The sequence below is a fragment of the Mastigoproctus giganteus genome, chromosome 10 (assembly GCF_048544385.1).
Source record: "Mastigoproctus giganteus isolate SK-2022 chromosome 10, ASM4854438v1, whole genome shotgun sequence".
Lineage (NCBI taxonomy): Eukaryota > Metazoa > Arthropoda > Arachnida > Uropygi > Thelyphonidae > Mastigoproctus > Mastigoproctus giganteus.
The window spans coordinates 29,589,699-29,815,670 of record NC_143584.1 but is presented as its reverse complement, the minus strand read 5'-3'; the positions used below and the strand labels follow the sequence as shown (position 1 = coordinate 29,815,670).

Below are 225,972 nucleotides of genomic sequence, written 5' to 3'. Positions count from 1 at the left end.
TTTTACTGTACAATTATAAGGTGTGAAAGAGTTTCCATTAAGTTGGCTACACTGCAGTTTGACTTATAGAAAGGGATTTGGGGGTTGTTCAGTGATAAGCAAGAGCTAGAAAAGTTATTTTTATAATTGTTTATTTCTGTTTAGGCTATATAGGAGCTCAGGTGCAAGAATTAATGTTTTGGGAAAAGGATAGCAGGAAGAGATCCTTACCTGGATTTAGGAGAGAGAGAGGGGAACCCTTTCAATTCTGGGTGCAGTGCACCTTCTTCCCCCCCCCCTTCCCCAAGAACCAACTCTATCTGTACACAACTCCAAAGCCATAAACTGCCCTGAACTGTAGTGCTATAGTGATTTTTTTTTTTTTTTAAGCATACATGTATATGTCATTAACATAAACATGTATATAACATTCTTGCATACATGTATATGTCATTAACTCATAAGTATTGCTCCTCAAATGTAACCCTTTATTGTATATCAGTAAAGATATTATTTTAAAATCTTACTACTAATAAAAAAAATTAAATTTGTTGTTGTTATGATATATATCATACATAAATATCATGATTATCCCAGTTGTTATCCATTTTTTGGGAGTGAACTTTTTTCTTTTGGAACACATCTTGTTGTTATACCTATGGGAATGTTGCCCTAATATATGAACTTTTGCTTTACAAACTACTTTTCAGAAATACATGTATACTGTTTGGTTACTATACTTGTTTATGCAAACTGTAAAAAATAGTAACAAAAACAGTTGTGCAGAACCTCACTGGTTTTACCAAGTAAACAATTTTTTACTTCAAAACAACAAATAAAACCATATTCACATTTAGGAAGGTACTGAAAGTTACATCCATTAACCGTGAACTAACTGTGATCGTGCAGATGATATCCATTGATTTGCCATTGTTTATTGCAGTATTGCACACCTATTCCTCCTCCTCTCACCTTTCTTGCAGCTCTATATATTCAATGCCAATTATGATTTTCATATTCATTGAACTTTTTTTAATGCAAGTTAAACAGTATTCTATAAATACAAAAATTCTTACTTGATCATTTTATTTAATCTGTTTTAAGCAGTAATCACTAAAAATTATAAATTTAATATTACAAGACTATGAAGCAAATATTAAGCAACATTAATGGGAGACATTACTGAAGGGCATGACACAATATTGAATCTCGGCAACGAAAGAATTTACTGGGAAGCAATGACAGTTGCCACAGGGCCATGGAGCAACTGTGTACCCAGGCTTCAGGCTACCGAAATCCCCATTGCATCCTGGGCTTGACTCTAAATAGGCAGACACAGAGATCTCCTTCTGCATCTTGCAGTTCTGTATGACTTTTTGGCTTGGGTATTTTCATTGTCGAAAATGCAATCTTGCATTGGTAGGAAGTTGAGAAAAGTGGCAAAATATTCAAAGATCTTTCAGATATTACTGATATTCTTCTTCCATGGATAGCCAAGACACAGAGAAAGACCATGAAATTTTAATTTTAAAAGTTGTCACTAGATAAGTCAAAACAACAACAACAATTTTTATTATGATGAACCTTTTGTGCTCTTTCTGTGGGGGAATAAGAGCTTTGGGTTTCTCCAGAGTTCCTTTTAAAATTATTTTAGGGAAAATTAAAAGAGCTTTAAAGGAACTGAGGAAAATCTTGGAACTTAGATTCCCCTAGGGAAGAAAAGTGAACTTTTCTTCCAAAGATTTGTCATTATAAAAATTAAAATTTGGATGTAAAAAACCAAGGGTTCTAACAGTGGACCTCTATAAGCATCATCAGTTGGTCAAAGTGGCATGAATGTAGGGAGAGCTCTATTTAAAAATTTAGTTGCCTTAGTTCTTTTAAGGAGCTTAAAAGAACTTTTAGTCTGGAGACTAGGCACCTACAAGGTGATCTAATTGAGGTGTATAAGGCCTTGAATGGGTTGATCAGGCTCAATGCTGATGGGATTCTTCATCCTAGAAAAGGCCTCTGAGGTTGGGCAAATTCATATTTTAGCAATGAATCAGTTCATACACCAACCATGTTATATATGGACGTGCTGCAGGAAGTTTTGTTACTGCTGAGAAAGGAAAGCTCCAGATTTTTATCGCTTTTAATCTGGTTTATTTTAGTGTATTTTATTTTATCGCATGGATCTCATCACAGTTTTAATGTTTTTCACATGTACATAATTTAATTTAATATAATAGCAGTTTTTGTAAATATTTATTTTATTTTTAAATATTTTAGTTACAGTAAAATACTTATTCTTATGGTTGGTGTATGAGCTGATTCATTGCTAAAATATGGGATTCTTCATCTTGCTCAGATTATGAACCTAAGGGGGCATAAATTCAAATTGAGGAAGGACAGTTGTAGAATTCATGTGCGGAAATTTGTCTTTAGCCAGTGGGTGATTGATTGCTGGAATAAGCTTTCATCTGCGTTGTTGAAGCTGATAGCTTAAATAAATTCAAGGAAGAACTGGATAAACTTTTAGAGCAAATAAATGGTTGTGTGAAATGGGATTTTTTTTTTTTTTTTTTGGTTAATGTATAAGCTTGCTTTCTTGCATCATATGCCTGTACTAATGTTCTTATGTTCTTCCATTTTCATAGGACTAAGATTTCATGTATTATCAGAGAGATCACTGGAAAAACCATTGTGTGTAACCACACTCACATTTATTATTCCTTCTTGTAATCTTTTTAAGGCTCCAAGAAGGAATAAACCCAGATATAAACCTCTTCTCTTGATTCATGGCTTTGGGAAAGGGATGATAGAAACTAAATTCTAGGAACCATGAATTGTGCAGTTTTTTTTTTTTTTTTTTTTTATCTCATAGAAATCATTCCTGGTAGAGGTGATTTTGATATTTAACTCAAACCTTTGAAGGTAGCTAGGTCACTGCTATTCATTCATTAAAATAAATAAATTTTCTGTTTATACTCTGGGACAACCAAATGGTCAGAGGAGTTCACAAGATAGACAGAATACAAGAAACAGCACCGTATTCGGCAGCCATGGGCTTGAACCCTGCTCACTCAAGGCATGTGTACTTATGCACCCACGCACCTGACCACCAGGCTATGGTGGAGGCCTTGTTTTTACATTTGCATGCTCTCCTCAGTTTTAAAATCCTTCCCTTGCTTGTACAGTAATTAGTGTATTTTATATATATTGAACATGGCATCAGTAAATTTCATTAATAATAGCATTGTTATTGTTAATATTACATTCATTGAATTTTATACAATAATACTCAAGACATGTTTAGTAATTTAATAATAAAATCATTTTAAAAATTTCATTTTTTAACAGCATGCCAAGAAAGGTTGAAGGAACCAAAAAAGCAAGTGTAGCATATTAATTGTGCAGTTTTTAACTTGCATATAAACCACTACTGCATTAAACACCAAATATAACTAAAGAGTTCGTTCAATTCAGGTGTGTTCATTTTTATTTCTTTAAATAAACTGAATTTTTCTTTTTTGTGATTAACAGAAGTGAAAAGTAAATAACTAATATTTACCAATTAATACTAATTGATTAGCTAATATAAATAAAAGTAATTGTTTTCACATATCTCCCAACATAATATTCTCTCCAAGTTTTGTAAAACGGTAAACTCCCGCTATTAGCGGTATCTGTATTCGCGGTCGCTGATTTAATATAAAATGAAACCTAAAAAAATGTGAATTTTAAAGCGCCATAAAAAAAAACATAGGTGTGGCTAAAATCTTTTCCGGTCTAAACAGCGCTCGGTGGGTGGGGGGAGAGGGGTGACAAAATCGCGAGCTTGGATGTTTCTCGCTAATCCTTGTTCAGTGTGTTATGCGCTTGTCATGGAAGGTTTCGTCGTTTGCTTTTAATTTATATGCTTATAAATTGAATAAATTTATCAATTTATAAATTGATATGCTTACAAAAGTGATAAATCTACCGCTTTGCTGTGTAAAACAGACTTTTTCGAGCGTGAAAGAAAGTGACTTTATTGTGGACAAGTTCTTTCTAACCCCTACCAAAAATATGGCTACGATTAACAAGAGAAATGTGAAAATATCAAAGAGGTGATGACATTAGCGAATAAAATTGAGATATTAGACAAAATTTCTAATGGTGAAAGTGTCTCCTCAGTGGCAAAGCATTATAAAATCAATGAGTCAACGGTACGATCAATCAAAAAATCCGCCACAGTGTCCGTGAAAACGCACTAATTGCTTCAAAAATGTGCTCTGTAACTCGTGATGTTAAATTTGGAAAAAGCTTTAAATCTGTGGATAGAAGACCGAAATCAAAATAAAATTCCGTTAAGTTCACTCATCATTCTTGAAAAGACAAAACTCCTTTATCAACGCTTTAGCGAAACTGGTGATAGCACTGGCGGGATAAGTTTTTTTTAGCTATAGCAAAGGCGCAGTTTGAAATTTCTAATAAATATTACATTTAATATTAAATTGTTTCTTATTTTCATTTCGATGCCATATGCTTGCATTTCACAATGTACTGTCTAAGTACATAGTCATATTATGAAGGTACGTATAATACATACATAGACAAAATTTTAGACTAGTTTTTCTTATATATTTCATACTTTGGAACGGAACCCCTTTATTACTATGGGAGTAATAACTCAGTATTCGCGGCATTTCTCAGGAACGTGCACGAATTTCTCAGCACGGCATTTCTCAGCAGTGCACGAATTTCAACACAGTTCAGGCTCCGCGATTTAATACAAATAGCAACAAGGTTTGTGAGGGGCACAAAGGGGTGCTCTTTGTCCTTCTCTTACCAGGAAAGGCTTAAGTTCTGCAAATTAGTGCCTGGAGATGATCTGATTGAGGTGTATTAGGCCTTGAATGGGTTGAGCAAGTTGAATGCTGATGGGATTCTTCCTCTTGCTTAGATTAAGAACTTGAGGGGGCATAGATTCAAATTGAGGAAAGACAGTTGTAGAATAGATGTGCAGAAATTTGCCTTTAGCCAGCAGGTGGTTGATTGGTGGAACAGACTTCCATCTTTTGTTGTGGAAGTTGATAGCCTAAATAAATTTAAGGCTGAGCTGGACAGGCATTTGGAATGAATGGAGAGGTGAAATGGGAGGGTTTTTTTTTTTGCGTATTGCTGCATAAGCTTGCTTTCTTGCAGAGTATGCCTCTACTAATGCTAATGCACAATCTACTTGCAACACTTTCATAGTGCAGTTTACTTATTTTTTGCCTGGATTTTAATAACAGTTGAATTATGATACACTTTTAACGTTTCTGCTATAATTAATATAAGAAGCAAATAGTAATACTGTAATCCATGATTTATGTATTTAGTTAAATTATTTGATTGGTGGAACAGACTTCCATCTTTTGTTGTGGAAGTTGATAGCCTAAATAAATTTAAGGCTGAGCTGGACAGGCATTTGGAATGAATGGAGAGGTGAAATGGGAGGGTTTTTTTTTTTGCGTATTGCTGCATAAGCTTGCTTTCTTGCACCGTATGCCTCTACTAATGCACAATCTACTTGCAACACTTTCATAGTGCAGTTTACTTATTTTTTGCCTGGATTTTAATAACAGTTGAATTATGATACACTTTTAACGTTTCTGCTATAATTAATATAAGAAGCAAATAGTAATACTGTAATCCATGATTTATGTATTTAGTTAAATTATAAAAAAAAAAAAAAGAAAAATGAAAGAGCAAAGGGCATTTTGTTTCTGCATACCGTTGGCGCCTCCGTAGCCAGGTGGGAAGGAGCAGCAGTGCGTAGCACATGCTTCTTGATTAGACCGGGGTTCGAGCCCGTGACCACCAAATACGGAGGATGCGGAAAGGTCAGGGAATGACCACCGCATATCCCGGAGCAATATGGCCTTAGTTGCTAATGCTCCTAAAACCCAAATAACAACAACAACAATTTCTGCATACCGCCGTATTGCCCATCCATTCCTCCAATCGGCAATGTCAGCAAAAATAATATCCAGTGCTTCAGCTACAATATATGGTATATTAACCTCAGGAGATCACATCAGGTGAGTATTGGCTTGGCACACCCAGGGTCCTGAACTGGATATCATCATTCTTCTCTTTTTTGGTGATTCCTTTCTCTCTCTCTCAGGGTAACTCCGAAATATATATATATATATATATATATATTTTTTTTTTTTTTTGCCTGGTGCAGCAAAAGCCTCAGGCTTCCTTGCACCATATGTCTAATAATGATATAGATAGCCCCTGGAAATATGTGTTTAATTAAAGAATAATAATAATTGCCTGATAGATTGGTCCCACTGATAATGAAATTCGAGGTACCTCATATCCTAACACGCGTGAAAAAAAAAATAATAATAATAAAAATTATCTAAAATATCTATGAAAAAAACAGGATACAGAAAGGAAGATCCTGTTTCTAGTGCCATTTCTGGGGCCAGTACCTGTAACGGGAGTGTGTGTGTGTGCGCGCGCACGCACGCAAATTGAAAATGGAAACAACTTTATTTTCAAATATGTTCCCGATTCCCCACTCCATTCACTCATTATCCTATACTTTTCCCCACCCCAGGTTTTTTTTGTCTATTTTTTTGACGCTTTTGTGTGTTTTCTAGTGTTATGTTTTTCTTGATTATCAAGTTGAGTAACTATTTTTAAAGATTTATTTAAAATAAATAAATGCACGAGGCATAATACTTTAAGAGTTTGGTATCTATATAATATAGGTGTTTAGATACACCATAGACACTCTTAAGAAACTACAAAGTAGTTGTAGGCATCATTTGCTCTTTCTCATATTGTGCTCTGCCTTCACAACGAGTTGCCATGATATTGCACTACTTTGAATAAGTAACGCTTCACTAATAGAGAAGGCTATTGTTACTTATTCTCAGGTGGTACTCAACTGAGAATAAGTAACAGTAGCCTTCTCTATTAGTGAAGCGTTACTTATTCAAAGTAGTGCAATATCATGGCAACTCGTTGTGAAGGCAGAGCACAATATGAGAAAGAGCAAAATTAAAGATTTATGTAGCGCTAAGTTTAATCTAAAAATGCCCATTTAATTCTAGATGAGAAATATTTTTGTTTTCCTAATTTCAATTCGGATAGAAAATTGGTGGCCTGAACACACGAGGCACGTTGAGGTTTTTCTGGGTTACGAAACCGAAAAATTAAAAAAAAATGAACTATTGTTTATTGGTATTGCATATGTGGCGAAGGAAACAACTCCGGCAGCAGCGCTTTAACTATGGAATTTTTAAAAGCTGTTAGCTTAGTGTACAAACCTGAAACCGAGGATTGAACGAGGTCACCCGACCGATGAGGTGAGTGGTTTTTCTTTGGCTCAGTTCAATCTGATTATTTTTCATACAAATAGCATAGAAAAACCATTTTGTTTCTGTTTCGTAAAATTTCTTTTTACGAAACAGAAACCTTTTTACCTTTTTTTACCTTTTCTTTTTCTTCTTTCAGCCATTGTTAATGCTCGTAAAATAGCATAGAAAAACGTGCATTTATATTCCCGCCCACTCACTGCGTTCCCCTTCTCTCCTCTCGAGGAGAGAAGGGGAACGCAGTGAGTGAGCGGAGTCACAACCCATCAACCATTGCTTTCCCCCCTCCTCTCCTCGCCGCCATTTAGAAAGGGGTACCCGTTTTTGAATCTCTACCAACAAGGTAAACAAATTTTAAAAATAAAACAAACAAAAGCTGAAAAGGAAAAATATTCGGGGATCGCAGTATGTCACGAGACATCACAAAAGCGGAGCTGAAATTAAGAAAAAGAAGGCAATTTTTAAAAAACCAAGAAACAAAAATTTACACGAAATGCAATTACTGATTCTTCTCGCCCGTACATAACTAGACAATTTCGCGAGCATTAACAACGATAATTTCTGATGCGAGTGAACACATAAATGCTTCTTTTTTTTTCTTTTTTTTTGGTGGGGGCTACTGCCCCGTGACCCCCAACTGTTTTCCCCCCACAAAATTGGAGCTGAAAAAGAAAAGGGGAAAAGGTAATTTAAGGGTAAATAGAACGAAAAGCACGTTTTTCTATGCTATTTCTATGAAAAACATTCTCTAACAGCAACCAAAATTTAAAACGTAAAAATAACGGTATTCTTACCAGGAAACTTCAGTTTTATAAAGGGCAGCGCTTAGAAACACCTGCGAGAACTTATTGAGTTAAGGCTATGAATGGATTGAGTGAGATCGATGCTGATGGAATTCTTCCTTTTCCTCAGACTATACGCATGAAGGATGATCGCAAGTCGGATGTGCTGTTGCACATCACTCGGATCTAGTGTTGATGGGTAGTTGAATAAATTCAAGAAAAAACTAAATAAACTGATATAAGGAATGGACAGGTAAAATGAGAAGTGTTGGCTTTTTATTTTATTATTATTTTTTTATTTTTTTGCTGAGCTTGCTTTCTTGCATCATTTGCCACTATTAAGAAGTGAAGCAACGTCTAGTAGCAACTATAGTTAGAAAACAGCAGCAATTACATTGTAATTTTATCATTAATCAGAACAAAAATATCTAAACTTACAATTATCTTGCTGTTTTCACCTTTTTTTTTTTTTTTTACGTTTTTCCACTTCTCTATCTTTTCTCTGTTAACCCAAGAAACTACCGCCGCTGGAAAACTTTCCCAACGGAAATTTAAATCGACCAATAGGGGATTTTAGGTGTACAGCGACCCCGTTTGTTCGTAATTATAAAACACAGTACAGTACAGTATTTGAATGATATGCGCATACCTTAAATTAAAATATAGTTTGCAAAAATCTATCCTTAATTTTGAGAAACGGGCATTTTTCTCTGAACTTTAAACAGACAAAAAAAAAAAAAAAAAACCAGCTTAAACTTAAAAATGAACTTTTATAGCATAATTTTCGTATCATATATTGAAAATATTTATGTTGCAGTAAGTGTGCTTAGATTGTAACGTTATTCGCCAACTTTAAACATGTTAATTAATTGTGCATACATATTAGTTAAATTTATGTTATAATTTAAATAGTTGGTGGAAATTCAGATCAGACCTGCTTTACTTCAACCATACTTCGACTAAAAGCAGGAAGAAGGCAGTGATTGGCAGGTGCCACTCACTGTTTTCTCCCCCATCCGTGTCCTACGTTGACATGCCTAGGGTGTTTATCCCCCCCCACTTGCCGCTGTTTTAAAATCGATTTTAAAACAGCGGCAAGTGGGGGGATAAACCCCTACCTAAGCAAGCACCCCCTTTCCTCGACGAGACAAAACAATCAGAAACAAAACGCATTCACAGTAATAACCCAATCACAGACCACGCCCACTGCGCAGAGACAAGCGGTTTCCAAATAATAGATTTCAATCAAATACATGTAGTTTTTGCGAGAAGACAAACATGGGATGGCCACATCTGAAACTGCCAATACAGCACGTGAGACTGCGAATTGCGAACGTGACCTTACCACAGGGGCGTATTTAGGCATGGTCTTTATGGGCTGCAGCCCAGGGCTCCCCCTTCGCCGTCAAAAAAATAAAAATAAAAACAATTTAAATTAAAAATTTAAGAAAAAATAAATTATACAAAATTTTTTTCGTACCTAGATAAAGTTTAAATCGTTGGTTTGCAACACTATTGGATTTGAATAAAATATCAAATATCAATGTTTTAAATGACAGTAAATACGGCTCTGTCTTCTATCGCCTCTGTCGGTAAAATCAAAAACTTTGTCATTTGTCAATTATGCAAATAATGTGGCAACGTCGGAATGCGAGGAGGGAAAGTCTAGCTCCTCTAAAGCGTGTTAGCTTGGCTTAGCTCTCACCGTTTGACATTTGAGGGTTATGCATAGTACAGTATAGTTGAATATTAAATAGTCATTCGTTCGGTGAAGAGTACTGTTCAGGTGCTTCGTTTCTTCACTGGTAAGTATCGGCAAAGTTTACTAAATAAATATAAGCCAAATCACTCTCCGGAAATCTTTTGTCGGCACGTAAATTCAATCGTTTTTGCATTTCCTGGAAATGAGGCATAATAAAAATAACTGGACACCGTTTATTTGAAGGAAGCGGTAGGCACTAGTAAGCAGCGTAAGCTACAAAAATATACAAGACCTAGACGACGACCAGTTCTCTGAAGTCTGTTACTGTTTTGCAAGAAGATAGTGATGAAGAGGCTTTAGAAAATGCAGAGTTTCTTGCTAAATATGTTGGCGTAGGTTTGTGGCCTACAGAGTTAAATGATAATTTTATTAATCACTGTCTCTCACATGAAATGACTTATTTCCAAAATAAAGATTCAAAAAATATATATCCAGTTTCAATAAGGAATTACAAAGAACAAAACAGATAATTTTCAAATAAGTACTTTACGAAAAAAATTAAAAATGGTCAATTACTGGAAAGATCTTGGTTGTGCTATTCTACCAGTTTGGGAAGTGTTTTTTGTCTAGTCTGCAAAATCCCTTCTCAATATACAACCGGATTCTCTGACTGGAAACATATAGGACCTTGTTTAGAAAATCACAAAAATTCTAATGAACGTAAGAAATCATTGTTAGTATGGTTAACACGTAAAGAATATAAGTCTGTTATTGACAAGCAGTTGCAGGAGCAACTAAAAAAAGATAGGGAATATTACCACAATGTCCTAAAACGTGTTATTGCAGTGGTGAAATATTTAAGTGTAAGAGGCTTAGCATTCAGAGGTCACGAGGAAATATTTGGCTCTCCGCACAATGGTAATTTTATGGGGGCTCTGGAACTGCTAACAGAGTTCGATCCATTCATGCGCAAACATATCCAACAACGAGAACTGCTACCAAAGCCTTTCACTTCGTACTTATCAAAAACAGTTTATGAAAAATTAATAGAGAGAATGGGAAAACAAGTAATAAAAAGAATTATTGCTGAAATAAATAGTGACGATGTAAAGTACTACTCAATTGTGATGGACTCGACACCAGATTTGTCCCACAATGACCAACTAGCTATTATAGTACGATATTGTTTTGAGGGAAAAGTGTATGAAAAATGTGTATCTTTCATCAAAATTAGTAGTCACAGTGGCTTATCTTTATTCAATTCCTTACAAGAATTTCTAGAAAAAAATGGACTGCCACTGGATAATTGTAGAGGACAGTCTTTTGACAACGCTGCAAATATGTCCGGTGCAACAAGTATATGTTTTCTTTTCTGCAACTACCCATACGTGAGAGTTTCTAAATCGTGAAACAAAACAAAAATTTTCGATAAAAAGTTTAAGCCAGACTAAATGGTCTTGTCACTATGATGCTGTCAGAGCTTTAAAAATTGTTACGGTGATATCATGAACAAAAGGAAGGGGATGAATCTGATTGGTTCACTTCATATCGATGGTTCGACTGTTGGTGATCCTGGTCAGATAGCGAACAAACTGAAAGAGTATTTTGCATACTTGAGCTTATACAGAGAAGGGCAACAAGATTGGTAAGGGGAATGAAGGGATCCTCTTACCAAGAAAGGCTTAAGTTCTGCAAATTGCAGTGGCTGGAGACTAGGCACCTGCGCGGTGATCTGATTGAGGTGTATAAGGCCTTGAATGGGTTGAGCACGCTGAATTCTGATGGGATCCTTCCACTTGTTCAGATTACGAACCTAATGGAGCATAAATTCAAATTAAGTAAAGACAGATGTAGAATTGATGTGCGGAAATTTGCCTTTAGCCAGCGGGTGGTTAATTGCTGGAACAGACTTCCATCTTTCGTTGTGGAAGTTGATAGGTTAAATAAATTTAAGGAGGAACTGGACAAGCATTTGGAGGGAATGGTGTGATTTTTTTTTTTTTTTTTTTGGCTGATGCTGCATAAGCTCATATATTTGCTTTCTTGCATCACATGCCACTACTACTACTACTAAACGTTTAGTGACAATATGGATGAGAAACTTGATTTTCGAAGAGAGGCACAGAATTTATATAATAATTTGGCGAAACTTGAAACTGCGATTTTAACAGTTTTTTGGGAAGAAATTTTAGAGAGATTCGATTTAGTTAACAAAAAAAGTGCAGACCCCAGGCTTAGACATATGTGAAGGTGAGAAATTAATTACGTCATTCGTGAGCAATATACGAGAATAATCAGATCAGAAACTAAACGAATAAGAGGAGACAGCCAAAAAATTAAGTACTGGTGTGGAAAAAGTCTACAGTGATTTAAAAAAGAGACGTATTACTTCAAAATTTTTAGATAAATCTATAGAGAAAGTTTCGCTAAGTGGAGCAGAAAATTTTAAACGGGATACGCTAAACGTTGCATTAGATAAGTTGATTATTATTGATTTATACAGAAGAGGCCATGTCTATGGGGAATTTAGCAAAAGATTCAAATTTTTAATGGATTTGCAAGACATTAATATCGAAAATATTTACTTGGAAAGTGTACGTAATGTTTTTGATTATTATTCGGATGACATAGACGAACGTTTAGTCGATGAATGCATTCAGTTAAAATCCTACTTACAGATTAAGCCAGACTCATGCGGTGATATATTCAAGCTCACTTATGGAAAGATACTTGTCGATGTTTTTCCGAATTGCTATACAATCTTAAAAAATTTTTTGACGTTGCCAATCACCAGCTGTGAGGCGGAGCGATCCTTCTCCAGGTTGTCCTATATAGAAAACAAATATAGGACAACAATGACGAATGAAAGATTAAATTATTTATCAATTCTTTCCATAAACTGATTTAACCGAAGAATTACAATGTGATGATCAATTAAAAGAATTTGCAGCGCAAAATTGCAGAAGAGTTACTCTTTAAATGTCTTTAATATATTGAAAATACAGTACTTACATTATATAACTCCTAGAATGTTTTATTTATTTTATTTTTAAGAATAAGTATTATTTTTATTTTTTCTTAGTATTTATTCTTGACCTGAGAATTTGTTTCTTTTTGTTTGTTTGTTACTAAAAGTAATATCTAATACGTTTTATTTTTTATCTATGTCTGATGTTTGTTATGTATACAAAATCCTTTTTCGTTATAACTGTATATAAAAGTTTGTATATCCAAGTGCATCAAATAAAATAAAAAAGTTCTTCAATGTCTATTGCCTATAATTTTTCCTATTTAAAAAAGGGTAAAAAAACAGTTTTTCGACAAAATGGCGAATGAGTCGCCACAACTAATCCAAACTTGGGTTAATTGGGTAGGCCCGCAAAATTAACGGTCCGCCCCTGCCTCACCATATGTTATTTTATAAACATACTATGTCTGTCACGGTGACAATGTTCTAACTTGCATTGCGGTTACGATTACGAACTAGTGTCGTTAAAATAATGTTAAACCAGTACGTTTTATAATAATTGTATTCTTTAAATACTTTTAACCCGTAACTTTATTCATAAAGAGGCCTCAGTAGCCAAGTTGTCAGGAGCAGGAGCAGCATATGCCCTTTGAGTAGACGTTCAAGCCGCCCCTGGTTGCTAAATACGGTGGATCTGCAAATCCGCACTGGACAAGTGTGACAGATTATGGTCCATTCCCTCAACATGAATTGTCGTTGAGGCTGCCGTCCTGTAGTGGTTGGATAATGGCTGCAGTTTACCTTCTTCTTTTTTTTTTTTCCTTTTAATCCATAAAATACACAAAATGTATACATTATTTTAATATATAATATCGGTGTAGATACACCATACTTTACCCATAAATTTGAACTACGTATGTAGTGTGAAAGGTATCGTTTTAATTGTATCTTATATTGTGGGTGCCTTCGCAAGGAGATAGCTGGTATTGCACTACCTGAAATAAGTAACGCTTCTCTAGTAGAGAACACTACTGTTATTTATTTTCAGGGGATACCACCACCAACCAGACGATTGTTTCGAAGCTTTCTGGCTTCATCATCAGTGAAGTAGGCAGGTACCCTGGAAATGCAACATGCCATCACAGTTGCGAAGTTATTTCCACAATATGATAGATGCCAAAAGGTGCATAAATATTATGCACCTTTTGCATAATATTTAATAATATTATTTATACATTATATTATGTATAAATAATATTATTATTTATACATAGTTAATTACTTAAACCCATAAGAAATTATGCCTTGTGCATTGAATCTTCTAATACATTATTTTTTATATACTGTACATATTATATATAACATGTTTTATAAATATCAGATTACAAGTGTTTTAGTCCCAATAGTGACAACGATTGCTTCCTGTTCTGCAGCCATCTTAACGGACCACATATTATACATTTATTTCACAAGTAACTCTTATGAAATTGCGTGTATAGCCACATTTTCATATGCTCAATAAAATAGCACTGTCAAAAACAAAATGTTTCCCTTTTGCTAAGACATCTACTTATCCTAGAGCAACATACAGACTAGCACAAGGTACTGACTTAAAAAAAAAAATTTCCAGTGTCGAAAATGCCATTCTGCCAGTTCCACCCCTTCAGGGAGAGCAGAACAATCAGATAACCGGCGGTTAATCAGTTAATGTTCGTTTTAGATTGCATATGTTAACCGTTCGAAATTCTCACGGTGAAAAGGCACAGGTTTTACAGTCCCCCCCCGTGCAATTTAACAGCTATGCGAAACCAACCGTCAGAACCCAATGACAGTTCAAACAACTCACCACTGCAGTGGTCGACTTGGCATCTGGTAATTTTACCACTGAATTAAGAGAATAAATCATTTTTGTTGTGTTATTAGAACAGAGAAAGACAAATTTCTATGTGATATAAAACTTAATTTAGTTTAATAATATTTACTTGATCATAGCCAAAACGCTATGACCAGTGAGTCGTTATGCAAATCGAAGCAACTGCAGGTGAACTACAGCGCGTACGCGGGTCGGGATACGGTATAAAAAAACCTCATAGTGAGCTCTGTTAATCAGTGTTACTCTTGTTCTTCAGATGGGAAATGCAGCGGACTTAAGCGAGTTTGACAAATGCCAAATTGTAATGGCCACACGACTTGGTCAGAGCATATCCGAAACGGCACGGTTGGTGGGATGCTCACGGTCAGCCGTGGTTAGTACCTACTGAAAGTGGTCCGAGGAGGGAAAACCCACGAACCGCCGCTCGGGTGTTGGTCGACCACAGCTCATTGATGCTCGAGTTGAGCGAAGGCTCTCCCGAATGGTACATAGCAACAGAAGGGCGACTGTGGCGCAACTCGCCGGTAATTGGAATGCTAGTGACGGTAGTAATGTATCACAACACAGTACACTGAAAATGGGGCTTCATAGCCGCAGGCCGCTCCGAGTGCTCATGCTAACCACGGTTCACCGGCGATAGCGGTTACAATGGGCACTGGAGCATCGAAACTGGACCTTGAATGATAGGAAGAAGATCGTCTGGTCTGTTGAATCACGTTTCCTGTTGCACCATGTGGACGACCAGGTACGTGTACATCGTTTAACTGGGGAAGTGATCGTGCTTGGATGCACCATGGCACGAAAACAAGCCGGTGGCTGCAGTGCCATGCTTTGGGCGATGTTCTGCTGGATACCCTGGGTCCAGTCATCCATGTGCCGGGAACTCTGATATCTACCACCTACCTAGACATCGCTTTTTTTTTAAGGTCCTAGCCACTGAAATCTCAGGAAATTTGGTAGCAGGACATGCCAGAGTGAACTACAACTACTACCTAGTTGACCTCCACGAAGCGAAGTGTGGGCAACGTCGGGCCTCAGCAGGGGTCTGGCAGCTAAATGGCCAGAGGAACAACGGTACACGACACCACGCACCTCAAGATCCATATACTTTTAAATCTGGCCTTTACAGTGAACTGTATCACAACACAATGTAAACTACGCAGAGATGGGGGGAACACCTTGTGCTGTTTGACCCTAAACATCGCAACTACACAAACACAGGCCTAAAATAGTTACCCAAACAATTTCTATTTCGAAAAGAATAATCCACCACCGATGCCCTACGCAGCATCATCAACACGGCAACAGAAACAGACAGCAAATACTTTCTTGCCATTGCAGTTTACTTCGCTGGGGCATCTGACACCCTCTGGTGACGAAGCATCCTCAGCAGGCTTCATGAGGCCAAACTCCCAAGTAATCTATGCAATTGCATCAGCACTTACCTGTGCAATATCAGTAAAGGTCACCGCTCCTTACTGTACAATGACCAAACACATCTACAGATCATGTTCATAGGGCTCTCTCCTGGGCCCACTGCTCTGGAATGTGGTCCTGGACGGATCCCTCAACCTCGGAAATGCAGCGTCCCAAGCATATGTTTGGGACCTTGTCCTGACGCTGGCGGATATCTTCAGGGTACAGCTGGAAAATAGCAAACGGGGCGCTCGCCACCATATAACAATGGGCTGACGAAAATAACCTGAAAATATCATCCACTAAGACAAGCTCGATCCTACTTCGGGGAACCAGGGACACCAGGAGACCCTCCCCCAAATTAAAGTACAGGGAACCACCGTCTAAGCTGACTGCAGAAATGAAATTTCTCTGGGTTGTCCTCGATAGAAATCTATCTTTCATCCCCCCCCCACCGTAACTATCTCAGAAACGAAATCAGAAATTACTCGTCACTATTTGCTAGAATCACCCGCAAGGACTGGGGTATAAAGAAGAAAACTCTTGCCCTTATTCATAAAACTGTCTTCCTACCAGTCATCCTCTATGCATCGGGGGTGTGGTACAAGAAAGCAACCACCGCAACTAATAAAAGAAAACTAGAAACTATACAGAGCTACATCTTGTTGATTATCTCACGAGCTTGCGACACTGAGTACACATGAGCTCCAGGTGCTCACCGGTGCCCTCCCCCTGGACCCAAAAACTTAATAACAACATCAGTTGCATAATCAGTAATCCTTTTGGCTGACCCCTATCTGTAGCGGTTTTTTTTAAGGTCCTAGCCACTGAAATCTCAGGAAATTAGGCGGCAGGACCTTGTTGTTGTTGTTGTTATTTGGTTTTTAGGAGCATTAGCAACTAAGGCCATATTGCTCCGGGATATGCGGTGGTCATTCCCTGAATGACCTTTCCGCATCCTCCGTATTTGGTGGTGACGGGCTCGAACCCCGGTCTAATCAAGAAGCGTGTGCTACGCACTGCTGCTCCTTCCCACCTGGCTACGGAGGCGCCCGGCAGGACCTGCCAGAGTAAATAACTATAATACTGGTGTACCTGGTCAACCCCTTCAAACCGGGAAACATGTATGTGATCAACATACAACGACGTGCAATTTTTTTTTTATTTAATTTATTTATTTTTAGGTCCTTGCCACTGAAATCTCAGAAATATAGGTGGCAGGACCTGCCAGAGTAAATGCAAACTACTAGGTACCTTGTTTGCCTCTACGGGGCGAAGTGGGGCAACGTCGGGCCTCAGCATTGGCCCGGCGGCCGGTTAAATGGCCAGAAGAACAACGGTACACGACACCACACATTTCAAGATCCATAAACTTTTAAATCTACTGCCTTTACAGCGCACTGTATCACCAGACAAAGTAAACTACGCGGAGAAATACACTTTTTTTTTTTAATTATGATATTAGGGTCCCCTGTAAATGATTACATCTACCCATAGTTATTTTGTCTGTAAATTGCGTGTGTTCTCTGGTCGATTTGCCTGTTTGTTGTACGAAAAAATTCCAGTTCTGGCCTGGCCTCCATCTGTGGTTTGTGTTGGAACAGCTACTCCGATCTGCGGCATCTCAACCATAGACTTTACAGGAGTTAAAAGGATCTGCTGGTTACGTGTTGGTACCAGATACCTCAAGACACTTTTAGAAACCTTGTAGCTTCCATGCCTCGCCAGGTATGAGCTGTTTCGGCTGCACGTGGAGAACCAACTTCATATTATGTAGGTGGTCATAATTTTTTGCTCATCGGTATATAGATAACTGGTTCACAAGCAGAGTAACTAGAAATAATTATGATTTTGTAAAAAAATTACAGACTACCAAACTTTTATGCTAACGTAAGTTGACAGATGTACATTAACAAACTTTGAAACAATATTTCCTTCCCAAATAAAATAGATAGAAAAAAAAAAAAAAAAAATCAAATTATTATATTAGGGTCTCCCGTAAATGATTACATATACCGATTTATGTGTAATGTCTGTAAATTGCGTGTGTTCTGTGGTCGATTTGCCTGTTTTTGCTGGACGAAAAACCTTGCTATCTATGCCCAAGACCGACTAACTCAGCCACGGAGTGAAAAAAGCTCATTAAAGTTCCTCACGTCATCGACGGGATTCGAACTCGGGCCTTTTCCAACCGGTGTGGGGAGGACGGTGACGATACTACTGTGCTATCCACGCAGACAAGATAGATAGACACTTCGATTTTGTTGTGCATGACTACACTGCTAGACAAAATTTACAGGACAAAATGTTTTTCATGAATATTTTATAGTGAACAGTGTCGCCGAAGACGAATATTTTATACAACAGGCATCCTGGCATTCAAATTCCGAGTATCCAATATAAATCGATTTAACACCTTACAGAACCACACATTATGCAAATTAGCATTAGTTGAGGCATATGATGCAAGAAAGCAAGCTTATACAGCGTCAGCCAAAAAAAAAAAAAAAAAAAAAAATCTCTTTCCTTCCCATTTAACCCATCCAGCCACTCCAAACGTTTGTCTAGTTCAGCCTATACGAACAAGGATTGCGACCACATCACTTCGTTCCCATTTTTTTGGTTTGCTCAATAGGACAGCCTCATTTCCAGTACTCAGGATGGCAAGTCATCGTCGTTCAGATGATTCATCGAGATGGCGGGCCGTTGGACAACTTAAAGCTGGAAAATCGCAGGCAGAGGTGGCACGTTGGCTTGATATGTTACGCAGTGTCGTCTCGGAACCATGGAAGCAATTTCAGGAGAGATGAACCAATACAAGAAGAGTTGGGCAAGGAAGAGTTGTTTTTTTCCAGGAAATCAAGTATATCGACCATTTTTTTTTTTTTTTCAGGCCACCCGAATAATTAGATTCATCTGCCGTGTGTCCAATGTCTGTTAATTGCGTGTGTTCATGGTCGATTTGTCTGTTTTGCTGGAGGAAAACCCCAGTTTCTCGCGGCGGGGGAGGACTTTGCTATCTACGCCTGAGACCGACTAGCTCAGCCACGGAGGGAAAAAAGCCCATTAAAGTTCTTCACGTCGTCGACGGGATTCGAAACGCGCCTTTTCTACCCGGTTTGGGGAGGACAGTCACGATACCACTGTGCTACCGCGCAGACTAGCATATCGACAAGAGAACCTACGCAATTTATGAACATAATGCATTTGGGCTTATAATTTCGGTTTTTAGTGACCCTAATATAATATTTTTGATTACTGCCACCGATCATAATTTTTTTTCAAACTCGCTTTGCTAAGTACAGTATTGTGTTAGTAATATTAATAGAGGCATGTGATGCAAGCGTATGAGCTCATGTAGCATCAGCCAAAAAATAAAAAAAATAATAAAAAAATTCGCACAACCATTCCCTCTAAAAGTTTGTCCAGTTCCTCCTTGAATTTATTTAAGCTATCAACTTCCACAACAAGATGGAAGTCTGTTCCAGTAATGAACTACCCGCTGGCTAAAGGCAAATTTCCGCACATCTATTCTACAACTACTTTTCCTGAATTTGAATTTATGCCCCCTTAGGTTCATAATCTGAGCAAGTGGAAGAACCCATCAGAATTCAGCGTGCTCAACCCATTCAAGGTCTTATACCATGTATTCAAGGTATAAGACCTAGTCTCCAGCTGCTGTTATTTGCAGAACTTAAGCCTCTCTTGGTAAGAGGATCTCATCATTCCCCTCTCCAATCTTGTTGCCCTTCTCTGTACACGCTCAAGCAAATCTACATCCTTCCTAAAATGAGGCATACAGATCTGTACGCAGTACTCAGAGCGTGGCCTGACCATTGCTTTAAACAAAGGGATAATCACCTCCTTTTCCCTGCAAACAATATTCCTGTATATCATTGACAAAACCCTGCTCTTGCAGCCTATATGCATTGCTCAGAAAACTTCATATCTGACTGCACAATTACTCCCAGGTCTTTTTTATTTTGTACCACCCTAAGTGTTGTACCACACATTTGGTACGTTCGTCTGAGGTTACTTCTACCCATATGCAGTACTTTGCATTTGTGAATGTTAAACTTCAGCTAGTAGAACTTTTAGAACACTTGTATACGCATAGTCTTCAAACCACTGAATATTTCCTGTCAGAGAGCTAAAATATTAGGAATAAATTTTTTTTAAGCATTACTTCGTTTCTAATGATTTTTAAGGAATGTTTGGAACCGTGCTCTAACTTATAGAATAAGGTCCGGAACATTCATATGGGAGTAGGCAAAACAAAATTACGGTATAAACAACGCTTATACCGTAATTTTGACTCTGGTATCTAAGAAAAGAATCTTTTCGAACACGGTTTTCAAGTTAAAAATCGGCGGGAACACCTAGTATAGACTGATGTTAAATTGTTTTTTACCCAAGGGTTAGAGCGCCCTCTTTGGCATAAAAGGATAAAATCGTGCATGTGGCTTTCATTGAATTGTGATCATAGTGCATTTGGTGTTTTGCTTCGACTTGTTGGCAGGTAAGAATCAACGTGGTGGACGGCGTATTGCATGTTGAATGACTATTAGCTTTTATTTTTGTCATTAGCTGCAGGTTACCAATACGGTTATTCATTCGCGTGTGTGTTGGTGTAACTTGGAAGGTGTGTTAGTGGTTCCCATTTTAATTCGCAAAATTAACTTTGGCCTTATATTAGTAGTGGCATACGAGATGAGTCTCTATGTGACTGGTAGCTTCCAACAATGTAAATATGTGTTCTTGCATTAGTTTATTATCATCGAAAAGAAATTAGCTAAATACTTACTGCATATATTAACGGAGGAGAAGAGAATGATTAGATTAATATGTGATGAGTTCATTACTGTGATGTAAACAGCCTGTAATAGCTGGAAGCGTGGGAGGATGAATGAAAGCTTTCTGTGGGACGGTTTGTGCGCGTTCTTCTTGACGCAGTCACATGTAAAAGGTGGTAGCTGTTACAGTTAGGTTAAACCGGAACGTATTTTCTCTTGGTAAGAGAAGTACTGCATGGAATAGATCGGAGGACACGAACTCAGTTGCGGTTCGTTACACGTATCAGTAATGTCGCAAGTAGCGGTCCGAGATAGGGGTTAAGGGGGCTACACCCCCCCTCCTCCGTGATAAAAAAAAAAAAATTGCTACATTTAATAAGTATCTCCATATTCAATGTTATTAGGAAAAAAATACAAAAACTTTATGATAATTATATGTAGTACTTGTACCGATTTCTAATTTTAAATCCAATTTAAGACCATAAACACTAGAAGGAAGCAGATGAATCACATTAGTCCACTTGGTGTCATTGCTATAACTGTTGATGTTCCTGCTCAGGTTGCTGACAAACTAAATACAGTGAAACCTCTATACGTGATTACCTTTACAAAAGACCAATATTTATTAGAATGGTTTTAAATAAGTGTCCTGTGTATTAAACTAGGGATCATAGATCCACCCTCAGTTCTAAATATTATTAGATGCAGAAGCCTGGTGGGCTGAGAACCAGGATGCATGACAATCTGCTCCAGACTATGGCCAACAGTTTAATATGTCTTAACATGTTTCCATCCAACACAGTTGGTCTCTACAATGTGCTCACCACAGATCCTACAAATTTTGGAAAGAGAACAGCTACAGGAAAGACTCTCAAGAACACCTACCAGTTCATTGAGATATAGCACAGCAACCACTGCCAACGTTGGACAACAGCAAAGTAACTGTGATGATCAGTTTATCATAAAGTGGCATCCTCCTGCCAAACTTCCAGTAGACATGCTGCAGCACATCTTGCTTCTTTGAAAGAAATGAAATAAATGTATGTGTAAATACGTTTATAATTGGACTAACCTGGTGTTAGTCATAAGTACCCGTAAATAATTATAAATGTTTTCATCTGTCAATTGTAACCTTTACCTGAATATGTAAGCACATCATCTTTTGTCAAAATAGAAATGTTACATCAGACTTCCTCTGTTAATTAATATCTTGAATTCAGATATGAATGTCACTGAGATGGATGCATTTTAATTTTGTGTCGTGACCTCCTGGCTGTGAAGGGGCAAAACTGTTATAGTTAAATAAACAAATAATAATAATCTTCAAACATAGACTTGATGGTAGAAAAAAAGCGAAATGAAAATTTAAAATTTTGAAATGAGAGTGAAAGTTAGTTTATTACAAACACGGTTGGCAGAAAAATATAAACTTTTCTGCCAACAGAAGTGTGATATAATGCAAATTCAAAAATTTTACAAGAAAAAAAATATTAAAAGTGGATTCAGAATGCAAATAAAAATATTCAGTGAGAAATATATTAACCATATCAAGAAATTAATGAGTTAACACTTGCCTGGTTTGGCGTGGTGCTTGTGATAGGTGAATTCCTGTGCAATCCAGTACTACAAGAAAAAGCTTTGAATTTTGCAAGTGCTTTAAAAAAAAAGACATTTTTTGCTAGCAGTGGATAGCTTAGTAAATTTTGTAACAGAAATAACATTGCTTTGACTACTGCTTGGTGAAAGTGCATCTGTAAATGAAAATGATGTGCAACAGTAAATTTTGCATTTCCCATATTTAGCATTAGTAGAGGCATATGATGCAAGAAAGCACTTATACAGCATCAGCCAAAAAAAAAAAAAAAAAAAAACCCCCTTCCTATTCATTTGCTCCAAAAGCCTGTCCACTTCCTTGAATTTATTTAAGCTATCAACTTGCACAATAACAGATGGAAGTCTGTTCCAGCAATCAACTATCCGCTGGCTAAAGGCAAATTTCCACACATCTATTCGACAACTGTCTTTCCTCAATTTCAGTTTATGCCCCCTCGGGTTTGTAATCTGAGCAAGAGGAAGAATCTCATCAGCATTGAGCCTGCTCAATCCATTCAAGGCCTATACACCTCAATCAGATCACCTTGCAATTTGCAGAACTTAAGCCTTTCTTCATAAGAGCACCCCCATTGTTCCCCTCACCAGTCTTGTTGCCCTTTTCTAGCAACTCTACAACCTTCCTAAAATGAGGCTTCCAGACCAGTATGCAGTATTCAAGGTATGGCTTGACCATTGCCTTATACAATGGGGATAATTGCCTCCTTATCCCTGCTAGCAAAATTCCTGTATGTCATTGACAGATCCCCATGACCTGTTCTGGCAGCATGTCTGCACTGCTCAGAAAACTATATAATTGGCTGCACAATTACTCCCAATAACAAATATGAACCCAAAGACATTTTTAACGTGATGAAACTGGCCTCTTTTATCATGCTTTACCAAGTAAATCATTAGTGTTTAAAGGTTCTAATTTTTTTTTTGATTATAAAAAAAAAAAGTGACAATTTTACTGTGTGTAAATTGTTTGGGACATAAAGAAAAACTTGATAATTAATAGTGCACTGAGACCAAGGTGTTTTAAAAACATGAATATAGCATCCATGAATTGATATGCCAATAAAAAAGCATGGATGACAAGTGTTATTTTTTTTGAATGGCTTCATAATTTGGACAAAAAATACGAAGATCTTATTATTATTGGATAATGCTCCATGTCATCCCAAAAATTTTGAATTTAAGTAATATCAATTTATTATTTCTTCCTGCTAATACATTGTGTTTGTCAACCACTGGACCAAGGTATCATTCAGTCATTTAAATTGTTCTACTGCTGATGTATTTTAACTACATTAGTAGCAAATATTGACATGACATGAAATGTTGAAGAATTAGTTTAAAAAAAAATTTCACTAGCAGATGTTGAATACATAAAATTGGCCAGGAATAGGGTTAGTGAAAATACTATACAAAAGTATTTCAGTAATTTTTTATTATTATTTTATTTATTAAACCAGATGGTTTAATAAATGGCCCCAGCCAGCTTTTCTGCAGTCCCGCCACCTGTTTACAATACTATACAGTTTCAGACATATCTGTGTACCTAAGCACGAGTCATACTATACTCACATAGTTGTGGAATACAATTCTGAATCATAAATACTTACAGAACTTGCCGTCCAGCTGCTATTCAGATGTAAGTCAAAGATTCACATTTCAATGCACAAGGAGATGCAACATGGAACACTGAGATAGTGGTAATTCATCCCTTAGAGTATTCTGATTATGAGAGAACACACAGATATGATGTTCCAGTAGGACTGAGAATAGAAGCTCACTGCATCACGAGGAGGCACAGGATAAGAGTGATCATGCACCACAAGGATGACCATTGAGTAGTTTGGAAGTAGCTCACCAGTAGGATATGCAGCAGAGACACAGAGGCAGCAACTGTGGATCATCTAGGGAAATTCATGTCATACACACCACTAGGAGATGCATAGCCATGATGGCTATTCTACTCTCATTAGCTTTAACTTACGTCAGTCAGGCGGAGAGCTCCTATATGTGTTACACAATTGGTTAATATTGACCAGTGCATGCAAGAGAAGATCTGACTTCATGCAAGACATGAAGTCAGATATTTAGCCTACATGTCCTTGGATAGCAAAGCCTGTAATACAACCAGATACATTGCTACATTGAGAGTCATTAATCACCATTTCCATAGTAGTACAGTTATGTGGATATGCCATAGTACTTATATGATTGCTGCTCCAACTCTAATAGCACATGCCATCTATTAAAAATCTGGACAGAGAATTCCTGAAAGGCTCTGAAAGTGTCCTTATTGGCTATAATCTGTTCCTCACATCCAGGTTCCAAGGCTGGCAAAGTTGAAACGTTCTCCACAGTCGTAACTGAGGTCCTCATATTCTTGATTCACTTATAGTATGTGTTCCTTTGCTTCCGTACTTCCGCAAATTCTAATGTGGATTAACTGTGATACCAACATGAAGGTTGATGTAAGAACTGATTTTATAGAAGTACAAAAGAAATTGTCAACTTGGACAGCAGATAAATGTAAACATCAATATAGAATTTTAAGAAGATTCAATCACATGAAAATTGGGAAGAACTTTATGATTCTGCTTGGAACATTGACAACAATGACAATTTATGTGAAAATATGAATACAAATAATGAATAGGATGTTGAAGAAATTAAAATTCCGATAGAAGAAAGTTTAAATACTGTTTTAGGACTTAAAATTTATCTTGAAATTTATGTGATAGTAAAATGTTACAGTTCAGTGTTCTCCCCAGAAAAATTTGCCAACCGGGTGGCATTATGAAGTAGCCGGGCGGGGAAGTGTAATACTTTGCAATATTATAAAATTTTCTGTCACATTTATAAATAAAATTTTATTTATAAATGTGACTTAAACGATCCAGAGCAAAAATCAATTGCATAATTTAACACTATATGCTCCTGTCGCATTGACCTCGATTGCATAGTATGTTCGAATTAATATTGATCGGTTATAGTGAGCAGTTATCATACGGTACCGCGAGAATTGCTTAAATTTTAGCCTGGTGGTCAGTTAAATTCACAAGGCGGTGTGCGCCCATTCGATAGGTCTTGGGGAGAACACTGCAATTATTAAATGATTTTAGAAAAGGAAATACAAAAAAAAATCATCCAGACAAACTGTTATATGAATATTTCAAAAAATAAAAATATATATTTTATATTATTTGTTTAATTTTAAGATTAAACAAAGAGTAATGCAAAAAAATTTATGGTTTCAAATAAAATGTTTTAAAAGTATGGCTTATTTCTGTTGCCATATTAAAAATGTTTGTTATATCATGATATATCTAACTTTATATATTTCTGCAAAGCAACCACCTCCTATAAAAAACAAAAATATGTGAAACTGAAGGTGGTTGTATTAGAGGTTTCACTGTAGGTATTTTGCATCTACATTCACACGTGAGGATTTCTTTAGGGAAATGGATGCCAAAAGTTATTAAGCTCTAACAGGGAGCCAAATGATTTTGTAATAAATAGAAGAAAATGAAAGAAAGATTTTTGTAGTTAAATATAAAAAAGGCACTTGGGATCGTGGGTCTATCCAGTTATATTAAAGTAGCAACGAAGGAGGTAAACAAACCCTTAGCCATAATTATGCAAGCATCTTTGGATTTAGGGGAGGTCCCTGTGGACTAGAGATGTGCAAATATATCTCCAGTTCATAAAGAGAGATCAAACGGTGACATGAGTAATTACAGGCCTCTTAGCTGAACTTCTGGTTCAACGAAAATAATGGAGTCACTGGTTAAAGAAGTGATGCAAGACCATCTAGACAGGAGTGCAGTTATACTTCAGTCACAGCATGGGTTTATTAAGGGGAGATCTTCTCTAACCAATTTGATTGGTGATTGTGATGCAGTGACAAACTGGATGTAAAAAATAAATTTGATATCATATACTTGGATTTTATTAAAGCTTTTGATACTGTTACACATAAGACTGCTGTCTTCTTCTTTGGTCCTTAGCTGGTGGCTGGAGGAAGCAGTTGGCCACGCAACCAGTACACTGCTGTAGGTGCCGCAGGGTTTCAGACTTGCTCTGTGATGTTCTTCCATGCTGTATGATCCATGGCGTCAGTCCTGGCCTGATTAAGGTAGAGACGTCGGCTCTTCAGGTCATTTTCCACTTGCTTGGCCCACGTTTTCCTAGGTGCAGTCCGTTGAATGCTCCATTGGGTGGGTAGTTGTCTCCAAAGGAGCGTGGATGGTATTCTATTCATGCCCATTCTACATACTGGCCAAACCATCTAAGCCTTCGCTTCTGGATTTGGTCGGCGATGGTTGGTTGCTGTTGGCATCTGGCGCGGATGGTATCATTAGTGATGCGGTCGCGAAGTGAGATGCCCAGGATCTGCCGCAGTCATCACATTTGGAATACCTCAAGTCTGTTTAAATCTAGCTTGAGACAAATCCATGTTTCCGATACGTAAAGGAGAATGGGCAGGATCAAAGTCCGGAAGAGTCGGGTTTTAGTCTTTGAGGAAATGTTGGTCCTGCTGTACAAATTAGATCAGTGGCATTAAGGCCAAGTTATTGCTATGGATAAAGGGATGGTTGAGTGGGAGAAGACAGTTGTTAATCGACACTGCTCTTCATGGATTAATGTTATTAGTGCAGTCTCCCTCAGGATTCACTGCTGGCCCGTTGTTTTCTGTATTGATGGAGGTATCAGGCTTAATCAGGCTTGGATCAGGCTTAATTCTAAGTTTGCAGATGATACAAAGGTTGGCAGGGTGGTTAATGACAGTAATCAGGATATGCTACTGCAACAAGGTCTAGAAATATTAGGCAGATGGACTGAAAAATGACAACTTAGGTTTAACATTGACAAGTGCAAGGTCTGCATATGGGTAATCCCAGATTAATATATCAACTGTGTGGTACTATACTCAGGATAGTAGAAAGTGAAAAGGACTTGGGGGGGGGGGGGCAATTGTGCAGTCAGATAAGTTCTCTGAGCAGTGTGACATGCCAGGATAGCTCATGCAGTTTTGTTAATGATACATAGGAATTTTGCTAGCAGGAATAAGGAGCTGATTATCCCATTTCATAAGGCCATGTCTTGAGTACTGTATACAGGTATGGGGCCTCATTTTAGGAAGGATGTAGAGGTCTTTAGGTTTCATTTTAGGAAGGACATAGAGCTGCTGGAATGGGTACAGAGAAGGGCAATGAGACTGGTGAGGGGAACAAAGGGGCGTTCTTACCCAGAAAGCCTCCAGTTCTGCAAATTGCAGCATCTGGAGACTAGGCACTTGTGAGGTGATCTGGTTGAAGTGTTTAAGGCTTTGAATGGCATTTAGTAAAAATAGTGCTGATGAGATTCTTCCTCTTGCTTAGACAATGTACATGAGGGGACATAAATTAAAATTGAGGAAGGATGATTGCAGAATAGATATGTGGAATAGATATCAATCACCATTTGCCTTCAGCAAATGGTGATTGATTCCTGGAAAAAATTCCATCCATTCTTGTGGAAGAAGAGTTGAATAAATTCAAGTAAGAACGAGATGCTATTGGTCAGGACTGATGGGTGAAATTAAATTTTTTTTTTTTTTTTTTTTTTGGCTGATGGATGGCATATAATCTTAAGCAATCCACAGCTTTGGGTTGGCTGGGGTAATGTTCATGGGCACAGTTATACACATTGTGAGATCAAGTTGGTATGCTGTCAGAAAATATGTTACGGGAGGAGGAGGAACTTTTATAGGCTTTTTTTCACTCCATGGCTCAGTTAATTGGTCTCAATGGCATGGATAGCATAGTTTCCCTCCTCCGGAACTCTGGATTCTTGCCCAGCAAAACAGGGAAATCTACCAACGAACACATGCAATTTATGTACATAATACATGTGGGCAAAGATATCTCCTGATGACCCTACTACGACAGTTTTGTTAACTTTTGATTTTTATCTGGCTTCAGGAAGCAAGAAATACATGCACACATAATTTATAACCAGCTGGGACAGAAAGTTCTTGCCTTTACCCCCAGAGTGACAAATCATCCTAGATGGTTTGTCACCCTGCCAGTCCCAAGCTTGGATAAGGAGTGGTATTATGCTATGGCCTAGCAAGCCATTAATGAAAAGAAAATTGCTACAGAGACAGGAATGGTGTTACAAACCCTGTTAATGGACAGAATAACTTTATTTTTAATTTTTCTGAACAAATAACAAATATGAGAAGTTGGTATGTAAGATCCTTTAGGAGACAAAAACAGCAGATAAAAATTTCAGACATTGGAACTAAATGATACAATGTAGACAGGACAGGGAGAAATAGAAAACCAGGAAAAAAACAATCTTGTACTCAGGACAAAAAGATAATAAGCATCAAGGAGTTACATTAATGTTAAATAAAATAGCAGAACAATCACTTGTTGACAAGGCTAGTCTGCATCAACGTTATTTTTTTCTTCTTGTTGTCAGGTTTGGGTCCCTATTGATGTTCACTTTTCATTTATCAGTGGAGTGTGGTTTTGCATATGTCCATCCTGGGAGTGTAGTTTTGATCTGCTTTTGTGTAGATTAACTGCATTGTTTCTTGTCCATTATATTATATCCTGTATCCTCTGGAAAGCATCATTCCTAGTAGCATGGTGGCCAGAAACAACACACACTCTGCACAAAATAGTACTGCACTCATTTTTGACCTTTCTTTAGAGCTCTGTATCATCAGAGTACCACTGCAAAGTTGAACCAACATTCTAGTGCCCCTCTATGTAAGGTACGACACATCCTGCAGTTCAAGTGTGTAGATATATAGGGATCCGTTTGCCTTCCTGAAAATTTTTATTGTGATGCTGCTACATCTGTATCAGCATTACAACAAAAATTAATGACAAGCATCTTCACTGTTCATATCTTGGAGTTGATATTAAATGCTATTGTGTTAGTATTCTATACATTTTTGTATAGGTTAGTAATATTGATGTAGAAATGATTTATACTAATTTTAGTTTGACTGATGAACCATTTAACCCCGGGGGCTCACATCTGTTGAGTATGGGCTTGGCACAACCAGGGTCCTGAGCTGATATCATCATTCTTCTCTTTCTTGGTGATTCCCTTCTAATTTTGACACTCACACACTCTCTCTCTCTCTCTCTCTCTCTCTCTCTCTCTCAAACTGTTTTTTTTTTTTTTTTTTTTCTCTCTCTCCTGGTGCAGCATAAGCCTCAGGCTTCCTTGCATCATATGGATATTAATAAAAATAATAATTAACTCTTCCATATTATTTCCATTATAAACTGTATTGTCATACACTTTGCAAATAATTTTTTTATTATTGTTTTTATTAATTATGATGAAATTATTCTGTTAAAGTGGACAGAATTTGTCATTTAAGTATATCCTGTTTTTGTATTGATATTTTTTTAATATATAATATGATCGGTAGAAAATGGCCAAGAGAAATATATCTTATACAAAGCCACCTGAACCATCTTTTTTGAGAAAAATAAAAGAGGAAGTTGGTTATCAAGAAGGCCCAGATGTTAACACAAAGGTAATGTTTAGTGAAATTTTTTAAGCACCAGACTAATACCAAGTTTGTGTACAGTATGGGGCTTTTGAAGCACCATACTAATACTAAGTTTGTGTATCATTTATTATAAATTTGTTTAGTGATATAATAAACTTAATAATATATTAGTATTAAGAGTGTTAAATTACCTTTAATTTGTTAAATAAATAAATTTCTGCTACTTGTCACTTCATAACCTCTAATCCTTTACTAAACCTGCAAAGCTTTATTTAAAACCTCTTTTTATTAATAGATACATCATACCTTCAGCTTTCTTCCATACAGATTCATTTGAAAAAGTTGTTTATAAATAGCTATTAGAAGTGAAACCCCTCCCTCCCTAAGATGAAAACCAAACTGAGTGGTTTCCAACACTCAGTTTGGTTTTCATCTCAGGCAGAATGGGTAGGAGGCATTCATCCTACAGGAAGTAGTTATTCTTTGTTGTCATGGAAATAGGAAATATGTTAACATAAAGATAAGTGGAATTAGATCAGGATATAAATGCCTGGTGCAAAAGTTAATGATATTGTAGGAGTTATCTTTTAAAGGCAAAAAAAAAAGGTGATGCTGTTTTACTTTTAAGTACATTGCTATTAAACATAAGCAATTTTACACTTTACTTTGCAGATATAAGATAATATTGAGAAACCCCCCAGTTAGGGCTTAATTTTAAAATGTCTAGAAATTTTCGAAGGCTTGCACTAAGATAGTTGATAACAAGAGCCGTGTCAATCAGTTGGTCCTTGAAAGGTTGAATGGATTTAAATTTTTCGCAGCATAGCCTGCATTTGTTAAGAGATGCAACAGTTTTATATGAAATAAACATAAATAGAATGTTTCATGATGCTGTTGAGGCAAATGTTAGATGATAGCCATAAGCAGAGGTGGAATTGATTCTTGCATTGCTTCAATGAGCATGCAGTAATCTGGAAGGTGAGGTACGGGGTATTATAAGGTCTGCTGTGGATCCATATGGTAGAAGCAGTTATGCAGACTGTGTTAGAGTTATGCTACATTTATGTTGGAACAAATGGTCTGCTGCCATTTTGGCATGTTTTTACCTGGAGTGTTGGAAAAAAAAGTTATGAGTGTTTATGGTGGGACTAGCCAGCAGCTGGCTTGCCAGCCTGCTCTGAGGACAGTTAACAACTAACTGGATTAGTAGTGCATGTGCAAACCATTGCCAGCATGCCTTGTAGGCATTTTTTTTTAATGAAAACCTAAACATGAGCGGTATCAGAACCTATAGTACTTAGTACCATGCATGGGTTGAAGGAAGGTTGAGATGAAAGAAGATACTTGTTGACATTAGACTAGATTTTATGTAGATTGTAATTTTCAGGAAATATGTATGAAGGAAGGTTGTTCCAGAAAACATAAGTTGAATGAATAAATGAGGAATAAAAATAAGTAGGTTCTGTGAGATTGAAGTTGGACAGTAAAAGGTTTTGAATGGTTGCAGCACCTTCGGACTGCTTTGGAAGAGATAGCAGGAATTATAGAGCAGCAATTCAGAAGAACAGTGTACGTGGAAGTATCTGTAGAAAAGGCATGCAGCAGAAACTGAATGTCTATGAGACAGAGTGGAGAGAGACTGTTAGATATGAGTTGCTGATTAACCCAAATGCTCTCCTTTGAATAGAATCTAGAAGCTTGAGAGAGCTTCTGGGGGGCACCACACAAACAGTATTCCATGGTAGGGTGTGTTTGAGATTTCTGCAGAGCGAATAGCTCTGCAGAAATCTCAAACAGCACTGTTTTGAAGAAAAATAACACTGAGAGTGAAAGAGAAAACCCAGTTTTTTAGATGCAGAGGAAGCAATATTTGTAATGTGCTTATGCCAAGAGAGATTAGAAATCAGGGTAATTCCCAATAGAGATATGACCTTGCCTAGAAATCAGAGTGCCATCGAAGATAAGTATAGGAGCAGAAGAATCCTTTTTGTGAGATATAAGAGGACTGAGTTTTAGAAGGATTGTAATCAACTAAGTTATCTTTGCACCCACTGGAGAATTATCTGGAGATTAGCATTTAAGGAATTGGTAGTGGATATTGGAGAAGTTGAAGCTGTTTGTGCAGGGCAAGGTTTCTCAAACTGGAAGGTGGAATGCCATGTGCTATCATCAGCAAAACTATGGATAGGATTTTTGGTTAATGGAAGAGTGAAAGAAAGAACTGAACCATGGGGAACACCAGCATTAGTGGAGAAGTTAGAAGACCGCCAACTACCGTCACTTACAGTGAGCAATCGGAGAGAAAACTGGATACTCAGTTACAAAAAACATTGGCAAACCATAAGATAGAAGCTTATTTAGAAGTCCTTTATGCCAAACACAATCAAAAGCCTTCGAAATGTCGAGCAACTGCTTGAGTTTCACCAAACATTTCTGTTGAATTTGTTCATAGATGGGTAACTGAAGCCAGAATATCACCAATGGATTGACATTGACTGAATCCATATTGGTGATCATTGATCAGATGGAAGATTTCTAGATAGTTTGAGATGGCAGTTAATTGATTTCTCCATTACTTTAGAAAATGGAGATTTTCAATTCTCCATTTTCAATTCTCATTCAATAATTACTAATTTCGGCTACTTAGAAAGAGTAGAAGTGCCATGAGACAATAGTAATAGCACTAATAATAATAGACATGTGATGCAAGAAAGCAAGTGTATGAGCTTATGTAGCATCAGCCAAAAAAAAAAAAAAATTCACACAACCATCCCTCTAAATGTTTGTCCAGTTCCTCCTTGAATTTATTTAAGCTATCAACTTCCACAATGACAGATGGAAGTTTGTTCCAGAAATTAACCACCTACTGGCTAAAGGCAAATTTCTGCACATCTATTCTTCTTCAATTTGAATTTGTCCCCTTAGGTTCGTAATCTGAGCAAGTGGAAGAATCCCATCAGAATTCAGCATGCTGAACCCATTGAAGGCCTTGTACACCTCAGTCAGATCACCTCGCAGGTGCCTAGTCTCCAGCTGCTACAATTTGCAGAACTTAAGCGTCCCTTGGTAAGAGGGTTCCTTCATTCCCCTCACCAACCTTGTTGCCCTTCTCTGTACACTCAAGCAAATCTACATCCTTCTTAAAACGAGGCCTCCAGACCTGTACGCAGTACTCAAGATGTGGCCTGACCATTGTCTTATACAAAGGGATAATCACCTCCTTTTTTCCGCTAGCAAAATTCCTGTATATCGTTGACAAAACCCCATGACCTTCTCTTGCAGCTTGTCTGCATTGCTCAGGAAACCTCATATCTGACTGCACAATTACTCCCAAGTCTTTTTCACTTTCTACCACTCTAAGTGTAGTACCACACAGTTGGTACATTCCTCTGGGGTTACTTCTACCCATATGCAGTACTTTGCATTTGTCAATGTTAAACTTCAGTTGCCACTTCTCAGCCCATCTGCCCAAATTTTCTAGATCCTGTTGCAGTAGCACACTGCCATTATAGGAACTCCCTGACTTAAGTAATATTTGACTTGTGGAAATTAGACTTTTTTTCTGGTGGGTGCAAACTGGAAAAAACCGTGGAAACGTGTTTTGCATCCCATAGGAATAAATGGAGGTATTGTGAAAATATCGTAATGTGAACCCAATAGCACTGGGTTGTTTTTTTTTTTTTTTTTTTTCCTTTGTAATTCTTTCTAAGTCCTTGGAAGTTAAATTTCACTATATTACTAAGCTATTTATCTCTCTAAAAGGTCATATTCATAATGGAAATTGCACTCTCCTTTCATTGTTATATGTTCCCGTTATAAGAATCAATTTTGAACGCCTTTGTGATATTTTTCTAAAGCACGTTTCTGGAGGTCATGACCAAAAAACAATAAAACAAATTTGCACTTTCTGGTTTATTGGGCTTTTCTCTTAGTGCATCTAACTATAAATAGGTAATAAACTAGATCTTATTGCATTTTATTATTATTATAATAATTCATATGGTGCAAGGAAGCCTGAGTCTTGTGCTGCGCCAACCAAAAAAAAAAAAAAAAAAAAAAAAATTGAGAGAGAGAAGAAAGGAATCACCAAGAAAGAGAAGAATAATGATATCCAGCTTGCGATAATACCGATAGTTGCAATTGTGTGGGTTTTTATGCTATTATGATGAAATGTGTTCCCCTGAAATCTTTGATCATATAAAAAACAAATTTTCAGAAACTTATCTTCATTCTTATTTATGTATTAAAATGATGAAGGGAAAGCGACAAACGAAACAAAATTGATTTAGAATTGAAGATGAAAATGAAGTACAAAGCAGGACAAATTTGGCATCTATTTGCAAGGGAATTAGGTGTCGCTTCTTCAACAGTGAATACTATTAAGGAACAGTGCACATATAAAAGAACATGTCAAAGGATCAATGCACTTAAGATCAACAGTGATCACAAAACAGCATTCAGGTTCTATATCGAAGATGGAACAGCTGTCAATAATATGGACGGAAAATCAGATTCAGAAGCGAGTGCCCCTGAGTCTAATGATCATTCAAGCAAATGCAACAAGTATTTATAAAGATATAAACTGGTAGTTTAATAGGTTCAAGCATCTCGCTGGTTTCCACAACGTTAAAGTATGCAGTGAAGTTGCCAGTGCCAATTCTGCAGCTGCAGACAAATTTTGTGATGTGTTTGAAAAAATTATTGATGAAGGTGGCTATTCAACACAGCAAATTTTTAATGTTGATGACACTGCTCTGTATTGGAAAAAAATGCTGGCTCGAACATAAATTACCAAAGAGGAAAATACAATGCCAGGTTTCAAGGCATCAAAAGATAGGGCCACGCTCTTGGTTGGCCCTGCTTGTGTACCATTCTGGAATTCCTCGTGCATTTAAGGGCATCAATAAAGCCATCCTACCTATGCATTTCCGATCGAACCAGACAGCATGGATAACAATATCTCTCTTTGAGGATTGGTTTAAATGCTGCTTCATTCCTGAGGTTGAACAATATTGTAAAGACAACGAATTTCCTTTCCAAGATTTTGCTTCTATTAGATAATGCTCCTGGTTATCCTACACATCTAGATGATTTCAATTCGAACGTGAGAGTCCAATTTCTACTGCCAAACAAGACTTCACTCATCCTACTTAAGGATCTGGTGTTATTTCGAATTTAAAAGCATGCTATTTATGCACATTTGCTCAGGCATTGTCTGCAGTAGATGATGAGAAAAATTTTATGTTAAGAGACTTGGAAAACTTACAATATTTACCATGCCATCTTAAACATTAATAAGGCCTGGGCGGAAATTACTAAAAGTTGTTTAAATGGCAAATGGCAGAAAATATGCCCGCTGCACATAAAAGGCTTCGAAGGATTTGAAAAAGACAAATCATACGAAGAGGTTACAGATAAGATTGTAAAGGTTGGAGTACTTCAATTGGAGGTTGATGCCAAAAACATGGAGGAGTTAATAGAGGAAGAAGAGAAGGAGAACTTATTGATTTGCAGGCAGCGATAGTGAAAGAAGAAAATGATGAGGAGCCGAGAGTCTTCATCAGAGAGATGGCAATGGCGAGGTTTCCGAAGATTGATACTGACAGCGAACGATTCTTAAAAGTTAACAGAGGGGAGAAATGATATGCTTGCTTGGTGAAAGAAATCTGCGATGAAAATAAAAAAACCACCATCCAGTCATCCATTAATGTTCTTTCATAAGGTTGAGTGGCTATCCCTTCTAAATCTCCACAACCCTCAACCTTTGCAGCTTCGTACTTATGAGCTGAAGACATCGATTCTGGCAATGATGCTCGAGAGGTAAAACTTATTGATGTTATGCCTGTCTCCTCTCTTTTTTTGTAATTTTATAATTTTGAAATTTTTTTAAATTCCACACTTTTGTAATTTTTCCTGCACATGAGATAAAAAAATTGAATAAATACAATACAATACATAATTCTATTTACATATTCGTTGAACATTTCTTTTTTGATTCAATCAATTCAGCGAGCACAGTTGAGAGTGCTGCACAAGCACGGAGGAAATTCCGACTTACTTTGCATTCTGCGGAATGCAACCCTTACGTAAGTCGAGAGTTCCTGTACTGTCATTAACAGCCCTACCAACCTTTGTATCATCTGCAAACTTCGACACTAAGCCTGATATACCTTCATCACATTGATAAATATAAAAAACAACACTGGGCCCAACACCGAACCCTGTGGAACTCCAATAATATTAGTCCACAAAGAGCAGCATCCATTGATCACCACGCTCTGTCTTCTCCCACTCAATCACCCTTTTATCCATTGTAGCAACTTACCCTTAATACCATAATGCTCCAATTTGTGTAGTATTCTTCCATGTGCAACAGTGTCAAAAGCTTTCCTGAAATCCAAGTATATGATATCAAAATTATTTTTTGCATCCAGTTCCGTTCTGACCACATAGTATCCAATCAAATTTGTCAGACAAGACTTTCTCTTAACAAACCCATGCTGTGTCTGAATTATTGCTGCAGTCTTGTCTAGATGATCCTGCAATGCATCTTTAACCAGTAACTCCATTATTTTACCTTAAACCAGTTAGTTTAACTTCTGTTAAACTAACTGGGCTGTAATTACTCGTGTCACCCTTCGATCCCCCTTTGTGAATTGGGGATACATTTGCACATCTCCAGTCCGTGGGGACATCCCCTGAGTCCAAGGATGCGCTCATAATTGTGGCTAAGGGTTTGCATAATTCCTTTTCCGCCTCCTTTAATATAACTGGATAGATTCCATCCACCCCAGTGCCTTTCTTATGTTTATCTTCAACAATTTCTCCTTTACTTCGCTCTCAGTTATTACAAAATCATTAAGCGCCCTGCTACAATTTGATAACCTTCTGCCATTTTCAAACCTTAACTCCTCATGTGTGAATGTAGATGCAAAATACTCATTCAGTTTGTTTGCTATCTGAGCAGGATCATCAACAACAGTCGAACCATTGATATCAAGTGGACCAATCTGATTCATCCCCTTCCTTTTAGAGTTTATATAAGTAAAGAAATCCTTACTGTTTGGCTTAGCATCCTTTGCCAAAGATTTCTCGTAATCTGCTTTCGCTCGCCTAATCGCCTTTGTGACCTGATAATTTATACGCATCCCATGCGTTTTTCTTCTCTGCCATGAGTCTCAGTAGTTCATTTAACAACCATCTAGGCCAAAATCTTGAACAGTATTTCTTAATAGGTATGAAACGTCTAGTAGCTTCCACGATTAATTCCTGGAATGCTTCCCATTTAGAATTTTCTCTTGGTGACATCAGTTGGTCCCACTGTACAGAATTTAAAAACTGTCTGAGATCACTGTAGCCACCTTTATGGAAGCAAAAATCCTTTCCTTTTCCCCTGATGGTAATTATCTTTAAGTAAATCCCACGTCAGTACATTGTGATCACTGCCACCTAGTGGTTCCTTTATCTGCAAATTATTAATACAAAAATGATCGCTGCTGATAACCAGATCAAGAGTATTACCCTCTCTGGTTGCCTCTTGAACATGCTGCTGCAGAAAACAATTATTGGATGATTGTTTGGATATGTCACCCCTTTTTTTAGGAACTGGTTGGATATAAGTAAATTTCAGAAGAGAACACATCTTTGGAATAAGAAAGTGGAAAAAAAGGTGAAACAGAACTGGAGCACAGGTTTTGAGAACAAGTGGAGAAATACTATGAGAAACTGAAGCTTTCTTAGCATCAAGATTGTTCAAAATCCTTCTGACATCCTTTTGAAGGAAGACCACAGGAGGCATTGAATGTAGTCTTGAAAATGGTAGAAGGTGGGTTACCAAGATCGTCGATACTCAAGTTAGAAGAAAAGTATGATACTAGCAGATCAGCTTTATCTGGTTGAAGTGGCGATAGAACCATATGGTTTTGACAGAGGTGTGAATAGAGATGGGCTAAAGATGTGGTCAATAGCTTTGGCAAAAAACCAGAATGCTAGAGTACAATTTGGTTAAGAAGCAAGTTTTCTGCTCTTAGCCTATTAGAAATCTAGTTTGGAGTGATTAATAACTGCTTTGTAATTGTTGATCTTTAGTGTAGGCAGAAAATGAACCTGAAGACTTTGATACAAGCCAATTGCAATATGCAACAATCTTATCTTGAACAGCCTTAGCACATTTATTGGAAAATCAAGGTTTATATAAGGAATGAGATTTTAAGGTGGAGTGTGGAATAAAGGATTTCATCCCTACAAGAATAATTTCACTGACACGATCTGAGCAAGCATTGACATCAGAAGATTTGAAATAGTAATCCAAGAAGGAAAGCAAGAAAAGAAATCTCACAGATCATACTAAAACACGTTTGGCATTATAAGAGCATTTTACACTCCCAGGTAACAAACCCAACTTAGCATACCTGAGATAATGTCTGTAACAGCCTCAACCACCATTTACAAGCTACAAATATACACCCAACAGAACAAGCCAGGTCTGTCTTGCCAGTTCGGCTCCAGCATGCCAGCAAACATTGTTTTCATTTCTGATGACTATTTACTTTGTAGGGCTGCTTGCTGGCCAATATTTTGGCAGGCATGCTGTGCCTTATCATAAACATAACTTTACTAAGAGCATAAACATTTTACTTATGCAACTTTGATGAATTTGATGAATTGGAATTATTGGTGAAGTCCTTAAATGCTGAGAGGAATATTGAAAACACAATGTTATTCTGATATAGAGGATGCTAAGTTTGAATGTGGTTGACTACAATGTATACAGACAGGAGTGGATTTATGATTTTGGTTAAGAATGGCATATTCTAAAACAGTGCACTCACTAGACACATTTCAGTGTAATATTGAGTTATGCTGTAACATAAACATTGTGAAAACAAATGTGGGTAGGAGTGTATTATAGGGCAAATCAGCATTTAGCATTAGTAGATATATGGTGCAAGAAAGCAAGCTTATATAGCATCAGCCAAAAAAAAAAAAAAAAACCTTCCCATTTCACCCATCCATTCACTCCAAATGCTTGTCTAGTTCTGCTTTGAACTTATTCAAGTTTTTGACCTCCACAACAACAGATGGAAGTTTGTTCCAGCAATCAACTATCCCCTGGCTAAAGGCAAATTTTCGAAAATCTATTCAACAACTCTTTCCTCAATTTCAGTTTATGCCTCCTCAGGTTTATAATCTGAGCAAGAGGAAGAATCCCAACAGAATTGAGCCTGCTCAACCTATTCAAGGCCTTATACACCTCAATCAGATTACCTCACAGGTGCCTGTCTCCAGATGCTGCAATTTGCAGAACTGAAGACTTTCTTGGTAAGACCACCCCTTCATTCCCCTCGCCAATCTTGTTGCCCTTCTGTGTACTTGCTCGAGCCAACTCTACATACTTCCTAAAATAAGGATTTCAGACCTGTATGCAGTACTCAAGGTGTGGACTGACCATTGCTTTATACAAGGGGATAATCACCTCCTTATCCCTGCTAGAAAAATTCCTGTATATTATTGACAAGACACCATGAGTTACTCTCAGAATGTGTGCACTGCTTAGAAAACTTCATATCTGACTGCACAGTTACCTCTAGTACTTTTTCATTCTCCACTACCCTGAGTGTAGTAACACCCAGTTGGTATGTTTCTCCGGGGTTACTGCTAGCCATATGCAGTACTTTACATTTGTCAATGTTAAACTTCAGTTGCCATCTCTCAGTCCATTGGCTCAACTTTTCTAGATCTTGTTGCAGTAGCGTACCGTCCTTACTGTCATTAACAACCCTACTGCTGTATCATCTGCAAACATGGACATTAACCTTGATATATCTGCACCAATATCATTGATAAATACAGAAAACAAAAATGGTCCCAACGCCAAACCCTGGGGGGGGGCTCCACTAATAATATTAGTCCACGAAGAGCAGTGTCCATTGATTACCACTGTGTTTTCTCCCACTCAACCATCCTTTTATCCATTGTAGCAACTTGCCCTTAAGTTTTTGACCTCCACAACAGCAGATGGAAGTTTGTTCCAGCAATCAACTATCCCCCTGGCTAAAGGCAAACTTTTCGTACTATTCCAGTTTGTACAGTAGTCTTCCATGTGCAACAGTATCAAAAGCTTTCCTAAAATCCAAGTACATGATGTCAAAATTATTATTTTAATCCAGTTCCTTTGTGACCACATCCTAGTATCCGATCAGATTTGTCAGACAAAACTTTGCCATAACAAACCCATTTTTTGTCTGAACTATAACTGCAGTCTTGTCTAGATAATCCTGCATTGCTTCTTTAATCAGTGACTGCATTATTTTTCCTGGAACAGAAGTTAAACTGATCTGTAATTACTTGTGTGACACTTTGATCCTTCTTTGTGAATTGGGGACATATTTGCACATCTCCAGCTCATGGAGACCTCCCCTGAGTCCAAGGAAGCTTTCATAGTTATGGCAAAGGGTTTACTTACTTCATTATATTCTAGCATGTAATCATACCCCCACCGCCTTTATTCGGTTATTCTTCAACATGAAAGAGAAAAGTGGCAATTGTGAAGGTATCTTTGGTGCCACTGTTAACAGAAAATATGTAAAAATATATGTAGTCCAAAGATTGATATGCATGTCAAATTCTTCGTACGTCGATGAGACTAAACCCAAAAGGGATTATTATTAGCTGTATGGTGCAAGGAAGCCTGAGGCTTATGGTCTGAACCGGTCAAAAAAAAAAAAAAGAGAGAGAGAGAAAAAAAAGAATGATGATGATATCCAGCTCAGGATCCTGGGTTTGCCAAGCCCATACTCACCAGATGTGAGCCTCTGAGACTAGTCTCATCATGGCTATTTTGGTCGTCTATTACTGCACACAGTGTAAAATCCAATTGATCTGGTTATACAGGTGACCCCCACTTAACGCTGATAATTCGTTAAAATGAGTGCATTAAGTGAATCCGTGCTGAGCGAGCGCCCCGCTCCCATAAGGTAACATGTATTTGTGAGTTGCGGTCGATGCCATAGGATATTTCCTAATCACTAATAAACGGTAGTGAAAAGAAGCACAAATGTTGGTCAAAATATTTAATATTCAAATATTTGTACATATAAAATAGTCTGCATTACATACGTATATAATTATGTGATAACTACTTACGTATCAAAATTAAACTTAAAATTCCAATTAAAATCACGAATTTAATTGATATATTTAATTATAAAAGATGTGTCGATTTTGGGTTGTACTTTGGCCCTCTTCCTGATAAACCAAAAGGGATTTTAATTTTAAATCCCCCGCAGCGTTACCACCCAACAATAAAGTCAGCCGATCCTTCATTGCTTTGAAACCTGGCATGTTGTTTTCTTCTTTCAATATGAAACTTCTTTTAGGCATTCGTTTCTAAAAAAAGTCCTGCTTCTTCTATATTAAAAACTTATTGAGAAGTATAACACATAATACCCCTCTTCAATAATTTTAACAAGTTCTTTTTTTGAAAGTTTCGGCTCCTTAATCTGCACTTGTGGCCTCTCCCTGAATTTTAAATCTATTCAACCAGCCCTTATTAGTTTTAAATGGTTCCACATTTTTTTTTCAGGTGAGCTTCCTTCAGATCATCTTATAGTCTGATATCTCTCTCTCTCTCTTTTTTTTATAATATTTAACTTAACGGAATTCTGTTGGATATTAGCTTCAATAAAATTAGTTAAAGTCTCCATTTTAATCCTAATAGTCGGCCTAGCCCTAGTTGCTTGCAGTGGAACAGCTGTCTTTCCTGCTGCTGAAATTAATTCTTTATTTTTTAATTATTCTTACAGTTAAACTTGCCAGTCCTAAATTATGACACATCCTCTTGTCGTTGACCGGAATCGATTCGCTTCAAAACGTCTAATTTAATTTTCAAATTCAGTCTTTTTCTTACATTTGTAGTCTCCGTACTGCGTCCAGACGTTGTTGCTTTTTCATTCTTACCCACCATCATTAACTCTTTGAAAATGCAACTGAGTTGGTTGCATTAATTATGATACAATGTTCGAGTAAACTGTCTATTACGCACGATGTCTAATACTGTACTGAGTGATAACTAGACTTTGGATAAATGCATATAACGCAAATATTACAAACAATATACTTGATCATTTTTTTTAAACGTTGATCTTGGAACTACGTAACAAGTCACTGTACTGCAATTAAATTAGCATGCAAAAAATTTCTCAGGTCGGTGTGGGAAGCGTTTTAATGCTGTTTTACTATTCATTTTCAAGCTATCGACTCCATCAAATGAAACGATTTCATTAAATATGCCAAAAATTCAATCTGTAAAAGACCGTTATAGTGATTTCTGACAGCATTATAGTCCGATACGGGTTATAATATAAGAAGAGCGTTTTAGCGAATCAGCATAAAGCGAACTGCGTTATGAGGGCCTGCTGTAAATTATTAGAGGACACAATTTTACACTAATTATAAGTTAATTTGTAATTAAGTTACTCTGTAAGGTTAGACTTGCTGTAACAGATTGAGAAGTTTTTGGCTAAGAGTAAAAAAAAATATAGCAAAGAATTCTTTGCTTAAGTTAATACTGGAAGAAAAGGTATGAACCACATTGGTTCACTTGATAAATGGTATAATTATTACTGATTAAGTACAACTTGTTGGAAAATTGAATAAATATTTTGTACCTACACTAACATGTGATAAAACTTTTAGAGATGCGAATACCAGAAGTTTCTCTAATATTAAGTAGAAGTCAAATGATTTTATGATACTGAAAGGAAGATGGAGAAGGATCAGGACAAATACCATAATATTTGTGTACATTTGTTCAAAATTACATAATAATATGTAGACATTCTTCATTAATGGAATCAGACAATCAAAATCTGTGCACAATGGCAGAATTGCAAATGAAAATGCTGAACAGTGTGGTCAGGTGTGAGAGCATATAAGTACACATGCTTTAAGTGACTGTAGTTCTAGTCCGCATGACTACTAAATATGGTAGTTTCTTTCATTCTCTGTGTTATGAACCAATCACCATGTGGTAGGCCTGGAGTATGCAGAAAATTTAGAATCTGAATTGTGTGATTGGTTGCTAACAACATCTCATGTTTTGTGCTATGCAAGCTCAAAAATCACATTAATTAGTTTTTTATTTAGAAAGCTGTTTAGAATTTTATTTTATGACCATTACAATATGTAACAAAAAGTTAGTTTATGTTTGACTGTTTTTAATGTATATTTCTGTGTTGAATTCACTTTTGCCATTGGTTTTTCCCTAGTGTCAATAATTTGGCAGCAGTTTAGCCTTTTTGTTTTTGCAGCATTTATGTACTATATAATTGCATACCATTACTGTGATATATAAGAGCCTGTAATATTCATATGTTTTTTTTCCTTTTTTTTTTTCCTGTGCCTACCAACAAAGGTGTAAATTATCACCAGGTTCCTTCTGCTGTGTTTGTGGATATTGTATAAGTCTGAAATAGATGAAGAATAAGATAATTGGCTGTACAAAGGCTTGTAGTGCATGTGTAGCCTATTTTAGAATGCCTGTGGATTATTAAGATCAGTTGTGGGCACCATATTTCTGCTGTGGTAGTTGCAGAAATGAGGAGTTAGAGCAGTGGTTCCCAAACTGAAATGTAAGGACCCCTTCAAAAAAAAAAAAGTTTGCAGACCCCTATATATATATCATTAGCATTAGTAGAGGCACATGATGCACGAATGCAGATATAGCATCAGCCAAAAAAAAAAAAAAAACCCCATTTTGCCGATCCATTCATTCCAAATGTTTGTCTAGTTCTGCTTTGAATTTATTTATTTAAGCTATGAACTTCCATCTGTTCTACAACTGTCTTTCCTCAATTTGAATATATGCCCCCTTAGGTTTGTAATCTGAGAAAAGTGGAAGAATCCCATCAGAATTCAGCGTGCTCAACCCATTCAAGACCTTATACACCTCAGTCAGATCACCTCGCAGGTGCCTAACCTCCAGCTGCAATTTGCCGAACTTAAGCCTCTCTTGGTAAGAGAATCCCTTCATTCCCCTCACTAACTTTGTTGCCCTTCTCTGTACATGATCAAGCAAATCCTCATCCTTCCTAAAATGAGGCTTCCAGACTTGTACACAGTACTCAAGGTGGGACCTGGCCCAATGCCTTATACAAGGGGATAATTACCTCCTTATCCCTGCTTGAAAAATTCTTGTATATCATTGACAAGACCTCAGGAGCTACTCTGGCAGCCTGTCAGCACTGTTCAGAAAACTTCACATCTGACTGCACAATTAACCCCAGGTCTCTTTCATTCTCCACTACCCTGAGTGTAACACCACCCAGTTGGTACATTTCTCTGGGGTTACTGCTACCCATATGCAGTACTTTGCATTTTTCAATATTAAACTTCAGTTGCCACTTTTCAGCCCATCTACTCAACTTTTCTGGATCCTGTTTCAGCAGCATACTGTTATTACTGTTATTAACAACCCTGCCAACCTTTGTACCATCTGCAAACTTCGACACTAAGCCTGATATACCTTCATCAATATCATTGATAAATATAAAAATCAACAATGGGCCCAACACTGAACCCTGATGGACACCACTAATAACATTAGTCCAAATAGTGCAGTATTTATTGATTACCATTCTATCTTCTCCCACCCAACCATCCTTTTATCCATTGTAGCAACTTGCTCTTAATGCCATACTGCTCCAATTTGTACAGTAGTCTTCCATGTGCAACAGTATCAAAAGCTTTCCTGAAATCCAAGTATATGATATCCAGTTCCTTTGTAACCACATCATAATATCCTATCAAATTTTTCAGACAAAACTTTCCCTTAACAAACCCATGCTGTGTCTGAATTATTACTGTTGTCTTGTCTAGATGATCCTGCAGTGATTCTTTTAACTAGTGACTCCTTTATTTTCCGTGGAACAGAAGTCAAACTAACAGTTCTGTAATTACTCCTGTCACCCTTTGATACCCCTTTGTGAATTGGTGATATATTTGCACATCTTCATGCCTTGGGGACTTCCCCCAAGTCCAAGGATACTCTCATAATTATGGCTAAAGGTTTGGTTGCTTCCTTTGCCACCTCTTTTAATATAAATGGATAGATCCCATCTACCCCAGGTGCCTTTCTTATATTTAACTTCAACCGTTTCTCCTCCACTTCATTCTAAGTTATTACAAAATCATATAACTCTCTGTTAGAGTTTAATAAACATCCGGTGCTCTAATTTAGATGCAAAATACTCATTTAGTTCGGCAGCTATTTGAGAATGATCATCTACACTCATACCGTTAATAACAAGTGAGCCAATTTGATTCATCCTCTTCCTTTTAGAGTTCATATAAGTAAAGAATTCTTTGCTGTTTTTCTTTGCATCCTTTGCCAGAGATTTTTCGTAATCTGCCTTCACTTGCCTAACCTCCTTTGTGACTTGATTACAGACTGGCTTGTATCTACTAGATATAAGGCACCTGGGGTGGATGGGATTTATCCAGTTATATTAAAGGAGGTGGCAAAGCAACTCAGCAAACCCTTAGCCATAATTATGAGAGCATCCTTGGACTCGGGGGGGAGGTCCCCACGGACTGGAGATGTGCAAATGTATCCCCAATTCACAAAGGGGGATCGACGGGTGACACGAGTGATTACAGACCAGTTAGTTTAACTTCTGTTCCTGGTAAAATAATGGAGTCACTGGTTAAAGATGCATTGCAGGATCATCTAGACAAGACTGCAGCAATAATTCAGACACAGCATGGGTTTGGTTTGTTAAGGGAAAGTCTTGTCTGACAAATTTGATAGGATATTATGATGTGGTTACAAAGGAACTGGATGCAGGGAATAACTTTGATATTATATACTTGGATTTCAGAAAACTTTTGACACTGTTTCACATGGAAGACTATTGTACAAATTGGAGCAGAATGGTATTATGGGTAAGTTGCTACAATGGATAAAAGGATGGTTGAGTGGGAGAAGGCATAGGGTGGTAATCAATGGGTGCTGCCATTCATGGACTAATGTTATTAGTTGAGTCCCACAAGGTTCAGTGTTGGGTCTACTGTTTGTATATTTATCAATGATAATCATGAAGGTATATCAGGCTTAGTGTTGAAGTTTGCAGATGATACAAAGGTTGGCAGGGTTGTTAATGGCAGTGTGCTACTGCAACAGGATCTAGAAAATTTGGGCAGATGGGCTGTGAAGTAGCAACTGAAGTTTAACCTTGATAAATGCAAAGTACTGCATATGGGTAGAAGTAACCTCAGAGAAACGTACCAACTGTGTGGTACTACACTTAAGGTGGTAGAAAATGAAAAAGACCTGGGAGTAATTGTGCAGTCAGATATGAAGTTTTTTGAGCAATGCAGACAGGCTGCCAGGGCAGGTCATGGGGTTTTGTCAATGATATATAGGAATTTTGCTAGCAGGGAAAAGGAGGTGATTGTCTCTTTGTATAAGGCAGTGGTCAGGCCATGCCTTGAGTAGTGCATACAGGTCTGGCGGCCTCATTTTAGGAAGGATGTAGATTTTCTTGAGCGTGTACAGAGAAGGGCAACAAGATTGGTGAGGGGAATGAAGGGATCCTCTTACCAAGAGAGGCTTAAGTTTTGCAAATTGCAGTGGCTGGAGACTAGGCACCTGCGCTGTGATCTGATTGAGGTGTATAAGGCTTTGAATGGGTTGAGCATGCTGAATTCTGATGGGATCCTTCCACTTATTCTGATTACGAACCTAAGTGGGCATAAATTCAAATTAAGAAAAGACAGAGGTAGAATAGATGTGCGGCGGAAATTTTCCTTTAACCGGCGGGTTTTTAATTGCTGGAACAAACTTCCATCTGTCGTTGTGGAAGTTGATAGGTTAAATAAATTTAAGGAGGAACTGGACAGGCATTTGAAAGGAATGGTGTGTGTGTTTTTTTTTTTTTTTTATTGGCTGATGCTGCATAAGCTCATACATATGCTTTCTTGGATCAAATGCCACTACTACTATAGGCTTCTGTGTTGCCTGACAATTTATGTGCATCCCATGCATTTTTGTTCTCTGCCACGAGTCTCATTAGTTCATCTGATGTGGGATCCATTTGGGCCTAATCCTAGAGCAGTATTTCTTAGTTTGAACAAAAAGCCTAGTAGCTTCCCAAATTACTTCCTTGAATGCTTCCTATTTAGAATTTGCTGTTGGTAACATCATCAGTTGGTCCCACTCTATAGAACCTAAAAAATCTCTGAAACCACTGTAGTCACCTTTTACAAAAGCAAAAACCCTTCCCTTTACCCCTGATGGTAGTTACATCTTTAAATAAATCCCACATCAGTACACTGTTATCATTGCCACCTAGTGGTTCCTTTATCTGTAAATTCTTAATGCACGAATAATCACTGCTAATAATCATATCAAGACTGTTACTCCTTGTTGCCTCTGTAACATGCTGCTGTAGAAAACAATCATCCAATAAATCCACAAAAGCCTTGCTAGTGTGCGAGTGACCAATCTAGAAGTTCCAGTCTATATCTGGGAAGTTAAAATCCACCATTATAAGACACTGATTTACTGACCCACTCTATTTCTCTGTATAATTGTTTATTGTACTCATCGGAGTCATTAGACCTATAACAAACTCCTACCCTCATTTTTGCTTTCCCAGTGCTTATGTTAAAACCAACTGACTCAACACTGCACTGTCGATCTATGTCAACTGGATGCATTTCCTTAGATTGTTTCTTAACTGACAGCATAACCCCTCCTCCCTTCTTACCCTGACCATCCTTTCTGTACAAATTTTACTCCCCAAATTCCAATTCTGCATCCCTTATATCTGAGTGGCACCACGTCTCTGATATCTTAACAATATCCACCTTGGATGTCTTAACCAGCACTTAAAATTCATCAAATTTATTTACTGTACTCCAAGCATTGGTGTACATGCAAGTATATATGCGCCTGTGTATTTACTTGTTTCCAAACTCCCAGCAGTTCCTGAAATCCCCAGCGATTGTCTTTCTGGGCTACTGCTTATTCCATTAGAAAGCAGTGCAAGAATCGTTTCTGCCTCTGCATGTGGCTACTGTTAATCTATTAGTCTGTGAATCTCCCCAATCCAGCAGTTTTCCGACCCATCTAATATTGCCTCTATAGCATCAGCAAATATTCTTGCACCACTTCTATTTAAGTGTATCCCATCCCTGTAGAAGCAATCTCTCCTGTTAACAAGCACAGACCACGCTGAGAAAAATTCTACTCCATGAGCCCTGCACAATCTCTCCAGGATTCAATTGATTGACAAGGCTCTCATCATATGCTCCCTCCTATCATGTGTGGGCAGGATTGCAGACACTTTCAAATTTCACCCTAACTTGCAACTTTTTTTTCTACATTGACCTGTACTTCCTTAGGAAATCCACAGATGATATCTGCTCTACAGCGTCATCAAATTTTGTCCTTGGCAGACACTCTGGTCCTATTCCACCTATCCTTTTTGCACAATATACGTTCCTGAGAAATGCCGCAAATACCGAAAACGCGAATACTCAGTTATGGCTCCCATAGTAATAAAGGTGTTCCGTTCCAAAGTATGAAATGTATAAGAAAAACTAGTCTAAAATTTTGTCTATGTATGTATTTTCATAATATGACTATGTACATAGACAGTATATAGTGAAATGCAAGCATATGGCATTGAAATGAAAATAAGAAACAATTTAATATTAAATGTAATATTTATTAGAAATTTCAAACCAGCGCCTTTGCTAGCTAAAAAACTTATCCCACCAGTGCTATCACCAGTTTCGCTAGTGTTGATAAAGGAGTTTTGCCTTTTCACGAATGATGAGTGAGCTTAACGGATTTTTATTTTTAGTTCGGTCTTCTATCCACAGATTTAAAGCCTTTTCCATTTTTTCTAATTTAACATCACGAGTTAGAGCAAATTTTTGAAGCAATTAACGTGTTTTTGTGGATTTTTTCTTCCAATTTTTTTGATTGAATGTACCGTTGACTCATTGATTTTATGTTTTGCCATTAGAAATTTTGTCTAATAACTCAATTTTATTCTCTAATGTCATCACCTTCTTTGATATTTTCACATTTTCCTTGTTATTCGTAGCCATATTTTTGTACGGGTTAGAAAGAACTTTGTCCACAATAAAGTCACTTTCTTCCGTTAACACGCTCGAAAAAGTCTATTTTACCCTGCAAAACAGTAGATTTATCACTTTTGTAAGCAGGTCAATTTATAAATTGATAAATTTATTCAATTTATAAGCATATAAATTAAAAGCAAACGACGAAACCTTCCATGAAAAGCGCATAACACATACTGAACAAGGATTAGCGAGAAACATCCATGCTCACGATTTTGTCACCCCCCCCCCCCACCCACTGAGCGCTGTTTTGACCGGAAAAGATAATTTTAGCCATGCCCATATTTTTTTTTATGGCGGAAAATGTTCATGGCGCTTTAAAATTCACATTTTTTTCGGTTTCATTTTATATTAAATTAGTGACAGCGAATACAGATACCGCGAATAGCGGGGGTTTACTGTATTTCCCGTTTCCCTGACAATTGAGTCACCAACAATAACTCCTGTGGGACCAGCGCATTCTGTTGTGAAAGTTGCTGCTCTGTTTCCTGGTTCATAAGAGTGAGCTCTGGTGTTGAGTTGGATAGCTGAGAACTTGATGGGCCCCCATTTTAATTACTTCGAGGGCATCCACCCGACTCCTTAAGCTCTCATAGAAAGTCCATCAGAATGTTGAGTTGGTGCCTAATTTCTTCACATTCTCTGTATCTTTTTTTTTTTTTTATGAAAACCCCAAAACACAAAAGGTATCAAAACCTATAGTACTTAGTACCGTGCATGGGTTGAAGGAGAAGTATGGGGGGGGGGATGCCGGAAATTTCGCTCTAGAGACTAAACATGGGTTTCACCACTTTAAGCCTCCAATAAGCAAAGTGCGGTATTTCACCGGTTGATGAAAGTCATCTACCACCTACTGACATACACAAAGACATCCTGCATGGCTAGATCATGTCCTGTTCGAGAGATATCCTCAAACATATCGCATTTTGCACTTTTTTTTTAAAACTGTGATGCATTGGAGAATCGTCTCCTTCAGTTCTCCCCCGTACCACAGCACTTTTGCTACTTTGTGCAAGTTTCTTTGCTGCTTTAGTCTGGGGCATGATTTCTGTTTAAATACAATTTAATTAACCATAAAAGTTAAAAGGATTTATAAATTTAATTGTTTAATTGCCTATACTCGGCTAACAGATTCCTACTACAGTGCTTCCTATTACACTATTACACTGTCTAGTTTTATGTTATGCCTTACACTATCAAGTTTAAGATATACGTAGTACTATTCCATAGCGATACTACACAATGGCGGCAAGTTTTGAACGGTACAAATTTTACCGATACTAAGTAATAAATAACCCACACTTTCTTTCTATGTTCAAAATAAACTAAGTATTGTAACTAGGAATATAAAGCTACTTCTAGAAAATACATTAATATGCCACTTAGTCAATAAACCAGTAAAAATTTAAAAAATACTTTATATTAGCTGGAGCCGTAAAAACTTCGCTCGCACCAAGCTAATCTTTTTCTCATGCCTAACATATGCACATATATAAATCTCAAGTCTACTTGTGCTCTATTCAGATTTTGACTGCGTGGTTGACACGTGACATCCACCTGAAGCGAAGAGGGGGAACGCATGAGTGGGCGGAGTCAACCTGTCAAACATTGCATTTCCCCGCTTCTCGCTGCCATTTTGTAAGGGGTACTGTTCTCTGGATTCAGCCAATAAATAAAGAATTATGGATTAAATAAGAAATAATTTAACTCGCCTATTTGAACATAAACTCTAATCGTCTTGGTTTTAGCATTAGTAGAGGCATATGATGCAAGAAAGCAAGCTTATTCAGCATCAGCCAAAAAAAAACAAAAAAAAACACACCACTCCCATTTCACCCCTCTGTTCGCTCAAAATACCTGTCCAGTTGAGCCTTAAATTTGTTTAGGCTATCAACTTCAACAACAAGTGATGGAAGTCGGTTCCACCAACCAACCACCCGCTGGCCAAAGGCCAATTTCCGCACATCTATCCGACATCCGTCCTTCCTCAATTTGAATTTATGCCCTCTGAGCTGATTATTCTGAGCAAGATGAAGAATCCCATTGGCATTGAGCATGCTCAAACCATTCAAAGCCTTATACACCTCTATCAGATCACCTCGCCGGTAGGCGCCTCCGTAGCCAGGTGGGAAGGAGCAGTAGTGCGTAGCACACGCTTCTTGATTAGACCGGGTTTCGAGCCCGTCACCACCAAATACGGCAAAATGCGGAAAGGTCAGGGAATGACCACTGCATATCCCGGAGCAATATGGCCTTAGCTGCTAATGCTCCTAAAAAACGAAAACAACAAACAACAACCTCGCCGGTGCCTAGTCTCCAGACTCTGTAATTTGCAAAACTTAAGCCTTTCTTCGTAAGAGCAACCCTTTGTTCCATTCACTAATCTTGTTGCCCTTCTCTGTACCCGTTCCAGCAGCTCTACATCCTTCTTGAAATGAGGCCTCCAGACCTGTATACAGTACTCTAGGTGTGGCCTAACCATTGCCTTATACAAGGGAATAATCACCTCCTTATCCCTGCTAGAAAAATTCCTGTATATCATTGACAAGACACCATGAGCTACTCTTGCAGCTCGTCTGCACTGCTCAGAGAACTTCATATCTGCCTGCACAATTACCCCCAGGTCCTTTTCATTCTCCACCATTGTCAGTGTAGTACCACAGAGTTGATACGTTGCTCTGGGGTTACTGTTTCCCATATGTAGTACTTTACATTTGTCAATGTTAAACTTCATTTGCCACCTCTCAGCCCATCTGTTCAACCTTTCCAGATCCTGTTGCAGCAGCATAGCGTCAGTGGTGTCCTTAACAACTCTGCCAACCTTTGTATCATCTGCAAACTTGGACATTAAACTTGATATCCCATCATCAGTAACATTCATAAACACCGAAAACAACAACGGACCCAACACTGAACCCTGAGGAACTCCACTAATAACATTAGTCCACGTTGAGCAGTGTCCATTGATTACCACTCTCTGTCTTCTGCCACTCAACCATCCCCTTATCCATAGCAGCAATTTGCCTCCAATGCCACACTGCTCCAATTTGTGCAGCAGTCTTCCATGTGCAACAGTATCAAAAGCCTTTCTAAGATCCAAATATATAATATCAAAGTTATTCCCTGCATCCAGTTCTTTTGTGACTACATCATAGTATCCAATCAAATTGGTCAGGCAAGACCTGCCCTTAACAAAACCATGCTGCATCTGAGCTATAACTGAACTCTTGTCTAGATGATCCTGCAGTGCTTCTTTAACCAGTGCTTCCATTAATTTACCTGGAAGAGAAGTTAAACTAACAGGTCTATAATTACTTGCGTCAGCCTTTGATCCTCCTTTGTGAATTGGGGTTACATTTGCACATCTCCAGGCTATGGGTACCTCCCCTTAGTCCAAAGAAGCTCTCATAATTATGGCTAGGGGTTTGCTTACTTCCTTTGCTGCCTCCTTTAATATAACTGGATAGATCCCATCCACCCCAGGTGCCTTTTTTATGTTTATCCTCAACAATCTCTCCTCCACTTTCCTCTCAGTTATTACAAAATCATCCAGCTCCCTGCCAATGTTTACTTTACCTACATCATTCTCTTTCCTGAATAACTCCTCATGCGTGAATGTAGATGCAAAATACTCGTTTAGATTGTTAGCCACCTGAGCAGGATCCTCAACTGTTGAACCATCAATATCCAGTGGACCAATCTGATTCATCCCTTTCCTTCTTGAGTTTAAATAGGTAAAGAACTCTTTTCTGTTTTTCTTTGCATCCTTTGCCAAAGATTTTTCGTAGTCTGCCTTTGCCTGCCTAATCTCCTTTGTGACTTGGTTACAGACCAACTTATATCTATCATTGGCTTCCATATCACCCATTAATTTGTATGTATCCCATGCATTTTTCTTCTCTGCCACATCTCTCATTAGTTCATCTGACAACCATTTAGGCCTAAACTTTGAACAATATTTCTTAGTTGGTATGTAAAGCATGGTAGCCTCCAAGATTAGTTCCTTGAATGCTTCCCATTTTGAGTTTGCTGTTGGTAACATCATAAATTGGTCCCACTGTATAGAATTTAAATACTGTCTCAGACCAACATAGTTGCCTTTACGAAAACAAAAACCCTTCCCTTTACCTCTGATGGTAGTTACCTCCTTGAGTAAATCCCACTTCAACACACTGTGATCACTGCCACCTAGTGGTTCATTTATCTGCAGATTCTTAATGCATGAAGAATCACTACTGATAATCAGATCAAGAGTATTGCTCCCTCTTGTTGCCTCACGAACGTGCTGATGTAGAAAACAATCATCCAATAAATCCACAAAAGCCTTGCTAGTGTGTGAGTGACCAACCCATAAATTCCAGTCAGTATCTGGGAAATTAAAATCCCCCATTATAAGACTCTCTGATTTACTGGCCCACTCTATTTCCCTGTACAATATCTTATTATATTCATCAGAGTCATTAGGCCTATAGCACACTCGTACTCTCAATTTTGATTTCCCTATGCTTATGTCACACCAAACTGACTCGACACTGCCCTGTCCATCGATGTTGACTGGCTTCACTTCCTTGGACTTTGTGTTTCTTAACTAATAGCATAACCCCTCCCCCCCCCCGTCCTGTCTCTCCTTTCTATACACATTGTATTCCCCAAATTCCAGTTCCGCATTCCTTATATCTGTGTGACACCACGTCTCTGATATCCCAACAATATCTGCCTTTGATGTTTTGAGCAATACCTCAAATTCATCAAATTTATTTACCAAACTCCTAGCATTGGTGTACATGCAGGTATACATGCACCTGTTTCTATTCTTGGCTACCCTAACACAACCCATGTGTTTACTTGTACCGCAATGACTCCCAGCAGTCTCTGAAATATTCTGCATCTTGTTTTTCAGGCTTCTGCTCATTTCAATAGAAGCAGTGCAAGAATCACTTCCACCTCTGCCAGTGGCTACTGTTAATCTATTAGTCCTTGTATCCCCCCCCCCAACTAGCAGTTTTCCGACCCTCCTAACTCTGCCTTGACAGCATCAGCAAAAATTCTTGCACCCTTTCTATTTAAGTGTATCCCATCCCTGTAGAAGCAATCTCTCCTGTTAACAAGTACAGTCCAGGCTGAAAAAAATTCTACCCCTTGAGCCTTGCACAATCCCTCCACTGCCGAATTGATCGACAAGTCTCTCATCATATTCTCCCTCCTATCGTGTCTGGGCAGAATTGCAGACACTTTCAAATTCAACCCTAATTCACGGCTTTTTTTCAACAGTGACCTGTACTTAGCATTAGCATTAGTAGAGGCATTTGATGCAAGAAAGCAAACTTATGCAGCATCAGCCAAAAAAAAAAAAAAAAAACCCCACTTCCAACTCACCCCTCTGTTAGTTCAAAATACCTGTCCAGCTGAGCCTTAAACTTATTTAGGCTATCAACCTCCACCACAAGGGATGGAAGTCTGTTCCACCAACCAACCACCCGCTGGCTAAAGGCAAATTTCCGCACGTCTATCCTACATCTGTCTTTCCTCAATTTGAATTTATGCCCTCTCAGGTGATTTTTCTGAGCTAGAGGAAGAATCCCATCAGCATTGCGCATGCTTAAACCATTCAAGGCTTTATACACCTCTATCAGATCACCTCGCTGGTGCCTAGTCTCCAGACACTGTAATTTGCAAAACTTAAGCCTTTCTTCGTAAGAGCACCCCTTTGTTCCATTCACTAATCTTGTTGCCCTTCTCTGTACTCGTTCCAGCAGCTCTACATCCTTCTTGAAATGAGGCCTCCAGACCTGTATACAGTACTCTAGGTGTGGCCTGACCATTGCCTTATACAATGGAATAATCAGCTCCTTATCTCTGCTGAAAAATTCCTGTATATCATTGACAAGACACCATGAGCTACTCTTGCACCCGTCTGCACTGCTCAGAGAACTTCATATCTGCCTGCACAACCACCCCCCCCAAGTCACTTTCATTCTCTACCACTGTCAGTGTAGTACCACAGAGTTGATACGTTGCTTTGGGGTTGCTGTTTCCCATGTGTAGTACTTTACATTTGTCAATGTTAAACTTCATTTGCCACCTCTCAGCCCATCTGCTCAACCTTTCCAGATCCTGTTGCAGCAGCATAGTGTTAGTAGTGTCCTTGACAACCCTGCCAACCTTTGTATCGTCTGCAAACTTGGACATTAAGCTTGATATACCATCATCAATATCATTTATAAATACAGAAAACAATAATGGACCCAACACTGAGCCCTGAGGGACTCCACTAATAACATTAGTCCACGATGAGCAGTGTCCATTGATTACCACTCTCTGTCTTCTCCCCCTCAACCACCCCTTTATCCATAGCAGCAATTTGCCTCCAATGTCACACTGCTCCAATTTGTGTAGCAGTCTTCCATGTGCAGCAGTATCAAAAGCCTTTCTAAGATCTAAGTATATAATATCAAAGTTATTCCCTGCATCCAGTTCTTTTGTGACTGCATCATAGTATCCAATCAAGTTGGTCAGGCAAGACTTCCCCTTAACAAAACCATGCTGTGTCTGAGCTATAACTGAAGTCTTGTCTAAATGATCCTGCAGTGCTTCTTTAACCAGTGCCTCCATTAATTTTCCTGGAACAGAAGTTAAGCTCACAGGTCTATAATTACTTGTGTCAGCCTTTGATCCTCCTTTGTGAATTGGGGTCACATTTGCAAATTTCCCGTCTATGGGTACCTCCCCTGAGTCCAAGGAAGCTCTCATAATTATGGCTAAGGGTTTGCTTACTTCCTTTGCTGCCTCCTTTAATATAACTGGATAGATCCCATCCACCCCGGGTGCCTTTCTTGTGTTTATCTTCAACAGTTTCTCCTCCACTTTACTCCCAGTTATTTCAAGATTCTGTAGCTTACTGCTAGAGTTGAATACACCTCTGGCATTCCCCTTGCTGAATAACTCCTCATGTGTGAATGTCGATGAAAAAATATTCATTTAGTTTGTTAGCTACCTGAGCAGGATCATCAACAGTTGACCCATCAATATCAAGTGGACCAATCTGATTCATCCCCTTCCTTCTAGAGTTTACATAAGTAAAGAACTCTTTGCTGTTTTTCTTTGCATCTCTTGCCAAGGATTTCTCGTAATCTGCCTTCGCCTGCTTAACCTCCTTTGTAACTTGGTTGCATATCAACTTGTATCTATCATAGGCTTCTGTGTCGTGTTAATTTGTAAGTATCCCATGCATTTTTCTTCTCTGCCATATGCCTCATTAGTTCATCTGACATCCATTTTGGCCTAAACCTTGAACAATATTTCTTAGTTGGTAGGTAAAGCCTAGTAGCTTCCAAGATAAGTTCTTTGAATGCTTCCCATTTTGAATTTGCTGTTGGTAACATCATCAGTTGGTCCCACTGTATAGAATTTAAATACTGTCTCAGTCCATCGTAGTCGCCTTTACGGAAGCAATAACCCTTCCCTTTACCCCTAATGGTAGTTACCTCTTTGAGTAAATCCCACTTCAGCACACTGTGATCACTGCCACTTAGTGGTTCATTTATCTGCAGATTCTTAATGCATGAAGAATCACTGCTGTTAATCAAATCAAGAGTATTACTCCCTCTAGTTGCCTCCCAAACATGCTGATGTAGAAAACAATCATCCAATAAATCCACAAAAGCCCTGCTAGTGCGTGAGTAACCAGCCCCCAAATTCCAGTCAATATCTGGGAAATTAAAATCTCCCATTATAACACTCTCTGATTTACTGGCCCACTCTATTTCCCTGTACAGTTCCTTATTATACTCATCAGAGTCATTAGGTCTATAGCACACTCCTACTCTCAATTTTGATTTCCCAATGCTTATGTCACACCAAACTGACTCAACACTGCACTGTCCAGCGATGTCGACTGGCTTCACTTCCTTGGTTTTTATGTGTTTCTTAACTAATAGCATAACCCCTCCCCCCTTCCTATCCTGTCTATCCTTCTGTAGATGTTGTACTCCCCAAATTGCAGTTCTGCATCCCTTATATCTGTGTGACACCACATCTCTGAAATCCCCACAATATCTGCCTTGGCTTCCGGCGGAATTACTTGCTAAGTAATTCCGCCGGTCTCCTACTCTTAATATCATTAGTGCCAACGTGTACAACTATATCACCTTTTGATGCGAATGCTTCTAAAATCATGTCATGCAATTCATTTTTTCTTTCTAAATCAACGAGTATTTCTTTCTCTATTGATATTTGGTCTAGCGATGAGAGCCGTTGTATTCCTTAAATAGGATCGAATTCGATCAAGAACTGAGAAACTTGTTTCATTTGAAACAGAAGTTACAAGTATTGTTAGGAGAAGTTGAATTAGCCTTGTTGTTTCTGACAAGGCGGATAATAATCCTATTTCATGAAATAGTTCTAAAAGAGCATTGGCTGATTTGCATTTTCTAAAATCGCTGTCACGATCAACATTTCAGTTTGTTGATTTAAGGACTTGTAAACTATTATATTGGGATACAGTAATACCCCGAAGTTACGCGATAGGTGGGTCCGACGAAAATCGCGTAAGTCGAATTCGCGTAAGTCGGGGTACAACTTTGCATATAAATTTTGCTTAATTGGGACCAAGGACTAACAAAAACACTAGTTTAGAAGAAAAATATTAATAAAATTTCAGTTCTTTATACATATTAATACAAAATATGTATTAAAAAAACAAATGACTTACGTTAAAAAGTTATTTTGATGTCGATGGCTTCATAAAATCTAACAAATTCGTCTGACGACACAGCACCTTTTTTTTTTCACGCAGAATTTCTTCGTAGCAAGCTAATAATTTTTTTATTCCTTGCTTTGTAGCTATAACACGTTCTTCGTTGGAGTCTGTTTTCTAAAATTTTTAAGCCCTTTACAATTGAGCCCGTTTCAATTTTCAACCTGTCAAGTTTGCAATTGTCATGTGCTTTTCGCCGTTGCTTCATTTAGGCCTGTAGCACGTGCAATATCACATCGTCTTTCATTTCGCTCAAAGCGTTTCACAATTTCATATTTTTTCTCTATCGACAGAGGCGGACTGGCCATAAGCCTTATCGGGGCCAGTGTGATTTTGGCCATAAACCATAGTATGAGCCACTATAAATTTTCCCGGGTAAGAATTTTTGACCCAGTCCGCCTCTGTTTATCGATAATTGCTTTTCTTTTTCTCTCCGAATCTGCAGTGTCTTCACCAGGACGCTTCCTTTTCACACCTTTTAATTAAGTATTTTACTCATTTTTAGGGAATAAAGTGCAATTACAAAACGAGGAGGCACGCTTGATACGCATAAACAAAGCTGCGCTCATGTAGCAACTGAATAAACACCATAAAGGCAGAGATACACTATTAACACCTCACATTTCTAGGGGTTACTACCATAAAACAATAAAAATCCAGTTGCGTTTCTGCTAGTGAAATCTGTTATAAACTGGTAGTAAACTCGATCTAATTGCATTTGCGATTATACCGATAGCTGGAATTGTGTTGGTTTTTACGTTATTATGGTGAAATGTGTTTTTCCCTTCACTGATATAAAAAACATAAAAGCAGCAAAGTTGAATTTTGTTCATCTTTCGCTCTCATTCTCCGCCGTCGCACGGTATATCGATAACATATGAAAAACGACCTTGAAGATAGTGGGCGGCAGCGTTGCCAAACGAAAAAATCAAGAACCGCGTAACTCCGAGTTCGCGTAAGTCGGGGTATTACTGTATTTGTTTTGGAAAGCATTAAGATGGTGCATTGGAAAATGTTCAGAAAATTCTTGAAACATGTTCAGCTCAAAAAACGCAAGCAAATCTTTCTCTCAATGACAGCAATATATTTTCAGTCAATTCAAAATACATGGTTTTTTAATTGATTGACCTTCTGGTTCTTTTTCTTGGTGGAGAATTTGTATCGTTTAACTGTTCTACATCTTTCGTGGTTTCTTAAAAAATATTGCGATATGATTCTTCAGTGCAACTACACTCGATGAACTCAAAGTCGTTTATCTTCTGTAGGGTAAACTTCATGTCAAGTTGTTTACATTGCAAAAGATCAAATAGTTTTTCCACTTGTGATAATATATTTTCAAAGCAACTGATGAAAAACATGAAACTGAAATCATTTAATTTTATAAACAGATTATCTGCTTCATTTAAAGTGTCTTCATCCCATCTTGCACTGTCATCCAAAATACTTTGGAACACATTCATTATACTTCATGATGTCTTTTAATTGATGAAACTGTTCTGGTTCTATACCATCTCGCACAGTGATAGTATTTTAACATTGAACTTTCTCAGCACAGCTTTTCGTTTAGTACTTGATGAAGAAAACTTTTACTTCATTAACTTTCTTGACAGTTTACTTAAAACTAAATTCAATTTATGCGCATAGCAAGGAATAAAATATTCGAAACCCTTTAAAATATTTAAAACCCTTTTTTCTCTCACCTTTGTTTGAACCTCGTTATGTTCGCCAGCTATCACTGCTGACCCATCGTACATTTGACTGACCAGCTTGTTCTTTTCATCGCTAAAGGTTTCTAACATGCTTCCTATCATTTCAAGTAAGTCTTGCAGCACTTTTGTCTACACTGACATCATAAAATCCCCAAAATCTTTCATGTGTTTGATACCCCGAAACATATCTAATTATTATAGATAGTTGGGCATGTATTGCACAATCCGTCGTTTCATCTGCTTGCCCTGAAATAAACTGGGCATTTTCAATTTCATTTCGAATGACATTGCTGATAACCGTATCGATGGCAATTGTCAAGTCATTCTGAATTGTACTAGAAACTCCCGAAAATTGTTTAGACCCTTCCTTTATTGAAAGCAGTGACGCAAAAACACTGTCCATTCCCGCAAAACAATTTGAGTTCGCGAAAATTACCTTTATTTAGGCTATCTTCTCCTTCATTATGTCCACGTAGTGGCAGTTCTTGCTTACTTAAATATAAGACTGCATTGGCTAATTGCTTTAAATATTGTCTATTTGCTTGAACTTGTCTATTATAATTTTCTCTTTGGAGCTTTGCAGTGCTACTAATGGAACATGTAATGTCTATCTGACCAAACACAATTATTCAAATGGCTTGAAGATTTTGCGTGATAATTGCTGTCACTCAAAATATTTCTAAAATTAGAATAACCAGTGTATCTGTCCAGGATTGATTTGCCTTGGGCTGGAATGGTGGTAAACATAGCCAGCAGTACAATTTTTCACTCGAGAGGTTTCCACATAATCAATCTTTTTTTTTTTTTTTTTTTTAACCATTTTTGTTAAAATGAATGTTTGCCTACTTTTGTCTTAATGGGATGGCCTGTCTTAATTCTCTCTGCTCAGCAATGTTTCCCCTTCCAAATGGTTTTTCTTTCAATGATAACACTAAATCATCCATCTTGGATATGATTTCAAAATAATAATATATAACACAGTAATTCTTAACAATCACAGCACTATATATGCAGCGAACTAGCATACAAAACAGGAAGCAAGATGCTACCAGTTACTAGTATTTTAAATTAAAACTTACCAAGCCAAGCGACATTGGCACCAGTTGAAGTATTTCATCTTTACATAAATAAGTCATTAATAGATGTATAAATATTATTTTTTATACAGAAGGTGAAATATTAGATGAAAACAGTAATTTGTAACTGACATACAAGCAAAAAAAGTTAGTAAGTGATAAACTTGAAATACATAACATTACTTGTTTTCGGATATGACGACTTGAGCCTCTATGTTAGTCTACAATAAGCCGCTAACTCACGCCAATGAGAGATGGCACGAGTAGGGTCTACGGTACTGCCAATGCAATTCTTATGAACTGCAAATACAAAAATTGAATGAATGAAAAGTACAAAATTCATAAATTTCATCCATTTCCGTGACTCTTGCTAGGCATGAGTAGCAAGTGTGCTGCAGTTGCTACTGATGTGTGTGTGTGTGTGTGTGTGTGTGTGTGAACACTGGATTTTCTGAAAAGAAAAAATTCAAAGCTTTATGTTTAAAACAACTGAACTTTATTCTTATTTTTACATAAATATATAATAAAAGCTTTATTTATCATCAATTTGCTATACATAGAACGAATAATTTGACCAGATCCAGGGTGTCTGTTTTGCCAACCCCCTGGAACTGGTCTATGGACCCCAGTTTGGGAAACACTGCATTAGAGGGATAGTTTTCATGGTGGTTACAAGTATTGTATTCTCTTAGAGCTTTCTGCTCTACCTCATATATGGAGAGCCCTAAAACCATCATGATGATTGCTATTTTTGTGTGTGGATATATTAAACTTTAAAAAGTTTGCAGATTGAAGTATCTGCAAACATAGCATCCTCTGTTGCTCTGGTATTCATACAGTAAACTGCCAATTCTAAATCCACTTTCTAGAGATATCTTGAACTGAATGATGAATCTGTCAAATATAATTGGGATTATACACTGGTGTGCAAAATTTAAGGACCAGTCAGGTTTTCACCTGTAGCTTCTCATAGGAGTGGCCTGGATATGGGAAAAGCATACCAAAGGAACTTTGTGAGGTACAGACGTGATGAAGGAAAGAACGCTGACACAACAATGGAAACAAAACAGTACAGAGGCCATTTATTCAAAAATGGCAACATGGCGCTGGCTGCCATGATACAGATGCATCACTGCCAAAGATGGAACAAAGGAAAGAGGTGGTCCTCAGTAGGAGATATGGCCACCCCTAATGTTGATGCAGGTTTTGCCCCACCTGTCCATACTTAGAACAATGTCGTTGATAAGTTCTTGCGGTAACATCGTCCATTCCTTTGTCAGCGCCATCTTCAGCTGGTGAACATTTTCTGGTGGATGTGGACGTGCTGTTAGGTGTCTCCCCAGAGCGTCCCATATGTGTTCGATGGGATTTAGATCAGGGGAAACGGGCAGGCCGATATGAACAATGTCCTCACTTTCCAAAGGCATATCAACAGGTGCTGTGCAATGGGGTGTGCTGTTATCATCCATTAACACGAACTTGGGGCCAATGGCACCTTGGAACAGACGCACATGGGGAAGGATTACCTCAGTACAGTAGTGTGCACCGGTTACAGTACTGCCTTCCAGTATCTCGAGTTGTGTACGTCCATCCAAGATAATGCCTCCCAAGAGAAGAACACCTCGACCGCCATATCGATCCCTTTCAGTGATGTTTGTGTGGTGGTACCATGTGCCAACCTCTTGCCAGATTAGCTGACGTCCAGAATCACTGCTGAATCTACTCTCGCCAGTAAAGAGTACCTTAAGTAAAGATTTTGTGATTGTAACCGTTAGAAATTGTGCTGGTCCTTAAGTTTTGCACACCAGTGTACTTCAGATGCATGTTCAAATAAAGTGTCACATTTCCCTAATCAGCAAGAATTGTATGACTTAGTGAAGGCTTGGGTCTGACCAAATCTCATGTAGAGCTCTTGACATCTCATTTAAAAGAGTGAAATCTACTGGACATCAACTACAAGACTTTCACATGCAGAATCAGTAGTAGACACTTATGCACATTTTTTTTACACTTTTGCATAAATGCTATTGTTCCACTTTGACTTTTATGAAGAAATTGGTACTAGTCACAATCCAGTAGAGTGGTGTGTGAAGTTGTGTCAGAGACGATCAAGTATGAAAAGTATAAATGGAATGTCTGTAAGACTTCAAGATGCTAGAGTTCCTTCTGGATTTGCAAGATGGTTTCACAAAGTTGCCTTGCTCTCCTGCCTCTGGGACAACAGAGCAGTAGATCAGCAATACATGAAAAGAGAATGGTTGCACACAGTGTAGTTATCATCGTGTGTTTCCTGGAAACAGTCTTGCTTCCATCACCCATATCAAACTGGGATGGTCAAACAATTTAGTATAGCATGGATCCTCAAGGTGACACCTTCGAGCATATACAGTCTGTTTCTAAAATTATGAATGCAAAAGTGAAAGGTGGCATATTTATTGGTTTCACAAGAACTGGACAATACAATGACTGACAACGTGAAGAAAAATGCCTGGCAGTCGTTTTGCCTCGTAATGAATGACTTTTTTTTCTTTTTTTTTTTTTGTTGTTAAAATTGAGTGAAATTAATTAAGACTATGTTAGTGAAGAGAATGTGGAGAAGTGGTACTGAGGAAGGTGGGATGAAGCTGTTGTGGATGTCTTATGGAACTGTTATGGATGTTTGATTACATGGGCCACAAAAGGCATCTTATAGTGAGACTAAACCAGTGATTGCACTTGTCACTTGTTTGGAGAGGTCCAGGTTTGAGTCACATCATAGAATGGAGGAATTTCTAAAGGCTTCTATAGTTGGGGCTGTAGTTATCCGATCTCGGGTGGAGGGAGTAGGATTTCCCCCCTGTGAGTTATTCCATGTTTTTCTGCCCCAACAGGCAGTTTGGCTTATGAACACACACACTGGTGCAATATGATCAAAGTCACTGATATACCAATATCCCAACAACCACAAAATACAAATGTTCAAATGTACATTTTAAGGAATTTTTTTAAATTAACCTGAGGAGGGATTTTCCATTTTTATTATTTTTTTTATTTTTATTTTTTTAAGTTTGTGTTCATGTGGCAAAGATTAATATTCTGTTCTATACAAAGTTAAACATTAATAAATCAGATGTTATTGCATAATTATTTTTCTTTCATTTCTGATCAAACCACTGATACTATGCAAAAAATAAGGTCATATTTGGAATAAACATATCCAGATTCATAATGAAATGCCGAGATATGCAGATAAACAGAATCTTTTTGAAATTTCATGATATTATTAACCCTTTAAGGGGTGAGTTTGCCATATGTGTGTGTGTGGTTTCTGCTAGGGGTTGACTGTATGGAGTGTGTATTTAATTTTGAAAAGTCATAAAAATAAACTTTGTCCATAAATACTTTTAAATATTAATTTGCCCTTATTTTGGCTTGTAATATTAGCATGGTTTTTTTTTTTTTTTGTTATTGTATCAAGCAATACCCTCTATATCCTCTATATCTATATCAAGCAATACCCTCTAAATTGAGGGGCCCATCAAGCTCTCAGCTGCCCACATCAACGCCAGAGCTTGCACTTGGGCATCGCGTGACACAGAGACAACCCCCAAGGCAGAATGCGCTGGTCCCGAAGGAACTAGTAATTGTTGGTGACTCTATTGTCAGGGAAACGGGGAACATGCTTTGTAAAAAAGATAGGTGGAACAGGACCAGGGTATGTCTGCCAGGGGCAAAGGTTGATGACGTTGTAGAGCGAATATCATCTTTTAAGGGCACAAAAGGTGATATAGTTGTACACGTTGGCACTAATAATATTAAGAGTAGGAGACCGGCAGAATTACTTAACAAGTACAGGTCACTGTTGAACAAAAGCCGAGAATTAGGGTTGAATTTGAAAGTGTCTGCAATTCTGCCCAGACACGATAGGAGGGAGTATATGATGAGAGCCTTGTCGATCAATTCGGCCCTGGAAAGATTGTGCAAGGCTCAAGGGGTAGAATTTTTTTCAGCCTGGACTGTACTTGTTAACAGGAGAGATTGCTTCTACAGGGATGGGATACACTTAAATAGAAAGGGTGCAAGAATATTTGCTGATGCTATCGAGGCAGTGTTAGGTGGGTTGGAAAACTGCTAGCTTGGGGGGAGACAAAGACCAATAGATTGACAGTAGCCACTGGCAGAGGTGAAAGAGATTCTTGCACTGCTTCTATTAGAATGAGCAGAAGCCTGAAAAACAAGATGCATGGTATTTCAGAGACTGCTGGGAGCCATTGTGGTACAAGTAAACACATGGGTTGTGTTAGGGTAGCTAAGAATAGAAACAGGTGCAGGTATACTTGCGTGTACACCAATGCTAGGAGTTTAGTAAATAAATTTGATGAATTTGAGGTATTGCTCAAAACATCGAAGGCAGATATTGTTGGGCTATCAGAGACGTGGTGTCACACAGATATAAGGGATGCGGAACTGCAATTTGGGGAGTACAACGTCTACAGAAAGGATAGACAGGATAGGAAGGGGGGAGGTGTTATGCTATTAGTTAAGAAACACATAAAAACCAAGGAAGTGAAGCCAGTCGATATCGCTGGACAGTGCAGTGTGGAGTCAGTTTGGTGTGACATAAACATTGGGAGATCAAAATTGAGAGTAGGAGTGTGCTATAGGCCTAATGACTCTGATGAGTATAATAAGGAACTGTACAGGGAAATAGAGTGGGCCAGTAAATCAGAGTGTCTTATAATGGGAGATTTTAATTTCCCAGATATTGACTGGAATTTGGGGGCTGGATACTCACACACTAGCAGGGCTTTTGTGGATTTATTGGATGATTGTTTTCTACATCAGCATGTTCGGGAGACAACTAGAGGGAGTAATACTCTTGATTTGATTATCAGCAGTGATTCTTCATGCATTAAGAATCTGCAGATAAATGAACCACTAGGTGGCAGTGATCACAGTGTGCTGAAGTGGGATTTACTCAAAGAGGTAACTACCATTAGGGGTAAAGGGAAGGGTTATTGCTTCCGTAAAGGCGACTACGATGGACTGAGACAGTATTTAAATTCTATACAGTGGGACCAACAGCAAATTCAAAATGGGAAGCATTCAAAGAACTTATCTTGGAAGCTACTAGGCTTTACATACCAACTAAGAAATATTGTTCAAGGTTTAGGCCAAAATGGATTTCAGATGAACTAATGAGGCATATGGCAGAGAAGAAAAATGCATGGGATACTTACAAATTAACACATGACACAGAAGCCTATGATAGATACAAGTTGATATGCAACCAAGTTACAAAGGAGGTTAGGCAGGCGAAGGCAGATTACGAGAAATCCTTGGCAAGGGATGCAAAGAAAAACAGCAAAGAGTTCTTTACTTATGTAAACTCTAGAAGGAAAGGGATGAATCAGATTGGTCCACTTGATATTGATGGGTCAAGTGTTGATGATCCTGCTCAGGTGGCTAACAAACTAAATGAATATTTTGCATCGACATTTACACATGAGGAGTTATTCAGCGAGGGGAATGCCAGAGGTGTATTCAACTCTAGCAGTAAGTTACAGAATCTTGAAATAACTGGGAGTAAAGTGGAGGAGAAACTGTTGAAGATAAACACAAGAAAGGCACCCGGGGTGGATGGGATCTATCCAGTTATATTAAAGGAGGCAGCAAAGGAAGTAAGCAAACCCTTAGCCATAATTATGAGAGCTTCCTTGGACTCAGGGGAGGTACCCATAGACTGGAAATGTGCAAATGTGACCCCAATTCACAAAGGAGGATCAAAGGCTGACACAAGTAATTATAGACCTGTGAGCTTAACTTCTGTTCCAGGAAAATTAATGGAGGCACTGGTTAAAGACGCACTGCAGGATCATTTAGACAAGACTTCAGTTATAGCTCAGACACAGCATGGTTTTGTTAAGGGGAAGTCTTGCCTGACCAACTTGATTGGATACTATGATGCAGTCACAAAAGAACTGGATGCAGGGAATAACTTTGATATTATATACTTGGATCTTAGAAAGGCTTTTGATACTGTTGCACATGGAAGACTGCTACACAAATTGGAGCAGTGTGACATTGGAGGCAAATTGCTGCTATGGATAAAGGGGTGGTTGAGGGGGAGAAGACAGAGAGTGGTAATCAATGGACACTGCTCATCGTGGACTGATGTTATTAGTGGAGTCCCTCAGGGCTCAGTGTTGGGTCCATTATTGTTTTCTGTATTTATAAATGATATTGATGATGGTATATCGGGATTAATGTCCAAGTTTGCAGACGATACAAAGGTTGGCAGGGTTGTCAAGGACACTACTGACACTATGCTGCTGCAACAGGATCTGGAAAGGTTGAGCAGATGGGCTGAGAGGTGGCAAATGAAGTTTAACATTGACAAATGTAAAGTACTACACATGGGAAACAGCAACCCCAGAGCTACGTATCAACTCTGTGGTACAACACTGACAGTGGTAGAGAATGAAAGGGACTTGGGGGTGGTTGTGCAGGCAGATATGAAGTTCTCTGAGCAGTGCAGACGGGCTGCAAGAGTAGCTCAAGGAGTATTGTCAATGATATACAGGAATTTTTCCAGCAGGGATAAGGAGGTGATTATTCCATTGTATAAGGCGATAGTCAGGCCACACCTAGAGTACTGTATACAGGTCTGGAGGCCTCATTTCAAGAAGGATGTAGAGCTGCTGGAACAAGTACAGAGAAGGGCAACAAGATTAGTGAATGGAACAAAGGGGTGCTCTTATGAAGAAAGGCTTAAGTTTTGCAAATTACAGTGTCTGGAGACTAGGCACCAGCGAGGTGATCTGATAGAGGTGTATAAAGCCTTGAATGGTTTAAGCATGCGCAATGCTGATGGGATTCTTCCTCTAGCTCAGAATAATCACCTGAGAGGGCATAAATTCAAATTGAGGAAAGACAGATGTAGGATAGACGTGCGGAAATTTGTCTTTAGCCAGCGGGTGGTTGGTTGGTGGAACAGACTTCCATCCCTTGTGGTGGAGGTTGATAGCCTAAATAAGTTTAAGGCTCAGCTGGACAGGTATTTTGAACGAACAGAGGGGTGAAGTGGAAGTGGTTTTTTTTTTTTTTTTGGCTGGTGCTGCATAAGCTTGCTTTCTTGCATCAAATGCCTCTACTAATGCTAATATCTACTTATCACTTGATTCATCTGTATCTGATTTCCAGAGAAATTCAGTTTTGGCTTTGAATTAATTTTTTTTCAATTTAATCCCAAATTGAACAACTTAGGTTAACAGTTGCATTCTCCTTCTGTGACTTTCAAAGTTATTCACATTGTCATCTATTGAAACTCTTTCCCATTAGTTGGAAAAGCAGGTAGAAATGGCTTCCTTCAAAATATAGATCTCTTATAATTTTAATTATTTTTGTGATGTAAGAAAATATTTAATTGTCTGCCACAACTAAAAATTGTTATTATATAGTGTAATGTAATAAAATCCTATTACAGTGAACTTCTTGGGTGTGCAAATCATTTTGTTGCATTGAAATTTCATTATAATGAATACAGTGATTCCTAGATTAACAGTCGTAATTGGCTCCACAAAAACAATTGTAAATCCACGATATTGTTAATCAAGTATTTGAAATAGGCATTAAATATGCTTCGTTCCAAGACCTTTGGAGGTTGAACTACACAGAAAAATCATACTTTAAAATACAGTATTTGAACATTTCATATTAGTAAATAAATATTTATGCTAACATTGTAATACAAATATAATTTAATATGGTTAATTAACAAAAAATTCTTACCATTAGCTTAGAAGATCATTACCTAAGGGGGTTGTTGGAGAAACTTAATTTTTGGAAGGAGCAACTTCTGAATAACTTCTGGAAGTTCAGGTGTGTAATAAAATCCTATTACAGTGAACAAAAAAAAAGCATTTCTCCTGCTCATTAATAGCTTTGTGAAATGAGACATGACAGTATTTTCATAGTGGCAGTTCATAAATTTTGTTTTCTTCTTGAAGGAATGTCTTGCGGCCAATCTTTTCAACTGGTTCCGATGATACAGAATTTCCTGGACAGCCTCTGCAGTTGTCATATGATCATCTTGCTCTCCTCCCTCTTCTCCACTGTCATGTTCGATCATAGACTACAAATGTTGCAGGTCAGTGGTGAGCTTCATTTCACGAGATTGAACCAGGTCTTTAACATGCTCCTTGTCCACTTCAAGCCCCATATATTGATCAAGAGAGACTATTTCTCTATCAGTATTAGCCTTATCTGCCAAGTCTTGCTGGATGGCTTGTCACAGAAGTTTCTAAGTAGCATTTGGGGCAGCAAATTTACTTCTTGCTAGGCTGAAATAACAATTCTTATGGCCTCCAGGATGTTAAACTTTCAAAATTTCCCCACTGTCATGCCATTACCACTTGATGTTGTTTCATGGCATTTACTAAACAACTTTTCTTTGGATTCTCTTGAAGTTTGCTCTTACTTGTTGGTCCATAGGTTGGACCAAAAAGTGATAGCTTGTTGCTGTCACCTGCTAGTAAAGAAGTGGTGTTAGCTAGCAGGAATGTCACCTTGATGAAATCAAAATTGTATTCCAAAGAAGGCAGCAAAATCAGGATCATTGCAAGGTGCACTGTCCAAGGCAGCAGAACCTTCGTGGCCAGTTTGGGGTATTTCTTCATAGCAGAACCAAAAATTAATTGTCCATTCAGTAAACAGCTACCTGATCAACCATGCTATGGTTGGACTTCCAGTAGATCCCCAGTTTACCTCTGATCCTTTTGTTTCTTGAATACACTTTACTCTTTCAACAAGTTCAATGTCTTTTCTCAAATGTGGCTTCCAAACCTGAACATAATATTTCAAATTCTGTCTGACCATTGACTTGTATAATGGACCTATAACCTCCATTTTCCTAGATGCAATGGCATGGTAAATCGTTGATAAAACGCTGTGAATTTTCCTGGCTGCCTGCTTACACTGCATGTTAACTTTCATGTCTGACTGTATCAAAACACTCAAGTCTCTTCCCTTATTTATGCTCTTGATCTGTACCGCACCTAGTATATAAGTTTCTCTTGTTGCTATATGCCAAATGTAGAAACTTACATTTGGCATATTAAAACAGAACTGTCATTTTTCTGACCATACATGAAGCCTTTCTTGTATGCTTCTGGAGAAGCTTGGCCTAATTTGCATCATTAACCACCCATTCAGACCTTTATCATCTGCAAATTTCGATGTCATACTCTTTATTTTCTCATCTGTATCATTCAAGCAGATTGGAAACGAGAGTGGCCCTAGCGCATAGCCTTGAGGGACACTGCTTATGATCTTGGTCTGCTCTGAATGACTATTTATAACAACCCTCTGCCTCCTGTCAATCCACCTCAGGATCTTGCCTGTGACCCCACAGCTGACTGCAGCTTGCACAGCAACCTCCCACGAGGAGCTCAAAAGTTCAAGTACATAATTTCAAACTTTTTTGAATCCAACTCTTTTGTAATTATCCTGTATTTTATCAGGTTGGTTAAACAAGCTTTCCCTTTGCAAGTCTGTGCCATTATCCATTTAGAAAATGGATCACAGTACAGATTTTACTTAATTGTTAAGTAAAGGAGAACATCTCATACCTTTTTGTAGGAAAATTCTTCAACCCAACGTCATCCAGTTGATCCGGTTAATACATTATGTAAAAGGCCCAAGTTAAAAACTCGATATAAACCATTAAAATATTGTTAATTTAACCCTATTTTTCCATTATCCATTTAGAAAATGGATCACAGTACAGATTTTACTTAATTGTTAAGTAAAGGAGAACATCTCATACCTTTTTGTAGGAAAATTCTTCAACCCAACGTCATCCAGTTGATCCGGTTAATACATTATGTAAAAGGCCCAAGTTAAAAACTTGATATAAACCATTAAAATATTGTTAATTTAACCCTATTTTTCTAAAAACTAATCTTGTGTTCAGTTCCAATTATCCACTCGCCACCAAGAAAGAAGAGCAAAGTCCAGCTGATGCACACCAACCCACCCAAAACTAAACCAACCAGCAATAAACAGACTGGGAACTGAAGAGAATTGTCAAATTCTACATTAAAATCTTTTTGACTAAACTTCAAGATTAGTGAATGGAACAAAGGGTTGCTCTTACGAAGAAAGACTAAAGTTTTGCAAATTACAGTGTCTAGAGACTAGGCACCGGTGAGGTGATCTGATAGAGGTGTAAAAAGCCTTGAATGGTTTGAGCATGCTTAATGCTGATGGGATTCTTCCTCTTGCTTAGAATAATCACCTGAGAGGGCATAAATTCAAATTGAGGAAAGACAGATATAGGATAGATGTGCGGAAATTTGCCTTTAGCCAGCGGGTAGTTGGTTGGTGGAACAGACTTCCATCCCTTGTTGTGGAAGTTGATAGCCTAAATAAATTTAAGGCTCAGCTGGACAGGTATTTATATGCCTCTGCTAATGCTATTTGTATTGGTTAACAAAAATAATCTTGTTGAATGTTCCTTATTTTAATTGAATTCAATTTTATAAGAGTGGATTTTGTTAAGTGTGTTACTTTACTTCTTGTGAGCACGGATTGCAGACGAAATAATCTGGTCACCTATAAAGAAGTTTAGTCAAAAAGATTTTAATGTAGAATTTGACAATTGTCTTCGGTTTCCAGTCTGTTTATTGCTGGTTGGTTTAGTTTTGGGTGGGTTGGTGTGCATCAGCTGCACTTTACTCTTCCTTCTTGGTGGTGAGGGATAATTGGAAATGAATACAAGATTAGTTTTTAGAAAATCAGGTTAAATTAACAATATTTTAATGATTTATATCGTGTTTTTAACTCAGGCCTTTTACATAATGTATTAACCAGATCAATTGGATGCGACCATTGGGTTGAAGAATTTTCCTACAAAAAGGTATGAGATGTTCTCTTATATTTAACAATATTATTTATGTAGGAAAGATTGAGCTTTATTGCTCTTATATTTTGTAATCTAGAGTTTACTTAAATATAGATTTTAAAAATGACAAAATATGTATCATAAAAGTAAAAATATTTATTCATAGATCATCAGTTTGAAAGCATATTGTATTTATAAGAAATAGTTTTATTGTATAAAATTTTAATAACCAATGGTTTCAGAAATACAGTACAGGAAATGGAACTGGCCATATTTTTCATGTATTAATACATCAATTTTTGTTTTTAATATTTAACTTTTTTTTTATCATGCATTAATATCCATTTTTAGTGAAATTGAAAATGTTTAGATTGGTTTATGATTGAGTATTTGTTTTTCCTCTTCACTATAAAAAAAAAAATATGGAAAGGAGAAGTTGGGGTGAAAAGGTGTTCACACACCATACAAAATTGGATTAGAGCAGAATCATTCAACAATGTGTAACACTTAATAGAAGTAAAATTGCATTTTATAGCCATGGCTTTTAAACACAAATTTCTTAATGTAGCCAAATGGTTTGTACAAGAGTACGTGTTTGATTTCACTGTGGTTTGAGCAGATGTAAATATTATATATTGATTACATTACTATCAGCATAATTATAAGCTCCTCGTGGCTTCGATGATCATGATGGAGTATAAAGAGAATTTTTTTTCTTTTTTTTTTTTTTAGGCCTGATGATGCCAAGTGGGTCAATATGATATTGCAGTTAATGCCCATGCATTTGAGTGGACTGTGGTTCAAGCCCGGATGACTGCTAAATATGTTTAATGATTGTATTCATTGTCAAAATGATCAATTGTAAATTCCTCTAATCTATTGGTAGTGCTGAAGTATAATGAAAATCGTGTATCAGTACAAAATACAGCACCGTCTGTACTGGGTCTATCTCTCTCTCTGTATATAAGCATCCTGCTTTACTTCTGACTCTTGTATTGACAATCTTGGTAAATCACCTTCTACCATTCCCAGTGAACTCTGCTCACTACCTCCTATGGTCTTCTGTGAAAAGGATGTGAGAAGAATATTGTACAATGTTAATACCAAGAAAGCTCCAGGTCCTGGTATTATTTTTCCACTTTTTTTCAAAATCTGAGCTCCTAAGCTTCTTCTCCTTTGTCACCTTTTCACACTTTCTTATTCCACTGGTGTTTCACCATCTGCATGGTATTTTGCTGATATCCAGCCAGTTCCTAAAAAAGATGAATCTCTCCTATCCAATTATTCTCATTGCACTTAACTCTACTCTCTCCAAAGTGATGGAGAAATTCATTAACTGGCAACTTCTAAACTATCTTGAAACCTTCCATGTGATCAAAGATCACCAATGTTGGATTTCAATTTTGATTCACAATGATATTTTGGCTTATGTTACCCCATCTGTGGACAAATTCAATGGAAACATTTGAAATGTGAATCTCAAGCTGTTGTGATTGATCTTTCTAAGATGGTTTGATCATGTTTAGCTTAGATGTCTTCTAATGAAGCTCCCATCTTATGAATTGCCAACAGTTTTTTTGCAATTGGGTATCCAGTTTTTTCTCTGACTGATTCTCTGTGGGTATGATAGATAGCTTTCTGTCTTCTGATTTCTCCACTAATGCTGATGTTGTTTCCCAGGGTTTAATTCTTTTTCCCACTCTTTTCCACTTGTTTGTTAATGACCTTCTTCCACTGACTGGAGGGATTTAGGAAGTTACGCAGTCAAGTTCTCTTTGCAGTAAAGACCAGTGCTAAGGAAGGATCTATAGTTCTCTTTCAATGATTTATCCTATCCATAGTTTTGTAGATGATAGCATGTTGCCCATTCCAAAGAAGCTTCCAATTTGAGAAACCTTGCTTTGCACAAACAGCTTCAGCTTCTTGAATATCCACCACAATTGCTTAAATACTGATCTCCTGTAATTCTCCAATGGAGCAAAGATAACTTTAATTTCAGTCCTAAGGCACCTCCATAGTCAGGTGGACAGGAGCAGCAAGTGCGTAGCACACGCTTCTTGATTAGACCGGCGTTTGAGCCCGTGACCACCAAATACGTAGGATGCGGAAAGATCAGGGAATGACCACCGCATATCCCTGGAGCAGTATGGCCTTAGTTGCTAATGCTCCTAAAAACCAAAAATAACAATTTCAGTCCTAAAACTCAGTCCTGTCTTTGTCTTGCAAAAAAAAAAAAAAAAGAGAGAGAAAAAGTCTACTGTTCCTGTGCTTATCTTTGACAACACTCAGGTCTTCTAGACAAGATCATATATCTCTTGGGGGTTACCCTGACTTCTAATCTCTTTTGTGCATTGCTTACTCTGCAACAAGAAACTGCATTTTCTTTTTCACTGATTTTTACTCTAAACAGCTAATCACTCTGTACAAATCTGAAATACACCTTACCATGGAATATTGTTCCCACATCTGGTGTGGTGCCTTAAAATCTCTCTCAGGCTTTGACTCCATTCAAAAGAGGGCAGTCAGGTTAATTAATGACCTGTCTCTTACAAAGTCTTTCCACCATAGACATTTTGTTTCTGCTACGTGCCTTCTGTAATTCCTCTGCTCTCTTTCAAACTAGTCTGAACACATGCTGCAATCAGTCAGCATCCATTTACTGTCCAGCTTCAAACTCACAGAACCAACTTTTGTTCTTTCTTATTTATCTCTTGAACTTCTGTTTACTGAACAACACATGTTCTAGAAATCTGCAATCTACACAAATTGAAGTCTAATGTCAAGTATTTTCAGACTTTTCAACTTAGTTGCATGGTACTACAGGTTATAATGTTTTACGTTTGGGGATTTTCATTAAAATAAAAAAAAAATAAAAAAAAAGTGAATAAGGAACAGGCTAGTTTATTAGAACAAAAAATAGCATGGAACAGTTACAGAGTGATTAAAAAAAAAAAAAAAAAAGCTCAAGTATATACACTAAACTTCTGTTAGTGCTTTCAAAGGGCCTGGCCTCAAAGAGCACTATAAGCAGAGGAACCCCACATCAGCTTACAGGATTGATTATGGGACTAGTGTGTTAAAAGCAAGATAGTTTTATAAGTTGGTCTGTGGTAGTATCTGAAACAAGGAGCTCTATATGTATGATTATTGTGAAATTATAGGGAAATGTGGCAAGTTGTATGTTGTTACAGTATATTGCCAGCCATCAGAAGGAATGGAACAACATATAAAGTATTTAGATAAATTATATGAATTAGTTGGCTCTTGTAATGTAGTGGTTGCCTTGGATTCTAATGCTTGTTCTCCATTGTGGGGTAGTGATGTATCTGATGAAAGAGGAGTGATGCTGGAGGAACTCATTGCTGCCTCAGGTATGGAGGTGTTAAATGTGACAGGACATGCTCCTACTTATTCCACAGTACATGGACAGTCATATATTGATTTAACTTTGGCGACTACCTCTATTGTGGATAATATTAGAAATTGGAAAGTGATAGAACATCATACTACTAGTGATCATAACAGCATCTCTTTCTCCTGTGTTATAAATGATTCAGTGAGAATATTGAATGATATTGATAGATTTATGGATAAAACTGCAAGGTGGCCAAAGTTTGAGCAGGTGTTTTTGAGTAGTATTAATGAAATAAATTGGGTGGGCCTGACATCAAATGATTATGTTAAACAATTAACTGTTATTTTAAAAGATGCATGTTCTAGTAGTATGAAGAAAAGGTATAAGGTTAATAGGCCAGTATTCTGGTGGAGTACTGAATTATCTGAAAAAAGGAGAGAGACTTTTCGCTTAAGAAGAAAGTTCCAGGCTGTAAGAAGAATTGGAGATTTAGATTTGTGTGAGGTGTATAAAAATATGTATAAAGCTTGTCGAAAAGAATATGTTACAGCTATCTGTAAAGCTAAACAGAATAAGTGGAGGGAATATGTGAGCAAACAAGGATCTAGGGATCCATGGAATTCTATTTTTAAATTATTAACTAATAAAAGAAGCCTATCGGAAATAATGAGCACTATTGGCAATGAAAATAGTCAAACTTTAACTTGGGAAGAATCAGTGAACAGGATATTGGACAATCATCTTTCCAGATGAAAATGAAGAAGTCAATGAATTAGAAATAGATGGTCAAAATATTGTTGTGACACCAGAAGAACAGTTTACGTTAGAAGAGTTGACAACGGCCATGGGCCAGGCGAAGAATGGTAAATCGCCGAGCCTAGATAAAATAGAAGTTTTGGTTATGAAAAGATCTTTTCAAATGGCTCCAGAATTATATTTAAATCTGTATAATCGATGTTTAGAAGAGGGTGCCTTTCCGGATGAGTGGAAGAGAGCACAAATAAAATTACTTATAAAAGGAACAGATCGTATGCTTAATGAAACTGGTACATATCGTCCAATTGCCCTCCTCTCTGTTTTGGGCAAGATATATGAAAGACTATGTATGAACCATCTTATGATGAGGTATGATTCAAGAAATATGTCATCACAAAACCAATATGGTTTTAAGAAAGACTCATCAACTGAAGATGTGGTATATAGATTGCTTCAAGCGGTGGAGGACAGTGAGGAACGGTATTGTTTGGGTGTATTTATTGATTTTAAGGGTGCTTTTGACCCCTTATGCTGGGGAGGCATCATGTCTAGAATTAAAGAAGTATGTACAACAAAATTATATAATGTATTTAGAAGCTACTTTTCCAATAGGGAAGTAGTAGTTAAAACAAGATATACAGAGATAACTAGGAAAGTTATTAAAGGATGTCCACAAGGCTCGGTGATTGGCCCCTTTGCGTCTTTGATGAATATTTAAATGAAGAAATGCCTGGTGTCACAAAGATAGCTTATGCTGACGATCTGGTAATGATGGTTCAGGGAAATTCCAGATCTTCCATAGAAAGCAAAGCAGAAGAAGCTTTGAGAACATTAGAAATATGGACAAGGAAACATAAATTGCAGGTCTCAAAGGAAAAGACTGTTCAGATGTTGCTCAAGGGAAGACTAAGCATGAATAGAGCTCCTACTGTACGGCTGATGGGGAGTGCCGTTCGATATGCACAAGTAACAAAATATTTAGGCTTAATGATTGAAGAACGTTTGTTCTTTACAGAACACGTTAAGTATTTAAAAGTTAAAATTAAAACCTTATATGCCAAGCTCCGGAGGGTGATTAGAAGAGATTGGGGTATAAAAGGTAGAGGCCTCAATCTGTTATATGATTGTTTATTTTTACCTATAATGTGTTATGCTGCCGGGGCTTGGGTTCATAGGATTGGGAATAAGGTTATTCAAAAACACCTAGTACAAGCACAAAGATTTGCATTACTAGGGATTACTCGGGCATGTCGGACGGTGTCCACAGAAGCTTGCAGGTAATATCAAGTAGGTTGCCAGTCCAGTATGTAGTATTAATAGCTGGAGTTGGATATCTTACTAAGCGAAACATCAGGAAGGCAATAGTAAGCATAAGAACTTGTCCAGAACCAGGAAAAATTTATACAAGAGCAGAAATTAAAAATGAAAAGAACAGAGTTTTAGAAGTTAAAATTAGATGGCAAATGGAATGGGAAACATCTGAAAAAGGATGACAGACCTTTATGTTTTTGCCGAGAATTAATATAATTGATGTTAAAAGAAAGTTGTGGCAACAGTTTGGTCTTTGTTCTACGTTTTTGTTAACTGGACATGGATTGGCATTGAGACTCTTTCAGCTTGGACTTAAAGAAAATGGGTTGTGTAAATGTGGAGAGCTTGAAACATCTGAGCATGTTATGCTTGACTGCAATTATTATGTTGACTTGAGAATGGAATTGGAACTATCAATTGGCTATCTGGAGAAAGAGAGACTCCATGTTATGTTCACTGATAAAAGGTTATTTACTTATTTTAATAAGTACGTTTCGGAAGTCTTTAAAAGAAGATTTAGATTGCTGGGTAGTAATGGCATGCCTCCAAGTGGCAGGGATGTCAACTCGTCCAATTAGGATCAATGGATAGAAAATCAAAGTTGATTCTCCTTGCATGAGGCTAAGTGGCCAGATAGGAATTGTTTATTGTTCGGTTATTATTTATTTATTTATTAACAAAATTGAATTCTAAAAGTTAGGAAAAATCCCATTCTCTGACATAACCGCGGATAGGCTACGGCCTCGGTAGCGGATTCGGCGAATGGAGGTTAAAATGGTATATGTATGATTACATAAATACAAAGAAGAAAAGGCCAAATCAGAAGGTCTTCTTAAATAGTGGATGCAGAAAATTATTAGTAATATAGCTGATGAATTGAATGGGTATTTCACATTGATCTCTGTAGATGAAAGTCTGTACGTGGTGAGAAGAAGCTGTTATAATGAAGCTGGGTAATGCAAAGTAAGTGATATGGAAATTACAGATTGTTCACGAGAAAAAAAAAATTTTTTTAACTTTTGAACCTGAAGGCAAGTAAGAGGCTGGTATGTTACATATACTCAGTTATTTGAAGGGAAGCATCATTGTCATTATACCATTAAAGTTAATCTTGAGGAGGACTTCATTAGACTCAGTGATGATTCTCTTGAATTGGAGAAGTGCCAGCATATTGCATATCTACAAAAATTAAGTGAATAATTACAGGCAAGTCATTCAGGTTAGAGTTTTAAGGAAATTGTAGTGACAGTGATTAAGAATGCAATAACATTTGTCCAGTGAAGAATGATTTCGTGGTTTACAGGACAGCTGTATGACAGGAAACAAAGGATTGTAATTAATAGTTACTTCTTACCATAGCCTATTCTGAAGGGTAAGTTTCCTCAAGATTCCATCTTCAGCTGCTCCCATTTCTGATTTTCGTAAATATTTGACATGGTGAAGGGATACTTATCCTGATGTGAGAATGGTTAGTGACCAGCATCAAGCTGGAGGGATTTAGGAAGTTACACAGTCAAGCTCTCTCTTTGTAGTGAAGACAAGTAGCAAGGAAGGATCTATAGTTCTCTTTCAGTGATTTATCAAGCAATTGCATGTAGAGGCCATGGGCTCACATCTGGTGAGTATGGGCTTGGCACATCCAGGGTCCTGAGCTGGATATCAACATTCTTCTCTTTCTTGGTGATTCCTTTCTACTTCTCTCTCTCTCTCTCTCTCTCTCTCACAGGGGTAACTTGGGAATTTTTTTTTGACTGGTGCAGCATAAGCCTCAGGTTTCTTTGTACCATATGGCTAATAATAATAATAATTCTGTTGTATTAGGCAATTGTGAAACCATATTTGGAATGATATATCTAAGTAGGGGGACCACACCTAAAAAAAAAAAAAAAAAAAAAAAAAAAAGCTTAAAGCAGTTCCAAAGATGAGCAATAGTCCTGGTGAGATTGGCTAAAGGGGTCCCATATGAGGAGAAACTGAATGTGTGGACTATATTTGGAGGGAATGAATAGGTGAAATAGGTCTTTTTTTTTTTTTTGTTGATGCTGTTATACGCTTGCTTTCTTGCATTATTTGCCACTACTATGCTAATATAGCTTGGGAATTATGTGCATTGGGGAGAGGGAGCTGATTAAGGCTTTAAAATTACAGTATTAATTTATTATAGGGGTAAGCATAAATTCAAACAAAGGGGAGAACTATTGACTAGATTATAGTAAGGGTGTTTTTTTTTTTTTTAGCCAGTGAGTTGTTAATTATTGAAATAAGTTATCTCCATGGGTAGCTGAGGCTATAGTCCTGGTGAGATTGGCTAAAGGGGTCCCATATGAGGAGAAACTGAATGTGTGGACTATATTTGGAAATTTAGAGACTTGGCTTGGAGAAATTCCAGTATGATATTTTGGAAATTTATAATGGGAAGAATGTTATAATGTGTGACATTCTTCACTTACTAATGATAAGAAACACTTTTTTGTATATGCTCACTATTACTTGATCATTGCATTACTAGATAGTTTCTTAGCATGTACAGATTTTAATGTATAGAGTATGAAAGATGAGATGTTCATAATGAAGTTATCAGGCACATAGAGTTAAATTATTGGTTAATCTTTAAGTGTGTAACCCCTTTAGTGGATCTTTGTGATAACCAATGATAGACAAGGCAAAGGCAGCTCCTCCCACTTATTGCTCTGACAGCCTGCTAATGCAAAGACTACTAGACTGTGCTTTGCCTTTGTTGGGTCCATTTTTATATCATCATTATCAACATCATATATAATCATCATTCATTAATGATATTAATGATGGTATATCAGGCTTAATGTCTAAGTTTGCAGACGATATGAAGGTCGACAGGGTTCTTAATGACAGTATGCTGCTGCAACAGGATCTAGAAATCTTGGTCCTTCAGGTTGTCACAGGCGTTCTCTCAGATATGCCAGACATGCTGTACTTGCTACCTGGGAGTCTAAAACGCTGATGGAACTGATATTCGGGTGACACTCAAGTCAAGTGGACCCAATTTCGGCAAAGTCCGGACGGTCTGTGGCAGCCAAATCCTCTGCTTGCACCTTCATGATGGTGGGGCTATTAGTAATCCTGGGTATAACTTCCATGCACAAACACGTGGTGGGTGACCACCCAGGTGTTAACCAACGTAAGCAGGGGTCGAGGTGCGGCATCCACACCAAATGGAGAAATGACGCCCCTCTGTGTTACCAGGTATTACTAGGTGGTAGATGACTCTCATCAACCGGTGCAATACCACCACTTTGCTTATTAGAGGCTTGAAGTGGTGAAACCCACGTTTAGTCTCCAGAGCTAAGTTCCGGTCATCTCTTCCATCATGCAGTATGATTGATGACTTTTGAGGTTATGATGAACATTGTGGCGAGATCCAATCTTCCTTACATTTCGAGGGCACAGCTCTAAAATGGTGTTCGCATGCCAGCCACTAGTTAGTACACCGGACCGAATCTATTGGTAACTCTCTAGGAGGCTTCCAGATCAGCTAGTGTATAATCTTACTACCTCTACTCTGCCAGATAGTGACTGGAGGGAGTCCTAGTAGTGTGTATGCGGGGAGCATTGTCGAGGCCATGTTATGTCAAGGATCTGGGTATATATTCTTACCATGTGTACGCCATATCCAAAAATTTCATTACTTCATACAGCATGTCCCACCTACTTTTTCTTACCATTGAATACACCATGAATTGTCAAATTAATAGAGTAAGCTTATCTGCAAAAAGATCTAAACCTCCCAAACACCAGGGGCAAAGGTTGATGACGTAGAGCGGATATCATCTTTTAAGGGCACAAAAGGTGATATAGTTGTACACGTTGGCACTAATGATATTAAGAGTAGGAGACCGGCGGAATTACTTAACAAGTACAGGTCACTGTTGAAGAAAAGCCGTGAATTAGGGTTGAATTTGAAAGTGTCTGCAATTCTGCCCAGACACGATAGGAGGGAGTATATGATGAGAGCCCTGTCGATCAATTCGGCCCACGAAGGATTGTGCAAGGCTCAAGGGGTACAATTTTTTTCAGCCTGGTCTGTACTTGTTAACAGGAGAGACTGCTTCTACAGGGATGTGATACACTTAAATAGAAAGGATGCAAGAATGTTTGCTGATGCTATCGAGGCAGTGTTAGGTGGGTTGGAAAACTGCTAGATTGGGGGGGATACAAGGACTGATAGATTAACAGTAGCCACTGGCAGAGGTGAAAGTGATTCTTGCACTGCTTCTATTGGAATGAGCCGCAGCCTGAAAAATAAGATGCAGGATATTTCAGAGACTGCTGGGAATCATTGGGGTACAAGTAAACACATGGGTTGTGTTATGGTAGCTAAGAAAAAGAACAGGTGCATGTATACTTGCGTATACACCAATGCTAGGAGTTTAGTAAATAAATTTGATGAATTTGAGGTATTGCTCAAAATATCAAAGGCAGATATTATGGGGATTTCAGAGATGTGGTGTCACACAGATATAAGGAATGCAGAACTGGAATTTGGGGTTGGTTTGGTGTGACATAAGCATTGGGAGATCAAAATTGAGAGTAGGAGTGTGCTATAGGCCTAATGAGTCTGATGAGTATAATAATAAACTGTACAGGGAAATAGAGTGGGCCAGTAAATCAGAGAGTCTTATAATGGGGGATTTTAATTTCCCAGATATTGACTGGAATTTGGGGGCTGGTCACTCACATACTAGCAAGGCTTTTGTGGATTTATTGGATGATTGTTTTCTACATCAGCATGGTCGGGAGGCAACTAGAGGGAGTAATACTCTTGATTTGATTATCAGTAGTGATTCTTCATGCATTAAGAATCTGCAGGTAAATGAACCACTAGGTGGCAGTGATCACAGTGTGCTGAAGTGGGATTTACTCAAAGAGGTAACTACCATTAGGGGTAAAGGGAAGGGTTATTGCTTTCGTAAAGGCGACTACGATGGACTGAGACAGTATTTAAATTCTGTACAGTGGGACCAACTGATGATGTTACCAACGGCAAATTCAAAATGGGAAGCATTCAAAGAACTTATCTTGGAAGCTACTAGGCTTTACATACCAACCAAGAATTATTGTTCAAGGTTTAGGCCTAAATGGATGTCAGATGAACTGATGAGGCATGGCAGAGAAGAAACATGCATGGGATACATACAAATTAACACATGACACAGAAGCCTATGAGAGGTACAAGTTGATCTGTAACCAAGTTACAAAGGAGGTTAGACAGGCGAAGGCAGATTACGAGAAATCTTTGGCAACGGATGCAAAGAAAAACAGCAAAGAGTTCTTTACTTATGTAAACTCTAGAAGGAAGGGGATGAATCAGATTGGTCCACTGGATATCGATGGGTCAACTGTTGATGATCCTGCTCAGGTAGTTTACAAACTAAATGAATATTTTGCATCGAAATTCACACATGAGGAGTTATTCGGCGAGGGGAATGCCAGAGGTGTATTCAACTCTGGCAGTAAGCTAGAGAATCTTGTAATAACTGAGAGTAAAGTGGAGGAGAAATTGTTGAAGATAAATACAAGAAAGGCACCTGGGGTGGATGGGATCTATCCAGTTATATTAAAGGAGACAGCAAAGGAAGTAAGCAAACCCTTAGCCATAATTATGAGAGCTTCCTTGGACTCAGGGGAAGTACCCATGGACTGGAGATGTGCAAATGTGACCCCAATTCACAAAGGAGGATCAAAGGGCGACAAGTAATTATAGACCTGTTAGTTTAACTTCTGTTCCTGGAAAATTAATGGAGGCACTGGTTAAAGAAGCACTACAGGATCATCTAGACAAGACTTCAGTTATAGACCAGACACAGCATGATTTTGTTAAGGGAAAGTCTTGCCTGACCAATTTGATTGGATACTATGATGCAGTCACAAAAGAACTGAATGCAGGGAATAACTTTGATATTATATACTTGGATCTTAGAAAGGCTTTTGATACTGTTGCACATGGAAGACTGCTGCACAAATTGGAGCAGTGTGGCATTGGAAGCAAATTGCTGCTATGGATAAAGGGGTGGTTGAGAGGGAGAAGACAGAATGGTAATCAATGGACACTGCTCATCGTGGACTAATGTTATTAGTGGAGTCCCTCAGGGTTCAGTATTGGGCTCCATTATTGTTTTCTGTATTTATAAATGATATTGATGATGGTATATCAAGCTTAATGTCCAAGTTTGCAGACGATACGAAGGTTGGCAGGGTTGTCAAGGACACTACTGACACTATGCTACTGCAACAGGATCTGGAAAGGTTGAGCAGATGGGCTGAGAAGTGGCAAATGAAGTTTAACACTGATAAATGTAAAGTACTACATATGGGAAACAGCAACTTCAGAGCAACGTATCAACTCTGTGGTACTACACTGGCAGTGGTAGAGAATGAAAGGGATCTGGGGTGGTTGTGCAGGCAGATACGAAGTTTTCTGATTAGTGCAGACGGGCAGCAAGAGTAGCTCATGGTGTATTGTCGATGATATATAGGAATCTTTCTAGCAGGGATAAGGAGGTGATTATTCCCTTGTATAAGGCAATGGTCAGGCCACACCTAGAGTACTGTATACAGGTCTGGAGGCCTCATTTCAAGAAGGATATAGAGATGCTGGAACGAGTACAGAGAAGGGCAACAAGATTAGTGAATGGAACAAAGGGGTGCTCTTAAGAAGAAAGGCTTAAGTTTTGCAAATTACAGTCTGGAGGCTAGGTGCTAGCGAGGTGATCTGATAGAGGTGTATAAAGCCTTGAATGGTTTGAGCATGCTCAATGCTGATGGGATTCTTCCTCTTGATCAGAATAATCACCTGAGAGGGCATAAATTCAAATTGAGGAAAGACAGATGGTAGGATAGACGTGCGGAAAGTTGCCTTTAGCCAGCGGGTGGTTGGTTTGTGGAACCGACTTCCATCCCTTGTCGTGGAAGTTGATAGCCCTAAATAAGTTTAAGGCTCAGCTGGACAGGTATTTTGAACGAATAGAGGGGTGAAGTGGAAGTGGGTATTTATTTATTTATTTATTTTTTTTTTTTTTTTGGCTGATGCTACATAAGCTTGCTTTCTTGCATCAAATGCCTCTACTAATGCTAACACTTCTAATTCATTTCACAAATATACATGGTCTCATTTCTAATCTCAATGATGTCCATTTCCACTTGCAGTCTGCCAAACCCCATGTACTTTTTCTGACAGAATCTCAGTTATCAGTTGATTCAACTACTGCTCATCTCAGTTGCCCAAATTATTCGCTGTATGATTCATTTCTCCTCAAAGGTGGTACTTGTGCACATGTCGTTCCGATATTCTCTGTCAGAGACTTGGTAATTTGGAATCTCCTCTCTTCGATGTTCTCTAGCTTAAAATCTCTCTACCTTATTGTATCAAATTCATCTGTTGTCTCTACCGTTCTCCCAACTCCACTAATCACTTGGAGCTCTTTGACTTCCTCTCTTTGCAACTTGACTTTCTCCAGTCTAACTTTCCTAAAAGTGTGGTAATTTTTCCTTGGTGATTTTAATGTTCACAACTCCAGCTGGCTTCTGTTTTCTAGTCACACCGACCCAGTTGGTTGAGATGCCGAGGGTTTTGCAATTACTAATGATCTTGCACAGATTGTTCATTTACCTACAAGAATACCGGACAATCCTAACCATACAACCAACACGCTTGATCTGTTTCTCACAAACAACCCTTCTAAGTACACGGTCGAAGTGAGAGGTCCTTTAGGCACCTCAGATCACAACTCGGTGATTGCTCTTCTCCAATGGAGCCTTTATCTCATGGCTATTCCCAACCTCGTGTTGTTTGGCATTACAAGAATGCAAAATGGGATGACCTGCGAGCTTTCTTTTCTTCTTTTTCTTGGTCGGATTACTGTTTCAAAACTTCTGATGTCAACGTTTGCTCAGATTGTGTCAGTGAAATTATTCTTGCAGGAATGGAATCCTTTATCCCACATTCGACTTTAAAATCTCGTCCTTTATCTAAACCTTGGTTTTCCAATAAATGTGCTAAGGCTGTTCAAGGGAAGAACATTGCATATCTTAATTGGCTTGTTTCTAATTCTTCAGTTTCATTTTCAGCATACACCAAAGCTCGCAACAATTGTAAAGTGGTTATTAATCAGTCCAAACTATTTGAACACGCAGAGAGTAGAAAACTTTCTTCTTGCCTTAATGGTAGCCGAGCATTCTGGTCTCTTGCCAAAGCTATTGGCCGCAACTTTTGCCCATCTCTGCTCCCACCTCTGTCCAAACCAGATGGTTCTGTTGTCACTTCAGCCAATGATAAAGCTGACCTGCTAGCATCCCATTTTTCTTCCAGCTCATCTATTAATGATCTTGGTAAAACACCTCCCACCATTCCCAACACGCTCCATTCAATGCCTCCTGTGGTCTTCCATCAAAAGCATGTCAGAAGGATTTTGACGAATCTTTATGCTAAGAAAGCTCCAGGTCCTGATGGTATTTCTCCACTTGTTCTCAAAACCTGTTCTCCTGAACTTACTCCTATTCTTTGCCGCCTTTTTTCACTGTCTTATTTCAAAGATGTTTTTCCTTCTGCTTGGAAATTTGGTCATATCCAGCCAGTTCTTAAAAAGGGTGACAAATCCCTCTCATCCAATTATCATCCCATTGCAATTACTTCTACTCTTTCTAAAGTAATGGAGAAATCAATTAACCTCCAACTCTTAAACTACCTAGAAACCTTCCGTCTGATCAACCATTGCCGGTATGGATTCCACCAGCGTCGATCCACTGGTGATATTCTGGCTTATGTTATCCATTTATGAACTAATTCAATGGAAAGGTTTGGTGAAACACAAGTAGTTGCTCTTGACATCTCAAAGGCTTTCGATCATGTTTGGCATAAAGGTCTTCTAAACAACCTTCCATCTTATGGTTTGTCAACAGTTTTTTTGTAATCTGTTATCCAGTTTTCTCTCTGATCGCTCACTGAGAGTGATGGTAGATGACTCTGTCTTCTAACTTCTCCACTAATGCTGGTATCCCCCAAGGTTCAGTTCTTTCCCTCACTCTTTTCCTCTTGTATATTAATGACCTTCTTTTATTGACTGGAAATCCTATCCATAGTTTTGCCGATGATAGCACATTGCATTCCACATTCCATTTTGAGAAACCTTGCCCTGCTTAATCAGCTTCAACTTCTCGAAAATCTGCTACCAATTCCTTAAATGCTGATCTTCAGGTAATTCTCAGGTGGGGCAAAGACAACTTAGTTGATTTCAATCCTTCTAAAATTCAGTCTTGTCTTATATCTTTCAAAAAGGATTCTTCTGCTCCTATGCTTATTTTTGGCGACACTCCTCCGATTTCTAGGCAAAATGATATATCTCTTTTGGGGATTATCCTGCATTCTAATCTCTCTTGGCGCAAGCACATTAGAAATATTGCTTCCTCTGCATCTAAAAAACTTGGTTTTCTCTTTCACTCTCGGCATTACTTTTCTTCCAAACAGTTGCTCACTCTGTATAAATCGCGAATCAGCCCTACCATGGAATATAATTTCCCACATTTGGGGTGGTGCCCCGAAAACCTCTCTCAGGCTTCTAGATTCCATTCAGAAGAGGGTAGTTAGGTTAATTAATGACTCATCTCTAACAGAGTCTATCCATTCTCTGTCCCATAAACATACTGTTTCTGCTGCATGCCATTTCTACCGATACTTCCATGGGTGCTGTTCTTCTGAATTGGCTTCTATAATTCCCGCTCTTTCTCTCTTTCAAAACAGTCCGAACACGTGCCGCCACCAGCCAACGTCCATTTACTGTCCAACTTCAAACTGACAGAACCAACTTTTCATCTTCCTCGTTTATTCACCCAACTGCCATTTTCTGGAACAACCTTCCTTCGTGCGTATTTCCTGAAAATTATAGTCTACAGAAGTTCAAATCTAATGTCAACAAATATCTCCTTTCGTCTCAAACTCCAACCCAAGCATGGTACTAAGTACTATAGGTTCTAATACTTCTCGTGTTTGGAGTTTACATAAAGAAAAAAAAAAAAAATAGAAAAGTTGTGCAGTTGGGCTGAGAGGTGGCAACTGAAGTTTAACATTGACAAATGTAAAGTACTGCATATGGGAAGCAGTAACCCCAGAGTAACGTATCACCTGTGGGTAATTGTACTGGCAGATATGAAGTTTTCCGAGCAGTCAATGATATACAGGAATTTTTGTCATGTATGTTGTATCATTGAAAAGACATTCCTGTATATCTTGTCAATGATGTATAGGAATTCTTCTAGCAGGGATAAGGAGGTGATTATCCCCTTATAAGGCAATGGTTAGGCCACACCTTGAGTACTGTATACAAGTCTGGAGGTCTCATTTTAAGAAGGATGTAGAGCTGTTGGAACGAGAATTGAGTAGGGCAACAAAATTAGTGAATGGAACAAAGGGTTGCTCTTACGAAGAAAGGCTTAATTTTTGCAAATTAAAGTGTCTGGAGACTAGGCACCTGTTAGGTGATCTGATTGAAGTGTATAAAGCCTTGAATGTTTTGAGCATGCTCAATGTGGATGGGATTCTTCCTCTTGCTCAGATTAAGAACCTGAGAAGGCACAGATTCAAATTGAGGAAAGATAGTTGTAGGATAGATGTGCGGAAGTTTGCCTTTAGCCAGCGGGTAGTTGATTGCTGGAACCAACTTCCATCTGTTATTGTAGGATTTGATGGCAAAACTAGAGAAACATTTGAAATGAGTGGATTGGGTGAAATGAGAAGGGTGTGTGTGTTTTTTTTTTTTTTTTTGGTGATGCTATATAAGCTTGCTTTCTTGCATCATGTGCCTCTGCTAATGCAAGTTGGTTTCATAACATCTGTGCTGCCATGCTAGTGCTTTCCCTCAGATCTCAGTGGAAGTCAATCAAGAGAGAATATGGGTACCCTTTTCTACGCACTGGACTCTGACCTCGCAGGCTTGTGTTAGAATATATGGAAACACGGGGTATATCCTTTTCTAAAGATGAAAATGAATGGGGAGAGATTGAGATTTTATTGCTGGTTTAAAATTGGAAAACTAGTTTCCCCACCCTCGGTGCTGGCTTAAAATTGGGAAACAAGTTCCCTCACCTTGGCACTGTTTTTAAATCAGAAAACAGTTTCAAATCAGCACCAAGGGGAGAAACTCGTTTGCTGATTTAAAATCAGCACTGAGAGGGGAACTTGTTTCCCAATTTTAAACCAGCACTAAGATGACATTAACTCTTTCTGCATTCCTTCACATATTCAGAATCTTTAGGAAAGGATACACCTTGTTTCCATATATTCTAAAGCAAACCTGCAGGCTTTTGTCAGTGGAAAGACTCCGTTCACCCTAGTGCAAACCACCAGTAATTAGCAGTTTGTCAGAGCAAATGGGAGGTGCTACACTTGTCATCATTGCTTGTTGCAAAGATCAACGGAAGGGGTACCCATTCGGAAATTACCTTATAACTCTTATATAACAGTTGTTAATAATTTAAATTTTAGCTTGCAGTCATATCTATATAGAGAAAGTGGTTTGATTGTTCTGGGTTTTTTTATTTATTTTTTTTTATTTTTTATTTATTGGTACCTTTTGGCTTGGTTTCAATAACTTAAAAGGTAGAAGGGGGAAAGGATATCTGTACAAGGTATGGCATTAAAAAGTTCCTGGACTGGTTCATAAAAAGAACACAAAGTGAAAGAGCTCAAAAGTGGTTTTATTTTTATTCAAAGTAATCACCGCATGATTAAATATGCACTTATTACACAGTACTAAAAGTTTCTGAAAAGAGTCAGTGAAGGCATCCAAAGAGATGATGTTCAGTTCAGTGGTTAGTTTTCTTTATGTCCTCAACATCTGAAATCTCATTTCTTTGAGAGCACTTTTCACCTTGGGAAAGAGGAAGTCTGCTGGTTCTATATCAGGAAAGTTGGGTGGATTGTTGATCTGTGCAGTGCCAGAACTGTTTTCAGAACAAGTGTAGAATGGGCAGGGCATTGTTGTGTAACAAGAACCTGCTGCTATTTCTCTCAAAATGGCAGTTCACCTGGGAAATGCACTTCAGTAGTATTTGAAGCACCTATACATAGAATGCAGCATTGACTATCACACCCTATTTGTCAAAAAACATGATTGGCATCATCTTGATCCTGAACTCCTGTAAACAAAATGTTTTGGGTCTTGATGATTTTGAAGTCCACTTCATCTCTGGGTTGTACTGAAACACCCAACACTCATCTCCAGTGACAATACTGTTGAGGAAATTAGGATTACCTTGAGTAGTCTGGATGAATTCTTTGTTTGATGACACTCTTCATTACTTCTGCTCATCTGTGAGGCTGTGCAGTACAAATTTTGCACAGACCTTCCTTTTCCCTAAACTCTTCCTTCAGAATTTGATGAAGGGTCCAACTCATCAGCCATAATTTTGAGGGTCAATTGATGTTCACTTACCACAATCTCCCAAACTTTTGTAAATCTGCCCTCATTTCAAGAAGTCATTTCATTGACAGACACCTGCTTCTTGGGTCATTGCAAATACCCAAGAAGCAGGTGCAAATATATTCACATCCCTCTTTGAACTGCTTATACCATACACACTGGTACAACTTAATGTTTCATCATGAACAGTTTTTAACATTTCATGTTTCTGTTACAAATTTTCCGCCGAGTGGGAAAAGTACCTACCCGGCACCCCAAAGGTCGCGGGTTCGATTCCCGCCTCGGGCTTGGATCAAAGTACTGCAAAAACCTTGGGAGGTGCATTATGGCCACAGAAGCTGATGCACCAACAACTACCAAATCAAAAAAAAAAAAAGTTACAAATTTTCCCATTTTAAAGCAAATTTTGATATTTATTTGTTGCTCCATTGCAAAATCATGACATTGAACACTAATGATACTGGTTGTTACTTATAACCTGTCAGCTTACTGGACAATCACTTTTTACCACCATCTCTTGGAGGATATTTAAACTATAACACACTTATGTTTATTTTCAAACTCATCAAACATGACCACAACAGCACCGGTCCAGGAACTTTATTGACGTGTGTGTGTGTGTGTGTGCATACTATACCTCCACAGTTGGGACCAGAAAAAATCTTCATAATTTTCCAGTTGTCATTTGAATATATTAAATTAATTGGAAAAAAGTAATTGTTAATATTTAGATCTTGTAAATTTAGTGAAACTTAGTTTTTCTGAAAAATTAATACAACTTTTGTTTTCAAATTTCTTTTTTAATTCTTGGGCTTTTACATTGATTTTTTTTCCTAATCTCAAGAAATCTTTTAGAATTTCCTGACAGAAGGTGACACAGTGGTTGCAGAGATCGATGTTTACCTATCCAAGACTCTTGCAGAACACCTCTATCTTTTCCAGTATCCTGTTCGACCTGCTTCTATGACCTATGATGATATAGAATATCTGGGTGCCAGGGTGAAGCCAAGACAGAAAAAGGTGGAACTTGAGTTACCCATTGATGTCCACAATCCTAATTATGATCGTGGTAAAGGTGAACAGTTTGGATTTAATGTTGATGGGAAAAATGTGACTGAGAATAGCACAAATTACTTTTCAAGTAATATGATGGACAAACAAGTTTTGCTCTCTTCTTCTGCAACTGCTGATACATCAAGATATGCTGTAGGATTATTGAAACCTGATGCATTACATCTTACACCATTACATTCTATAATTCAGTTGTATCCAAGTTTTGCTTATTTGGATCGTTCCGACAGTAAAGCAATGATGGAAAACCAGCATGATGCAGGTGAAGAGGGACTTTCTGATGATGAGAGTGAAGCTAAGAAAGTAATGGTAAAATTTGTAGGTCCAAATAAAACTCGTTCCTTTGCACAATCTCAACAGCAAACAATGAGAGAGCCTTGGGTAAATGTCAGCTATCACCATATGTTAAGTGAGGAATCAGTCCTACAGAAAGATAAATTAATTTGTGATAACATGGACCAAAAAGCTGATTTTCTTCTGACCCCTAAAAATTATCTAATGTTACTTGCACCAGACTGCCTTCGCTCAAAGCAAGTTGACAATTCAAATGAGTTGGTGAGTGTGTATACTATTAGGAATTTATCAGTTACCGATCAAATCCAAAAACTGATTGTTAGTGCGCAAGTGCTACAGTTCAAACATATTATGATGCTGTTACCTAAGAACTGTAATTCCGAAAGTGCCTTGAGGTCCGTGCAGCAAGTTGCAATAATGGTTCAGGGTTGTTGGGTTGTGAAAAGTGAATTTCTTTATCCCAAAGGTGGTTATAGTCAGTTTACTGGGGTACGGGCAGAAATAATTTCTCAGGCCAGAGACTATATTCTGTGGCATTTTACTCGTGATAGAATTCTTGTACGGAAGGATATTATTCCCATAGTGAAAGTTCCAGATGAAGATTTAAATAGTATTCTAAGCAAACTGTCAAAACACCATCCATCAAAGGGATGGGAATTTATTTATCCTTATGATCAAGATTTTGTTATAAAATATCCTGATGTAGCTCAGAGACAAAATAAACTATGGGAAATTCGCTATCAGCAGCTATCTCGAAGTTACAGATGTTCAGTAATGAAATGACAGAAGGTTGGGATTAGATCAAGAAAGGTTAATTTGAAATAAGGTGATATGCTGTTGCAAAACAGACAGTTCCTACTGACAATATGAGATAAACGAATTTATATTTATTAAGGAAAATTCATTTCCTAATTAAATATTTGTTGTAAATACAGTAGCTTTATGAGATTTAAATCAAATCATGAAATTTGATTTATACTGGATCTTAATGATCTTCAATGTTGTAATTTTCTTGTAAATAAAAAAAAAAAAAATAAATAAAAAATAATGCTAATCTGGAAATGTCAAGTATAAGTTTTAATACTATCCAATTTAGGTCATTGTTACTTTTTTAAATAGTACTGTATGTTTAAAATGAATTTTTAATTTCATAACTAGTCTGAATTCTAGTAATTCATACACCAAACAGGAACCCATGATTCTCATGTTTTCTGCTCATTATCAGTCACCACTGTGCTTACCTTATATGAAAGCCAGCCTACGAACATTTGGCAGTTTATAGACCAAAATTACTTGCAGAATACTGTACGTTGGATATTTTTAATGCTTAGCAGTAGTTGATATCAGAAATGTTAACAACTCACAAAACTTAAGTTCATCAGGCTAATCATTGCTAGAAAATTCTGAAATAACATGACTTAAGCAGTCTAGCCAATTTATAATTATGATTATAGACCTTTTCCAAATAGCACAAATGAGGTATGATCAGAAAGTTTGGGCTGACTGTATCTTGAAATTGTTTGCAACATTGTTAAAATAAGTTGCAACATGTTCTTGACTTATCTAGAATAGTAATGCATGAATCATTCATTTATCTGCAGTCAATCTAAATTATCACATGTTAGTTAGGTATTTTATGTATTTCATTCCATTGAGTGATTTTACTAAGCAGTGAACTTGCATCAAATTTTGTTTAAAATTGGAGAAAAGTGCCACAGAAACCCATGAGCTGTTAAAAACTGCTTTCAGAGAAGATGTCATGTTTGAAGACTTCAGTGGTTCACAATGTTTGAAGGGGGCCACTTGCCCATTGAAGATGATGCTTTCTTTGTTCACCCTCCAACTTCAAAAACCAATGATTTGATTGTTTGTGATCTGATTAAGAGTGATTAACTTTTAGCTATCCATGAAGTTGCTAGTGAAATTTATTTCTTATGAACATGTCAGTCATTTTAACACGATTTGGGAAAATGACATGTTTCAGTCCCAAGTTTATGCATTGCAGATCAGCTAGTCCTTACATTTGGGATCTTTGTCTTTTCTTCCATCATTACTGACGACAAATCATAGGTGTATGACTGACTTGGAAACAAAGGCCCATTCCTTTCAGTCAAAAGGATTACCTGCTCCAAGGCCCCCCCAAACAAAAGACAATCTCAGTCAAATGTGAAGATCATGCTTGTTCTATTTTTTTGACTCTGATGGCATTATTCATTATTAATTTTTCCTGCATGGTTAAACAGGAATACTACAAAACGGTTCTGTGGTGATTGTACAGTACTGTTCAGAGAGCACGGTCGAAAAAGTGGGGTTCAGGAAAGTGTGTGCTACATATATTATGACAGTGCCCTTGTACATTCAGTGCTTTCCATTGAAGAATTCCTTGCAAAGCACTCCATCACTGTTTTCTATTTAAATTTTTTGTTTATACTCTGGGACAGCTGCATAAGGTTAGAGGAGTTCACAAGATAGAATTCAAGAGCATCATTATATTTAGTAGTCACTAGGGTTTGAACCATAGTCATTTAAATGCATGTACTTGTGCTTGATCACTTGCTGTAGTAGCCTGTGTGGTTTCCCATCTGCTGTACTTAACCAATTTAGTTCCCTCTGATTCCCCTTCCCAAAGCTTTAAAGTCCCTTTGAGAGGTCACTGATTTGTAATGATTGAGGAAATTATTCATCACACAACACAGGAACTATCAATTTTATTGTTTTATCAATTTTAATTTTATCTCAAAATAAGCCTATGAGAAATGCTTCCAGAAATTGAAGCATTGGAATTGGTATTAAGTGCCTAGGAGTTCCATTCAATAATAGCCAGTAAGTTTAATTTCCCAAATATTTCAGTCTGTGAACTTTTTGATCACACCTTGTATGTTACCAATACAAACAAAACAGGAAGAATGATATTTACATAAACTAAAATCATTTTAAAAATGAAACCATAATGTTGTTAAATGCACAGAAAGAACTTTAAATTTTTAAAAATAAACTAAGTTTGCTGTGCGCTTATGAAGCTTATCTCATGTCTGGGTTTGCATACAAAGGAGTATGTCACCTAGTCAGTCTTTTCCAAACTGCTTCAATTATTTTGTTAGTATTTTTTTCTTTTTATATTTTTAGCATTTTAACTTTTGACATTTTTGACTTATTTCATCCTTGAGCCAGTGCCCAAGTGACGAATGTTGCAAACAATGTAGCAGAAAGATGATTACATTATAAGTGAAAAGTGCTAGTTTAGTGAGAATAGATTGTCAAAGTAATTATGGTGGTTATAGTTATATTTATAATGAACACATACTTTACATTGATTGGTAATTGATTAAATATGCTACAGAGTGATTCAAAATTTGTGCAACCCAAAATTTTGATTTACTGATATTTGGGTTCCCCAGATTTTGAATTACTGCTTTCGTAATGATATCTAAATAAGAGTTTTTTTTATATTGGACCATTGGGCAGAAATAGCTCTGCATACATCAGTGTTTTATTGGAAAATTGGTTTAATTTACAGCACATTTTTCAGGAATGTAACCAGTTTTCAATTTTTATGCAAGATACCATTATATTTATATATACTTATTCCTGTAAAGTGAAAGTTCATAAATCAGGTGCAATCTTCACATAGATATAATGGTATAATGACATAGTATAACCATAAGATTTATATATATATCCTAACAACAAAACTTAATTTTTTCAACAATGAAATTTTAATATAATATATTTATTGCAGTATACAGTAGCGATGTATTGTATTTGAGGTTATACTTTTTGAGTTAATGAAGTGTGGGTACACAAGCATTTTTACTTTAAAAAAAGAAAAAATCACTACAGTTCATTATACCACAATGGCTTTGGAATTGTCTGTAGTGGTAATTATAACTACATAATTTAAATAGAAATCAATCACAGAATAACACTTCCCCATTTGCTGCTTACAATTGGTTAACCCTGCTGCTTCTCTAGGAGTAGGGGAGGAGTAAACCAGTTAATCTCATACAATTCCAAATTGCAATGTGACTAACCAAACAAACTTTTCACACTTTATTTATCACTGAAAACACAAAGAAACTTTTTCCCAGGTAATAAATTAAGCTGTTCTAAAGAGAAATCACTTTTATGTAACCAGAGATACTGTTGGTAATTTACGCTTTTATGATGTGTGCGCTTGATAGTATACTTTAAATGCTGTCCTTTGTTTAAATGCACGTACAGTTATATGCTTAATTGTTAATTACGATAGATATAGCAATAAAAGCTGAAAATATTTCATTCTTTTTCATTTTACTTTTAAAAGATCATGCTTTATGAAGTCTCAGAAAAGTTTGCAAGATTGTGAAATACAAGTTCATGAATTGTAGTAGTAGTAGTAGTAGTAGTGACAAATGACTTGCTTTTTTGAATGAAAGCAAGCTTACATAGCATCAGCAAAAAAAAAAAAAAAAAAAAAACACCTTGCACAGTTCAACCATCCATACCCTCCAAGAATTTGTATAGTTCTTCCTTGAATTTATTCAACCCACCCACTTCTGTCTGACCAATTTGATTGGATACTGTGACATGGTCACAAAGGAACTGAATGCAAAAAAATAAGGCCCTTGGTGCCAAGTGTATTTTGAGGCCAATATTCTTGTGATTCATAAACTGCTCTTGATAAGCGATTGAAATTATATTTTAAGTTTCTGCATTTTTATTCAAGTCTTACTTTAAAAATGGTTCTATACTTGAAAAGCCACAAGTTAGAACACAGAAAGGAAATATACCTTTCTTTACTTTTTCCTATATTTCTATTTTTACTAATTAACTAACACTTCAACCGCTTGGCCTCCGAGCAGCACTGCTCCTGCCTCCCCATGGTGGGGTCGGTAATCTGTGGGAAAATTTATCCTCCAGGGCTAAAAGGAGTAACCATGGATATAAATGACTATCCAACTCAAGGCCAGACAAACCCAGTGATGATGACTTGAACCAACTGGAAAGGTTCCAAAGAGAAGTGCAGTGCAGTGAGATGCCAAACTGTCTGGTGATACTCTTTCCAACCAGCCTGTCAGCAAGTTATCACCATTTGTTATCCAAAGATATTTGGAATCCATTGCTGGAACACCAAAAATGGTTAAACGATTGAAATCCGGAGACCTGATTGAAACAGCTACTTCAAAACATTGAGCGGCTGCTCAAAACAACAACAACATTTGCTGGGCTACCTGTATCTATCACTACCCACAATATGTTAAATTCATCCAAAGGTGTTATCACAGAGTGGGAACTGATTATAGTAACCAAAAAGTAATTAGTGCAAAACATATAATGACCAAAAAAGATGGAAATCTTATTCCAACTGAATCCATAATTCTAACCTTCAGCATCCCAGATTTGCCATCCTCAGTAAAAGCTGGCTATTTAAACTGCTGAATTTGGCCTTATATCCCTAATCCCATCCAGTGTTTTAAATGCCAAAATTATGGACACTCCCAACAAGCAGGTAGAGGTGATGTCATTTGTCCAATTTGTAGTTCCAAGGAGCGTACACAAGCAGACTGTTCAGCCTCAAGTCCCACTTTCCCCAACTGCAAAGAAAGTCACCTAGCCTTTTCCAAAACTTGAAATGTGGAAAATAGAGAAGAAAATCCTGAAATAAAATCCAGAAGAAAATATAAAATAGAACACAAAGTCACATACCCTGGGGCATGCAGACAGATTATGTTGATCATGCCCGGTCATTCATATGCTTCTCACACTAGAAGCGTTCATTCAACAGCAGCTCAAACAGATGTATCAATACCTCCCAGCACATCTCTAGCTAACTGGGTTAAAAATACATTATCAAACACTGGAAAAGATGCACATCAAGCTAAAACCAGTGAAACGACCAACACTCCAATCAGTATCCAAACTGATACTCGGACCATCCCACATGACAAATAAAAATTAAAGACAAGAAACCCGAATCGTCCATCAATAGTGTGGGAGTAGGTGTACACTCAGATCATGAGCAACCCATACTAGAACTTCATGCAAATGACACTATGGATATTGGACATCCTACCTTCCCAAAAAAAGACTGAAAAAAAAAAAAAAAAAATGGTCCTCGAACAAAAATAAGTCAAATGAATCATCCTCAGCAAAACCTAAATGAACCAGAGCATCTTACAATGGAATTGCAGAGGTTTCCTTTGCAACACTGATGATATAAAATACCTAATTAATCGATATTCTCCAGTTGCTCTTTGTTTACAGGAAACTTACCTAACCTCACAAATTTCTCCTTCGATAAAGAACTATTGCCTTTATGAAAGAGATTGAAATACAGCTAATGCTGTTCATGGTGGTGTGGCAGTCCTAGTAAATTCGAAGATATTAACTAAACATATCCCACTTCAAACTGAAATAGAAGCTGTTGCTGTTCATATAACTCCCCGTAGTGCGATAACACTTGTCTCAATCTACCTACCGCCAAACTGTACTTACTCTTTAAAAGAACTTGAACACCTCTTTATACAGATACCTCTATTAGGGGGACTTTAATGGGCACCACCCCTTATGGGGCTCTCCTAGATTAGATAGATGGGGTCAACTAATTGAAAGCTTTTTAGAGGCACTAAATCTGACTATACTCAATACTGGTGCACTGACACATGTACTGCTCTCAACAGGACAACACCTCAGCAATAGATCTCTCAATTTGTTCACCAGTATAGGTCCTGACCATAGTGGTATGTAATAAATGACCCCATGGGCTCCTTCAACTTAACCCTATAGAAAATGGAAATTTGTCCAAGCAGACTGGGCAAAATTTCAGTCATAAATCACCCTTGATGAGAAAAAAAAATCCACCTCCAGCATATTGATAATGTGACCAATTATATCATGTTGCATCGTCTAAATGTGGCTAAAGATACAATACCACTATCAAATTCCCTGGGCCGAAAACATAATTACTGGTGGAATGAGGAATGCACCAAAGCAAAGAGAGCAAAAAATAAAGCCTGGAACTGATTTCGGCAATGTACGAGCACAGCCGATCTCGTTAATTATAAGAAATTAAGGGCAAAGTCATGTTTTATACAAACGCAAGCCAAGAAAGAATTCTGGACCCATTTTGCATCCAGTTTTCACAGAAACACTGATCCCAAAATAATATGGAAAAAAATTAGACAACTGTCTGGTAAGTTTCCTATCATACCTTCTCCAATCCTCTCCTGGAATGGGCAAGATTCATCTAATCCCTTAGATATAGCTAATGCTTTGGGCAATACTTTTGCTGAAATTTCAGCAGCATCAGCTTATACTACCTCATTCCAATGAATTAAAAACACTAAAGAAAAGCATGCTATTAATTTCCAAACTGCCTACCTTCTCCCATATAACAAACCTTTGCAATATTCTGAACTTTTGCATGCCATTAGAACAGCCCGCCATGGTGCTGCCGGGCCGGATGGGATTTATTATATCATGCTACAACATCTTGATGACAAAGCTTTGCACCACCTCCTTGTCTTTTACAATTTTATATTTTTAGAAAATGTTTTTCCAGGTTCTTTGGCATCACTCTACAGTTTTGGCATTCCTGTAGCCTGGAAAAGATCCATCCAACCCCCATATCTCTGTCAAGCTGCTTCAGCAGAATCCTTGAGAAAATTATCCACAGTAGACTTGTCTGGATCATTGAGTTGGAGTAGCTAATGAGCCATAGTCAATATGGCTTTTGTCAAAATAGGTCATACTTGGATCTTATGGTCAAGGCTGAACTTGCCACTCATGCTTTTGTCAAACATGAACATCTAGTAATGGTTTCAATAGATATAGAGAAGGCTTTTGATACAACCTGGTGGCACGGTATACTTAGTGATCTTTACTCTCTTGGACTACGGGGCAACCTTCCTATATTTCTTCAGAACTTTCTACATACTAGATAATGTTCAATACCAACATACCCTTTCCGCAACCTTCATTCAGGAAGGTGTTCCACAGGGATCAGTATGGTAAAGCCCTGCTATTTGCGGTCGCTGATTTAATATAAAATGAAACCTAAAAAAATGTGAATTTTAAAGCGCCGTGAACATTTTCTGCCATAAAAAAACATGGGTGTGGCTAAAATCATCTTTCCCGGTCAAAACAGCACTCAGTAGGAGAGGGGTGACAAAATCGCGAGCGTGGATGTTCCCCGCTAATCCTTGTTCAGGAAGTGTTATGTGCTTGTCATGGACGATTTCGTTGTTTGCTTTTAATTGATATGCATATAAATTTATATATTGATATACTTACAAAAGTGAAAAGGCTACCGTTTTGCAGTGTGTTAACATAAACAGACTTTTTCGAGTGTGTTAACAGTTAAAGGAAAGTGACTGTATTGTGGACAAGTTCTTTTCTAACCCCTACAAAAATTTGGCTATGAATAACAAGGGAATTGTGAAAAGATCAAAGAAGGTGTTGACATTAGCAGGTAAAATTTAGTTATCAGACAAAATGTCTTGTCAGTGGCAAAACATTATAAAATCAGTGAGTCAATGGTACGATCAATCAAGAAATCGGAAGAAAAAAATCTGCCATAGTGTCCGTGAAAATGCGCTAATTGCTTCAAAAATTTGCTCTGTAACTCGTGATGTTAAATTAGAAAAAATGGAAAAGGCTTTAAATCTGTGGATAGAAGACCGAATTCAAAATAAAATTCTGTTAATTTCACTCGTCATTCATGAAAAGGCAAAATACCTTTATCAACACTTTAGCGAAACTGGCGATAGCACGGGCGGGATAAGTTTTTTAGCTAGCAAAGGCACTGGTTTGAAAGATTTGCTTGAAATTTCTAATAAATATTACATTTAATATTAAATTGCTTCTTATTTTCATTTCGATGCCTTATGCTTGTATTTCACTATGTACATAGTCATATTATGAAGGTACATATAGTACATACATATACAAAATTTTAGACTAGTTTTTCTTATATATTTCATACTTTGGAATGGAACCCTTTTATTACTGTGGGAGCCATAACTCAGTGTTCGCGTTTTCAGTATTCACGGCATTTCTCAGGAACGTAACCCCCGCGAATTGTGGAGGTTTACTGTATATTGAGTGCTCTTTTTGCTCTTATAATAGATTCTATCACTAAACAGCTTCCAAATACAGTTGAGACTTACCTTTATGATGACCTTTCCATCTGTCATTCTCAAAACATGAGATCTATTGAAAGACAGCATCAGATATCACTTAATAAAATGCAACAATGGGTGAGCCTCAATGGCTGTCAACTCTCGCAGCAGAAAACAGTTGCTATCCATTTTTGCAGACAACACAAAGTTCATCCAGATCCTGAACTTCAAATTTCTAACTTCTCCGTCCTGGTCACCAGTAACGTCAGATTTCTAGGATTAACCCTCGACAATAAGTTAAATTTCCTAAATCATATTAAAAATGTACGGACTTCCTGTCTGTAAAAGTTAAACATACTCAGAGAGTTATCTGCCCAAATGTGGGGTGCAGATCGTACCTCCCTGCTTTGGTTACACAGGACATTAATCAGATCCTGTCTCGATTATGGTACTCCCATCTATGATTCTGTCAGAAAGAGTGCATTATGCTGGCTTGATCCCGTTCAACACAGTGCTTTGAGAATTGCAATTGGTGCATTCAGAATGTTGCCAGCACATAGTCTCTACCTTGATGCCCATGAGCTCCACTGACTTTACACAGGGAAAACACTGTTACTGAAGTATGCTGTCAAGATACAAAGTTGTGCCTCTCATTCCATTCAGTCATACCTTTTCAATCCATTATTAGAAAACCTATACAGAAACAAACCTAGCATAGTAAAACAGCTGGTTTTTGCCTTCTTGAACTGTCACAGGTTTGGAATGTTTCCATCCATTCCGTACAACAGGTAGCAACTTATACTCAACCACCATGGACTCCTCCTCTTGTGACACTTACCTCTGTCAATGGAGAAAGAATATATTGCAAGCATCAAATGTCAAACAACTTCATGCAGTTCACACTCAAAGATTTTTCCCCAATTTATACAGATGGCTCTAAATCAAATTCAAATGTTGGAGCAGCTGCATTGTTCTCAAATACCATTATTTCAGCAACCCTTCCATCTGAATTCAGTATCTTCTCAGCTGAATTATATACAATCAAACTAGCTTTAGAAAATCTCTATTCTGACTGTTCCTTAAAATCTGTTATTTACACCAATTCCCTCAGCTCAATCATGGCATTATGTAATTCCTCAGATAAAGTTCACCCCGTTCTAGATGAAATCAGAAGCTTATTACTACAAATTAAAGAACACCAACTAGTCACTTTTTGTTGGATAAAGCTGCAAAAAATCCAACTACTTTAGATTTGACCAATATCCCTGTTCCAGTATATCAGATTATGCACTATGTAATTACGTAATGTCCATACATCAAGACGAGAAATAGTAGTCCTTTCAAAGGCAAGAATAGGTCATACCCATCTGAACCACCTTCATTTACACACAGGAGTGATCCACCACAGTATACACATTGTTCTAACAATTTGACTGTTAAACATATTCTCATTGACTGCCTCTACTATAAACAAGGCAGAACTTCAACCTTGATCTCGCTGGTTAATCTTCGTAAGCCAATAACTCTTGAAAATCTCATTGGTAAATATTCAGGCAAATATTTCTGAATTTTTTAACTTCCTCAGGCAAACTGGGCTTTTTAATAATTTTTGATTTCAGAATTTCTTCTGATTTTACGGAAATCTCTCATTAGCATTAGCATTAGTAGAGGCATTTGATGCAAGAAAGCAAGCTTATGCAGCATCAGCCAAAAAAAAAAAAAAAAAACCACTTCCACTTCACCCCTCTGTTCGTTCAAAATACCTGTCCAGCTGAGCCTTAAACTTATTTAGGCTATCAACCTCCACCACAAGGGCTGGAAGTCTGTTCCACCAACCAACCACCCGCTGGCTAAAGGCAAATTTCCGCACGTCTATCCTACATCTGTCTTTCCTCAATTTGAATTTATGCCCTCTCAGGTGATTTTTCTGAGCTAGAGGAAGAATCCCATCAGCATTGAGCATGCTTAAACCATTCAAGGCTTTATACACCTCTATCAGATCACCTCGCTGGTGCCTAGTCTCCAGACACTGTAATTTGCAAAACTTAAGCCTTTCTTCGTAAGAGCACCCCTTTGTTCCATTCACTAATCTTGTTGCCCTTCTCTGTACTCGTTCCAGCAGCTCTACATCCTTCTTGAAATGAGGCCTCCAGACCTGTATACAGTACTCTAGGTGTGGCCTGACCATCGCCTTATACAATGGAATAATCACCTCCTTATCCCTGCTGGAAAAATTCCTGTATATCATTGACAATACTCCATGAGCTACTCTTGCAGCTCGTCTGCACCGCTCAGAGAACTTCATATCTGCCTGCACAACCACCCCCAAGTCCCTTTCATTCTCTACCACTGTCAGTGTAGTACCACAGAGTTGATACGTTGCTCTGGGGTTGCTGTTTCCCATGTGTAGTACTTTACATTTATCAATGTTAAACTTCATTTGCCACCTCTCAGCCCATCTGCTCAACCTTTCCAGATCCTGTTGCAGCAGCATAGTGTCAGTAGTGTCCTTGACAACCCTGCCAACCTTTGTATCGTCTGCAAACTTGGACATTAAGCCCGATATACCATCATCAATATCATTTATAAATACAGAAAACAATAATGGACCCAACACTGAGCCCTGAGGGACTCCACTAATAACATCAGTCCACGATGAGCAGTGTCCATTGATTACCACTCTCTGTCTTCTCCCCCTCAACCACCCCTTTATCCATAGCAGCAATTTGCCTCCAATGTCACACTGCTCCAATTTGTGTAGCAGTCTTCCATGTGCAACAGTATCAAAAGCCTTTCTAAGATCCAAGTATATAATATCAAAGTTATTCCCTGCATCCAGTTCTTTTGTGACTGCATCATAGTATCCAATCAAGTTGGTCAGGCAAGACTTCCCCTTAACAAAACCATGCTGTGTCTGAGCTATAACTGAAGTCTTGTCTAAATGATCCTGCAGTGCTTCTTTAACCAGTGCCTCCATTAATTTTCCTGGAACAGAAGTTAAGCTCACAGGTCTATAATTACTTGTGTCAGCCTTTGATCCTCCTTTGTGAATTGGGGTCACATTTGCACATTTCCAGTCTATGGGTACCTCCCCTGAGTCCAAGGAAGCTCTCATAATTATGGCTAAGGGTTTGCTTACTTCCTTTGCTGCCTCCTTTAATATAACTGGATGGATCCCATCCACCCCGGGTGCCTTTCTTGTGTTTATCTTCAACAGTTTCTCCTCCACTTTACTCCCAGTTATTTCAAGATTCTGTAGCTTACTGCTAGAGTTGAATACACCTCTGGCATTCCCCTCGCTGAATAACTCCTCATGTGTGAATGTCGATGCAAAATATTAATTTAGTTTGTTAGCTACCTGAGCAGGATCATCAACAGTTGACCCATCAATATCAAGTGGACCAATCTGATTCATCCCCTTCCTTCTAGAGTTTACATAAGTAAAGAACTCTTTGCTGTTTTTCTTTGCATCCCTTGCCAAGGATTTCTCGTAATCTGCCTTCGCCTGCCTAACCTCCTTTGTAACTTGGTTGCATATCAACTTGTATCTATCATAGGCTTCTGTGTCATGTGTAATTTGTATGTATCCCATGCATTTTTCTTCTCTGCCATATGCCTCATTAGTTCATCTGACATCCATTTTGGCCTAAACCTTGAACAATATTTCTTAGTTGGTATGTGAAGCCTAGTAGCTTCCAAGATAAGTTCTTTGAATGCTTCCCATTTTGAATTTGCTGTTGGTAACATCATCAGTTGGTCCCACTGTATAGAATTTAAATACTGTCTCAGTCCATCGTAGTCGCCTTTACGGAAGCAATAACCCTTCCCTTCCCTTTACCCCTAATGGTAGTTACCTCTTTGAGTAAATCCCACTTCAGCACACTGTGATCACTGTCATCTCTTAATATAAGTGAATAGGCACATTATAGTCATAGCAGCTTATGTGCCATTAAACCTCCATAACAACAGCAAAAAATAATTTTGATATCATATACTTGGATTTCAGGAAAGCTTTTGATAATGTTGGACTTGGAAGACTGCTGTACAAATTGGAGTGGTATGGCATTAAGGGCAAGTTGCTACAATGGATAAAGGGATGGTTGGGTGGGAGACAGCAGAGTGGTAATCAATGGATACTGCTCTTTGTGGACTAATGTTATTTGTGGAGTTCCCCATTGTTGTTTTGTATATTCATCAATGATATTGATGAAGGTATATCAAGCTTAATGTCCAAGTTTGCAGATGATACAAAGGATGGCAGGGTTGTTAACGACAGTAAAGACAGTATGCTACTGCAACAGGATCTAGATAAGTTGGGCAAATGGGCTGAGAAGTGGCAACTGAAGTTTAACATTGACAAATGCAAAGTGCTACATATGGGTAGCAGTAACGTGAGAGAAATATACCAACTGTGTGGTACTACACTCAGGGAAGTGGAGAATGAAAAAGACTTGGGGTAAATGTGCAGTCAGATATGAAGTTTGCTGAACAGTGCAGATGGGCTGCCAGGTCAGGTCATGGAGTCTTGTCACTGATATATAGGAATTTGCCAGCAGGGACAAGGAGGTGATTATCCTGTTGTACAAGGCAATGGTCACGTCACACCTTGAGTACTGTGTACAGGTCTGGAGGCTTCATTTTAGGAAGGGTGTAGAGTTGCCAGAACGAGTACAAAGAAAGGCAACAAGATTGGTGAAGGGAACAAAGGAGTGTTTTTATCAAGAAAGGCTTAAGTTCTGCAAATTGCAGCGCCTGGAGACTAGGCACTTGCGAGGTGATCTGATTGAGGTGTATAAGGCCTTGAATGGGTTGAGCAAGTTCGATGCTGATGGGATTCTTCCTCTTTCGCAGATTACGAACCTGAGGGGGCATAGATTCAAATTGAGAGATGTGTGGAAATTTGCATTTAGCCAGTAGGATTGCTGGAACAGACTTCCATCTCTTGTGGAAGTTGATAGTTTGAATAAATTTAAGGCTGAGGTAAACAGGCATTTGGAGTGAATGGATGGGTGAAATGGGATTTTTTTTTTTTTGGCTGATGCTGCATAAGCTTGCTTTCTTGCATCATATGCCTCAACTAATGTTAATTTTTATCACTTCCACAACAACAGATGGAAGCCTGTTCCAACAAGCAACTTGAATTTATGCCCCCCTCATGTCTACAGTACTCAGGGTGCAGTCTTACTGTAACCTTACACAGTGGTATTATCACTTCCTTATACCTGCTAGCAAAGTGTCTCTATATCATTTACAAAATCCTGTGAGCTGTCCTGGCAGCATGTGTGCACTTCTCAGAGAATTTCATATCTGACTACACAATTACCCCCTGGTCTTTTTCATTCTCCATTACCATGCCAGTAGTACCACGGTTGATAAGTTATTCTGGAGCTACTGCTACCCATATGCACTACCTTGCATTTGTTAACATTAAACATCAACTTCCATTTCTCAGCCCACAACGTAATTTTCCTAGATCTTGTTGCAGTAGCTCAAAACACCCTGCCAACCTTTGAATCATCTGAAAATGTAGACATTAACTTGATATACATTCATCAATATCATTGATAAATATTGAAAACAAGGCCCAGCCCTGAACCCTGGGGAACTCCACTAATAACATTAGTCCATGAAGTGCAGTGCCCATTTATAACTACTGTCTTCTTCCACTTAACCATCCTTTATCCATAGCAGTAACTTGCCTTTAATGCCACTTTGCTCCAGTTTCTATAGCAGTTTTTTTATGTGCAACAGTATCAAAAGCCTTCCTGAAATCCAAGTATATGGTGTCAAAATTATTTTTTGCATTCAGTTCCTTGGCCATTGCATCAATAGTAACCTATCCGATTGGTTAGACAAGACAGCCCCTTAACAAGCCCATGCTGTGATTGCAGTATAATTGCATGCCTGTCCAGATGGTTCTGGCTTACTTCTTTAATCAGTGATTCCATTATTTTCATAAACTGAGCTTCATCTTTATATATCATAAAATTGTAGTTTAGCACATTAGTTGTGGCAAAACTCAGTTACTTGTTTGGGGTTATTCCTGTGCATTGGAGACTTAAATTTTTAATAGCAAAATTTGTAAGTTATTATAAGTTACAGATGGGTGAATTTTGCCTTAGGGTTTTTCATCTGGGATGGCACTCAAAGTAATTTCACCACAGGATTACATTGGTCATCTATTCTGTAGGCATTATCTTCATAACCAAACGTTTAGTATCTCTTAACTGATTTAGATATACTTTGACATAGCCTCTATATTTATGCACAGTATATTGTATTGCTTAGTATATAAAATTGTCCTAAAATTATGTACTGTGAAAAATATGTTAGAATATGCCAAGTTCATTGAGTTTGTTATAAGATGCAGTTAATTAAAAACAGATTTCCTGTTTATACCCTGGGACAGGGTCAGAGGAGTATACAATATAAGGATACAAATTAAAGATATTAGTATCTTATTATTATTATTAGTATTGGCAGATAATGCAATTATTAGTATTATTATGACAGCACGATGAAACAAATGGCCCTCAGTCCCCAGTGGCTTTCACTCCCCATCTTACGGCAGCGAGAGGATCAGAGTGGAAGCAGAGGAAGCTAAGAATCTCTGAGTATGACCAGGCTGCCATGCATGGAAACTGAACTTGGCCTGTTACAACGTAAGATCACTCATCAGTGAAGACAGGATATTACAGCTGGAAAAGGAATTAGAAAATGTGAATTGGAATGTCATTGGTTTGGCTGAAACAAGATGAAATGAATCACTTATAAGTTTATCAAGTGGAAATCTGCTGTACACCAATGGAAACAGTGAAAGGAGCGAAGGTGGAGTTGGCTTTCTGGTCCATAAAGATATAAAAAAAACAACATTATGGAATTCAAAAGTACATCACCAAGGGTGGCAAGACTACTACTCAGGATTTCTAAGAATACAAGCTAAAGGTTATAATGATTTATGCACCAACATCGAGCCATGATGATGAAGAGGTTGAAGAAATGTACACCGAAATTGAGTCTTCTAGATGAAGAAAACCCACTACACTATCATTATGGGGGACTTCAATGCTAATGTTGGAAAGAGACAAAACAGAAAGGGAAACTAGGAAATTTTGGAATTTCCTTTAGTTTTGGAATTTTGGAAGTTCAATGAAACACAAGCAGTTGCTCTTGACATCTCAAAGGCTTTCGATCGTGTTTGGCATAAAGGTCTTCTAAACAAGCTTCCATCTTATGGTTTGCCAACTGTTTTTTGTAATTGGTTATCCAGTTTACTCTCTGATCGCTCACAGAGTGATAGTAGATGGCTCTCTGTCTTCTAACTTCTTCACTAAGGTTCAGTTCTTTCCCTCACTCTTTTCCTCTTGTATATTAATGACCTTCTTCCATTGACTAGAAATCCTATCCATAGTTTTGCCGATGATAGCACATTGCATTCCACTTTCCATTTTAAGAAACCTTGTTCTGCTCAATCAGCTTCAACTTCTCGAAAATCTGCTACCAATTCCTTAAATGCAGATCTCCAGGTAATTCTTCAGTGGGGCAAAGACAACTTAGTTGATTTCAATACCTCTAAAACTCAGTCTTGTCTTATATCTCGCAAAAAGGATTCTTCTGCTCCTCTGCTTATCTTTCTTTGTTGGTGACACTCCAATTTCTAGGCAAAATGATATATCTCTTTTGGGGATTACCCTGACTTCTGATCTCTCTTGGCACAAGCACATTAAAAATATTGCTTCCTCTGCATCTAAAAAACTTGGTTTTCTCTTTCGCTCTCGGCGTTACTTTTCTTCCAAACAACTGTTCACTCTGTACAAATCTCAAATCTGCCCTACCTTGGAATATTGTTCCCACATATGGAGCGGTGCCCCAAAACCTCTCTCAGGCTTCTTGATTCCATTCAGAAGAGGGCAGTTAGGTTAATTTATGATTCATCTCTAACAGAGTCTCTCCACTCGCTGTCTCATAGACGTACTCTTTCTGCTGCATACCTCTTCTACAGATATTTGCATGGGCACTGTTCTTCTGAATTGGCTTCTATAATTCCCGCTCTCTCCTTCAAAACAGTCTGAACACGTGCAGCCACCAGCCAACATCCATTTGCTGTCCAACTCCAGACTCACAGAACCAACTTTTCATCTTCCTCGTTTATTCATTCAACTGCCGTTTTCTGGAACAACCTTCCTTCATACGTATTTCCTGAAAATTACAGTCTACTGAAGTTCAAGTCTAATGTCAACAAATATCTTCTTTCATCTTCTCAACCTCCAACCCACCCAAGCACGGTACTAAGTACTATAGGTTCTAATACCTCTCGTGTTTGGGGTTTTCATAAAAAAAAAAAAAAATGTGCCACTATTGTTAATTCACAGCTCTCCCCAGATAAAGTTTTTAATTATTATGGTATATAACTATTTTTCTTCATTCTTCTGAGGATATTATGTGATTTTTGTAATTTTGACATATCAGGGATATGATAGCAATATTTTATTAGTCATTCCCGAGTTACGTAAAAATCGACTTGCATTAGAAGTCCTGGAACGTACCTGTTACGTATGTTGGGGACAAACTGTACTGGCATTGGCCACCCTGCCAAGCTTATGTATCATCTGCAGGCTTAATGTCTAAGTCTGATTTACTTTCATGAATATTATTAATAAATTATTGAAATCAACATTGGACCCAGCCCTGAACCCTGGGGGACTCCACTAATAACATTAGTCTATGGAAAGCACTGCCCATTGATAACCAGTCTGTCTTCTCCCACTCAACCATCCCTTTATCCATAGCAGTAACTTGCCCTTAATACCATAGTGGCCCAGTTTACAGCAGTCTTATGTGCAACAGTATCAAAAGCCTTCCTGAAACCCAAGTATATTATATCAAAATTATTTTTTGCATACAGTTCCTGTGTGACCATATCGTAGTATCCAATCAAACTGGTGAGACAAGGTTTCCAATTAAGAAGCCAATGCTGTATCTGAAGTATAATTGCAGCCCTGTCTAGAAGATCCTTTATTGCTTCTTTTACCAGTGATTCCATTATTTTCCATGGAACAGAAATTAAGCTGACAGGTCTGTAATTACTTGTGTCACACTTTGACTCCCCCCCACTCTGTGAGTTGGGGATACATGTGCTCATCTCCAATCTGCAGGAAACTACCCTTAATCCAAGAATGCTCTCATAATCATGGCCAAGGGTTTAACATTAACATTAGTAGAGGCATATGATGCAAGAAAGAAGCTTATACAGCATCAACCCAATAAAAAAAAAAACCTTCTCATATCACCTATTCATTTGCTCCAAAATTTTGTCCAGTTTTTCCATGAATTTGTTTAAGCTATCAACTTCCAAAATAACAGATGGAATTATCTTCCAGCAATCAACCACCTGCTGGCTAAACACAAATTTCCACACATGTATTCTGCAACCATCTTTCCTCAATTCAATTTATGCCCCCTCAAGTGTGTGATCTGAGCAAGGGGAAGAATCCCATCAGCATTGAGCTTGCTCGAACCATCTAAAACTTTATACACTTCAATCAGATCACCTTGCACGTGCCTAGTCTCCAGATGCTACATTTTGCAGAACTTAAGCATTTCTTGGTAAGAGCAACCCTTTGTTCCCCTCACCAATTTCTTTGTCTTTCTTTGTATTCATTCCAGCAGCTGTGTGTCTTTCCTAAAATGAGGACATCGGACCTGTATGCAATCTTCAAGATGTGGCCTGAGCATCGTCTTATATAAAAGGATAATCACCTCCTTATCTCTGCTAGCAAAATTCCTGTATATCATTGATAAGACTCCACGAGCTGCTCCGGAACCCTGTCTGCACTGCTCAAAAAACTTCATATCTGACTGCACAATTACTCCCAGGTCTTTTTTATTCTCCACTACCCAGAGTGTAGTACCGCACAGTTGGTACTTTACTATGGGGTTATTGCTACCCATATGCAGTACTTTGCATTTGTTATTGTTAAACTGCAGTTGCTCCCTCAAAGCTCTCTAAACCTCTCAGCCTATCTGCCCAATTTTTCTAGATCCTCTTGCAGTAGCATACTGTCATTAACCACCCTGCCAACCTTTGTATCATCTGTAAACTTGGACATTAAGCCTGATATGCTTTCATCAGTATCACTGATAAATATAGAAAACAACAATGGAGTCAACACCAAACCCTAGGGGACTCCACTAATAACATTAGTCCAAGAAGAGCAATGTCCATTGATCTCTTTATCCATTGTAGCATCCCTTTATCCATTGCCCTTAATACCATACTCCTTCAATTTGTACAGCAGTCTTATGTGCAACAGTATCAAAAGCTTTCATGAAATCCATGTATATGATATCAAAATTATTTTTTACATCCAGTTTCTTTGTGACCACATCGTATTATGCAATCAAATTGGTCAGACAAGATTCCCTTTAACAAACCCGTGCTGTGTCTGAACTACTGCAGCCTTGTCTAGATGTTCCTACAATGCTCCTTTAACCAGTGACTCCATTATTTTCCTCAGAACAGAAGCTAAACTTAACAGGTCTGTAATTACCCTTTGGTCATGTCACCTTTTGATCCTCCTTTGTGAATTGAGGATACATTCGCAGATTTCCAGTCTGCAAGGACCTCCCCTGAATCCAAGGATGCTCTCATAATTATGGATAAGGCTTTCTTACTTCCCTTGCTGTCTCCTTTAATATAACTGGATAAATCCCATCCATCCCAGGTGCCTTTCTTATGTGTAACTTCAACAATTTCTCCTCCACTCTCCTCTTAGATATTACCAAATCATTTAGCTCCCTGTCAGTTTGATAAACTGGCTTCCACTTCCTTACAGAATTCCTCATGTGAATGTAGATGCAAATTGCTCATTCAGTTTGTCATCTGCCTGAGCAGGATCATCAACAGTCAAACCATTGATATCAAGTGGACCAATCTGATTCATCCCCTTCCTTCTAGAGTTTACATAAGTAAAGAAGCCTTTCCTATTTTTCTTTGCCAAAGATTTCTCCTAATCTGCCTTAGCTTACCTAACATTCTTAGTGACTTTATTGCAGACTAGTTTGTATCTACTATAGGCTTCTCTATCACCTGATAATGTATGAGGGGGGTATCAAAAAGTGCGTACCCTTACTTAGAAATAATATTCCTAGAAAGGTGAAACCACATGAATAATAGGTGCCTCCATAGCCAGGTGGGAAGGAGCAGCAGTGCGTAGCACATGCTTCTTGATTAGACCGGGGTTCGAGCCCGTCACCACCAAATACGGAGGATGTGGAAAAGGTCAGGGAATGACCACTGCATATTCCCGGAGCAATATGGCCTTAGTTGCTAATGCTCCTAAAAATCAAAATAAATAACCAACTAACTAACTAACTAACTCACATGAACGTTAATCCTTTTCTATGTACTCTCCATGTATAGTAACACATTTCTCCCATCTATGATCAGTTGTTTAACGCTTTGATCATAGAAGTCTGCACTTTTTTACTGAAACCGCGATTTCACTTTATTGATGACTTCCTTAGACGAATCGAAGCTACATCCACTCAATGGTTTCTTCATTTCTCGAAACAAGAAGTGTGATGGGGCTAGGTCAGTAGAATAGATTGGGTGCTGCAGTTGTACAAATCCAACAGTTGGCGAGACCATTGCATTTGACATTGCTTCTGCAAAGGCATCAGCAACCTTGGAATGCATCGTGCAGAGACCTTAGACATGTGCAGATGGTCATGTAAAATGCTGTGGGCAGACCCATAACTAATTCCCACTGCATTTGCGATGAAACGAATCGTCACACATCTGTCAGTCAGCACCAGCTGCTTAACCTTTGCAACTGTCTCACTTTCTGTGGCCTTCCTTCTCTTGGCTCGTCAAAGACACTTGTACAACCGCACTGGAGCTCCCGTTTCCACTTCTTTATACTATATAATTTCCTTCTTTCTGGCACTTGTACACCGCCCTGGAGCTCCCGTTTCCACGTCTTTGTACTATATAATTTCCTTTCTTCTGGCACTTGTACAACCGCACTGGAACTCTCATCTCTTGGCTCATCAAAGATACTTGTACGACCACACTGGAGCTCCCGTTTCCACTTTTTGTACAGAAGGAAGGAAATTATATAGTGTAAAGAAGTGGAAGTGGGAGCTCCAGTGCAGTCGTACAAGTGTCTTTGACAAGCCAAGAGAAGGAAGGCCATCAATATCCACATAGGATGGACAATTCTGCCCATACACAGCTTTCATTTCTTCGTCAAATTCCTGAGCTTTCTTGCTCAGCAAATGCAGGAACTTGATCACTGCTCGATACTGCACTTTGTCAACCAAAGCATCCATCCTCAGATTCCAGGCTCCATTTCTGGTGTACGATCGCCTACGGGAATGAAATCTGGCATGTTAGTTATTGAATATGTAGACAACTTATATTAAAAATGCCACCTTCCTACTAATGTTTTTATCTAGGTCAGGGTACAAACTTTTTGATACCACCTCGTATATGCATTCCATGCATTTTTCTTCTCTGCAGTGAGCCTCATTAGTTCATCTGACATCCATCTGGGCCTTACTTAACCTCGAACAGTATTTCTTATTTGGTATGAAAAGTCTAGTAGCTTCCAAGATTAATTCCTTGCTTCCCATTTAGAATTTGATGTTGATAACATCATCAGTTGATTCCACTTTATAGAATTTAAAAACTGTCTGAGACCACCTGGTCACCTTTACAAAAGCAAAAACCTTTCCTTTTATGAATTTACTTATAGATGGTAACTATAAGTAAATTCATAAAAGGAAAGGTTTTTGCTTTTGTAAAGGTGACCAGGTGGTCTCAGACAGTTTTTAAATTCTATAGAGTGGAATCAACCCACAACTTCCAGTCAATATCTGAGAAATTAAAATCCCCCATTAAGACATTCTGATTTACTGGACTGGCCCACTCTATTTCTCTGTACAGTTGTTCATTGTTTACTTATTTCGGTTTTGCTTCCTTACAGGTTTGCTTACTTCCTTTGCTGCCTCCCTTAATATAACTGGATGGATCCTGTTCACCACAGGCATCTTTTGTTTGGTTTAGCTTCAACAATTTCTCTTCCACTTTCCTCTCAGTTATCACAAAATTATTTAGCTGCCTGTTAGGTTTTGATTAACTTCTGGCATCTGCTCCCCTAAAGAATTCCTCTTGTGTGAATGTAGATGCAAAATACCTATTCAATTTGTCAGTAACTTTGAGCAGGGTCGTTAACAGTTAACCCAGTGACATCAAGTGGCCCAATGTAATTCAACCCCTTCCTTCTACTGTTAATATAAGCATAGAAGTCTTTGCTGCTGTTCTTTGCAAGAGACTTCTCATAATCTGCTTAGCTTTGCATAACTTCCTTTGTGACTTGATTACAGACTAATTTACAGACCAAAAGGCTTCTGTTTCACCAGATAAGTTGTGTGCATCCGATGCATTTTTCTCCTCTGCCATATGTCTCAATAATTCATTTGACATCCATTTAGGTCTAAGCCTTGAACAGTATTTCTTCTTTGGTATGAAAAGCTTAGTGACTTCTAGGATTACTTCCCTGAATGCCCCCCATTTAGAATTTGCTGTTTGTAAAATCATCATCGATTGGTCCCACTGTATAGAATTTAAAACCTGTCCAAGACCACTGTAGTCACCTTTATGAAAGCAAAAACTCTTCCCTTTACCCATGACAGTAGTTATGTCTCTAAATTCCACATTAGTACACTGTGATCACTAACACCCAGTGTGTCCTTTACCTGCAGGTTCTTAATGCATGAAGAGTCACTGCTGATAACCAGATAAAGAGTATTTGTTCCTCTTGTTGTCTCTTTAACATGATGCTGTGGAAAACAGTCATCCAATAAATCTACAAAAGTCTTTCTGTGTGAAGTGGCTAACTCACAAATTCCAGTCAATATCTGGAAAGTTGATATCCTCCATTATAAGACATTCTGGTTTACTAGCCCACTCTATTTTCCTGTATATTTCTCTGTTTGGTATACTCCTCACAGTCAATCGGCCTGTAACACATTCCTACTCTCAATTTATTTTTCCCAGTACTTATATCACACTAGACTGACTCAGCATTCCACTAGTTGTCCATGTTGATTGGATGCACTGCCTTAGATTTAATATGCTCAAATTCAACATCACTCATGTCTGAGAGACACATGTCTCTACTATCCCGACAATGTCTGCATTTGATGACTAATTAAGTTATACTATTAGTTGGTGATTAGTCATACCATTAGTTGATGACCTTTAAGTACTAATTTAGTACTTAAAATTCATCAAATGTATTTGCAGTGCTCCTAACATTAGTGTACATGCACATATACATGCACATGTTCTTACCCTTAGTTACCCTAACACAGCCTATGTATTTACTTGTTCCATGATGACCCACAGCAGGGTTTGAAATTCCCAACACCTTGCTTTCCAGGCTACTGCACGTTCCAATAGAAGCAGTGCAAGAATCACTTTCACCACTTCTGCCTGTGACTCTAGTTAATCTATTAGTCTGTGTATCCCCCCAGGCTAGCAGTTTTCTGACCCACCTATTACTTAAATCAGTAAATATTTCTGCATTCTTTCTATTTAAGTGTATCCCATCCCTGTAGAAACAGTCACTCCTGTTAACAAGCACAGACCATGCTGGGAAAAATTCCAACCCACAAGCCGTGCCCATTCTTTCCCCGGCCGAAATGATTAACAGGACTCCCAACATGTCATGTCTGGGCAGAATTGCAGACAGTTTCAAATTCAGTCCTAACTCACTACTTTTTCCCAACCATGTATTTGTTAAGTACGTGATCAGATCTACTCTTAATATCATTAGTGACAAGATGAACAAGAAATACCTTTTCTTAAAGGATATCTACTCTACAACGTCATCTACTTTTGCCTCTGGGAGACATACCCTGGTCCTATTCCACCTATCCTTCTTAGACAACATATTTCCCATTTCCCTGGAAATAGTCTGATGAAACTACCTCCTTTGAGACCTGTGCATTCTGCCTTGGGGAAGATTGCCACTGTATTGCCTAATGGACAAGTATGAGCTTTGGCATTGAGTTGGGCATCTGAGAGCTTGATGGGCATCCCATTTTAATTCCTTTGAGGGCATCCACCCTGCTCTTCTAAAACTCTCATAAACACCCATCTGAACACTTGGTGCCTAATTTCTTTACACTATCTATACAATTAACCATGAATGTATTTTATATATGTTCTAAAACAATATAATAACATCAGTATTACATCTGCCTAAAGTGGAATGGAAATCAGTTGCATCATTTGCCACTACTAATACTAATCCCACTACTGACATTAGTATTAGAAGTGGCAAATGATGCAAGAAAGAAAGTGTATAAAGCATCAGCAGGTAAAAAAGGCTTGTGTCAGCCTTTGATCCTCCTCAGCAGGAGGATCAAAGGCTGACACAAGTAATTATAGACCTGTTAGTTTAACTTCTGTTCCAGGTAAATTAATGGAGGCACTGGTTAAAGAAGCACTGCAGGATCATCTAGACAAGAATTCAGTTATAGCTCAGACGCAGCATGGTTTTGTTAAGGGCAGGTCTTGCCTGACCAATTTGATTGGATACTATGATGTAGTCACAAAAGAACTAGATGCAGGGAATAACTTTGATATTATATATTTGGATCTTAGAAAGGCTTTTGATACTGTTGCACATGGAAGACTGCTGCACAAATTGGAGCAGTGTGGCATTGGAGGCAAATTGCTGCTATGGATAAGGGGATGGTTGAGTGGCAGAAGACAGAGAGTGGTAATCAATGGACACTGCTCAATGTGGACTAATGTTATTAGTGGAGTTCCTCAGGGTTCAGTGTTGGGTCCGTTGTTGTTTTCGGTGTTTATGAATGATATTGATGATGGTATATCAAGTTTAATGTCCAAGTTTGCAGATGATACAAAGGTTGGCAGGGTTGTTAAGGACACCACTGACGCTATGCTGCTGCAACAGGATCTGGAAAGGTTGAACAGATGGGCTGAGAGGTGGCAAATGAAGTTTAACATTGACAAATGTAAAGTACTACATATGGGAAACAGTAACCCCAGAGCAACGTATCAACTCTGCGGTACTACACTGACAGTGGTGGAGAATGAAAAGGACCTGGGGGTAATTGTGCAGGCAGATATGAAGTTCTCTGAGTAGTGCAGACGAGCTGCAAGAGTAGCTCATGGTGTCTTGTCAATGATATACAGGAATTTTTCTAGCAGGGATAAGGAGGTGATTATTCCCTTGTATAAGGCAATGGTTAGGCCACATCTTGAGTACTGTATACAGGTCTGGAGGCCTCATTTCAAGAAGGATGTAGAGCTGCTGGAACGGGTACAGAGAAGGGCAACAAGATTAGTGAATGGAACAAAGGGTTGCTCTTACGAAGAAAGGCTTAAGTTTTGCAAATTACAGAGTCTGGAGACTAGGCACCGGCGAGGTGATCTGATAGAGGTGTATAAGGCTTTGAATGGTTTGAGCATGCTCAATGCCAATGGGATTCTTCATCTTGCTCAGAATAATCAGCTCAGAGGGCATAAATTCAAATTGAGGAAGGACGGATGTCGGATAGATGTGCGGAAATTTGCCTTTGGCCAGCGCGTGGTTGGTTGGTGGAACCGACTTCCATCACTTGTTGTTGAAGTTTATAGCCTAAACAAATTTAAGGCTCAACTGGACAGGTATTTCGAGCGAACGGAGGGGTGAAATGGGAGTGGTGTTTTTTTTTTTTTTTTTTGGCTGATGCTGAATAAGCTTGCTATCTTGCATCATATGCCTCTACTAATGCTAATGCTAAAAAATTTATTTCCACATCACTTAGCATTAGCATTAGCAGAGGCATATGATGCAAGAAAGCAAGCTTATTCAGCATCAGCCAAAAAAAACAAAAAAAAAAAAAATTCCCTCCAATAGTTTATTTACTTCTTCCTTGAATTTGCTCAAACTGTCCATTTTCACAACAATAAATAGAAGTTTGTTTGAACAATCAACCATCAGCTGGCTGAAGGCAGACTTCTGTACATCTATTCTGTGACCATCAGTTGTCAATTTGAATTTGTCTCCTCATGTGTGTAGTCTGAGCAAGAGAAAGAATGCCATCAACATTGAGCTTGCTCAATCCATTCAAAGCTTTAAAAGACCTCAATCAGATCACCTCAGAGGTGCCTAGTCTATGCTTAAACCCGAAGATTCTGGACGAAACCGAGGTAGGTAGGTGGCAACTCTATTTAGCAACCTACTTCTTACCATGGTCTACCTATGTGTAAGTTCCAAAGATAATATAAATATCTAGTCCTTGAAGGTGACACTTGGGTGTGAAATAATATAAGCAAGGGTAAAGGTACTCCATAGAGGAATAGCTAAGCCTGTAATACTAGGTGGTAGTTATGCTCATAACCTACTGTAAAACCACCACTCTGTTTAATAGAAGCTTGAAGCAGCCTAAAATATGTTTATCCTCCAGACCCAAAGCTATGGTCTCTTCCTATCTGTATTATTGTATAGTACGAGATTATATGAACTCTGGTTGACACCCAACATTTCTTACATCTCAAGGCCACAGCTTTAAAACTGTTTGTGTAGAACAGTAGATAATACACTCTAATGGTAATGCACTAGAAGCTAATGAATAAACTTGCTACCTCTACTCTGCCAGCTGTGGCTGGAGAGAATCTGAGTAATGTGCAATTAGGGAGCACTGCTGAGGGTAAGCTATGTTGAGAAATTGGATGCAAAGTCAACCCTTCCAAATGTTGCAACATTTGGATCTGATTCTTATTGGGCTTTGGAATTTGCCAGATTTTGAATGGTCATTTATTATAGGTAACTTTAAAATGGTCACTGTCAATTTCCTAGACAAGGTCAGAGCAGAAAATTATGGCAATATTATTAAAGAAATTGGTTGCAACTTGCCCTTAACCCAGCTGTGGCTGAGTCCAGTTTATTGCGATAGTGGTCTTGTGAAGTCTGAAAGGCAATCAACTTTTTTTATTTATGGAAAACGTTTTTGTATTTTTTGATTTCTGCTTGCAATATACCTGCGTATCATCTGTTCTTAATAGACTGCCATACTTATTGTATGAAACTTTTTTATTGGATATATTAAATATTTAAATAATTTTCTTTAAATGTTTTTAAAAAACAAAAAAATATTAATTCTGCTGAAAGCAAAAAAAAAAAAAAAAAAAGGTGTGGTCATAAAATATATAAACATGAAACTAATAGTCACTTCCATTTTCCTGTGTGGAAAACATGCAAGGTTGCAAAATTGTGCATGCACATATATTTCTGTTTATATCTGCTTGCGGCGCCTCCGTAGCCAGGTGGGAAGAAGCAGCAGTGCATAGCACGCGCTTCTTGATTAGACCGGGGTTCGAGCCTGTCACCACCAAATACAGAGGATGCAGAAAGGTCAGGGAATGACCACCACATATCCCGGAGCAGTATGGCCTTAGTTGCTAATGCTCCTAAAAAAAAAACAAATAACAATAATATCTGCTTGCAGAAATATGCAAAAACTTTTACTAATTCTCCTAAAAATAAAAAAGTTTAAAAATCACCAGTATAAATATCAATATAAATATGAAACTGTTAGGCACTTCAATTTTAAAGTTGATAAGTTGCACATGCATACATATTTATGCTTATATTTTGTGTGTGTGTGTAAAACAATTTTAATGTAATGTATAAAAAAACACTGAAAAAATGGAGGACTTATTTATTCACAACCAAAGCTCTTCGTGAAAATAATTACAATGTTACAGGGAAAGAACAACCCTTTCAAGAGTTTTCGTGTTTTTCTGATTACTTGTTTTCATTATCATGGACAAGCCACAGAGTTTTATTTGTTGTAACTTCTAGAGAAATGGACTGAACTAATAATGTCACTTCTAGAGAAATGGACATGCTAAAATGCCAAATATTCTGTGCAGTTGAAAAATCGAAGTGGCACCTGTGAAATGTACTGCACCAGAGAAAACTAAAAGTTGGAAAAGGGGATTGCCATGCACCTGTCTGGTTCATTGATACAATTACTCCGTGAAAACCATAAATATTGTTCTAAAACAACTTATCAGCAACATTTAAGGGTGTTTACACGTAGAACGCAGGTGACCGCTTACTTGGAACCAGCAGCGACACGCAGCTGAAGCTTCTCGCTAGGTATGAACACATAGAAAACAGCAACCGGTGCAACTTCTCGCTGGGGTAGGTTTTACGGGCGCTACTGTATTGCGGAACGGTAATCCCTTTAGCTCTCGGGTAAACCGCTACCGTAAAATTTCCGATTATCTCTTCCTGCAATTCAGCGGGTGTCCCATAATTTTCAGGTGAAAACTTATCAAAGGATAAATAATTAGGGGAAAAGAGAGGGAGTGGGTTGTTTACTAATGTCCATTGCAGGACATTTGATTAAATATTCGTTGGAATGAGCACTGAAATAATTGAAAGAGGAAGGGAATAATGTTTCTGCAGGGGAAGAATTTAAAATTTATCGAAGGGAAAAAAAAAAAAACACTAAAGTTGCGAAGTGTTCAGAAGTTACTACATATGAATATGTGTTATGTATTGATAACAGTTGAGGAGAATGAAAAAAAAAAAAAAAAAAAAAAAAAACTGGAAAGATGAGAGGAGGTAGCATAGCTACAAATTGAAAAATGAAGCAGCATAACAATCAAAGACAAAAAATAATATATTTTAAACGTAAGATAGAATTATATTCATAAGTATATTGTCCGATGTCAAGCAATCCTGGAGTCTCTTCCAGTGTCAAACACCAGAATTGCACAGAAAACAAAACAAAAAAAAAAAAAAAAAATGACTATCGGTTTTCTTGCAATCATTCTTTTTTAAGGCTTATCTCCGAAAGGGTGGGGGGGTGGGTTATGAGATCTAGATAGAATTAAAAAACTAGGACACTTTTAGTTTTAAAAACGATAACATTTTAAAAATGATATAATTATTATTAAAAAATTACGATACATACTTATCCTTACTGCCAATCATTTTCAGTAAGTTCGGATTACAAAGTAAGTAATTATAAAATGTTTTTCAATCCATTTTGAAATTATATGCACAAAAAAGTTATTAACAAAATACTATTCACAGTATTTGTCTCTATTTATTTAAGTTGCTCCATTAATGAAAATACATGCTTGACGTTCCATTGTGGGCAATATATATATATATATTGAAATTAAATGTATATTTAAAAGCTCGGAACATATCTGGGAACTCTTGCATTGATTAAAGTATCCAGCCCACTTTCTATGCAAATATCATCTTTCTTCTCGCCCAATCATCATCTTTTTCCTCTGAAAAATTCCTTAAAATTCATAATTTGGTCAAATAATCTAATATCATCGATTTTTGATTATACAAATGATGATACAGTCATCAAAAACAAAGACAATGATGTCCACAAATGTTTATAAAAAAAAAAAACCAAAAAAACAGCATAATACAAATATTAACCCGGTTATATAATTCTGTGCCTCATACCATATATATATATATATATATATATATTTAATATAAAATAGATTTCATATATATATATATATATATATATTAAAATATTAAAGATATTTTACTGGATTTAAACGTTATCGTTATTTAAATATATATACAGATGTTATATAGCTATATATATTTATGTAATGCACTGTGTACATAAATCAACAAATATTCAAAAATCAAAAAATGATTTTTTTTTTTTAAATTGTAATTGTGAGTTTCTGTTGTAATTAAATTTTCTTGGCTTATTTCTTTCCAACATTTCTCCACAGCATTCCTGTTCGAATGTAAATTTTCTGTTTTGTCCCATATTGGTCGTCGAAGATACACCTTGAAAATAAAAGCTTTAATGTCCATGTTGCAATGAATGTGTGGCGTCGACAACCAGCGAGCTTAAATAAAAATTCATTTAAGCAAGCAGGTGGATTAGCACAACCAGCACTAACCAATTCTGATACGTTTTTGTGGACCCCCACTGTCTCGTGTGACTTGGTGGAGAGGGGGATGAATCACATTTTCCATTAACGGATTAAATTTGTTTATTATCAGTGATTTTTAGGTATAGCTTAGTAATGAAAATCATACAACATGCATTTTTCAGATTAATTAAATTTCATTTAATGTTAATTGCAGAAGGAAAACCGAGATTAATTAGAAGGGAGGAAATATGAAACCGACGGGTGTTATCAGTTACTGTCTTCTTTAAGGTCTTCATTTAAAATATAATGCATATTTTACGCACCATGCAGGCTGCAATTTGTTGTACAAAGCAAAACAATAAGAAACTTTTGTTTTAAAAAGGTTTCTTATTGTTTTCAATGATAATAAAATTTAATGTGATGTTTTTAGAAACAATAAGTATAAATCTAGAAACTGAAGTAATGAAAAGTTCATTTTAGATATTCCAAAACTATTTCTTCGTTGTCATAATGATTATTTATTTAATTTTTTTTTCAAGATTTGAAGACAATAAGGAACTGATGGGCATACCCAATGTCTGTACATTATAGTAGGCACAATTTTGAATATCATAATTTATGTAACGAATTTGAAGTTTCTAAATATTCAGAACGAATAGAGAAACGCTATGTTTCCAATTTGAATAATAAAAACACTGACTGACCGACTATTTCTACATACAGTATTTATTAGCACTTTACAAATAAATATAAGAAGAAAACAAAGAACTGTTGTTACTTTGAGAAAATAAAAAAATATAATGGTAATTTTTTTATTATTTTATTTATTTATTTTTATTTTGTTTTTTGTCACCATTTCTCCATGGTATTCCTGTTTAATGCAGTTTGACACTTTTGTCCCATATTGCGCGTTTGACATAAATCCAGCGGGTGGTTGGTTGGTGGAACAGACTTCTATCCCTTGTCGTGGAGGTTGATAGCCTAAATAAGTTTAAGGCTCAGTTGGACAGGTATTTTGAATGAACAGAGGGGTGAAGTGGAAGTGGGTTTTTTTTTTTTTTTTTTTTTTGGCTGATGCTGCATAAGCTTGCTTTCTTGCATCAAATGCCTCTACTAATGCTAATGCTAATATCTGTATAAGCGAAATTCATCATGAAAGAAAACAGGACCCATAAAACCTTCCAAGTTATGGACTAAAACCATAAAGGAGCAAGCTCGTAGTATGTTTTCCTAATATTTTAAACATCAGCTGTCTCATAACCAAAGAAGCTTCTAATTAAAGAGGTATAAAGCAACGTGATGGATGCTAACTCAAAGTGAGACAAACACTTTTTGAAATGCCATCTTTAAAAGGGTAAGTAGTGCAGCACTGAGTTATTTTATAGCCATGCCCCATATCATTGCATTACTTCAGTGTATAAGGGAGGTATGGAGGCAAAAAAGAAAGGGGATGATAGAAGAATATATCTGTGCCCTTGATTTCCCTAATAAATTTGAGATCAAAAATTTTAAAGAAAAAGCAAAAAGAGAAAGGAAAAGTTGAAAAGAGGTCCTGAATAATGAACTCATATTCACAAGGAAGGGGAAGGGGATGTTGTGCTGTGATTTTTTTTTTTTTTTAATGAAAACTCCAAACATGAAATGTATTAGAACCTATAGTACTTAGTACTGAGTGTGGCTGAAGGTTGCGAAGATGAAAGAAGATACTTGTTAATATTCAACTTGAATTTCTGTAGATTGTAATTTTCGTGAGATATGTGTGAAGGGAGGTTGTTTTAGAAAACAGAAGTTTGAAAGGATAATTGGGGAAAAAGAAAAGTTGGGCGAGTTTGAAGTTGGACAGTAAAAGGATGTTGACTGGTTGCAGCATGTGTTAGAACTGATTTGGAAGAGAGAAGGAGAATTATAGAAGCCAATTTAGACATAAATATCCTTGAAATATTTACAGAAAAGGCAATTCAGCAGAAACAGAACTGTCTATGAGACAGAGAGTGGAGAGACTTAGCATTAGTAGAGGCAAATGATACAAGAAAGCAAGCTTATACAGCATCGGCCAAAAAAAAAAAAAACTTCCCATTTCACCCATTCAATTACACCAAAAGTTTGTCCAGTTCTTCCTTGAATTTATTTAAGCTATCAACTTCCACAACTACAGATGGAGGTTTGTTCCAGCAATCGACCACTCACTGGCTACAGGCCACCATCGATCTACAAAATGAGTTTGTCGGGCTGGCGACTAATCGGCTACAAACAAGACAGAACAGCTTGCTCAAATTCATCCACAATAGGAAGGAACTCTCAGTTCTCTCACTCAACTGCCGAAGCCTATGGGTGTACCATGCCGACCTTGCTGATACTATTACACAGCAATGCCAAATCTTGCTGCTATCTGAGACTTGGTTAGATAATGAGAGTATCAGCATCCTGAACTTCGACTGCGTGATTCAATTCGAGCTTGAAACCAAACGGACAGCTGGAGTTGCAATATATCACAACAAGATGGACGAGGTACACGTTGTTACACCATACTTAGATGCCACTATTGAAAAACGTCTGGTTCAACAGTGTTCGGCCCATTGGCGATGTATGTACAGCGCCGTGCTTGTTACCCAGTGGCCATACTTAAAAAGGTGGTGTATATTTCTCCTACCAGTGACATACAGGATATAATTGACTTCAATCATTTCATTTTGCTGCTATACTCAATTCAAGGTGGAGAACTTAAAGAAAGGTTTATATAAAATACCTATGATCATGAGGGGCGATTTCAATGTTAACTTCAGATTGGAAGAATTGAACCATTAATTACTTTCCTGCAAGAAACGTTTGATCTAAATCTAAACACTAATCCTTCAATTTTAACTACAAGATCGGATATCTCGATCAACGCTCTTTTTCAGAGATATATAGATACATTGCAATCGCAAGTATTTACTTGCGATTACTTTAGATATCGGCGCCTCCGTAGCCAGGTGGGAAGGAGCAGCAGTGCGTAGCACACGTTTCTTGATTAGACCGGGGTTCGAGCCCGTCACCACCAAATACGAGGATGCAGAAAGGTCAGGGAATGACCACCGCATATCCCGCAGCAATATGGCCTTAGTTGCTAATGCTCCTAAAATCCAAATAACAAACAAACAAACAAACTTTAGATATCTCTTACTTTAGATATCATAAATCCATTGTATCTTGTCTTCCAGCTGAAATTATGGAAATTTTTGAATGATCAGTATAATATTTACAATACAAAAGCTCTTTTATTTCTTCGAAATCAATATGTACAAATCAAAATACCTAAAAGAAACCCAGAGGATGTTTCACATAGAACCATCGTCAGCGCATGCTCGTAACAGGTGCCACATTTTTTATATTATGAGAATCAGCATAAATTAGTTTCTTTTTTATACAGACTTTGTAAGGAATGGTCATTAATTAACTTAACTGCACTCTTTTGAATGGAGCCTAGAAGCCTGATAGAGATTATGGGGGCACCACCCAAGATACAGAAACAATATTCCATGCTAGGGCAGATTTGAGATTTGTACAGAGTGACTAGCTGCTTAGAAGAAAAGTAACGCTGGGAGAAAAAGAGAAAACCCACTTTTTCAGATGCAGAGGAAGCAGTATTAGCATTAGTTGAGGAATATGATGCAAGAAAGCAAGCTTATAATCACCCAAAAAAAAAAAAAAAAAACCTTCCCATTTCACCCGTCCAGTCACTCCAAATGTTTGTCTAGTTCAGCCTTAATTTATTTAAGCTATCAACTTCCACAACAACAGATGGAAGTCTGTTCCAGCAATCACCCTAGGTGGTATCTGACTCTCATCTACCGGTGCAATACCACCACTTTGCTTATTGGGGGCTTGAAGTGGTGGAACCCATGTTTTGTCTCTAGAGCTAAGTTCCGGTCAACCCTTCCCCATCTCTTCCATCATGCAGTATGATTGATGACTTTTGAGGTTATGATGAACATCGTGGCGAGATCCATTATTCCTTACATAGTTCCTGAAAATTACAGTCTACAGAGTCCAATATCAACAAATATCTTCTTTCGTCTTCTCAATCTCCAACCCAAGCACGGTACTAAGTACTATAGGTTCTAATACCTCTCGTGTTTTAGGTTTACATAAAAAAAAAAAAAACTACCCGCTGGCTAAAGGCAAATTTTCACACATCTATTGTACAACTCTTTCCTCAATTTGAATCTATGCCTCCTCAGGTTTGTAATCTAAGCAAGAGGAAGAATCCCATCAGCATTGAGCCTGCTCAAACCATTCAAGTCTTTGTACACCTCAGTCAGATCACCTCGCAGGTACCCAGTCTCCAGATGCTGCAACACAGAATTTAAGCCTCTCCTGGTAAGAGAACCCCTTTGTTCCTCTCGCCAATCTTGTTGACCTTCTCTGTACTCATTCTAGCAACTGTACATCCTTCAGAAAAAGACCTCTAGACCTGTACACAGTACTCAAGGTGTGGCCTGACCATTGCCTTATACAAAGGTATAATCACCTCCTTGTCTCTGCTAGCAAAATTCCATTATATCATTGACAAAACTCAATGACGAGCTCTGGCCGCTTGTCTGCACTGCTCAGAGAACTTCATATCCAAATGCACAATTACCCCCAGGTCTTTTTCATTCTCCACCTCCCAGAATGTAGTACCACACAGTTGGTATTGTTTCTCTTGGGTTATTACTACCCATATGCAGTACTTTGCATTTGTCAATATTAAACTTCAGTTGCCACTTCTCAGCGCATCTACCAAACTTTTCTAGATCCTGTTGCAGTAGTGTACTGTCATTACTGTTATTAACAACCCTGTCAACCTTTGTATCATCTGCAAACTTTGACATTAAACTTTATATACCTTCATCAGTATCATTGATAAATATACAAAACAACAATAGGCCCAACACCGAACAATGAGGGACACCACTAATAACATTAGTCCATGTAGAGCAGTATCCATTAATTACCACTCTCTGTCTTCTCCCACTCAGCCATCCTTTTATCCATTATAGCAACTTACCCTTAATGCCATATTGCATCAATTTGTACAGTAGTCTTTCATGTGCAACAGTATGAAAAGCTTTCCTGAAATCCAAGTATATGATATCAAAATTATTTTTTGCATCCAGTTCCTTTGTGACCACATTTTAGTATTCAATCAAATTGCTTGTCTGAACTATTACTGCAGTCTTGTCTAGGTGATCCTGTATCACTTCTTTAACGAGTGACTTCATTATTTTCCTCGGAACAGAAGTTGAACTAACAGGTCTATAATTATTTGCATCACCCTTTGAAACCCCTTTGTGAATTGGAGATACATTTGCACATCTCCAGTCCGTGGGGACTGTCCAAGGATGCTCATAATTATGGCCAAGGGTTTGCTTACTTCCCTCACTGCCTCCTTCAATATAACTGGATAGGTTCCATTTGCCCCAAGTGCCTTTTTTATGTTTAACTTCAACGATTTCTCCTCCACTTTTGCTCTCTGTTATTACAAAATCATTTAGCTCCCTGTTAGAGTTTAGTAAACTTCTGTCCTCCCCTTCCTTACAGAATTCATGATGTGTGAATGTATATGCAAAATTCAGTTTGTTAGCTATCTGAGCAGGAACATCAGATGTCGAACCACACAACAATTGATTCATCCCCTAGAGTTTACATAAGTAAAGAAGTCTATGTTGTTTTTCTGTGCATCCTTTGCTAAGGATTTCTCACAGTCGACCTCCGCTTGCCTAACCTCCTTTGTGACTTGGTTACAGACTAGCTTATATCTGCCGTAGGCTTCTCTCTCTGTCACCTGCTAATTTATATGCATACCACACATTTTTCTTTTCTGCCACGAGCCTCATTAGTTCATATGATATCCAATTTGGCCTAAATCTTAAACAGTATTTCTTAGTTGGTATGAAAAGTCTAGTAGCTTCCAAGATTAATCTGAATGCCTCCCATTTGAATTCACTGTTTTTAACATCATTAGTAAAGGTGCTATAGTCACCTTTACGAAAACTAAAACCTTTCCCGTTACCTTTGATGGTAGTTATATCTTTAAGTAAATCCCAGATCAGTAGACTGTGATCACTGTCTCCTAGTCATTCCTTTATCTGCAAATTCCTAATGTATGCGTTATCATTGCTGATAATCAGATCAAAAGTATTACCCTCTCTGGTTGCCCCTTGAACATGTTGCTGTAGAAAACAATCCTCCAATAAATCCACAAAAGTCTTGCTAGCGTGCGAGTAACCAATCCACAAGTTCTAGTCAGTATCTGGAAAGGTAAAATCCTCCGTTATAAGACATTCTGATTTACTGGCCCACTCTTATTTCTCTGCACAATTGTTCATTGTACTCATGCACTCCTACTCTCATTTTCCCTTTCCCAGTGTTTATGTCACACCAATCTGACTCAACATTGCACTGTCCATCCAAGTCAACTGGATGCACTTCGTTAGATTTTATGTGTTTCTTAACTAACAGCATAACCCCTCCTCCCTTCCTATCCTGTCTATCCTTTCTGTACACATTGTACTCACCAAACCCAGGGGCTCACATCTGGTGAGTATGAGCCTGGCACACCCAGGGTCCTGAGCTGGATATCATCATTCTTCTCTTTCTTGGTGATTCCCTTCTACTTCTGACTCTCTCTCTCTCTCTCTCTCTCTCTCTCTGGGTAATTCAGAAATTTTTTTTTTGGCTGGTGCAGCATAAGCCTCAGGCTTCCTTGCACCATATAGCTAATAATAATAATAAATTGCAATTCTGCACTGCTTATATCTGTGTGACACCATTTCTCTGATGTCCCAACAATATCTGCCTTTGATGCCTTGATCAGCACTTTAAATTCAACAAATTTATTTACTATACTTCTAGCATTGGTGTACATGGAAGTATACATGCACCTGTTCTTACCCTTAGTCACCCTAACACAGCCCATGTATTTATTTGTTCTACGATGACCTCCAGCAACTTGCTCTCCAGGCTGCTGCTCATTACAATAGAAGCAGTGCAAGAATTGCTTTTGCCTCTGCCTGTGGCTATTGTTAATCTTTTATTCTGTGAATCCCCCCCCTCCAAGTATTTGTGGTGTGCAAGATCACATATCTCTAACAGAGATATGTGATCTTGTCTAGAAATCCAAGTGTCACTGAAGATAAGCATAGTAGAAAAAGAATCCTTTTTGCTAGATATAGGACAGGACTGAGTTTTAGAAGGATTGAAATTGACTATGTTATCTTTTCCCATTGGAGAATTACCTGGAGATCAGCATTTAAGGAATTGATAGTGGATATTCAAGAAGTTGAAGCTGTTTGTGCAGGGCAAGGTTTTTCAAACTGGAAGTTGGAATGCAATGTGCTGTCATCTGCAAAACTATAGATAGGATTTCCCATCAATGAAAAAGGTCATTAATATATAAGAGGAAAAGAGTGGGAGAATGAACTGAGCCTTGGGAACACCAGCATTAGGAGAGAAATTAGAAGACAGAGCCGTCTACCATCACCATTTTTGCAAATCAGTGAGGAAAACTGAATACCCAATTACAAAAAACAGTTGGCAATCCATATGATGGAAGCTTATTTAGAAGACCTTTATGCCAAATGCGATCAAAAAGTCTTTGAAATGTCAAGAGCAACCTTGAGTTTCACCAAATTTGGCTGATGCTATATAAGCTTGCTTTCTTGCATCGTGTGCTTTTGCTAATGCTTTGGTGTAGGTAGAAAATTAACCTGGAGATTTGGATGCAAGCCAATTGCAATACACAAATTATTATCTTGAACAACCTTAGCACATTTATTGGAAAACCAAAGATTAGATGAATGATGATATTTTAAGGAGGAATGTGGAATAAAGGAATTCATCCCTACATGGATAATTGTGTGTGTTTAACTTATGACTACAGAAATCAAAATTATAAGAAATTTATTTAAATTCTATTCTTCAGACAAATTTACAGGCTTGTAAAATTGATTTACTGATCAGTCAGTCGATCTCAGTTGAGATCAACTGACTAACCAAAGCTTCACTCATTTCCATCTTAAACATAGTTTATTTAATGATAATGTATTATCAAATTATGGGTACTGTCCCGTTTTCAAATAATGTGACACTAATTCAGTCTGGTTTATATATATAATACCTACAGTCAAACACCATTAATCGCAAAACATACCACAATAAGTTGAACATATAGATAATTATAATTACAGGCACGTATAATGTCCAATTGGCATATATACAATGGCATTAATGTTGCACAAATGATTTCATAAAAAAATATATATATAAGTTAAAATCTAACAAGATTAGCATTAAGCATAAGTAATACTATGATAATATCCAATATGATTATCTTTATACATTATATATATATTTATTTATTATTATTATTTTTTTTTTTTTGTTAGCTAGATTTACAGAGCTATTATGCTTCTGCAGTTTGGTGTGACTATTTCTATTAACTACTTCAGGTAGTTCTGTTTCTTGAACCTATTTGGTAAGGTCTATTTCTTGCATTAAATCTTTGTACAGAGAGAGAGAGTTATTTAACAATCTATCCTGATTTAGCAGATTAGTGGTAGCTGTTAATGCTTTCTGTGGATGGAGATTAGTGTACAATGATTTTATATCAAAAGAATAAAGTCTATCATTTAATTCTAACTGTAGATTACCAGAAAGAGAATGCAAATGATCTGTATTTCTTATACAATATTTTGAATGCTTATTTAACAGATTTTCTGGCATTATATGGCTTTTTCTTCAAATAGACCTCTGGGGTTGGGAATGTTCATAATGACTGTTGCGATACTACACCAACCATTATAAAATTTTATTGAAATAAAATAATAATAAGATAAAATAGGTAAAATTAATAGTATAATTAAGCCAGAAAAAACAGATAAAATAAGATACACTGTCTGTAAAATAAAATATATACACTGAATTAAAACAATGTAGATCACGGGATAAAAGTAATAAAACACCAAAGTTTTCAGAGATGTCTGCCTCCTTTATCAACAGTAAAGCTTAATGTACAGTATATCCTTAAATATCAGCAAGCTCACGGTTAACAGCGTATGTTTCCACAGGAGCATGGGCAGTACTCTTCATATGCACACTGGAACTGGAAATGGCTTGGTAATGTGCCAGGCAGAACCATTTACACCCTATTGCCACTGCATACATTTCTTACTATCTGGGCTTAATTGAGCGTATAACTTGGGTTTGCGCGATTGCTAGACATGCTGTATGCAACTGCCAGGGCAGAGGTTGTACACAGTTGTGTCAAATGTTAAGGACCCCATACCTATGGAATGCGTAAGTGGGTCGTATATGAAATAAAATGCCCAGATTGCAGGGAATGTTATGTTGTTGAAACAAAGCATCAGTTTAAAGATTGTATGGGGGAGCATAGTACGATAAAGACTGCAGATTATGGGAGTTCTGATGTGGTGGAGCATTTTCGGGAGAAGAACCATTAGATTTCTCCTGATGAAGCTTTTATCTTCGACTAGTCACACAGATTTTGGGACTGCAGGTGGCTCGAAAGCTTGTGAATTTGTTCCTCTGAGTGTAACACTATTAATAGAGATAGGAGAGTCTGCATTCATCCCCTCTTCGAAGCTGTGGTTCTTGGACGGGATGAATGGTTCTCCCTAGCACGCTCCCGGGCCATTTCTGGTTCCAGTGCGAATGTGGAGAGCACTGCCCATGCTCCTGTGGAAACACATGCTGTGAACGTTGAGCCTGCTGATATTTAAGGATGTACTATACATTAAGCTTTACTGTTGATAAAAGAGGTGGATGCCTCTGAAAGCCTCGGTGTTTTATCACTTTTATCCTGTGATATATTTCATTGTATATATTTTATTGTAGAGACTGTATCTTGTTTTATCCAGCTTAATTATACTATTTGTTTCATCTTATTATTATTATTAACAATTTAATTTATTTTATTTCAATATGTAGTATCGTCGAAGTCATTATGAACATTATATGGCTTTGCAATGGCTAATATTAGTAGTGGCGAATGATGCTGCAAGGAGGCAAGCTTATACAGCATCATTCAATGAAAGAAAAAATACCACATCACCTGTCCATCCCCTCTAATATAATTTGTATAATTCTTCCTTAAATTTATTAAAACTACCCACTTCTACAACACCAGATGGAAATTTTTTCAACAATTTCTCAAAAGGGATGAAATACACTTAATAGAAAGGATGCAAGAATATTTACTGATGCTATCGGGGCAATGTTAGGTGGGTTGGAAAATTGCTAGCTTGAGAGGATACACATACTAATAAATTAACAATTGCTGCAGGTGGGGGTGAAAGTGATTTGGCTAAAGTAAAAAAAGCCAACTCGAGAATCGAGGGAAACTTTGGTAAACTCACCGTGCAAACATGTTTCCTGCATTCTTGGTAAACAGATGGTGCATATTATCGGTAGTGGCAGAAGAAGTAGATAACAATGTATTGATTAGTTATTTCTAATTATTAAAAGCAGATCATTGTGAATGGGCTTAAATTTACTTACTGGCACATCCTCCATACTGCTTCAGTCTTAGGGTGTTTATCACCCCATCCTGCTGTTTTAACCCAATATGAAAACAACTTCTTCATATGGTGAATGTTATCAGTAGTGGAAGTAGAAGTAATTTTCTTATCGGGTTAAAACAGCGGGAAGAATGTGGTGTTTGGAAAGTATACCCATAAGTAAATTTCAGCTGTGAAGACATTACACTCATGAGCTCCAATAATCTGCTTTTAATAATGAAAAAAAAACTAATCAATACATCGTTATTGACTTCTATTGCCACTACCGATAATTGTTTGCCAAGAATGCAGGGAGAAACTGCAAGAGTGGGAAACGAGCTTGCCCAGTAAGTTTACCGAAGATTCCTGTGGTTCTAGTGTTGGCTTTCTTTACCTTCCCCAGTGATTCTTGCACTGCGTTTATTGGAATGAGCAGAAGCCTTGAAAGCAAGGTGCTGTAGATTTCAAGGACTGCTTGTGGTCATCATGAAACATGTAAATATGTTCATCAGTGCTAGGAGCATAGTAAATAATATGATGAATTTGAAGTGCTGGCCAAGACATCAGATGCAGACATTGTTGGGATATCAGAAACATTCAGATATAAGGGATGCAGTATTTGAATATCAGGAGTACAGTATATACAAAAAAAGACAGTGTTGATTGCCAAGCAGCACTGGGGGGGGGGAGTGCATCTACACATTGCAGAAAGGACAGACAAGATAGGAGGGGAGTTATGCTCTTAGTTAAGAATCACATAAAATCTAAGGGGAGTGCATCCAGTTGACTTGGGTGACATGTGCAATTTTCAGTCAGTTTGGTGTTGATATAAGCACCAGGAAAGCACAAATGAGAGTAGGAATGTGTTGTAGGCCTAATGACTCTGACAAGTAAAATGAATAAACTGTACAATAAAGCCAGTAAATCAGAATGTCTTATAATGGGGGATTTTAACTTTCCAGATATTGATTGAAATTTGTGGGTTGGTCACTTGCACACTAGCAAGACTTTTGTAGATTTTTTGGATAACTTGTTTTCTAAGCAATACGTAGAGGGAACAAGAGGAAGCAGTACTCTTGATATGGTTATCAGCAGTGATTATTCATGCATTAAGGATATGCAGGTAAAGGAACCACTTGATGGCAGTGATCACAACATACTGATGTGGGATTTCTTAAAGGTGTAACCATCTTTAGGGGTAAAGGGAAGGGTTTTTGTTTTCATAAAGATGACTACAGTGGTCTCGGACAGTTTTTAAATTTGGTACAGTGGGACCAACTGATGATGTTACCAACAGAAAATTCTAAATGGGAAGCATTCAAGGAATTAATGTTGGAAGCTACTAGGCTTTTCATACCAACTGAGACATACTATTCAAGGCTTGGGGCTCAGACGAACTAATGAGACTCGTGGCAGAGGAGAAAAATGCAAGGGATGCATATAAATTATCAGGTGACACAGAAGCCTATGGTAGATGTAAACTAGTTTGTAAATTACAAAGGAAGTTAGACAACCAAAGGCAGGTTATGAGAAATCTTTGGCAAAGAGAAACAGCAAAGATTTCTTTACTTATGTAAACTCTATAAGGAAGGGGATGAATCAAATTGGTCTACTTGATATTGATGACTTGATTTTGCATCTACATTCACACGTAAGGAATTCTTTAGTGAAGGGGATGCCAGAAGTTTATCAAACTCTAACACAGATTAAATGATTTTGAAAATAACAAAGGAAAGAGAAATTGTTGAAGTTAAACATAAGAAAGGCACCTGGGGTGATTGGGATCTGTCCAGTCATGTTGAGGGAGGCAGCAAAGGAAGTAAGCAAACTGTAATTATGAGAGCATCCTTGGAGGTCCCCGTGGACTGGAGGAGAGCACCCCTTTGTTCCCCTCACCAGTCTTGTTGCCCTTCTTTGTACTCATTCTAGCAACTCTACATCCTTCCTAAAATGAGGCCTCCAGACCTGTACACAGTACTCTAGGTGTGGCCTGACCATTGCCTTGTATAACAGGATAATCACCTCCCTGTCCCTGCTAGCAAAATTCCTATATATCATTGACAAGACTCCATGACCTGCCCTGATAACCCTTCTGCACTGCTCAGCGAACTTCATATTTGACTGCACAATTACTCCCAGGTCTTTTTCACTTTCCACTTCCCTGAGTGTAGTACCACACAGTTGGTACGTTTCTTTTCGGTTACTGGTACCCATATGTAGTACTTTGCATTTGTCTATGTTAAACTTCACTCGCCACTTCTCAGCCCATTTTCCCAACTTATCTAGATCCGGTTGGAGTAGCATACTGTCTTTACTGACGTTAACAACCCTGCCAACCTTTGTATCATCTGCAAACTTGGACATTAAACCTGATATACCTTCATCAATATCATTGATAAATATACAAAACAACAATGGGCCCAACACCGAATCCCGGGGAACTCCACTAATAACCTTTGTCCACGAAGAGCAGTGTCCATTGATTACCACTCTCTGTCGTCTCCCACTCAACCATCCCTTTATCCATTGTAGCAACTTACCCTTAATGCCATACATCTCCAATTTGTACAGCAGTCGTCCATGTGCAACAGTATCAAAATCTTTCCCAAAATCCAAGTATATGATATCAAAATTATTTTTGGCATTCAGTTCCTTTGTGACCACATCAGAGTATCCAATCAAATTGGTCAGACAAGACCTCCCTTTAACAATCCCATGCTGTGTCTTAACTATTACTGTAGTCTTGTCTAGATGATCCTGAAATGCTTCTTGAACCAGTGATTCCATTATTTTGTCCAGAACACAAATTAAACTAACAGGTCTGTAGTTACTTGTGTCACCTTTTAAACCCCCTTTGTGAATTGGTGATACATTTGCACACCTTAAGTCCATGGGGACCACCCCTGATTCCAAGGAAGCTCTCATAATTATGGCTAAGGAGTTGCTTACTTCCTTTGCTGCCTCCTTCAATATAACTGGACAGATCCCATCCACCCCAGATTCCTTCCTTAACTTCAACAATTTCTCCTCCACTTTGCTCTCAGTTATTACAAAATTACTTAGCTCCCTGTTAGCGTTTGATAAACTTCTGGCACTCCCCTCATTGAATAACTCATGTGTGAATGTAGATGCAAAATACTCATTCAGTTTATCAGCTACCTGAGCATGATCATCAATAGTCAACCCATCTATGTTAAATGGTCCAATCTGATTCATCCCTTTCCTTCTAGAATTTACGTAAGTAAAGAACTCTTTGATGTTTTTCTTTGCATCCTTTGCTAAAGATTTCTCGTAATCTGACTTCAGCTACCTAACCTCCTTTGTGACTTGATTACAGACTAGTTTGTACCTGCCATAGGCTTCTTATAATAAACCAAAGCACCATCCATGGAGTAATAGGTCATTATGTTAGATAGCCTCTTCCTATAAAAATACACTACTTTGACACCCTTTTCAAGAAGATTCCACTGCTGAAGCCCTGATGCTAATAATTTAGCCTTGGTTTTGGAGAGGTCCAAATCTCTGACCAAATCATTCAATTTTGCTTGAGTGATTAGATGCGGCTTTGCAGTATCAAGAGTTGAAAAGTCTGGACATCTTCTGGAGAATCTTTTTTCCGATCCTGAATCAGGGTCAAGTAGATAAGTTTCTGGTGGCTTTGGAACTAGCATTGTATCATCATGAGGAACTGGCCTTAGAGCAGAAGGTATGTTGTGATACTCTACTTTATGCTTGGATTTCCCAGAAAAACCAGAAATATTGATCATGCAAGAGTAACAATCGTTTATGTAGTCTCAAGGTTTCCGCCATATCATTGGAACAGTAAAAGGCATCGATTTATGACTATAGTGTACCTCTTTTGTGGACAGGGTCACTACAGGATGCTAATTGGGTTAAATATGGGCTACAGGAAATCTTTGGAGCCCATACTTTATCTTGGTCTCCAACCTTACATCCAAAATAGAGTTCATAAGCTTATCTCAAAAGTTGTGACAGTTGCTTTCCCTGCGATACCACTTCTCCACGAATGTAGCAAAAGCTATCAGGCTTATTTCAGTAAGAATGCGACATATTTCATGTACGGTTGAGGTATGCTCACCTAAGAACCCAATTAAGAAATTGCAGACTTTTATTTCTAATTTAAACACAGTTCACGATTTACACTAATGCACACAACACTTGTTTACAACCACTAATTCATTAAAACACTTGTTCACCACTCGTTCTCTGAAACAAATATCCTTTTTGAAATACGAAAATGTTTAATTGTGCGGAACCCACTCGTATATATAACTGGTAGAGAAGTTTCTAGAAAGTCAAATTTTTCTAGAGAACTCCATTGAAAGTTCTAGAACCTTCCAGAAACATCCTGACCTTTCTTCTGCACATAATAACATTCTCAAATGTTGTAGAAAGCTCCCAGATGCTCTAGAAATCTGAATTTCTAGGGAAAAAATAATTAAATAGATAAAATTGATGGGAAAGATGATTTAACCAACTACAGGTCTTGGTTTTCAGTCATCAACTTACAATATTTGAAAACTGAGGATGAGAACTTTTTAAAGTGCATATCTGAGTTTTTGAACAAAATTCCTACAAGAATCTGTTGAAATTGTTTCAGGAGAAATTATTATTATTAGCTATATGGTGCAAGGAAGCCTAAGGCTTATGCTGCACTAGCCAAAAAAAATTTCAGAATTGCTTTGAGAGAGAGAGAGAGAGAGAGAGAGAGAGAGAGAGAGAGAGAACAAGAGTCAGAAGTAGAAGGGAATCACCAAGAAAGAGAAGAATGATGATATCCAGCTAAGGATCCTGGGGTTGATTGATGCCATCCAGTGTAATTTGTCATTCTTTAATTTCTATAAGGTTTGATTCATACCCCATATGCACCAAAGTCCTTGCAGGGGTCTAAATTACAAGCTTAGATCTTAGCAATAGATCTGCATATATTTTTATTTTAAACTTGCTGCAGCCAGTAGTGGATATGTAAACCATTAACAACTTAATTCTGATTTTAAAAAAAAATTAAAAATAATTTGTACTTAAATTTAAAAAGGCCATCTTAATGTTCACTGGCATATCATATTGTGTGGAGCAGTTGCACCAGTGCCCTGAGCTAAGAATGGGAAGAGGGGTAAAATGAAAAAAGGAAAAACAAGAAATTTATTACTTTTTTTAAAAAGTAATAAATGACCTATCATCTCCTTTTGTGGTTCCCCGACGTATGAGCTATCCAAATTCGTTTCCTGTCTGCCCTTGCCCCTGGTAGGCAAAGACTGTTCACTACATTTCCAATAGCAGGGAATTTCTAAACCTGGTTTCCAATCCATCCATCTCAGATGATCAGGTTATCGCCTCGTTTGAGATCGTTAAGGTAAAAGCACATCTGGCAAAATGCGGCTACCCTACCAGTGCCTTAGATAGACGGGACCACGTTGCCAACCCCAGGGCCACACGCAGCAATGACCCCACCTCGACTTCATTTATCCCCTGCTATCTGAACCTGTTGCAATGGTGCATTATAGCCTTAGTCGCTGATGTGACAATAAAACCCAAAACAACCAACCAACCTGTTGCAACAACTTTCTAGGGTCTTACAGGCTCACAGGATAAAGTGCTTGCAGCTTCCGGGCAGAAGATTGCGGTCCCTTGTTTCAAGGGTTAAGACACCAATTCCCCCCTCCTAAGGAGCAGCTTGTTGTACCACATTTCCTGGCATGACTGCACTGGCTGCTACGTTGTTGAAACTGGCAGAAGACTCAAAAATCAAGTCTCTGAGCATGAGAAAGCAATTCGTTCCGCAGACATGGAACACTCAGCGATTGCTGAGCACTTTTGGTCTACCCAGCACGGCATCAACCCACGCCGCAATGTCTAGGTTATCAACAGATCCTGCCACTACAGCTGTCATGTCTGGTTGGAATTGCTCCACATCTCGTGTTGTAGCGAATCCTTTAACCGGAACAGAGAAGGTCACATCCATCCCATCACTGAGGCAACTATCCTCCAAAATGATAAATGTTGGCATACACAGCATAGCCAAGCATTGCAGCTATAACCGCAAGCCTCTACTTCCAACAACTAATCGTTGTCTGCATGTGTATCGCTGTTTTCACCTCGCATGACCACCATAGCTGAGCACATGACATTCTGTACTTTTTGTAATAACGTTTACAACTGAAGAAGGGCATCCTCTATCCGAAAGCTATTGTGATTTATTACTTTTATCTTATTTTATTTTAACTTATTCCCAAGTTTATTTAAAGAAAATTTTTTATTTCAAACCTGTTTTATTTTATCCATTTTCTCAGTGAGCATTATTATATATTCAATATGAATCCTGAGAACATAAGCCTGTTTCCATTATTTTAGGTTTTGATTTGATTTGATTGATTTGGTAGTTGTTGGCGCATTGGCTTCTGTGGCCATATTGCACCTCCCAAGGTTTTTGCAGTACTTTGATCCAAGCCCGAGGCGGGAATCGAACCCGCGACCTTTGGGTTGCCGGGTAGGTACTTTACCCACTCGGCTAGCCCGGTCGGCTATTTTAGGTTGACTTGTGGATAAAGGTAATTGTTTCTAAACCTAAGCTCTGTCATTGGAAGGACAGAACACTCTGGCAGTAAAGACTGCTTTTTTTTTCTTATTTACCTTTATATTTAGTTTAGGGAAACCCAGTTTTAATTGTACTTCACTATAAATATTTCCAGAAACAACCGCTGCTTGTTGCTAGTGAAGATGATGATGAACATGATGATGAGAAGCCAGTGATTGTTGTTTTAAAACCTGGAGATTTAACTGAAGATCAGGTAGAAGAATACAAAAAAGGGATTAATGAACCTGGTAAGCACCTTTTCATTTCATATGTTTATTATATAAGATCTTATATAAATATAATCTCCTTATAATCTTATATAAATTACTAAAGGATTATATGAAAGTTTTTCATATTTCTTTAGTAATTTCTTCTCACACTCCAGAAACTGAAAAATCTTGGCAAAGCCCAAAGCTTGTATCATCACCATTGCTAATTTTATATGAGCAATGATGTTATGTTAATTGTGTATCTCACATTATATCATAAGAAAAGGTTTTACATTAACTTCACTATTAAAATTAGTAATTTAGATCATATAAAGAAATTTCTCCATTGAAGAGGGTAAAAATGGCTCCTGTGGTTTTTGTATGAGTGTAAATGAGTTAAATGGGAGTGGGGACTACAGAAGACAGTGTGCAGTTTCTACACGCTCACCTGATGTTATCCACATTATTCAGGTAAGATATTTCCATTATTTAGTTAATAACAGGTATTTCTTTTCTTTTTCGCTGGTGGCTCAAACTAGAAGACATTTACTTAAAGTGGTGTTGTCATTATATAACGTAATGGTTAGGCTACACTTTGAATACTATATACAGGCTTGGAGATCACACTTAGGATGGATTGGAGAGGATACAGTGAAGAGTAATAAGATTGGTTAAGGACATCAAGCAGTATTCTTATCAAGAGAGAAGAGAGGCAAGTTTTGTAAGCCAGTGTTTGGAAACCAGCATCTGCAGGGTGACCTGTTCAAGGTGTTTATGGCCTTGAAGTGTTTGAATAAACTAAATGTGAGAATTTTAATTTTTAGGCTGTCACATGACATGCACATTGGAGCATAAATTTAAATTGAGAAGGGATAATTGTAGACTAGATGTAAAAATATTTTCCTTTAATCAAAGAGTGATTGTTAGAATAAACTCCCACCCATTCTTGTGGAATTTGGAAATTTAGCTAAATTTAAGGAACAATCAGATAAATACTTGTAAGTAGTAGGTAAATTTATTACTTATAATTTTCTTTTATTTTTTAATTTAATTTAATTTACTTTTTGGGCTGGGACTAAGTAAGCTTGCTTCCTTGCATCATTTTGTCAATCGTAACACTAAATTAAGGAATGAGAAATGATAGAGGCTGGATGTGAGGAAATTCTTTCAGCCAGAATTATTAAACTGTTGGCATAACTTGCTACCATATCATATAAAACTTGTGCAAATTTAAGGAAGAGTTGGACAGATTACAAACAGATACAATACACCATGCAACCTATACAGATCACTGTACAGTCAGTCCTCGTATAACACGTGTTTACACTACACGAATTCGATCATACATGATTTATAAATAGGGGAACGATATCTTATATAACACGAACCGAATTCGCTTATGCACGATTCGCCTTTGTGTTTACAAGAAATGGCAGTCGAACGCGGAATCACCCCAACTGAAAGCAACACGATAGGAACGAAGAGAAGATTCTGAAAATGTATTTGTGTTTTATATCAGTGAAGGGGAAACACATTTCACCATAATAACGTAAAAACCAACACAATTCCAGCTATCGGTATTATCGCGAATAAAATTAGATTGAGTTTACTACCAGTTTATAACAGATTCCACTAGCAGAAACGCAACTGGAAATTGTTTTTATTGTTTTATGGTAGTAACCCCCAGAAATGTGAGCTAGTAAGGTGTTAATAGTGTGTGTCTCTGCCTTTACAGTGTTGTTTATTCAGTTGCTACACGCGCATAGATTTGTTTATGTGTATCAAGCTTGCCTCCTCGTTTTGTAATTGTGCTTTATTCCCTAAAAATGAGTAAAATACTTAAAAGGTGTGAAAAGGAAGCGTCCTGGTGAAGACACTGCAGATTCAGAGAGAAAAAGAAAAGCAATATCGATAAACAGAGGCAGACTGGTCAAAAATTCTTACCCGGGAAAATTTGTAGTGGCCTCATACTATGGTTTATGGCCAAAATCACACCGGCTTCCGGCCCACCAGGGTTTCCCCGGTAAGGCTTATGGCCAGTCCGCCTCTGTCGACAGAGAAAAAATGTGAAATTGTGAAACACTTTGAGCGAAATGAAAGACTGTGTGATATTGCACGTGCCACAGACCTAAATGAGGCAACGCCGAGAATTACAAAGAATGCAGAGAAAATAAAAACAACTTTTATAGCAGGAACAACTCAAAGTGTAATTAAAATCCATTAGATTAAAACAAAGAATTGGAAGAGATGGAATGGCTGTCATCTGTTTGGATAGAAAATCAAACAAAAAACAAGTTTGCTTACGATAGAAGCAAAAGCATTAGCAATATTTTATTATGTAATAGTCGTAATAAAATACGTATTTTATTACGATTATTTATTGTGTTTGGTAATGTTTTGGTTACAAATGTGTGTTCAATCTTGGGTAGTTGGCACCTAACCCTATTTTTCCCATAGGGCCTGTTGTTTATATTGCACAATTTTGCATTGCACGATTGTTTCTAGGACCACAACTATCGTGCTATACGAGGACTGGCTGTATTTGTAAAATACAGCCAGTATTTTAACCTCAATAGGGCCTCCGTAGCCGAGTGGGCAGGAGCGGGAGTGCAGTAGCACACGCTCTTTGAGTAGACTGGGGTTCAAGCCCCTGACTGCTGAATACGGTCGATCTGCCAACCCGCACTGGGCCAGCGTGGCAGATTATGGTCCATTTCCCTCAGCATGAATTGTTGAGGAGGCTTCCACCCTGCAGTGGGTTGATAATGGCTGCACCTTACTTATGACACGTAGAACACCTCCGTATGATACTCTCCAGAAATTAAAACGAAAACAATTAAAATATCAAAAATCTTACATTACAGTAAGAAATAATTAAAAATCAATTTAACACAATTTAAGTAAAAAATTAATTTAGTGAAAAAATTGCAAAACGATTTTCCTTCCTGAAGCTGACAGTGTTTTTCAACCATATGTCATGAATACAGGAATGAAAATTACCAAATGGGGGATAGCACGAAACTTAAATAGGGAATCGGAGATTAGATTTGGTCGGCGAACATTAACAGAATTCTCGTGTAATTTAATTTCGATGGTTTCTGCAATTAATAGTCTCGTATAATTATGTTGGACACTAAGTATTTTGGCCTCGTTAAATAAAAAAGTATGTTTTTCATTAATGGCATGAAAGGCTAATTCTGACACTGCTGAACGAGAAGCACGAACTGAGGCCGCATGTTGATTAACGCGAAAATTCAGAGGAAACCGAGTAGAACCCTGATAAGACGAGTCGCAATCACCGCAAAAAATGTTGTATACTAGATCATTTATTTGCATTGTGAACGAGGAAAGGACTGAGCAATTGTTCAGTATAGTGTGTAATTTCCATATTGGCCTGGTTACAATTTTAAATTCAATATCTTTAAAGTATCTGTTAAGTTGTTTGTACCACTGTTCAACATATGGGATGGAAATAAAGTATTTTTTGATATTACTATTGTTGGTTGGTGTATTTTTTTGTATTCTATCCTTAGCTTGTACCCTAATTCCGTCTATTGTAGCAAGGAATACCTTTAAAGCAAAAATCACAAAAGCCATGAATGCTTACATACCATTAAGAAAATATTGCAAGCGGAGGATGCCGAAATAGATGAATGCACAGCTGGCAGGCAAATGGAAGAGAAAAGGATAGCATGGGATAGTTACAGAGCAATGAAAAGTACTGAAGCCTACAACAGTTACAAGTTGATTTTTAATAGAACCACAGATAAAGTCAGAGAGGCCAAGGCTGCATATGAGAAAGCACTGGCTAAGACATCAAAGAATGGGAGCTAGAAATTTTTCATATATGTGAATACAAGGAATCAGATTGGACTCTCGTGCACTAGGTGTGAGAAAGTCTTAGACAACCCAGCTGATGTCGTAGATGAATTGAACAAGTACTTTGCATCTGCCTTTATTGAAGAAAGGCCCTTCATGCTGAGAAGAGGCTGTGTGACTGACACTCTCATATGAAATTAGTGATTTCAAAATTACAGATGACTGTTTTATTAGAAAAACTATTCAGCATAAAGGCAAGTAAGGCTCCTAGAGCTGATGGCATATACCCAGTAATTTTGAGGGAGGCTGCCTGTGAGTGTATTGAACCATTGAAGTTAATTACAAGGGTATCTTTGGACGGGAGATTCCTTTGGATTGGAGAAGTGTCAATATATCACCAGTATATAATGATAGCTCTAAGAACAAAGTTGGTAACTGCAGACCAGTTAGTCTGATTTCAGTGGTAGAGAAATCTTAGGTGCAATGATTAACAGTGAAATTCAGGGACATTCTGAATAGCACACAAGTAGGCTATTTTGACACAGTTACTCATGAGCTGGATGTAGGGAACAATTTCATTATAGTTTAGATGTTAGCAAGTCATTCGACTCTGTCCCTTGTGAGATGTTGGAACATGTTGGGGTTACTAGAAACTTCTAAGATGGATTGCTGGATAGCTGCAGGACAGAAGGCAGGAGGGAGTCCCCCAAGGATCAGTTCTTGTACCACTGTTATTTCCAATTTTCATAAACAACATTGACAATGGGATAGAAGGCTTGATATCAAAATTTGCAGATGACCTAAAGATTTGTAGAGTCGTTAATGATCGGTACCAAGCAGTGTTCCTTCAGGATGACTTGAAGAGGCTGCAAAGAATGGTCAGAAAAATGGCAGCTATGTTTTAATGCAGCAAAATGCACTTGGAAAATAGCAACACCATAATAAATTATACACTTGGTAGGGTTGAATTAAAAACAGTAGAGGAAGAACAGGATCTGGGAGTTATAATTCAGGCAAATATAAAGTTTTCTGAGCAGTGTAAACGTTCAGTGAGAAAAGCCATAGTGCCTTATCGAACATTATCCTGTAGACACATGGAGGTCATATTCCCACTGTATTAGGTAGTCATAAGACCACATTTGGAATGCTGTGTTCAAGTATGGAGAACTCATCTGAAAAAAGACATTGAGTTTCTTGAAAGGGTCCAATGATGGGCAACTCACATGGTGAAATCAGTAAAAGGGTGACCTACAAGGAAAGACTGATTATGTGGGCTACAGAGATTGGTAACCAGGCACCTCAGATGTGACCTGATTGAGGTTTATAAGGCTCTGAGAGGGATTATTAAATGAATGAAGGTGGAATTTTCACTGTTAAGAGAATTCCAGAACTTGGGGGCATAAATTCAAATTACAGGGGAAGCTGTTTAGACTAGATTGTAGGAAGTTTTCTTTTAGCCAGCGAGTTGTCAATTGCTGGAACAGGTTGTCTTTGCAGGTAGTTGAGGCTAACAGTTTGAGTAAATTCAAAGGTGCTGGATAGTTGCCTATGGGGAGGGAGAGCAATTTTTTTTTTTTTTTTTTTTGTTTGGCCAGTGCAGCAAAAACCTATGATTTCCTTGCACTATATGGCTGCTACTATTACTATATATATAAAAAATAAATCTAATGGTAGTTCTCCCTTCCTGCCAGGTACTGTTATAATAATAACAAGCATGGCAGCTAAGTAATCCAGGTTGGCAACTAGTATTTTACAGGTCAGTTAAGCAGTTATGAGGATGAAGTGCCAGTTCTTTGTTTTAGAGTCATTGTGGTCAAGTATTGGCATGATGTTTGATAAAAGCAGTGCTTTTTTTGGGACGGTACAGCATACCGGCACCTTTATTAACAGTGACGTGTGACATTTTGGTACAGTACACTTCGAAATTTGTAATACAGTATTCCGTAAATTTTTTTCACATGTTTACCATTTCACATTCAAATAGGCTTAAAATTATTTAACTAAATTTGCATTTTTCACTGTCTATTGTTAAGATATTTTTACCACCACTTTGCTTATTGGAAGCTTGAAGTGGTGAAACCCATGTTTAGTCTCTGGAACAAAGTTTCCGGCATCCCTCTCCCCATACTTCTCCTTCAACCCATGCACGGTACTAAGTACTATAGGTTTTGATACCTTTCGTGTTTGGGGTTCTCATAAAAAAAAAAAAAAAAAAAAAAAACATAAAACTGTATAACCATTTTCATAATTCTAAATTACTCAATTGGACCTCTGTTTAACGAAGGCCTTTTATAGCAAATCATTTTGAATTCCCCTTGGAAGTAACGTTTAAAATACTTTCCGTTGAATGAAGAAAATTTTCATATAGTGAATGGAGAGAATTAACTCGGTAAGCACTGTTCGCTTTTCTGGCCTTCAGGCAATTTAGGCAATTAGTGTGCTGCGCGAATTAAGAGAGCTAAAGGGGATTACCATTCTACAACTTAGTGGTACCTGGTAAAACCTATCCGACCACCTGTCCCACATACGGAGGTGTCGCGCTGGTCAACAGTGAGCAGATCAAGGGGTATTTCCAATGGCCTCTGGTCCACCTTCTATTGCAGTGGTATCCAAACTTTTCCTGTACAGGGGCCATATTAAAAAAAAATTGTAAGTTAGATTTCTTTATGCTGATTTAGTTGACTTTCCGGGCAGGCCGTAGGTTGGACACTGCTGTAAATCAATTGTAAGTGCCCCGTTCGAGAATTGGGAGAGAGCGATTTTATTTTACCCTGAAAAATAATCATCTGTTCTTTTGCGGATGTGCGTTATCGACATTTTTCCATAAATTTTCCCTATCTCTGTTTACACGATCACAGTACCTGAATATCCAAATGACACTGACATTTTGGACAGTTTCAAAAAAAAAAAGAAAGAAAGAAAGAAGAAAAAAATTCAGATTTAGGAACTAATGACAACATCGATAACGAGAGAAGGAAAACGAGGACAAAGAAGGTTTAAACCTTCTAAACACGAATTGTTGCCATTTAGTGAAAATGAAGTTAGAAAATGGTCAATTTTCTAACTAGGTTAGAGTTAAATGAAAGAGACACAATTCATGGATTTTGGGAATACTTAATTGCATTTGATGGACGCTCTGAGTACGATACCAATTTCATCGAGTCAATCTGAATGAGGATCTTCACAAATGAATCTTGTCGCCAGCTCAACAAGAGCTTCATTGATGACAAAAACAGTTTATTCACTACTGTTTCTTAAAATTGAAAGCCCCCGCTGACCCGCTTCGATCCAGCAAAATATGTCGATTTGTGGCTGCTTCGGAAACGACACACAAAGAGGAAGAAAAGAAGTCAGCACAAGGTGTCAGATGAGAACTTAATCAAAATTTGGAATATTCTACAAAAACTTTATGAAATTAATTTTACTTACTAAAAAATGAATAGCAAATGTTTAAAAAACGGTACTCACCTTGTATAAATCTGCAATAAATTTATTGGTAGATGGTGGCTAAATTTAGGTTGGAAGAAGCATTGAAAAGAACTAAGGCGGAGAATTTGATGAAAATATTTTAAACAGATTTTAAAATGAGTGCAAGGAAGTAGAAGTGCAGATCTCCAATCCTTGGTTGTCATAAAGAGGTTAAAGGATGCAAATGAAAAAAATGGAAAAAGAGAAGACCGGTGGTGCCAGTAGTTGTTATTACGAGGGACTTTCGCTGAATAAACCGTCATCAGTTGGCAAATGGGAGAGAAGTGAGCACGTGTTGTATTTAAAGTTTATCTATACTCTCGTGATGTTCTTTTTGACATGTGGGAACTTTAGCCGCGAGAGGTTCCAAGCCAGTGAGAGGTTGAAGGGAAGTTTAGCGTTAATAATATTGAGATCGGAATGGTGTCGGCACCATTTGATGGTGAGGGCTTCATATTGAAGAATTCTGTAGCTCGATCTAAGTTTAATAATGATGATGGCAGAGACAATAAGGTGGGTGTGGTTGTGAGTTTGAGCGTGGGTTGTTAACTCAGTGCAGGATTGACTTGTCCTGAAACTGTTGAAGTGGTAGTATGCGTGGGTATTGGAAGTTGTGGAGGAACCGTGGTGGTAATGCTGCCGATGTAACAGGTGTCGCAGTTTGGTTGGCGTTTTATGAGATATATTATATTATTGAGATCATTGATGAGATATTTGTGTGTCTTTATAAGAATTAAATAGGGAACCGAGTTTATTGTAAGTAGAGAAGGTGAGGGAGATGTCGGTATCTTTGAATGTACATCGGAATTGTGCTGCGAGTTCACTATGGTAAGGGAGAACTATGTGAGTATTTGTCTTGTTACTGTGTCTGGTGGGGTTATTAATACTGTTTTTAACAGCGGATATTGTGTGTTGGATGAGTTGAGGGGGTTAGTTCCTGGCTATGAATTTATCAGTATGGTATTGAAGTTCATTGTGTAAATTGTTTTGTGAAGAGCTGAATTTGATAGCGTTGTAGATTTGGTTGTGTAGGACGGCTTTTTTGGTACTAAGGGGATGATGTGAAGTGAAATATAGATATTTACCAGTGTGCATGTTTTTTCTGAAAATCTTGGTATTTAAATTTGTTTCTGTTGTATAAATAGTGAGATTAAGAAAATTAATTTGGTTGTCCGTTGCGATTTCGAGGGTAAGGTTTAGCCTGTCATGTATTATATTGAATTTTAAAAAAAGATTGTCTGTGGTTGTTCTGTTGTCTATTATTAGGATATCATCGGCGTAGCGTATGTATAATTTAATTTCAGAAGGGAAAGGTTGTAAAATTTGGTTTTCAATAGTGGCGAGATAAATTTCAGAAAGGGGGGCAGAAATGCCTAAACCTATTGGTAAACCGAATGTTTGTCAATAAATTTTATTATTAAATCTAAAATATCTAGCGTCTAGTAAAAGAGTGGTAAGTTCAAGGATGTGGTCAACTGAAAGAGAGGTACGTTTCGTTAAAGTGTCATCGGCTGATGACACTTTAAGTGCGCATAATGCTTGTAGGGTGAAAGGAATATGCACATTAGTGTATAGGGATATGACGTCAAAAGAAGCTAATACGTCTTCGTCAGATATGGTGGTGTTACTGATTTTTTGGAATGCTTGGTTGGTATTATTAATTTTGAATGTAGAGAATCGAGTGAGTGGGGATATAATTTTGACAAGGAAGGTGGATAAATTAGCAAAAGCTGGTCTACTAAAAGAAACGATAGGTCTTAGTGGGTGGCCAGGTTTGTGTAACTTGGTTATTCCGACCATGTGGGGCAGTATGTTGTTGTGAATACCTATCTGTTGTAATGTAAAGAGGTTGATTTCTTTGTTCTGTCTGAGTTTTCTGAGAATTGTGTCAAGTTTATTTTTAAGTTTTGTAATGTTGTGGTTGCTGTCATTTGTATATGTATCTTGGTCGGCTAAAATTAATTCCATTTTTTTCTATGTAGGTGTTCTTGTCCAGGATAATGATTGTGTCTCCTTTGTCAGCTTTTTGGATGATGATATTTGGGGTTTTGCTTAGTTTTTGTAAATCTGAGAGTTGTTGTTATGGGAGATGTGTTTAGCATTTATTATCCTGTTAGACTGGTGTATAAGTCGCCACTTATCGGGATGTTGATCAAGTTTAGATTGGAGTTCGATTATACAATCTTTTATTGGATAGTGTTGTTCTTTAATGGCAAAATTGAAGCCAAATTCTAGGCCGGAGAGTTCGGAAGGGGTGAAGGATTTTGAAGAGAGGTTAACGGTGGAAATTTGGGGGGGGGGGGGTTGGATGTGAGTGTGTTCCATTTTTTGGTGTGTTTCTTATAAAGATACACACAAATATCCCATCAATGATCTCAATAATGTAATATATCTCATAAAATGCCAACCAAACTGCGACACCTGTTACATCAGCAGCACTACCACCAAATTCGGTTCCTCCACAACTTCCAATACCCGCGCATACTACCACTTCAACAGTTTCAGGACAAGTCAATCCTGCACTGAGTTAACAACCCACGTTCAAACCCACAACCACACCCCCCTTGTTGACTCTGCCATCACCATTATTAAACTTAGATCGAGCTACAGAATTCTTCAATATGAAGCCCTCACCATCGAATGGTACGGACACCATTCCGATCTCAATATTATTAATGCTAAACTTCCCTTCAACCTCTCACCGGCTTGGAACCTCTCGTGGCTAAAGATCCCACATGTCAAAAAGAACATCACAAGAGTATAGATAAACTTTAAATACAACACGCGCTCACTTCTCTCCCATTTGCCAACTGATGACGGTTTATTCAACAAAAGTCCCTCGTAATGACTATTGGCACCACCAGTCTTCTCTTTTTTCATTTTTTCATTCGCGTCCTTTAACCTCTTTATGACAACCAAGGATTGGAGATCTGCACTTCTACTTCCTTGCGCTCATTTTAAAATCTGTTTAAAATATTTTCACCCCATTCTCCGCCTTAGTTCTTTTTAATGCTTCTTCCAACCTAAATTTAGCCACCATCTACCAATAAATTTATTGCAGATTTATACAAGGTGAGTACTGTTTTTAAGCATTTGCTATTCATTTTTTAGTCAGATTTATCATGGTATTATAAGATTACTATAATTTCACTATTGTTAATTTTACTTATTATTTTTAGGGTCCGTAGTCAAATGAAAGACCCTTATAATGTCAGTTGGTTGTCTGTCTGTCGCAGCATTGTATCTATAGACCCACTCAACCTGTTGATTCAAAATTTTGCGTGGGTTTGTACATCATGTGGGCCAACATAATGCCATATTGATTGTTGTTGACAAAAATTTGTCTGAGAAATGGAGGAGTAAAATGTGGGGGAACAAAAAATGTCGATAACCTATAGCTTATTATATACCGTTGGAAAGAGCTCAACGAGTAGGTTTAAAATATAATTTTAAAATAAAAAATGGCGGCGCCAGACAGGAAAATGTGAGTAATTTTCGTGTACCCCCCCTCTATTTCCGTCACTAATGGAGCTAAAAATTTAAAAATCACATTAGCTATGCATTATTCGATGCTTATCAAGGGAAAACTATTCCGATTGAAATCTATCATTTACTTTTTATGTTAAAATTAAAAAAATAAAAATATTGCACTTGTATAGCGAGCTTCTTTGTACTAAGTAATTCTCCTTTTGGTGACAAAAAGGTTGCTAAATAGTTAGTTAATAATCCTGTAAAGGTCATTTATAAATCATTTATAAAAAGTATTTTTTAAAAATTGTCAAAGCTGGAGTTGTCCTGGCAAGGAGGTACTCAGAGCCAGTGTTGAGGCACCTTGCACAACACCTGCCAGTCGCTTCTCCCCCAAGAGTTTAATCGCTTCTCCAGGAAGAAGTCGGAGTTGCTTCTCCCACCATTTTCATTCACAACTGGAAACACTCTAATAGACAACGTTTTCATTAGTTCCTTGGTTTTAGGCCAGCGGGGGTACTGGAAACCTTTTTCAGTTACCACAAAGCTCTCTATTTGAGATACTACACTAACGACCATTCGTGACTATGGACCCTTTCATCCGGAGTGCCCGGCACTCAGTAGTTGACCGATTTATTTACTTATTTTACTCACACTTAATTATTTTTTTATATACTTGAATAATAAACTGTGTTAATATACTAAATTTGTTGTTCTTAATCTAAAAACATTACTTCTAAAGTAACAATATCAGGAAAAATTTTTTTTCAGACTTTTCATATCCTTATAATTTTCAATTTTTCCTCATAGCAAAGAATGAGTACCGGCACCTATTTTTTTACAAAAAAAGCACTGGATAAAAGTACAGTAATATGGGTAAATGGACTTTTAGTAAGCACACTAAACTGTTGACAGCATTAATTCACATTACAAAATTTATTGGTTGAGGAAATATGCCAAAGGATAATTTCCCAGTGATTTGTTTATGCTAGTACTATAATAGTGAATATGTCATTTATAAATAATTTACATAAAGATCATAAAAATCATCAGAAATGTAACAGATTTTTAAAAGAAATTGAATTTTCAGTTTTTTATTTTTTTATGAAAACATCAAGTGTAAAAGGAATTAGAACTTATAATACCTAATACTGTGTATGGAATGATAATGAGAAGACAGAAGATTGTTGACATCAGACTTGAATTTTTGTAGGTTTTTTAGAAAACAGAGGTAGAAGGTCAAGAGGAAAATTTGATTGTATGAATTTGGGGTTGGACAGTGAGTGGAAGCTGACTTCAGTCTGCACATGTGTTTACGGCACTTGTGCAGACTGAAGAGAGTGTGGAATTACAGATGCCAATTCAAAAGAATGGCCATCCCAGATGTGGGAACAATATTCCACGGTAGGGTGGAGTTGAGATTTTTACAGAGTGAGTAGACAAGAAAAGACTAGATTTCCTTTTTCTCACATTGAGAATGAAAAAGGAAATCTAGTTTTTTTTTTTTTTTATGCAGAGGAAATATTTATGATGTGCCTATGTCAAAAGAAACATTAGAAGGCAGGGTAATCCTTAAGAGACAGATATGTGATCTTGTCTAGAAATCTGAGCGTTGTCGAAGAGTGGCCATGAGCAAAGAAGCAGTAGACTCTTTTTTGCAAGATATAAGATAGGACTCAGTTTTAGAAGGCATGAATTTAACTGAGTTTTCTTTGCCCCCATTGGAGAGAATTAGAGATCAGCATTTAAGGAATTGGTGTTAGATATTTGAGAAGTTGAGTTTGATTGTGCAGGACAAAATTTCTCAAACTGGAAGGTGGAATGTAGTGTGCTATCATCAGCAAAACTATGGATAGGATTTCTAGTCAGTAGAAGGAGGTCATTAATACAGAAGTGGAAAATAATGGGAGAAAGAACTGAACCTTTTCAGCATTAATGGAAGTTGGGTGACAAAGCACTGTCTGACGTTACCTGCAGTGAGCATTTGAAGAGAAAAATTTATACCAAATTTCAAAAGTTAGCAGGCCATAAGATGTGAGCTTGTTTAGAAGAACTTTATGCTAAGATTGGATCTTATTTAGAAGACCTTTATGCCAAGATGGGACCTTGTTTATAAGACTTTTATTACTTGAGTGTAACCAAATCTTTCCATTAAATTTGTCCAAAGATGACAAATATAAGATTATAAGTCATTGATCAGATGGAAAGCTTTGAGATAGTTTAAGAGATGATCAGTGGATCTCTCCATTACTTTGGAAAGAATAGAGGTAAGTGCCATAGGCCAATAACTGGATGGGAGGAATTTGTCACCCTTTTTAGGAACTAGCTGGATGTGAGCAAATATCAGAGCAGAAGCAAAAACACTGGTACAATAAGAGAAGGGAAAAAAAAAGAGAAATAAAGAACAGAAGCAAACTCAGGAGCACAGGTTTTGAGAAAAAGTGGAAAAACACCATCCTTCCTTCTGTCAGAGGACCTCAGGAGTACACTGAGCGGTGTACTGGATATGACAGGAGGTCGTTTACAAGATCGTGGATACAAGAGTTAGAAAAAAAATATGATGCAAGTAAGTTAGCTTTTTCATTAGTTAAGCATGCAATAGAACCATCAGGTTTTGACAGAGGTAAGAATATTAATGGACAGAAGTAGCGGCCAATAGCTTTGACAAGAGACCAGAATGCTTGAATAAGAAGAAAGTTTTCAGCTCTTTTGAACGGGATGAAACCCATTCAAAATCAACTTTCAATTGATTAATAATTATTTTACAGTTGTGAGTTTTAACATAGGCAGAAAATGAAACTGACGATTTGGATACAAGCCAATTGCAAAATTCTTACCTTGAACAGTCTTAGATAAGGGACAAGATTTTAGGATACAGAATAAAGGATTTCATCCCTACAAGAATTTCACTGACATCATCTGAGCAAACATTGGTCTCAGATTTAAAACAGTTATCCACCAACCCAAGGCTGAGAATGGCCAAGTTGTATTCTGAAGTGCCTAGAAAACCACTAACATTGACCTTATACTTTGAAGTTAGTGAGAAAGAGATCAAAGGTGCTTAGTGTGTGATGGGTTTGCTGGCATCTTGGCAGGTAAATGAAAAAACTGTGTGAGGGCAAAAGCTTCAATATCTTGACCAGCTGTATCCACATAACTTACAAAACTGAAAGCAACTGGAATTGGGAACATTAAAATCACCAAGGAGAATAACCTTGCCATTAGGAAAGTTACACTGGAAAATAGTTTCAAAGAAAGGAAGTAAGAGTTCTGAGTAGTAAATGGAGTTGAAAAAATGATAGAGGCAACAGATGAATTTGATAGAATGAGATTAGAAAAATTTTAAGCCAGAGGAAATTCCAAATTAGGAAGTCTGACACATAACATATGCATAAGTACTGCCTTTGAAGTGAAAGGAAGGTAAAGAAAATTGTTAAAGTAACTGAGATGATTAGTGGTTGAGGCAACATATAATTGAGAATCTATCAGAAAAAGTAGAAAATGCAGCTTGGAAGATTGTAGGTGGAAAGGGGCATCATCGAGATCACTTGTATTTGAGAAATGAATCAGGAAGTTTTTTGGAGGTTTAGATATTTTCCTAGGTAAGTGTTTTTTTTTTTTTTTTTTTTTTTTTTTTAAATGAAAACTCCAAGCACCTATTGTTAGAACCTGTTGTACTTAGTGCCATGCATGGGCTGAAGGTTGAGAAGGTGAAAGAAGATACTTGTTGACATTAGCCTGGAATTTCTGTAAACTGTAATTTTCAGAAAATGTGTATGAGGGAGCTTATTCCAGAAAATGGAAGTCGAAGGAATGAAAGAGGAAGAAGAAAAGTTGGTTTTGTGGGTTTGAGTTGAACAGTAAAAGGATACTGATTGCAGCATAACTTATTACAGCATGTGTTTGAACTGGTTTGGAAGAGAGAGGGAGAAAGAGAGAAAGTGGGAATTATAGAAGCCAATTCTGAAGAATTGGTGGCCGTGGAAGTATCAACAGATAAGGCATGCAGCAGAAACATCTATGAGACAGAGAGTGGAGAGAATTTGTTAGAGAGATGGTCATTAATTAACCTAACTGCCCTCCTTTGAATGGAATCTAGAAGCCTGAGAGGGGTTTTAGAGGCCCCACCCTGTGGGAGAAATATTCGATGGTAGGGCAGATTCATAGTTTGTACAGAGTGAGCAGCTGTTTCGAAAAAAATAACAAGAGCGAAAGAGAAAACCAGTTGCATAGGAAGCAATATTTGTGATGTGCTTATGCAAAGAAAGATTAAAAGTCGGGGTAATTCCTAATAGATATGTGACCTTGACTAGAAATCTGAGTATCGTTGAAGATAAGCATAGGGGCAGAAAAAGCCTTTTTGCGAGATATAAGACAAGAATGAGTTTTAGAAGCATTGAAATCAACTAAGTTATCTTTGCCCCACTGGAAAACTACCTAGAGACCAGCATTTAGGGAATTGGAAGTGAATATTCAAGAAGTTGAAGCTGTCTGTACAGGGTAAGGTTTTTCATACTGGAAGGTGGAATGCAATGTGCTACCATCAGCAAAACTATGGATAAGTATAAATATAAATATGTATATCCAGTAAAAATTTTAATACACATTTAATTACCAATGGTTGTACTCAAATCTAGTGGTTGAATGGTCAACCTCGTATGTGCGCACAACTGTATCCTTTAAAATTTGTCTCTAATGTCTCCATTCTGTTAGTATTTGCTGATGAAGAGGCCCAAAAGCTGCAAACCATTTGTAATTAAATGTGTATTAAAATTTTACTGGATATACTACGTATTTATATTTAAGCAATGGATCCCAGTACTACAGACCCATTTACTCTCATACTATGGATAGGATTTCTGGGCAATGGGTGATCATTAATATACAGGAGCAAAAGAGTGGGAGAAAGAACTGAACCCCGGGGAACACCTGCATTGGTGGAGAAGGTAGAAGACAGAGAGCTGTACCATCACCTGCAGTTAGCGGTAAAAGAGAAAACTGGTTACCCAGTTACAAAAAACAGTTGGCAATACATAAGGTGGGAACTTATTTAGACCTTTATGCCAAATACTATCAAAAGCCTTTGAAGTGTTGAGCAACTGCTTGAGTTTCACCACACTTTTCCATTGAATTTGTCCATAGATGGGTAACATAAGCAGTATGTCACTAGTGGATCAACATTGATGGAATCCATACTAGTTATCATTGATCAGATGGAAGGTTCTGGATAGTTTGAATTGGCAGTTAATAGATCTCTCCATTACTTTAGAAAGAGTAGAAGTGCAATATGATGATAATTGGATGGAAGAGATTTGTCATCCTTTTTTTAGGAACTGGCTTGATGTGAGCAAATTTCCAAGCAGGAGGGACAAGAATGATGGAATAAAAAGTGTGAAATGCAACATAGGACGGGGAGTGAGAACAAGTGGAGAAATACCATCAAGACTTGGAACTTTCTTGGTACGCTCCATTCAATGCCTCTTTGAATTGAGGCATCGAATGGAGCGTACTGGCAACAGTTGGAGGTGATTTTCCAAATTCATCAATACTCGAGTTAGAAGAAAAGTAGGATGCTAATAGGTCAGTTTTAGCTTTAGCGGCAACATAATCAGGGCTGTTGTTGAGGATATATGCAGGTATACGCCATATACCCTCTGGATTTTTTTAGGTGAATATCATATATTTCCTGTTGCTTGAAAGACTTAAAAAAATACAAATATTATTAAAATATTTACTGAAAATTAAATAATAGTTTTGTTATTTTTAATATATATGCTGTATGTATAAGTAAGTAAATATGCCCTATGTGTGTGTATATATATATATATATAAATATATATATATATATATATGGGTATATGCCGTATACCCTCTGAAATTTGATTAATAAGCCTGATATGCACAGTATACTCTCTGCTTTTCATAACATTAACAGAGTATACTTTCTACTAATTTAACAACTACGGCACATCACAACCATTTCGTTTGGACAGAAGTGGGGATAGAGATGGGCAAAAGTTGTGGCTGATAGCTTTGGCAAGAGACCAGAATATGACTACCATTTGGACAAGAAGCAAGTTTTCTACTCTTAACGTGTTCAAAATCTAGTTTGGACTGATTAATAACTGCTTTACAATTGTTGCAAGCTTTTGTGTAGGCAGAAAATGAACTTGGAGATTTGGATGCAAGCCAATTACAATATACAACATTCTTATATTGAACAGCCTTAGAATATTTATTGGGAAACCAAGGTTTAGAAACCAAGGGCAAGATTTTAAGGTGGAGTGTGGAATAAAAGATTTCATCCCTAGAGAAATAATTTCACTGATACAGTCTGAACAAATGTTGACATCATATTTGAAATAGTAATCTGACCATGGAAAAGAACAAAAGAAATCTCGCAGATCATCCCATTTTGCATTCTTGTAATGCCAAACAACACGAGGTTGAGAATGGCCATAAAAAAAAGGCTCCATCAGAGAAGCCATTGCTAACTGCAAAAACCTCAGCATCTTGACCAGCGGGTACATGTGACTAGGAAACGGAAGACAGCTAGAGTTGTGAACATTAAAATCACAAAGGAAAATTACCTCACTGTTAGGAAAGTTGGACTGGAGAAAGTCGAGTTTCGAAGGGTTCCAAGTGATTAGTAGAATTGGGAGAATGATAGAGGCAACAGATGAATTTGATAGAATGAGGCAGAGAGATTTTAAGCGAGAGAAGATCAAATAGAGGAGATTTCAAATTACTGAGTCTCTAACAAGGAATATCAGAGCAGACATATCCATATGTGTACCACCTTTGAAGTAAAAGGAATTTTACAGTAAATAATTAGGACAAGTGAGATGAGCAGTAGTTGAATCAAACAATAATTGAGATTCTGTCAGAAAAAAATATGTGGAGTTTGGCAGACTGTAAGTGGAAATGGGCATCATTGAGATTGGAAGTGACACCTCGTATATTTGTGAAATGAACAAAGAAGAATTGGAAGTTTTAGACCTTTTTGCAGATAAGTTTGTTCTTTTAGTTTGACTATTCTTGATATATTCCGTAGTAAGAAAAGGTAGGGAGGACATGCTGTATGAAGTTTTTAGATATGGTATACATACGCCAAGAATTAGCTAGTATGAACCAGAGCTGTAATGCTCAAAACGTTCTACGTTGATATCAATATTTGTAAAATAATAAGAGAAGTTTACCTCAATATAATACGTAGAACACTTTCGTATGATAATCTCCAGCAATTAAAACAAAAAAATCGAAAATCTTACATTACAGTAAAAAATAATTAAAAATCGATTGAACACAATTAAAAATCAAATAAACACAATTGAAAATCAATCTAACGCAATTAAAAATTAAAGAAATTTAACGAAAAAATTGCAAAACGATTTTCCTTTCTGAAGCTGACAACGCTTTTTGACCACATGTCGTGATCACAGGAACGAATATTACCGAAAAGGGTGAGCATGAAACTTAAATAGGGATTGTCTTCATGCATGCGCATAAAAGCCCACGAATCAGAGATTAGAAATGGCCGCCGAACATTAACAGAATTCTCATGTAATTTAATTTCGACAGTTTCTGCAATTAATAGTCTGGTATAATTATGTTGGACACTAAGTATTTTGTCCTCGTTAAATAAAAAATATGTTTTTCATTAACAGCATGAAAGGTTAATTCTGACGGTGCTGAACAAGAAGCATGAATTGGGCCGCGTGTTTATTAACACGAAAATTCAGTGGAAACTGCGTAGAACCTTAGTACGAGTTGCAATCACCGCAAGAAATGTTGTATACCAGGTCATTTATTTGTGTTGTGAACGAGAAAAGGACAGCGATTTTTCAGTATAGTGTGTAGTTTCTGTACTGGCCTGGCCACAATTTAAAATTCGGTATCTTTAAAGAATCTGTTAAGCTGTTTGTGCCACTGTTCAACATGTGTGACAGAAATACAAGTATTTTTAATATTACGATTGTTGGATGATGTAGTATTTTGTATCCTATCCCTAGCTTGTACCCTAATTCAATTTATTATAGCAAGGGGATAACCCGTTTAAGAATCTGCTGGTTAATATTTGTATTTCTGAGCCCAGAGCAGATTCTATCATTGAATATTTATAGGCATTTAGAAACTGATTAAAGATAATAGATCTCTTGTAGGAGAGCGGGTGATAGCTGTTATAATGTAGAAGCATGCTGGTATTTGTAGGTTTATGATAGATGTTAAATTGGATTTTATTTGAGTCCCGAGTAAGCATGAAATTTAGAAAATTTAATGACTTTGTATCCGTACCTTCCCTTTCCAATGTAAATTTGAGTCTAGGGTGAATATTATTAAACGAATGTAAAATGTCTTGGATAGTACTACTATTAGTAATAACTGGAACATCGTCTAAATACCTCCTATAGTATGTGATATGGGATAGAAAAGGCATCGATATCGGAGAGATATACCTCCGATATTAAGCCGCTCAAGCTCAATCCCATCGGCAAACCAAAAATTTGTTTGTATACTTTGTCTTGAAAGGTGATATAGTTGGCCTCAACTAAGAGTTTAATTAAGTGAAAAATTTCTTTAATAGGAAGCTTTGTATAATTAATCGGTATAGAATTATTATTTCATCATCATCAGCCATTTTCAATCCACTGCAGGATGAAGGCCTCTCCGGCAACTTTTTATTTCCTTCTGTTTCGTGCAATGACCATCCATTTACTACCCACAAACTCACAAATTTCATCTGTCCATCTCCACCGTAGTCTTCCAGGTTTCCTTCTAGCTCCTCTTGGATACCATTCTGTTATTTTCTTAGTCCATCTGTCATCATGTCTTTGGGCTATGTGTCCTGCCCATAACCATTTTAGTTCTTTAGTTTTGATAAGAATGTCCTTTACTTGAGTTTGCTGCCTAATCCATGTGTTTCTCTTCTTATCTAACAGTCTGATTTCCAATAATTCGTTCCATTCTTCGCCGACCGGGCTAGCCAAGTGGGTAAAGTACCTGCCCGGCAACCCAAAGGTCGCGGGTTCGATTCCCGCCTCGGGCTTGGATCAAAGTACTGCAAAAACCGTGGGAGGTGCAATATGGCCACAGAAGCCGATGCGCCAACAACTACCAAATCAAAAAAAAAAAAAAAAAAAGTTCCATTCTTCACTGTGTAGTTCTCAGCTTCTCTTCCATTCTTTTGGTGAGTGCCCAAGTTTCACTTCCATAAGTCATGGTGGGGAGTATACATTGGTTCATTATTTTGCATTTCAGACAAATTGGGATATTGGCTCCTCAGTATGTGATTATATTTCCTGAATGCTATCCATCCAAAATTTATTCTTCTCTTGACTTCCAGCCATTTATCATTATTACAGCTAATGACTTGTCCCAGATAAGTATATGACTCCACCTTTTCAATTACTGCTCCTTCAATCATTATATCCCTTTCTGTGGCATACTTGTTTATCATTACTTTTGCTTTAGCCATATTCATCTTTAGTCCAAAATCCTTACTAACTCTGCATAACTGATTAAGATTTTCCTCTTAATTCTTTGTGGCTTACGACCACAATGTCATCTGCAAGTCGTAAATAGTTTAGGTGCTCCCCATTCACATTGACTCCTTTCTGCGACCAGTCTAAGCTTCTGAAAGCTTCCTCAAGGGCAGCAGTAAACAACTTCGGAGATACTGTCTCCTTGTCGAACTCCTTTCTTAATTTTAAATTTACTACTGTCTTTGTCTAGTCTAATAAAGGAGGTAGTATTCTCATATATTTTCTTCAAAATCATAATATAAGGGGTATCTATGTCTTGTCTTTTCAGTGCCCGAAACATTGTCTTATGCTGTATAGTCAAATGCCTTTTAATAATCCACAAATGCCAGGCATAATGGTGTTTTATATTCATTTGCTTTCTCTATTAGCTGTGATATTAAGTGAAGGTGATCCATAGTTGAGAATCCTGTCCTAAAGCCAGCTTGCTCTTTCGGTTGATTCTCATCAAATATTCTTATCTAATCTGTTAGTAATAACCCTTGTGAATGTGTTAGAATTATTATTTAATATATCCGAAATAATATCTAATGTGTATTTAACGTTTACATTCGTATATAACAAGGTAACACCTAGTGAGAATAAATTATAATTATCGCCAATCTTAAGGCTATTCAATAATGTATTTAATAAGGTTATTAAATACATTATTTATTAAATTTTATTAAATATAGTAATGTTAAGGTTATTAAATAATGTATCGTCATTCTTAATCCCAAATTGTATCACTGTCTAAAGGGTTTTATAATGCCATACACATGTGTGAATAGCATTATAAAACCCTTTAGACAAGGATGAAAATGCAAGTTTCTGTAGGAAACAATAGGCCAAATAGGAAATCTGGTCTTGTGTAATTTTACCTGACCAAAAATTGAAGGAATATTGTATGTTCTGGCCTTCAGTTCTTTTAACTGAGCCATAGTAATGTAGTCATTTTTTTCGATATGTAGTTAACGTTTTTTTGAATTGATTGACCAAATTGGTAAATAGTGCCAGGTCTACTTCAAGATAAGTGGAGGTATCTGAAACAACTGAATCTAACTTATTAATATAATCATGTTTATCAAGTATTACAACTGTATCTCCTTTATCTGCCCTCTGTATAATAATGTCTTTATTTTTCCAAAGTTCGCGTAAAGCTCAACTGTCGTGTATTCAATTTAGGAAGTCAAATTAAGGAAAGACGGTTGTAGGATAGATGTGTGGAAGTTTGCCTTTAGCCAGCAGGTGGTTGATTGCTGGAACAAACTGCATCTGTTGTTGTAGGAGTTGATGTCAGAACTAGACAAACATTTTGAAATGAGTGGATGGGTAAAATGAGAAGAGTGTGTTTTTTTTTTTTTTTTTTGGCTGAGGCATTTTCGATATGTAGTTAACGTTTTTTTTGAATTGATTGACCAAATTGGTAAATAGTGCCAGGTCTACTTCAAGATAAGTGGAGGTATCTGAAACAACTGAATCTAACTTATTAATATAATCATGTTTATCAAGTATTACAACTGTATCTCCTTTATCTGCCCTCTGTATAATAATGTCTTTATTTTTCCAAAGTTCGCGTAAAGCTCAACTGTCGTGTATTCAATTTAGGAAGTCAAATTAAGGAAAGACGGTTGTAGGATAGATGTGTGGAAGTTTGCCTTTAGCCAGCAGGTGGTTGATTGCTGGAACAAACTGCATCTGTTGTTGTAGGAGTTGATGTCAGAACTAGACAAACATTTTGAAATGAGTGGATGGGTAAAATGAGAAGAGTGTGTTTTTTTTTTTTTTTTTTGGCTGAGGCTATATAAGCTTGCTTTCTTGCATCATGTCTTTGCTAATGCTAACGCATTTCTTTTGTTATTCACCACTTGGTTAACTTTTTGAATAAATAAATCTTTTTATCAAGTTTAATTATAATTTAATATAATTTAATTATATCAAATTATAATTTAATCCTTTGAATAAAAGTGAAATCTGATCCTGTGATAGCATATACGAGGAAAGATTTGTAACCTGGTATGTCGGTTCATTCAATGTTGGGTGAGGGGGTGCTCGCGAACTAGCTGATGTATTCTTTGGTAGCACATTGTATGTATAGGACGTCGTCGCCCAAATCGTATGTAGTTGGTCACAAGCCTGCGACGTGTTAGAATTCGCATGAACGTGTTTTGACCCTCCCAATGTATTCAGTTTGTTAACATGTCTGTTTTTTATTTCTGAGGCCTGTGCTTCATGCCGCAAATCTATGGAGGTCTTCAATACAGACCAATCGCTAGGATGTAGGTAATTTTTTAATTTGTCGAAAAGTTTCCTAACCTGGAAAGGTATTTTCGTTTATTAGAATACCAAGATCTTGAGGCAAGTTTAAATATATTACGCGATGTGGAAAGTACTAGTTGCTTTTTGCCCGAAATTTTTATGATTTAAATTGACCTTGGCAAACTTTGGAACGATGTTGTTTTGGAAGCAATATTTTACAAAAGAAATATGGTAACTTTGGGCCGAGTATCTTAGTGTTCATCTAATGTAATTTTGCACCAAGCTTTTCAAAAAATCCCCCATAATTGTGTGTATCAATAGGTTATAACTGTAGAAAAAGAAAGTGAATGAAATAGTCAATAAGAGTTTTAAAAATGAATTTGATAGTATGAACCAGAGCTGTAATGCTCAATATATTCTACGTTGATATCAATATTTGTAAAATAATAAGAGAAGTTTACCTCACTATAATACATAGAACACTCTCCAGCAATTAAAACGAAAAAATCGAAAATCTTACATTACAGTAAAAAATAATTAAAAATCAAATGAACACAATTAAAAATCAATCTAATGCAATTAAAGAAATTTAACGAAAAAATGTGCAAAACGATTTTCCTTTCTGGTATAATTACGTTGGACACTAAAGTACTTTGGCCTCATTAAATAAAAAAGTATATTTTTCGTTAGCGGCATGAAAGGCTAATTCTGACGCTGCTGAACGAGAAGCACAAACTGAGGCGGCATGTTGATTAACATGAAATGTTGTTTCCGTATTGGCCTGGCCACAATATACGGAAACTACACACTATACTGAAAAATCGCTGTCCTTTCTTCGTTCGCAACACAAATAAATGACCTGGTATACATTTCTTGCAGTGATTGCAACTCATCGTACCAAGGTTCTAATGCAGTTTCCACTGAATTTTTGTGTTAATCAACATGTGGCCTCAGTTCGTGCTTCTCATTCAGCAGCGTCGGAATTAATCTTTCATTTAATTTTTTGGTTTTTTTTTTAGAAGCATTAGCAACTAAGGCCATATTGCTCCGGGATATGCGGGGGTCATTCCCTGACCTTTCCGCATCCTCCGTATTTGGTGGTGACGGGCTCGAACCCCGGTCTCATCAAGAAGCGTGCTATGCACTGCTGCTCCTTCCTACCTGGCTACGGAGGTGCCTTAGTCTTTCATGCCATTAATGAAAACACTCTTTTATTTAACAAGGCCAAAATACTTAGTGTCCAATGTAATTATACCAGTCTATTAATTACAGTTTAAAATTACATGAGAATTCTGTTAATGTTCGCCAACCATTTCTAATATCTGATTCGTGGGCTTTTATGCGCAAGTGCGAGGACAATTAATTCCTATTTATGTTTCATGCTCACCCGTATTCGGTAATTTTTGTTCCTGTGATCACGACATATGGTTGAAAAGCATTGTCAGCTTCGGGAAAGAAAATCGTTTTGCAATTTTTTTCGTTAAATTTAATTTTTATTTGCATTAGATTGATTTTTAATGGTGTTCAATTGATTTTTAATTATTTGTTACTGTAATGTAAAATTTTTGATTTTCATTTTAATTGCTGGAGAGTATCGTACGACAGTGTTCTACGTATTATATTGAAGTAAACTTCTATTATTTTACAAATACATGTTAAGAATATACCCAGCTCCCTGACATAACATAGCCTTTGTAATGCCCCCTGCATATACACTACTCAGACTCCCTCCCATCACTATCTGGCAGAGTAGAGGTAGTAAGATTATACAATAGCTGACCTGAAAACCTGCCAGAGTTACCAATAGGTTCAGCCTGGTGGATACTCTAGTGGCCGGCCTGCAAGGATTATTAGGATGGAGGTTGAGGTTTCCAAGCAAGCTCTGGCAACCTCCATCTCTTTCATCATACAGTATGATTGATGGCTTTTGAGATTATGATGGACATATGGTGAGAGAGAGAGATGGAGGTTGCCAGAGCTTTTTCTGAAAACTAAAATTAGGTTCCACCACTTCAAGCTTCCAATAAGCAGTGGTGGTGTATTGCACTAGTTGATGAGAGTCATCTACTACCCAGCATTGCCTTTTAACATAGAAGGATGATTTTAATGTTCACAACTATGCACTACATCCCGACTTATGCTGGTTCACACCTGGATGGTCACATCCAGTATACTAGGTGCCATATTTCTGGACTTGCACATTAGACGTTATACGCAGGGTTAACAGTCCCACCATTGTGAAGGTGCAAGCAGAGGAATTTGTTATCACAGAATAACTGGACTTGCCAAAATTCAGTTTACTTGACTAGTTTGTTCTATTAATTTGACTATTCATAATGCATTAGTAGATACATAAAAGTAGGGGGTAGACACACATGAAATTTTTGATATGGTGTACACACATCAATCCACCTCCTTAACATAAAATGCCTCCCTCCCAATTGCATCTACTACTTTTCCCTCCAGTTTCTAGTTGGCAGAATAGAGTTTAATTATAAAGAACTGTCTGAGAGGTTGATCAATATCAGATGTTTTAGTTGGCATTATATGAGTTTAATGCTAACAAGCAAAGTAAACAGTTATTTTCACCTGATCACATGACTTCGGTTTACTGTGTAATGGCTGTTCTGGAAGAAATGTTTTTTGAGTATTCTACTTACCTGTTGACTAGCTTTTGGCAATGGCAACTGTCATATTTCCTGGACCATAAGATATTTTCTTAAAAAAATATTACCCAAAATTTCTGTCTCCTGTTCCAAAGGCATACTAGGTGCATGCAACAAGGAATTTTTTATTTATTTTTTTGTTTTGTTCTTGGATCAGACTGGATATTTTTCTTGCCTAGTATATTTGAAGGATTTATGCATCTCTTTTATTCCCAAGAAAGATCAATTACGCTCTGCTTCCTTCTAAAAACTCGAAGTATTTCAAGAACCGTAGAATCAGCAATGCCCTTGATGGTACTGAAGAAAGTAAAAGTACATATCGTGACATTGGTAATGAAGAGTATGATAGTAATGCGTTCTAAGGATTCTGTGAAGAGTAAATTCATTCTGCATTGATATTTTGGGTAGTGAGTACTTGTGAATTTGTGTTTCTTATTGTATGCAATAAAACATTTTTATCAATATTTGCTTTCTAATGGGTGCATTTTATAACCCAGAAATATGATGAATCTTGAACAGATTTGATAGGATGATGCACCTAATTCATATAACGCATTTACCCCTCAGCTGGACATGTTCTACATTCACACATGAGGAGTTATTCAGGGAGGGGAATGCCAGAGGTGAATTAAACTCTGGCAGTGAGCTAGATGATTTTGTAATAACTGAAAGGAAAGTGGAGGAGAAATTGTTGAAGATAAACATAAAAAAAGGGCACCGAGGGTGGATGGGATCTATCCAGTTATATTAAAGGAGGCAGCAAAGGAAGTAAGCAAACCCTTAGCCATAATTATGAGAGATTCCTTGGACTCAGGGGAGGTACCCATGGACTGGAGATGTGCAAATGTGACCCCAATTCACAAAGAAGGATCAAAGGGTGACACAGTAATTATAGACCTGTTAGTTTAACTTCTGTTCCAGGAAAATTAATGGAGGCACTGGTTAAAGAAGCACTGCAGGTTCATCTAGACAAGACTTCAGTTATAGCTCGGACACAGCATGAATTTGTTAAGGGAAAGTCTTGCCTGACCAATTTGATTGGATACTATGATGCAGTCACAAAAGAACTCAATGCAGGGAATAACTTTGTTATTATATATTTGGATCTTAGAAAGGCTTTTGATACTATTGCACCATGGAAGACTGCTGCACAAATTGGAGCAGTGTGGCATTGGAGGAAAATTGCTGCTATGATTAAAGGGATGGTTGAGGAGGAGAAGACAGAGAGTGGTAATCAATGGGACACTGCTCTTTGTGGACTAATGTTATTAGTGGAGTCCCTCAGGGTTTAGTGTTGGGTCCATTGTTGTTTTCTGTATTTATAAATGATATTGATGATGGTATATCAAGCTTAATGTACAAGTTTGCAGATGATACGAAGGTTGGCAGGGTTGTTAAGGACACTAATGACACTATGCTGCTGCAACAGGATCTAGAAAAGTTGAGCAGGTGGGCTGAGAAGTGGCAAATGAAGTTTAATATTGACAAATGTAAAGTACTACACATGGGAAGCAGTAACCCCAGAGTGACGTATCAACTCTGTGGTACTACACTGACAGTGGTAGAGAACGAAAAGGACCTGGGGGTAATTGTGCAGGCAGATATAAAGTTTTCTGAGTAGTGCAGACGGTCTGCAAGAGTAGCTCATGGTGTCTTGTCAATAATATACAGGAATTTTTCTAGCAGGAATAAGGTGATTATCCCTTGTATAAGGCAATGGTCAGGCACACCTCGAGTACTGTATACAGGTCTGGAGGCCTCATTTGAAAAAGGATGTAGAGCTGTTGGAACGAGTACAGAGAAGGGCAACAAGATTAGTGAATGGAACGAAGGGTTGCTCTTATGAAGAAAGGCTTAAATTTTGCAAATTACAGTGGCTTTATACAAGGCTTTATACACATCTGCGAGGTGTATAAAGCCTTGAATGGTTTGAGCATGCTCAATGCTGATGGGATTCTTCCTCTTGCTCAGAATAATCACCTGAGAAGGCATAAATTCAAATTGAGGAAAGACAGATGCAGGATAGATGTGCGGAAGTTTGCCTTTAGCCAGCGGATAGTTGGTTGGTGGAAACAGACTTCCATCCTTTGTTGTGGAAGTTGATAGCCTAAATAAATTTAAGGCTGAGCTGGATAGGTATTTGTAATGAATGGAGGGGTGAAATGGGAGCGGTTTTTTTTTTTTTTTTTTGGCTGATGCTGTATAAGCTTGCTTTCTTGCATCATATGCCTCTACTAATGCTAACTAATAAAAAAATACAGCAGGTATATGTGTATGCCCAAGAGGAGATTAAACCCTTCAAAATACTTATTACAATTCAAACCTTACTATTCTTCTGAGCTACCAGTTACGCTACAATATTCCCACCTAAACCACCACTATGATAGGAGTAGAGTTGTAACTTACAAAATCACTAGCTAAATTTAAAAAATAAAACACCACTAAGCCTATTTAATCTATTTGTAAAACACAAATTAATATGCTAACTAATCAAATACAATAAAATTTCAATGAAAACTTATTGGCTTGCAGCAGTTACTGAAGTCTATGTCTTCACCAAGTTTGTGTACCTTCCATAATAACTGTTTGCATTTTAGTTTAATCTTTATAGTTTTGTTTTTATTGAAAGCCAAATTAGAAATATTTGGTTTTGTGTATTTTCAAGCATCGGTAATTGTTTTATAAAGATTTATAAAATAAGTATGCAATTTGGTTCCTTTAGGGCAAGATAATTGATTCAGTCATTCTAGCATGTAAAGGCAACTTCCACTCCAAATGTCTTTCTTGAAATTTTACTAAAATGTCAGGGAATTAAAGTTTTCTCTAATACTTCTCAAAACCATTGAAATTAAATTGCAGTGAACAAAAAGTATCAAGTCACCAGCTAACAAGACTGATAACACAGTTCAAATATTTTTCATCAGCAAAAAATATATGTGAAAAATATCTTTGAATGCTGATTCCAAATCTGGTTTCAGTTTTTCAGTAGCATGTCTAGTTTTTATGATGAGACTAGTTACACGAATATGATGAGGCTAATTATACCACTCCCATACCTATTCAGCATGAATATAATTATTTATTATTGTTTGCACATTCATATCTATGTAATTGTTTGAATATTTCTCTGTCCTTTTTTTTTTTTATAATTTAAGAATTTTATTATAAATTGCTTCAGGGTAAGATCTGGTGAATTACTGAAAGATGTTCATTGTCATACCTTGAAAGTGTAAAAATCACCCCAACAAATTCTCTGGTAAAAATGCAATTAAGCATACGATGGATGACTAACCTTGAAACTACGTGACTTACTTTTGGCAAAGGCAAGAAGGAGTAGTGCCAAGAGTGACTGGCAGAAACAAGCTGTAATCAGAGAAAATGGATGGCCAGGCATCTTAACCCATTTTTTTGGGGGCTGCTGCCCCCAGATCTCTGCTTTTGTGTCCAGTAACTCCCACACCCCTGCAATTATAAAAATTTTTAGGGTGCCCCCATACACATGAATTTTATTTTTCTGTTCGATAACCCCTTGTATACATGAATTTTTATTTTTCTGTTCGATAACCCCTTGTATACATGAATTTTTATTTTTCTGTTCGATAAGGTCTGTCACGTTTCCTCTTCTCCAGGCTGATCTTTCTACGGCATTTGATGAATAGTGACACTATACACTAAAGCAAGCTGTAAATATAGAAAACCGATGGCTAGTATCCAATGTGGCCATTTTGTCACCAGAAAGTTTTGATCACCTTTTTTTTTTTTTTTTTTTTAAGTTGTTGTTGTTCAGAATTTTTTTGTTCTGGGGACTGCTGCCATCACGTCCCTACTAATATAAAGAGAACCTAATACTAACAACTCATACAATTACCATGAAAAACATCAAACTGTTTGGTTTTTTAAGAAACAACTTAAAAAACCAAAAAACACCCCATCAGTCCTCACATACTGGCTGGTACACTTCATCAAACATCCACACTATAAACACTTGTATTCTGAAGCTATCAAATTCACACTGATACAAAGAAATCACTTCATGAGTCCTCACATGCCGGCTGGTATTCATCAGACATCCACACTAAAAACACTTGTATTCTGAAGCTATCAAATTCATACTGATACACCATTGCAAACTATGAACAAGGAATAACAATTTGAGTTGTTTTCGTAGTATTAGTAATAGCAAATGATGCAAGAAAACAAGCTAAAAAAAAAAAGAAGGAAAAAACGTACCTGCCTCGTCTATCCATCCCTTCTAATAATTTAATTCTTCCTTAAATTTATTCATAAATTAAAATGTTCAAAAGGTACACAGACATCCCTGTTCATCATAGTCCACTGGCCCCACCTGGACAAATAACTGACTCAGACCATGTATATCAGGCATACATGATACACTGTTCCCATTATAACACATAGGGCCAAACTGACTAGTTTCAAAAGGGATGTTTTATTGTCAGATATCAGGAAGATACCATGTGTCCTAAGTTTTTTTTTTTTTTTTTTTTTACTACAGCATTCTGACTATGCCAAGAATTGCTTATCATTGATCTTTAATCCAATAAATGTATTTATTATTATTTTTATTTTCTTTTATTCTACAGCTGAATCAACAGAAAGTGGCAAGATAATATTCCAAAAACCTGTAAAACGTCCTGTGGATAAAACCAATCCTTTAATCAGTTCATCAAAAAAAACAAAATTAGATGAAAGGGAAATGGTAGCCAAGAAACAACAAAGTAAAAGCACAAAAAATGCAGCTCTCTTATCCTTTGATGAGGAGGAAGAAGATGAAAATTTCTAATTTGCTATTACACTACTAGCGGGAAACTTCAGTATGTAGTCATATTTTTCTTTCTTGTTTGGAAATTGAAGTACTGAAAAAAGACAATATCAAATATCAAAGAAAAGAATGTTCTGTTTTAGGTGAGGGGGGGTGGAAGGAACCTGTCATGAAGATGTTATTTTATTTACCTTTCAGAGAAACTTAAAAAAATGATTGTAGAAATGAATTCATACTGAAGTTTAGGAATAATATTTACAAGGAAGCAGTTGGTAATCTGTCTTATTCATGATAAAGGCATGTGAAGGAATACACAGAAAAGGTTAAATTGTTTCATAAAAAATCTGATGTATTCCCCTTTGCAAGAATAGTATTTTAATAAAATACTATTCTTGCAAAGATAGTGAGTGTCAACCATCCAATCACCTGCATCTCTCATAAGATGCAGGTGATTGGATGGTTGACACTCATTTGTAAGTCCCCTTCCCCACACACACACACACACACACACACCATGTAGTGAATTTGCAGTAGGCTCTGCTGAGTCAGTTTTCTTTGTAGAATTATGTAAACCTTGTATATATGCTTTAAAATATTAAATTTGTTATTATTTTGCCTTTATTTACCTAGAATGAAATCATTACAATTGAAAAAATTAAATCAAAAATTTTAAAAAAAATACTTTTTTTTTTTTTTTATGCAGTAATATCCTCTTACATTTTTTATTAATGTATCACTTGATTCAGTTTTATTAACTTTTGGATTCAAATTCCATAGAAAATCTTCAATTTTTCACCTTTGTAAGCCCAAACTGAACTGCGGTTAACAGGTATGATCTTCTTCAATATTCAAAGCTTGCTGAAATCTTTTACACACTCTGCCAACAATTAGCTGTAAACACAGATAAGAGGTAGCAGCATGTATGAACAATGTAGAAAAATTAAAACAATTTGTACATAATGCAATTCATGGCCTTTAAGGACTCTGCCTACAAGAATTTACTAATGCATTATTACTGCATGTCATATTGTAAAATCCTTCATAAGAGTTGCCTAGCCTTGCACTCTCAAATAAGCAACACTTCCCAAATAGAGAAGACTATTATTGTTTATTCTCAGTAGATGGCCACCATTTTGGGAATAGTTGTTCACTCTTTGGTGGGTAGTTAGGCACCTGGAGTAAAGAGTAGGCAAACCAAGAAGTGAAATATTTTCACAATATAAGAGATGCCAAAAGGTATAAGAATTCATGGATTCTGATGTCAAGAATTTACTTTAGTAAATTCTTGACATCAGAATCCGTGAATGATGTCTTCGCACATCATTGAGTGATGTGCGAAGACATCATTTTAACATGCAGTAAATTGAAAGAAGCAAACAACAAGTCTGCAAAACATTACTATAACATCTCATACTGTGAAATCCATTCAGAGTTGCCCCACCTTGCACTTTCAAATAAGCAACACTTTCCAGTGTTGTTGCTTATTATTGGTAGTAATGATGCCATTTCACAAACTTGTTTGTTTACTTTGAATTTATTACATGTTAAAATAATACCTTTGTGGATTACATACTGGTAAATTCTCAAAGTCAGCGGCCTTAAAAATGAAGTTGTGAACCGCATTATATCTAATTCATACACCTTTTGGCATCTCTCATATTCACTTCTGTTTGTCTACTCTCCACTCAAGATGACTACTCACCCACTGAGAATACAGTAGTCTTCTCTATTTGGGAATCGTTGCTTATTCAAAAGTACAAGGCTTGGAAACTAATTGTGAAGAATTTCACAATATGAGATCTTATAGCAATGGTGCCTTAGTACACTACTCAATATGTGCTAAACTATCCATACATTAACAGATACATCATTTGAAGAAACATTCAAAGCATAGGACCCACACATGAAAAACAGATCTACAAATGTATTCCTGAAAGAGTTAAGCATAGGAGATAGCAGGACGGTGTCCCAACTAATTTTTTTTGACAAATTGCACCTTATTGCTCTGTTTTTCCCTATATATGTGTGGCATGATATACAGCATCCTAATATAGGATTTAAGAATAAATGAAAAACATATTCCTAAGAGAATCAATTTTTATTTTAAATTATCCATTCTCTCCCTTTTCTCAATGACTGTAAAGATGGAATTTAATGGCTATAAAACAAGTTAATAAGAATTCTGTGAAAATTGTTGTTGTTATTTGGTTTTTAGGAGCATTAGCAACTAAGGCCATATTGCTCCGGGGATATGCGGTGGTCATTCCCTGACCTTTCCGCATCCTCTGTATTTGGTGGTCACAGGCTCGAACCCTAGTCTAATCAAGAAGCTTGTGCTATGCACTGCTGCTCCTGCCCACCCGGCTACGGAGGCGCCTCTGTGAAAATTAATTAAGAACATAATTGTACAGGTAGAGCACAGCTTCAGTTTTTACATGGTCTTAAAATAAACTAGGCCTATCACTTGGGCTAATACACTACTTTTAAAAACATGTACCGAGTTTATATCTGGTCCTTTTGTTTTTGTTAACATTATTATAATTGCTATTCATAAGGAAGCAGTTGTAACTTGACTTGTGTTGTGTGCATCTGCTGCTAGAATGAATAATTTTTAAAAGTTTCGGCTGTGATGTTTATAATGCAGTGTCCAAATTTGAACTACTAGCATTTCTTTCTGGTTTTTTTTTTTTTTTTTAATCCTTACAACCTATTTACTTTAACCAATGTAGAATTTGATACAACTTCTTGTTGTTTGTGTGTGTGTGGCGTGGGGAGGGGAGTTTCAAGAATTTTAATGATTTTTGAAATCTCTTGCGAGTTATGATCATATTAAACACTGCTGGAGTCTTTTAGTTTTAATTACCTTGTTAATAAGGGTCATAAGCTGTCTGAGCATTCACCAGTTTTACAAGTTAGGCGGATTACATGAAATCTTATTATTTTTTGGATCTGTAATTCATACTTTATCTTTTATTATAGATACTGCACTCATGTGAGGAAAGTTACAATTTTTTGCCAGTTTCATTATTTGACCAATATGATTCACTAGCTTTAATTATTTTAACCTTTTAATTCCAAAGAAATATGTTATAAACCTTTTCTTATTAAAAACAGCACCAACATTATCTCTTACATCATTACCAGCTCTTGTTTCTGAACAATTTTTAATTCACTAAAAACATAGAAATCACTGAGCAAGTAAAAATTTTCATTACTGAAGATAATTTAAATGTAATGAATGGAAAATAACAGCCAACTAACAACAGCTATGATCTCACCAGTAGAATCACAGCAAGATTTATTTCATTTCAAACGATAAAAAGTGTAACATGTGGGCCATAATTTCAGGATTGATCCAGGACCCGAAAACAGTAACAAAAAGTTTAAATACTGATTCTGAACAGTTATGAGGCTGATAACATGAAACTGGTATTCTCTCAAAATGGCTGCTGCTCTGAATTTTAACTGCTATTCAAATTTTAAAATATGGCTATGGCATTTTCAATGATATAATAAATAAGAATAAACAGATAGAAAAATAAATAGAAAGAATAAATAAAAATATATGGCAAAATTGCAATTCACTTAAGACTCGTTTTTGAGTCATTTGTAGCAAACATGTGCCAGTTTTATTTTATTTAAGAATAACTTTTTTTTTTAATTCTGCTTGAACAGTGCCAACATCTTTTCTTAATGGATTGCTATACTTATTGTAAAGTTTTAAGTTCAAAAAAATTAATTTTTAAAATGTGTTATGTTTTAAAAGAAAAAATTTAAAGTGTATGCTGCTTCTCATAGAGCAGCAGCCATTTTGAGAGAATACAGTTTCACATTATCTTTATGTTATGAAAACAATAATAAATCCTTCAAAAAACAACTTGGTAAGACAGTAGATGGTTGCTGACCTAAAAGAAAAACAAGTAATGTGAAACTTTAATTAAACACAGCATTGGAGCTTGTCCATTACCATGCCATTATTCATGTAAAACCTAGAGTTGTAAAACAGTGGGTGACAGATTCTCGCATACAATTTTTCTATGAACATCATAAGTAAATCACTTCAGAATCTTATATGTTGATCAATGCTGGAGCATTATTTTCAAGTTGGCACCTGTGAGATGCCCCGCCACCACCTCTGAGTTAAATGAGGTACACCTGTACTGAATTTTGAAAGGATTCATACTGAGAGTCTGTCACTCATGAGAAGATCTCTTGAGGATGAAATGAAATATTTTTCATACATTTATACAAATACACTAATAACATTTGGATACTTCTAATGTTCTATTACTAATATCCAATTTTTCACATAGATACTCTAATATCCTTATTAGACAAAAGTTAAAACTGTCAAACAGAAATTTGAGTAGTAGACAGGCAATCTGCTGGTCTGCATTATCAAATTAACCATAATAAACACAAAAGAATCCAGCAATATGCCCAACGTAACCATCCCCTATATCAGCAGCCATATTGTTAAAACAGCTACAATAGAAAATTTCATTACAAGTTTTCAGGTTCAAAACAAAAAACCCTGAAAACTACCCCCCCCCCCCCCCCCAACTCCAAAAAGGCCTGGTTTACAAGTTACAAGGTTATACCTTCTACACTAGTCAAGTAAATGGAAGTCATGTAAGGATCAAGGAATATAAAAAGATAAGTAATCCAAGGATTTAAGTTTGGCTTCTTATTTCATTCTAGCAACATATAAATCCAACAGAAAGCTATGTAAGAGAGCATTTATAATTGAAGCAATTGAAAATAACATAAAACCAGAACAAAGGATTAGGAACAACCTAACCTACCAAAGTCATGGGACACAGCTGACTGCAGGAAATCGTGTGCATATGAAATCTGAAACTATTTTGGCCTATAAAAACAATCAGCAGTTAGCCCAGAATTCATTTTAGGTGTGTACACCAAATGATGGTTGCACAGATTTCAGAGGCGATAGTCGGATGCCATTTGGGAGAAAATGTCTGTGTATGCTATTGCTCAGGAATTAAACATTCCAGCTTGGCAATGTGCTAAAGAAATGGGAGCTTAAAGGTGATATTGAATCTAAGAAACAACAAGTAGGCATAAAATATGGATTGACAGGAACCAACTTATCTCGAGTTGGTTGTTACCTTATCTTGCCATTAGAGCCCCAAAGAATCTGAGTTTGGAACTGTGTAATCATGTTTCCAAAACACAGAGCTGTAGTACAAGCCTTTGATAACAAAAGCAAACTCGCATCACAGATTGGCACGGTGCAAGGCACAGTGAACAAATTGGTGTCAACAGAAATCAGCCTTGTGGGGTGAAGAGCCATGCTGTTCAATGTGTTTGGGTATGAGGATGCTTCTAGAATGTTTACTACTTGAGAGTGTTATACCAATTATGAAGTTGGAAGATGTCGTGGCTCGGTGTGTTTCTCATGGTGTGAATTATGTCCACTGCATAAACATAATTGTTAAATCCTATATTGAAGTTATGGACAATTCTCTGCATTGTTCATTGTGACAGTTTTATGAATTCGCCAACACAACAATGCTCCACATCATAAAGCAAAATCAAGAGAATAACACTGGAGCATTGCAGTGACCAATATGAATACAAGCAGGGATGAATTTGAATGCAGAATTAGGACAGGCCAAGTGATTTTCTTTGTTTGTGGAGCTTGTAAATGTTTTAAAGTGAAGCATAACCAGCTTCACTCTAAAACATTACCCACCAGCTTCCTACCAAAAAGGTAGGAAGGTTAATTATTGGAATGAATACATGTTTTGTCAATTAATTACAAGTGTCACATGACTTTTAGTATTGGCAAAGGATGCAAGCATATACAGCATTAACAAAAAAAAAAAAAAAAATCCTCATCTTTCCATCCTCTCTTTTAATTTGCCTAATTCTTCCTTAAATTAATTCAAAACTTTGGTGAGATAGTGTGAATACAAACTCCATACATGGTTTTAAAAGTTAGCTATTAGCATAAATCAAAAAGAATCCCCCACCATGAAACACTAACCATAATCTCATCCAGCCTTTTCAGTTGAAAGTGTCCCCAAGCAACAATTAACCCCCCCCCCCAAACAATAAGCAGCAACCAAATGATCATCAAGCCACAGGCTGGATACAAATATATTGGAGTGAAATAATCCAAAGTATACAATAACTTACTCTAATTTGTGACAGTGCAACAGCAGAGATAATAAAAAAAATTCAGATATAAGTGGCAAATCCATTTAAGCTAATTCAATGTAAGTTTCAGAGTTAGGCAAAAAGAAGAGGGAAACTCTGTGAAACATTCTCATATATGAATCAGTTTTTTGTTTTTTTTTTCCATTTAAAACAAAAAATAAATTCTCTTACCATGCACAAATAAGTGTTTCTACTTACGAGCATTTATACTTAATCCTAGAGCTACATTTTGATTATAAATTAACTTCACTAAAAAAAAAGTGAAAAGAAAATGTTTTATGTAAAATTCAAACTATAATTTTATCCTGAATAGAAGACATGTAAAATTACAATTTATGATATTCAATATCATATGAATAATTATCTTTCACTTTTATAATATACTTAAGCATCAAATCATTATTTAAGTAAGTAATTCTGTATATTTAACAAATAATTTTATTTTCATTCATGTAAAAAAAAATACCTATTTTTTTGTCTCTTTAAATAAAAATTGTGACATGAGTTTTTATTCTTTTGCTTTACCTCATCTAATGATACACTTGCTTGGGCATCTCACTGATGCTCTATGGATTTTAAAGCTGGTTTGCCCCATCTTAGAGATGGTGAGTAAGGACGGAGAGTAAAGTTTTCTGAACTTTCTACAAACCATGTCTTGTCCTGAGGAGGATGCCATCACCACTGAGGAACAGAAACACTGACAGTTACTTTTCAGCTAGTTGTGAGCTAGCTGAAAAGAACCCAATGATTTCAAAACAAAACAGTACCCAGACCACAATTAGCCTGCACTATTTAAACATACATTTTGCATCCCTCATGTACGGTCTTCATGTGCATTGTTGACAATTTTTTAATTGGAGGCATATAGGAGCCAAAAATAAGCACTTATGGCTCCATGTCTATGCTAAAAATTCACTTTGCACTCTCACCTGTACTGATTTTAGAATGAGTTCCAGTTTTGGCTCCGATTTTAACACACTTTGCAGTCCTGGGATTTGATTGTAAGGTAGTCCAGGAAACTTGTTTTTTAGATAACAAGACTGCATATTCTGTTCTTATTATAAAATGTTATGTGACAGAATTAGGAATAAATTATTGAACTGCACAATTTAAAACTATTTTTCTTGCCCCCCCCCAATTGGTGACCATCATACTACATACATCTGGAGGCATGACTTTGTTGCATCAAAGTCATGCCGCCATTAAAAGGCATTTTACAACACACTGCAAAATCTTTACCAGACATGGGTAAACATTTTGCAGTCAATAAACCTTATAATCATATCCATGAATTCTCACTGCTCCACTACTGGTAATTGCTTTTTAACAGTTCCATTCAAATAGAAGCACTCTGCATGAGGGAAGCAAATGTCTGAAGGAATAGCCAAGTTCTATATCTGCAACTCTGATATTCACTTGCAATTATCTACTCTTCTGCAATCTCCATGTATTTCTTTAACTATGCACAATATGCATATTAGAAATGAAATTCCTAATATGCATATTGGACCTGTATAAAACACTATGTAGAAAGACTCATAACTAATTCATACCTCTTAAGTCGCTGTGAGCAGAATGCTCACATTTAACTAAAATAAATGATGTATCATAATCAATTTGGCACACATCAAATTAAAGGTTTGTTTGTTGTTTGGTTTTTAGGAGCATTAGCAACTAAGGCCATATTGCTCCGGGGATATGCAGTGGTCACAGGCTCGAACCCCGGTCTGATCAAGAAGCGTGTTCTAAGCACTGCTGCTCCTGCCCACCTGGCTACGGAGGCGCCTCAAATTAAAGGAATTTAAAAATTAACATGGTAGTTAGGTTCCTACAAAATCTTGTGTAGTACAAAACCATCTTATATGGGACTAAACCAGTAGAAGGGGGGGGGGCGTTACGTTCCAAAAGCTAACAAAAATACACCATTTTTTTATATAACTATTGGAAACTTAATTTTTTTTTAAAAATAGTAATAACTAAACAAACATCTTACTAACTGTGATACATATATGTCAGATAATGTACATTCATTTAATATTCTTCCTCTACATCACTGTTAAGTACAATCAAACGGAAACCTTTTCTCTGTTGCAGAATATCTTCACTTTCTGAACTTTCTTCTGCAGCATCTAGATTTCATGTATCTTCTGCTCTCGTTAATCTGGGTTTGTTTGCTTTTGCTTGATAGATCTTTGTAAATTTCTTGGTGTGGAGCTAAGCATGTTTGAAGTTCCCCTTTGAACTTTGTGTTCCATTCAGTTAAAGGGTCTGCATTCAAAACATAAAATTCTAATTACTAGGCTTAGTTTATGCCTTCCCATATGCTTTTTAGTGTAAAATTTGGAACTTCAAATTTTCATCTGTGCTATTTACCCTCCGAATTGACTTGATTTACTTCCGATGCCATTTCCATCAAATCCACTTTGTGATTCTCTTTTTCTACCAGTAATTCTTGAATGTCTTCAGTAATCATATCATCAAAACCTTCCCCTCCTACCAACTTAGCAAGTTTTACTATTGCATCGATTCCGTTTTCTGCCAGTTCGACCATATTTCCTGAATGACATGACTCTGGCCATACATTTTCCCAACATGCATTTAATGTTGACAGTTTTACTTCTTTGAGTGATAAAACTATGATTCTAATAGAGTCCACAATTGAAATATCTTTTGAATGGTGCTTTTTTTTACTTTTCATAGGCATAATTTTGAGCTTGAATTTAATTCATAACAAAGAAATTATTCCAATATGGTTCTTAAGAATACCTGGAAAATTTTTATAAATGATCAGATAAAAACCGAAATAACCTTACTAAAACCTTTAAGGTCATGAACTGCACGCTTCGAGGTCACATTTTTTATGGTCTCAAACAAGCACAACTTCAATAGCACAGAACTTAACGCAGAGATTTTTCCCAACAAAATAAAATACGTGGATCCACCCCCCCCCCCCTTTTTTTGCAACACCACTAGTGAGTCAACAGCAGGATTTTCCATGCACAAAAGCTGAAAAATATCATGTTATGTGAGGTTTGCTGAAATTTATCAATCATGTTAGAGCGAAACCATATTGTAGAAGTACCTGTTATATGGAGGGGTTGCCTGTAATTATTTACCACTATAGGAAACATTTTGTAATTATGGCATGATCATCAGCCATTTTCAATTCACTGCAGGATGAAGGCCTCTCCAGCAACTTTCCAGTTCTGTTTTGTGCAATGGCCATCCATTTACTACTCACAAACTCATGAATTTTATCTGTCCATCCCTGTCGTTGTCTTCCAGGTTTTCTTCTAGCTCCACTTGGGTACCATTCTGTTATTTTCTTAGTCCATCTGTCATCAAGTCTTCGAGCTATGTGACCTGCCCAAGACCATTTTAGTTCTTTACTTTTGTTAAGAATATTCTTTACTTGAGTTTGCTGCCTAATCCATGTTTCTCTTCTTATCTAACAGTCTGATTCCCAATGTAATTCTTTCCATTCTTTGCTATGTAGTTCTCAGCTTCTCTTCCATTCTTTTGGTGAGTGCCCAAGTTTCACTTCTATAAGTCATGGTGGGGAGTATACATTGGTTCATTATTTTGTGTTTCAGACAAATTGGGATATTGACTCCTCAGTATGTGATTATATTTCCTGAATGCCATCCATCCAAAATTTATTTTTCTCTTCACTTCCAGCAATTTATCATTATTACAGCTAATGACTTGTCCCAGACAAGTATATGATTCCACCTTTTCAATTACTGCTCCTTCAATCATTATATCCCTTTCTGTGGCGTATTTGCTTATCATTACTTTTGTTTTAGCCGTATTTCATCTTTAGTCCGAAATCCTTACTAACTCAGCATAACTGATTAAGATTTTCTTATGACCACAATGTCATCTGCAAATCGTGACTCCTTTCTGCGACCAGTCTAATCTTCTAAAAGCTTCTTCAAGGGCAGCAGTAAACAACTTCGGAGATATTGTGTCTCTTTGTCAAACTCCTTTCCTCAATTTTAGGTACTGTCTTTGTCTAGTCTAATAAAAGAGGTAGTGTTCTCATATATTTTCTTAAAAATCATAATATATGGGGTATCTATACCTTGTCTTTCCAGTGCCCAAAACATTGCCTTATGCTGTATGGAGTCAAATGCCTTTTCATAATCCACAAATGCCAGGCATAATGGTGTTTTATATTCATTTGTTTTCTCCATTAGCTGTGATATTACGTGAAGGTGATCCATAGTTGAGAATCCTGTCCTAAAGCCAGCTTGCTCTTTCGGTTGATTCTCATCAAGTATTCTTTTTAATCTGTTAGCAATGACCCTTGTGAACAACTTGTAGATGTGGGATAACAAGCTAATTGGTCTATAATATCCAATTTATCTCCTTTCTTATGCAGCAAAACTATGATTGCATTATTCCACTCCTTAGGCGTCACACCTTTTCTAATGCATTTTGTGAAGCGTCTTGCCAGTTTTTGTGTCATGTCTCTTCCTCTCAATTTTAGCAACTCTACAGTAACTTCATCTTCTGCCAGGGCTTTCTAATTCTTCATTTTCTTCAATGCATGTTCTGCCTCATCAAGAGTTAGTTATTTGGTTTTTAGGAGCATTAGCAACTAAGGCCATATTGCTCTGGGGATATGCAGAGGTCATTCCCTGACCTTTCTGCACCCTCCGTATTTGGTGCTTACGGGCTCAAATCCTGGTGTAATCAAGAAGCGTGTGCTATGCACTACTGCTCCTGGCTACGGAGGCGCCACCTCATCAGGAAGGATATCGGATATGTCGTATGTGTTACTAAATTGCAATCCATCTTCCCCACTGCTGGCATCATTCCCTCGCTCCTTGTATAATTCTCTATAGGAGTCTTCTGCTATTTATAAGTGCACCATCGCTATTCTTCAGTTTCAGTATCATTTGTCTTTCTGTATTATTGCTCATGGCTGCTGATTTAAATCCTTTGTTTTTTTCCCCTTAATGCTTGTTCTACTTTTCTTGTGTTAAATCTTCTTATGTCCTCTCTCTCTGAGTCTCTTTCTAATGGCTTTGCATAACTCAGTATACTCAATTTTGTTCTTGTCAGTGTTTATCTTGCTCTTCATTTGTCGTCTTCAGTTCATCATGACAAGTGTTTCTTGACTAATTTTTTTACTCTTTGGATTTCTTTTTACCTAAGGATATCTGAATTTTCTGGCCCTTGTGACATGTTATACCTTTCAACTAGGGCTTACAATACCAAGATTCTGGTAATTTTTGTTGGTATTCAAATCCCGGTATTGATATAGAATTACCGTTTTTTTGGTACTAATTAAAAATAATTATCCATGATTTATTCATATAAAGGTTATAAAATCGACAACAATAAATCATTAATAGTGCTGAATTTGCAAATGAGGGATTGTTATACACAGTACAAGTGCAATAGAAACCTGAAAACGTCATGAAACTGTACGACATAAAATCTTACAAATATATTTCTCTTAGTAAGTAAAGTGTGTGTGGAAGTAAAGCACTTAAAGAATAATGAAAACATCATGTTAATATTTCCATTAATGATTGGATAGTCAACAATGGTATGGCAGGTGTGGAAGGGTTAAAATTAAAAGCTTCTGAACAATGGTTTAATCCCCCTATTACACTGCTACTTGAGTATGCAACGCTTAGTGCATTTTGGGAAAGGGTGTCGGTATGAAGCAGTTCAAAGGTACTCTGAGCAGGTGATCTTGAGGTAAAAGATAAAAGCGTTTCGTTGTGTGGGGAAAATGTTCTGTTTTCCCCACCAAAGGAAGAGTAAGTTTAAAGAATAACACTGTGATTGGGTCAGGTTTAAAGTAGATAGGAGGAGATACATTAATGCATGCAAACCCCTCTGCAGTTTCCACATAAGCTTGCGTATAAAAAAGTAGTACAAGGGGCAATTGTAACTTGCAATCAATTCAATAAATAGATAAATGACAAGGAAATAAAGTTCTCACACCAAGAGGGGTTTGTGGTGGTTGTGTTCGGAGGGGTTGCACACTGGAAGTCTGCAACCCCTCCGAATAAACTGTGGTGTTTATTTTATACGTAGAATATTTTACAGTAAGGTTGAAGTTGAAGAAACACGAGAAATAAGCAAATGTTTAGTACTGAGATGATTTATTGGTTGAAGTTGTAAAGAAAATTGATATTGCTAAATTAAGAGAAATTACATGGAATTGTTAGCAACTTATGGGATTGCTGTTGTGAAGAGAATTGATATTGGTGATTAAGAGAAATATGAGGAAGTGATTAAGATTGAATTAGTTTAGTGTTTGAAGCTCTAGAGAGAGTTGAGATTGTTAACTGAGGGAAATTTTATGGAAATGATAGCATGTATTAACAGATTAAATGAGAAAAATGAATAGATTAGATGTAAATGAACACCAGTTATGCACTGTTAGTAGATTTGTATGATAAATGACTATTGTTTTATATTTGTGTCATTGCTCTTGAGAAACTGGCAGCTCACATATAATATATATATGATATATAATATACTGAATTATGACCACCTACCTAATACTTCGTAGGTCCTCCTTTTGCCCTCAGTACAACAGCTATCCGATGTGGCATTGATTCAACAAGATGTCTGAAGCAATCGGAAGGTATGGCCAACCAAGCTGTATGTAATGCAGTCAGCAATGCAGGTATGGAGGTGATTGGTCTATCCAGACACCTGATATGCCTTTCCATAGTGTCCCACAAGTGCTCTATGGGATTGACATCGGCGAGAAGTTCGGAGGCCAATTGATATGCTGGAAGTCAGAACTGTGTTCCTCAAACCATTCCTGCACGACAAGTGCCTGATTGCTCGGCGCATTGTCATCTTGGAAGACACCATCGTCATTCGGGAAAAAGTGTAACATAGCAGAGTGTACACAGGCAGCAAGCAGTTGACGATAGCGGAGACCAGTGATATGTTGTTCCACATGCACCAGGGGTCCAAGTTCCTGCCAGTGAAACATGCCCCACACCATACAACCGCCTCCACTGGCCTGCACTTTTGATACCATGCATAACGGATGAAGAGCCTCGTGTTGTTGACACCAAATCCGTACACGACCATTCAAGGTGTGGAGTAAATAACATGACTCATCTGACAAGCACACCTTCTTCCAACGTCCAACTTGCATGCTCTTTGCACCAGGTGAGTCTTTTACACCGATGAACCTTAGTTAGGAGAGGATGCTATAGGGGTCGTCTACTGGTATAGTCCATACATGCGACGCATGGGCTATACCAGATAAAGTTCCGGGTTGGCCGATGTTGTATTGGGTAATCAACTCTTCAACAGTGCTGCGCCTGTTCGCGTCATTCGACCCGGCACTCACCTCTAACACCAACCTTTCGCTGACCTTTGCAGTCGAGTCGTTGTTTGACCATTTTGATGCCAGTGCTGATACACTAACTGTGGTGGCTCTTGAAAACCCCAACCAGTTCAGCCGTTTGGGAAGTCGAGTACCCATAATCTGTCCTTTATCAAAGTCCGATAAGTCCTTCCTTTTACCAATCACCCTCGGAATTTTACTACCTACTGAACCACTGACACCTTATTATGCTACGTGGGTTGACTGACTAAGCACTCTCATACCTCACGTGGTTAACGGGTCTCATTCAATTTTCACAGGGGTGGTCATAATTCAGTGTATATACTTGTGTGTGTGGGGGGAGATATCCCTTAGCACCTGGAAATTCTCATTTTTTAATGCAGTCAGGTAGCGTGTGGGGCTTAGTGCTTGAGGGGAATTGCTGTACAAAAATCATAACAACGGCCACTGACGGCGATACCAAAGTACAGGGAAATAAAAATTAATAAATAAATAACCCCACTCACAACTTAGATTTGGTTTCCTCACCAAACTTAACCGTCAGTCCCGTTCTTTCGTTAATATGGATATAGGGCCACAAAAAGTCAAAAAGAAAATGATTTTTTGAAGATGAGGGAATGGTGAGGAGTTGGGTTAAACTGCAACTCATCTATGACCATCTCAATACAAAGCACCAACCGGCACAGAATCCAAAAGGACATTTTCTGCCGCTAATTAAATATGTACCAAAATTAGATCCAGTTTAAACGATAACACGATTGAGTTTCTTAAGAGCTCACTTTATTCGGACAGGTAGTGTGGATGCTTATTTTTTTGTTTAATAATTTTTGCTAGAATATTTATTATTGTAATAAAAGTTTGATTTAAAACATGAATTCAAGTAATTACTTGTTTTTTTCCTTACTTTCTTTTATTGCATAAATTTTGATGATAATTCTAATTGTCATCAAAATTTATTGCGAAAAATGTTTTTTTTTTTTTTTTTGGAATGCCGGTATTATTAGCCTTACTTTCAACATGGCCAACTTGACTAAAAGGTCAAGAATTTCTGCCCTATGGAAATGCTCCTTCTCAAAATTCCTTTCAAGCAATGATGATTTTCCACTGAAGCAGAAGTTTGGCAGTTATAACAAATGCAATCAAGGAACTTGAAGAAAAGGACTTAGAAGCTTTTTTTTTTTTTTTTTTTTTTTGCAATTTAGCCAATGGGAAATATGCATAAATAGAAAAGGCCATTATTATATTTTTTTAAATAAAAAATTAGTCATGGAACTTGGATCCTATCTTATGTTTTATTTGATAAATTATGTAACCGTGTCCTAATCATATTTTAATGTTCATTAAAGAGGGTTCCCAGAGAGAGAGAGAGAGAGAAAGAAAGAAAGAAAGATTGATGTTGCATAAAAGCAGTTACAATCATTGAAGTGTTGCTCCTCTTTGAAAATAGTATTAATAGTGGCAAATGATGCAATAAAGCAAGATTATACAGCATCAGCAAAAAAACCCGCTTCCCATATTACCTGTCCATCCCTGGTAGCATCATGAACAAATTGCCAATTTCTTAAGAATAAAATAAATAAAAACTAAATCTTATATCTTAATTGTTAAGATTAAATATTAGTCCTCAAACTTTTGATAAAACTTTGCTCACAAGATTGAGTAATTTAAATTTCTAGCTCACAAGATTTAAGTACTTTAAATCTGTGGTAATTGCATTTTATGCAAATTGCCATTACTGAAAGTGCAAATATGTGAACCATATGAATATAATTTATTTTTATTTCATTACAACTCCCAAAATGATCATGTTTCAAATCAGTTAAGCATAATTTCTTATCACAATATTTCAGCTAGTTTAGAAAACTTAAATAACTTATATGCTTATAGTGTGAAGTATAATTTTTCTGCAGCATCAAAAATATACAAAAGGTAGTTAATCCATAAAGCAGGAATGTACTAATTTTGCTAATGTCCCACAATCATCCCTGCCAACTTTTTTGAAATCAGACGTCTTATATACAAATCTGTTTTTAGAGCCAGGAATGCTTTGGAATAGTTTTCCAGAGGATTTTTCCAAATTAATAATATAATAATCATTAATGCGTGCCATACAGCAAAACAAATAATTACATATCTCATTATGAAACAGATTTGTAAAATAATAAGAGGAGTTTACCTCAATATATTGAGTATTACAGCTCTGATTCATACTATCTAATTATGAAACAGAATAAGCTATTTTAGTTATTTGTTTCCTCTATATAAGGGTTGTGAAAAATTAATGGTAACAGTGCCGTACATGTGCTTATTGAGTGGAAATCACTTGGCATAGACTATATAAGACAGCTATACAGCAACACTTTTGTAAGTGTACATGAATGGGGAAGTTGTTTCGCTGGATGAATCAAAACAACTTTTTCAGCAAAGTTGAGAGTAAGAGTGTGTTATAGGCTCTAATGAATCTAACGAACAACTGTACAGAGAAATAGTGGGCCAGTAAATTAGATTGTTTTATAATGCAGGATCTAAATTTCCCAGATATAACCAACTTGTGGGTTGGTCACTCAAACACCAGCAAGCCTTTTGTAGATTATTGGATGATTGTTTTCTACAGCAACATGTTCAAGAGGCAACTAGAGCGAGTAATACTCGATCTGATTATCACGCAATGATTATTCATGCATTAAGAACCTGCAGATAAAGGAACCACTAGGTGGCAGTGATCACAGTGTACTGATGTGGGATTTACTCAAAGATGTAACAACCATCAGGAATGATGGGAAGGGTATTTCATTTTGTAAAGGTAACTATGGTGGTCTCAGACATTTTTTTTTTTTTTTTTTAAATTCTATACAATTGGACCAACTGATGATGTTACCAACAGCAAATTCTAAATGGGAAGCATTCAAGGAAGTGGTAATCAATGGACACTGCTCTTTGTGGATTAATGTTATTAGTGGAGTCCCCCACGGTTCGGTGTTGGGCCCATTGTTGTTTTCTGTATTTATCAGTGATATCGAAGAAGGTATATCAGGTTTAATGTCCAAGTTTGCAGACAATATGAAGGTTGGAAGAGTTGTTAATGACAGTAAGGATGGTATGCCACTGCAACAGGATATAGAAAAGTTGAGCAGATGGGCTGAGAGGGGCAACTGAAGTGTAACATTGACAAATGCAAAGTATTGCATATGGGTGACAGTAACCCCAGGTTGGTAGGGTTGTTAATGACAGTAAGGATGGTACGCTACTGCAACAAGATCTAGAAAAGTTCAGATGGGCTGAGAGGTGGCAACTGAAGTGTAACATTGACAAATGCAAAGTACTGCATATGGTTAGCACCAACCCCAGAGTAACATGCCAATTGTGCAGAATGAAAATGACCTGGGAGTAACTGTGCAGTCAAATATGAAGTTTTCTGAGCAATGTAGACAGGCTGCAAGAGTAACTCATGGGGGGGGGGTCTTGCCAATGATATATATATATAGGAATTTTGCTAGCAGAGATAAGGAGTTGATTATCCTCTTGTATAAGGCAAGGGTCAGGCCACACCTTGAGTACTACATACAGGTCTGGAGGCCTCATTTTAGAAAAGACGTTGAGCTATTAGAACAAGTATAGAAAAGGGTTGCTATTACAAAGATAGGCTTAAGTTTTGCAAATTGCAGTGTCTGTAGACTAGGCACCTGCAAGGTGATCTGACTGAGGTGTATAAGGCCTTGAATCGTTTCAGTAAACTCAATGCTGATAGGATTCTTCCTCAGATTCTGTACCTGAGAGGGCATAAATTCAAATCGAGGAAAGACAGTAGAACAGATGTGTGGAAATTTGCCTTTAGTTAGTGGGTGGTTGATTGCAAACTTCTATCTGTCATTGAGGAAACTGACAGCTTAAATAAATTCATTGCTGAACTAGACAAACTTTTGGAGTAAATGGATGGGTGAAACAGGAGGAGTTTTTTTTTTTTTTTTTTTTTAGCTGTTGCTAAATAAGCTTGCTTTCTTGCATCATATACCTCTACTAATGCTAATGAAGTGTGTGCTGTTGGTGCCCCTTTATGTACAAAGCAATATTAGTACTCTTAGATAAAGACTGAAAAACTTACGTGGGTAAAACTCTAAGGACTGCTCCATGGTTGGCAAAAGGCATGCAGACTCCTCCACCTAAAAAAAACTTCTCACACAGGAATTGGGGTAATATGAAAGTGATGCTAATTATTTCACAAGTGAGATGTCATCATTATGTTCTACAAGTCAGCCCTACAAATGCTGTGTACTATCACTTGTTTCTCTGTAGATGCACTTGTGGCCAGCAATACTACAAAAATAGCAATCATTCTGTATGATAATTCAAGGTGTGTGGGCAACTCCTTCCTCTACTCCACAGACCTAAGTCTCAATAACACTGAGTTGTTCCACAAGATGAACAATACAGGTGAACACTTTGTATACTCTGATATACTCAAACAAATTTGATATACAAACTCTGATATACTCAAACAAACAAAGTTGATTGCTATGTTGCTATAGAATCAGGTTGTTGGTGGTAATGGATGCCTTCTGAAGGTTTGAAATTAAGTTATATAGAAGGCCAGAGAGTGTAAAAATTCTTTCACGATTTATTGAACCCTTGTAATAGTCTAAAAGGATCTTTTTTTTGTTCAATTACATATTGACTTTTCTCATTTGAGAAAGATCTTTCCATATTGATATATAAGAAAATACACCTACTTGTGTATTATTTTCATATAGAATTTTTTTCTATTGAGCTTTGATTTTTCTCATTGTGTGTTGGATGCAAGGTAATCCAAGAAATTATTTTCATATCATCCTGCAATATTTGAATAAAGAGAAGAATCATAAATTGTACCATATTAAACTATTACTACCTTTTTACTTCTACAGAAAATACTGAATGCAGTGCAACAGTGTGCCTGCTTGTGAATTTTATTTATTATTATTTTTTTTTTGTGCACTCACTAGTTAAAAACACTGCAAGAAGTGCCTGTGCACAAGTCAGTTTAACCTCTGCTTGTTTCCTGCTGTATCATTGTCCACAGATTCTCTGATATTTCTGAACATGCATCTTATCTTTCAAGTATCTCCATAGAAAATAATCTAAGGGACTGAGGTCTTAAGACCTTGGAGGATATTCAAAAACACTTATCCTATGACCTAGCCATTGTTCACAAACTTCCCCGTCCAGATAGTAACGGGACAGAAGTACAAAATTTTGAGGTACATGCACCATCCCGATGAAAAAATACCATCATATCTGAAAACATGCCCTTAATATTGGGTACTGCATAATTTTTAAAACAGTATGAGATAACTCTCTCCAGTAACAGTGCCGTTAAATCTGTAAGGTCTGATAATCCCATAAGATTCTCACCCACACAGTCATCCTTGGCAGGTTAACATCTTTCTGCTTGGTGAGGTGAGGATTTTCATTTGCTCAGTAAACACAGTTGTTACAATTTAAATGTCCATTTAGTCTGAACATACAACTGCATCCTCAAAAGCACCAATTCCATAACTTTTATGATGGTATCACCCACAAAATTGAGTTTGTCAATTTAGATCATCTACCTGTATTGCATGATAGTAGTAATCAATGTCTAAAATGGCTTTGAATTGATGTACCTTAAATTTCTTATAACACTCAGTCGACTCATTTGCAGTTCTTGTGAACACCGTCTTGTTGGCTTTTGTCGGGAATGTTCAAATGCAATTCGTGACAGCTTCAACATTTTCTTCTTGATGTCCTTTTCCTTCCACTGCTTGTCTAACTGATATTGTGCAGTTCCCTGTTCCTCAAATTTATCACAGACAGGTTATCATTAGACAAGTATGTTCTGCATTGTCTTTCACATGCACACTGAATCTCTAGATTTTCAAACATCCAGTACCATTTAATAAATTGCCTTTATCTCATAAAAACTTAATTGCACGTTTCTATGGGTCAATGGGCCAATCTGAAAAAATAAAAAAATACAAATCACTCATTGAATTCACGAATTATGGATTGTTAAAGTGTGTATATATAATTTGGATTTGCCCTGTATATAAAACTCAATTTTTAGAGCTTTCTTTGTGGAAATGGAGATTGTTTTTTTTATTAATTAGGATTTACAAAATTTATCCTATTCAGAATCACTTAATTTCTTGGACTATATCCGATTTGCTTTTTCCATTCATCCCAACCTCAATCACCACTTCCCTGCCCAATATCACCACTTCTATTTTTTATCTCACTAGCATGAGTTCTGGTTTGTCTTATAAACTACACAAAATATATGCATGATAAATACAATTGCTTAAGCTTGAGAGGGTCCACTATATAAAGATAATCCTCTTATTCATCAACCCATCATGAAACAATTAATTTATAACTCTCAAAATTAGACTGACTGCATGTTTGCAGTCAGTCTAATTTTATTAAATTTAATCTAATTTAATTGTATTAACCTTTTCTGGAGTACATAAACATTTTTCAAGGAAAACGGGAAATATATTGTGCAAAAAGGATAGGTGGAATATGACCAGGGTATGTCTGCCAGGGGCAAAGGTTGATGATGTTGTAGAGCAGATATCTTTTAACGGAACAAAAGGTGATATTGTTGTACAGGTTGACACTAACTACTTAAGTAAGTCTGCCGACTTACTTAACAAGTATGGGCAAATACTGAAAAAAAGTTGCAAGTTAGGGCTAAATTTTAAATGCAATTCTGCCCAGACACAATAGGAGGGAGTATATTATGAGAACCTTGTCAATCAATTCGGCCATGGAGAGATTGTGCTAGGCTCAATCATAGGGACATGGGGTTAGGATTTTTCTCAGTATGGTCTGTGCTTGTTAAGAGGAGAGGCTGCTTCTACAGGAATGGGCTTCACTTAAATAGAAAGGGTGCAAGAATATTTGCTGACGCTATTGAGGCAGTGTTCGGTGGGTCGAAAAACTGCTAGATTGGTGGATTCACAGACTAGCAGTAGCCGCAGGCAGGGGTGAAAGTGATTCTTGCACTGCTTCTATTGGAATGAGCAGCAGCCTGGAAAGCAAAGTGTTGGGGATTTCAAGTACTGCTGGGAGTCATCATGGAACAAATAAATACATGGGCTGTGTTAAGGGTAACCAACAGTAAGAACAGGTGTAGGTATACTTGCATGTAAACCAAAGCCAGGAGTATAGTAAATAAATTTGATGAATTTGAAGTGCTGGTCAAGACAGTAAAAGTGGATATTGTTGGGATATCAGAGGCATTGTGTCACACAGATATGAGGAATTGGAATTTGGGGAATACAACGTATACAGAAAGAATAGACAGTATAGGAAGGGAAAAGAAGTTATGCTGCTAGTTAACAAACAAAATTGAAGACAGTGCATCCAGTTGACATGGGTGAACAGTGCAATGTTGAGTCAGTTTGATGTGACAAACACTGGGAAAGCAAAAATGAGGAGTGTGCCTAATAGGCCTAATGACTCTGATAAGTACAACTGTACAGAGAAATAGTGGGCCAGTAAATCAGAATGTCTTATAATGGGGAATTTTAACTTCTGATATTGACTGGAATTTGTGAGTTGGCTATTCACACATGAGCAAGAATTTTGTGGATTTATTGGATGATTGTTTTTTACACAGCATGTTAGAGAGGCAACCAGAGAGAGTAATACACTTGATCTGATTATCAGCAGTGATTATTCATGCATTAAGAATCTGGAGATAAAAGAACCACTAGGTGGCAGTGATCACAGGGTACTGATGTGCAATTTACTTAAAAATGTAACTACATCAGGGGTAAAGTGAAGGATTTTTGATTTCGTAAAGGTGACTACAGCGGCCTCAGACAGTTTTTAAATTCTATAAGTGGGATAAACTGATGATGTTACCAACAGCAAATTCTACTGAAGCTACTAGGCTTTTCATACAACCTAAGAAATACTACTGAAGGTTTAGGCTTAAATGGATGTCACATGAACTAATAGACATGGCAGATAAAAAAAAAGGATGAATCAGGTTGGTCCACGTGATGGGTTGTCTGTTAATGATCCTGCTCAGGTAGTTGAACATTGTGCATCTACATTCACACTGAGGAATTCCATAAGGAAGTGGAGGCCAGAAGTTTATCAAACTCTAAAAGGGAGCTAAATTATTTTGTAATAAGTGAAAGGAAAGTGGAGGAGAGATTGTTGAAGTTAAGCATAAAAAAGGCACCTGGGGCAGATGGGATCTATCCAGTTATATTAAGGGAGGCAGCAAAGGAAGTAAAGAAACCCTTAGACAATTATGAGAGCATCCTTGGATTCAAGGGAGGTGCCTACAGACTGGAGATGTGTAAATGTATCCCCAATCCACAAATGGGTATCAAAGGTGACACAAATAATTACAGACCTTGAGAGCTCCAAATCTGTTCTGGGGAAAACACTGGTTAAAGAAACAATGCAGAATCTTCTAGACAAGACTGCAGTTATAGTTCAGACACAGCATGGTTTTGTTCAGGAGAAATCTTGCCTGACCAATTTGACTGGATACTACAATGTGGTCACAAAGGAACTGGATGAAAAAAAATGATTTTGATATCATATACTTAGATTTCAGGAAAGCATTTGATACTGTTATGCATAAAAGACTGCTGTACAAATAGGTGTTATTATCCATAACAGCAATGGATGGTTGAGTGGGAGAAGACAGAAGTCAATCAATGGACACTGCTCTTTGTGGACTAATGTTATTAGTGGAGTCCCCCCACGGTTCGGTGTTTTCTGTATTTATCAGCGATACTGATGAAGGTATATCAGGCTTAATGTCCAAGGTTGCAGACGATACAAAGGTTGGTAGGGTTGTTAATGACAGGATGGTACTCTACTGCAACAGGATCTAGAAAAGCAGATGGGTTGAGAGGTGGCAACTGAAGTTTAACATTGTCAAATGCAAAGTACTGCATATGAGTAGCAGTAACTCCAGAGTATTGTAGCAATTATGTGATACTACATTCAGGTAGTGGAAAATGAAAAAGATCTGGGGATAACTGTGCAGTTCCATATGAAATTCTCTGAGCAGTAAAGACAGGCTGCCAGGACAACTCATGAGGTTTATCAATGAATACAGAAATTTTCTAGCATGGACAAGGTGATTATACTATTATATAAGGCAATGGTCAGGCCACATCTTGAGTATTGCGTACAGGTCTGGCAGCTTCATTTTAGAAAGGATATATAGCTGCTGGATTGAGTACAGAAAAGTACAACAGATTGGTGAGGAAAACAAAGGGGTGCTCTTACCAAGAAAGGCTAAGTTCTGCAAATTGCTTTAAGCAAAGAGCTCAAAGTAACAGGGTGGACCAGTAGAGCAGAATGTCTTAAAATGGATGGGACTTGTGGGTTAGTCACTCATGTAGTAACAGAACTCTGATTTGTTGGATGACTGTTTTCAACACAAGCTTGCCAACAAGAGAAAGCAATACTCTATATCTGATCATCAGCAGCGACTCTGTGCATTAAGAACCTCCAGATAAAGGAAACCACAAGGCAGCAATGATCTTAATGTACTGATGTGGGATTTATTTAAAGATATAACAATTGCCAAGGGGTAATGGGAAGAGATTTTTCTTGTGTAAAAGGAGATTACAATAGTTCTACAGTCCTCCCCCCAGGAACTATATGAAATAAAATTTTAATATCATATAGTGAGATTTTCAGTAAAGCTTTTGATACTGTTCCATATGACAGACTACTCTACATATTGGAGTAGTGTAGTACAGTAGTGTGCAAAATTTAAGGACCAGTCAGGTTTTCACCTGTAACTTCTCATAGGAGTGGCCTGGATATGGGAAAAGCATACCAAAGGAACCTCGTGAGGTACAGAAATGATGAAGGAAACAACACCAACACAACGGAGACAAAACGGTACAGAGGGACTTTATTCAAAAATGGCAACATAGCACTGCTGCCATGATACAGAAGCATCACTGCCAAAGATGGAACAAAGGGAAGAGGTGGTCCTCAGCAGGAGATATGGCCACACTTAATGTCGATGCAATGTTTGCACTGCCTGTCCATAATTAGAACAATGTTGTTGATAAGTTCTTGCAGTAACATCATCCATTCCTCTGTCAGCGCCATCTTCAGCTGAAGATTTTCTGGTGGGTGTGGATGTGCCGCTAGGCATCTCTCTCCAAAGCACCCCGTATATGTTTGATGGGATTTAGATCCATACAAACAATGTTCTCACTATCCAAAAGCATATTGACAACTGCAGTGCAATGGGGTGTGGCATTATCGTCCATAAACACGAACTCGGAGCCAATGGCACCTTGGAACAGACGCACATGGGAAAGGATTACCTCAGTACAGTAGTGTGCACCGGTTACAGTACCACCTTCCAGTATCTGGAAGTTGTGTACATCCATCCAAGATAATGCCTCCCCAGATGAGAACACCTCGACCGCCATATTGATCCCTTTCAATGATGTTTGCGGGGTGATACCGTGTGCCAACCTCTCGCCAAATTAGCTAATTTCCAGAATCGCTGCTGAGGCTGAATCTACTCTCATCAGTAAAGAGTACCTTAAGTAAAGAGTTTGTGGTTGTAACCTTTAGAAAGTGCTGGTCCTTAAGTTTTGCACACCAGTGTATTTGGGACAAATTACTCTTGCATATGAAGGGATGGTTGAGTAGTAGAAGACAGACTGATTATTAATGGGGAACTGCTCTTCTTGGAAGAATTATTATTTGAATCCCTCAGGGCTAAGTGCTGGGCCCCTTATTGTTTTCAATATTTATTAGGCATATTCCCACATATATATGCCTATTGTTTTCCCAACGTCTGTTCTGACATGAAGACAATAATAGACAGATTTCAGGAAATTTTATATTTGTGCCTTTTAGGGATTTGTCAAGCCATTACAAATTTCATAAAAATTGGACAAATAAAATTCTGGCAATTATTATTCCCTATTTCCACACAATTTGTATGTAAAAAAGAAATTCGTAGATAATATATAGTTTTTAATGCTGTATTTTTAGCTTTAAACAGTACATGCATATTTCTTGTGTATTGTTATGCAAGACTTGTGAACATGGTGTCGCTCATGAAGAGATACATATACACAGAGAGAGAGACTTAAAAAAGTATACAGATAAGGGTAATAAATATTATACACCAATACCCTGCATAGCACTGGTAATTGGTACCAAAACTGTTGTGTTATGTAAAACTGCTGACTGAGGTATAATTATAATAAATCTATAAACAATTTGCACTTGATAGCCAAAAGGATTTGGAATAAAAAATATTGCAAAACTTTTATTAATAAAAACATAACAACATGAGAGATGAGAAAGCTTTATTGTTTATTTAGGTATTTCAATAATGAAGTCTGGTGGCATCGTCTCTTCTTTTTCTTGGCATACAAGTCTTTGTAGCATCAAATCCCATTTTGTAAAATTTGCCATATCTTGATGCTACGTTCAACATTTGGATCTCCATTCATAATTGCCTCACAGGCCAAGTCAACCTCCCAGAAAACTTTCTCCAATTCTTCTGTTAAATTCTTTTGGTGCCACTTCAGTATTATCCACTTCAGAGTTGTTTTCCTCTTCTTCATATGCAGTTTCTTCTTCAATTTCAAGGAGAATTACATCATCTAAGTCATTTGCATGTGAGTCGATGCAGTCACTACATTGGTAATGTCCAAAGTTTTGAATCCCAAGTCTTTTCTGACCTTCACAATGTTCAGCAATTGTCTGAACTTGCGATTCAAAACCAGTGAAATCACATTTGCCAAATGGGGCAAAACATTCTGCCAAACAGAATGCATGTTGTTAGCAGTGATTTCTAGCCAAGATGCAGTTCCTGATGTTATAATTTTTCCAAAATGTTTGTAAAGATGATAATCCCACTCCTGTTGAAGCTTAAATCACTTGAGAAAAAGTTCACCACAGTTAATACACCTTGAATGTGGCAATTATGCCTTGATCCATGGGTTGTAAGAGAGATGTTGCGTTAGGTGGAAGAAACCATATTTTTACATTTTCATTGAGATCGGGAATTTCAGGTGGATGGCCTGATGCACTGTCTAAAATCAAGAAAATTTTGAACTCCATCCCTTCATCTTTGCAGTAATGTTCAACCGTTGGACAAAAATAATTTGTGAACCATTCTGTAAACAATTCACTTGTAATCCATGCTTTCTTATTGGATCACCAAATTACAGGCAATGTGCTTTTTTACATAACCCTTTAGAGCTCTTGGGTTTTCTGCTCTGAATACGAGTAGAGGCTTCAATTTACAATCCCCAGATGAGTTCACACCCAACAAAAGTGTTAAACAATCTTTTGATGCTTTATATCCAGGTTGGGCCTTTTCATTTTCAGCTAAAAAAAGTTCACGATGGCATTTTTTTTTTCCAGAACAGTCAAGTTTCGTTGACGTTGAAAATTTGTTCGTCCTTATAGCCACCTTCTTCAATGTCTTTCAATTCACTGGGAAATCTTGCAGGAGCGTCTTTGTTTTACACTTTCACTTGAGATACAAACATTGTGAAGCCTAACACAGTTTTTAAATTTGAAAAATCAACTATGACAGGCTGTAAATACAGTCTCTATATAACGAAATCAATCGTTCCCTTGAAAAAATTCTTTATACAGAAATTTCGTTATAAAGAAATTTGACCTTTTTCAACAGTGAAAAATGCTGTAAATTCTGAAATATAGTAAAAGATCGGAAAGAAATGGAAATCAATAAATTTTCTAACATTTTAAAACAATTTATTAATGCATACATATTAAGAAATGACTACTTACATGATGCCCACAATTCATTAGTATACTTTTAAGAATTATGTCGTAAAATATTTGGTTATTTTTTGTTGTACAGTGGATTGATTCTACTGTACACCTCTTTTACTTCTTTTTAGCCATTGCTGACCCACTGCTGGGCAAAGGCATCTCCCAAACTTTTCCATCTTTTTCTATCCATGCTGTGGTTGGCCAGTTTCCTCCTGCAGTGTTTTACAGGCACCATTAAATTGTAAAATGTTTTAGCTCTTAATTTGCAGAATTAAAGCCTTTAGCTATTAAAATCTAAAGGGATTATTATTTCGTAATCCTTTTAGCTCTTAATTTGTGTTTTATACAGCATCAGCTTTATTGCCTAAAACCAGAGGTGCAAACAATGTGTAGCCAGGTCTCTTGAAATCAGTTCATTATATGGAAGCTATTTTCAATGTAATGACCAAAGAAAAATTTGCTGTATGGAAGTTCGTTAAAGAGAAGTCAGACTGTATTTCTTTAGTCTCCCCCTCTTCATTTTCTTCAGCTTGTTATAAAGGCTCATGGCTTTTGCCTGAATGATGTTTTGACTCAAAGGATGGCGCCTCCATAGCCAGGAGCAGCACACGTTACTTGATTAGATCGGGGTTTGAGCCCATGACCGCCAAATACGAAGGATGCGGAAAGGTCAGGAAATGACCGCCGCATATCCCCGGAGCAATATGGCCTTAGTTGCTAATGCTCCTAAAAACCAAAATAATAACAACAACGACTCAAAGGAATTCTCTTTTGACTACAATCTTTTATCCAAATTAATCAACAGTGAACTTCTTAGCTAAGTTATCACTTTCGTCATGTAAGATGCTGTAGAAATTCCCTGCTCTTTATACTGATCCTTCTTTCGAATTATCGTTTGTACTGATGCTTCATTCATTCCATTTTCCTGCACGATTTTAGCATACGATGCACCATCTTCATGGCACTTGATATCAAGGTTTTTTTTCTAATGTAAGCCATTTACGTTTAGTAGCTCCACTGCTTTCATTACTTTTCCTTTTTGAGTCAGTGTTTTGTATTTAAAGGGGTAAAAAATAAATTGTGAAGTGAAAGTTTGTAAAGCTATCACATCTCGTCAGGATGGAATTAAGAATACTGAACACTGTTGCACATTGCCGCTGACTGCCTGAGGGGAGTTTTTGGCACGTGTGCATGCAAAACAATAGAGTTGGCATCGCAGCATACATGTACACATACCTAGGCTATGACAATGCAGCATATTTGTAGAGTAAGTGTCTAGGCTATTGAACGAGTTTTAACATGTACAGTCAATTTTCAACTTAAACTTAATTGAAAACCGTGTTATAGTGAAACCCATGCTGTTTGAAGCCGTGCTAAGCAAGGTATTGCTGTACACTTGTAATCTGAATGGCTAAGTTTAGAGAACATAATACTACAGTTGTATTAAGTGTTCTATAAAGTAAATCTTGTTAATTAACTGATAAGGAGATAATTATATTTAAATTAAGGAAAAAAAAATATTTGAATGCAATGCATACATTAACTAACTTGTTAACTATATTTACAAAGGCAAATCAATCTTAATGGCTAAGTCTGCTGATGATACAAAGATTGGCAGGGTGTTAATGACATGTATCAGGGTATGCTAGTGAACAAGACCTAGAAATATGTAGACAGGCTGAGAGTGGCAACTGAGGTTTAACATTAATAAATACAAAGTACTGCATATGGGTAGTAGCACTTCAGAATAACATACAATTGCACAATAGCACACTCAAGATAGTGGAGAATGAAAAGACCTAGGTAACTATCCAACATGAAGTTCTCTGAGCAGTGCAGATAGGCTGCTATGACAGCTCAGTATATAACATAGTTGGGAAAGCACGTTACATGGTTTCTACCATTACAGAAAATTATATACTATTATATAATAATAATAATAAATGACACTATTATACCATATGAAATTTCATGTAGTACAGTAGTTTCATTTATTATTATTATATATAGTATATAATTTACCATACAGGAAACTGCCAGCAGGGACAAAGAGATGATTATCCCACTGCATAAGGCAGTGGCTAGGCTGCATACCTTGAGTACTGGAAACAGTACAGGTCTGGAAACCTCATTTTAGGAAGGATGTGGAATCTATTGGAATGGGGTGCAAAGAGCAACGAGATTAGTCAGAGGTACAAAAGGGTAGGTACTCTTAGCAAAAAAGACTTCAGTTCTGCAAATTGCAGCACAGGAGTTCTTTGAGGCGTTTAAGGCTTTGAATGGTTAAGTAAGCTAAATGATGATGGCATCCTTCCTCTTGCTTAGATAGTACACATGATGGGGTATAAACAAAAACTGAGGAAAGGTGGTTGCAGAACAGATATATGGAAACTTTCTTTCAACCAGCATGTAGCTGATTGTTGGAACAAACTTCCATCTGGTGTTATGGAAGTGGGTAGTTTGAATAAATTTAAATTAAGGATTAGATTAGACATATTGTCAGATAAAACACACATAGGATTTCTTTATTGGCTGATGTTGTATAAGCTTGCTTCCTTGTAACATTTTCCACCAATAATAAATGCTGCTATTTCTTTCCTGTATTTCTGAGAAATCATGGATACATTTATTATAGATGACAGCACAAAAATAGATCTTAAAACTGGAGGAGGCAATCTAAGAACAATGGCCAGTTGTCAATGTTCTCTAGAATTCAGATCCCAAAGTTGATTAAATCGATTCAAGTGATATATAAATATGTATAAAAATTAATATAACATCAAAAAGAAGTAATGCTGAGTTTTGAATTTTATTTAAAATTATGATTTCATTTTTGAAATAATTTCACTCTAATATATGAATATTTAAAAGCATATGTACAAAGTCAATTTTTATAATTATGTATTTTGACTAAATGAAGAAACTCTTCCCACCCTCCTCCAAACACTTATCCCATAAGGTCCAGACATTTTCGAAAAACCTTGCTCTCAAAAGGGTTAAACATCAACCTAACAATTAACTTCTTGTAATTCTTAATAAATCAAAACAAAAAGAGAATGAACAGAGGATTAAAATGCTTGGAATGTTATTAAATCCTGATGTCACAAGTGGTGCAACTATCTTTCTTGTTATTTTCATTTTTTGTGTTATAATTATTCTGACTTATTTGATGAGCAAGCAATGTGACTCATTTGCTAAAATTATCGAAGAGAATAAAATAAAATAAACAAACAATTAATGGCACACATATAAAACCTTATTCAATTCAATTTCATTAAATGTTGCATTTTATTTAATCATTCAACCTTATCAACCATATTCAAAATTATAAATATAATTTACAAAAAACTACTCATCTATTATTGCATATATTTTAATGCGATTTCTGCTTCAAAAGTGTGACTCACTTAAATTTTGCTTGTAGCCCACCAGTCAAGATATGTTGGTCTAAGAGATATTCACATATGGCTATCCTATAAGCTTTGAATGAGGGTTAACTGCATTGTGTTTTACATCCGATATAATGATATTTGGGGGGGGGGGGAAGGTAGACTAATAAATATTTCAATTTCACATAAGCTATTTCTCTTAAAATGTGTGAATAGAGTAATAAAGATAATTGACAAAAATAAGTGTAAATTACAAATAGTCAAGCCAGTTGTTTGAAATTTACACTTCACTAAACATGTATTATCTTTCTATAGATAATAATATTCAAACACGTTACCTTCAAAGGATAACTTATAAAATCACTTTATTTAAAGAGATCAAGATTTTACTAATCTTTTACACTTGAATATAGTTTTAAATTTAAGTGTTAACTAGCTTTGTATTCCTTCATATTAGCCCAATTTTATATATCATGTATAGACATGTCCATATATGATGAATCACTTATGTAAACAGAACTGCTAATAAAATATTTACCTCATTCTTATTAGTAGCATCACAATACAGTCATGTATAAATTTACTTACAGATGGCAGTATAACAAACAATGTAAAATGATGTTAATTTAAAGAAATAAAAATTAAATAAATAAATAAATAATTAAAAAAACAAAAAAAAAAAAAAAAAAACAGGTGCACTTATTTCCATTGGCAAGTTCATTTGGCTTTCAGTGAAATTCATACCTTCACATAACAACTGTGGCAGGCATGCAAGTGAAACTCAAATATCAAGAAGAAAAGTTATGAGAACAACATGGCTGACTAACTTAGTACTCAGTGGAAGGGATTCTTCTAAGGCCACCAGTTGGATATGAACCCAAACTATGCGATCAAGCAAGTTTCGAACTTTTATCCATAGTTATTGTTCTAAAATTAGCATTTATCTCAAATTTTAATCTGAGATAAATTCAAGTTCTTAGGGTGATAACTATGTAAAATTTTAATTCTGTTTATCAGCTGACTATATCATTTCATTTTATTAATGTAGAAATTAAAGTCATAACAGTAATTTCAGAAAATAAACATACTAAATTTATCTGAAAATGTGCAAGGAGTGATATGTAATATCAATAATACTAATCTAAAATTGGTACACATCCAGTTAAGCTATTTACAAAGAAATAAAAACCATTTCATCCATTTGTAGTAACAATATATTGGATAGACAACAGTTATTATCTTTCTTAAACCACTTTTCCAAGAAATATAATTAATGGAATGCATTTTGAAATACACTTAAGAAATCCTCCCTCTGTCTTAGGATTTAAAATATATCATTCTGTTCAACATTCTCACATTACCCTGGATTTTTAAACATTTGTTTGAAATGCCATAAAATTAACTTTATCTCAATGCACTTTCAACATGATTGTGCAGGCACTTTACATGTGTATATTCATTGCATACAAGCTTTGAATAATGGTCTATATCAAGAAAATTCTTGATTTAGATACTGTACATCACATCAGTGATGAAAAAAATGCATTATGCAAATTCCTGAAGGTAACAGTTATTCTAATATTCCATTTACAGGGCCAATTACTCTCTTATTAATTTATCAGCCAGTTCACAAGCTAGCACAGTTCACTCGGTCTCCCACTGGAACAAGGGCATTAAAGTAATTATAGACATTAATATTTTATTGCAGTTCATCTTTTTACTAAAAAGGTTAAATATTATTTTTAAAAATTAAGATTGCTCTTTATTACTTGGTGTAATGAATAAAGATGAAAAAATTAATTTTTTCATTTTCCTATCTCAATAGTTTCCAGTATGTATATTTTTCAGACACAGTGTGATTCTGGGATGGTGTGTGTGTGTGTGGGGAGGGCAATAAAAGTGATGTACATATAGTAAGAGGCCCTTTTCAGGTTGAAACACTTTCTAAAACCAGAAAACTATAAACCAGCAGGCTACCCGGAAGTAACATATAATCCAGGGGTAATCTTCAAAGGTTACCACTGAATACATATTACTGTTATGGTTTCAAATACTGCCTTGGATATATCCATATGCCAACTTCTGATATATGGTTAAGAAATATACTCTGGTTTCAGCCAATGTTTGGCTTGAAACCAGAATCAGATTTATCACATACAGACGTAATTTCAAGTTCCTAAAAAAATAAATAAATAATAATGTTACTAGGTTCTGTGTATTTTTCATCTTGCAGTATAGTCAAAGGAATTCATATAATGCACAGATGTGTCTGCACCTCATTGCTTTTACAGGATTTTGACATTTTACTCAAGAAAATTTCTTGATACTGTGCCATTTTAGTTATGAAGACAAAGTAATTAAAAGTAACTCAGAATTATCTACACTGATTAAGAAAAAACTTCACTACCTGTTAATTATATCCACCCAACAATGATTATAGAATATTACGAGCAACTATATCATTACCACTTCTGAAGTGGCTGTCACTGCTATGTGTTACTTATCTCAAAATAAAAGCTGTATGAACAGTTTGCTAATTAAATTTTATTTATCTAATACTGTGAACTTTTCAGTTCAAAGTGCTGACATTACAAAAAAAAATAATAAAATAATAATTTTATGCAAAATTTAAAATTTAATATAAAATATTTAAAAATACTTCAAAAATAAATTATGTGCTTCATGTATCATGTATAATTTCATCCATAGGTTGCATATACTAGTACAGTACTGAGTCATTAAATTAGGGGTTTTCCTTGTGCATTATTTCTAATTTATGAGTATTATTTCTGGCACAATCAGTTCTATCTAGCATTTTAAAGTTCTATACACTTCTGTAGGTTGCTACAGCAACTAAGAATTTTAAAAATGAGGTTTTCCTTGTGCATGACTTGTAATTTGAGTATTTTTTCTGAAACAATTAATTCTATATATTATTTTAAGCTACAGCAGATTGTGAATTTGAAAGTAGAGCTGGAGGCTACATTAGTGTAATCTTAAAACACTTGCTAAATTTTCTCTTTTTAAGTTATAATGGGCATGCGTACAATATTTAATGAATAAATGAAATAAATAACTATGAGAAAGATGGGTAAGGCCCATTTTTAAAATTTATCTCTCTCATTACATTATCACATTCCAATCCCTCTTCCTTTCTGTGTACTTTCAAATTTTACCAGCTGGCTAGAAGAATTAGAAGACTTCTAATGCAAGAAATCCTTCTCCATTTTCCACTGATAAATGTTAAATTTATTCTTCCTTCTTGCTGATAACTCTTTCAAAGGCCTTCAAATAGATGATATCTCTCATCAATCTTTTCTCTTTTTTTTGTTAATTTTCAATAATTATTATAATATTATATACATAATATAAAATATTATGCAATATTTTATTTTCAAAACAAAAAGCTGTACAATACTATTAATCCATAACAGCTGCTATGATAAATTATAGGTCATTTGTGGAATTTTAAAAAATATCTGCATGCCATTTAAAAATAACTACATATTAAGGAAACAACATTTACAACTCATTTTTAAAAAAAAATTAGCATTTGAAAATATAATTCCAACAAACTAAAGCCTTTGATTAAAATAATTTTGGTTGCGATTTAAAGAAAATTTAACTTCTATAGAACTACTAAAATTTACTAAATATTTTATTACCAAATTAAAGAGTATACAGGTTTCATAGTGTGATCTAAAGAAAGACATATCTATGAAACAATTACTGTGCTGGACTTCTTCCCACCTTTAAAACAAAGACATTACTGACTGCAAAGTACTTTTTTTTTTCCTGGTGAACAGTAATTAACTTTAACTTCACAAAAAAATCATTTTAACATTATATTAAAATGTTTTCCATGGATTTTTTTGTGTTTATGCACATAAAACTGTTATAAATAACTTAACATTTAACAAATGCTCATGGGGTAGCTTCTTAAGTGCAAAACAATTTTTTTTTTTTTTTTTTTGTCTTTTTTACTCAGTTTGAAAACATCACTAAATGGGCAAGCACAAAAATGATATTTTAATGTAATCACTTGAATTTTATAAACTTGTTACACAAGTTTATTTTTCCTTTTTCCCTGCACTACCATTTCAGTAGCCCTAATACTGAATAAATTGTGGGCGTGTTAAAATTTGTCGATGACAAGACAGAGATATAGCAAAGTTACTTTATAATTATATTTTTACATTTCTCCATTAAAAAACATACTTCAAGTTGGACATTGATATATATTGTAAAGTTGGCAATTACCAAAACTAGTAAACTAAGTAAATCATTCATATATTATTTACACTGAAATTGTTTTATATATAACAAAAATTAAACCACTGAATGAATTATAATTTAATTAAGCTGATATTTAAAAGTTAATAGAATATGTCACCAAATGACAAAAAAAAAATATAAGGATACTGAATATCTGAATATTACAGTTTCTGTAATACAGCAGTAATGGCATGGTTTGTTCATATAATAACGTGATGAAATTGATGTCAAATATATTTTAGTAACTTTTATGAATACAATGATCAGTAGCAAATTCATAATTACTACAAACTGAAATTCTAAAACTTTCATACTGATAAATAGTGATAAAAAAAAAAAAAAAAAAAAAAAAAACTGTACTGCCAGTAAAATAAACAGGAAAAAAAAAAAAAAAAAGAAAAGAAAAAGTGGTACCTGGACATTTTTTCCCCTAAAATGTCAACTTCCACATGTAATGATATATCCATTATCCCAAACAGAACTCAATACACCACATTTATGAAATGCTACAGAAAACCTACCTTTCCACAAATTACCCACTTAGTGAAAATCTTTTTTTATAAATAACAAAAATCCTGTCCACAAGTTTTTTTTTTCTGATGCCATTAAGTTCTTGTTACCATAAGGCAAAATACATTTGCTGGAAATACAGGTAGATTTAAAAGGAAAAAAGCCTTTAAAAGACAAGTTCTTTTTTCCTTTCCATTGACTATTGTTCATTTTGAAGGTACGGCAAACTGGAATAGTTGCTAATTACCTTTTTCTAATGATTCTGCTTCATTTATTAATTTTATCTCTTCTTGATCATTTTCTTTTTCTCCCACTTGTTCCTTTTGCTGTTCTTCATCCTCCTCCTCCTCCTCCTCTTCATCCTCCTCATCTTCCAAACCAAAGTCGGATGTACGAAGCACAAGCATCCCATCAAAGGAACATAGACATTTTTCACACTTTTCTATTCGGCAAAGCTTAACAGTGCATTTCTTTATGTGTTTAGTTTTGATATGAGTGTGGAGATTTTCAATTTCAAGTCCACAATCCTGACACTTACTCAATCCCTTTTCAATTTCTGTTTCACTTTCTAAATCCGGCCTATCAGTGACTGATTTTTCATTCTTTAGAGGTAGAGACAATGCAGGTCTTTTACTTAGTGGAGGCGGTGGAACAGGACTATCTTCTGCAGGCCTTTTCATAGACCCACTATGAACATTATAAACATGACTTTCAAATAACCTATATAATGTAAATGTAGCAGAACACACAGTACACTTATATGATAAATGAGCTGGCTTTAAAGTTACTTTATGTACCTGAGTCATATGAGCTACCAGTTTATATGTAAAGACTGCTCCACATATTAGACAACGTCCACCATCCATATTTTTGTTTGCCATCTCTTGCATATTGGTTGTTACCAATCCATGGGCACCAAGGAGATGTCGCTCTAATCCTTGATCAGTGAAGAAACGCCACTGACATTTCTGACAGTTCAGTGGAGGTCTGCTCACTAACATTTTAGGGTGAATTTTAATCTTGTGGACCCAATGTAAGTGTGACCTGAGTTCTTCCAAATCTTTGATGTATGCATCACAGATCTCGCATGTTGATAACGGATTTCCAGATACTGTGCTTTTGGGAATGTGTGATTGAGAAGTCATAAAGCGTTGTGGACCCATTAATCTTGGAGATCGTGTACTCTGAGGGTGAAGTACTTTTGAAGATTGTTGCTGAATGGATAAAACCATGCCACTTCCTGATCTGGTTGCATTTTGGCCAGCAGTTACTGGAATGTGTGCTGAGGTTCCTCCAGAGGCAACATTACTAAAAAGTGCAACTGGTTGTGGTCCTGTTTTCTGTTGGTTAACACGAGTGCTAGCAGAAGAAGGAACAGCTGGTTTGGTAGTTGGAGTAATAGATATTTGGGAGTTACCTGAGGTTTGAAAAGAGTTATTTATTGCAGGAAACACTTTTCTAGAGGAACCAATAAACTGCCGAACTGCAGTTGCTGGACGAGGTAGTAGAAGCTGGGCCTGTGTAGGGTGTGCCTGTCGAACTTGGGAAGGAACTCTGGGCCTAGTAATCACAATCCCTGGTGGTAACTGAATACCTCCAGGGGTCAGCTGTTGTTGTACTTGATGTCGTTCAGGCCTTGTACTTTCGCTCTGTTTTGCTTGCTTTGAAGGTGTAGCAGACCTTGTAAAAACTACTTGTTTATGTAACTGTGCATTCTGATTAGCAGTTAATTTGTTCAGCACAGCAGCTAACCTTTTTCTTGCATTTGTTCTATTGCAATTAGATGGAGAGGTCATTGCAGCATGTTGACTATGTTTCGAATTTAAACGAGGTGCACTAGTCAAAAATGACCAGTGGGTTTCAATGTCAACTCTTGTTACAGGTTTGGTGGTTATGGCTGGAAACTGAAAATCTATTGGAGGAGCTTGATTTCGAACACTTACAAAATTTTTCTGACACTTATTCATATGGGCATTTACTTTTGTTTTCAATGGACTTTGAAAGGGACAAAACTGACATTCATGATACTGAACAGGAATATCTAAAGCTGCAGCTTTCCCATGCATTGCTTCAAAGTGAAACACAATACCTTTATAGTCTCGTGTATAAAATGTACAAAAATTGCATTTGAATTCTCTTCTTGAAGTTACATGTGGTACTAGATAGTGTGCTTCCATTACTAATTTTGATTCTGTTTTGAAGTCACAGAATTCACATTTTTTTAAAGGAAGCTTAAATGGTTCATTTGCTACCTTTGACTCTAAATAGGCCTGTTTGTGACCCGCCAGCTCTTTTTCAATTTCTTTCACAAAACCCTGCTTTCTAATTTGTTTTTCTTTTAATTTTTTCATATCTTTATGATAAACTTCCTTTACCTTGCTTAGCCCTAATCCCATTAGAAACTGTCCCACACAACTGTCAAAAAATTTCTTCAAGCTAGTGTGTGGTGCTGAAGCATTATCAACTTTAAGTTCTTTTGGGAAGTATTCATCAGATTTTTTAATAAGAAATGGAACAGTAAGAGATGGACTTTCAACAATAACTTCATCATCATCTAAGGTTAATTTATCACCTTGATTAAAATGCACTGCAGTATAAGATCCTGCTACCACTAAATTTTTTAGATTCTTTGGTAGACATGTTTCTTTTGAAGTATCTTTAGTTAATTTTGTTTTAGAAACTACTCCATTAGAAGCAGTATCAGAGGCACTAACTGGTTTAACCTCTAAAGCACTTATTTCTGAATTTTCAATATCAAAACATGAAGATTTTTTTTCCAGGCATGTTTCACTTGTTTCAGAAAGTTGTGACACAGAACTGCCATCTTTACTAACTGTACCAGAGTCTTGGGACACACCTGAAGAATCATCAGATATTTTTTCAAGACCATTATTATGCTCATGCTTACCTTTTTCACTCTTTTTAATGGTTTCTTTGGAAGAGTCTCTGAAGTCATCATGTTTGTCCCAAGGAGAAAAAGACTTCACACGATGTCCATTCTGCACAGAATATTTTTGAGGCATATCAGATTGTGTAGGATTTTCCACTGATTTTGTGTCTGCGACTGGATGCTCTGCACAATTTAATTTTATATCTGTAACCTCACGTTTTTCTGATTTAGACTTCCAATTTTCATTACTACAACTGTCGTTTGAAATTTTAGTTATAATGATTTCATCATTCACAGAAACAATTGGTTTGCTAGATTCAACAGAATCCTTTACCGATACAGAAATTTTATTTTCAGTATCATGTGATGCAGACTTTTCTGTTTTATCAACATTTTTCTGATCACAAAGAGATGTCACAGAACAAGCTGACAAAGAATTATTTTTGGTAGAAAAATGCATTGATTCTCCATCTTCCATACGTAAATCTTTTTCTACACAGTGTTTCTTGGATTTACTACTGCAATCTTCATGGCTATTGTCATGCCGCTGAATTAATTGTGTACATTCTATTTGGTTATCATCATCTCCATTAAATACAACAGAATCTGCAAGTTTAGACTTTTCATTAGTCTTTGCTTTAGAACAGTCTTTACTTATATCCAGAACTTTGCATTTTTCTTCATCACACAACAGAGATGTACTGCTTGCATCAATCACTATTTTTTTAGCTGCTAAAGAATCAGCTGACTCTTCTTTGATGTGCCACCTATCATCAGGCTGAAAATCAATGCATGGATTACCACTTGGTGATGAAATATCATCTTCACATTCAAATTCTTCTTTTACATTATTCAAATTTGAGGCAATATTAGACTCAGCAGTTGTCATGGCTGTCATGCTAAAAATCAGAAAAAATAAAAGAAATCAGGAAAAATTATGAAATTCATTTTCAAATAAAAACTATAAATGATTATCTTTACTACTAAAAGAAATCTGGTTGTCTCTAAGACTATGGCAGAAATAAACACACTAATTATACTTCAAAACTAAATGCACATGAATACAACATTAGGTCGTACTTGGCAGCATGTGAACATGTGTTGTGTCTTATATAGGGTGGCTTCTGAATATTAGTCCAGTTCTGCCATAGTACACTGTGATGAGACATAACTCTGTAAAATGGCCAGATATGAGTGTTGTGTAATGTTTTATGTGTGTGTGTTAGTTAGTTCTTTCTGGCCACTTTGCTACCAGAAATGAGTTCCTATCTTGAATTTCCAAGGAACAATACCATGGAAATTCCAGCATCACCAGGAGGCAGGCCATAACTACACACATACTTTCCTACCATGTGGGCAGGACTAATGAAATACCACTCACAAGTGAATGCCAGCAATCTCATACTCTCAGGATCCCAAATGTCTGACATGGTTCTCCCTGGGCCTACAAACCACCTTCCTTTTCACAGGGGCGCCTCCGTAGCCAGGTGAGAAGGAGCAGCAGTGCGTAGCACACGCTTCTTGATTAGACCGGGGTTCGAGCCCGTGACCACTGCATATCCCGGAGCAATATGGCCTTAGTTGCTAATGCTCCTAAATAACAAACAACAACAACAACAACCTTTTCACAGGGCACGGTTCAATTCATGCAAAACTGACTTCCTTCCATATAACAGTCAACCCCCTGTGTAACTGTGGATCCCAGGAAACCTGGGACCACCTTATGTACCACTGCCCGCTTTACGAAGATCTCCGACACATTCTCATTACACAGATTCATTACCTTCCGCAGGATCAAGAAAACCATCTTCTGGAACACGAGCAACACTACTGCGCCTTTTCCAAGTTTGCCCAAGACCTTTTTGCCAGGCAACAAACTACCTCAACTATAAACCTACACTGGAATAGTGCCATACAACTCCTTCCTTGGTTCATCCCAGGAGTGACACAACCACCAGCACAGCTCAGATGCTGCCATTAGGTCTTCCCAGCCACACTCCCTTGTGTGGTCCTTTGTCTCCACTCCCCGGGTGGGAGGGGGAGGTGACTCCTGGTCCCCCCCCACCGTCCCTCTTTCCCACTGGTGGGGCATGGGCCTGCTCCACTGATTTGGGGGTCATCTTCTCTATGGACCCCTTTTCCTCCAGCCTTCAGTCTCCCCATCTCCCCTCTCTCTCTCTCTAACTTACAACTACCAGTGTCCGAATCATCTCTATGCTTGAGCTCTACACCCAAAATCTTAACATCAATTTGCATAAATAGTACTCCTTTTGGCTGACTCCTATCTGTAACCTTTTTTTTTTTTTGGTCCTAGCCACTGAAATCTCAGGAAATTAGGTTACATATCTTTCACTTGTTGAGCGGGTGAAGTCCGCCTCCACGGGGCAGAGTGTGGACAATGTTGGGTCCCATAAGGAGCCCAGCAGCTAAATGACCAGAGGAACATCGGTACATGACACTACACATGTACAAAATCCATACACGTTTAAACCTCTGGCATTAAGTGTTCTGTTTCATGCCCACAATGTATAATACACAGAGATGGGAGAACCCCTGGTGCCATTTGACACTAAACACACTACTCCCAGGAGCCCAAACAAGAAACATACACACACACACAGTATATCATAACATGGGGGACCCTCTTCAGGGATAGATTTAGTACCTAAAAAGAATAAAAAAAATTCATTTAAACATAGGTCTGATTTTGCCTTGTTTTCGAGTTACCACCATTTTTGTGTTCTGGCAATTATTTCCACAAACTGAGTTAGCATAGCAGGCTCAATTCCACTGTTTACAAACAGTGCTAAATATCTCAAAAGAACCTTGTTGATAGTTACGTAAACAAGATGCTATAGTGTTCTTTGAGTAAATCTGATTAGTTCTCCTGACAAGGACACTACATTCGGAGCTTGTTATTAACATTTTAATACTGTGATTTTCTGTGATAACAGAGGCTTATTCATACCAAGGGAGGGCAGTTATGCATTTCATGTATGGACTTGCTAATGAAATGCAGTGAGGCAAGACATCTGTATGCAGAAAACTTCCCTAATTGTCACGCGCCAAATAAGGCCTTTCTGAGAATACATGAAACACCATGTGGAAACTGGTTTGTTAAGAAAAAGAGTTCCGGATGGTGGCAGACCCATCACCACCAGAACAGCAAATCTGACAGACACCTGGAACTTTTGAGTGAGTGAAGTCTATGATGAGGCATTTGCAGGGCACACAGTGGTAATTTTGAGCATTTCCTGTAAACATAAGCAGATAGTTGCTGGAACGCAAAAATAGCTTAACCTGGCAACAAGACCCATGTTTACATGAACTTTTTTTTAATATTGTTTTTAGGTCCTAAATCCATCTCTGAAGTTGGTCCCACATGTTATGACACATCCTGATGTCACTGTAGAGATGGCAGGTCACCACACCAGCACAGATTCCTGGTCACCACACCAGCCCAAGTTAGTTTCCGAAATTCCAGGACTGCAGAGTTTAGTGTTGAGGGATCTATGTCCAGTCAGGAGGTATGAGAGATATAGTGCAGGAAGGACCAGTTTCCTGTATTTTTGATGATAATGTAATTTATATTAGGTATGAAGAATTTAGTTACTGTGCTTTTATTTTAGAGTGACAACTGTTACTGCCCTTGTTTAGGCATTTTTTTTCTCTGCTTTTTTTACATTGGCCTTTACATCAACAGTAATGCCAAAACTGCCACAGATGACCTGTAGGGCTTGAATGTATTGTTCTGAAGGCTGAGGTGGAAATGAGAAGTGCTGATCTTTGTGCAGTTGCAGCTTTGTCTGCCAGGTGATGCTTGTGACATGATGGAACCAAACTCCAACACTAAAAGTGACAAGAAGAATAAATAATTTATATAACAACTGCAGCACTTCATTTGTTTATGGCCCCCCATTTGTAATTTGTAACACTGATCAGCATAACAGCACACCTTTTGACTTTACCAGTTATGTACTTGATGTGGAGTGAGGGAAAGCAAGAAAACCTGTTGTCTATAATAATCCCCAAATGTTTAACTTCTATTACTATTGAAATTTGAGTACAGATGATTTTGACTTGGGGGGGGGGTCATATTTTATTTAGTCTGCCTTGGAAGAGTAACATTTTGGTAAGCTAAAGTAAAAATCAAAAAAACTACATACACTTCACCGATCCATACCCTCCAAGAAATTGTCTAGTTCTTTGAATAAGTTCAACGATTTGTCTAGTTCTTTTAAAAAGAAAAAAGTTAGAACCAGACAAATTCTTGGAGGGTATGGATGGGTGAGCGCATAGTTTTTTTTTTTTGGCTGATACTTTATAAGCTTGCCATTATTTGCCACTACTAATACTAAAAGGTATACTGGTTTTAGCAAAACATACTGTTAGTTTGTTTTCTTGGTCTATAAAAGATCTTCCAGTACCATGTCAGTTAGGTTTTCTAGTTCCCCTCTTGAATTTCCATGAATAGTATAGTCAAATCATCTACCATATGCTAACCTCTGACCAAAAAAGGGGGAGCTCAGGATGGAGCCTTGCAGACACTTCTTTGAAATGATTGATTTTGAGCTTTAATGATGACAGTTCCTTTGAAGTAGTTTCTCACTATTTAACATTAATGGGAACAGCCTGCACTAAGGAAGTATATTTGGTACACATGATTTTAAGAAGGGCAATATCCCAGCACCTAGAGAACACAGTTAAAAAATTGTGTACAAATAAGTTTTTTAGAAGGGTCTAGACCTGAGCATTTATTTAGTTTTATTTTTGTTTTTTCGAATTGGAATTCTTCCATGGTGAAAGGAACTGGCTGTTCTGTCAAATAGAATTTTCTGTTAAGTCTCTCAATTCCCTGTTGACTTTGTAGTTTAGCAGTTGGAACATCCACATACATTAGCTTATTTGGTATTACATTTACTGTTTACATCCAGTTGGTTGTTTCTCAGTTGTTCATTAATAGTGTGTTGCAAAATTTCTGGGGAGCAGGTTCTGTTGTGGACAAATTTATATATTACACACCATGAGTCATCATTTCTAGCAGCTGTTACTGTGTTTTACCAGGATCAGGTCTTCTAGGTATTGACAGCCTTTATATATATATATACAGGGTGATTCACTACCAGTGCGACAAACTTGCAGGAGGTGTAGGGGGCACAAAGACGAATCAGAATCACATAGCATTGCAGGAATGCCTTTGTTATGCGGTAGAGGACGTTGAATGGGAGATCGTATGAACAGCGATCCCGCTGGAAGTCAGCATTTGCGAACCATTTCTGTTGAAGAAACCAAGTAGCAAAAGTCCTCCAGAGTGGATAATCCGCAGGCCCCAATGATTGGACGCGTTGCAGATGGTATGAACTCATTTGGTTTATTGACAGTATCTTCCATACGGTGGATTGGGAAATACCCAATCGTTGGCCTATCGCTCGAGTACTCTTACTTGGATTGCCTTCTGCAAGACGTAGGACATTCTCCTCATTGTCTGGCATCCTCGTCGCTCGCTCTCGATTCATGGTACCTCTCGTGAAACAACCAGTCTCGCGTAACCTTCTGTGCACACGTGTGAAAATCGTATGATGAGGAGCACGCCTGTGCGGGAAGCGTTCCTGGTACAAGCGCAGAGCAGCGCGCCCATTACAGTCTGCAGCTCCATATGCGAGGTGCATGTCGACCAGTTCAACGTTTGAATACTCATCCATCCCACTGTCTCAGGAACCGGTTCGCAAATGCTGACTTCCAGCGGGATCGCTGTTCACACGACCTCCCGTTCAACGTCCTCTACTGCATGACGAAGGCATTTCGGACCCTGCAATGCTATGTGATTCCGATTCGTCTTTGTGCCCCCTACACCTCCTGCAAGTTTGTCGCACTGGTAGTGAATCACCCTGTGTGTGTGTGTATATATATATCTATATATATATATATTTTTTTTTTTTTTTTTACTTTCAATAAGTTCTGATATATTTTTTTGATGCTGAAAACCCACTTTTTCGGAGAACCAGATTTTCTCTTCTTTTGAAAGTTTTTTTCTTACTCTGCAAACAAGCTAGAAAAAAAATTTTCAAAAGTAAAAAAAGTTCTGGTTTCCATCAGGTGTGATTTTGTTATTTGACCTCCAGGTACGCCAACAATTAAATTAAAATCAAGTCATAAACAAAAAATAAGGACGGTGCTGCTCACCTTCAGCAGAGCAAATGCACAACTCTTTGTCCAATGAGATGCACCTTCACATTCAAAGGAAAAGTGCCACTTGTTCAGGGAACATCAATGATTGTAAGTTCCAAAAAAGATCTATTTCAGTCATTGACTGCTCTCTGCCACCACATGTCAAATGATGTCCCTACTCGCTATACAATTTAAACACAGAATTAAAAGAAATTAACAACCTTCCAAAAAAATGGAACTGTCACGATCATTAACACTTCTCTATTTTAAATAAACAAATAGAATGCAAATTTAAGCACTGATTCAGCTAATTTGCCGAATCAACACTTAAATTTGCTTTTCACTTGTTACATATGTTTATTTAAATATATTGGCTGACTAATAATTTATTTATTTGTTTATTTAAAATATACTGACTGATAAAATTATATTGTTCACTGTGTTGTTATAAACAGTGAAAGTCTGGAAGACTTCACGATATCATTTATGCTAGAGTAAAATCTCGTTAATACAAACTCAGTTTATACAAAGTACTTGTTTATATGAAGTACATACCATTCCCCTGCGAAACGATAGGCTTTTCTATGTAAATATATTTGTTTATTACAACATTCAGTTAATATGTATTACAAAGTTCCTTTTCACCCCTTGAGAAATAAATATTGTTATTTTGTATGTTTAATACAAATCTTAGCACAGCTGTCAGATTATTGCCTCTGGCCACCTGGTTCCCGAAGGATGGCACTGACTTGTTAGAAATTATTTTTGTGTAAACAAACCAGTTTATAGTAGCTACAACATAAGTGCATTCTGAAAAACATATCATGTTAAATTAACAAAAGAATAAAAACAGTTTTTCTAAGTTGTTTACATACACGCCCTCGCTCTCCACAGGATTAAGGTCAGTTGCAATTGTTACAACAGTTCAAAGAATCTTTTGCTACAGTATACAGTAATCTATTTTTTGTGCCATTTTATCTGAGCTGATGTCTTTTTCGGAACTTGTGTCTTTAAATTAATTTAAAGTTTGTTTAAATTAAATCTCATCCAGTAGTGTTACGGTTACAAAACGTAAACTGACGGAATTGAGCCTGGCAATTAAACTAAAAATTATACAAGAGGCTGATAGGATTGAACTTAGCAAAACAAACATTGCAGAGGAATACATCCCTTTACCTACTTCATCTACAATACTGAAAACTGAAAAAAACTTGAAGAACTGCATGACAATGGAGCAGCAATAAAAAAACAGGAAACTAATTCCCGGTTCAAAACACGAGGAGCTTGACACAAAACGTTTTGAGTGGTACAAACAAATGCGTGCATCTAATTTGCCAATATCAGGTCCGATTTTGCAAGAAAAGGCAAATTATCTGGCTCAGCAACATGAAATTAGCAACTTCAAATGATTTAAAGACAGGAATAACTTGGTTTCGCGAAATGTTTAATGCGAGTCTGGATTAATCGACAAGGAAAAGGCAACAGACTGGTTGTGTTCTGTATGGTCCATTCTTGAAAAATATGAGGCAAAGGATATTTTTAATCTTGAGGAGATAGGCTTATTTTATAATTTTCTGCCAAACAAAACATTTGCTGTTCGAGAAGAGTCTTGCCATGGTGGAAAATTAAGTAAACAAAGACTCACTATTCTGTTATTCTGCAATTCAAATGGCAATACAAAACTATGCCCACTGGTGATTGGTAAGTTTTCCAAGCCAAGATATTTTAAAGTTAACCAACTTCCCTGTGATTATGTGGCCAACAGAAGTGCTCGGCTTATAGTCAAAATTTTTCAGTCTTGGTTATCAAAAGTAGACAGAAGAATGGCTTCAGAAAACAAGGAATATTTCGATGATTTTAGATCGTTGTACAGCATATTCTGCCGAGACTCTTAAATATATTTTTAACCTCACATTACCATCAGTAGTGGAGTGTCAGGAGCGAGAGTGCAGTAGCACATGCTCTTTGAATAGACCAGGGATCAAACCCCTGACTGCTAAATATGGTCAATCTGCCAATCGGACTAGACCAGCATAGCAGATTATGATCCATCTCCATTAACATGAATTGTTGAGTAGGCTTCCATCCTGCAGTGGGTGATAATGGCTGCAGTTTACTTATTGGAATGTCTTGGATGCTATCCGTAATCTTGTTATTGTTTGGGACAGTATTGCATCAAGTGTAATAATCAACTGCTTCAGAAAGTGTGGATTTGGAGGGAATATCATTGAAAGACATGGTCCAGCAGACAAATGTGATGGCAACATTGAGGAATGGGGGAATTTGAAGGAGTTATGGATTTTGTTGGCGAATTTGAAGAGTTTGTAAAGGTACACATAGTTTCTATCAGAGCAACGTAACACCAGAAGAGTTGCTATACACCAAGCAAAATGATGTTGTTACCAACAACATCATGAAAGTGAAGAAGCAGACAGACTACCATCTAAAAAAGATGCCCAAAATGCATTGAGCATAATAAAGAATGTGTTGGCCTTCAGTAACATTGATAAAGAAACAACTATTGCATTTTATAATGTCTGTGCTGTAGTTAAAAATGCATATTGAACAAAAACTTCGCAAACAACATTGGATTCTTTCTTTAAATTAGATTAATTTATTATTAAAAAGTTAATGGATTGTATGTCTTCTACGAAAATGTGAATTGGAATAGAAAATGTGAATTGGAATATCATCGGTTTGGCTGAAACAAGAAGAAGAAATGAATCACTTATAAGTTTATCAAGTGGAAATCTGCTGTACACCAATGGAAACAGTGAAAGGAGTGAAGGTGGAGTTGGGTTTCTGGTCCATAAAGATTTTAAAAACAACATTTTGGAATTCAAAAGTACATCACCAAGGGTGTCAAGACTAATATTCAAGATTTCTAAGAGGTACAAGCTAAAGATTATAATGATTTATGCACCAACATCGAGCCATGATGATGAAGAGGTTGAAGAAATGTACACTGAAATTGAGAGTCTTCTAGATGAGCAGAAAACCCACTACACTATTATTATGGGGGACTTCAATGCTAAGGTTGGAAAAAGGCAAAGCAGCGCAGAAAGAGGAACTATAGGAAATTTTGGAATTGGTGAAAGAAATAAAAGAGGTGAAAGACTTGTGGAATTTGCAGAATCTCAAGGACTGTCAGTAATGAACACTTTTTTCAAGAAAAGGGTGAACAGAAAGTGGACATGGAAGAGTCCAAATGGATTAACAACTAATGAAATCGACTTCATCCTCACTAACAGAAGATATATTGTGAATGATGTTACCGTCCTGAATAAGGTAAATGTTGGAAGTGATCACAGAATGGTAAGATGTACACTTGATATAGATGTAGGAAAGGAAAGGAAAAAACTGACTCGAGTAAATAATACAAAGGTCTTTGAAATAACAGAGGAGGAGAAAAAGCAGTATGTACTGGAACTTAAGAACAAGTTTGAGCTTCTGCAGACTGCTCAGGACCAAGATATCGACGAGGAATATTACAACCTTCTGAAAGTGATAAAGCCCAAGAAACCTATAGGGAAACAGAAATCCAAAGAAGAAAAAATTAGTCAAGAAACACTTGTCATGATGAACCAAAGACGACAAATGAAGATCAAGAAAAACACTGACAGGGAGAAAATTGAGTATACTGAGTTATGCAAAGCCATTAGAAAGAGACTCAGAGAGGACATAAGAAGATTTAACACAAGAAAAGTAGAACAAGCATTAAGGGAAAACAAAGCATTTAAATCAGCAGCCATGAGCAGTAATACAGAAAGACAAATGATACTGAAACTGAAGAATAGCGATGGTGTACTTATAAACAGCAGAGAAGGCATAATTCAAATAGCAGAAGACTACTATAGAGAATTATACAAGGAGCGAGGGAATGATACCAGCAGTGGGGAACATGGATTACAAAGTAGCAACACATACGACATACCCGATATTCTTCCTGATGAGGTAGAACATGCATTGAAGAAAATGAAGAATCGGAAAGCCCCGGGGGAAGATAAAGTTACTGTAGAGTTGTTAAAATTGGGAGGAAGAGACATAACACAAAAACTGGCAAGGCTCTTCACAAAGTGCATTAGAAAAGGTGTGATGCCTAAGCAGTGGAATAATGCAATCATAGTTTTGCTGCATAAGAAAGGAGATAAATCAGAAATTGGAAATTATAGACCAATTAGCTTGTTATCCCATATCTACAAGTTGTTCACAAGGGTCATTACTAACAGATTAGAAAGAATACTTGATGAGAATCAACCGAAAGAGCAAGCTGGCTTTAGGACAGGATTCTAAACTATGGATCACCTTCACGTAATATCACAGCTAATGGAGAAAGCAAATGAATATAAAACACCATTATGCCTGGCATTTGTGGATTATGAAAAGGCATTTGACTCCATACAGCATAAGGCAATGTTTCGGGCACTGGAAAGACAAGGCATAGATACTCCGTATATTATGATTTTGAAGAAAATATATGAGAGTGCTACATCCTTTATTAGACTAGACAAAGACAGTAGCAAATTTAAAATCGAGAAAGGAGTTCGACAAGGAGACACAATATCTCCGAAGCTGTTTACTGCTGCCCTTGAGGAAGCTTTCAGAAGATTAGACTGGTCACAGAAAGGAGTCAACGTGAACGGAGAATACCTAAACCATTTACGATTTGCAGATGACATTGTGGTTATAAGCCATGATCCCAAAGAATTAGAGGAAAATCTTAATCAGTTATGCACAGCTAGTAAGGATTTTGGACTAAAGATGAATATGGCTAAAACAAAAGTAATGATGAACAAGTATGCCACGGAAAGGGAAATAATGATTGAAGGAGCAGTAATTGAAAAGGTGGAGTCATATACTTATCTGGGACAAGTTATTAGCTGTAATAATGATAAATGGCTGGAAGTCAAGAGAAGAATAAATTTTGGATGGATAGCATTCAGGAAATATAGTCACATACTGAAGAGCAATATCCCAGTTTGTCTGAAACGTAAAATAATGAACCAATGTATACTCCCCACCATGACTTATGGAAGTGAAACTTGGGCACTCACCAAAAGAATGGAAGAGAAGCTAAGAACTACACAGCGAAGAATGGAACGAATTATATTGGGAATCAGACTGTTAGATAAGAAGAGAAACACATGGATTAGGCAGCAAACTCAAGTAAAGGACATTCTTATCAAAACTAAAGAACTAAAATGGTCCTGGGCAGGACACATAGCTCGAAGACATGATGACAGATGGACTAAGAAAATAACAGAATGGTACCCAAGAGGAGCTAGAAGAAAACCTGGAAGACAAAGGCGGAGATGGATAGATGAAATTCATGAGTTTTTGAGTAGTAAATGGATGGCCAGTGCTCAAAACAGAAGGAACTGGAAAGTTGCTGGAGAGGCCTTCATCCTGCAGTGGATTGAGAATGGCTGATGATGATGATGTCTTTTATATTAAGATTAATTCTTTTACTGTAATACTAAAATACTGTATATATCAAAATATATACTGTACAATATTTTCATTTCTGTTTAATTGCTTTTTGCTTAGTTTATCTTACAAATAAAATAAAATCTTTAAAAAGTGTGCTACTCCTACTGTATTGATGGGCAAGGCTTTTGTTATTTTTTATTTTATTTTATTAATTTAAATTAATTAATTTTTTTATTTATTTTTGATATTATTATTATTCTTAGATATACAGTATGTGCCAAAAAAATTAATAATAATAATAATAATAATAAAGATAAAATTTTGACACTTTTGGGGGACCTCGTTATTACAAAACATGAAAATTTAAGTCCCTTGAACTTTGTATTAACGGGATTCTACTGTATTCCATTTTTACTGGAAACACCTAGTTTGGCATGCAGTGGAACACTTTTTCTTCAAAAGGAAATTATTTTTCAGTTTTATGTTTGAATCGGTATACTGGTAAACTGAATATTCTAATAAAAGTACTGAAATTGTTAGCAACTAATATTCTATATTTATTATGATGACTATTATGATTACTAGTGTCAATAAAAGTTAAGTTATTACTTATTAGTATGTCAGAGCTATTACTGTGTTAAAAAAATAAAATTTTTCTACTGTATTTGCCATTGATTTCCATGTCTGATTCATGCAGTGAATGTCACAAGAGCCTTGAAAAAGTTAGAGATGAATAGGGTTATGTTATTACAGCTATATCACAATTAGTGCGGATAATGAACCATCGCATCATTTGAATTTGCACTATTCAAAGTTATAATTATGTGCAAAATATGGTAATTGGTTCCAGCTTGATGGAAATAGGCAGTGAAAATTTTAAACATAAGTGTTTATATGTTTATAAATGAAATATTACAGTAAAGGAAAAAAGAATATACTTATAATTTAAATTTATTGTTAACAAAGTCAGAGTACTGTAATTATAGAAAGCAATATAAAAATAAAAAAATTCTAAATATCATTCCTAAAGGTAAGCTTACACTGACAAAAACATCTTTATTGTCTTTCAAAATATTTTAGCAGAGACTGAACTGTTTTCTCTTTCTTTAAATCTTCAGCTGGTAGATGCGAGTGCCTTATCCACATATCGGCAAAATTTGCATGCTTCGATTGGGGGTCAGCATCCATAATTTTTTGCTTCACGACTTCTAAAGCTCAAAAGATACCTTTGAATTCCTTGAGAGTGAACTCTTTCACTTACACATTACTCGTTCTTCAGCATCATTGTTGGCTTCTTCAAATGATCTTTGTTGATCTAAAAGTAGGAGATCATCATTAGTCAATTCTTCCGAGTGTGAATTGAGCACAGTTCCTGAACATTGTTTATTTCTAGTTCATCAAATCCAAGTTCTCTTCCAATATTTGTTATTTCTTCTATAACAGTTTTTTCTTCAAAACCACTACTATTTGCACAGTGAGGCAAAATGTGCTTCCACACTATACACACATGCTGTTTGCAGTTATTTGTTACCAAGCATGCTGAATATTTTCTATTGCATGTCTGATGTTATATTTTTTCCAGATCTCTGTTAAGGAAATTGCATCGTCTTCTGTAGTTTTAGCAATTGCCTGTTCAAATGTGTTTCTTATGTAGTAGGCCTTAAATGTTGGGGTCTCTTGATCCATTGGCTGCAAAAAAAATAATGGTCTTTACCTTTTCGCATAAGGAACAGAGTGTAGTTGGATGACCTGGAGCATCATCTAAAATCAGTAGTACTTTAAATGCGGTGTTGCTTTCCTTGCAATATTTTTCAAAGCTGGGCAAAAATAGCTTGAAAATCAGTCAGCGAATACATCTTGGGTCACCCATGCTTTCTTATTTGATTGTCAAATAACTGGAAGTGATCTATGGTTGCAGTCTTTTAGAGCATGAAGATTTGGAGACCGATAAACAAGCATCGGTTTAAATTTAAATTCGGCTTGTGCATTGCCTCCCAATAAAAGTGTTAGGCAATCTTTAGACACTTTAAACCCAAGTTGAGTTTTTTCTTTCTTAGAAATGCAAGTTCTGGAAGGCATCCTTTTCCAGAATAAACCAGTTTCATCCACATTAAATATCTGTTGATCAGTGTATTCACCATCTTCGATTATTTTTTTTAAGACATCAGAACATTTTGGTGCTGCGTCCTCATTTGCACTGGCCGCCTCACCAGTAATTTTAACATTATGCAGCTGAACTTGATTTTTAAATCAATCAAACCAACCAACACTTCATTAAAAGTTTCTTCCAGTTCATTATTTTTTATTTCACTCTCTTATACAAATTTAAAGCCTTTTTCTGAATGGCTGGGTGGCAACACGTTTCTGTAAGCCCTATTATGTCAGCGTTACTTATCCTAACCAGCAGTTCGAATTCACTCATTTTATTGACAACACTTCTGACATTACTGTATAAACAATTAGGACTTAAGTGTTCTTGTATAGTTAACTATACCTTCCCTAATGCCAGGAAAGCTCGCTTCCCTGGCATTAGCTGCCCGCTCATTTGAAACGTTTCTGCCCTCAGAACATCTTGCTAATATGTTTTGTTGCAGTAACAAACAAGAATTCTTGAGGTACGTGCAAGCATTAATTTCACCAATATTATCAGATAAATGTGTATCTATATTACCCGTGTTCACCCAAACTAGCAGTTTCCCTGAATCTTTAAGGTATCCTCAATAATACTGGAAAAAACTCTTGCACTGCCTTTGTTTAAATATATCCTGTCTCTACAAAACAGATTCCTTCTACCTACAAGTGTGGACCAAGCTGACAGAAATCTCTACCCCCAAGATCCTTCAGGTCTTGAGTTAATCCACAAGGCTTTCAGCACAATCTTTCTTATCGTGCTTGGGCAAAACTGCAGACACAGACATTGTGACCTAACTCATGCCATTTCTTCAGCATGGCCCTACAAATCATCAGATCATGTATGCTTAATATTCCGTTAGTCCCCACATGAATAATAATATTCTCTTTACCCCTTTAAAATCTGACAGTCTGTTGGTGAGATCATAATGATAATAATGACATAATAATGACATATATTTGGTGGGTGGCATATAATCCGCTGAGACGTGGATTCTTACAAAGAGAGACCCAAAGCCTTTGAGATGTGGTGATGGTGCAAGGTGGAAAAAATTAAATGGACAGAAAAGTGTCAAATGAGGAAGTATTAAGACATCCAAGGACAAAGAAAATTATTGTAAAGAATTAGATGAACCAGACTCAAATGGGCAAGACAAGTGATTCAACATGGTGGTTTGCTCCTGGATGCCATGGAGGGGAGGAGTATAGAGGGAAACTGCCCTAGGGGAAGATCAAGAGATATCTTCATTCGGACGTTGCTGGATGAAGCAGGACTTCGAGATCTTGAAGAACTTAAACAAATGGCACAGGAAAGAAAGAGGTGGAGACTGCTCATCAGTGGAACAGACTAGTCACACAACTGAATTACTAGATATACAAACATACTGTAAAATAATAAGAGAAGTTTACCCCAATATAATATGCAGAACACTTCCATATGATATACTCTCCAGCAATTAAAACGAAAAAAATCACAAATCTTACATTACAGTAAAAAAAAAAAAAAAAAAAAAAAATTCAATTGAACACAATCAAAAAACAATTAAACACAATTAGAAATCAAATGAACACAATTAAAAATCAATCTAAAACAATTAAAAATTAAATTAATTAAAAGAAATTTAACGAAAAAAAATTGCAAAAAGCAATTTTCCTTCCTGAAGCTGACAATGCTTTTCGACCGTATATCATGATCACAGGAATGAAAATTACTGAATAGGGGTGAGCATGACAACTTAAATAGGGATTATTTGTCTTTGCACATGCACATAAAAGCCCATGAATTGGAGATTAGAAATGGCCAGCGAACATTAACAGAATTTTCATGTAATTTAATTTCGACAGTTTCTGCAATTAATAGTCTGGTATAATTACGTTCAACACGTTCAAATATTTCAGCCTCGTTAAATAAAAAAGTATGTTTTTTGTTAACCCCATTCTGGTTTAAGCTTACATTTAACCCCCCCACTTGAAAGTTATCCCCCCTGAAAAAAACTAATAATTTCCATAATTTCTACTCAATTTACAAAATTGAAACTCTTAATATACATAAACAGAAGTATATTCTTTGATTTCCTACCTTTAGTATTCAGCAAAAACTAGCATTAATTCACTCGAAAACAGCAAAAATGTGCGATCACAATATCAATTTATGAATTATTACTTTGGCAAAACAGCGTTAGACGCTTTGAAGATGATACGCATTACAGCATTAGTTCAAAATTCAGGCTTCATCTAGCTAAAACGAATCAACACACGCGGAGATAAAATTGACTGGTCAAGCTTACGTCATTAGTGTTACCAAGGTGATCCAAGGAGAAAATAAAAATGTAAACAACTTTCGTGTAAAACAAACAGTTGAGCATCATTACTTGCGAATTTTACATGGCTCTCTCACAACATTTTGCTTTTCTGCTTTTTGTAATTGTTGTACGAAAGAATTGCAAAAATATCTTCTTTCCTTTCTTCAGTATGTATTGTATCTACTAACAAAAAAATCAAGGAAATTCATCTATTGGAAACCACAGTGGAAATGGAAGGGGGAAAAAAAAAAAAAAAAGTTTTGTAAAACTGATCACTACAATGCGCATTTCATAAAAAAAAAAAAAAGTTTGCTTTACTGTAATTGTTTTTAGAGGACTAAATCGGAACAGCAGTTTCATGGATGTATATTTGATCTTCTTACGAAATTTCAAGAAAATATATTTCTATTCGTAGCTGCGTTATAAACTTCGAAAACTGATGTCGAAGGAACTCTGTATACATCTCACCTGGTGTGCAAACGAAAAAAAAAATGCGCTACTAGTAACAGATTGTGAAAATAATCCGTTACTTGTAGTGATGGATTGGGAAATTGTAAGTAATTGTTATTGAATACTTACATATTTCCTTGATATGCATTTGAAACCAACAAAAAATTTCAAGACAAAAACTGAATTTTCATTATCACACACGCCCGAAATATTCACCATAAAATGTCATGTGTTTCGATGCTTGAATTCCATTCTGAGCTGCAACTGTAATAAAGTCACCTCTCTTGCACTGACAGTAGCTGTTTACCGAATGAAGAAAAACAGGGTTCATTTTCCTGAAATTTCCAGTTCCCTTCATTCACTTGGGGGAAAAAACTTCTTAGGGGAGGGAAGGGAGTCCACCCTTTCTAGTCTGACCCTAGGAAAAGAGAGAGAGAGAGAGAGAGAGAGAGAGAGAGAGAGAGAGAGAGAGAAATAAATATACCCTTTTGGTAGGGAGAAGGCCAAGAGACTGTCAAAGGTCCAGAGCTCTAACTTTCATTTATTTTATTTTATTATTTTATTTTTTCTTGTGTTGTTCTAACAATCAATCCTGGATTGGGGCTTCCCTGGGCGAGAATAGTTCTTCTCCTTCCTCCTTCCCTCTCTTCATCTTATATAAGTTTTTCTTTCCTCCCTGGGAAACTCGTTCCCAAGGGAGGAGGGCATGCAGATAGTAGGGGAGGCCTTGCCCTCCTGCTAGGGACGAGTACCTGGAGGCAGTCGTCCAGGTAGCCAAAATACCAAAACACAACATCACAATACAGAACACTTTTTTTTTTTTTTTTTTTTTTTAATCAAATGAGCATTGCATTTTTGAGGATTTCAGAATGTTGTTATTTTTCAATATTCCAAAAATTCAAAGAAAATGGTTTGAGCTCTTGTACTCACTTTACAGATGATCATGTTATCCATAAGTCGTCAACATATGTTACTGATAACCTTTTTAAAGTGACAGCAAATGAACTGAATAGCATCATTAAGAAGTGATTCTGCTATTAATTTAAAACTCAAGGTACTGTCTTGACATCTGGCCTCAATTAACAAACTTATGTCGAATGGTGAATAATGTAGAACAATGAGGATAAACCTTTCTGTCATGTGTACCAAAATAATAAATTTCGCATGCGTGCGTGTGTGTGTGTGTGTGTGTGTGTGTGTGTGTGTGTGTGTGTGTGTGTGTGTGTGAGAGAGAGAGAGAGAGAGAGAGAGAGAGAGACCAAATTTCCTTGTTGCATAGTTTTCACTGGAGCTCAAAGATCATTTGCCTTCAAATAAAATACTATTTTTATAGTATTGTATAAACTATTTATGAGTGGCCACATATTACTCATGCTACTGGCTCACTATCACTGATGCAAAGTCTAAATGAGCAGCCAAGTGATGTGTGGAATCAAAATTACAGTTAATATTAGTATCAACATGATGTAAGGGAATTAAACTCATATAGCAACAGCAAAAAAAAAAAAAAAAACAGATTTGCCCAAACTCCCCTCCACAACACAAGGTGAACTTTATTCAAAGTGATTCGCTGAATGCTAATTTCCACACATCTATTCTGCAGTCATCCTTTCTCAATTTAAATTTATTTCCCCTTGTGTTGCCATCTGAGAAAGAGTAAAAATGCCACCAGCATTTAGTTTATTTAATTATTTTGAAGCCTTATACACTTCAAATAGGTCACAATGCAGATGCCTAGTTTCCAGTGACTCTAATTTACAGAATCACAGACTTTCTTGGTAAGAATATCCTTTTGTGCTCCCAGCTAATCTTGCTCTTCTTGAATCCTTTCCAATAGATATATTTGATGTTAAAAATGTAGCAAATACCACATAAATAGTAAAGATTGTGGGGTTGTATTTCAACACACGCACTGAAATAATTTGATAATAGTACACATCGCTGTATTCCACTTTGGTTCCCTCCAGTGATAAATCTACTATTCATATAAAACTAAAGTTGGTGTTTTGGTTTTCTTTAACCCAGCAGCAGTCCAGTTACACCTGTTTGTTACAAAACAGCTGCACAGAACCTGACAGATTCCTAACTTTGTTTCTTTTTTTCTCTGGAAAAAGCTTTTGATTTTTTAAATAAATTTTGCTTGTGATGTATAATATTTCTTCTTTTAGTAACAATAGTAATAGAGGCATGTGATGCAAGAAAGCAAATGTGTGAGCTTATTTTACAAAAAAATTATGTAGCATCAGCCAAAAAAAAAAATAATAATAAAATAAAATATTTAAGAAATACTATTTTTACATGTTTTTTTTAAATTTTTTTAAATTTTAAACATTTTTTCTAAAATTTTTAGATACATATTCCTCCATTCACTTTGTTTCATTCAATTTCTGTCCTCGTTTATTTACATGTTTCTTCATCCTTTATTCCACGCTTTTTTTCCATCCTGCCTCTATTTTACTTATGTTATATATATAAATGAATTTAATAATAAAAGTAAGAGAAAGGAAAATAGAAGAGTGAAAAAAACAGGAAAAAAAAAAAAAATTTCCAGAAAAAACATTGTTGCATAACTTACAGCTCTGGTGTTTTCTTTGGGTGTCAACCATCAAGATTACAAGTAAAGACTGCAATATCGTGTCTCTGTGACAGACGATATATTTCAATTTTGCATCTCACTGATGCAGCAATAAAGAACTTCTTCACCGAAAAAAGAGCAGAATCTTTCCTCTTGTTTTAGGCTTTCCACAACCTTGGCAGTAGAGCTGCCTACATTAATGTGATAATTCTTTTGATTTAGTCTGCTACAGTTATCAACTTTCAACAGGAAGTGGAAACAGCTGTTGGTTTAACAAACTGATACATCACATTCTTCGTCATACAGAGTATTATCAGGAGAAAATTTACAAGCAGTTAAAGGTCATTCTATAGCTCTCCCCCTCCTCTCACTCCATATACTTTTTCACCCATATGATAGCATTCCAGTTGATAACATAATATAACATATGACTCATTCAACTATATCCAGCAACCTCTCCCTTTTATAGAATGGTAAAAGGTAACGATCTGTGGCTTTTTCCTCCTCCTGTTGAAGCATCAATTTTACCACCATGATGCACCCTACATGTTAGAATACTATTGTGATACCTTTGTGGAATACACTCAGGTTAGCTGATTTCCTGCTTGTGGCCACAAATTCTACCAGAATCTAGCTTTACTTTCTGGATGTGCTTTTGGACAGTGAAAAACATATGCCATTGCAATGAAATGTAGTGCTTCACTACACGATGAAGGGTACTTGGTTAGACACAATGGATGTGCTTTTGGACAGTGAAAAACATATGCCATTGCAATGAAATGTAGTGCTTCACTACACGATGAAGGGTACTTGGTTAGACACAATGGAGTAATGTTAATGATATCATACAGTCTCACAAGCACTCCTCAAGCTTAGATAAAGTGAACAGTACAAATGAACAAAAAAAAAACCATATATATATATAGGACTAGATAGGCTATTAATAAAGTACAAAAAAATCGACATTGACTCCATGGAGCAGAAGGCAGATCCGTGAATAGCATCATGTGAAATGAAAAAAATACAATTTAAGCTCAATAAAATCGGTTTTATTTTATTCAGTATTTTCATTTACAATCAACAATAAAGGTTTGTGGTAACTAAAGTAGGATACATAGTTGAAACAATTCAAACTATTAACATTGCGATTGAAGACCAAATCGATGCATAATTGACCAAGCATAGTAGATTTTGTAGATCTGATGCAAGTTTAAGATCGAATGTTCGTAACTGAATATTCAAATGCGAAGTAACTGAACAAAGTACCGTATTTCCCCATGTATAAGACACACCCTTTTTCGAAAAATTTGGGGTTTAAAAACTGGGTGCGTCTTATACAGTGGTTGTAGATTTTTTTTACTTGCATTTCTCGCTTTTTCGTGC

At 36.9% G+C, this 225,972-nt stretch overlaps 2 protein-coding genes across 3 annotated transcripts; one reads left to right on the top strand and one right to left on the bottom strand.

The window, feature by feature from the left end:
• Positions 1-20,499: 20,499 nt before the first annotated feature.
• On the top strand, positions 20,500-168,276 carry LOC150078922 (uncharacterized protein KIAA1143 homolog). Of its 2 annotated transcripts, XM_090382210.1 has the most exons (4): positions 20,500-20,579; positions 29,897-30,004; positions 138,096-138,228; positions 167,989-168,276. In XM_090382210.1, the coding sequence occupies exons 2-4, from the start codon at positions 29,900-29,902 to the stop codon at positions 168,186-168,188; spliced, it is 438 nt and encodes a 145-aa protein (XP_090238336.1). In that variant the 5' UTR covers positions 20,500-20,579; positions 29,897-29,899; the 3' UTR covers positions 168,189-168,276. The 2 variants fall into 2 exon arrangements, with proteins under 2 accessions (XP_090238336.1, XP_090238335.1); XM_090382209.1 differs by lacking the exons at positions 138,096-138,228; positions 167,989-168,276 and adding an exon at positions 90,281-91,632.
• Positions 168,277-202,882: 34,606 nt separating this feature from the next.
• Positions 202,883-211,797, bottom strand: LOC150078921 (uncharacterized). Its single transcript, XM_090382886.1, has 2 exons — positions 211,717-211,797; positions 202,883-206,432 (listed from the first exon to the last, which is right to left on the bottom strand). The coding sequence occupies exon 2, from the start codon at positions 206,429-206,431 to the stop codon at positions 202,883-202,885; it is 3,549 nt and encodes a 1,182-aa protein (XP_090239012.1). The 5' UTR covers position 206,432; positions 211,717-211,797.
• Between the last annotated feature and the right edge of the window lie 14,175 nt (positions 211,798-225,972).

Coding starts and splice junctions, on each gene's coding strand:
- LOC150078922 (XM_090382209.1), top strand. CDS start 29,900: ATGGCCAAGAGAAATATATCTTATACAAAGCCACCTGAACCATCTTTT. Junction 30,005..90,280: donor GCCCAGATGTTAACACAAAG/GTAATGTTTAGT, acceptor GAAATCTTTTAG/AATTTCCTGACAGAAGGTGA.
- LOC150078921 (XM_090382886.1), bottom strand. CDS start 206,431: ATGACAGCCATGACAACTGCTGAGTCTAATATTGCCTCAAATTTGAAT.